Source organism: Amblyomma mixtum, chromosome 8 (assembly GCF_055824585.1).
Source record: "Amblyomma mixtum isolate Tamu chromosome 8, ASM5582458v1, whole genome shotgun sequence".
Taxonomy (NCBI): Eukaryota; Metazoa; Arthropoda; class Arachnida; order Ixodida; family Ixodidae; genus Amblyomma; species Amblyomma mixtum.
In genome coordinates, this window is record NC_143019.1 from 35,999,191 (window position 1) to 36,271,180 (window position 271,990).

At 47.4% G+C, this 271,990-nt stretch overlaps 8 protein-coding genes across 16 annotated transcripts; 4 read left to right on the top strand and 4 right to left on the bottom strand.

The window, feature by feature from the left end:
- The first annotated feature begins 8,108 nt into the window (after positions 1-8,108).
- Positions 8,109-21,108, top strand: LOC149332079 (uncharacterized). 2 transcript variants are annotated; one of them, XM_089557027.1, is made up of 4 exons: positions 8,109-8,682; positions 14,144-14,381; positions 17,353-17,540; positions 18,690-21,108. In XM_089557027.1, the coding sequence occupies exons 1-4, from the start codon at positions 8,248-8,250 to the stop codon at positions 20,778-20,780; spliced, it is 2,952 nt and encodes a 983-aa protein (XP_089413153.1). In that variant the 5' UTR covers positions 8,109-8,247; the 3' UTR covers positions 20,781-21,108. The 2 variants fall into 2 exon arrangements, with proteins under 2 accessions (XP_089413153.1, XP_089413154.1); XM_089557028.1 differs by having other exon boundaries at positions 17,356-17,540.
- On the top strand, positions 17,504-84,417 carry LOC149332080 (sulfotransferase 1B1-like). 3 transcript variants are annotated; one of them, XM_089557031.1, is made up of 3 exons: positions 17,504-17,540; positions 62,303-62,347; positions 83,091-84,417. In XM_089557031.1, the coding sequence occupies exon 3, from the start codon at positions 83,120-83,122 to the stop codon at positions 84,059-84,061; it is 942 nt and encodes a 313-aa protein (XP_089413157.1). In that variant the 5' UTR covers positions 17,504-17,540; positions 62,303-62,347; positions 83,091-83,119; the 3' UTR covers positions 84,062-84,417. The 3 variants fall into 3 exon arrangements, with proteins under 3 accessions (XP_089413157.1, XP_089413155.1, XP_089413156.1); XM_089557029.1 differs by lacking the exon at positions 17,504-17,540 and adding an exon at positions 52,127-55,027; XM_089557030.1 differs by lacking the exon at positions 17,504-17,540 and adding an exon at positions 52,127-52,292.
- LOC149332081 (uncharacterized) lies at positions 21,749-44,025 on the bottom strand. Its single transcript, XM_089557026.1, has 8 exons — positions 43,861-44,025; positions 42,509-42,700; positions 41,111-41,382; positions 35,977-36,080; positions 32,886-33,009; positions 31,001-31,159; positions 27,839-27,961; positions 21,749-26,179 (listed from the first exon to the last, which is right to left on the bottom strand). The coding sequence occupies exons 1-8, from the start codon at positions 43,934-43,936 to the stop codon at positions 21,791-21,793; spliced, it is 5,439 nt and encodes a 1,812-aa protein (XP_089413152.1). The 5' UTR covers positions 43,937-44,025; the 3' UTR covers positions 21,749-21,790.
- Positions 84,418-97,483: 13,066 nt separating the features above from the next.
- LOC149332082 (neprilysin-1-like) lies at positions 97,484-136,891 on the top strand. The gene is made up of 12 exons (XM_089555687.1): positions 97,484-97,575; positions 100,445-100,615; positions 103,048-103,349; positions 106,548-106,688; positions 113,753-113,932; positions 117,262-117,421; positions 123,767-123,865; positions 126,454-126,762; positions 129,352-129,549; positions 130,313-130,542; positions 131,692-131,835; positions 136,257-136,891. Exons 1-12 carry the CDS (start codon positions 97,566-97,568, stop codon positions 136,608-136,610), a joined length of 2,298 nt encoding a protein of 765 aa, XP_089411813.1. The 5' UTR covers positions 97,484-97,565; the 3' UTR covers positions 136,611-136,891.
- Positions 136,892-139,712: 2,821 nt separating this feature from the next.
- Positions 139,713-155,397, bottom strand: LOC149332083 (neprilysin-1-like). Its single transcript, XM_089555686.1, has 10 exons — positions 155,299-155,397; positions 153,958-154,098; positions 151,919-152,098; positions 149,814-149,973; positions 149,252-149,350; positions 146,312-146,614; positions 145,300-145,497; positions 143,953-144,182; positions 142,814-142,957; positions 139,713-140,095 (listed from the first exon to the last, which is right to left on the bottom strand). Exons 1-10 carry the CDS (start codon positions 155,395-155,397, stop codon positions 139,742-139,744), a joined length of 1,908 nt encoding a protein of 635 aa, XP_089411812.1. The 3' UTR covers positions 139,713-139,741.
- A 13,058-nt stretch (positions 155,398-168,455) lies between these two features.
- LOC149332084 (membrane metallo-endopeptidase-like 1) lies at positions 168,456-207,480 on the bottom strand. Of its 6 annotated transcripts, none has more exons than XR_016285131.1 (14): positions 207,057-207,480; positions 200,680-200,751; positions 200,459-200,494; positions 197,979-198,118; positions 197,022-197,186; positions 193,898-194,077; positions 191,804-191,963; positions 191,242-191,340; positions 185,812-186,114; positions 184,800-184,997; positions 183,450-183,679; positions 179,737-179,880; positions 172,818-173,016; positions 168,731-168,856 (listed from the first exon to the last, which is right to left on the bottom strand). XR_016285131.1 is itself a non-coding variant. In XM_089557034.1 (14 exons), exons 3-14 carry the CDS (start codon positions 200,723-200,725, stop codon positions 176,513-176,515), a joined length of 2,055 nt encoding a protein of 684 aa, XP_089413160.1. In that variant the 5' UTR covers positions 200,726-200,751; positions 206,058-206,278; positions 207,057-207,480; the 3' UTR covers positions 175,564-176,512. The 6 variants fall into 6 exon arrangements, 5 of the variants coding, with proteins under 5 accessions (XP_089413161.1, XP_089413163.1, XP_089413160.1 ...); XM_089557034.1 differs by lacking the exons at positions 168,731-168,856; positions 172,818-173,016 and adding exons at positions 175,564-176,866; positions 206,058-206,278; XM_089557035.1 differs by lacking the exon at positions 172,818-173,016 and having other exon boundaries at positions 168,456-168,856.
- Positions 207,481-215,520: 8,040 nt separating this feature from the next.
- Positions 215,521-231,142, top strand: LOC149332085 (neprilysin-1-like). The gene is made up of 4 exons (XM_089557468.1): positions 215,521-215,696; positions 216,465-216,694; positions 218,054-218,197; positions 230,789-231,142. The coding sequence occupies exons 1-4, from the start codon at positions 215,549-215,551 to the stop codon at positions 231,140-231,142; spliced, it is 876 nt and encodes a 291-aa protein (XP_089413594.1). The 5' UTR covers positions 215,521-215,548.
- Positions 231,143-234,963: 3,821 nt separating this feature from the next.
- On the bottom strand, positions 234,964-248,271 carry LOC149332086 (uncharacterized). Its single transcript, XM_089557469.1, has 8 exons — positions 248,173-248,271; positions 247,202-247,342; positions 245,146-245,325; positions 243,051-243,210; positions 242,488-242,586; positions 239,591-239,893; positions 238,580-238,777; positions 234,964-235,313 (listed from the first exon to the last, which is right to left on the bottom strand). Exons 1-8 carry the CDS (start codon positions 248,269-248,271, stop codon positions 234,964-234,966), a joined length of 1,530 nt encoding a protein of 509 aa, XP_089413595.1.
- Positions 248,272-271,990: the final 23,719 nt, after the last annotated feature.

The following is a 271,990-nucleotide window of genomic DNA, read 5'->3' on the forward strand; positions in this document are numbered from 1 at the left end:
TGCCTTCCACCCGGGCCAATTGGTGGGGAAGCTGCATCATGGCAATGTTGAAAAGAAGTGGCGACAAGACCGCCCCTTGGGGTGTACCCCGCTGAGCCACCGCGGCGGCTCACATGGAGGAAGGAAATCAAAGGAAAGTTTTCCTTCCTCCATGCCTCTTCACGCTCTCTCTCTCTCACTGTGTGCTCGCTCTTCTTTGCTGCTTGATGCGGCAGCACCGCGTTTTTATAGTAGCGAAATGCATGTATAAAGTTTTCATTTGCTTGTTTTGTAATGTATCATCTGTTTAAAGAGCGGCAGCAGTCCAAACGCGTGCCACGGACTCAGAACAGATGTTATTCAATGTATTTGCCATGCATTGCATTGATTAGTTCTAAAATTTGAAATAAATTATGCGAAACATATATATTATCAAGGTACATCAAACACATCCATGAGCAAAGCGGCGCACGAACAGTGATGCTCTGCGCAACTTGCAAAAGGTACTATCGCGCTCAATATGAGTTGCAACGCGCGGTCATCGACCGGGGCTCGTTCCGGGGTGTGCCTCCTCCAAACAGTCGCTCGGAATTCTGGGAGAAACTGCTGTTCCAGGAAACAACAGCACCCCCGTTCGGGAAAAAGTTTCTCCCAGAATTCCGAGCGACTGTTTGGAGGAGGCACACCAAGGAACGAGCCCCGGTCGATGACCGCGCGTTGCAACTCATATTGAGCGCGATAGTACATAGCTCTTAGCGATATGACGCACAAGTGCGTCGGACGGACGCCGCGAGCATGGACGGACACCGCGAGCATGAACGGACACCGCGAGCATGAGCCATTAAAGGCTTTCGCCTTAAAAGCTTGTTTGGCAAAAGCAGCTTTCCCGGTCTGGTCTGCCTGTTTTGCGGAGCGTCGCGAGCTGTCTGATGACGACTATTAAGGCGAATGCCTTTACTGGCTTATGTTCGCGGTGTCCGTCCGTGCGCCGGAATCGTGCCAACTGTGGCCTCTCCTCCGCGAAGCGGCGCAACCTCCTCCGTAATTTCCTTTCCTTGAATTGATTTCCTTCATTACGGCCCTCTTTCGGTTTCTTCTTTCACTCCCACTTCCTCCCTTCCTCTACAAATGGATGACGGATGTGCACCGAGGTATGCGAGACAGTTACTGCGCAATTTCCTTTCCTCAAATACAATTTTCATTTTCTTCACTACGGTCCTTTATCTTTCTTCTTTCGCTGCCGCTTCCTCCCTTCCTGTACGGTGCGGTTCGGGTGTCCACCGCGACGGTTGCTAGGCAATGGCTCATACAGCCGCATCAACAACACAACAGCGCGATTCAGGCGTCCACTGACCCAGGGAGCCGGTTTGCGCACTCCCTTTCCATAAAATGATCGGAGTGTAAAGTAGTAGTAGTAGTAGAAAACTTTTATTGAGATCTTTTAAGAGATTCGCGGATTCGAAGCCTCCGTCGTCTTTCGTGGCGCCGGCGACTTGAGGCTTCTCTTCAGCAAGGTTGGGCCCCTAGTTCAGGGCTCCACTGAGTCGCGCTGCATCAGTAGCGTGCCGCACTAAGGCCCTTTGGGCCGCGAGCTCGCTGCTGGTGAGCCGGCTCTCCCATTGCTCCGCACTCGGGAATTCGTGTTGGTGGAATGCTTTATTTCGTTCGCACTCCCATGTGATGTGGTAACGCCAACGCCAATGAACACAATGAACGCCGAACAGACGACGGCGACGCCGCGAAACGGGCGCCTAAGAGCTGCGCTCTAAAACACTGCAATCAAATGAGCGACCGCAGCCGCCAAGTAGTAGTAGTAGTATCAAACTTTGTTCCGCAAAATGGGACGGGGTTTAGGAGTTGGGGTCTTCAGCGGCAGGTGATGTTCCTAGGTACAGGATCCCATTGGTTCTTGCTGCCTCTTCGGCCCCCTCAACCAGCGCAAGCTGATCTTGCAGGTCGGAGCTGGACAGAAGCCCCTCCCACTGCTCGACTGACGGGTTTGAAATTTTGGGCTCTATGGGGCTCGCCCGACGGCCCCATGTGGAGTGGTAGAGGGTAGCTGTCTCTCCGCACCACTCGCATTGTGGAGTGTATTGCGTAGGCCAAATCTTACTGTATATGCAGCGACTTGGGTACGAGTTTGTTTGTAGCCGTCTCCATGTAGTCTCCTGATGTCTTGTGAGTGTCTTGTGGGGAAGCGGGTATTTACGGCGTCCTAACTTCCAAAGCATGGTGAGCTCTCCATAGCTGTTTGTAGTAGTGTTGGTTTCCTCCTGGTCGTTGCTCCTCAACTATCGCGTCGACTTTAAGGTTTCCCTCCACTCCTCCGTGCCCAGGTGCCCATACTACATTCTGCTTGTTTTTGAGTTTTGTCGCCTCCCTGAGGAGGGTGCCGGCCTGCTTGCTTATTCTTCCCCTCAGGAAGCGTCTGCATGCAGGCTGTGAGTCTGTTATTATTGTGTAGCTCTTGCTGCTTCTGTTTGCTTCCGTGATGGCTAAAGCTACTGCCACCTCCTCCGCCGCGTCTATATCCCCAGTCCTAATTGGCATGCTGGATATTTCTTTTCCCTGGTTGTTAACGACGGCTACGACAGCCGGGATCAAGAATTCGACCGACATACCAAAAAAGATTAGGGAAACGTTCGTGGTCAGCCCTATACCATACCAAAAAAATTTACTTGCAGTGAATACGAAACAGAAGCATGCACTGACTAGCGCATTTCTCTAGCCACAGTTATGCAGTGAATTTCACGAGCACAATTATATTTCTTTAAAAGCACCGCCCTCCTAGCACGAAACTAGAAGATAATCAGCATCATAGGCGCGTGCTAGGTGCATGAATGAAGAAAATTGAACGTCCTCAGCAAAAAATTTCAAGTGCTAAGAACTACAGTTTTTCACCGGTACTAAGGTATCTGCAGTAGCTACGGCTCGCAGTGCGCTTGTACGATTTTTCATCACGCTTTGCCCCTCCTTCATCATAATCTACACATAAGCTGCCAAATGCCACTCGCATAGAAAGGTGTCCATCCCCCACAACGCAAACTGCCGCTTCCACGCACTGCGAGCTCCTAACGAGCTCAGGAGGAATGCAAAACGCAAACGCGAAATATTTTGCGCAATGCAGAATCAGCAGGTGATTTTATCGCCCTAGATAAGCTGGAGTAGATTTTTTAGAAATGCCAACAGTTTATAGACTTACTTCAGAGCGGAATGAAGAAAAAAATTCCATCTGCCACATCTGGATCCAACCCGCGACGTGCGCATGCTCAGGACGAGAGTCGTCATATACATAAAATATCTCTCAATGCCCTCTGTGTCTTTTAAAACTCATCGCTTATTTCTAAACACAAGCCCCTCAACTCTCCAATTTAGAGCCACTTCTACAGGCCCCCAGCTAAGGAACAAATAATTATGCAGCAGAGTTCTGCTCTCGCCTTACGAAATATCACAGTGCCGTGACACTGGTAATCTTGCACACGCGTTCATTAAAAAACTGCCTCTCCCGTAACCGAGAGTAGAGTAAGCATGAAATGTTTACGGGCATAATGCGAAGCGCACGCGGACACGACGAGACGCAGGCCTGACAAGAATGTATATGCAGCGCGTTCGAAACTGTCCGAAGTGCGTAGAGGCGAAAGCGTTTTCAGCACCACTTTGCGTATGTGACACTGGTGATGTTACCACTGGATTACGTCACACATAATTCATGACGAAGTAATGACAAATTACTGATTAGTGTGTAATGACTGATTAATGACTAAATACTAATAAACTGCTAATTAATGACGCTTAAGCTTCGCCTTTAGGAGTGGAACGCGACAGCGTGTTGTAGCGCTGCCAGGCAGTCCGCGGAACGCCACCACCCGTTCGGCGTGATGCCTCGTCCTTTGAACGCGACGCTTTTTGAGGAAAGGAAATTACGCAGTAATTCTCTGCCATCTTGGTGGACACCCGAGCCGCACCTTACAGGAAGGTAGGAACGCCACCACCCGTTCGGCGCGATGCCTTGCCCTTTGAACGCAACGTTTTTTGAGGACAGGAAATGGAGCAGTAATTCTCTGTCATCGCGGTGGACACCCGAACCGCACCGTACAGGAAGGGAGGAACGTCACCACCCGTTCGGCGCGATGCGTTGCCCTTTGAACGAAATGCTTTTTGAGGAAAGGAAATGGCGCAGTAATTCTCTGTCATCTCGGTGGACACCCGAACCGCACCATACAGGAAGGGAGGAACGCCACCACCCGTTCGGCGCGAAGCTACCACACTGCCGACAACGGGAGCTAAAAGCATTTCATGCTTAAATATTGTGGCATGTATGTGCTTTTTGCACGCGTTATTAGAAATCGGAAATTATAATTCCGTGCATTATCAAACGCACAGCTCGACTGATATATTGATAAACATTGAGAAGGCACTGGCAGCAGTTATTTTTTGTGACTCGTTTGGAGACCAACCGGCGCTTGCATGCCGGTCGCGTAGGAGGGCTTAGAGAGTCTCGTTAAATTTAGAGAGTCTCGTTAAATCTCGTTAAAAGTGAAGTGGAGTATGTCATTGGGGCGACGTAAGTCGCCGTGTTGCATCTCTGCCTTTATTTGAGGGACTGCGGTCCCTTGTACGCATCTTCGGCTCCAATAAAATTCTCTTTCATCTGTTCTCGCTTCGGCGAGCGCGGCTTCGGCCGCTTCTTTTTGAGCAGCGTCCGCTCCGGCGGACGCAGTTGTTGCTGCGACGCGCGTCTTTTCTTTCCTTTTTCTCTTTCCTCTGATCTTTTAACTCTCCTCTATCTGCACGTGGCAGCGGTGGTGGCTTGGCTCGAGCCAGTAGCAGGCCCGTGCAATTTCCTCTTCATCCTTCTCTCAGTCACAACAACAACAAATCTCGTTAAGTCTTGTACGGTGCCCGGATGTTCTCGTTTCAGAGCCCGGATGACTGGAATTCAGTGCCCGGATGATGGCTCTCGGTGTGACGTCACCACACTGCCGACAACGGGTGCTAAAAGCATTTCATGCTTAAACTGCCTCTCCCGTAACCGAGAGTAGAGTAAGCATGAAATGTTTACGGGCCTTATGTCATCTCGGTGGACACCCGAACCGCACCGTAAAGCAAGGGAGGAACGCCACCACCCGTTCGGCGCGATGCCTTGCCCTTTGAACGCAGCGCTTCTCCCCCGGGCCCCTGTGCACCTGCGCAGCTTTGCTTCGATGCGCGAAGCCCCTAAGAGATCACGTACGACAACGAAGTGTACGTGGCATTTATGTGCTTTTTGCAGGCGTTATTAGAAATCGGAAATTATAATTCCGTGCATTATCAAACGCACAGCGCGACTGATATCTTGATAAACATTGAGAAGGCACTGGCAGCAGTTATTTTTTGTGACTCGTTTGGAGGCCAACCGTTGCTTGCATGCCGGTCGCGTAGGAGGGCTTAGAGAGTCTCGTTAAATCTCGTTAAGTCTCGTATGGTGCCCGGATGTTCTCGTTTCAGAGCCCGGATGACTGGATTTCAGTGCCCGGATGACTCGATTTCAGTGCCCGGATGACTCGATTTCAGTGCCCGGATGACTCGATTTCAGTGCCCGGATGAGTGGATTTCAGTGCCCGGATGATGGCTCTCGGTCTCGGCGTGACGTCACCACACTGCCGACAACGGGGGCTAAAAGCATTTCATGCTTAAAATGGCCTGGCTTAGCTTATGATTAAGCCTAGGATGCGAAGCATACCGCCGGCGGAGGCTGCGCGTCCGCAAGCGAGCGCACGAGTTGAGCCCCAGCTTTCACAGCTGTTGTGACGTCAGCGCCCATAGCGGAAGGAGCGGGAGTTAGGCCGCCGGTGGAGGCTGCGCGTCCGCATGCGAGCGCACGAGTTGAGCCCCAGCTTTCACAGCTGTTGTGACGTCATATCGCGTGGTGCGCCGATGTAGGTCAAGTGGTAGCTACGCGGCCGCGCGCGGCGCAGCAAGGAAGAGCTCGGTTGTGCGGCTAGTATGCTTTGCATAAAAACATGAGCCCCCTGCACAACACAGGGAGGAGAGAGGCTAGGGCAAGAGCTCTAGGCAGAAGCCTGGCAAAGAAGTCAAACGTCCTCTACGTATATGCTTCCACGTTCTACAAACTCAGCCGCATGACACTGCCACCACCCCAGAGTACCTTGTCGCCCTCATCCAGCGCCACATGGCGACAATTATAGACAGGCTGTTTTATCCCCCCCCCCCCCCACCGTCTCTCATGCTTTAACCTCATCTTTCCTCCTGATTGTACCACCTGTGGCATGCCCAGATCCACACTTTTCTAATACATTTGGGAATGTCCTTCGCCAAAGGCCGTACCCAGTACCTTGTCGCCCTCATCCAGCGCCACATGGCGACAATTATAGACAGGCTGTTTTATCCCCCCCCTCCCCACCGTCTCTCATGCTTTAACCCCATCTTTCCTCCTGATTGTAGCACCTGTGGCGTGCCCAGATCCACACTTTTCCACTGCCTTTGGGAATGTCCTTCCCCAAAGGCCGTACCCCCTATCCCCAATCCCACTCATTCTTCCTGGGAGGCTGCTTTACGGACCGCTCAGCCCGCCGGCCAGAAATGGCTGGTGGATCGGGCTTTACGTGAAGCACAAGCCTGTGGACTCCTGGACCAGTAGGGGGCCACCCTGGGAGATTTTTTTTTTGTGTAATAAAGTTGTTTTCATCCGTCCGTCCGTCCGTCCGTCCGTCCGTCCGTCCGTCCGTCCGTCCGTCCGTCCATCCATCCATCCATCCATCCATCCATCCATCCATCCATCCATCCATCCATCCATCCATCCATCCATCCATCCATCCACGTAATGCCGCCAACGACAATAAAAACCGCCCATGCGGGAAGCCCGCCACGCGCCAAGGGAAGCGGCAGTGGGTTGATCACAAGGCTTTCGCCAAACACACTTTAGAATATCCAAAGTGCCTTCGGTAATTTTATTTTATGCGAAGCATACTAAAATAGCCCAACCCAGCTCCTCGAGCGCGGCGGTGTCGTTACCATTGACCTTTCGTGACCTCCATGTCATACCATGTGATGCGTGACGTCACAGCAGATGAAAAACGGGGGCCCAACTCGCGCCGTCGCGCGAGGCGTCGTGACCAAGGATGACCACATGGTGCGTGACGTCACAGCAGATGAGAAACGGGGGCCCAGCTCGCGCCGTCGCGCAAGGCGTCGCGACCAAGGAGGACCACGTGATGCGTGACGTAATGACATAGGAGAAACGGGGCCCCAGCTCGCGCCGTCGCGCGAGGCGTCGCGACCAATGTGTTTCCTGCTTCAGCCGCTAGGTGCGCTGTAGTGAACACGTGATGCTGGAGCGGCGGTATACAAGGGGGTGCGCCTGCCTCTGCTAGGCGTACGCGGGACAGAGATGCCTCCTGGAGACAGGGCTGCTCGTTGGAATGAGAAGCAAAAGTTGCGGCGTGCTACAGAGACTGATGAAGAGCGTGAAGAAGCGGCGTGCTCGATATGCAACTCGGCGACAATATGCTTCGCATCTGACTAGGCTTAACCTAAGCTAAGCCTCAGCCATTTTTCGACTTCGGCACCGGGGAATGCATCCCAAACGCCATTCACAGAAGCGACTTCAAAGACTTGAGCGAAGCAAGTGTCGATGCCTTTCGCGCATTACTGTTAGCTGTAATACTCGGGTTACTCGTGGTCGCGTCGGTATGAAACAAAAAGGCCGTTCAAGTGGGACCGGGGGTGGTAGCATTGTTATGCACACTGTGGACCATCTAATTGGTGTATAATGTTCGGAGTGGGTCAAACGATTAAGCACATTGCAGAGCATAAGATCACTAATCGAATCAAAGCGTAGCATATCACAGGGATTCGCATCGATGACATTTGGTTCCCCAAACCGCTACTTCTTGAAACTTCAAAAACGCATTGCGGCCAAACTAATTGGTGTAGGACAGGATGGCCAAGTGGAGCCGAAAAATCCATTTCAAATTAAAAAAAAAATACATGTCCTTCCTCATCTATGCGCTTTAATAGTGTGGAAGTAGTTATGGTATGTATACTTCGCTGCCTCACGCCCCCATTTCCCCCCCGCACAAATACTGCCTTGGAATTCACCACCGTACCTTGGCCAATCCCCCCCGCGTGCGTGTGCGTCTGTTTACTGAGAAGAAGAATCGCGTGCTCTCCGGCATCGCCCCGTGACCGCGTGCTTCAGAACGAAGAAGCCCCCAAAGAGCTAGCACCGCCATTTCGTCCCTCCTGACCACAAAAGGGCCTACCACGATGTCCTCTGACCAGGCGCCGTCCCAAATGCCGTTCCCGGAAAAGCGTTCGCCTCCTGCTACGCGTCCGGAGGGACTCGAAGCTTTACCCGTGGAAACACCTCCCCAGGAGGCCGTGCCGCTCATCTCAGGTCGAGGATCTCCCTCCACGACAGTTCTGCCCAGAGCAGAAGACGCCCCTTCTGCGGCGTCTGGAACTACATCCGTCCGTCGGCGCCCTAGGAAGAGCAGACGCTCGGCATCCACGTCTTCCAGCGTCTCTAACCAATCTACCAAGACGCTGCAGGAGACACCGACGCCGCTCCAGGCAGCGCCAACACCGAGCCGTGCACCGGAAGCTCAACCCAGTGCTGTGACCGGAAGTGCTCAACCGCCGAGGCGGCTAATAAGGGCTGCGGACGACGCCATGCAGCCACTCGGCCACCGTTCGCAGCTGGTGAGAAGGGCAAAATTGAAGAGGCGGCAGCGCCAGTTTGGTTTATGATTTGACGCGATCTGTGCGCACGACGTCGTGATCTTGAACCGGGAAAAGTATGCGCACGACGCGACCTCAGCGCCGCGGCGGCGCAGCGGCGGCGCGCGCTCGATGAAGACTGTTCTGGTTCGGCTGTAGGAGCCTACATGTCAGGCGACAGCCAGGCAACATGTAGGTTCCCTACGGCTGTCGAGCCCGTGCCGCCCCGATGCCGAAGTCTCCCTCTAAACGCTACTGAAATCGGCGGCCGGACGGCGCGGCGTTGTCTGCCGCTACCGCTGCTCATGCTGGTGATACTAATGAATCGCGGGTGCGGTAGGCGTGGTTATGCTCCCCCGCTTCCTTGTGGTACGTTGCCCTGTCCAAGTGTTCTCGCATAGATCTGACGACGGTACCGTAATGAATTGCTCTTACTATGTGACCCGGAGCAAGCAGCATCCGCAAACCGAGTCCAGCGCCAGACGGTCTCCTACGCGCGACGTTGCTTTGCTTCCCACATTTTTTCGCTCGCCATCCGCGATCGATTTGGATCAGAGATTTGCTCCTTCCTGCTTTGTAAAAGATGTCACTTCAGACAATTTCAGCGCAAAATGTCACACGTACGTCGGCGTGCATGGTTATCTATCTGCATGGCTATCTGCGGTAGATCTACTAGTCACCCAATTTTCCTTTGCAAACATATTCGGCCGCAGTAGCAGCGGACTTAAAAAAACCGGATACATGCAAATTGAGTTTGGGCCCACCGGGCACGGGAGTTTTGGTTACGACTTATTATGCCACACACTGCACTTTTACTCAATGGAAAGAAATAATTTGTTCCCTCTGATAAATTGCCGGAAAACTAGTTCTACTTTACCACTGTTTCCTCGCATGCCTGGCTGTGCTTTTTCATTGTGAACTACTAGAACTTAATGTGACGTATGTCGTAGACTTTGTTGTTATATGTGATCAGGAGCACCAACCGAAAATCGAGTCCCGCGCGCGGGTCAGCCCGACGATGATTAGGGTCGGGGTTTGACTGTTGTCAGTTCTGATTCGGAGCGATACGGCACGAGCACGGCGTTGTGCTCTTGAGCGCAACTATTCAGCTGCCACGAATCTCGCTGTCAGCAATTCGGATACCCCCGTAAAAGGACTTCAAATAAAGCGGAATAGAATAGACTGCAACGCCAGCGTGAGCATGCAGCAGCACCACACGACGCCGCGCCGAGCAGTACGTCCGGCTGCCGATTTCAGTAGTCTGAATGCGCCGAAAAGGCACTCTCCACGTCCATATCTGTGAGTCGCGATACATCGCATTTAGTCTTAGTTTTGTCTGCTAGCGCGGCGGCCGAGCCGACATTCCGACATCGAGCGCGCGCCGCCGCGGCTGAGGGCGCTAAGGTCGCGTCGTGCGCATACTTTTCCCGGTTCAAGTTCACGACGTCGTGCGCACAGACCGCGTCTTATGATTTATAGGCGTTTAACGTCCCAAAGCGACTCAGGCTATGAGGGGCGCCGTAGTGAAGGGCTCCGGAAATATCCACCACCTGGGGTTCTTTAGCAAGCACTCACATCGCATAATACACGGGCCTCTAGAATTCCGCCTCCATCGAAATTCGACCGCCGCTGCCGGGATCGAACACACTTGTCATGAATTTTAGCGTCAGCTGTGGAGGGGGTCGTGCATACTTTGGGAGTGGCGATGGTCACGCACAAGATGCGTAATGAATAGGGAAGCGATGATAATGATGACTATGGTATTCTATGGCTCAAGAGTGACTGAACGAAAGAGCCCTATGGCGCAAAGGTTTTTTCGACTGCTCAAGGAGGGGTCCAAGACCCATTTCCCAAGCATTTCGCTCCAGATAAACCGAGTACCAGGCCTAAGGAAGCTTGTAGCCATTGTATCACCTGTGGGTGCCCGGCGGTGGGGATCGAACCCCGAATTTACCGCATGCAAGGCGGATGCTGAACCACTTGGCCACCACTGCGGTCTGAATAGCGAAGATATTGATTGGCTCGCTGTAGTCACGTGGGAGTGGGTTGCCTTTATGTAGCTTGGTTGGTTGATGGGGTTTAACGTCCCAAAGCGACTAAGGCTATGAGAGACGCCGTAGTGGAGGGCTCCGGAAATTTCGACCACCTGGGGTTCTTTAACGTGCACTGACATCGCACAGTACACGGGCCTCGAATTTCTCCTCCAAAGAAATTCAGCCGCCGCGGCCGGGATCGAACCCGCGTCTTTCGGGACAGCAGCCGAGCACCATAGCCACTGAGCCACCGCGGCGGCCCTTTATGTAGCATTCCGAGATTCTTTGGATTAGGTTTGATTGTGGCCTGGCGGGAGCTTTTTATGCAGGCTAGCTGCTCTGCCGGCAAAACGTGACGTCATGTGACCAGAGTCAGCAAATGGGGCCAAACGGCCTGCAAATTTCACTACAGGCTATTTTGACAGCTGCCAGCACAGCAGTCTCGTCCTGTGAACAACACGGGTCATTAACGATCAGTGGTTCACTGATCCGTTATGTAAGCTATTGATCGCAGTTGTCGATGACATGAGCGATGTCGTTTCGTACGAACGACGCGACCTGCACTCGAGCCTTTGCCATCGGATGCTGTAAAAGTATTCATTTGCGGTGTCCCAGTGCTGAGCCTCTGATTGGGGGGACGTCTTGCACAGAAAGGTTCTTGGTCAGTCTTGACGAACCGTTGTTTTGCAATGATAGCTACAGGCAGGGCTCTCTCCGGAATAAGCGAATTTGGCGCTGTATGTCGCGACCTAATACTCCTACCACCTCCATCTGGGCAGAGAGATCCCTGTCCAGATGGGCTTATACAGTGAAAGTCGTGGCATAAGAGTTTTGGGGAACGTGATATGTCTGGTCTTGTTGTCCAGGTTGGTCAAAGAATTGGCACGAAGGAAAGGGGGCGGTAAATTTACTCCTCTCATTCCTTCGCCTCCTGAAAAAGCGAAAAGTGCGAAATTTTGTAACCCGCCGCGGTGGCTCAGTGGTAAAGCGCTCGTCTACCGAGCCGGAGTACACGGGTTCGAACCCGACCGCGGCGGCCGCGTTTCGATATATCTAGTGAAGCAGCGCAACGGCACAAGGCCAAGAAGAGGAGGACAAACACAGCGCTCCTCAGGACAAACACCTCCTCTTCTTCCCTTGGCCTTGTGCCGTTGCGCTGCTTCACTAGATATATCAGACCAACTCGCCCACCAGTTCATGTTGTACGCGTTTCGATGGAGGCGAAACGCAAGAGGCGCCCGTGTGCTGTGCGATGTCAGTGCACGTTAAAGAACCCCACGTGGTCGAAATTATTCCGGAGACCTCTACTACGGCACCTCTTCCTCTCTTTCATCTTTCGCTCCTACCTTCCTACCTTCCCTTACGGCGCGGTTCAGGTGTCCGCCGATATATGTGAGACAGATACAGCGCCTTTTCCTTTCCTCAAAAAACAATTTACCAATTTATTTAAACTTTGTAATGCACCGGTACTGAATTGTTACCGTCGCAACAAAAAAACAAGGTTTATGTACATTGTGGAGCAGAGTGTCCTTCTGGGGACTCTGCAGCAAGTCGTCATTATAGTCTTAAGGATCCTTGTTCTTTTTAGATAGCGTATGCAAAAGAGGTTTGTTACCTATATACTCTCAGTAGCGATTATTAGCCCAGTGAAGCTATCCTGAATTTGCTGCGTCATCTCTGGAAAATCCCAGAAAAATCAACCTAGGTGGCCCACCTGGTTTACGTGACATTGTACCTTCATCACAACCTGCTCACCGGGTTGTGAGCAAACTGAACATCTTTGCAGGGAACAGTTAAATTAAGGACTGGTGGTGAGAGGTCATTCGGGAAGAGCGACCTGGATCGCACAAGCCCCACCGGTGGTAGCACCTGCCACCGCAAGGCAGTGACGCATCGTTTAGCAGCTGCGTCACTGCGCCAGATGTAGGATGAGGACTGCCAGGAATCTATGGGTGTAAAGCTGAGAATCACCAATCGAGCATTTAAAACGCATTCGCGTCATAGCCCTAAGGCGGCCGGAGCTTAAGTGGTCCCTCCAATTTTCGTTAAATGTCATTATTCTTATCCTCGTCAAGCAGAATATATATTATTTGCGCCATGTTCACGGCTTCCTTTCTTAAGTTCAGCGCAAAAAGGAATATTTTGATCAGAATTCCATTTTATAAGCGTTTTACCCCATAGAGAGCCGGGCACCCGGTCGAGAAAATGGTTGTAGCCATTGGAGAACCGGGCGGTGCCCGGCTGCAGTTTACATAGAACAAAGCGCCTCACGTAGGCAGATGCGACGATTGGGTGTTTTGTAGCGAAAGCTACATTGGCCATGAACTTGCGATTTCGCTGTGGCGGTGCTCCGAGGAGGCACAGAGACCGACCTTGAGCCGTTGCCTAGCAACCGCCGCAGCTGGCGGACGCCGTGCAGTCGCCGCGCCATCTGGCATGACGTCACACCGCTTGCCTCGTCGTTGCGCTCGCTTTCGCTACGTATATCCTGTCATAGCAGAGCTAAGCCACTGCCAATTTTTTGCGCTGAACTAGAATGTGTGCTACCTGTCTGGTAAAAATGTGCAGAAATGTTCCCTTTCTTCGGTCAAGAAAATGTCTCGTGTATTGCAACGTATCATTGTGTCCGATCGTTCGCGTAAGGCCGCAGGAAAGGGTTGTTATCATTTTTGTTCGTGACGCGAGAAGCGACCGGACTAATCTCGATTGATCACAGCCATGAAGAGCTGCATCTACGTGTTTCCAGATTACTCTAGATGAACTCGACCTGTTATCTCGAAATTTCCTTGCCGGCTTTAAATTGTACGATGCCGCGAGCAGCGGGCATTCATAGTTGGGCGACTGACGAGCACGTTTGTTGCTTACGCCGCCGCCGAGTGATTCAGTTCTTTTGTGGGCGCAAGTCAGCCCAAATAAAGAGCTTCGTTTGCAAGCCTTGTTGCTGTATTCCTGACCGCTGGACTGCCGTCACTACAACGTGACAGTATGATTTCTCTCTTGGTATGTCAGCTCAGTTTGCAAAAAAAAAAAATGGCTGTGGCTTAGCTTGGTTAAGCCCGGTAATTGCGAAAGCAATATCCGTAGCTACGCCATGGTTCAGCTGGTAGTGTAGCTGGTGGTGGTGCTTGTGGTCAGACTTGTGGTGATGCATCGGTTATACAATCCAATCCAATCCCCAATCCAATACAATGAAATCCAATCCAATCCCATTCAATCCAATGCAATCCAATCCAAAGTTGGGCGCCTGGTTTTTGTGGCAGATGGTATGACGTCATAGCAGAGGTCAAGCTAAAGGTCAATGGTAGCTACCCCGGCCTCGCCACGCGAGGAGTTGAAAGTGAAAGTAGTATTGCTTTTGCAATAGAAATAACTTTGCACGAGTCACCGCCTTCTCTCTGCACGTGCCCTAGCCTTCCCAAGAGCAAGCTTCGGGAACAGCTTCTTCTGTGCCTGCTGCGACCGAAACCCGGACGCCAGCCCCGGAATTGGTTACCGGCGACCGTACTAGTGCACCCGGAACTTTACCGGCAGCACCAGGGGCGGAGTCGTCGACTTCGACCAGGCGATCCAGAGAATCCTCTGTGCGAACGGCAGCACGAGAAGGCACGCCCCTCCATAGCAAGATACGCCAGAAAGAGCGAATGCCAGGTTCGTTCCTTAGCGTTTCATACCCAACAATTCTGGAAAGAAACATTTTTGAACAGGAAAGAGTTTATTTATTTATTTATTTACAAGTACTGCGGTCTCAAGGAGACCAAGCAGGTGGGCATGTGTACAACATTTTCATTTCATTAACATCAAGTGATAAGTTATTCTCTTGTGTTTGACATGGGGGGGAGCAGCAAAAAGTGAACAAAAATGAACAAGTTCGCATTTCAATTTTGCACAATAACGACCTTCGCATAATCAGAACAAAATGCACTTGCATGCGCTACTGCGCAGAAAAAACACATAAAAAGCACAACTGAATGAAAAGACGGGAAAATGACACAGAAAGAATATTACGTTACAAAATACATAAGTAGCGCCTGGTCAAAATTGTCAGTGGAAAAAATTTCAGCCGGCAGATCGTTCCACTGACTAACTGTACGAGGAAAAAAGGAATTTTTAAATAAATTAGTGCGTGCGTGGAAAGGCAGCAAATTGTGAGCGTGACGGTGTCTTGATGCGCGTGGCAGGTATGGTTGAATGTACGGCCGTCCGTTGAATTTCAGTGACTTATGATACATCGTGAAAAGAAATTTAAGTCGTGCTATAGATCTTCGTGACTCTAAGGTAGGTATGTTGTTGACAGCCATGAGTTGTGACGGGGAATCTGTGGACCTGAACTTGTTGAAGATGAACCTGACTGCTCGTCTCTGAACCATTTCAAGTTTACGTTTCACTATAACTATATAACTATAACTATATACGTTTCACTATTTCACTATAACAATCGATATATCCGCAGATCCTCCGTCGGCAGGCTTGCTTTTTTTGCTACCGTCAAAAACGTTCCCCATTGCTTTTCTATGGTAGCCTTGATTGCTCGATGCTAGCGATGGAAACACCATAAAAGAAAGATTTTGCTGCATCTTGGAAGAATAGGCCATTATCTCCAATATTTTTATACCAGTATCTTAGATTTTTCCAGTATTCATTTTTTTTGTGCGCGAATGTTGGACGTGCTTGACACTGTGTTGGGGACATCAGTCAGATCAAACCATGGATTGCAAAATCAGCGAATACAGAAGTATGGCCATCGGATGCTTTTTTTGGGCCATGAAGGGAGAGCATGTAGTGTTAACTTTAGTTCATCGTGAGGACACATCAATTTTAAATACCCTACTCCTAAAAATGCTTCCTAACTTCAACCCTTCCTTGGTTTAGTAGTACAATAATCTGAGTTTATTCTTAATCTAGCTTGGTTTCTGGAAGCTACGCGTTTCCTCCTTCGGAAAGGTATCTAACCCTTCATGTGGGTTAAAAAAACGAATGCTACAGCTCCTTCATTGTAGTCAAGGTCCTACACTCATTCATTTCAATCTGACGCATGCTTGATATGCGAATGTTCTATTAAAACTGACGTTTAGGTTGTAAGACTAAGAGCCGTTCCCCAGCAGAAAGGTCCAGAAGACCTTGGTACAATGGCTGTCACATTGCCAACATATCAGAGTTCAATTTAATCAGTATTCAGTATGGTGGCCTGGCGCACTTTGGGTGTTTGGGCCATGGCAAGTCTGTCTGTGGGATCGATCGTCCACTTTATGAACCAATAAAGAAGCAATAGTGCCCTTGTTGTCTACCGATAGAACCGGACGTCGTCATTTTATTTACTTTCGGCGGGAAGCTCCATCGTGGTGACTGTATCCAGGCACATGCCTTACTGCAGCGGGGGTCGAAACTAAAATGACGGACAGGGACGCTAGCTTCCAGGTCCTAAATGCGCTGCACATAAAGGGAAGGGAGAGGGAGAGTCTTACTGCGTTGACGGTGGTTGAAAGTTTCCCTGGATAGATGAATTGGGTGGCGCTGAAAAACTGGACACCCTTAAGTTCTAGAACAATGCGAGCATCAAGTCGAACGCTATTGAGTCGTGTAGAGGTATAGTGGGTGGTTCGCGGCCCTTAGGACAGTCCCCCCCCCCCCCCCCCCCCTCCCCGTCTGTATAGTTAACATGTTGTAGCAATTCTGGATTCAGTAAACCTCGATTTTAGTTGGCTTGACTGCTGTTTTCGTTAAGACAGCAGTTCATCTCTTCGGCACATGAGGGACTGCCTGGAGTAGCCTGAACGGTTCAGGTTTTGTGAACAGTTATATGGGAGCCGAGGAATGCTTAGGAAATAGCAAGATCGCATAACGAGGACCTTTATTGAAAGAAAGGGTTTCTGTTTATAAAAGAGTTTGGTTTGGTTTATGGGGTTTAACGTCCCAAAGCGACTGAGGCTATGAGAGACGCCGTAGTGGAGGGCTCCGGAAATTTCGACCACCTGGGGTTCTTTAACGTGCACTGACATCGCACAATACACGGGCCTCGAATTCCTCCTCCAAAGAAATTCAACCGCCGCGGCCGGGATCGAACCCGCGTCTTTCGGGCCAGCAGCCGAGCACCATAGCCACTGAGCCACCGCGGCGGCCTGTGTTTATAAAAGAGAGTTTCGTAGTACACACAATATGAAACACTGTTTATAAAAGAGAGTTTCGTAGTACACACAATATGTCTTGAACATAAGACAACAGCATGGACAATATATAATATCTACTCGTAGCTTAAGACCGTCTATAAGTACAGCTACAAAACAAATCTGTATTAGTGTGCCTTTGCGTCTTGGCCAAATTGCACCCCTCTTTATTAATCGATCAGTTAGCGCTCCAGTGATGTGTGAAGTGTAATTCGGGGAATTTTCCCTCTTTCAGGAATTTGAGGGGTAAAATTTGGCGAAAAGAAAAATTATTACGGGGTTCCAGAGAAATGCAAGACCGAAACCGTTTCTCTTCTTCTAGACCGTTTTCAAGCGGCTGCGGAGAAAAAAGGGTCGGGAGTAAGAAATTTTTAGTTTAATTTAGGGAATTATCGGTTACCGCATGAAACATCACATTAGGGCTCTTATTTTTTTCTTTTATTATATTTGACATGCAGCAGGAGTGGTCAACAATCGTCCGACTTCGGCGGTTGGCGTGGCGTCTATGGAGGCTGTGAAAAAGGACACCTCGCGCGAATCGGCCCTTTCGGGGGCTCGGCTGTCCGCGGCCGATGGCTCCGGCGCAACTAGGGCTTCTCAGGACACACGGCGCGGATCTGATCGCTGGGCGCAATTCCGGCACGCGGTGAGTGCTTTTATTATTATTATTTGGACATACTGCAGGCCAGTGCTTTGGCCCAAGCAGGAGGGGCTTACGTATGTAAGCATACATACACACGCACAAAGAACACATATAACGCGAGGAAGAACACAGGGGAAGCAGCCCACTTCTGAGAAAAAAAAAGAATTCATGCGCTTTCAAGAAGCTTGCAGGCAAAGCAACCTTTCCAGTGTACGTAACTAGTCGAAATAGCCAAAGTTTGTTCGACCACATCGCCGAGGATAAACGCGTTTTGAAAAACTAAAAACTGACACAGATGTTACTTACGGTGGGCTGCATGTCCCTTGATAATTCGGAAGCCTAAAAGTAATAGTTCAGAAGTTAACTATTGGATATTAGTTAACCAGCCTGCCAGTTAGCACGTCTTAACTGTATTCTGATGTACTACACCACTGAAAATGCTATGCCAATAAAACCTCTCCTCTAACTCAAAAAGCCGATTTTTAAAAATTGTGTAAAGCCTTAGGAGAAACACCCCGTACACCCAGAGTAGTTGTTGCTGTTTTTAACGACGCATTGGAAGGAGGAGACAAAACGCGACCGGGATGAGTGTAGAAGTATTGACAGTGACTAAACTGGGGTCTGGCTTCGCTGAAAGTTGAGGTTTCATAACTAAAGCACGCATGTTGCACCCTCACAGCATTCACACCTAGAGTATTGGCGAAGAAAACTGAAGATCCTGAGCAGGAGTAGAGATGGTCTCCTGTTGAGACGCACAGGGCACGATCCATAAGCATTTTATGGCAGTGGGTTGACTGGCAGCATTTACCTGAATGCCTGACGTATTCAGCAACGTAACTCGGTTGACGACAAGCCCACCTTAGTCATACAGAACACAATGCCGAAGGAGTTGCTTCGTTACCTCCATTTTTCTTCGACACTGCCCTAGCTGTAAATACTATGAGGGCTCAACTTTCGAGTATTAGTGAATGCGCTACTCCTTCGTTGATTGCTTTTCCAGGACGCGAAACGTGTTTTAGGCAACAATGTTCCCTTTTCTGATGCGACGTCAAAAACCACGATTATTTTTGGTCGCCTTGAAAGGAAATACTGCGACAAGTTTCACACAACGCTGTACGCCTTCACCTCATATCCTGGATGTATCTGTTGCAGCCTGCCGCCGACGTGAAGATAAGTGTACCACAACCATCGATGAGAGAACAGAACTGGGTCAAGCCATTCATCGCGGTTTCCGTCCTGGCAACAGTTGCCATTGTGATCGCAGTCGTGCTGACAGTCTTTCTGATGCCGCGCAATAACGGGACTCACAGGGACAGCACACAAGTCTGCTCGACGGAGGATTGTGTGGGCCACGCGCACATAATAGGAATCAACCGCAGCCAGGGAACAGCTCCGTGCGACGATTTTGACCGCTTCGTTTGCTCCGGCTGGACCAGCAAGGACCGCAACTTGGCATTCTCTGTGCGTGCAGAGGCCATAGTCGATTGGATCAAGGGCATAATGCTCTCCAGCTTGAGGCCCAGCACAACCGCCACCGTACTAGACAGACCCCTGAGAATGATGCGCGACTGTGTGGAAAGGGACAGCGGCAACGATGACAGCGTCCACGTGCAGGAATTGCTGAACTTCGTCAAAGGTCGTGTCTTCTCCTGGCCTACTAGGGACTGGGACGAAGATGAAGTGGTCCCTTATTGGAGACCTCTTCGGGCACTTATCGAGCTTGCCGTGTTGTGGGGCCTACCCCTCTGGTTCCGTGTCGATTTGTTGCCGAAGATGGAACCGCGACGGGTTCATGTCATCATCAGCCCTTCCCCAGTGGCAACGATTTTTCGTCGGATTCAAAATGAGCTTATGGTAAGCGAGGAAGTTTATTCTTATTACGTACGTAGGTTCATTGAAAATATATTTAACGGACGGCCCCCTGCTCGTGCCTACGAGACTTTCTTACTAGGAAGTGCAAAGATGCAAAGCCACGTCTTCGGCAACATTAGTGACGCCGCCGACTCCTCGTACTCTCTGCCCAAGATTGTGACGATACCGTGGTTTACTTCGGTCACGAACTTAAGTCCCGAGGACTGGAAGGTAGCGCTGCAACAAGTCAACAGTACGGAACTGACGAAAAACAGCCTGATCTTGATAACAAACGATATGGTTCTGCAGGCGATGAACACCATCTTCAGAACGTACACTGCAAGGGAGATCTGGTTCCACACATCTTGGTGGTTCGTGCAAATTATGGGTCTGGCAACCAGCGACGAGCTGTTCAACGAGGCGGCCCTCCATCCACTGGGGAGGTCTTACCAGTCTGTACTCTGCGCCTTTCATGTGGATGCGTCGTACGGCGCTCTACTAACGGCCATTCACAAGATGCGCCTTCCAGTTGCAGAGCGGCTTGCCATCAGTCACGCGATGAGCAGCATCAAGGGGGTCACTCTGGCCAAGGTGCGTTCATCTTCGAGGTTCAACCCAGCAACAAGATCAATGCTCGAAGATATGATCAATAAAACGAGGACAATCTTCTGGCCAGATGAACCCCTAGGAAGCATTGAAAACCTAGAGAAGTTCTACGGCATACCCTACAACAACTCGGGAAGCTTCTTTCGCGAATGGTTGCGTAGCCGAGAGCATCTGCAGCGCGCCATGAATACAAGAGAGTACGCTGAGGCTATAAGCGTGCATAGGCTGTCTGTAAAGCGCTTCGGCTCGTACAACGCTGCGCTGGGCGTGATATCGATGTCCGTAGCTCTTTTGGCGCCTCCGTTCTACTCCGCCCATGGCACGAGCGCGATGCTTTACGCCGGTCTGGGCTACATGTACGCCGAGGAGTTGCTCTACGCTCTCAACTCAATGCTGTGCCTCCTGAGAGACGGGAAAATTGTGCCTGGCTTGGACGCTGACACCCGTCGAGAACTATGGGACGCGCCGTGTCCTATTTGGTGCCCCTATGTCAAGGATAGCTATTTGCTGTTCCCCGAACTTCATGCAATTGACATCGCTTATGCGGCGTATGTTCGAGAGCGCGATGAAGACTCCGATCTGCCGATCAAGGGCTTCGAGAGCTACAGCGCTGATCAGCTGTTCTTCATCACCGCGTGCCACGCGGGTTGTCTTGGAGACAGCAAAGGCATCCTCTCGAATCATGCCTGTGCTACAGCGCTCAAGAAGTTTGCTCCCTTCGTAAGCGCGTTTTCCTGTTCACAAAGCTCAGACACAGACGCTTTTGAAATGTGCCACTACTTCTAATAAGGTGGCTCTGCGTTGAGGATCCAACTTTTCTTCAAGTGTACTTTTTTGCGTCGCGCTAAGACCGTTCGCGCTACCGTTTGGCGCATGTGGTAAACAGGGAATATAAAACCGTAATCAAAACTGGCGTTTATATGAAAACGCAGAACTTTGAAGAAACTTTGCATATACTCTATTCTTCGCCATACCTGTGCTCAGTGCGCATTATTTAAAGAACTGCTTTTCTAACTCGTATGTTCGTGCTTATAGCTTTCTCAGGTGGGTGCAGTGGCTCTCACTTTTGCATATTTGCGCAGCATGGTTCTTCCGTGGATAACTTTGTGTTAGTCGTTGTGAAATTGTCTACATTAAGCCGTAGAGCGAAATTCTTTTGTTTGTGGCGTGAAAAATGCGGCGGGAATTGTGCTTAACGTTTTTTGTCAGTAACGCTGAATGTGTCCAAAGAGCAATACGTAAGTGTGAGAATTTACTGGTCTCTTCTTTTTCCTGCATTTGCATTAACACCACCGACTTATGACGTCGGTCATAAAATTTGTTGATTGGCTGGGGCGAATTGTTTTGCCTCCAGGCAGTATAATTCCTATTGGCTGAAGGGAAGTGACGTCTCCACTCCGGATGTGACGTCACGCAGTAGAGGCATCAACAGCTTCTAATAATGCGATCGCACTGCCAACGCATAATGTAATTCGATGCCCCTATGAATTTTTACCGCATGATCAGGACGGCAAAGAAAACCGTTTGCATTTCTTTTTGCGTTCTTTCTGATCGTGATTTTACTGTCTGCTGGATATTTTGTACACTTGCTCGACACATTCTTCAGCTTCTCAGAATGTTGACCCCCCATGTGCATCACCATAGAAAATGCAACAAGAAACAATGACCTGCACGCTATCTGCATTGCTTGGTTTCATTCAGTGCCAAAATAAACCACTGAATAAAATCGCCAAGAAAGTTAACCTCCGTAGACATCGCCGTAAGCTGCTAGTTTTATTGTAGTCCTAAGAAAATTATCAATTACCAAGATTAAAATTCAGGTGTACATCGACGCCCACTTTGTCATTCTGGTTCAGCCGTATTTCGCCGGACGCCAGCTTATTCAGGAGTTCGAGCACATGCCGGCTCAAAGATGGCGCGTTGGTTACCGCACTATCTGGACTGACACGGTGCTCCGGGTCGCAGTGGCCGGAAGTAGAGTTGAACCGAAGGCCACTCGCGCACTTCCGTAGCAGCGCCATCCCTTGGTAACACCGGTAGTAAAACTCGCTGTCAGATTCGTGGGGCAGCGTACGCTGAGACGTGTTTTCACACCGCTTTTCGGGTGCCCTGCGGTCGATTGAAGGCACTTTGTCGAGTGCCGTAGACACTGTAGAAAATTCTCCCTCGATTGCAGGCGTTGTCGTGATGTCCAGTTCTTCAGGAGTAGTAATGTGCGTCAAAGCGCCTGTCGAAGCCCAACTGAATGCCTGTGTAGTGCTTTCTTCGGTCTGTCTCTTGTCTGCAGAGCTCACAGCTTCGCGCGGCGAGTATTCAGTAGTCGACACTTCTTGCTGCGTAGTTTCGTCGCTGCTGCGAAACGCTGAAGCCCCTGTCACTGTTACCACCTGCATGTTGTCTTCTGTTGATGAATGTTGCGGTGTGCTTGGTTGTGATGGAGTAAATCCTTCGCCACGACGTGCTGTAACCGGTACAGCGTCCTTTGACTCGTAAACGGTAGTTGAAAATGAATTTCTGGCAGTGCTTGTGAAAGTTTCAACGTCAGCTGACACCTGTGTAGTGCTAGTTGAGTCCGCCTCTGTAGAGACGTATGTTTTGCTTTTAGTAACCAGATCTGGTACATGGCTGACAAGTGTGGTCGCGTCTTCGACCCATACGGTGCTCGGGGCAGATGAGGATAACGGGTCTGGAGTTGCAGAAATACTTTCAGTAGTCACGTTGGGTGAATCGATACTATCTGTTACAGTCGTGTTTTCAACGAAATCGTACTCAGTGCTATTTAGCGCTGCTACTGTCGTAGAAAAGCCTGACAATTCGTCCGTAGTTGCGTTAGCTAAATCTACCGCGTCTGCGGCAGTCGTGGTTTCGAAGTGGTCAGACTGAGTGCTGTATGACGCAGACGGTGCAGCATCAGTAGGTGTCACATCCTCCGTGGTCTCGTTGGCTAAAGCGATACCGTCTGTTACAGTCGTGTTTTCACCGAAATCGTACTCAGTGCTGTTTAGTGCTGCTACTTTCGTAGAAAAGCCTGGCAATTCGTCCGTCGTTGCGTTAGCTAAATCTACCGCGCCTGCGGCAGTCGTGGTTTCGAAGTGGTCAGACTGAGTGCTGTATGACGCAGACGGTGCAGCATCAGTAGGTGTCACATCCTCCGTGGTCTCGTTGGCTAAAGTGATACCGTCTGTTACAGTCGTGTTTTCACCGAAATCGTACTCAGTGCTGTTTAGCGCTGCTACTGTCGTAGAAAAGCCTGAAAATTCGTCCGTCGTTGCGTTAGCTAAATCTACCGCGTCTGCGGCAGTCGTGGTTTCGAAGTGGTCAGACTGAGTGCTGTATGCCGCAGACGGTGCAGCATCAGTAGGTGTTACATCCTCCGCGGTCGCGTTGGCTGAAGCGATACCGTCTGTTGCAGTCGTGTTTTCAACGAAATCGTACTGAGTGCTGTTTAGCGCTGCTACTGTCGTAGAAAAGCCTGGCAATTCGTCCGTCGTTGCGTTAGCAAAATCTACCGCGTCTGCGGCAGTCGTGGTTTCGAAGTGGTCAGACTGAGTGCTGTATGCCGCAGACGGTGCAGCATCAGTAGGTGTTACATCCTCCGCGGTCGCGTTGGCTGAAGAGATACCGTCTGTTGCAGTCGTGTTTTCGTCGAAATCGTACTCAGTGCTGTTTAGCGCTGCTACTGTCGTAGAAAAGCCTGGCAATTCGTCCGTCGTTGCGTTAGCAAAATCTACCGCGTCTGCGGCAGTCGTGGTTTCGAAGTGGTCAGACTGAGTGCTGTATGCCGCAGACGGTGCAGAATCAGTAGGTGTTACATCCTCCGCGGTCGCGTTGGCTGAAGCGATACCGTCTGTTGCAGTCGTGTTTTCGTCGAAATCGTACTGAGTGCTGTTTAGCGCTGCTACTGTCGTAGAAAAGCCTGGCAATTCGTCCGTCGTTGCGTTAGCGAAATCTACCGCGTCTGCGGCAGTCGTGGTTTCGAAGTGGTCAGACTGAGTTCTGTATGCCGCAGACGGTGGAGCATCAGTAGGTGTTACATCCTCCGCGGTCGCGTTGGCTGAAGCGATACCGTTTGTTGCAGTCGTGTTCTCACTGAAATCGTACTCAGTGCTGTTTAGCGCTGCTACTGTCGTAGAAAACTCTGGCAATTCGTCCGTAGTTGCGTTAGCTAAATCTACCGCGTCTGCGGCAGTCGTGGTTTCGAAGGGGTCAGACTGAGTGCTGTATGCCGCAGACGGTGCAGCATCAGTAGGTGTTACATCCTCCGCGGTCGCGTTGGCTAAAGCGATACCGTTTGTTGCAGTCGTGTTCTCACCGAAATCGTACTGAGTGCTGTTTAGCGCTGCTACTGTCGTAGAAAAGCCTGGCAATTCGTCTGTAGTTGCGTTAGCTAAATCTACCGCGTCTGCGGCAGTAGTGGTTTCGAAGTGGTCAAACTGAGTGCTGTATGCCGCAGACGGTGCAGCATCAGTAGGTGTTACATCCTCCGCGGTCGCGTTGGCTGAAGAGATACCGTCTGTTGCAGTCGTGTTTTCGTCGAAATCGTACTCAGTGCTGTTTAGCGCTGCTGCTGTCGTAGAAAAGCCTGGCAATTCGTCTGTAGTTGCGTTAGCTAAATCTACCGCGTCTGCGGCAGTCGTGGTTTCGAAGTGGTCAGACTGAGTGCTATATGCCGCAGACGGTGCAGCATCAGTAGGTGTTACATCCTCCGCGGTCGCGTTGGCTGAAACGATACCGTCTGTTGCAGTCGTGTTTTCAACGAAATCGTACTCAGTGCTGTTTAGCGCTGCTACTGTCGTAGAAAAGCCGGGCAATTCGTCCGTAGTTGCGTTAGCTAAATCTACCGCGTCTGCGGCAGTCGTGGTTTCGAAGTGATCAGACTGAGTGCTGTATGCCGCAGACGGTGCAGAATCAGTAGGTGTTACATCCTCCGCGGTCGCGTTGGCTGAAGCGATACCGTCTGTTGCAGTCGTGTTTTCATCGAAATCATACTCAGTGCTGTTTAGCGCTGATGCTGTCGTGGCAGAGAATGGGAATTCGTCCGTTGTTGCGTTAGCTAAATATACCGCGTCTTCGGCAGTCGTGGCTTTGAAGTGGTCAGACTCAGTGCTGTATGACGCAGACGGTGCAGCATCAGGAGGTGTCACAGCTTCCGTGGTCGCGTTGGCTGAAGCGATGCCGTCTGTTACAGTTGTGTTTTCAACGAAATCGTACTCAGTGCTGTTTAGCGCTGATACTGTCATGGCAGAGCCCGACAATTCGTCCATCGTTGCGTTAGCTAGATCTACCGCGTCTGCGGCAGTCGTGGTTTCGAAGTGCTCAGAGTGAGTGCTGTATGATGCAGACGGTGCAGCATCAGTAGGTGTCACAGCCTCCGTGGTCGCGTTGGCTAAAGCGATACCGTCTGTTACAGTCGTGATTCCAGTGAAGTCGTACTCAGTGCTGCTTAGCTCTGATGCTGTCGTGACTGTATCTGTCATTAACTTCGCCGTCACGGTGGCTGTGGCTAATTCTACAGCGCTAGTAGCAGTTTGTTGGCTTTGAGTGAGCGTAGTTGCTGCTTCGGTCGAAAAAGAACTTCCAGTATCATCACTGGAGGAAGTGGCGTTACCAAGGTTACCGCTGATGCTTGATGTAGTCATCTCTCGTGCAATTGATTCGGTTCTCATGTCTTCAAAATCTGTGACATGAGAGGCTGGCGTAGATGAATCACCTGATGAAGGCAAAGATGCCCCTCGCTCGCCTTGCTTGCTGAGAGTCGCAGTTGACACAGAATCCTCGCTCGTAACCGCTGAGGCAGAGGCCGGCGACGTGGTTTCCCCTCTTGATGTTCCTGCTTCCTCGAATGTGGTGGTTACTGAGATCGGAGTACTTGCTGGTGAATTCAAACCAACTGCAGGAGTTGAGCCGGCGAGAAATTCTTGGGGTGTCGTTATTTCTGTGGGCGATGTTGTAGAGTGGTGCGTGCTGTCAGTGTGTACGTCAAATGTGTCGTAATCAGTTTCTTTGTGGGAGCTTTCTTCAGTGGGTTCTACTTGAGGTGCTTTCGGATAATCAACAGTAGCCTTCATGCCTTCAATTACTCCCTTGAGAAGGTCGTTCTTCCTCTTGAATGTCGCGTCCATATTGTCCATGTCCACACTACAAGCTGCGACTCCTGCCACTCCCAAGGACCTTGCAAGCAGTACCTGCGACAGAATAGAAAACCATTGGAATTTTTCGGTTGCTTCCAAAAGCCTCCAGCATTAGTAGATAGCCTGATGCAGAAGCGATCCGAAAAAGTATGGTAAACTCCAAAACGACTGGACTAAAAATACATTCAGTGATAAGATTATAGATAGCTCGAATGGCTTGCACAGTACATCGAGACTTGGCGGACCGTCACAACTCCAATTCGCCATTTGAGATAAAAGGCAATGACATTAGAAGTTAAAGCGTTGGAGACGAAGCGCAGGCAATGCTATTTCTTCGTGAATTATAAAAGGCACTTTAATGTTTTCATCTGAAAACCGGCATTACTGACGGCGCGTTATCGTAAAACACAAAACTGTTTAGTGATAGTAAAATAAATAGCTAGTCCACAAGAGAACAACGTATAAACCTGACGCGCGAGAAAGTTATTGAGCCCCTGCCCTCCTCCAGGGAAAACATTGTCGTTAGGCTTACGTCAATGCCTCGCTCTCGGATGATAGTTCAACAGCGCAAGCACACACAGACCAAGAAGGAGACAAGACGCACACACTAGCGCTGGTGTGTGTGTCTTGTCTGCTTCTTGGTCTGTGTGTGCTTGCGCTGTAGAACCATCATTATGAATGCACACCAACTAGCCCAATCTGCAGTTCGCTCTCGGACCCATGGCGTACGTAACCAGTCATTCCTGTGACTAAACTGGCATTTGACCGATTACACCAAATATGGACTGCAATAGTAACAAGGTTAAAGTCGCTCATATGATAGATGCTTCTCTGGCAGCCAAATGAATGGGCCTAAGATATCCGTGTCCATTTAGCGATAATGTTAATTTATGAGGTGTGTCATAAGCGCCGATGGTGCGAGTTTGATTGTTCTGGGTGGAAGGACACCTTTTATGGCGGTAGCACTATGGAAGGGTGTTCATCGGAATTAACGCTAGGTAGCCCGCCTTGTGGTACATCGTAGTCGGAAGCTTCCACGTTCATTAGGTGTTTCAGTATCTTTCCTGCTTAAAGTGGTGTGGCTATTGGTGCTGCATAGCTGCAGTGAGGAGGCAGGAGAGAAAAAGTGGGAGTTTTGCCTTTTGTGTTCATCTTGAGTGTTTTATCCCACGACAAACCCCTTGCGTTTCTGACATCAACCTAGACATCGGGAAGGTATTTACGCAAGCGTGTGGAGGTAGGGGTGTTGTCATCATCATCATCATGGAGATAATCACACCCAACGAAAAGAAAAGGTATTTCTGTTCGTCATACACCACAGCTAAAACTTTCTTGCCTCGTCCCGCTGTCCGAGTACTGGCTGCGTCTGACTAGATTACTTTGTCTTCGGAACGCACCCTAACCAAAACAGACCAGCCGGTGTCTGCTTTGCGACTCTCCGTTTCAGCTAGAGTAACGCATCTTGTATCGTTCTACTCTTCATTTCATTCTGCTGCCTTCCTAGTTATGACTAATTACTGATAATTTTTAATGTTTTGTGCTGTGTATTGAGTTGCAAAGAGAAATAGTGCTGTTACTTTTTACTAACACCAGATAAAATGTAGACTACCGGAACCTTCGAAGCAAGTTTTGTGAAAGCACTTTTATGCCCCACTGGGAACTATGCAAGTCATATATATATCACAGGCATATCAAATACGTCAATGCACTTGCCTTTCGGCGGACGCTACTGGCATCGTCATAATAGACTCGGTAGCTTTGGTCAAGAAGAAGGTAGTGTGAGCGCCTGATTCGGTCCCAGTTGCTTGCAGCTCCATTTTGAAGCACCGAAGAGACCTGTGGTAATACATAGAGAAAGAAAGAGATGATGCAATATGAATAAGTAGGCGTCAGTTGTCATGAAAAGGTCACCTGTAAAGTTAGGAGCAGCTGCACATTTTTTACGCGGTTTTGATTGTGAAGGCACTGTTTTGCTTTTATGTTCAATACCAGCATTGGCTGAGTAGGACGGCTAATCGGGTTGGACCATTCGTCTCCGCACACAATTTCTGTAGAGGAGAAACGTGGAAATATCCTCCGAGTAATATTACAGCGCTCTAAAAGCTATGTTGCTAAATTATTCGGAAGCCTACAGCTACGATGCGCCTTTGTAGCCAGAGGTAAGCTTTTGTGCGTCAAAAGAGTGACTGTTTTGATTTGCACGGCTACCGCCAGTTATAACAAACCTCTTGTCTTACTTCATGCTGAGTCTGGCCTCGTACTACTAATATTTTTATTTATTTTATTTATTTAACCATACTGCAGGCCAATGCTTTGGCCCTAGCAGGAGGGGCATTTTACAAACAGTGCAAAGTAAAAAGACTACACAAACAAAAGAAAAAAGTCCAGAAATTCAACACTAGTAAGTCTGGCAACAAATGAATACTGGTCCACAATAAAAGTTGGAACAAAACTATACAAGAAAAAGGACATCAGTTCAAAATACAAAAAGTACAACGTAAAGAGGCATTACTATATAAAGAGTGAGAAAATGACATGGTACATAAGTCATGGTAGGTAAAAAAAGAAAAAAATCAAGAATACAGTGCAATCAAGGCGCCTCTACTTGGGGAAAAAAAAGACATTCCAGTTCTGATAGAAAGTTATTCGATTAAAAAATGCTCGGTGGTAGTTTCTTCCATTCATTCACTGTTTTGGGGAAAAAACTGTTCTGGTAAGAATTGGGTTTTGCAAAAATCGGAGCCAGTGTGTATTGTGTAGTGTGCCTTGTTCACCTGGTGGTAGCTTTCTGAATGCAGTCTGGCAGTTTAAACGGGACTTTACTTGACAAAAATTTATGAAGGAGCAGAAGTCGATTTATTTTCCGGCGTATTGCTAATGTTGGAATTTTATATTCTTGCATGAGTAGTGAAGGAGAATCTAGTCTTCTATATTTTCCAAATATAAACCTCACTGCTTTTCTTTGAATGCGTTCCAATTTTTCTATGTCCTTCATGGTGTAGGGATTCCACAGCACCGACGCGTATTCCAGTCTCGATCTTATACATGTGTTATAGGCTAAAAGTTTTGTTCTGACGGGAGCATTGTTAAGCTTTCGTTTCAAAAAGCATAATTTTTGAAAAGCGGAAGCACAAATATTTGATATGAATGAACCATGATAGATTATTTGTGAGGGTTATTCCTAGATACTTATATTTATCAACTACAGAGATCACAGTCTTGCCTATTTCGTATGTGAATATGCTGGGGTGTTTCTTTCTTGCAGCGCGGAGCAGAACAGTTTTTTCCCCGTTTAATTCCATGCCCCACTCTTGACACCAAAGATCAATAGCATCCAAGGCAGCCTGTAGAGAAGTGTGGTCTTCCGTGCTCGAGATCTTTTTAAAAACAACACAATCGTCTGCGAATAACCTGATTGAAACGTCGATGCTCTCTGTACCTCTCATTGCTATACAATAACGGACATAGTGAACACAAGACATACGCGGTGACGCATAGGAGACAACATAACGATGAAATTGGAGACTGTGTATCTCCTGCGAGGCTGATGGGAATACGACTTGAGTACCCAAGTGCTACGCAAGGAATGTAGTTTTGTACAAAACCTTTTCCAATAATTTTACGCCCTAATCCAATTGTCGATCCGGAGCGACACAGAAGAGCATGTTTTCAGCGACAGATATCTTGCTCTTTTGCAGATTAGGAGAGCTGTTCCGGGTCCCCTGTTGGAGTATTCCACTACGCTGATTGGAATGCTTTCTATGTGAAAGCAGCATGCTATAATTTATGCTTTTCGCGGGTTGAGCGCTGTGTTCATTTCTTGTTTTTGCATTACTAAGCCTGTAATTGTGTCCTTATGTCTTAATTTTTTTTTGCAAGCAGATGCTGACGTTATTACGCTCATTTACAATATCTGCTCCAAGAATAGGTGCTCTCATCACAAACCGTGGCCCTGCGGCACTAAAACATAGCCGTCGTCACATGGGCAACAGTGCAGTACGTTGCTAGACAATATGACGCATGCTTCAGGAATAATCTGGAGGAAAAGGGGGCAAACACGCGGAAGGTAACCCGGACAGGTGCACCTCTACGTGGTTCTCCTTGTTCACCATTTGTTTTATGAAGTAAGAACATAAAGAGACCCGTTAATGGGTGTACCTCACACACACAAAAAAAAAATCATTCGCAAGCCAAAAAGAAAACACGAGTTTTCGGAACCTGCTCGGTTACTTTATCAGGTGTGACTGCGGGCGAGTTAAGAATTTTTTGAATGACGTTATTTTCTCGCTTAAATTAAACTAAAGTGGGCGCATCTTCATATGCAATTGTACTTCAAATGTCAGGTTTGATGCCATAACAGAATGCTTTCTTATTTGTCTCAAGGTACGCACATGTCGGTAGTTTATAACGAAAAGCCTTTATAGTGCCAAAACCCAGCCGGTGTCTGAAATAAATTATCTTTTTATAGGGAAGGGCATGCCTGTGTATAACACTCCGTATTCTGAACACTTGTGCGGTCTAGATGCTGTACCATCGGTGGTAAAAGTAACAGATCCCCACTCGAAGTTCCGACCCCTGCCACTCTGCTTGGGGGCGCTACCTGACAAAACACTTCAGGCGTAAAAACCTGCGCAGTGGGCCCGTTTCGACACCAGAAGTGCTCTGTCAGGTAGCGCCCCTAAGCATAGTGGCACGGGTCGGAATTTCGAGTGGGGGTCTGTTACTTTTACCACCGATGGCACATTTAACATGCCAGTATGATGGCAGTATATGGTGCCAGTATGAACATGCTAGTATGCCAGTATGATCGCAGGTGTGGGCGTCAATTTTATGCGAGAAAATATCACAGTACTCATCTTTTGACAGAGAGCTTACCTTGTAGTAGGGCACAATTCGGTCATCGGTTCCATCGGATGCGTGCAGATTTTGCTGTGAAGCGTCGGGGCTTATCACCTTCCATCCGAAGAAAGGCACTTCGAGGATAATTTTTTCAGACCCCACGCCGATTTGAGCGAGTTGTTGCAGTCCGCGACTCTAGAAAAAAAAAAAACAAATGAGGAGACGTTGGATCTCACTAAAATTGCTAAGCAGCAACAATGAAACTAATGCTGAGTTTGCATTTAAAGTGAAATTTAATATATTATTCGCTTGGAGAAAGACGTTTGAAAAAAGGAAACTAAGAGAGTGGTATTAGCCAAAACCTGGCGAGTAAAACGATTGCATGCGATAATGTGTTTCTTGTCAGGTCGTTATAACCGCCACTTTTGGACAAGGCTAAGTGAGCACTGAGGCGTCATAGGATGTGACACAGCCTTTCTGAAATGTGAGGGAAGACCGATACGCTGTATTTAAAGGTTCGCCCTATTCAAATCTATCTCTGCACTGCTGAGAAAACTGGTGAAACCAGGGCTTGTTAAGAAAACACCATACTAAGGTATGTATCGCAAATTTTCAGAAATGAGCGATGCCAGCCTGCCAGTAACCCTAATGGCAAAAGAAACACCTTTTTCAGATATTTCTGTGAAGAGTTAAGGCAATTTCCTTGTTTACTTTTCCATTCATTTTTCTTTTTTGTGGAGAACAGAGTGCCTGCTCCCTTTGTGTTTTACTGGAACCCAGGAGTTGATTGTTCCTTATTTCACTACTTTCTATACTTCACACTGGCAAGATGAATACCATGAAGAACAGCTGGTTTTTACTTTCCCGCTTTAATTACAACGCTCTTTTCTTACGCCTCCCTTTACCGCTCTCTGGGGAATATATCAAGTTTGTATCCACGTTGGATACTTATACACTTCAACACCTCTACCTGGCCTTCCACATTTTATCTGCAGTATCTCTGCAAATTGTACAATGAAATGTTGAGAGTGACTGCCTCAACAGATGCACAGTACTCCCCTGCCAAATCGCTCTCTTTCAAGAGCCGATAGCAAGAGTTCTTAATTAACTTGGAGAGGAATAATTATTATTTCTCTTTAATCTTTCAGGGCAGCGTCATTTAGTGCAGTGAGGTCACATGCTCACACGGAAAATTTTGGCACGCCGCTCCTGCCATTATTATATGTGCCTAATTAATAATGTTCCAGAACCATCACACGTGCGCACGTAACAAGATTTCTGCATTGAGGAGAGTGACATTTAGTAAGCAGTCTTCGAAATGCATATCTTATCTTCGTGGCTTGTATCTCTTGTCCACACTTTGGTTCTATTGAGAGGGCTTCCCAGATATGTGAAACTGAGTCGGATGTATACGAGTCTCCTTGAAAGCTATATAAAAACTTGAGAAGAGAAAATCCTTGCCTTGGTGCACATCGATCCTGTGAAACTACTGACAACAAAAGACCTTAACCACAGCAAGGCATACTCTTTCTCTGCTATTGTCTTTAAAAACTTCCTGTTGTATTGCTCTCCGAACATAACGCTGCAATCATCACCGTTCTCAACGAGCAGCTATAAAGCACGAGTAGAAATCATGAAGCAGCTTAATGAAACACTAAAAGTAAAAGGAAACTAAGCAATATGAATAGATTATTTCTAGAAAACACTGATGACGTTTTTCCTGAGAGAAAAAGTGGTTGCCTTGATAAGGAAGTCTGAAATAGTAGTCTTAAAATCCTTCCTCGTCTAATTTACGCAATGCAACTTGAATTAGCAATCTACTTTAGTGTCCCTTCAAGTCACGTGGCTAATGGCTCGAGTTAACAAAGATACGTGTGTTGTATTTACACACACACAAAAAAAACAAGGTTATCGCGCTTACGATAGCTGCGTCGGACAAAGGCCCAGACTGCCCTCCGGAAGCTGTCCGTGAGATAGCAGGCGTAGTCGCGTTGATCTTGACGTCAGAAGCAGTCCAAGCGCTGGCGTGGAAGAGATCTACATACCTGGCGAGTTGATAAGAAAATCTTATCATTGCAAAGAACAAAAGACAATGCTATAACGAATGCAAAAGTGAACCGATCCCGCATAGACAGCATGCAGATACTCAATGACTCAACCCCGGCCAATCCTTGGGTAAAACTAAAGTCTGTTTTGCGTGGGCTTCCCATTTGATTTGCCAAATTTTTCGTCTCCATAAAGCTCACGTTGATTTTCAGTTTGCCCTGAAGTAACCGACAAGACACGTAGGTGAGGGGAATGCTGGTATATTAGCTGTATCGCCACGCCCGGTGAAGGAGGCACAGAGGTTTTTTAGACGACCCATTTCTACTGGCCGAGGTTTTTCCTGCATAAGGCCTACGTTCGCTTTGAATATGCCTTTTTGTGCGCAAGTGCCTGATTTTCTTAACCGCTGGTCCTTAAGGGTAACGGAGGGGATTCCAAGAGAAGACAAGCGCAGCAGGGGGCGGCAGAAAGTTAGGTGGGCGGACGAGAGTAAGAAGTTTGCGGGAATACAATGGCATCAACTGGCGAAGGACAGGGTTAATCGGCCTTTTTCATTTTCCTGTGCTGCCACCCCGTGTACAACGCCGGAAGCTCATTGGTAGGGTACTGCGCACCCATGTGCGCACCTAACCCAGGCGGACTGAGTGCCGCTGCGGAGCACGTTTTGTTGGAATCTGTCGACGACGGCGTGTCCTGGGCAGCACCTGGTATCTGGAGAATTTCTACGGCTGACTGATGGCGGGGTGCGAAGTCCGAGGCAAGCTGCTGTGCCCACCGAAGAACAAATTCTTCAGTATCTCCGATCATCCGGAATGCGATACGATCGCCAGCTAAGCAAGGGCCGTCGCTTCAACGATGAAGCCTACATTCGGAACGTAATGTTCAATGAAATATCCCCGATCATTTCCCATTAATTGGTGGTAACGCTGTTTAGCTTTATCAAAACGTGCCGCAGCTTAGTTGCATGGAGGCCGATCTGCATACAATCGCGATATTGAATGCGCAAACTGGTATGTGCTTGCTGGTGTGCGATTCCAGTTTGCAGTGTTTAAATGTAGGAACAGATGAAATGGCCACATTTTTGCCTCGAGTGTCCTCTATTTTTTCTTCAGTTCCACCATCCGCCCGTCCGTAGGGATCCGTACGGATGTGCGTGCTGCAAAACTTCTGGAGATAACTTAAATATACCCGGTTCACTTTTTGCCCTACCGGGTTACAAACCTAAAGCCATTTTTAGTGACGAAATGGAAGCGGGTGAGGCTACCGCCGCAGTGCACCTTTGCTTGTTTCTTGAAAAACAGTTGCCTGCGATGAGCGCACGCCATGGTATTATACATGGATTTGAACGTCTGACACACGGGCTGTGTGGAACGCTTCAGTGGAGGGCTCGGTATTAATATATGCGACTTGGACTTATTTCACGTGCACTGACATATACAACACACTAGTGCTTTTGTATTTCGCCTCCACTGAAATGCGGCTGTCGTGGTGTGCATCGAAACCGCGATCTTCAGATCAGTCCGGGTGCCGCGGTGCCGCGGTGCCGAGGCCTTCCTGCCCACGAATAAAAGATTTCGTGATAGACTGCACACGCATTTAACCGCGGTACCTCGTCCGTACCTGTCACAAAGTGATTCCCGCTCAGTTTTGACGTTCTTGACGGTGCCCAAGGGCGGCCACGATCGTCGAGCCGGCGAACTGCTTTTATCTACGCTTCGCGTCGAAGGCAGTCCCGGGAAGCGTTCGGAGAGCGGAAAAATTCGACTTTGCTTCCCTTTACATATTGGGCATTGCAACCGCATGCAACACATGTCGTAGGCATCGCCAAATGCGTCGTGCTGAGCGCCCGAAGGCTGCAGCAAAGCACCCCGCCGCGTAAGAAGTCGGTTTGTTTACACTTCCAGTATGTTTCGCGACACCGCCGCCAGGGGATGGGCGCATGCGCAGTCGCGTCGTGAAAAAGGCGGATTGGAGAGACATGGGAGAGGCCTTTGCCCTGCAGTGGGCGTAGTCAGGCTGATGATGATGATGACCCGAGCCGAAGAGCCGACGATGAAGAGCCGACGTAGGCAGCATTGAGGGATGCCGGCTTTCCAGTCCGGCTATACCCTGTGTAGAAGCAACATATGTTTTGTGCGGGTTCCTAACGGGGCCTTGCTGAGATTTTTCCTGCATAGAGCCCACAGTTGCGTTCGATCTGTCCTGAAGTACCATAAAAGGGATCGACGTGGGCAGCAAGCAGGGATGGCATCCGTCGAGCCACGCCTGTAGTTAGGACAACAGTTATTTGATGTGCGCACCCTACGCCTACGTTGTAGCCTTTCTTTGTGCCCGTCAAGGAGCCGATGTAAGTAGCATGCAGGCGTAAGCCCTCTCCAGCCCCGACATGCTTGGTGTAGGACCAACAGCCGTTGTGCATGGGCGACCCCATTTGGGCTTGCCGAAATTTCTGCTTATTAGAGCTACCTCTGCGTTTTGGTGGCATCTTCAATTCCTCAAGTGCCCGATGCAATGTGGGTGTTGGAATGGGAGCTCGGTCATCCTCTGTAATACTGATCTGCGAAGCATGCAGAATCAACAAGGGCAAGCTGACGCGCTCAGCGCAGGAGGTCGATGTTTGTACTAGTTCCAACTGCCCATGTGAAATCTAAAGCTGCTCAAAGCAGCGCTCAACCTGGGATCATGGAGTTAGTAGGCTATGCGGGTGTGTTTTCGGGTGAGGCCAGTCTGTGCGAAGTACGGGTATCCCTTTCCACCTCCACACACTCTTAGCTGTAAGCTTCAATAGGTTGTGCAGTGTTGGGCTGCAATTGCCACTGTTATGTCCTAGACTATCATTCAGGCTGTCGTTGCCATTCTATCATTCAGGCTTTTAGGTATATAGGAGTGATATTGAAGGTTTTGGCTCTGAACATTTTTGGCCCTCTGGGTGATATTCCAACGCGTTCAAGGCTCATTTTACTCACGGAAGTAGCGTACGAAGTCCAGCAGAACGCTTCTCTTCCAGCTTCGGCAAAGCGACGACACAGCTCAACATGAAATTCGGCCACTTGAAGGTTCTTCGTATATGCTGCGAACGATAGTTATCCGAGTTTCTCACATCATTGCTGGTGGCACTTTATTATGTATATATACTAAAGCTAGTACACGGACATTCATCCCAAAATGCGCATGAAACAAAAATAAACACTATGATTGAAAAACGCGTCAATACTGCTGCAGCTCTCACGACACGTCTTTCTCGGTTGGAGACACTCTACATACACTCTTCTTCCTAATGAAAGTGTAGGATAATGGTAACGGCACAGCCCTACCTGTACTGTTCAATTTCTAAAGGAACGACCTTTAGTCTGAAGGCACTGTCATTTGCAAACAGTACCGCGTAGAACGATTGCCAGCACTACAGTTTGGCATCGACTTTGAAGTCATCGGCAAGCACTGTGGGGCATGTTCTATTCATGCAAACGATTGGTTTATACTCTGTGTTGCACAATAAATACTGAAAGTATGAAATTTATACAAAAGTGATTAGAAAAATATTTCTTATTTTTAATTGTTTACAAATCTACATCACTCGTGAAACTGCACTCATTAGCGCATTCTGTAAATTTGCAGGGGCACTCTTATTATTATTTATTTATTTATTAATACTGTAAGCTTTGAAAGGTTCATACAGGAGTGGGAACAAAAAACACATTTCTAGCAATACTGCACATTCAAACTATACATCTAAAGGTAAACAAAAAAACAGTACAGACTAACAGAAAAGGGTGCACGTTATTCACATCTAATTAACAAAACGGACTATGTAGGAGCGGCATTCGCAGGAAAAGGTACACTACTTTTTGGCCAAAATAAATGTTTTTTACAAAAGACGCATCCTGTTCCTGAAAGAAGCTTTATATTTTAGCGACAAATGCATCAGCAGATACCGAGGTCACAAAGTCGCGTGGCAGTTTATTACATAATGATATGACTGTTGGAAACAATGGGAAATGAATGGCCTGATACTCTTGTCGGGGTTTGTTCTGGCTGAACGCTGGTATGGCGGTCTTAGGTACTCGTATTTGTTGATATGAATGCAGTCATGATAAAGGAGGAAAACAGACTTTAAAGGTGCACTGAAGAGGAATCTGAACTCGTCTTTTTGCCGCGGGAACTCGACCTACACGTTCCGAGCTTTCTTAGAAACATCGATGTATTGCCCTGTGCGGCCGATTTCCCTAATTAAATAGAATTAACGTCCGGCTCCCACCTTTTTTTTTTTAATTCTCCCGCGTACGGTGGGCGGAGTCGACCAACGCGTGGAGCTCCTTTCACCCAGTCCCGTGGCGGCTTGCCGCTCTGCCATCGGCGGAGTAATACGTAGTAGTCCGTAGTAGCAAATAGTCCGCGCGTATTTTTATTTCTGCGGGCTTATTTTGCGGCTATATTATCTGCGAATGAAACTATTTATTCATGGAAACCTAAAAAACAAAACAAAGCGAAAGCCAAGCCTCCACGGAGCTGGCTAAAAGGCACTTCACGCGTTGGTCGACTCCGCCCACCGTACGCGGAGAATTCAAAAAATAAAGGCGGGAGCCGGACGTTAATTCGATTTAATTAGGGAAATCGGCCACAGAGGGCAATAAGCCGCAGTTTCTAAGAATGCTAGGAACGTGTAGATCGAGTTCCCGCGGCAAAAAGACAAGTTCAAAATCCTCTTCAGTGCACCTTTAAGGCAGCAACGCGTCGCCGGATCGCCAAAGTTTTAATCTTAGCTCTGTCGCGTAGTGAGGTTACGCTGAAGCGCAAATTTCTCTGGTCATTGTTTTGCACGAAAAGGAATTGCCTAGAGTGAGCTTGAAATCACTCCTTATGCGATGGAAGCAAAGCCAGCAGAGCGAGAGAGAGCGGTAACTACTTAATTAAAGGAAGCACTAATGACGGGTCTTAGATCTCAAGGCTACCTAGAGGGAAGTGTTTTAATTATGCTCGAAAGGCAACTTTAATCTAGAAACTTGGCTTTAGAAAAAAAAAACACTTTTAGAGTTTGCTAATTAGATTTTCAGGGGGCTTCACTGAGATGACATAATTTTGAAACCTAAATGAGAAACCACAGAATTGCTTGCGTCTTTAAATTTATTCACTCCTTCTTTATGTTTCTTTCTCGTTGCTGCTCAGATTTATGCGATAAAATTGGCATCTGGTCCTTGTTTCAATGACTGCGGCGATCTCACTACATAGAACGAATTTCAAAATGGTAAATTTAATTTGATTTTAGTTGCACTGCCTTTTTAGAAGAATTTCAGGCTGTAAAAAAGGATGAAAGTTTCTTTGAGCACCACCCCGTCGTCAAAGCGACCGTTAGAAAGCTCCGCACGCCCACAGAATTAGGCGGCGAGTCATAATACAATCAGTAATCGATAAGAAGAACCATAAATACGCCTCATATGCCTCATTGAAGTTAACTTGTGGAGTAATGCAAACGTAGTATGATATTTTAGAAAAGAGAAGAACAAGAAACCACACAAAGATCGGCATAAACATGACTTAATGATGTTACGATGTTAAGCAGAGATAGAGGCTTACAGTATGATAAGACATAAAATGATAATTTAAGGCGGGTGCAGGCTAAGAAAATACTGTTAGATTTTTAATAACGAAAATAAAGGCTAGTCTCGATTATACAAATAATGTAAGTTGTGCGACAATGATTTATTTTCTAGAACTTACGAAATCAGACCAACGAAGAAGGAAATATTGCAGCTTGTGCAGAAAGTGCGTAACAGGTTCTAACGCATCAGATATCGACAATACCTCGAGCATATCCGATGAGATAGAAACGAGCGTACATTGCAATACTGATATAAATGCTCAATTTTAATTGCTTCTTTTGTAAACAACACAAGTGCGCGTTTCACAAAGGTCGTCCGAAGCATGTATAGAATTCCAAGAGTCAAGTGCAAGCTCCTCCCCTGATAAGCTGCCTGCCAGTATAATCAGAAGGCTGATCAAAGTCCAGAGATAACACAGGCCCGAACAGAAGTCGAGCACACGATCGACAGATATGTCGATGCTTGAAGCTGCTAAACAGAGGTGGAGTGTTGGCGCTCCTGTCGTAAAAGTACGTCAGTGCAATCTACACTGATGAAACAATGGCCAAAGTGCTTCATTTTTTTATGGCTTAAGCTTAGTGACCTCTTTTTGTTTTTTTAAACTAGGTTCTCGAGAGTGAATGAAACCTTATCGGAGCAAAAGGTTGAACTGCAAAGGGCTAAAGTTAACGTTATCCATCACCGCAAGGTGAACACGAAAGCTTTGTTAATGATGCAGCCCAAATTACCCAGGATGCACTGCTGTACACTAACAATCCATAATTGCACATTGATATCAGGTATACATATACAACGAGCTCTTGCTAAAGGACACTGTTATAGTGCAGTATGTGAGGTTTAACGTCCCGAAGTGACACCTGCGCTATCAGCGACGCCGTAGTAGTGATATCGGGATTAATTTAGGCTGTGTTTTTTCCCCTGACATCGCACAGAACACAGATTTTTTTTTTCCAATTGTGTGAGCTGAAATCCGTTCTTTGCTATATTCTCGGAAGTACTTTATAAATGTTGAAGACATTAAATTCAATCATGCTTACATTATGATGCAATAGAAACACGGTTCTAAGTTATGGGCATTTCTAGCCATTTGGATACTCTTGGAACAGACATGAAACACGCAGCTCAAAGCAGAATGCGCTCGAAATTTTTATGCAACGTGCACAGCACGAGGTGCTCTACAGAACTAGAGTACAGAGCAGCATACTCTAGCTCAAAGCTAGAGTATGCTGCAGCAGTGTGGGATCCCTTTCAACAAAACCTAATTCACTCTTAGAAATGGTCCAGAATGATTCTGCTCGTTTTATTGTATGTAATTATAACCGAACTGCCAGCATCTCTGCAATGAAATTAAATCTCAGCCTGCCATTTTTAGCATCTCGCCGTAAAGCCCTTAGACTCTCACTTTTTCACAAGATATTTTATCATCCTTCACTTCGCCACGAACTGATCTCCCCTCCCCAATACATTTCATCAAGGCTAGATCACAATAACAAAGTCGGAATTCCATTTTGCAAAACCAATGCCATGTCTCAGTCATTTCTTCAGCGCACAGCTGCTGAGTGGAATCACCTTCCTGCATCTACCGCTACCGTTACTGACAACCAACGCTTCAAAACAGCATTCGAAAACTTTGTATAAGTAGGAGCATCATCTTTTTCTTAATTCTATATTCTTGTTGTTTTTTGTACGAGCGTTTTGTTTGTTTGTTTTTCACTCTATTGCTGCGCTGTATTTTGTGTATTATATACTATTAACCAGCACACCAAGAACCCAACAGCTAATAATGTATAACTAGGAGCAATAATTTTTGTATTACTAATTAGTTTGCTGCACTGTACATTTTTTTTCTGAAATTTTTGTAACCACTCCCCTCTATAATGCCTCTGGCCCTGAGGGTACACGAAATAAATAAATAAATAAATAAATAAATAAATTTGTTGGGCGCAGTTGGGTGTCTACTGCACTGTCAAGAGAACTGCGTTGAGGAATTTTCTGTGTTGTGTTAAACCACTCCCTCAATCAAGGGACGCGCCAAGGAATCAGGAAGGTGCATTGCGAGCGATGTCGATCGAAAAGAATTTTTATCGAGCGTGCGGTAAATGAATATTAAAATTCGCAGCGAAATTCAAGCTGACTTTTCTGTCTTTTTTTTTTTTTACTTGCGCAAGACGGAGTAATGCCTGAGCCGCACCACTGAGCCGCTCCACTTTCTGTTGTCAGTGGGGACTCTGCTACACCGCTATCTTGAGAGGTACTGACGTCATATTAGCGACTGTTAACATCGCACAAGGAGCATTAAAAGCTCGCTCTATGAACTAAAGAAGGGCGTTAATCACGCCCTGGTAGGTCTGAGAAACTTAGAGCAATATTTCGGTCGTGCGAACTCGCGGCATTCTGGCTGCTATTTCCGGCCCCTTTAAAGCACCACGCTGACGGCTCTGTCACCTTGCAGAATGTGAACTCTTAACATAGGAGGCGTTGATAACTCGGAGAAAAGGCTTACGGAGAGAAACAAGGCGAGTTGATCATAGCTGGGGCTTTTTGCGGATGCGACACCCGCTGATTCCATGGGGATCTCCCAGTTCAAGTGGACTCCGTCGAAACGGTTTTGGCTCAGCAGTTTGTACAGCATGGCGACCACGTGGAAGCGCCACTTCGGCTGGCTGATGGCCCGGTGCCATTCGGCGCTGTCGCTGCCATTGCGGTCACCGAGGGCGAGCAGCAGCTTCACCTGAGGATTCCTCCTCTTCATATCCAGGAAGCGGAAGTATCCATCTGCGGGATTAACGTGACGAAGTTAGTTAAAGTAAGTTACAGCTTACTAAAGTAGATATGAAGAATTTGGCACGGACAGGGCGTGTAATGCCTGTCGAAACACTCTTAGAAGGGGTCTTAACACGGGTATAGTTAAGAAGCTAAGGGAAGATGCTTCGCTGTATTGGGTTAATGCAAATATCCAGCTATTTTCAAGAAAACTCTTAACTCATTGCCTTACATATGAGTAATAGCTTTATAAGTAAATATACTAAGTCTAGTGAACTTCATATGAGGATCATTTCGCAAGTCCTCAGTGAACTAATACATTTTTCGAGGAATATACCGCTGTCCACTTTGTAGTTGGTACATTGCTCATCATTAGCCATACCAAACATCCCTAGACAAAAGCATTTTGGAGAGGAAACAGTTCATGAACACTATTTTTCATATATTGTAAGATTTTACTATAACAATCAATATATCCGCACATTTCCCCTCGGCATGTCATAGCTTTTTTTTGCTATTAATGTTGTTGTTATCGTCAAAAACCTTCCTCGTTGTTTTTCTATGGCAGCCTTAACTGCCCGATGCTTGCGATGCAAACACTATAAAAGAATGGTTTTGCTACTTATCTGAAGAATGAACCATTGCCTTCGGTACTTCCATACTAGTACCTACTACTACAGTCTCTGTCAAAAGTAACCAGGCTGCACGTTTTTCTTCATAGTCGTATATTACAGTTATTATGTCAGCCCTCAAGCTCTAAATCTCTGTATGGTAAGGAGAACCCCTGTTCTCACCTTAAAAGAACTTTTTGATCTTTAGGGAAGCCGTGAGGGCTCTGTTATACAAATGAGAAGCAATCCATGGAGCCTGATTACTTTTGACAAAGACTGTACCTAACACTTTTCCAATATTCAAAATTCTTGCCCAAGATGGTTGGACATGATGATGTAAACACTGAGAGAAAGCTACCAAAGGGATGAAAAAATAAATTTCTCTGCAACCTGTATATTCTCTTGCACACTTCCAATATTACGGACAAAGCAAATCTGTATCACCAATCCTATCGTATTGACAAAGCTTTTTTAGCGTGGTCCCTTAGGGGCTTGCTGAATAAATGCTATTTGAAAGGACCACGGACCTCTTTCGCTGTCAAATTCCTTGTCCAGATAGAGGCTGTTCGCGCCTGTGTCCAGCTTCGCGTAGGAGTAGATGACGTGGGTGCAGAGGTGAACGGGGATGTCGTCGATGTCGTAGGTGTAAGGCGCGGGCCTCTTGTGGGACCAGGACTGCCAGTAACATACGACATTCTTGCCCTCGGCGCCACCTGAAACTGTGAAAAGGAATTACAGTCATTGTAGCAGCTTTTCCGGTCTTTGCTTGTTCTCACTACTCGTAAAGACTTTCCAATGCGCAAAGCGTTGCTGAGAGGTATACACCTTGCTGCCATGGTAGGTTCGGTGCCGATGAGTCATCGCTACTGGGATGGGTAGGAGCACCCGCCAATTCTTTAGCAGGAACCCATATCAGCACCGCTACTTACACATCTTTACATGAAGCCTGCTTCTGTTTCACTTTGTGGTGTGTGCTCCTTATTACGAATAGGGTCACGTGAGGATATTCGCTATAACAACTATGTCCACCAGTACAAATAAGAGTAGCACACGGCGAAATAATGAATCTGTTTTTTTGCAAAATTTATTTGAAAGAAATACTGTCAATGCATTTCGGGAGCCAATAATATTCCTAATATTTTACCTTTTATCCAAAATACCACTAAACATTGCTTTACGCCACACAGAAGGAATAAGCGCAATGTAGAAACCCAAATATTAATATCGTCTCTTCGGGCATATTTTGCGCAATGTCTTAATGCAGCCAGGTTTGTGTTGACAACAGTGGTACCCAAGCGGGTTGAGATTAATTACGTCATTTTACGCAGATTTTGTAAGAATACTAACTAATCTTAGCATGGTGCCCAAGACACTGAACTTAAGAATCATACGCATGCTATTTATATATTGCTTCTAGAAGTGTGAAAATTGTAAAAAAGATTGAATATACAAGGCTTTGTGTTCCTGCATCTAAATCTTCACTCATAGGTTCGCAGAAACACATTGTTAAACGGTTCTTTTCGCACCAAGAACAAAATAATCAATTCCCCAATTGACTGGCTGGCGAGATCATTTTATTAATGCTTTCATTTATTAATCTAAACAACATATTAGTTAAAAGTACATTACACTAGGAGGTAGCTACAATACAGCAAACAAAACAGACGACGGATCTGCAGCGCATACATATTTACAGTCAAAAGGGATTAAAATAATTAGCACACTGAGCTGCAATAACCGCTATGCATGTGCATGCTTTTCTGCTCATGTCTTGTTAGCTAACGTTATAACACAAACGTTTAGTGTACTTGAATGCGTATTTTAATGCATTCGGGTAGAAGCACGAGACGAAGCCTTATACCAACATTCCGACACTCACGTGTTGTCTGGGAGCAAGAGACGGTGAAAAGTCCCAGGAGGACCAGCAGGTTTCCCAAGTGCGAAAGAAGACCCATTACTGGGGAAGTTTTCGGTAAACCCTGCCCCGCTCGCGTACTTAAGCTCTGTTGTCGAGAGGCGCCACAAAGGTAAAGGTTCGGACGACGTACCCTTTTATGCTGCGCTTATCTAATGAACAAAGAGATTGCCCGCAGGTTACGTCTGACAATAGAAGAATCGACAATAATGGCCAGTTTTGGCCGCAGCTCCCGCGATGCACTTTGGAATGTGCCGTGAAAAGGAATTCGAGGAAGAACTGTTGCGTTGGCGCGCCTAGCTTGGCTATTGCGCGTAGTGAACGCTTGTAGGCATGTAGCGGTTTCATCGTGATTTCGTGTGCGTAAGAGATTCCACGTTATTGCCACAGTCACTTTAGTTTCTTTTTTCTTATAAGGTTGTAGCACAATTCTCAGAAGCGTTTAGTGAGTAAGGGGCTCTGCAGTATTTTGAGGTAGCGTGCAGAAGTTATAGAAGTACATTAAAAATATTTGGCAGTGGCTTAGCTCAGCTATGCCAGGATATACGTAGCGTGAGGTGCGGTATATCCCTGGTTACGCCACCACCGTATCATCATCATCTCTCGGTCGGAAATGAGCGGCGTCGGCGTGCGGCGCCGTCAGCTGTGACGTCACTCGGCGGCTCCTCTCGGTCGGAGGCGAGCGGCGGTGCGCGCGGTGCACCAGCTGCGCGGAAGTGACGTCACTCGACTCCTCGCGCATGCGCACAAGTGGCACCGAAGGCCCGCAGCGAAACGGCGAGACTGCGGGTAATGTAGCTCTCGCTACAAAAAACGAAACCCAAAATTTTTGGAAGCTGGCGGCGGCGCCGAGAAAGGAAGTAGGCACTCTCCATCCCCAGAGGGATCGAACCATTTCGAACCCTAGGTCCGGGAGCGCAGTTTCTCCGTGGACGCGGGGGGGGGGGGGGGGGGGAGAGAAAGAGGAGGACCAGGGCCAAAAGGTGAGGCGCTCTAGCGGCAGTCCGAGCCTTCGAGCGTGCTCCAGAACAACCTTTTCCTACTTTTTTTTTTTGCAAAGGGTCGCCGCCACACGACCTGCCTTCACCCTACCGCTCTCCTCCTCACGCTCCCTTCGCTATCGCCGTCTTTAGCCTCCCTGTATACTCTGTGTTCGCTTTCTTTCTTCCTCCAATGCTCTCGCTCGCTCAGTTACGCCGAAGCCATGGTGCAAGATAAACTTCCACCGTGGCCGAAGCCGGCGTCGTAGCATGTCGCTCAAAGCGGGAACCAGTGCCTAAGAGTTCATCAAGGAGAAGCTTTGGGCCAGTTTGTCTGACATATTGAAGAGGAGGAATAGCCGCGAACTTGGACGAGACTTAAGAACGAGAAGACAGGACGAGCGGTACTCCTGTCTTCTTCTCGTTCTTAAGTTTCGTCCAAGTTCGCAGTTATTCCTTCTCTTCAACAGTGCCTAAGAGCTGCGCTCTGAAATGTTTCAGAGCTCTCAGGTTTGCGTGGAAAGCGGGAGCGCTTCCTCATAACGGGATATGAATGCTTTGTTCGATGTGTATTGCAGCAACAGGGCAATATAACTTTTTTGCGCATCGGCACCACTTAATTCTTTTTGTTTTTGAGACCGTACAGGGCGCAGCACATAGTACATAAATAAATTATGAAGCGTACTGCTTGACCCGCCGCGGTGGCTCAGTGGTTAAGGCGCTCGTCTACTGAACCAGAGTACCTGGTTTCGAACCCGAATGCGGCGGCCGCGTTTCGATGGAGGCGGAATGCAAAAGGCACCCCAGTGTGCTGTGCGATGTCAGTGCACATTAAAGATCCCCAGGGGGTCCAAATTATTCAGGAGACTTTAACCACGACACCTCTTTCTTCTTTAACTCCTACCTTCCTCCCTTCCCGTAGGGCGCGTTTGAGGTGTCCGCCGAGATATGCGAGACAGATACACATTCACGATCGCATCAACTATTTGATACTGTTGCTGAGCCTCCCCACCTCTACGTATAGAACAGATTATTTACCCTCCTTTTCTCTCCTCCCTTCCTCTTCTTTCCCCTGTTTTAAACGCTCCCGGAATGGCTGCTAGCATATGAGTGCGCTGACGTCTCTAATATCTTTGCAATTCTGTGGCGAACCCAGAGTATCAATCTTAATTAAAACAGGCAGGTACTTAACCCGATGTGCACACGCAGTTAAGGTTTGTGCTAAGTATTTGTGTCACTTGTGCAATGTAGCTCACGTCGACACGGTGATACGGTGTGCTTCCGTATCAAATGTCTCCATTGTTTCCTCATGTGTCCGGGAAACCCGCGATCAACGTGCGCAAGGCCGGTGACGTCGAGTCGCCGATTGCGTTTGTTTGGGACGCAACCTTACTAGACAAATAAAATTGGTAAATTGGTTTTTGAGGAAAGAAAATGGCGCAGTATCTGTCTCACATATCTCGGCGGACACCTCAACCGCGCCGTAAGGGAAGGGAGGAAGGTAGGAGTGAAAGAAGAAAGAGAGAAAGAGGTGCCGTAGTGGAGGTCTCCGGAATAATTTAGACCACCTAGGGATCTTTAACGTGCACTGACATCGCACAGCACTCGGGCGCCTCTCGCGTTTCGCCTCCATCGAAACGCGGCCGCCGCGGTCGGGTTCGAACCCGGGCGCCTTAATCACTGAGCCACTGCGGCGGGTATTACAAGATTAGCCTCTGTCAGGGTTTTCGTACTAGGAGGGTAACGGGAGCAGCACCTATTGCGTTGGTAGTGCCACAAATAAGCGTCGGGCTCTATATTGCATCGAGTTCAAAAGTTCTTCAGCCCTGTAATTTAAAATCTTTGCATTGCACAAGGCATATCAGCACTCATAATTTATCGACAGCCGATTAGGACCCCTTGCTGTTGCAGTCACTATATTATCTTGGCGGCTGGCGTGCAGTAAATGGGGAGGTATCGTACTGAAATGTTTTTGGCGTAAGTATTCCAAGCATAGCGGTTAATGTCAGTACTGCGGCGCACAGGAAAGTACGAAATAAGCGTCATGCGATTCGGAAATCAGTCCGAGAATAAAACACATAATATATAAAATTTAAAGCAATGGGAGAGAAAAAGCTATGGCGTTTAATGAAACAGTGTAGGTTGAAATATCACATGTCAAGGTGTCATTGTAGAGTCAGCTCTAAAATAGACGTAGCAAGAAGATAAAAGGTCGTCTAGTTCAATCGAATTTTGTAGTCGTGAACAATAACTGCGCTGAGCGATACTGAAGACTTTGCTATTCCCGGTATTCAGCCTGACGACCTTTAGATAAATGTGCGGAATAAAGCGATTACCTATCCGTTTGTGATGCAGACTGAAAAAGATAAAGTCATCAGGGCAGAAAAATCACCTGTTTAGGATTGTAGGGCTGCAGTCGGTATCAGTGAAAACGGAAGTTAAAAGTGAATCATGATGAATAGTGAGTAGATAAAATAAATTTTATAAAATTAATTCATTTTGAATGCAATTTAATTTTTAGCTGAAGAGGTTTAATTTCTTTCTGTTACATAGATGGCTTGCAACAGGCGCTTTGTGTGAAGTAGCGGCTTCGACCCAGTGCAGCTTATTCTTGTTTTCTTTATGGGCCAGTAAAGACGTGGACAACAAAGAAAACATTTAGAACTCTTATTATGGTGATTTAATTTTTGTAACGCTTGGGGCGCTGGGTTCAACATAGCCATGTCCAGCGTGTTTGTGCTGCACGAGTTCGGGCAAAAAAACATTTTCCTAAGCATTTCACCCCAGAAAATGCGAGTACCAGGCAAAGGGGGCGGGGAGAACTTGTTACTGGAAAGCCGACGGATACCGGGTGAAAACTCGGTTCTTCTCCTTGCTGAATCTCAACGAATTATGTACTTTTTTAATGCGAACGCATTACTTGGCCATGTCGACGATTTCGTGTCCGCAAAAGATGTCGGCAGAGATTTCTCCGTTCGTGTGAGTGTTAAGCGATGATGATGATGAAAACTTTATTTGTAACAAGGGAGTTTTGGACACGTCGGTCCTTGGGCCCCCGCACGGCCCCACTGCACTCAAACGTTCATGTCCCGGAGGCTCATGACGCTGGCAGCCCGGCCGGTGGCGATGGCTTGCTTGGCCGGGTCCTCGGAACGCAGTAGGGTCTCCCAAGCCTCCCAAGTGGTAAGGTGCTCCAGGCCCCGCGGGGGAGGATCCGCCGGGCAGAGGAAAAGAATATGGTCGAGAGTGGCTTTGGGGTGGTGGCAGAGGGTACAGGAGGGGTTTGTGTGGACTGGGTGATATCGCGAGCGTATATAAGGGGAGGGCAAAGTGCGTGTTTGGAGTCGCTTCCAAAGTGTCTGATGGTAATTGTCGAGGGAAGGATGAGGTGGGGGGTAGAGCCGACGCTCGGCTTTGCAGGCCTGCGTCATTTCACTGAATGAGTGCATGCGCTCCCGCGAGAACCCCAGGTCGGAGGACGCCGGTGCCCGGTTGAGAGAGGCTCGGGCTAAACCGTTGGCGGCCTCGTTTCCGGGATTCCCGGAGTGGGCAGGCACCCATATCAGCTCCACATGGCGGGGCGGGTGCGCGGCGAGGGAGTCCAGTATGCGAAATGCAGGGACGTGAACTCTCCCGCGAGCAAAATTTAGTATGGCAGTGTGATGTGCGCGCTATGGCATACGCTTTGTGGCCTTGCCTCCGGCGGCAGCGTTCCGACCCGGCTGGCAAGCACCGTCGCTGCCCCTGACGCGCCTGCAGACTTCCCCCCAGCGCACAGGTCAGCGCACCCCACGTAGGGAGCCTGAATGCGCCTCACGAGAATGGGACAGGCGTGACGTCTTTGCCGGGGGAGTGCGGCGCATTCTCCCGAACGGTGCATTCCTGTGGAATGACAGAAGAAACACCGAGTGGCGGCACGGCGGAAGGATGACGGCGCCAGCCCACCGCGCGCATGCACCTGAGAGGCCCGCGGCAAGCCAAAGAATTCGCGACTGAAAGGCGCCATGATCCCCCCTTGCCTGCACGTGTTTCGGCGGTATGTGCGCGGTGACATGCTGAGGGCGGAGCCTATGAAGAAGCTGAAGAATTTGGACTCGAGCAGCGACCGGGGGTTCCCTGGCTAGGGAAGACGAACGGAACAAAAACCGCAAGCAAGAGGAGCGAAGAGGACAGGAGCAGAGTGAGAGCCAAGAGAGTTCCGTCCGGGTGGCCGAGATCGACCCTGAGCTGCTGAGCCTTTCCATGGTCCCGTGGTGGAGCTGATGCCGCCCCTCCACTCCACAAGAAGCCCCGTCTCGTCACCGGGTGAGCAGATCGCCGACCCCCTTCAGGCAGCCACAGCTGACGATTAAATATTTTCCTTATCAGTCAGTTGTGATGTTGACTCGTTCACTCCCACCCTCTGCACGAATCCCAGACGGCAACCCACCGGGTTGCGCATTGTGACCCCTCATTAGGGCCGTCACAGCAGTTTAGGAATCTGACAGTATATATCGGGCTTCCGTGCGGGTGATGGCCAGGGCAATGGCGGCCTGTTAAGCGAAAGAGAATGATTGTGTGCGATTGAGGATGATGTGAGGAAGATGCACGTCAAAATTTGGTTGCTTTGGAGCAAATGCTTAATTAATTAGAGCCAAAAATGTCGCTTAAACGTCCAAATAGTATCGGACGACGATATAGTGCGAGGGCGTGAGAAGAGTACTAGACGTCAGAATTGCGGGAAAAAACGCAAGGACGTGAAAGAGGATGATAAAATGTCGTTGTAAACCAAGTTTGATTGATCTGGAGTAATGAGTTTATTAATTAGAGGTCAAAAGGTCATTCAGACGTCAAAATAGCCCCGGGTGTGCATATAGTGGGAGGACGTGAAAATAGCGGTAGACGTCAAAATTCGAAGAAGTAAAAAGAGAGGGAAAGAGTGAAAAGACCGAAAAAGGGGCAAAAAAAAAAGAGGCAAACAGTCTAAAGTGAAGCAAAGACAGGCGACGAGTGTGAAAGGGGCAACAACTCTTTTGCATTCTAACATTGCGGGTCGCCGTAGTGATCTCTATAACGTTTTTTGACGCGGTAATCCGAAACCGAGCGGCCCTCCAGCTTCCAGCTGACGCCACCGGATGCAAAAAAACACGTCACGTAGTCCTTTTAAGTGGCAGCCGGATGGGAGTTAATAAGAGGTGTTCAACGCGCGTATCCGCGCCGATACCCGGCCAAAGAGACGATAATGCACGAACGTGCCGACCCCAACCGCTGCGATGCTAATTACGTCTCTGCTTGCAGGGCGAGGTGGCAATAGACTTTGGGCCGCCCCACGCTGCTGAAACAAACGTCATCAGGATAACAAGGCGTGCGCGCTGGTCTGGTGACGACACGGCTTTGGACGGTGATATGCGAACCGCGGCAGAATAAAGGCTGCATCCCGACAAAGGAGCGATTTGTCGTTTCGTGCAGGTTTGTTTCCCTGCGCAATGATTTTAACGCGACAACGTTAAGGGCAGCGTGTCGCAGATAAGCCGGTGTCGGCGTCGGTGGCGTTGGCCGTGAGCGAAAAATCCCAGAAGCATTAATAAATAAAACCGAGTAGGAACTTGGTCGAGTTGGGGAATCTAACCAGGGCCTCCGGAGTGCGAGACGAGCACGTTAACCACTCCGCCTCGCCAGCTCGATGGTTTGGAATGAACAAAGGCGCGTCTAGTGAATATGGTGTCTTTGAAGGGTGCTTTAGAGATGATGGGGGTGAAAACTTTATTTAAAACTGGGGAGTTTTAAACTGGGGGGGGGGGGGGGGTGTGGCTTGCTTGGCCTTGTCTTCAGACCGCAGTAGGGTCTCCCATGCCTCCAAAGTGGTAAGGTGCTCCAGGCCCCGCGGGGGAGGATCCGCCGGGCAGAGGAAAAGAATATGGTCGAGAGTGGCTTTGGGGTGGTGTCAGAGGGTACAGGAGGGGTTTGTGTGGACTTGCTGATAGCGCGAACGTATATAAGGGCAGGGTAAGGTGCGTGTTTGGAGTCGCCTCCAAAGTGTCTGATGATAATTGTCGAGGGAGGGTTGGGGTGGGGGGTAGAGTCGACACTCGGCTTTGCAGGCCTGCGTCATTTGACTGAATGAGTGCATGCGCTCCCGCGAAAACCCCAGGTCGGAGGCCGCCGGTGCCCGGTTGAGAGAACCTCGGGCTAAAGCGCTGGCGGCTTCGTTTCTGGGATTCCCGGAGTGGGAAGGCACCCATATCAGCTCCACGTGGCGGGAAGGTATGCGGCCAGGGAGCTCAGTATGCGAAATGCAGGGACGTGAACTCTCCCGCGAGCAAAATTTAGTATGTCAGTTTTAGAATCGGTATAAATCGGGCCGCCGTGCGTGTGATGGCCAGGGCAATGGAGGCCTCTTCGGCCTCCTCCGAAGTGGCAACGGGAGATATGTGAAGAGTGGCAGTCGGTTGGAGGGAAGGGTTTGTGATGGCTACAGCCGCGTCCTCGCCTGTGCATGCGGCTGTTGTTGTTGCGACTGAGAAGAATGAAAAAAAGTCGGTGTGGCTTAGCTTGGTTAAACCCGGTAATTGCGAAAGCAATATCCGTACTTACGCCATGGTACAGCTGGTAGTGTAGCTGGTGGTGGCGCTTGTGGTTAGACTTGTGGTGATGCATCGGTTATATAATCCAATACAAACCAATCCAATCCAATCCCTTGCAATCCAATCCATTCCAATAAAATCCACTCTAATCCAATCCAATCAAATCAAACCCAATCCAATGCAATTCAATTCAATCCAATTCAATTCAACTGACTCCAATCCAATCCACTCCAATCCACTCCTATACAATCCAATGGAATCTAATCTAATCTAATCCAGTCCAGTCCAGTCCAATCCAATCTAATCTAATCTAATCCAATCTAATGCAATCAAGGTGAAATGAAGGTCAATGGTGGTCACCGCCGCGGCACGATGGTGGTCACCGGCCGCGGCACGGCAACGGCGTGAAAGTTCAAGTAGTATTGCTTTCGCAATAAAAAGGAAATTGCACGGGCCTGCCAACTGACTCCAGCCGAGCCACCACCGCTGCCACGTTTAGATAGAGGAGAGTTAAAAGATCACAGGAAAGAGAAAAAGGAAAGAAAAGACGCGTGTCGCAGCAACAACCGCGTCCGCCGGAGCGGACGCTAGCTGAGAAAAAAAAAAAAAATTGGCTGAGGCTTAGCTTGGTTAAGCCCGGTAATTGCGAAAGCAATTTCCCCTGGCTGCACCTAGGTTGGGGGTTGGCCGCTAGGGGGCCCGAGTGAGCGGACGCGTTTATTATCGGCTCCGCCAATTTCTGGTTCCTGTGCCCAGCTAAGTCCTTTCTAGGACCCACCAAGGCCCTCAACGGATCCTGGAAGGTTCACGGACCCCAATCGCTACCATCTTTTGGATGTGCCCAATGACCTCGGTGAGCTACCTGTTGAAAATGTCTCTGGCAGCCACGCCGCTGCGCTAAGCCTCGTCTCATCGAGGCGAGCCTCGCCGGCGCGCCGCGTTCCTCACTCCCCAACAGCCATGGAGGAGCCCGTGGATGGAGAGACCTTGAACCCATTGGACTGCCACCCTGGTGAGTGGAAAACTGTGCTCCATGCATACCGTAATCGGACCACGGATTCGAATTCGCCCCCAAAACACCCGGTATCGGCCACCGTTCAACCTAAACCAAGCGCCAGCAACGCCGGCGCGCCACCGGACGCTGCATCTGGGAACACCCGAAGCGCGTTCAAGGAGACGCCACAGCTCCTACGCATGACGCGCGCCGTCTTCCATAGAAGCAAGCAACTCGCCGCACTGCCGGCGGGTACCATCAGAGTAGTCTTTCGCCCGCGAGGCGGCCTCTCCCTGGAGAAGATCCCGGCTCCCAGTATCCTGCAGGCACTTCACTCGACGCTCAGCTGCTCAGTGATTGGCGAGTTGCACATAAGAATCCACCCAACTAACAACACCTTCACAGTGGCGACGGTGGCGGAGGCAACAGCTCTGGTATTGGTGAAAATTCAGCAAATTACCTTAGATGGACTACAATACCCGGTAGCCGCGTACATCGCGGCCCCTCCAGCGGCAGTCAAAGGCGTCATTTCCCGGGCCTACTGGAACGAGACAACAGAACAAATCCTAACTGACTTATACCTGTGCTACACGGGTACTTTCGAATGACATCTGAGTCGAATGGCATTCGAGACTTGGAATGGCATTCGAACTCGACGGACTCCCGCGGTGCTACACGGCACTTTCCAAACGCATTCGAAATTCTCGGCTCGTTTTCAGTGTACAACGACGACGACGGTCACACTAGTCCGAACAACGGCACTATCACGGTGAACAGCATCATGTGATTATAGTGAACTATCCAGTTCACTTTAATATTGTAGTGGGACAAGTTTTTTGGCTAAACCACACCGACGAATCCGATCGGCGGACGGTCAGCCTTCATATGCCCTCGGGAGTTCGGCGGCTGAGCGAAAACACGCTGATGAGGGGACAGTGCGAATACATGCGCGCTTATACATTATCCGTATTGGAAATAAGCGAAACGAACGGCTATATTTCACATGTGCACACTTGGACACTCGATAGCGATAACCACTTGCCAAATTAATTTCAGTCGACGACGACTCCGTTCCCTTCAGCGACGACTAGGCCTAGCGAATCCGCAGGGTTGGATCGGTGATTGCGGTGGTTGTGAAGAATGAATTCACAAGTTTTAGCGAATGCAAATGGTCAACGAGTGTAGTTTTGACAACAGGGACATGAAATCAACTATTGCTTACATCGCAGGACGCACATACGATGAACGGGAAGCGGCGGTGTGACACGAGCTGCCGAGCAGTGCTTTACGGCCAGCAGCAGTCGTCGCCGTCGCTAGCTTGTAACTAACAAGTTAGGCCATTTCAGTTAACGCGAACGGTCACCAAACATACTTCTGGATAAAGTAGCTTAAAATAAAGTACTGGGCATGTTGGAGGAAGCCGGGAAAATTAGCGAGAAGCGCCGATCATCCGATGTCAACAACCCGGCTGTCAAGTGTTTCTCAGGCGAGCGATCGTGTCGGCGCTTCCCACAGATTGTCGCACTGCGTAAACAAGCACGCGTACAACCGGTACAGAAGAGAAGAGATTATTTAATAGAACTAAAGCGCATATTTCGTTTTGTGTCTTGCAAACGAGCACAAGCTGTTCATACGAAGCGATGTAAACCAATGTAAACAGCAGTATGACTGCAGTCGTCCTCATCGGCGCACTCCTGGGGAAATTTCATGCTCACGCGGTAAATGTTCATTGGTGTACTATTATCTGCAAGCACTCACCTAGACGGAACACGAACTATTTGCTAAACAAACAGCAGAAAAAAGCGAGTAGCGGGTATCGAAATGAACAGCCACAGTCTCCACGGAGCCGAAAGCAGTCGCGCGGCGGTGGGCGGGGCGAAGAGACGGCGGCGGCGACGGCTATTGGTTGGTTCGCGCTGTGTTCGCGTTTCGAAGGCATTCCAAAATCTGGAATGTCTCCGCGGAGCTCCTTCGACTGGAAAGTCATTCCAACCGAATGCCGTTCAAAAACGTCGTGTAGCAGCGCACGTTTGGCATTCGAGTCGAATGACGTTCGGTTGGAAGGCATTCGAAACGCCCGTGTAGCAGGGGTATTACAGTACAGAAACCCGGACGCTAACATTATAGCGGCCCGACGCATGGGTAAAACAACGTCCATCTTAATAACTTTTGCCTCAGGTCCCGTGCCTCACACAATTAAATATATGTGTGTGGTACACCGCTGCACCAAATACAAGGGAAGCCCCGATGCCTGCACAAACTGCAGGAAGCCTGGACACAGGTACGACGTGTGCCCTCTCCTGAAGGCTGGACTTTGCCCGCGGTGTGGCGAGAAGCACACCCCTCAAGAGACCCCATGCACGCCAGGCTGCATTCTTTGTGGTGGTTCCCACCTTACCGGTACCGGCTCGTGCAAAGCCAGGACCCCTCCACCTCGTAGACAGACCGCGCCGAAAACCAAGCAACCAGTGCCCACGCCAAAGGACTTTCCACCGCTAGTGCCTCATCAAGATCACCAGCGAGCCTGGACCAAGCCCACCAGTACACCCCAAACCTCACAGCGGGAGGAAGAGATAGCTCTCCTGCGGGAAGAGGTAAGGCATCTTAGGGCAGCCATTAATTCCATCCCTCCTACCGTTTCTCCACCCACTCCTTCACCAACACCCCGAACCTCTTCACCTACTCCCCAACCCTCCACACCCCCTCCACAAAAGAAACGCAGACCAGAAGACATTCCAGACATGGATTCTAAATCACAAAACTTTGCCCAACAGCTCGAAGCCAGTATTCTGGCTCAGACACAAAATTACATTGAAGCCGCCATCACTAAGCTTACAGAAACTATTATCAGTCAGGTAACCTCTGCTATTCTACAACAAATTCCACAAATAATTGCTGGAATGTCTTCACATATCCCAGCTAGCAACCCCATAGCTGCTCCCATCCTCCGCCCCCCCCCCCACCCTCCAGCATGGCCCAGTTGACGGGCAATAATCTCCAATTAAGCATCCTACAATGGAACTGCAGGGGGTTTCGTCGCAAACGAGACCCCCTGCAGCAGCTCTTCTCTGCTTCCTCCACACCCCCTGATATAGTAGCACTTCAGAATGCTGGCGCAAATTTATCGCTGCCAGGATACGCTCTGGTACCCTCCGACACCACTCCAAACCCCAGGGTTACCACGTATCTCCAACATTTCGTACCATACACTTGTCATGTACTAACCTCGTCGGTAGCTCACACATTCCTAGAATTAATCCCCTCCACTCACAGATCTCAGCCCCTCTTCATCCTCAACTGTTACCTCCTTCCGAGGCAACCGGTCTTAGATTTAATCTCCCTAATTAAAGCCGCCTCCAACGCTGCAAAAAAGGACCCCCTCATTATATTAGGGGATTTCAACTGCGCACATGTAGACTGGGGGTACACACGCACTAACAAGAGAGGAGCGGAATTGCGCAACACCCTTCAGATGCACGGCCTGTCCATATATAATGATCTGAGCACACCTACAAGAATCGGTAATAGTGTCACTGCCGACACAAGCCCAGATCTTACTTTTGGTCGCAACCTTCCCACACCGGTGTGGACAAACTCAAATGAGGCCCTGGGCAGTGATCATTATATCATAACTATACAGCTTGATTTCGCCAAAAAAGCTAAAAACTACCGTGTCAGGATTACCAGCTGGGATAATCTTCGGAAGCACAGAGAGGCCAAAACATTAGAATCCCCATTTAACCTCCACACATGGATGACAGAGCTGAAACAGGATGTCCAGGCATTCACGCAAACATTAGACGCCACCCCCGAGACTCCCGTTGCAGACAGTCGCTTAGCGCACCTACTCCAAGCTCAAAACAGTATCCTCACACGCTGGAAAACCCAGAAGCAAAATCGGAAACTTAAGCTAAAATTAGCGCAACTACAGAAACAAATAGAAGAACACAGTGCCGCACTCAGTAAATCTAACTGGCACCAATTATGTGACGGATTACGAGGTAATCTCTCATCCACCAGGGCCTGGCATCTTTTGCGACATATGATAGACCCCACTCAAGCTAAAAAGCAAACTCGGCTCACACTGAAAAAGACTTACCCATAAAAATCGTCAAAATCATCAAGCACTGTTACGCCAACTCCAATCAACTTATACCACTGTGGGCCAAGCTGTATCATATCCCGACTATGTAGGCCCCGATCAACCCTCCCTCGACGCCCCCATTATGGAGGTTGAAGTCAGAGCAGCCCTTATCAAGCTCCGAAACTCAACCCCTGGGGAGGACCAAATCACAAATGTCATGCTCAGAAGTCTAGATGACCGTTCAATTTCCCTTCTCACCGACTACTTCAATGAGTGCTGGGAAATGGGGGCGCTACCTGCTGAATGGAAGCACGGGAAAATAATTTTCATTCCTAAACCAAACAAGCCCATTAACGCCCAAAACCTCCGTCCCATTTCGCTGACTTCGTGCTTGGGCAAGCTGTTTGAGCATGTCATCCTCACCCGTCTCACGCAACACAAGGAATCCCATGGACTATATCCACATACTATGGTAGGATTTCGATCCCACCTCACGGCACAGGACGCCCTACTGCAGATTTCACACGCTATCCTCAATGACATGTTACATCACACCAGAGCAATCCTGGCAGTCGACCTCACCAAAGCATTCGACAAAGTTACGCACAGCGCCATCCTGCAGGGCATCCAAGAGCTGCAGTTGGGGCCTAAGACCTACAACTATATCCGGGCCTTCTTAAACGGTCGCACAGCCTCACTGCATATAGATGATATACAGACCCCCCCCCCCCCCCCCCCCCCCCCTTCACGCTTGGTAACATTGGTACCCCGCAAGGGGCGGTGTTATCTCCCTTCCTCTTCAACCTCACCCTCATCCCCCTGGCCAAGGCTCTCAGCTGCATCCCGCACTTAAGACACACACTTTACGCGGATGATATAACGGTTTGGACCACATACGGCTCGGATGGCGACATAGAATCGACCCTTCAGGAAGCCGCTACAACTATCGCTACTCACGCGGCAAACATTGGGCTTGAATGCTCCCCCACAAAGTCAGCACTCCTCATAATCCGCCCGCGGCGCGTCCCTACCTCCCCCATCACTATCTACCTGCATGACACTCCCATACCGCAAACACCTACCCTCCGCATTCTTGGCCTGCATTTACAGGACACGGGGAAAAACAACCTTACACTGAAAGCACTAAAACAGTCCACCTACTCCGTCATCCATCTTCTTAGAAGGGTTTCACATTCACGAGCCGGTCTAGATGAATCAGATAATCTCAAGGTGCTGCATGCGTTTGTGCTTAGCCGCATTCTTTACGCCACTCCTTATCTAAACCTCTCCTGTTCGGATAAAGACAAAATCAATGCTCTTATCCGCATGGCTACCAAAGCAGCGCTAAACCTACCAAAGAGCACTAGCACGGACAGACTCTTAAAATTAGGAATGCACAACACTATACAAGAACTTATAGATGCACATCGCTACACACAGTACCTTCGTCTGGCTGGCACGGAAACTGGACGATATATACTGGATTCTCTGGGAATTCGCATACCGGCACACACGACAGACTTCATCTCTCTCCCTCGCGCCATACACTCCGCGCTTATCCTGAAACCCCTTCCTAAGAATGTCCACCCTGAATACCATCAATCCCGCCGAGTCGCGCGAGCCAAAGCTCTCTATAAAGCATATGGCACTTTAGAGGATGTGCGCTGGGTGGACGCCGCGTGTGGTACAGACCGTTCAGTAGCTGTGGCTTATCATCCAGCAGCCCCCCCATTTACCCATTTCATAGACCCACCTTGTACCCCGGAAGAAGCAGAGGAAGCAGCTATAGCAATAGCCATTGCCCAAACCAATGCGGCTTATATACTAAGCGATTCAAAAACAGCCATTCTTAACTTCGCCCGCGGACGCGTCCATCCCCCTGCGTGGCAGATATTGAGAATGTGCACCCTAAATCGCGATAGGCGTATTGAGCTCGCGACCCCAGCCGGGATTTCTCGAGGGAGCGGGCACACACGTTCTCAGAACTAACTCAACAAGCACGCCTTGCCCGTCGACTCTATCCCCCTCCCCACCCCCGCCTATCCCACTCCCAACAAATCCTCTGGAGGCGACTCCAGACCCGAACTCTTCCTACCCCTCAGCTTCTATCCCACTTCCGCCATGTTTCCCCAGAGTGCACTCACTGCGGAGAACCGCACGCCACCCTGGACCACATCCTCTTCGGCTGCCCTGCCGATCCTCCCCCGCAGGGACAGCCCGCCATCGGTACATGGGAGGAATGGGAGGCCCTCCTTGCGTCGCAGGACCCGGACGCGCAACTTCGCTGTGTGAACCGGGGTGCCAGTGCCATGGCCCTACGTGGCCTGGACACATGCGCGTAATGTGATATACGTCCCAATCCAAGGTGCACAACCAAAATTGCCCTCTCCCTGCTTAGTGGCCCGATACCTGAACACGATGAAATCAGAGTATTGGGACTCTACATACAGAAGAACCGCAAGATTGACACCACGCTGAAGAAACTCCGCAAGGTGGGGGATCAGGTGGGCCGTATGGTCCGCCGGGTATCAAACAAACGAGGGGGGTTGCGATGCAAAGACGCCCTGCGGCTGGCCAATGCATTCGTAACCAGTCGAATCCTGTATTCGGCACCGTACCTCCACCTGCGCAAATGCGATGAGAACGCTTTCGAAGTGATTCTCCGAAAAATCTATAAGAGAGCTCTCGACCTCCCAATTGCAACATCCAGCCAACGTCTCCTCGGCCTGGGGATGACGAACACCTTTGGGGAGCTGCACGAGGCTCATCTCAGCAATCAATACTTGCGGTTAAGCAAAACACGTGCGGGTAGCCGCCTACTGACCCGCCTCCACATCAATTACACAACCCAAGAGGAGAAGCGGGTATCCATGCCCGAGGCCTGGCGCTTCGCACTAAAGGTTCGCCCCCTCCCCAATAACATGACAAAAGATGCCCATGATGGCCGCCGCCTCGCGCGAGCGGAGGCCATTTCCAAGCAGTATGGTGCTCGACCAGGGGTATTTTACACGGACGCGGCAGGTCCACACCATGGGGGTTGGTACACGGCTGCCGTTGTCCACCAAAACAACCCAGTTCAGGGCCTCACCTTCCGTGCCCCCAACATTACATTCGCGGAGGAAGTTGCTATCGCACTTGCAGCTGCGGATCCAGCGTCCCGAGTCATTATCACCGACTCAAGAGAAGCTTGCCGCAATTTTGAACAGGGCCAAATTCCAGATCGTGCTTTCCAAATTTTACACAGATGTGAGTACGGGGATTTCCCAACCCGGCGCACCATCATCTGGGCCCCAGCACATGCGGGGATAGAGGGAAATAAGGTAGCGGACACTACCGCCCGCGCGCTTAACCACCGGGCATCGCCTCTCTCGCCGCCTGATCCGGCTACTGATTTTAATCCGGCTATTACTTTTCGGGAGATCTCTCTCCTGTATCAAAACGCTCACGGCCGATACCCACCCCCCTGTAAAGGCCTCAATAAGTCAGAGGAGCGTTGGCTACTTCGCCTCTACACCAACACGGTACTGTGCCCGGCAGTGCTCAAACATTTCAATTCGGCCTTTTCGGGCGAGTGTCCACACTGTGGGGAAGTGTTTGCGGACACGTATCACATGGTGTGGGCATGCCCGGCGAATCCTGCTTTCCCACCCCACCCCCACCCCACCCGAGAGGACTGGGAGGCTGCCCTGCTCGGCTGCTCAACTCTCCAGGACCAACGAGCCCTGGTGACAAGAGCCCGGGCCGCCGCGGAGGCCACAGGGGTCCCGGACTAGGGATCCCTCCTAGTGATTGTGAGCGCCGGGCCCTTCAGGCACGGTCCAAGCAATACCTCTGTATATAGTAGAAATAAATGTTTTACACCACCACCACCTAATGTGAGGGCTGTGCGGTGGCCCTGAGACCTTGTACGGTCCAAACTCACTTGCTCAATAAAGTTTTCCATCCATCCACCTAGGTTGGCTGGTGGTGTGTCTTGGTGGTGCTCTTAGTAAGGGTTATCAAAGTTAGCCATTCGTTACACCCGAATATTCTTCAGAGTTTGTACGTAGTCGCCGAGCTGCACATTGAGCACGTCGTCTCGAAAGTCGTTCTTCACGTTCTTCTGTCTCCGTAGCTCGTTGTTTCTTCCTGGTTTCACACTGGCGAGCCGCCTTCTCCTTAAGCTTCGCAGTAGACGGCATCGTACACGGTATGGCAGATCCGCCGTTGGTAGCTACCGCCACTCCACACTGACGGCGCGAGCTGAGGCCCTGGTTTTTAACAGCTGGTGTGACGTCACTCCGGCTGTAGCGCCCTCTAGTGGGAGGAGCGCGGGTCTCACCACTGTTGGTAGCTACCGCCGCTCCACACTGACGGCGCGAGCTGGGGCCCTGGTTTTTCGCAGCTGGTGTGACGTCACAACAGAGGTCAAGCTAAAGGTCAATGGTAACTACCGCCGCGCCACGCTGAAGGCACAAACCGCTAGCAGTATTGCTTTCGCAATAAAACAGATAAGCGGCCGTAGCCGCGCTTCGTCACCCTGTGCATGCGGCATACACCCAAACGGCATACGGTTCCGTGCCATAGTGTTTGTGGAGCGCCCGAGAGCGAGCTCTGCGTCGGGGTTCGTGGTAGGTGGGGTGCATGTTTTAAGGCGGAAGCCTTTAATGCCTCATCGTTGTAAGCAGGAGTTGTCGACTGAAATGTCACGCTTTTCAATTGGTCGAAACGGTCTTGACGTCACAGTGCGCCAATTTCAAACGGGGCCAATTGTACTTTGGTACTGACCATGCAAACTAATTGAAGGGATCGTGTAGTGATCCAATTAAGTTTAAACTGAGTTGCTTACTTAACCAATTAGTCTAACATTTCTAGTCAGACCAGATAAATAAATAAAAGCGAGTAGGAAATTGCCCGACCTTGGGAATCGAACCCAGAGTCTCCGGAGTGCGAGTCGAGCACGCTACCACTTCGCCATGCCAGCTCTATGGTTTGGAATGAACAAAGGTGCGTCTAGTAAATACGGTGTCTTCGTTCACTCCCATCTTCCTCCCTTCCCGTTACGGCGAGGTTTAGTTGTCCACGGAGGTATGAGATACAGATACATTTCCTTTCCTCAAAAACCAATTTACCGACCAGAAAGACGTATTTGTCCGCGTTTCAGATTGGTCCAAATTGTCGTGACGTCACCGCGCGCGAATTTTGACGGGTGTCCACCGAAATATGTGAGGTGAGGCAGTTACTGCGCAACTTCCTTTCCTCAAATACAATTTTCGACTAGTGTCTACTGAGATATTTGAGAGAGTTACTGCGTAATTTCCTTTCCTCAAATACAATTTTCATTTTCTTCATTACGGCCCCTCTTTCTTCTTTCACTCACACTTCCTTTCCTGTACGGTGCGGCTCAGGTGTCCACCGAGATGACAGAGAATTACAGCCCCATTTCCTTTCCTCAAAAAGCGTTGCGTTCAAAGGGCAACGCATCGCGCCGTACGTGTGGTGGCGTTCCTTGGACTCCGTGGCAGCGCTACAACACGCTGTCGCGTTCCACTGCTAAAGGCGAAGCTTAAGCGTTATTAATTGGCAGTTAATTAATGCACCAACAAAATGTGCAGTGAACAATCGCGTAGCAGAATGCAGCACTCAGGCTTTCGCCTTTCACCACTTTAGCCGCTAAAGTTCCTCGTAATTTTTTGGGGGAGAGGTTTGATAAGTAGTTCGCTTTAGACATGTACTGTGGTGTCCATTGATTTCGGGTGGATGGATGGATGGAAACAACTTTATTACACCAAAAAAAATCTTCCAGGTTGGTCCCCTACTGGTCCAGGAGTCCACGGGCTTGTAGACCGAGGTATGACACACAGACGTTTTTCCTTTCCTTAAAACCAATTTTAATTTCATTTTCTTTAAGGCCCTTGCGGCGCGGTTCGGGTGTTCACCGAGATATGAGAGAGGCAGGCGTCGTTTCCTTAAAATCAATTTTCATTTCATTTTTCTTTCCTTACGGCGCGGTTCAGGTGTCCACTGAGATATGAGAGAGAGGCGTCGTTTCCTTTCCTTCCGGCAAGGCGTCGCGCTGAACGGGTTATGGCGTTCCATAAATTCCTTGGCAACGCTGCGACACGCGTGTTGCAGCGTTTCCGCCCTATACTGTTTTCCGGGAGCCCTCTTTCACCTTCATGTGCCTGAGAGCAAATAGAAAAAAAAAAGACGACTGTGTAGTAACGGGCGCTGTCACTAAATTAGCTGCCCTTCGTGCGAACTGCAAACTGCTATTTGGCAATTTTGTCAGTTATCTTTACGATTCCAGCCTCAACTGGATAGCCTGCCGGCGAAAAAGTGAGCGCGCCGGCGCCTCAGGGGAATGGCACCGTCTGATGTTTAAGAGCAGACAGCTTGGGGAAGGACGTTGACTGCTGGAATCGCAGAACCTTTGCCCCTTTGTTTTAAGGCGGAAGCCTTTAATGCCTCATCGTTGTAAGCAGGAGTTGTCGACAGAAAATGTCACGCTTTTCAATTGGTCGAAATGCTCGTGACGTCACAGTGCGCGAATTTCAAATGGGGCCAATTGTACTTTGGCTAGTAACCATGCAACCAATCAAAGGGATCGTACAGTGATGCTCCAACTAAGTTGGACTGAGTTTAGTTAATTGCTTAATTAATCAATTAGCCTAATTAAGATAGAGGAGAATGAAGAGGTCAGAAGAAAGAGGAAAATAAAAGAAAGACGCGCGCCGCAGCGACAACAGCGTCCGCGGAAGAAGACGCTGCTGAAAAAAACAGATAAGTACGAAACCGCGACCGCTCCACCACCACGCACTTCCCCAACAGTTCGACGTTTCATATACGTTGTGTCGAACATCCTAGACAGTTCCAACAATTGACAGGTGAATGACAGAACACGATGGATAGAAATACAATAACATAAATATGAAATAGCCTAATTAACCTTTCTAGTTAGACCGCATAAATCAATAAAACCGAGAACGCAATTGGTCGAGTTGGGGAATCGAACCAGGGTCTCCGGAGTGCGATACGAGCACGCTAGCCACTCCGTAATGCCAGCTGAATGGTTTGGAATGAACAAAGGCGCGTCTAGCTAATACGGCGTCTTCGTTCACTCCCATCTTCCCCCTTTCCCTTACGGCGAGGTGCAGGTGTCCACTCAGATATGCGAGATAGATACATTTCCTTTCCTCAAAAAATAAATTTACCGTCCAGCAAGGCGTACAGCCGAATTGGCGATGGCGTTCTGTGGACTCCCTGGCAGCGTTGCAAGACGCTGTCGCGTTCCACTCTTACAGGCGAAGCTTAGCATGTTAACCAGACATCAGTAACACACGCAGACAGCCAATGGACGCGTCATTCGCTGGCAGCACTTGAATCATCATTCACAACCACATTCGTGACAGAATGCTGTACTAAGGCTTTCGCCTTGCACCACTTTAGTCGCCAAAGTGACTCCTAATTTATTCAAACGTGCGGGTAAGTCAGTGTGAGTGTGTTTGTAAGGCGAAATTTTGCTTACCTTTTCCAGAATTTTAAAAGCCAGTGACGGAATTGCACTCTAGCTATGTGTACTTAACGCCGTCCCGCTTAAAAACAGACGAAAACACGGTTGAGAGCAAAAAAAAAAAAAATGGCTGAGGCTTAACTTGGTTCAGCCTGGAGAATGCGAAGCATCATCGTGTCGCGTAATTTGGAGGCGCACAACCACAGCGACGGCGCGAGGTGGGCCCCCGTCGTTTCTCCACTGTCGTGACGTCACCGTGTCACGTGGTGTGACGTCATGTATCACGTGATTTGGAGGCGCACAACCACAGCGACGGCGCCAGGCGGGCCCCCGTTTCTCTACTGTCGTGACGTCATCGTGTCACGTGGTGTGACGTCATGTATCATGTGATTTGGAGGCGCATAACCACGGTGAAGGGCTGAAGTGGTAGCTAAAGTAGTATGCTTCGCATAAAAAGAGCAGTTTTTCTCTGTGAAGTGGTGATGCGGGATCATCGGTCTGGCGCAAGGTTCAAAAAGCTTCGGAAACCACCACATTCGGCTGCTTTCTACAAACGAGATCGATACGCACCCCATAACTCCTCGCGCACATTTATCCAGATTTTTACAACCCAAATTGTAAACACTGTGGCCAACGAGCCACCTATGATCACATCCTGTGGGACTGCAAAATAGAGCCACCTCCGGGTGATCTAGTTACTGCTCCTTCTCTCGAGCGGTGGGAGACCGTGCTGGCTAGCTCTAACCCCAGAACGCAAGTTTTGGCGGTGGAGTGGGCTGACAAAGTCGTCGAGGGCTGCGTACTCTCGACCACTTAACGCGTCCTCTTGCCAAGCTCTTTCCGGCGAATTAAATGTTTTACAATCAATCAATCGGCTGCTTATTCGGCACACAATCATTTGTGAAGGCTTACACATGCTCCCTCAATAGCTGGTTAATGCTGGCGGCCTGTTTGCCCGACATCATAGGAATTCTAGCAACATTGAGGGATCGCGTACATCATGCCCACGGCGCACTTCAGTGTAGAGCTTCACGTGCATCTTGTCGCAGCCATGCCTCTCGAGGGCAAAGGAAACCATGCACAGCTTTTGGTTTCCTAGTATCCCCCTCCACTCCGAGTTGATATTAGAATGGTACTATATCCAAGCTCAGTAATGGAGTGGTTGTATAGTTATAAGCACTTCCGCCAGTGACCACGCTGGCTTAGTTTGGTCGGCCCGTGCGCATGCGCAAATGCTGAACTGCTAAGGTCAGACGCTTGAGGAAAATACCTCCAAGCATCAGTTTCTGGCGTTCTCACTCCTCTTTAACACTGACGAGCACAGCAGAGAGATGCTTCCGGCAGATGAGATCAAAAACGGACTGCCAGTCTGGCAGCTGTGAGATGAATACATTGACCAGTTGGGAATAAGAAAAGTGATGCTGGCGGCCGTCACTGGTGAAGCATGATTCATTCTATGCAACGGTGCGTCGAAGAGTAGGCTGCCGTCGAACGAGAAGCATTCGCTTCTTGAAAAGATTGAAGCAAAACGTGGTAGACGACGGGCAGCCCACTGCTTTCAGGGGCTCTCGCTTATCACACGACGCTCACCCCGCCGCTGGATACGCTCTTAAGTGCAACGATGATAACTTCGAAGCTGAGGTCGTTGACGGCTGTGTTTGGATCCGGGCTAAGTTCGTAATAGAGTGCAAGAGTGGTACTTCGTGAAAGGGCTTGGGAAGAGGGCGCTCATTCGGACATTGGACCATCCCTGACATGTCAAGGTATGACCAGCGTTAAAGTGAAGGTGATCGTTCTCCGTTCGTTGTACAAGAAAACCAGGAGTAAAAGAGTAGCGGAGCCAGCAACCCAAGTATGTTCATGTGTGCTGTTCCGCCTCGAAGTGTTTTTAAGCATGAAATGCTTTTAGCCCCCGTTGTCGGCAGTGTGGTGACGTCACGCCGAGACCGAGAGCCATCATCCGGGCACTGAAATCCAGATTCCATTACGGTGTGGTTCGGGTGTCCACCGAGATGGCAGAGAATTACTGCGCCATTTGAGACGCGCCTCAGCAGTCGGGAAGAGCGGACGTGTCTCACGTCGGCTCCGCCGAATTTTATGATCCTTTCCCGAAGCATTTGCCGAAGCGCTGCGACACCATCTGGCTACACTTCCAGAACAACGAGGAGACCACCCACCCTTGTTCAGGTGGGACCGTTTTCTCAAATCCTTCGAGAATTTGAAGACCAAGCGGATCGCGCGAGTTGCTAAGCCTAACAGTTAGGCCACGACTCAGCTGCCCGCCGCGGCTCCGCGGGCAAATTCTGCCGCAAACCATGACGACCCTGATGGGATACGACCCGGAGGGGATGCAGATTGTCACCATGCCGCAGGCGAAAACCCCAGTTTTCGACAAGGTTACGGAGGCGATTATCCAACGCAAGATAGAAGAGTGGGAACGCGCATCAGCCCGTGACAACCACTCGGCACGGCAAAAAGGTCGAACGCCAGATGGACGCGTCACCGCGGCAGGGGATACACCGCTGCAGCAGACGCCCCGCACGCAAGTCAAGCGTTGGAAGCCTCCTCCGCAGCCGCGTCTGGACAAGCAAGATGCAGTGATCATAATCAAACCTAAAGGAACGCTGGATCTCAGCAAATTCAGGGGAAGCAACGCGGTCGGAAACGCCTTGCACATTGCTGCTGGCGTCGACAAGGGCTCAGCCGAGCTCAGCGTTTGGCCCATATGGGAACAGAACATCATCGTCGTCGGGGTGCGAGACGCCCAAATAATCAGAAAGATCCTGGCAATTCACGAAATTCAGCTTGGGGACAAGGCACAGGCAGTGTACTCCTACCTCCGCCCCTCCGACGACACTTGCAAAGGAGTAATACAAGTGGACCCGAGGGTTTCCAACGAAGACATCACGAACGCGCTTCGCTCCCCGGACGCACCAGTGGTGAGCGTGAGAAAATTAGGTTCCTCCAACGTGGCGGCCATCACGTTTGAAGGAAGAAAGGTTCCGTTTCACGTCTTCTACTACGGTGAAGCGGTTCCAGTACGCCTATACAAGAAAACAACGCCAGCCTGCGCACTGTGCGGGAAACTTGGACACCGGGCGGATGTTTGCCCTTGCCCTTCGAAGTCAAGATGTCCGCAGTGCGGTCAGCAAGATGTTCCAGAATCCCACGACTGCCAACCCAAGTGCACGGTCTGCGAAGGTCCACATCCCGTGGGGTCGAATCAGTGCAAGTACAAGTACCGAACATCACAAAAAACCAAGCCCAAGACAGGAGAATTCAACCACCGGTCAAGATCCAGGCTTCGGAACCGGTCCGGCAGCAGAGGTCCATCGAGCAGCGGGGACCGACTGACCCACCAGGACCAGTCCAGCAACAACTCAGCACCACCCGGCTCACGCTCTTCAAGCAATGGACCTGGGACTACCGATAATGTGTCGCACAACAACGGCAGTCGTCCAGCCGAGAAGACAACAGGACCCCATAACAAGGAGCAGCGCAACGGCAGCAAGGTGAGCTGGGCAGATGTAGCTGCCTCCTCCCCCGAAGCGTTGGCTTACAAACGACTTAAAGCAGAGATTGAACAACTAAAATCAGAAAATAGCACATTGAAACAGCAGTTAGTCATCGCAGTCAATCCAAACAACACATTACCTCCATCGACGCAACAGGCATGTCCGATGGAAGAAGATAGGGCAGAGCTACACCCTCCGTCTCCACACCAGTTAGATGCTAGCACCCCCGAAAGGCAAGCAACTACACCAGACGCACCCCACCAGGCACCAACTCCGCAGTCACCACCATCGCAGGCACTAAAGCAGCAATATACAGAGCACCCCCAAACCCAGGAACGCATCACTCGCTTGGAAAAAACAATTCAAGACCTCATTGAAAATAAATTACAAATTATGATCGAGACGACAATCAAAAGTATGTTCGAATCAGTTATTAAACCCATGATGGAAAACCTCGAACCAGTTTTAATAAGGATGCAATCGCAGGAGATCAGAATTGACCGCAAACTTCAGGAATTATCAGATGGTTCTCACAACAGAGGCACAAAGCTGCAGGGTAAAATGGGAACTCGTCGTCTGCCAAGCACTCAGCCAGATCTACAACCTGAGGGCGCACCACATGATGAGGCACAAGTTTCTAGTGTTCAGCATGGCTCCACAACGTAGACATAAACTTACTATCCTACAGTGGAACTGCAGGGGACTAAAACGGAAGAGGGAAACATTACAGCAATACATAGACTGTCATCCCGATACGCCGCAAATAATAGCCCTGCAAGAAGTGAATATGGAGGCTAAGATCAGAGGATACTCAACACATCAAACAAATCCCTCGACATGCATCTTGGTCCACAAATCATGCACGGCAATAACTGTAGACCTTAATCTAGACAGCGACATTGAATATACCTTCATAAAAATACTGCCACAGCACAGAAACAGCAAGGGCACCTATATACTCAATATATATAGTCGCCCCAAACAGCACCGCGTAGCCTTCGACGTGATCTTTCTTAAAGCCCTAAGAGAAGCCCAAAAAGCTCCCCTAGCTATAGTTGGCGACTTTAATGCTTCTAGCCCCCTATGGGGATACCCCAGGGAAGACACGAAAGGCAGAAAACTAGCATCCGCCATCGCTGACATGGCCCTGACCCTACTCACGGACCCGCAGCACCCGACGCGAGTCGGCACCAGCGTAACGCGGGATACTTCTCCCGACCTCACGCTCGTCCGCAATGCCCGCAACTATGAGTGGCTCAATACAGGAGAGACCCTAGGCAGCGATCACTACGTGCTGCAGACCATCTTCGAAAGCAACAAGCACAGCAAACCACGAGGGCAAGCCAGAATTACAGACTGGGAGACATTCAGAAAGGACACCAAACTAACCACATCCGAACAAATAACCAGCTACGAAGATTGGGCGGCTTCCATTCTCGACCTTAAAGAAAAGCTCACAAAGTCTCTTGCCACCACGGAGGACCACCCAGCTGTTGACAACCACCTCCTACACCTTTGGGAAGCAAGACGTAGTCTTATAAAACGGTGGAAAAAACAAAGACACAATCGGAAACTAAGACTTCGAATAGCCAAGCTTACTATTCAAGCAGACCAATACGCATGGGACCTCGCTCGCACTAATTGGCTAACGAAGTGCGAATCCCTCAAAGGCCGCCTAGACACCAAGGCTACATGGAACCTTCTGCGATGCCTAATTGACCCTCCGAAAGCGAAGAGTGAACAACACAGAAATTTGCATCGAGCCCTACACAGCTTTCAAGGCACGGATCATGAACTCGTGGATGAACTCACGCGTCGCTATATCTGCACCGCGCGAGACCCACAACCCTACAATAAGGAGTACCGTGGGGAACCGAACGAAGACCTAGACAGAGATTTCACTTCAGAGGAAATCATTGCAGCACTAGCAGATATGCGCCGAGGCACAGCCCCGGGACAAGACAAAATTACTGTCGGACTTCTGGCCAACCTCGGCACGGAGGCTCTGCAGCAACTCACGGATTACATAAACGAATGTTGGCGTACCGGCACCATTCCACAAGCATGGAAAACAGCCAATGTACACTTTATTCCCAAACCCGGCAAGAAAATCAGCATTGAAAACCTGCGCCCCATATCCCTCACGTCGTGTGCAGGCAAACTCATGGAAAAGGCAGTCCACACCCGTCTCTCCAATTATCTTGAGGACAATGAGCTACTGCCACACACGATGTTTGGATTTCGGGCACACTTGTCCACCCATGATGTGCTTCTGCAAATCAAACGTGAAGTCATTGATCCCGCACGCACAAACAGTAACCGAGCGCTTCTAACACTTGACCTCAAGGGAGCGTTTGACAATGTCAAACACTCCACAATCCTCAACAACCTCCACAGCATGAACTGCGGACAGCGAGCCTACTCGTACATCTGCGATTTCCTTACGGACAGAACCGTCAACATCAGCACCGGCTCAAAACACACAACGCAAGTGAAGATGGGCACGAGAGGCACTCCGCAAGGGGCAGTACTATCCCCACTTCTCTTCAACATTGCACTCCTAAATCTCCCACCTCTTCTCAATCAGGTACAGGGCATACGCCACGCCCTGTACGCTGATGATATAACCATCTGGACAACCACGGGAAGTATGGGAATGATTGAAGAAAAACTACAAACCGCGGCGACAACAGTTCAAAATTATGCCCGGGCGTGTGGACTAACGTGCTCACCCGAAAAATCCGAACTGCTAGTCTTCCGTCAACGCAAGAATCAAGACACCATCAATATCCGCGTAGACAACTCACCCATCAAGGAAGTTCAGACCATGAAGATACTGGGTCTGTACATAAATAACAACGGCAACAACCTTCTTGCCCTCCAGAAACTACGGCTCGTGAGCGAGCAAGTCGCCAGGATGATCGCCAGGATAACGACGCGCAAATCGGGGATGCGAGAAGACGATACTCTGCGACTGGTGCAGGCTTTCGTTGTAAGCCGCGTCGTCTACGTAGCGCCCTACCTCCGCCTTAAGAAGCGTGACATCAAAAACCTCGACATCATAATCAGAACTGCCTACAAGAAGGCCCTGGGACTCCCTCTTGCGACATCGACGGACCGGCTCTTGCGACTGGGTGTGCACAACACGATCGATGAGCTGATAGAGGCACACCTTACGGCGCAGGTGGTACGGCTCTCCACAACTCGAACTGGCCGACAAGTCCTGAGTGATTTAAACATCAATTGCCCCCGACAGCTAGACACCAAAACCGACATCCCAGCCTCATGGAGAGGACAACTCAAGGCAGCTCCACTACCAAGGAATATGCACCCTGATTTTCACCAGTCAAGACGACAAGCACGAGCCGAAGCCATGAAAAGACACTACGGCGGGCGCGAGGGCGTGTTCTATGTCGATGCTGCGGGTCCCGAGCAGGGAATGACGGCCGTCGCGGTAGTGCACCAAAATACAACAGTCGACGGACTAGTACTGGCTAGCCAGGACATACTGGCTGCGGAAGAAGTGGCGATTGCTCTAGCTGCAACACACACTAGCTCAATATACATTCTCACAGATTCACAGACAGCGTATCGCAATTACCTCAGGGGCAGGGTCGCACCGCTAGCAGCTAAAATCCTGCAAGATAGCTACATCCGTGGCTACCAACCCACACACAAACACTTAATATGGGTACCAGGTCACCAGGGCATCCCAGGGAACGAGAGCGCACATGCCTCAGCCCGAGCATTTCTCCCCCGGGCACCCAGTGCGGATGCCATGGAACCTCCTACCCCACTACTAACTTACAATGACATACTTCAGCACTTAAGATTATCCCGTCGGGTCTACCCTCCGCCGGCTAAGACACTAGATAAAGGGGAGGAACAACACCTCCGAAAGCTACAGACCAACACTTACAACAACCCACGAAGACTGCATGCCATAGACCCGGAGTCATTTGACTCACAATGCAAATTCTGCGGGGAGAAGGCGGACCTGTACCATATGGTATGGGCCTGCCAACGAAATCAGGCGATCACTGTTAATAACCAGCCAACGCAGGAGGGGTGGGAGGCAGCTCTGTCCAGCTCGGACGGAAAGAGTCAAAAGCAACTCATCGAAAGAGCCCGGACAGCAGCCTACGCCAATGGGGTTCCGGACTGAGAGCTCCAACCACGGCTACAACCTCCTAAACCATTTCATTAAAATATTTTCACCACCACCACTGAAATCCACTCATCCGGGCACTGAAATCCACTCATCCGGGCACTGAAATCGAGTCATCCGGGCACTGAAATCGAGTCATCCGGGCACTGAAATCGAGTCATCCGGGCACTGAAATCGAGTCATCCGGGCACTGAATTCCAGTCATCCGGGCTCTGAAACGAGAACATCCGGGCACCGTACGAGACTTAACGAGATTTAACGAGACTCTCTAAGCCCTCCTACGCGACCGGCATGCAAGCAACGGTTGGTCTCCAAACGAGTCACAAAAAATAACTGCTGCCAGTGCCTTCTCAATGTTTATCAAGATATCAGTCGCGCTGTGCGTTTGATAATGCACGGAATTATAATTTCCGATTTCTAATAACGCCTGCAAAAAGCACATAAATGCCACGTACACTTCGTTGTCGTACGTGATCTCTTAGGGGCTTCGCGCATCGAAGCAAAGCTGCGCAGGTGCACAGGGGCCCGGGGGAGAAGCGCTGCGTTCAAAGGGCAAGGCATCGCGCCGAACGGGTGGTGGCGTTCCTCCCTTCCTGTACGCTGCGGTTCGGGTGTCCACCGAGATGACATTAGGCCCGTAAACATTTCATGCTTACTCTACTCTCGGCTACGGGAGAGGCAGAGATTTTTTATGTAGCTTATTGTGTTCCATCCAATCTACTGGGAAGGTAGGGATGAGTAATACGCCTTTATGATAGCGGTCCGAGGAAAATTGCGTATCAGTGTACTCTGTTGTTTTATTCTCACTTCTGTCGAAGTTCCGTGAACAATGCAATGATTACGGACCATTAAAAAAGCCAACAATCCCTGTTTAAATTGCTATGAATTCCTAGCCGTACTGTCCTAAATTAAATTTTATGATTTTGGCCTCCAAATTTCTGTCCCCCACCTAAGTAGAGGGAAATCATAACAATTATATTCTTTCCACTTGAGGGCTGCCTGTTACTTGATATGCCTGACCTCAGAATATGTGCCAAATGCAGGCAATACAAGTGGGCTCAGCCTAGTGATCACCTTCCTATTCATTATCACTGCTAGTCGGACAAAGCGCGTGGTGCTGCGTAGGCCCTTCCTTGCAGTTCGACCAAAAGAAAAATGGGTCACACCGCAGGGTCACAGAGGGCTGCGGCAAATGGAAGATATCTAATCTCAGTGCGAATATCCACAGCTCCAGGCAGAGGACTAAAGCGTGACGCTCAGATAATGCAACCTTGTCTCAGGATGTCCATTATTTCCGTAAAAACCAGCTGTGAGGCCAGAAAGTCGGCAGTGTGAAGAAAAACTGCGCTTTAGGAACCGCTAGCGAGATCGACGGTAGGAAACCTTCAAGCTCATCTAGCGTCTAGAGGGAAGGTAGGTGTTCTTCCTATCTCCACCACACCACCGTCAATGCACTGCGAGCTCAATAATTTGCGCCCCTGGTACTATGTGCGAGAACAGTAAGCGTTCAATCAATGTCATGCCATTTTAAGGTGAAAGCCTTTAATGCCTCATCGTTGTCGACAGAAGGTTTTCAGCAGGAGCTTGTCAGCAGAGGTGTCACGCTTTTAAAAGGTGTCCATCGAGATGTGTGAGAGAGTTACTGGGTAATTTCCTTTCTACAAGTACAATTTTCATTTTCTTCATTACGGCCCCTCTTTCTCTTTCTTCTTTCACTCCCACTTCCTCCCTTCCTGTACGCTGTGGTTCAGGTGTCCATTGAGATGACAAACCGCGCCATTTCCTTTCCTCGAAAAGCGTTGCGTTCAAAGGTCAAGGCATCGCGCCGAACGTTTCGCGGTCTCCCTGGCAGCGCTACAACACGCTGTCGCGTTCCACTCCTAAAGGCGAAGCTTAAGTGTCATTGATTAGCTGTTAATCAATATTTTTTTCATTAATCAGCAGTGAGCTATTAATCAGTAATTTCTCATTACTTTTAATTAGTCATTATTAATGTGTGATGTCATCCAGTGGTGACGTCGCCAGTGTCACAGAGGCAGTCAAAGTGGTGCGGAAAACGCTTTCGCCTCTACGCACTTTAGACAGTCTAAGTGCCCCCTGAATTTTCCGCCAATCATTTCATATTTTGTTCAGCGGTTTGTAAGCAGTCTGTGCAGGGCCGGAGCCTGGACAATATTGTAGCGTGCAACGCCAAAAAGAACACCCGCGCAGAGACGAAAAACCTGCGGCGGTCACCCAGTGGTTCGAGCGCGCGCGAGAGAGCCAACTAACTTCTTCCTCTTCTAGCGCATGCACTACTTCTGTCTCTTCTTCGAATACATGTATCACTGCCCCCCTCTTCTGCAGCATCGACACGATGCGGCTAGGAGAGAAAAGTCAGCGAAAGGGTAGAACACAGCTGCAGTGGACCGCAGTTCAGTCAGGTAGCCGGTCGTGGTAAGGCTTCATGCGAACAACGTGTACGACTTCAGTTCGGTGCGACCGGCGCGATGAACAAGCTGTCGGGGCGGGAGCAACTGCATAAGTCACATCACTGATGCGGCGCACTACTTCGTAAGGGCCGAAGTATCGGCGCAGCAGCTTTTCAGAGAGCCCGCGGCGACGAACAGGTATCCAAATCCACACAAGGTCGCCGGGAGCATAACTGACGAAACGGCGTCCACAGTTGTACTTAGTGGCGGCAGCCTCCTGTTGACGGTGGATGCGCAGGCGGGCCAGTTGACGCGCTTCCTCAGCACGCTGAACGAAGGTATCTACGTCGATGTCAGCGTCAGAGTCGCAGTAAGGGTCGACGGGCAACATAGCATCCAACGGAGTGGTCACCTGGCGACCGAAGACAAGCTGAAAGGGGGTCAGTCGGGTTGTTTCTTGCAGGGCGGTGTTGTACGCAAACGTTACGTACGGCAGAATGGCGTCCCAAGTTCGATGCTCGACGTCAACGTACATTGATAGCATGTCGGCTAGTGTGCGGTTGAGTCGCTCTACCAACCCGTTTGTCTGCGGGTGATACGCCGTAGCACGTCGGTGGCTCGTGTGCGTCAGAGTCATCACGGACTGGGTTAAGCGGGCCGTGAAAGCAGTTCCCCGGTCAGTAACAACAACGGCGGGTGCTCCATGACGCAAGACAATGTTGTGGACGAAGAACTGCGCCACTTCAGCAGCAGTGCCTTTGGCAAGAGACGTGGTCTCAGCGTACCGTGTGAGGTAGTCAGTCGCAACGACTATCCAACGCTTTCCAGACGAAGACTTCGGAAATGGGCCAAGGAGGTCCATGCCCACTTGATGGAAAGGGGTCTTCGGTGGATCGACGGGGTGAAGAAATCCGGCCGGTTTCAATGGAGGAGTCTTCCGACGTTGGCATTCACGGCATGTTTTGACGTAGGCCCGCACCGATGGGAGTAACCTGGGCCAATAATACTTTTGTCTAATCCGCGCGAGTGTACGGCTGACTCCAAGGTGGCCGGCGGATGGTGCATCATGACAGGCACTCAAGATCTCAGACCGCAACTGTGATGGTACGACAAGTAGGAACACTTCTTCGCTGTTGGCAAAGTTGCGCTTGTAGAGAACACCAGACCGTAAAGTGAAGGTGTGAAGCCCTCGAAGAAAAACACGCGGAATGGGAGCTTCACTGCCTTCGAGGTAATCGATGAGCGGCGCCAACTCCGTGTCCGCCCTCTGAAGCTGCGCCATTTGGGTGGTACTAACAGAGCCCAGGAAAGGAAAATCATCGGTGGTTTCTTCGGTATTGATTGGGATAGGCGCGCGCGACAGACAATCCGCATCCTGATGCTTGCGGCCAGACTTGTAAACTACTGTCAAGTCGTATTCTTGCAAGCGTAAGCTCCATCTAGCCAAGCGCCCTGAGGGGTCTTTGAGGCTCGCCAGCCAGCATAAGGAGTGGTGGTCGCTTACCACACGGAAGGGTCGTCCGTAGAGGTACGGTCGGAACTTGCAGATGGCCCATATCACTGCAAGACATTCTTTCTCCGTCGTAGAATAATTGGTCTCGGAGCGCGTAAGTGTCCGACTAGCATAACTGATGACCCGTTCTGCACCGTCTTGCCACTGGATCAGTACTGCACCAAGGCCAACATTGCTGGCGTCAGTGTGGATGTCCGTGGCAGCATGCTCGTCGAAATGGCCGAGTATCGGAGTGCTTTGCAGACGGCTGCGAAGCTCGACAAATGCAGCCTCTTCGTCGGTCCCCCACAGGAAGGGCGTGTCGTCACGGGTCAGTGCGTTCAGCGGTTCCGCGATTTTCGAGAAATCTTGAATAAAGCGCCTATAATAGGAGCACAGGCCTAAAAACCGGCGAACGGCCTTCTTGTCAGTTGGGCGTGGAAAACCTGAGACGGCAGCAGTCTTGTCAGGGTCCGGGCGAACACCTTGTGCGCTGACAACGTGACCAAGAAAGCGAAGTTCCTCAAAGCCAAAATGGCATTTCTCGGCTTTGATGGTGAGTTGCGCGGATTTGAGCGCTTGTAGCACAATGCGCAACCGCTCCAAGTGTTGGTCAAAGGTGGGCGAAAATATAACGACATCGTCCAGGTACACCAGGCAGTACTGCCATTTCAAGCCGGAGAGGACAGTGTCCATCATGCGTTGGAAAGTAGCCGGTGCTGAGCACAGACCAAATGGGAGCACTTTAAACTCATAGAGGCCGTCAGGCGTCACGAAAGCCGTCTTCTCCCGGTCTCTCTCGTCCACTTCGATTTGCCAGTACCCGCTTTTAAGATCCAATGACGAGAAGTATCTGGCGTTCCGCAATCGGTCGAGCGCGTCATCTATCCTGGGCAGCGGGTAAACGTCCTTTTTGGTCACGCTGTTAAGTTTCCTGTAGTCCACGCAGAAACGCAGAGTATTGTCCTTCTTTTTGACAAGAACCACAGGCGATGCCCACGGACTGGTGGACGGCTGAATGGCATCGTCTGCAAGCATCTCGGCAACCTGATTCTGAATGGCTTCTCTCTCCACCGGGGAAACACGATATGGGCGCTGGCAGACGGGTCGCGTAGTCTCGTCAGTGATGATACGATGCTTGGCGAGTGGAGTTCGGCCGACCTTCGAGCACGTAGCGAAACAGTCCGCAAATTCTGCCAAGAGGGCCGACAGAAGATCCCTCTGAACCGACGGCAAGGCAGGATTTATTCTGACTGACTGAAGAACGTGATGTGGGCCAGCATACTCCGGAGAGGGTCCTCCCACGGTGCACAAACCTGGAACCTCAGCAACGTCGTGGAGGAAGGCAATAGCCATGCCTTTGGCCAGGTGCTGATATTCGTTGGCAAAGTTAGTCAGGAGGACGTGGGTGCGGCCGTCACGTAGTTGGACGAGACCTCTTGCAACGGCAAGTCCCCGCTTAAGCAGCAGTGGACTATGGCTGTCCGCTAGGCCCTCGTAGTCATGAAAGAGGTCGTTCCGCACGAGCACCAGAACACTGCACCGCGGCGGCACCGTGACGTCGTTCTCGACAATGCGCAGAGCGTTGCTGCAGGGATCGCGGGAGTCAAAGCGCGCCACGGCCTGTTTGGTCGAGAACGTGACACGTGCCTCCTGAAAGTCAATCACAGCGCCGTTCGACTGCAGGAAGTCGATCCCCAGAATCAAGTCTCTGGAACACTCGGGGAGTACGACAAATTCACCAACGTACGTAAAACCACTAATCCCAACTCTAGCCGTGCACTTGCCCACAGGGGAAATTAGGTGGCCACCAGCGGTGCGAATGGGGGTCCCCGTCCACGGTGTCAGAACCTTCTTAAGTTCTCCAGCGAAGGCACGGCTCATAACAGAGTAATCAGCACCGGTATCGAGCAGCGCGGTAATGTCAGTGCCATCAATTGTCACACGCAAATCGGATGCAGCGTATCTGATACTGTCGCTGCCTATATCTGTCCGGGTATCGTCGGCTCGAGGGTTCCGCGATGGAGGATCTTGACACGTCCCGACGTCAGCGGCCTTGCTTCCAGAGGTCGCTGGTGTTAGTTTTCCCGACGCGGACTCGGCGAGCGACGGCCAGCAGAGCTACTCTGGCGGCCAGGGCTGGAAGAGCGATAACGGAGAGGCGAAGGGGAACGGGACTCGCGCCTTCCAGAGTAGGCAGGGTTCTGGCGTGCCCAGAGATGCTGTGCAATCTCATGCGGTCGTTCGCCGTTCTGAGGGCAGGGTGCGTCGGGATGGAAACCGCGAAGGCCCACTTGGCGGTACGGACAGGCGCGGTAGAGGTGACCAGGCTCCCCACAGTGGTAGCAGAGAGGCCTGCGGTCCGGTGTACGCCACAAATCCGACTTGCGAGGGCGTGGCCCAGCTGTAGCAGATGCGGTTGCAGAATACGTGGCGATGTTACTCACGGAGGTCGACGGGGTCACACCGTAGCCAGGCACGCTTGCGTGACATGTGCCGATGTTGCTCACGCCAGGCGTTGGGGCAATGGGACCGTAGCCTGTCGTGCGACGTACAACAGATGCGTACTTGGGTCGGTCATCGAACCGGGATGGCGCTTCGGGGACAGGAGGTGCCTGCGCAGCCTGTCGCACCTCGTCCCTGACAACTTCGGACAGCGCTGCCAGCGGCGCAGGTGCAACCTGAGGCAGATGGATCCGTTGCAGTTCCTCCCGGACAACGGAGCGAATTAGTTCACGCAAGGTGTCTGCACTGCCGCCGAGACACGACGAAAAGCCTTCGGGCACCATGCAGTTGATGTCCCGGTTGTACTGGCGGGCCCGTTGTTGCAGCGTCGTCTCCATCGTGGTCGCCTCGGTTAGAAATTCCGCCACCGTGCGGGGTGGGCTGCGCACGAGGCCCGCGAACAGCTCCTGCTTAACCCCACGCATGAGATGGCGCAGCTTCTTCTTGGCGTATCCTTAGAGCGCTCCTCGATCCGACTAAGACAAAAGCTGAAAACAATAAATCCATATACCGGTTCATTCACCAGTTCGAGGGCACTGACTCGGAACTCCTCGACAGATTGCGCGCCAAATGCTTTGGCAGCACGAACCCGCCGACCTATACAGGGGAGTACCGGGGAGACGATAACGCTAATCTGGACAGACCCATCACACGAGAAGAGGTCTACGCGGCCATGCGAAACACCACCAGAAATACGGCCGCGGGAGCGGATAAAATAAACAACGCACTCATCCGCAACCTCAGCGATGCGCTGGTCGCTGAACTGACAGACTTCCTCAACAAACATTGGGAAGCTGAAACTGTCCCCGAGGAGTGGAAACATGCTGAAGTGGTGATGATACCCAAGCCAGGCAAGAAACTGCAGATAGAAAACCTCAGGCCAATCTCGCTTACGTCATGCCTGGGAAAACTATACGAGCGAGTGGTAACGCAGAGACTTCAAAACTACATGGAAGACAACGAACTGATCCCTCACAGCATGTTCGGCTTTAGAGCAAAATTATCAGCTCAAGACGTACTCCTCCAATTATATGAAGGTGTACTTCGGAACGTTCCTCGGGACGGAGAAAACGTGATAATGGCCCTAGACATCAAAGGGGCTTTTGACAATGTAAGCCACGAAGCAATCCTTACGGGCCTGGACAACCTGAACTGCGGGCGCAGGATTCACAGCTTCGTCAAAGCATTTCTATCCAACAGAACTGCAACCATCGGTATAGGAGAACTTCGGTCCGAGAAGTTTCGAACGCCTAACAAGGGAACACCTCAAGGGTCGGTCATTTCACCCACGCTATTCAACGTGGCCATGATCGGACTGGCGAAGCAACTAAAAGAAATTGACGACATCCACCATGCCATTTATGCCGACGACATCACAATATGGACTAACACTGGCTCACTCGGCGAGAAAGAGGATAGGCTACAAGAAGCGGCCACCTGCGTTGAAAACTATGTCAAAGCAAGAGGGCTAGCATGCTCGACCGAAAAATCTGAGCTCTTACGGGTTTGGAGAGGAAAACGGAACCGAACAGTCCCTACCAGTAAAGAACTTCGACTACATGTTTACCTCGAAGGAGAACCAATACCAGAGAAGACACTCATACGGGTACTAGGGATGTGGATACAGTCAAATCAACGCTGTACTCACACCCTTGCGCTATTAAAGGCATCTACACTTCAAGTGGCCCGCATGATTACGCGCATCTCACACAGACGTCATGGCATGCGCGAAGAAGACACACTCAAGCTGGTCAGGAGCCTAGTGGTCAGCCGGGCGACATACAGTCTCCCGTACTACAATCATATCAAAAGTGAAATACAACAGGCGGACGCGATTTTACGCAAAGCGTATAAAACCGCGCTTCGGCTACCCCATAACACCTCAACTGAAAAGCTCTTAGCCTTGGGACTGCACAACACGTTCGAGGAATTACGGGAAGCGCAGCATGTTGCCCAAATGCGCAGACTACAGCAGACCTCCACAGGCAGAGTTCTTTTAAAGAAACTGGGCTACACCGAACAAATTCGAGAAATATTGAGAACTAAAACGATCCCCGATGAGTACCGCAGCACGCTCAGGGTGGCACCAATACCAAGAAACATGGACCCGAACCTCCACAAAGACCGAAGAGAGGCAAGGGCCGACCGCTTACAGAAAGCACACGCATCCCAGGATACAACAGTGTATGTCGACGCTGCCACATATGCCATGACTAGGGGACAAGGCACCAACAACGCAGTGGCAACTGTAGTCAACTCGGAATTACACGAGATTACCAGCGCCTCCCTGCAAGACTGCACGATAGCTGAGGCTGAAGAAGCGGCCGTCGCTCTAGCGGCAGCGGAGGGCTATCGGACTGGGCGGTCACTGACAATTCTTACTGATTCACAAGCAGCCTGCCGCAACTATCTTTGCGGCAGAGTAGGTCACAGAGCGCTCCGCATACTCCGCTCTGTAGACTGCAAGACGCAACAAACACATGCAAAACCACACAAGCCGATCAAACATAAGATCATCTGGGTACCGGGGCACACGGGGGTGGCAGGAAACCAAGAGGCAGACAGGATAGCTCGAGGATATACTAACTACCGAGCATCCAACGTCAACGACCTTGAGGAATCCCTGCCAGTACCTCAGGAATACTCGGCCATACTCAACAACTACAAAGGCAGCAGGATGCGGTACCCACCACCGCACAAATCTTTAAACAAAGAAGAGGCTGTCACATGGAGACAACTGCAAACGGGGTCATATCCAAATCTAAACACACTAAGTAAAATTCACCCCACACTTTACGCACACAATTGTCCGTGGTGCCATGAAAAACCTACACTGTATCACATCACATGGGCATGTCAGAAAGTCGACATCGTCCCAGTCATACAAAACCCCAGTGTGGAGCAATGGGAGGGTCTGCTCTCCAGCGACTGCCGCGATGACCAGATCGGTTTGATACGGCGAGCTCAGCTGACGGCAGCATCCAGCGGAGCCCTGGAATAGGGGCAACCGACCGTTGCGGATGGACTCATCTGATCACATAAAAAAAGCACTTGTGCTAGAGCCAAATAAAGTTATCCTATCCTATCCTATCCTATCTCCTCTGTCATGTTGGGGTCGGCGCGCTTGAAAAGACGGGCCATGTCTTCGGTGTACATGCGCACGCTTTCGTTCGTGCGCTGATTTCGGGAGTGCAGCGCAGCTTCAGCCTTCTCCCGGCGGTCAGCGTTGGGGAACGTAGCCAGGAGACTCCGGCAAAACGTCTCCCAGGTGGGAAGTGTAGCCTCGTGGTTTTCAAACCACGTCCGAGCAGACTCTTCCAGGGCAAAGTAGACGTTATTCAGCTTGCGCTCGTCGCACCAGCCGTTGTAGCGTGCGACCCGCTCGAACGTCTCCAGCCAGTCCTCAGCGTCTTCGAACACGTCACCGTGAAAAGATGGCGGTGTTCGCGGTGGGTGGCAAAGGATCGGCGCCAGGGGCCTGGTGTCAGCGGCCATGGCAGTTGGACTCGACGGTAGAGGCTGGATCGGCGGCTGGGTCCTGGTGTCAGTGGCCATGTCAGTTGGACTCGGCGGTCGAGGCTGCGTCGTCCTTGTTGGCGGGAGAAGGGGCCCAAATTCAGGCGACTCTCCGCGGAGACGGCGGCTGGGTCGCTGGTGAACCGGTGTGAGGTCCGTAGTGACGCTGTACGGAGTTTGCAGGTCGGGAAGCGTACCCAGCACTGCTCCACCAAACTGTAGCGTGCAACGCCAAAAAGAACACCCGCGCAGAGACGAAAAACCTGCGGCGGTCACCCAGTGGTTCGAGCGCGCGCGAGAGAGCCAACTAACTTCTTCCTCTTCTAGCGCATGCACTACTTCTGTCTCTTCTTCGAATACATGTATCAATATAGTGGTAGGTATGTACTAGAAAATGCACTCTTGGAGAATTTAGCACGAGGTCTTTCCCAGTGATTTATTTCAAGGTCGTCGCACTTTTGCCCCAGTCCTGAAAAACAAAAAAAAATATTAGAAGGAAGTCTCGTTCACACATCATTTTACCCATAGCTGCTAAGGTTAACCGAAAACGCAGCACATATACACTTCGAACAGAAAGGAGTAAGAACGAAGTAAGCTGTACTCTGGAGAACCTACATATATGAAAGGGTGTGCGATACAGAACAGCCCATTCATTTTTTACTCCCATATAGAGGTATTTGTGTTGAGAGCGTACTGAGCGGGACAAATACGTCCTTGCTCAATGACAACTAACAACAGCAAACTCTGCCGGGCTCAGCCCTTAAACGTAAACTCTCACTCAGGGTAGGACTAAACCCGTCAGGAAGCCATAGGCGGACAGGCGAAAGAGATAGCGAGAAAACTTAAGCTGCAGCGATAGGAGTTTAGGGGTCACTTTTTGGATGGGCGTCGCAGTTTTATATCGCAGATAAATTCCTCCTGTGTGTGTTCACCTACTGCTTGAAAACAACCCATTTAAGGTGAGCAATGGTGGTTAGTTAGTTTTTCATCTTTAAGGTGTTGGCGCACTGTACTTAAACACAAGGGCTTACAACAAAGAACAGGAGGACGAGACAGGCAACACTCGCGAACTTCCAATACCGCGGCCTATTGCGGCATTAAACAGGGATAATACTACCGAGGCTGATTCAATCTTGCTTTTTATGCTACGGATCCCACAGCGGCGCAGCTGGTAAATACATGTTGTTTCTGCTGTGCGCGGGCACGATGCACCTGCGACGTTCTACCTGCAGCTGCGGCAGCTACGGTAGGTACGGGCGGGCTGAACCTGTGTTGCCTATCGTGCGAAAGTCGCTACTGACATCAGCGCCACCGCATCTTCCTGACGTCGCGGTGTGAAGGAGGTGTATATGTTCAGAAACCTTTTGCTTTCTCAGAGCTGATTTCCTTCGGGGTACCCTATTTTTTCTGCAGGCCATATCAACAACCGCCGGATTCAGGTGTGTGAAATTAATTCTGTCTTATTTCGTTTCAGGCTTTGTTCGGCTGCTCAAACTGCAAAAAATGGTTGGAGTCAAGACTGTTAAAGGTGTTAAGGTGCCGTACTTTTTTCCTGACGACGCTGTCCTGTCTGCGGTAGCCTACAAACCACGTCCGGGAGATGTTTTTGTCGCTACCTACCCTAAGTGCGGCACAACGTGGGTCCAGTATATCGCGTACGGCATCTTTCACGACGGCCAACCTCCAAGAGACCTGGCGGAGTTTTTTGAAGAATCTCCCTACATTGAACTTTTCGGTGCCCATGTCGTCGACGAAATGCCTGGACAGGGTACCATCAAGACTCATCTGCCGTTCGACAAGCAGAATGTTTCGGCCCGTGCAAAGTACATCTACGTCGCTAGGAACCCGTATGACGTGTGCGTCTCAGCTTACTACCACTTCAAGAATCAAGTACCCGCCCAGCCAGACAGCGTAGACTTCGGCCATTTTCTCAGACACTTCATAGACGGCACCGGCGCTTATGGAAGCTACTTAGAAGACAGCTTGATTCCCTGGTACACACGTAGAAACGATCCTAACGTGCTCTTCCTGACTTACGAGGAGCTGCATGCTGACGCAAAGCTCCAAGTGAAGAGGATAGCTGACATGCTTGGAAAAGCATATGGCGCGCGGTTGTCCAAAGACCCCGCACTGTTGCAAAGACTGGTAGATATGTCCTCTAGAGAAAGCATGCGTCCATTTTTCAGGGATTACATAAGAGAAAATTTCGAGTTTGCCCTGCAAACCAGGATCCGCAGAAACCTTCCCGTCAGCGAAGAACTGCTGAGGAGGTTGAAATTTTTGAGAGAAAACTGTCAGAGACTCAACTTTGTCCGTTCCGGTTGTGTTGGAGGCTACAAGGACTTTCTCTCCGAAGAGCACAAACAGGAGCTGAGAGAGTGGATTTCCACCAAAACGGCAGGCAGCAATGTCATGCAACTCTGGCCCGGACGCAGCTTGGCCTAAAAGGCTCTGTCCGGAGCAAAGTTGCATGTTTCCACAAAACAGGAGAGCTGCAGATGCAAGAAAAGTTGAAAGAGCAGTATTCAAGGCATGACTTATGTAGATTCAGTCAGCGTTGCTATCCCGTTGTCGCAATTTCTTCACGGCTATTGATATTTCAGACTGCTTCGAACGCATCGAAACTCAGACGAGCCTGTACACATTATTTTGCAGTGTTCCATTAAGTTCAACTCAACTGTCGTTGCAATGGAGTCTCGCGTTTCTTCGTCTTGCACTCTGGCAGCAGTTGTGTCAAGCGCGAGATATTAAAAAATGTGTTGGGCGCAGAATAAAGGAAATTAAGCTTGCTTTTGAAATGATATGGACTCAAAACATATGTACAGTTAGTATTGTACCGTTGAACACTGTTTAAAGATATGAAGCTATTCTAGAGTCGTCGTACGGCTCTGGAATTCCCATTATCTTTGTCTTTCCTGAAAAAAGACATGACAAGGAACAAAATGTGTGTTCTTTTTAATATTTAATAAACTGTACCTTCACGGGAAACAACAAATGCTATTTTTGGAGATATTTGCCATAATAAAACTTTGGAAGGACACTCGAGGCACAAAGGAATAGTAGACTATGTTAATTGTTTTGGAAGCGCGTGAAGGCCGTCACATATTCGTTTAGCCACAGGCGACAAAGAAATAAGTTAGTTAAAATTTCTTAGTTAAAAGCGGCCGTTAACAATCTGACACTCTCTGTTTATTGTGCGCACACTTGAGTGCTGTCTCGCGGTTCCTTGTTTTACCTTTACGCGCTTTTGTCGAACTGATTTTTGTGGAGAGCAAAAAATTGCGAGATGTGGAAGACGAGAAGTGGATGCACCAGTTGCGGATATTTTTGTCCTTGAGGTTCATCTTTTCTTGAACTACCAAAATCTAGCGCAGAGTAATCTCTTTTTAACTGAAGCAAACTACGCAGCTTCCTTTCTTGCGACTGCTTCACAGAATTTTGGGTAATTTAACGCAATGAAAAGAAGAAAATAACCGTTCTGCAAATGTTCGTCCCTTGTTTACTTCTTTTTAGCGACTGGTCTCTCCGCTTTAAGTCGGAGCAAATGGGCTCTGCAGCGCAATAAGGTTTGTATTGCAGAAACCTCCTTATGGAACCGCCCCTCCAACAAGAGCGGCGACTCGCCGACGACCACGACACGAATATTCTTCGGCGTTGCTCTCCCTATCGTCAAAGCGGCTTCTTACCCAGAAATTCTGGACAAACGCATTTCCAGCAGGAAGTTTTTTATGATGCAATTTTTTCTTATATCATAAGACTCTACTATAACAATCAATACCTGCATATCCTCAAATCTCAAGTTTGCACTTTTTTCATATGAACGTTCTTGCTATCGTCAAAGTTTCCTATGGCAGTTTTAACTACTCGATGCGATTGATGGACAAAAATTAAAAGGAAGGTTTTGCGAGGCTTCGGAACAATTGCCCATTACCCTCAATGCTTCCATAACAGTACCTTACAATACTTCACTGTTGCCCCACAATTAAAACTGTTGTCCAAAGACTCTGGACTTGTCAAGCCAGGACTTTTGCGGATTCGGTTTTGCTTCAATGATTACTGCATAACTTGCAAGAATGGCGCCCGACGCGAGGTCAAATGAGACAGAACCGCGTGCTTGAACTATTACGTGGAAAGGTGATATGTATGATAGTACTCGATAAATTCAATATTTTTCATGAATTCAAGTTTTTTGAAAGCCTGCTTGTTCTGCAATGCTAACCCAGGGCGACGAGAAGTTTACAAATGCTGATTAGTGGGTACTGATAACTCCAAAGTACTATTCCAGCCGTGCCGGGATTCATCGAATGAATGCTGGCTTTATTTATCTAAGGAAGAACAAAAAGATTTGGACTACGACACGCATCGTAAAAGGCAAGAACAACAACAAAACTTTGCACTGAGAGGCTGTGCGCTTTAGAAATAAACATCAAGAGCACATAGGGTAAAGTTGTTTACATTGCTTGCCCGCACTTCATTACTCCAATTATGTGAACAGCTGGTTCCTTTTTCTGTATTGAAGCTGGCTGTGGTACCGCTCATGATCAGAAGTTGCCCTACCTCTTCTGTGTCCATCAAACGGCCTTGCACCCATATCGTTCATACCCAACAATTCTAGACACAGCATTTATGAACGACAAAAGCTTATGGACGCAATTTTTTTATATAATGCGAGATTTCACTATAACAGTCAATATGTCCGCAGATCTGCCAACGATATGCTGGCATTTGTTTACCCTTAGCGTTCTTGCTATCGTCAAAAGTGTTCCCCATTGGCTTTCTATGACAGTCTTAACTGCTTCATTCGAGCGATGGAAAAAGTTTAAAAGAAAGATTTTGGCTACGCATCCGAAGAATGTACCATTGCCTTCATTATTTCCATAACAGTACCTTACAAGTTTCCGTTAATGAAATTTTTTTCCGAGAATCAATGAATGAGCAATTACCTGCAAGTTGTATGCACAGTATAACCAAGCATTACTTGTTGGCACTTTTTCTACAAGCAGTATTTGTGTTTGCAACAGAAATAAAATATAGATGGTACTTTGGAATCAATAATAAGGCTTCGAAGAGAAAATCTGAAGAATAGCGGGAAATCTAGCTTTCGTTATTCTAAACTGCTGCTTGGATGCAAGGTACAGCTTTTAAAGAGGTAAATATGATACATCTTGACGCCTGCGGTGAAGATTGGCATTGTTTGTCACGATATTTGGGCTTTTTGGTCGTATTGGTGAACAACTGGGATCGTCTCCGCATCATGAAAATTCTATACTAGAAAAATGCACAGGCAATCCGGAGAAGTCCTGTGGACGACAGGGCAGAAAATATTCTTTCCGAAGGAAGTTTAAATTTTTTTTTTCTGAAAGGAAAGCCACGAATGCTATGCAGATACACGTGCGGTCACTTTTTGCATTGCGCTGTAATTGAAATGAGGCCACCGAAGCTGGGATATTATCGCACACAAAATTCTCTGCACTCAGCATAAGGCAAGCAGTATTACAGAGAGAAGTCTGAGCAGAGTATGAGCTTTCCTTATATGTTTGATGTTGTGAGAAATGAAATTATCGATTAGATCGGTATAAACATTTTTCAAGCGCTCTTGAAACTTAAAGTGTAGTACGGATGTGCTTCAGACGCATTGTGCACTATACTGCTTCTCGTGTGTTCAAAAATGATAGCGCGAAAAAATCGCACGCCTGAATTCGCTTTGATTTTAATAGTTTGGAAAACTTTGAAAAGCGTTCTGCCATTCCGTAAGCCCATAAAAAACTTCGTGAACTCTTGGGTTCAATAATTGTTGTCTCTGGAGATTGTACGCATGCCCTTTCCCCTTATATCCTGATATGCTTTTACATATAGCGGTCAGTGTCACTTATTCTCTTCTTCGCTCAGAAAACTGTAGTGATAGTGGTACTTGTTTATGTATCAGTTAGCTGTGCTGTTGTTTTTATTGTTTTTTTTCTTAAATGTAGCAGGAGCTATATTTATCATCAACCTAACTGTATGCACTACAGGACAATGCCTTCCAATAACCATCTCCTCTGCCAACTGTGGCCATACTATCCTCGCAAGCTTCCTAATCTCATGCACCCACCTGACTCTTCCCACCCCTACTAGTCTATTCAATGTGTATGTTGCGGGGCTTTTGGAAGAAAAATCATTCCTTTCTAATTCTGCTTCAGTTTTCCTTTGCACTACTGTGTGAATAATAGGAGATCTTCATAGGTTGTCAAAAGTTTTATATTTTCATGTGTCGGCACAAAATGAAAGTATATTAGAATATGTTTCCATTTTCGCTTATTTCATTTCATTTCATTTATTGATCCCTTAAAGGCCCGAAGGCATTACATAAGGGGGGGCATATTGGTTTCCAACGGCGATGATGGGAACATGCATAACAATAAAAAGAACAAACATACAAACAAACATAAAAGGGGTTGCAGTCGTATCAGGGTTTCCCAGCAGGTGATACATCATTTAATAAAGATATGTCAAGCAATACTCGCTACAAAGAGCAGAGAAGTGATCAAGATTTATGTGAGGTGAATTTTTATTTTCTCGCGGAATGTTTTGTGATCAGTGCATGCAGCGATGTCGTTAGGCAGTGAATTCCATAGTGCTATTGCGTTGGGGAAAAATGAGTTGTTGTAAGCTGACGTGTGGCCACTGATGCGTGCTATCGGGTTACCGTGACTAAGCCGGGAGGACGTTCGTAGTGGGGCGGTTAATAGAGCGTGCCGTGATCTGCCCAGAATCTGAACGCCTGCACAGAATGTGGAATTTTTTATTGTGCCAAGTCTCGCACACAGTTACAGCCTCGGCTATTTTTTTCTACCTCTGATGGATGAAAAAATCCTGTCCTCTTTTAAATACATACAGAAAGGCACCCGTTTTGTCTGCCTCTGTTCAAGTCAGTCCAGACCTACGTGAACATCAAGGACACAAACCCCAGCTGTGCCGTCCACCGAGGCAGCTTTGTTGTTCTCTTCGGTTATCTTTTTGCATCCAGCTTGAAACCTATAACAGCTAAAGTCGGCCTTCAAAAACTGCCCTCCAGGCCCAAAAACACAATCAGAAGAGTCCTGCCTGCGGTCTCGCGGGATGTTTGGGCTTGAAAAACAACATGCGTACGTTTACTGACTCAACGCACTGACCTCTTAGGTTTGAGCTCCTCAGTACCGCTCGACGAGGAACAGAAGTTAGTAGATGTCGAAAAGGTTAAGAGCTTAAACTTAGTGCCTGACCCAACATTACAGAGTTTCTGTGCACTGGTATCGATTGGACTCACTGAACAAAGTGCTGCAGTGTTCACACAGCCTGAGGCCTGAAAAAAAGTGAGTATTTTTGTCGAAGTTAAAAGTTGTAATGCCTTTACTCGGTCCACATATCCTGAGACAAGAAGAAAAGAAAAGCATGCTGCACGCGACGTTTACTCCCTAATTTGTATCAGTTATGCTTGGTTCGTAGAGGGTGAGAAGACAAAGGTTTCAACCTTCGAGCAACAGGTCAACAATGTTTGCGGAGCTATATTTATTCGCACTAAGTTAAAAAAAAGTGCTTTTTGCAGAACACATTAGAGAGTTTTAGTAAAGCGTCGCCCTATCGCTTTGGGTCATAGGGGAATAGCGGGACGCTACTGCGCATGCGCAGAACGCTATCGGCCCTTGGGTGTTTGGGTGAGCGGGCGCCGCTAACGCTAAATCGGCGAAATAGCGTGCGCCCGAAAGTCGCTTTACGTTCGGTCAACATGGCGGCGCCCATCGAAGCGGGCCCTCTCGCTTCATCACCGATTCGTCGTTGCCGCTACTCTGTGGCTCACGCTCACGGCAAACTAAAGACGCACGAGGCTTTCGCTTTGGCTGAAGTTGCCTGAACCACAAAATTTTAAAGATAAAACACTCCAAATTTTCAGATTGCTTCCGTGTTTACAGAGCTGCTAGGCTTAGCGAAGAAGCGTCGACTGACGTCAGAAAGCGCGGGAGGTTTGGACTACTGATCTACACTAATAGGTTTGCAATTTTGGTCTCAAAAAGGCGTCACGAAGAATTGGCATCCCGGTAACACACTTTTCTTATTTACGCCGTATATTTTATTCGTGCGGACGTAAATAAAACTGAAAATAATTTAATTTGTGAGAGTTACCATTGCGCGTTCCGCCCGAGATTGTTCTGCACGTGGCAAACAACAAAAAAAAATCTGAAAAGCATTTCTTGCACAGCTAGCACCAAAGCGAGCGCAGAACTTATGCACAAAAATAAAGCAAGCCGCGCTCACGGCGGGGCAATCGGCTATTAGCGGCGGCAACTTCCTGTGTGGATAGTTTTGGCTCGGATTGAACATGTCCGCATTATCAAAAATAATTGCATCATTTTTCACATTTCCTAAGTAGTAATTGGTAATTGCAACAGTTTGCGTGTCGTTTCATTTACACAATGAAAAATGCAGCATATATATTAACTTATTTGTTCTAACAGCTTCTCTTTCCCGCCGTTATGGCGCTGCCTTCAAGCAACGCAAAGCGACCATCCGCAACCCTATTCTATAGACAGAAAACGTGAACCCGTTCCCCTGACGCTAAGCGCATGCGGATAGGGTCACCCTATTCGCCCCGACGCTATTCTAAAACTCTATTATGTTTTAAAAACTGGAGCGAAGTAGGACGTAGAACAAACGTCTAAGAGAAGCGCGCAGCTTGCATTAGTACCAAGGGAGATGGCGTCAACATCTTCCACTTTTCTGAAACGAAATTTCCTGTGACAATTTTCACTATGCCATGACGACTTCCGGTGGATGAGAGATCACACCGTTCCCGTGGCTGTACCGACGTCCGCGCTAATTCGACGCAATTTTCACATTTTCGCCTATAAATAATTAACTAATTAATCGACAGTCATAAAACTTGGCTTCCAGGTTAGTTTTCCCTCCTCTATCTGCAGCAATTATTGGTTTGCTTCTATCCTTTTTAGTTCCCGTGGTAAACGCGTGTGACACGCTTTGTTAGCGGACGACAGTATGAGCCATTAAAGGCGTGAGCGCTTTCGTTTGTCTTTGTTTTTTTCCCCTACCGATTCGAATCTCGGGATCCGACCGTTGATGCCTCGAGCTTTGCGTAGACGAAGTAGCTCGCGACAGCACGCGTTCAACTGGTCCAGGCTTCTCGCTTGCCGCAGGCTTCTCGGTCACTCCACTCTGGTCTCGTCTCTGGCCCTTCTGGTCGTCTCAAGGGTTTCTCCTTCTGCGAATTATCCTCGTGGTCATTTCGTCTAAGGTGAGTGGAGCGCATGGACACGGCTCTTGCGATTGAGGTTCCGCACCCACCTCAAAGAGGCAGGTTATGGCTACACGATGCTTCGCTTTCCAAGACTGCTCTGCTCTGGTATCCGAGAAACGGCTTACGTCCTTGGAGTGCTTAGGCGTCGTTATGCGCATACCGACATTTCACAGGAATCGTGGCCCTAAGGAGTCGGGAGCTGACGAGCCGAGCTGACGAGCGCCTTGCGTAAACCGCTGATGCATGACGGCCAGAGGTGGCAAAGGACAGGGTTAATTGGAGAGACATGGGCGAGGTCTTTGCCTTGCAGTGAGCGTGGTCAGGATACTTATGACGATGACGCACGCGCAGCCTTCCTATGCCGAACGCTTGTGAATTGGTACGGGATAGTAGTGCCCGGAATGGTGGACGAGGCTTTCTTTTATTGAAAGGTCGAGAGCTCGAACCTTGTGAGGCTGGTCTCATTTTCATGTCTGCTAATTGCAACGTCGCTTGCAGTCTTAGATTTGGGGGAGCATGTAACCCACTTCATGCGGCAACATTGTACAGAGACAGGATGGGCTTCTTGACAACGCAGAGTAAACGTGGGAGGGGGAAACCCCAGGGTGTCAGGCAGCGTTTCGACAAGGGGACCAATATTGGTCTGGGCGCCAAACGTTGGCTAGCACCCTGAAGCTTCCTCCTCCCTTGTTCACTTCGTGTTTCCGCTCAGCGGCAGTCAGTCCAAAGCGTTAAATAATTCTGGGCTATTAGCCCACAGTTTATATTTCATAAAACACGACTCTGAGGCAAACGCTCAGAACAGTGCTCGCAGAAAACATGCTTTGAGCAAAAACCAGCCGATGAAATTCTATCCATAACGCCGCTAACATGCTTCTCGCAAGAGCAGGCGGTGAAGCCAGTGCTCTTTGTGTGTCTCGTATCATTTAAAAACGCGCTGGTCTGTGGTAGTGTCGCACCATTTCGATGTTAGCTGAGAGCGCTCCGCGAAATCCCGAGCAGTACTCCGAGGAGTGAAGATGCCTAGAGCGTCGTGCGTTACGTACTCGTAGTTTAAATGAGGCGACATTACATGCCCCGACTTGAGGTGCGTTGTTTATGCTGTCACGATGCACATAGGAGTTTTTAACAGGCTTACGTAACCGGTGTTAGATTTTGGCTACCCGAGTAGGGTAAGCTAAATTTGTAGCAGCTTTCAAAGGCATTTAGAACATGATGCACAAAAACTGCTTTCACTACTAGAAATCGCTTGTAAACAGCATTTCGCGGAAAAATTGACGTCTACTAATTCTTACGTCATGTTTGATCTTTTCAGTCCGGTTGCTGACTGTTTACAGGGAAGGTAAGTTCAAGCTTATTATGAATTCCGCTGTTCCCTCTCCGTTCCTGTTCCACTATGCTGAATAATGATGGGAGAAACTGAGGTACTGAGGTATTTGCCTTTCGAGCGCCTGAGACTTTAGCTGTGCCTCTGGCCGTCTCCGTAAAGTCTCGACAAGGCTGACCGAAGGCACTTTCAGACGTTACATCACAGGTCACGTGAACAACGACGGAACTTTGAAGGAATGATGCATAGGCGGCCGTAGAGTCCAGTCTGTCCAGAAGAGGACCTCGGCAGTACTTAATGCTCCGAAGTGCAGAGGTGGCGTGGTTTAGCCGTGGTGGTATTTCATTGTCTATCTATACCTGCTCCTACTGCGATGGCTACTGCAGCTAAGCGTGCTATGAAGATTTCGCCTTCAACTCAGTAAACCCTGTCTCGTGAAGGTGTGGTAAATATCCTTGAGCGTGTTTATGGACTCAATGCATCAAGCCTCCGGCTTAACAATTACTTCTTCGACTAGATGATTTAAAAGAAACTAAATTGTCTTTGATTGCATTTGTTTCCTGTTCTAGGACACGTTCCCCAGTTAAGAGTACACCATGCCAATCATCATTCGATCAGCGTCGAATCTTCAGGCAGCGGCTGGTAAGCGTTGGACTAAATACGGACGTGCAGTCAAAAGTGACCGGCTTTTAGGGTTCCTATGAAGACATGTAGTGGGGCACTTACGAACACCATCCCGGCCGCAGCGGTCGCCTTTCGATGGAGGAGAAATGCTAGAGATCCGCGTGCTGTGCGATGTAGTGCACGTAAAGAAACCCAGCTGGTCCAAATTATCCGGAGCATTCCACTAAGTGTCCCTCATAGCCTGATTCGCTTTGAGAAGCTAAATCCCCCAAACCAAACCAAGCTATAAACTAAATTACTAACACACCGTTTTGTCTGCGGAGTTTGAGTCCGCAAGGGAGCTGTAAAAGGATTTCATACAATTGTCCCGCGTGCCCAGTTGCCACAGGGTGCTGCATTTTGCTTCGCACCAAGCTCGATAGGTGGCGCGTCGCCCAAATCCTGTATGCCAGAAGCAGAAGCGTGTTCAAAGCAAGACCTACTGAACTACAGACCTCCACGCATGGCGGGGTCCTATGGCGCAGCGTGCGCAAACTTTCGTTAGCTTTTTGGCCGTTGAGGGCGCTCAATTGACCTGTTCGTCTGCTATGATCATCGTCGTTTGCCATTTTGTGCACGCTACTTAATGCATTTTTCATTTCATTTCATTTCATTTATTGATCCCTTAAAGGCCCGAAGGCATTACATAAGGGGGGGCATATTGGTTTCCAACGGCGATGATGGGAACATGCATAACAATAAAAAGAACAAACATACAAACAAACATAAAAGGGGTTGCAGTCATATCAGGGTTTCCCAGCAGGTGATACATCATTTAATAAGATATGTCAAGCAATACTCGCTACAAAGAGCGGAGAAGTGATCAAGATTTATGTGAGGTGAATTTTTATTTTCTCGCGGAATGTTTTGTGATCAGTGCATGCAGCGATGTCGTTAGGCAGTGAATTCCATAGTGCTATTGCGTTGGGGAAAAATGAGTTGTTGTAAGCTGACGTGTGGCCACTGATGCGTGCTATCGGGTTACCGTGACTAAGCCGGGAGGACGTTCGTAGTGGGGCGGTTAATAGAGCGTGCCGTGATCTTGTGTTATGATAAAATGTATGAAGTAAGCATAGGCGGGAAATGACGCGGCGTGATTCCAGTGTTGAGAGACGGAGGGACTGCTTGAGGGCGGTGACACTGGCTTCTCTTGAGTAACATGAAGTGATGAACCGAGCCGATGAACCGATGATTTGTTTTGTCTTTCTCAGCTATATTAACATCAGCAAGAAAAATCACCACAATAACGACTTTTTTCGCTCTAGAAAAATATAAAAAACGTCTTCCTTTTTGTCCGCTTTCTTTTCGTCGGCAACACCGTGCCTAGCACAGATAAATGGATGATAATAATTACGTGGACAAACGACAAAACTGCCTTGAAATAAAATGATGGGCGAGGCCATATTCTGAACAGGTATATACTAGCGCCACGCCGCCTGTAATGTTTTTATCCTAGCGGCAAAAGGCATGTACTAGAACATGCGCGCTGGAGCAGGGCCACTTGTGCAGGTCTGCAGTTCAGTAGGTCTTGGTTCAAAGGTGTGCCAGTGAGAAGAGGGTAGCGTTTCCGCTGAAACGCACAGGCAACCACTGGCAGCGTGTTGTCGGAGTGGCATTAGTGACGTATGTCAGATGCATTAAGGCGCGCTGGAGTCAGCGACCCCATTGGTTCTACTTCCCGACCGAAAAGAATTAAATAAACAAAATATCCTCGTCGGTAGGCATGACGCACGTGTTCCGCTTAAAGTATGGAATGTTGCGCTGTGTCGCAAAGCATATTAAGGCTAAAGCCTTTAATGATTCATACTGTCGTCCGTTAGCAGAGGGTGTCACACCTTAGGCAGCGTTTAACTCCTGTTAAATCTGGAACTAAAAAGATAGAAGAAAGCGAATAATTGCTTCAGATAGAGGAGAAAAAAATAAACCTAGGAGCCAGTTTGATGACTGTAGATTAGTTAGTTCATTAATTATAGGCAAAAATGTATAAATTGCGTCGAAATAGCGCGGACGTCGATATAACCGCGGGAACGGTGTGACGTCACATCCACCGGAAGTCGTCACGTAATACTAAAAATTGTCACAGAATGGTAGAAAAAACGTCGGATTTCTGTCAAATTAGATGGAAAATGTGTAATTAAGCGTAATTAACACTTAAGATCTCCGAAAGATGTATACTTTGGGTATCGATATAGCCACGGGAACGGTGTGACGTCACATTCACCGGAAGTCATCACGTCACAGTGTCCTCGGCTTTCGCCTCTCAATGCTTTAGTTGCCAAAGTGTCCCCGCAATTTTTTGACCTCAGCCTTAACATTGGATGTTGCCCCTTCTCTCTTGCTCAGATCCTGCGTACAGAGATTACATATACGACCCCTGTAAGTACTGTAATGGTTTTTTTTCTCGCGGAACCTGATTAAACTGCGCTTAAGTGAACAATGCCGGCCGGTCTGCAAGACTACGTGCCATTGTTTGCAGCTTTTTGCTGTAAATCCAAATATCAAGTACTTAAGCAGTCCTTGCATTACAGCTTTCGTATAACAAACTAAGCGCAATTAAAACGGAACTCAATTTGATTTAGTGTTTTTCTGAAGCAACAAGCGCATACTTATTCGACTCGGCTTATCTGAAATGTTTCTGAAATGAAAAATGCGAATTATAATTTCGCTTTTCGAAACATAACTCTACGTTTCTTGTATTTCAGACGTGAAAGAGGAGTAAGTCTTGCCGTTCATTCGGAATCGCATTGCGTGGGAGTAGGTAGAGCGTTTTGTTCAGAAAATGTGGGCTTGACTTGGGCGTATATACGAACACTGTCTGTCACCTTACCGCTTGTCGTTCACCATATTGCTCTTTTTACGCGAAGCAACATCCCCTTTAGCTGTGGCGACCACAGATAAAAGCAAAAACACTTCTCTGTTCTCTGTCACTTGGAGACTGACGAAAGGTAGCGCAGCAATTACAGCGAACAGCACTTGGCTCGCCAGAAAATGGGGCACTTCTGTGTCTCTATCCCAAAAACGTAGGCGTCTTCTTTCGGCAGCAGCAGCCTATTGCATGCCGTTTGCTTACAGACACGCAAAATCTGAGATTAAATAAATCAGGCTGCTTTGATCAGTGTGTATAATAAGGTTGCAAAATCGAAATATACGCTATGCTCAATGAAAATAGTTTGCAGTACGCAGCCGCACACCAGAGCACCGGTTGCGATCAACGTCCTTCAAAAAAGGGCGAAGAGAGATGTGTTTGATCCACGTTACAAGCTGAAGGAGCGAGCTGAGGTCTTTGATTTGTTGGGCTCCTCGGAGTCTTTGTCCGGGCAAGGACTGTCGCCGAGGACACCCAATTTTGAAAAATTATACCATGGGCTTCGCCCATTATGGTTTGAGTTGCTTATGAGCCATAAAACCCAATACAACACAATACAATACAATACAATACAATACAATACAACAGAACACAATAAAATATAATATAATACAATACAACACAATAAAACACAATACAATACAATATAATTTGTGGGCTACTAAGCGGCTTGGGCAGGCTCGGGTTTCGTAACGAATCAGCGCGTTCTTAGGCAGATTCCAAAAGGCCTACACCGCGCGCCTGCAAGTGTTGCAGCCAAAGCACGCAGCGGTAAATACCTCGGAAGCAAGAGTACGGGATTCCTGCGGATTCGTAGATCTGTCTTGGATATCAAAATCTGCGAGGCGTCGGATTGAGCAAACACAGCAACTGCATTTTAAAGCTTTGAAACATTTTGCATTGCGAAGGACACTCTGTAGTATGCATATATTCTTTTAAAGTGAAGAGGAAGCGATTGCACCTTATTAAAATGGTCTGTAGACTGTCTATAGACTTCCTATTGACTTCCTATAGATATTGCTTTTTGTCTATCCATAGTCTATAGACTGTCTATAGACAAAAGTCCACTAAAAGCTTATGGCCATAAATCTATAGACTGTCTATCGAATTTGTATTGCCTATAGACTGTTTTCTAGGATTTGTCTATAGACAATCTATAGACTTTATAGACAGAACTCTATAGAGACTCTACAGACTGCCTAAACTTTTTGGTAAGGGCAGACACTTAGTGGACGAACCTGTAAAACAACTTTGCATTTATATATTGGTCATGAATGGGAGCGACTTGCCTATTGCGCCAGTTTAGTGCGGAAGTACAGTAAGCTACTTATAAGAATATTGAACACCAGAACCAAGGAGAGAAATATTTGTTTTTATGTGCACCTGGTGTTGAGATTCGGCTGCAGGCTAGCGGCAACCAGATCTCAGCTGTGTTATAGAGTGACAAGAAGGCTGCAGCCGTGGAAGTCTGCGTACTCAGGATACTCATTCTAGGCTGTAGGGAAGCATATTCGGGAGTTTGCTTTAAAGGGGGGTTTCCACAAAGTGTATCTTGAGAAAGGAAATTGTTGGCAGTGAACTAGTCTGACCTATAAGGAGGAGGCAGCTAGACTGTAGCACTAGCATTGTATCGGTCTTTCACAGTCTTGCAGGTGCTCCCTTGTCTGTCCTTTCATGCTCCTCTATGGTAAAGAAGTCTTTTGAAAGCTTTATTTTACACGACTTGCGCAGGGACACCAACCTCAAAGGTATTGTCACAGGCGTCGTCTACACGTTGCTCTTCTTGGGAGTCATTGGAGTGGCCTTCTTCGTATTCTTCGCCACGATGGCCACTGGTGAGAGCTACTGGACACACGGTACACTTAATGCATGGGAAATAGCAGGGCTTTGTTCTCTGGCGAGAGTTACTGTGACACATATACCAGGTGTCCCAGCTAAATGTAACCAAGCTTTTAAAAAACACGGGGTGTCCTAGCCGTCTGAAACCAAATGAGGGTTGTTTAGAGTCGCGTGGCCTAGTCTGCAGCATTTTTGTCGTTCTTCAAGGTTGACTAATTAGTCAAGCTTCATTAACTTCTTAATTATTGACTTCACGAACAAAGTGTCAATGGAAAAGTTGTAGATCGCTTTGAGAAACAGCTTACTGAGACATTTGCAGCACAGTAATATTTACGTAAAGTAGTTTTTTTGCCGGCCTTTAACCATAACCCACACAATAAGAAAAAGCTTCCACATGACAACTGTGCGACTTAACGACCCAAGACGCGCCTTAAAGAACAAAATTCGTTTTTTCTGAAGTCCTCTCCTCGATGAGACTTTGGGTGCACATTGGGGCAGAGAAGTGAGCGAGCAGCTGGTCACGTGACAACTTTCTTTTAAGGCCAATAAATGAAGCTACGTAAATCGTAACTTGACGGAAACAGCACTACTAGCGGTTTTTCGAGGTGATCTAAAACTTTCGCATTGACACTTTCTTGCTGAAGTCAATAACTAAAAAGTTAGCTAATTAAATTGAACTAATTAATTAACTTTGAAGAGAGAAAAAATACTCAAGACTAGGCCACGCGACTATGAACAACCCTGAGCTGGTTTCACTGCACTAGGACACTTCGCCTTTTTTAAAAGTTTGGTTACATTTAGCTGGGACACCCGGTATATATGAGCCTCATTATAATGAAGTCGAATGGGCAGCGCGATTTCTCTCTTATAGGCTTTAGCCATCATGACCGGAACTCTAGTGCACCCATAAGCTTACCTGCCACGGTGTGCATGAGGACCGCGTAGCTTACATATTGACCTCCGTCAGTGTGTGCTTAGGGACAGTCAACCGGGGTAACCAATGCCCCGACGCGATATGGGCGCACTAAGCGAATGCGTTAGCCTCGCCCATGTGAGCACGTTTTTCATCGGCCTGCATGGTCTACAGTTCCTTTGAGACGGGTCTTGAAAGAATAATTTTGTACAGGAGAGAGGGAGACCTATTATCAATATTTAACTCGTTTCCTAGGCGCTGAAGCTGATTAAGGGTGAAATGAACGGCGGCGCAACAAGGACACTAACAAGAAAGGGGACACCACATGCAAACACACGAAAAGGTGGCATATTTAAACATACAGCTCAAGCATGAAACTCATCGCATTATCGCTCCGAACCCAACACGTGGAAAAAAACAGCAGCATTAGGATAACAGACAAGGAAACTTTAACCCCTGCAGAAGAAAAACTCTGCAGGGGTTAAAGGTTTCTTGTCTGTTATCCTGATGCTGCTGTTTTCTTTTCTTCCACGTGTTGAGTTCGGAGAGATAATGCGATGAGTGTCATGCTTGAGCTGTATGTTTAAATATACCACCTTTTCGTGTAATAAACCGTTGGTAGTGTGCGCATGTGGTGTCCCTTTCTTGTTAGTGTCGTTGTTGCGCCACCGTTCATATCATGCACCAACTCGCCCCTCAGGCCATTCTTCTGATTAAGGGTATGTCGAGTCGCTTAATCTAGCTTTTTTTTCAGCTACACGTGCATTACTACTTTGATGGCTTGTACAGCGACTCTTTGCAATGCAGCTGAACTACGGATTTGCTTCCGGTGCTGCACACAATTGTTTACCGCATTGTAGGATGTATTCCTCCCCGGATGAAAACTGTAATGTGGGAGGAGTAGTATCACCTTCTGGCGTGCTCTGGGTCCCCTGCTTTGACGTTTGCGTCAGGTGCTTCATGTCCGTAGAACACGCGGTTATGGACACTATTTTGCATGCCCAGCTAAGACCAGTGTTCTCTGTCGTCTAGATAGCTTTCTTGCACTTGAGCGGGACTCACTGCATGCCTTCATAGAAGTTTGTCCTTAATATGGCGCTGTCAGGGAGAAAAATGCGTTATGTACCTATTCTGAACCCTTCTTCTTGTAGCAGGAAACGTAGAAGAAAACGATGAAATTGCAGTGCGAGTTAGCCACAGAAATGCTTCGAACGCCTAGAAACGCCAGTAACCAAACCACGAAAGCGAGATTGTATTCTTTTCATTTACGATTGCACTCAGGCTAAAAAGCATTGAGTTCACTTAATCTCAGGTTATGAAAAGCAGTTCAACAATATCTTTGAAAAGTAAAGCATAGAACAGTTGTGTCGTGCCCGTATTTACGTACGGGTCAGAGACTTGCAGGGTGACGAAACTGCTTAAGAATGTACTGACGACAATGCGTTAGGTTATGGAAAAGGAAGCGATGACAACCTAGCTGAAATTAACATGAAATGACATTGCCTGAATGCTAAATGCGTCAATGCGAACGCATGCAGCCACATCTGTCACTACCGCCACGTAGCTTAAAGGCTGATTGAGGTATCCACTGTTTCAAGAGGGCAATTTTGCGCCTTCTTTCAGGTGCAGGTGTCCATCGACTTGTGTGAAACAGATACTGCGCCATTTCCTTTTCACAAAAACCAATTTGCCAATTTTACCCTGTCCTTTCCAAGCTCCCGCTCCGTTGGTTTCTCAGCTTATCAGCTTAAAGCGCGGCTAAGGTGTCCACTGCTGGTTACAACGGACGACGACGGCGACGCCGCGAAACGCAAAAACGGGCGCCAAAGAGCTGCGCTCTAAAATTACAAAGGCGAATTGAACAAGGGAAACAAGTATATGCACAAATAAGCACAAAATAACAAATCTAGCGCCGCATAGATGATCTTAACTTATGGCCGTATGATACGCAGATGACGGCAGTGGCTACGACGTTCCCGAATTCGAGTACGTGGGAAGCAAGGGACATCACGGCGGTGGCAGCGGGCCTTCCGAGCAGCACGGATGGAGGCTGATCACTCGGCGACCCGCCATTGTCGACCCGAGATCCGACGTTCCAGCTCATGGCGGCGCGGTGACATTCAGTGCGTGACTGCAGAGAAGGCGCAGTGGAGAGTCGAGCAGGCGACCTTATGCAGCTCCGGCTGGTTAGGCAGGAGGAGGGCTCAGTGCACGAATACAATGCCAACGGCCAGCCAATACCTTTGAACTCTGGGTGTTGCCCCTAAGCAGACACTGTGCCGCTGTAGATCCGGTTACAAGATATATATATATGCGGATTTCTCTATCACCTAATCTTGTAACCGAATCTACAGACGCACAGTGTCTGCTTAGGGCAACACCCAGAGTTCAAAGGTATTGGCTGGCCGTTGGCATTGTATTGGTGCACTGAGCCCTCCTCCTGCCTAACCAGCCGGAGCTGCATAAGGTCGCCTGCATATATATATATATATATATATATATATATATAGCTATATGTAACCAAGCTTTTAAAAACCACGGGGTGTCCTAGCCGTCTGAAACCAAATGAGGGTTGTTTAGAGTCGCGTGACCTAGTCTGCAGTATTTTTTCGTTCTTCAAGGTTGACTAATTAGTTAAGCTTAATCAACTGACTTTTTAATTATTGACTTGAGCAACAAAGTGTCAATGGAAAAGTTGTAGATCGCTTTGAGAAACAGCTTACTGAGGCATTTGCAGCAAAGTAATATTTACGTAAAGTAGTTTTTTTTACCGGCCTTTAACCATAACCCGCACAATAAGAAAAGCTTCCACATGACAACTGTGCCACTTCAACGTCCCAAGACGGGCCTTAAAGAATAAAATCCATTTTTTCCGAAGTGAGCGAGCAGCTGGTCACGTGACAACTTTCTTTTAAGGCCAATAAATGAAGCTACGTAAATCGTAACTTGACGGAAACAGCACTACTAGCGGTTTTTGGAGGTGATCTAAAACTTTTGCATTGACACTTTCTTCCTGAAGTCTATAATTAAAAAATCTAATTAAATTTAACTGATTAACTTTGAAGAGCGAAAACAATACTCAAGACTAGGCCACGCTACTATGAACAACCCTGATTTGGTTTCACTGGACTAGGACACTTCGGCTTTTTTAAAAGTTTGGTTACATTTAGGTGGGACACCCGGTATATATATATATATATATATATATATATATATATATATATATAGTGCTAAAAGATAAACGTACCTGGTTGCTAGAGGTAAAATGCGAAATTGAGAAACGCTTCATTTAGGTAAACATTCATTGCGAGTCGACGTTTCGAACAGAGCCTGTCCCTTTTCAAGACTTGAAAAGGACAGGCTTTGTCCGAAACCTCAACTCGTAATAAATTTTCAGCTAAATGAAGCGTTTCTCTATTTCACTTACATACACGCACACACACGCACACTCGCACACACATGCATTAGACTTTATCAAAATCTCAGCATTCGTGCAGACGTTGCGGAACCGAAATGTAGAAGTGGGAGACAATGAAGTAAGACATGATGTTGGGCTAGTCGGTTCATGATTAGAGCGAAACAAAACTGCGCGAAGACGACGGGACAAAAGAAAGGCACGAATACACACACACAAAGCGCAGACCGACGCGTCGCACCGTGGCAAGAAGCTCCGAACAGCCCGACGGAGGTTCGAAGAGGTTCGACGGAGGTTCTGCGCTTTGTGTGTGTATTCGTGCCTTTCTTTTGTCCCGTCGTCTTCGCGCAGTTTTGTTTCGCTCTAACATTGAAGTACCCCAATATTCCTATGAAGGAAAAGTATTAAAGTATAAAAAAGCTTACGGCCTTCTTAATGACATTCTAAACAAAATGCGAAAGCAGAGGAGTAAAAAAAAATCACAATATTACGAAAAAAATCTGTTCCCTCTCATGTTGGCCACGACTGTACATAACATTCGAGGTTCATATGCGTCCCTCCTTGCGTCCAGCGCTGTTCAGTTGTTTTGCATCTACTATGCGCACCACAGGTGACATGTGTTAGAGGAAGCAGTAGTTCTCTCGTGTGTGTAAAATGTGCGTGACAACCAGAAACTACTAAAAAAATGTCCGTTACATACTAGTGGTTCACGCGAAGGTGGATTGTGGAAACGGTGGCATGGGCTACACGCGTGTGTTGAGTGCTCTGGCCCGCTAACCTACGGCTCCTCGTTCCTTTTTTTATGCGAAGCATACTAGCCGCACAACCGAGCTCTTCCTTGCTGCGCCGCGCGCGGCCGCGTAGCTACCACTTGACCTACATCGGCGCACCACGTGATATGACGTCACAACAGCTGTGAAAGCTGGGGCTTAACTCGTGCGCTCGCTTGCGGACGCGCAGCCTCCACCGGCGGCCTAACTCCCGCTCCTTCCGCTAGGGGCGCTGACGTCACAACAGCTGTGAAAGCTGGGGCTCAACTCATGCGCTCGCTTGCGGACGCGCAGCCTCCGCCGGCGGCCTTATGCTTCGCATCCTAGGCTTAACCATAAGCTAAGCCAGGCCATTTTTTTTTGTCCTTAGCGCCCAAGACCAAGAGGACGCCCGAACCCGGCGACCAACCATCTGATTACGATACCGAAGAAACGACCGAAACTACAGAAGAAACTGCCAATACCCCCGAGTGGACCACCCGCCGAACTACGTGGGCGCCACCCCCAACCCAATATCCGCCGCCGCGCACCGTTCCACCACCCGGGAAGAGCGGCACTGAACTGGCGGCACAGTTCCTAAATTCTTCGCTCGACTGGCAGCATCAGCCGTGCAAGGATTTCTACAGCTTCGTGTGTAGCAAATACTCGGGAGGCAAGTCGGTCACCGAGAAGGTGAGTTAATTATCAGAGAACTTTCTTGTGAGTTCTCTCGCATCTACTTGTTTCTTTAATTTATTAACTTTCTTTTAAGAAGGAAAGTAGAACTTAAGTACAAATAATGATTGCATTAAAAATACCAGTCTTTCGGACCAATCATCAAAGAGAGATGTTACAGGTCTTGCGAACGCTTGCTTAGAAAGAAGAACTTAAGTAGTTCAAATAATGATTGCATTAAAAATACCAGTCTTTCGGACCAATCATCAAAGAGAGATGTTACAGGTCTTGCGAACGCTTGCTTAGAAAGTAGAACTTAAGTAGTTCAAATAATGATTGCATTAAAAATACCAGTCTTTCGGACCAATCAACAAAGAGGGATGTTAAAGGTCTTGCGAACGCTTGCTTAGAAAGTAGAACTTAGGTAGTTCAAATAATGATTGCATTAAAAATACGTCTTTCGGACCAGTCATCAATGAGAGATGTTCCAGGTCTTGCGAACGCTTGCTTAGTCTCGCATGGCAGGACATGAGCGGGAGGACGAACTCTGGATAAAGACTGAATGAACAGGTAGATACGACTCACATTTAAATACAACCTGTGGGTAAACCAAGAAGTACATAAAAGAAAAAAGTGGTTGATTACTAAGGGTTTGGATATCATGAGAGATGCGAACATAGGCTAGGGGTTGAGAATTCTTGAACAATTTGGTAGGTGCTCAAAAACTTTAACCTCGCATGACCTTTCCCTTACGGAAAGTTCGGATTTTTGCTAAAGAAGTGCTTTGGTTTGGGATAGTTAGTTCGTAGCTAATGTTGATTGTGAATACTGCGCGAAAGGGACAAGGAAGGCGCAAGATAACAACGGGCCAGGCGGTGGCTCAGAGTTTAGTTTCATGCAAATGCGCCTTATATAGCCCCACGATGGCTGCAGAAGGTCGAAGAGAGCTTGAATGTCTAAGGGAATGTCTAAGCATCCTGCTTAAGGCCTTCCGCCTTAAGCAGGATGCTATCACTTGTGACATGCAGGTAGACACGACAATATGACTTGCCTGTACAATGGCAGGGTCTGTGCGGAAACTTCGATAGAGGAAAGGGCCCAATTCAGTATTTTCTACCTTGCCAAATTTTTCTATCATGAAACGTGGCTGACGAAATCTGTGCAGAAGAAAAAAATTCAGGGGGCACTTTGGCTCTCTAAAATGCTTCAAGGCGAAAGCCTTTCCTGGCGCACTGTTTGGCGTTGACTGCGAGACTGTTTGCGCTGTACTAGTGCTTTATTCGACTGCACATTACAACTACACACTTTGACTACCGACTATGACAGCTTCTTTAGCACGACTCTCTCTGCTTCAATGAGTTAGGTTGTATCCATGGCTCTGTTCGCAGTAATGAGATATGTAATGTGGTCACCCACGGACGCCTTACGACACCTGTCGGAGCCAACCACAACTATTTTATTAGTTGTCGTCTGCTCCAAAATGGCGCTTCAGGCATCCGTGGGTGACCTCATTACTTCGAATCCGCGTACTCTGACGTCATAACCATTTCGACTAACCGAAAAGCGTGACACCTCAGCTGACAACCTTCTGTCGACAAACTTCTGTCGACAACGATGAGACATTAAAGGCTTTCGCCTTAAAATTAGTGCTCCAAAACATAAAGGATGATAGGTATTTCTCTAATCGTAGGCAGGAGTGTCAGCAACACTGATACTTTCGAGGTGCGATTCTTTTATAAGAAGGACATAGACAGATACATTGAGTAAACTGAAAATTTGAGTTGTAGCATTCGAAGATATTTTAAGTAACACCGCGTAAGGTATTAAATTGGAGTAAGCAAAAACATGCGTGATTCGCCTATCCACCTCCTGCCCACATTTCCCGAATATAAACAACTAATGCCATCTGGTGGGCGTGAGTAGCGAACACCGCTTTACTCAATAAGGATGTTTTAAGCTTGTAATGAAAACTCGACAGTCCCGAGAGATTCCGCGCGAACACGGCGATTATCATGGCATTCTCTCGCTGATCGCTCCGAGATCATCCTTATAAAATATGTGGCGCACTCGCATCAATTATGTTTCCGACAGCCATATAACGTTAGTGAAATTTACCCAGAAATATAAACTTCCGCACTAGTTCTTAGCGGTAAGTACCATGCGGCACACGTTGGCAGCTGTGCAAACTAGAAGCGTTTATGTAGATCTGCCCAGGATTAGAAGTGGTGCAATTAAGGCTTTTAACAAGCATAGAGGGTACGGAGTATTACGAAGACGCGAGCACAGGAAGACTATGTGGGCGTTGCAAAAAAAAAAAAAACTGCGAGGGCACTTTGTCAACTAAAGTGTTGAGAAGCGAAAGCCGTGGACACTATGCCGTGAAGACTACCGGTGGATGTGACGTCACACCGTTCCCGTGGCTATATCGATGCCGAAATTATACATTCTTCGGGGATCTTAAGTGTTAATTACGCTTAATTACACATTCTTCTATTTAATTTGACACAAATCCGGCGTTTTCCCGACCATTCTGTGATAATTCTCATTATGCCGTGACGACTTCCGGTGGATGTGATGTCACACCGTTTCCGTGGCTAACGACGTCTGCGTTATTTCGACGCAATTTTGATATTTTTGACGATAATTAATTAACTAATTACTCTACCGTCATCAAACCTGGCTTCTAGAATCATTTGTTTCTCCTCTATCTCAAGCAACTATTCGTTTTCTCCTCTCTTTTCTAGTTCCCGAGTTAACACGCTGCCAAAGGTGTGACACCCTCTGCTAACGGACGACAGTATGAGCCATTAAAGGCTCATACTGTCCTTACTCGTACTGTCCTTAAAATCCTACCGTGCAAGTTTATTCCCTGGTTTTGTGGCTATCACCATAGCGGTCAGGAATGCAACCACATGGCGAACACTGCCCGCCTCTGTATGCCGGAAACAGACCTTTACTTGAAAGCCATTCGGGAGGTATTGCTTGCTTGTGATCGTCCATACTGACAAACATCTCCTTCGTTGCAAATCAGAGCGGGTGACAAGGCCTTCCTGACTTTCAGATGTGAATGCACGCCATTAATGCCTCAGGAGGAGGCAAAGCATCACTGCGACGTCAAAGCTGAGGCGCATAAATTATTACCTGATTTCCGTCTATTTACACTAGCTCGCCTAGCGCCGGCCATTTTTAATGATCCTTCTTTTCTCCCCTTAACAGATCGAGGACCACACGAAGGAAATGGTCAGGAAAATGCTTTACGAAATGGATATACCCCCCAGCGGCCAGTCACCCACTGAAAAGGCTGCCGCAATGTTCCTGGCGTGCAACCGTCTGGCGTCAAGCTTGAGAAGCAAAGAGGTGCGTTCCTGTAATTTAGGTGCAGCAGCAATCGATCATCCTTTAAATAGCTTGCTTTAGCAAAGCGAAAGCCGCTGACAGCGCTGTGCTTTGGCCGTCAGCTGCCAACAGCACATGCGCAGGGTTACTTACAGCGCTATGCCAATACGCTCTACTGACATCTCCCCAAGTTTCCGTCGATGGGACGATAATTTGTTCGGATAAAAAAATTCAGGGGGCACTTTGGCTCTCTAAAGTGCTGCAAGGCGGAAGCCTTTCCTGGTGCACTGTTTGGCATTGACTGCGCGACTGTTTGTGCTGTAATAGTGCTTTATTTGACTACAAACTTTGACTACTCGCTACAACTACACACTTTGACTGCAGACTTTAACTGCTTCTTTAGCACGACTCTCTCTCTGCTTCGATGAGTTCGGTTGTATCCATGGCTCCGTTCGCAGTAAGGAGATATGTAATGTGGTCACCCTACCCACGGACGCCTTACGCCCACTGTCGGAGACGACAACTATTTTATTAGTTGTCGTCTGCTCCCAAAGGGGGCGTCAGGCATCCGTGAGTGACCTCATTGCTGCGAATCCGCGCAGTCTGACGTCGTAACCATTTCGACCTACCGAAAAGCGCAACACCTGTGCTGACAACCTTCTCTTGACAAGTTTCTGTCGGCAACGATGAGGCATTAAAGGCTTTCGCCTTAAAATATTCCCTGTTGTTGTCGCTGCCTCAAAGGGCCGCTTTCTTTTTACGATGCACCTGGCGCTCTCGACGAAGGAACTTTTTGCACTAATATTTCTAATGTTAGGACAAAAAATCATTTTTAAGAGTATGCGGTTCTCGAACAAAAACCATGAAGCAGAAATCCTAAATGTCTTACTCAAAACGTAACTTCGTTATCTCGAAACATCTTCTGATGCCGTCCAGACAAACATTCATAACGCAAAGCCGCTAATAGCCTCTTCAGTACCGCATGCTTGGCAACACACTATATTTTGTGCTGGCAAGCGAAGGAATATGCATTCGGGGTATCGTGGCATATTTTTAATTTGCTGAGCTCCAGCCGTATAGTTCGCAGCCTATCAGCGTTTGTTGCCTTGATTCATGTGGATTCAATAAACTTGCATGTATATGAAATCACACCATCACCAAAAGCCAGCTCGAGTCTTCGAAGCGATAGTTTCATCCGTGCCTCATACACCTGTGTATGGGTGCTAGAGCGATGTCCAGGAATGCAATTAAATGTCATGGAAAGGCCTTGGGAAGAGCGCTCAAGCAACTCTAAAATGTTTGTGAAGCGCCCAAGCTCAGGTTGATTTAACAGCGTTTTCTTCTACTCGACACCTAATTCTGTAGAGGCGTGTGGAAATCGTTCACCAAAATGCCTTGCTCGAAACAGCGCATGGGCTGACCTCTGCATAGCATGAATGGCCTCTGGCGGCTACATTCATGCATTCTAATAATTTCGTGAATTCACCAGTGAGTAGTCGTGACATATCGTAGTCTGATGCAAATGCAGAGCTATCGAAGTTATATAAGCGCAAGGTAGCGGGTATAAGTAAGTTTAACATGGAGAAAATCGAGCACGCTCTAAAGAACGGAGGTAGCCAAAAGCAGTGAAGATAAAACTAGTCATAGCGAGAGACAAAGAGGGAAATGTCATTAGCAATATAGACCTGATAGTTAAAGTAGAGTTGTAGACAAATCTATACAGTAGCGAATGTAATCAGAACGGTACTGAGAGAGGTAGTAGAGCACAGCAATGGGACATCCCGCCAGTAACGAAGGAGGAAGTAAAGAAAGCCTTAGGAGTAATGCAAAAGGATAAAGCAGTTGGTGAGGATAAGATAACAGCAGATTTGTTGAATGACGGAGGAAAGATTGTGCTAGAAAAACTATCCACCCCGTATAGGCAATGCCTTGTGACCTCGAGCGTACCAGGAGCTTGGAAGAACGCTAACATTATTTTAATTCATAAGAAAGGAGACGTCAAGGACTTGAAGAATTACAGACCGATCGGCTTACTGTCCGTTGTCTACAGGGTATTTCCTAAGGTAATCGCTAATACAATCAACCAAATGATCAGGCAGGCTTTCGTAAAAGATACTTAACAATAGACGATATTCACGCTATCAATCAGGTGATAGAGAAATGCGCAGAATATAACCAACCCCTATATAAAGCCTTCAGTGATTACGAGAAACCATTTGACTCAGTGGAAACCTCAGCTGTCATGAAGGCATTGCGGAATCAGGGTGTACAGTAGGGTTATGTGAAAATAATGGAAGATATTTATAACGATTGCGCTGCTACCATAGTCCTCCATAAAGTCAGCAATAAAATTCCAATAAGGAAAGATGCCAGGCAGGAAGACATGATCTCGCCAATGCTACTCACCGCCTGTTTACAGGAGGTATTCCGGGGCCTGAAATGGGAACAGTTTGGGATAAGAGTTGATGGATAATACCTAAGTAACTTGCGATTCGCTGATGACATTGCCTTGCTAAGTCACTCAGGACAAGAACTGCAATGCATGATCAATGAGTTAGACAGGCAGAGCAGAGCGGTTAGGCTAAAAAGTAACACACAGAAAAACAAAGTAGTGTTCAACAGTCAAGCAAGGGAACAGCCGTTCGCAATTGGTAACGAGGTGCTGGAAGTAGTTAAAGAATATTTCTTATGGCAGGTAGTGATCGCTGATCCGGATGGTGAGAGGGAAAGAACTAGAAGTGTAAGAATGCTTTCCTTTTTCATTATGCCTGATGGCAAACAGCTCGAATAAAAAAAAAGTATAAGAATGGGGTGGAGCGCACGGGGCAGGTTCTCTCAGATCATGAATGGCAGTTTGCCATTATCCCTCAAGAGAAAAGTATACAACAGCTGTATCTTACTTGTACTCACCTATGGAGCAGACACGTAGAGGCTAACGAAGATCAGTGGTTACGGCGCTCGGCTGCTGACCCGAAAGACGCAGGTTCGATCCCGGCCGCGGCGGTTGAATTTTGATGAAGGCGAAATTCTAGAGGGCGTTCTACTGTGCGATGTCAGTCCACGTTAAAGAACCCTCAGGCTATGAGAGACGCCGTAGTGAAGGGCTCCGGAAATTTCGACCACCTGGGGTTCTTTAACGTGCACTGACATCACACAGTACGCGGCCCTCTAGAATTTCGCCTTCATCGAAATTCTAGAGGGTCATGTACTGTGCGATGTCAGTGCACGTTAAAGAACCCCAGGTGGTCGAAATTTCCCGAGCCCTTCACTACGGCGTCTTTCATAGCCTGAGTTGCTTTGGGACGTTAAACCCCATAAACCAAACAAACCGACCAACCAGCTAACGAAGAGGGTTCAGCTTAACTTAAGGACAACGCAGCAAGCTATGGAAAGAAAAATTATAGGTGTAAATTAAGAGATCGGAAGCGGTCGGAGTGGGGGAGGGAACAAACGCGGGTTAATAACATCTTAGTCGAAATCAAGAGAAAGAAGTGAGCTTGGGCAGGGCATGTAATGCGAAGGCAAGATAACCGCTGGTCCTTAAGGGTAACGGAAAGGATTCCAAGAGAAGGCCAGCGTAGCAGGGGGTGGCATAAATTTAATTTGGCATAATAAATTTAGTAGGGCGGATGAGATTGAGAAGTTTGCGGGGATACGGTGGCCGCAGCTGCCAAGACAGGGTTAATTGGAGGGATATGGTAGAGGCCTTTGTCCTGCAGTGGGCGTAGTCAGACTGATGATGATGATGCTTGTGCTCAGGTTTCTTCTTTGTGATCCGCCTGTTGGGTTTGAATCGTACTGTATGGCGTTCGGAACGTGAATATATATCTGGAGAAGATTTAACCGTTTTTAGCTTGAGTGCGAGTACCATCATTTGAGCTCAGCCGATGGCGCTAACCTTTGGCAGTAATGTCCTACAAGATGACGCAAGCTTCATGGGGCTAGGCTACAGCCCATGCATAGTAAATCGCGGTATATAATGTAGCAATTTAATAATTTTAATTAACAATTAAACAATTGAACAATTAAGGAAGCATTTTTAAGTGTGAAATTGTTTAAGCTCCCATTCTCTGCAAATTTAGGCGAACATCGTTCGAAACATAAGCCGAACACGAGGACAAGGCTGACGCCAGATACGAGTGCGAACTTATATGCGAAGACATGCGAAGATTTCTTCTGCGAATGGTGACAAAAAAGTCTTCAGCCTCTCCGCAGTCTCTCTTCACCGCGTGCGTAGCTGGTAGCCTCTCGCTCTGCTCTAAGAAATGGTTTTGGGGGTAAGTTAAGCGCAGCTGACAGCAACTGTGACCTGTAGTAAGTCCAGATGGCACCTCCAATTCCTAAGAGGCTGTCGCGGTTCACGTGGCTCTCAGTATATAAAAATGGGTTGAGGAAAGTAAAGATGCTGTAACTATCGCTTATCACTAGGTTACCTCAACAGCACCCTGAGGGAAGAAAGGAAGGATGGAGTAAAAGAAAACTGAGAAAAAGAGGCCCTATAGTGAAGGGCTAAGTTGAGTTCCAGTTCACGCGGCTTGCAGTATAAAACTGGGTTGAGGAAAGTAAAGATGCTGTAACTATCACTTACAACTAGGTTGCATCAATAGAACCCTGAGGGAAAGAAAAAAGGAAGGATGGAGTAAAAGAAAACTGATAAAAAGAGGCTCTATAGTGAAGGGCTAAGTTAAGGTTTCACACGGCTTGCAGTATAAAACTGGGTTGAGGAAAGTAAAGATGCTGTAACTATCGCTTATCACTAGGTTACCTCAATAGCACCCTGAGGGAAGAAAGGAAGAATGGAGTAAAAGAAAACTGAGAAAAAGAGGCCCTATAGTGAAGGGATAAGTTGAGTTCCAGTTCACGCGGCTTGCAGTATAAAACTGGGTTGAGGAAAGTAAAGATGCTGTAACTATCACTTACAACTAGGTTGCATCAATATAACCCTGAGGGAAAGAAAAAAGGAAGGATGGAGTAAAAGAAAACTGATAAAAAGAGGCTCTATAGTGAAGGGCTAAGTTAAGGTTTCACACGGCTTGCAGTATAAAACTGGGTTGAGGAAAGTAAAGATGCTGTAACTATCGCTTATCACTAGGTTACCTCAATAGCACCCTGAGGGAAGAAAGGAAGAATGGAGTAAAAGAAAACTGAGAAAAAGAGGCCCTATAGTGAAGGGATAAGTTGAGTTCCAGTTCACGCGGCTTGCAGTATAAAACTGGGTTGAGGAAAGTAAAGATGCTGTAACTATCACTTACAACTAGGTTGCATCAATAGAACCCTGAGGGAAAGAAAAAAGGAAGGATGGAGTAAAAGAAAACTGATAAAAAGAGGCTCTATAGTGAAGGGCTAAGTTAAGGTTTCACACGGCTTGCAGTATAAAACTGGGTTGAGGAAAGTAAAGATGCTGTAACTATCGCTTATCACTAGGTTACCTCAATAGCACCCTGAGGGAAGAAAGGAAGAATGGAGTAAAAGAAAACTGAGAAAAAGAGGCCCTATAGTGAAGGGATAAGTTGAGTTCCAGTTCACGCGGCTTGCAGTATAAAACTGGGTTGAGGAAAGTAAAGATGCTGTAACTATCACTTACAACTAGGTTGCATCAATAGAACCCTGAGGGAAAGAAAAAAGGAAGGATGGAGTAAAAGAAAACTGATAAAAAGAGGCTCTATAGTGAAGGGCTAAGTTAAGGTTTCACACGGCTTGCAGTATAAAACTGGGTTGAGGAAAGTAAAGATGCTGTAACTATCGCTTATCACTAGGTTACCTCAATAGCACCCTAAGGGAAGAAAGGAAGGATGAAGTAAAAGAAAACTGAGAAAATGATGCTCTATAGTGAAGGGGCAACTTAAGTTTCGATCACCTGGGGTTCTATAACGTGCACTGACATCCCACGTACAGAGGTGTATTGCATTTCACCTCTATCAAAAAAGAGACAGCAGCGTCCGTGATTGTATACGGGTCCTCTGGTTCGGTAGCCAAGTGATGTAACTACTGAGGCACCGCGGCAGAAAATGACGAAGGTTGCCGAGCGTACTACCGCAAGGACTGAAATTTTAAGAAAAAATGGCTGAGGCTTAACTTCGTTAAGCCTGGAGAATGCGAAGCATCATCGTGTCGCGTAATTTGGAGGCGCACAACCACAGCGACGGCGCGAGGTGGGATCCCCGTTTCTCCACTGTCGTGACGTCATAATGTCACGTGGTGTGACGTCGTTGTCGTGACGTCATCGTGTCACGTGGTGTGACGTCGTGTCACGTGATTTGGAGGCGCACAACCACAGCGACGGCGCGAGGTGGGCCCCCGTTTCTCCACTGTCGTGACGTCATCGTGTCACGTGGTGTGACGTCATGTATCACGTGATTTGGAGGCGTATAATCACGGTGAAGGGCTGAAGTGGTAACTAAAGTAGTATGCTTCGCATAAAAAATTCAGGGGGGCACTTTGTTGACCTAAAGTGCGGTGAGGCGAACGCCTTTAGCTCAGTGTTGCTGCTTATGTCACTGATGTGTGGTTAAGATGTTAAGTACTCAACTGTTTGTGAATCTTAAATGCTGGAGACACTGGAGGGCGTTTGGGAGGCATCCGTCTGATTCGACGCCTTTCTGCAAACACTCTCCAGCGTCTTAGACAAGAAGAACTGCATATGCGTTGGCAGGAACTAGAGTTGCCATTTGCATGCCCGGCTGCTGAACGGAAGGATGGTAGTTCGAATCCCATCGAGCGCAAGATTTTTTCTGGTCTCACTAGAACAAGCGTGGCACCCCTCCTGACAACTTTCTACTCACAACCTTCTGTCGACAACGATGACCCGTTAAAGGCTTTCGCCTTAAAATGGCTGATCATGGAGACTTACGTATGGCTACCATCATGTACGAACCGTCCTGGAATACGCTAACCTATTTTTGCAATGCTTTTCACGCTTACATCTCCTCTCGGCGATGACGTACTTTGATTTTTTTTTTGTAGGATGCGATCCCATCCGCGTTCCCATTTGCGGTGCTGTCGATGCAGCTTCATGTCAATAAATACCAAAATCAGGTTTCAGAAACCGCCGATTGAGTGCGTGTTTAATGTTATCTTGCGTGCAGGTTGCTGCACTAAAGCGATTCCTGTCCAACGTGGGCCTCGACGTGTCTGACATGCCGTACGACGTAGAGTTTGACATCGTGGACAGGGTTGCCAGCATGTCCTTGGAATTTGGCGTACCTGTCTTCGCGAAGTTCGGTTTGTTATTCAGCCCGCCGGACATCCCTGATTACATTTTGGAGGTGAGTAACATTCCGCTTTGTGAGAACAGTGCTTGGAGTATTTCCCATTTGTTGCGAATCACACAAGACCACCACTGTAAGCATGCTACTGAGAGCGGAGAAACAGCCTCAAACTCCTTCAGCTGTGCATCGAGAAAAAAATTAAATGTCAGCACAAATAAGAAATTACCGAAGACATATTGGAAATTCTAAAGTGTACTTGGCGAACGCCTTGTGGTCAACCCACTGCATATATCATGTTGTACAGTCGTGAGCAAAAGTGGAGAGATCGGCGCTTCGGCGGCGGGAGCAGTTGCGGGGCCGCCCCACGGCGCTGCTATCTCGCCGCGCTCGCTCGCTGCGAGAGTGCCTCGAGTGACGACAAACTTCCCCCTCGCTCTCGCGCGGGTGTTTATCGCGACTGATAAATTCCTAGTGCGGATTTCGGCTACTTTCCCTTCGGGAATTAAACACTTTTCTTTTCACACTCCTCGTCGACGCGACCGTTCACCAGCAGAGTAGCCAAAATCCGCACTAGGAATTTATCAGTCGTGATAAACACCCGCGCGAGAGCGAGGGGGAAGTTTGTCGTCACTCGAGGCACTCTCGCAGCGAGCGAGCGCGGCGAGAGAGAGAGAGAAACAACTTTATTGCCATAGATTGGCGGGATTTAGGGCAGGTAGGCTTGGTGTGGCCCCCAGATGGGGGCGACTTGCTGGGCTCATGAAATGAGTGCCAGTTGGATGCTCTTGTCTGGCCTTTTGAGGAGTTGGTTCCATCCGTCTTCGGAGGGAGCTGGCAGTAAGGTTCGAGGGGGCGGATTTCCCGCGCAACCCCAGAGGATGTGAGCCTGGGTGGCGATTTCTCCCTGGTAACAATTTTGGCAGACGGGGTCGTATTCCCCGTCTGTGATGAGTGAAAGTCTAGAATGGCTAAGGATAGAGTGTGTCTGCAACCTGCGGAGCAAGGTGGCTTGCGCTCGATTCAAGTCGGGGTGTGGAGGCGGGAACTGGCGTCTCATCTCTCTGTAGAGGTTGGTAATTTCGGCAAAGGTCTGGGGAGCCTCGGCAAGAGCGTCTGGGTCCGTGAGGCCGGCCGCCCGGTTGGTTAGTCCTCGGGCTAGTCGGTCGACCCCTTCGTTTCCAGAGTTTCCCGCGTGGGCGGGTACCCAGACCAGGTTGATCTTATGGTCGGGAGTGCAGCCGCGAAGGATGCGTGCAGCGGGGTGGCAGATAAAACCTGCCGAGTAATTTTGTATTGCTCTTTTGGAGTCGCTGAGGACTGTGCGCGTACGTGGGTCAGCGATGGCCAGCGCGATGGCGGTTTCTTCTGCCGCTGTCGGAGAGTGAGCTACTACTGTGGCGGCGGTGACGAGAGTAGACTGTGGCGTGGTTGCACAAGCCACGTATGTGTTTGCACTTTGCCGTGCAGCATCTACGTAGATTGCGTGTTCGTCGGCAAGGTATGTGGCATCTAGTGCTTGGGCTTTCAGCTGACGGCGCGTATCATGGCGGCCAGGTAGCATGTTTTTGGGGATTGGTTTTATAACTAGGCGGCTATAGACCCCTATCGGAATGGGCGTCGCGGGGTGGACGTCGCCTATGGGGTTGATGTTGAGACGGTCAAGTATGAGCCGCCCGTGTTTAGTGCGGGAGAGGCGGTGGATTTGGGCGGTCTTGTGTGCCTCTTGTAGTTCTGTGAGCGTGTTGTAGATGCCGAGTTGGAGGAGGTGCTGTGTGCTGGTGTACTGAGGTAGCCCCAGTGCCGCTTTGTACGCTGAACGTATAATGCTGTTAACAGCTTCCTCGTCCTTCCGGCGGAGGTGATAGTAGGGGTAGGAGTAGACTATCCTGCTAATGAGGAAAGCTTGCGTGAGCCGACAGCGGTCATCCTCCTTCATACCTCTGCGGCGGGTGCTGATGCGGCGGATAAGGCCGTTGATCTGATTGGTGCGTGTTGTTCTGTATTAACATACCCAGAACGCGGATGGTGCGGACCGGAGGTATGGGATGTGTGTTGACTTGAAGCACAATAGGTTCTTGCGGGTCGGGGACGGGCAGGCGAGCTCGTCTGTCCCTGATGACTAGTAATTCGGACTTCGTGGAGGAGCATGTGAGCCCGTTCGCCTGTACAAAGGAGTGTACTTTATCGATTGCTGTTTGGAGGGAGTTTTGGATTTCCCCGTCAGAGCCAGAGTTGGTCCACAGGGTAATGTCATCGGCATATATTGAGTGTTTAATGTGAGGTATCTCTTCCAGGAGCGGAGACAGGCCTCTCATTGTAGTGTTGAAAAGGAACGGAGATAGGACTGCTCCTTGTGGTGTTCCTCGGGTGCCTAGTGTGATTTTCTCGCTGTGGAGGTCTGCAATGTGAAGTTCTGCTGTACGGTTATGAAGAAAGTCGGCGATGTAGTTGTAAGTGCGAGTGCCTACATTCATTTGTGACAGGTTTGCCAGGATGGAAGCATGTGACACGTTGTCGAAAGCCTTGCTGACATCTAGGCGAGATAGCAGCGCCGTGGGGCGGCCCCGCAACTGCTCCCGCCGCCGAAGCGCCGATCTCTCCACTTTTGCTCACGACTGTACATGGCGCCTCAGTGGAATGGCCACAGTGTTCGCTGATATCCCTTTGAATTACCCAAAGCTGCTTGTAGTAAACGAGGGACACTCTGGAAAGCACAATGGTTAGGCTCCTGATTAAACGCTATAAATTAACGAATTTGGATTGGCCTATACTAGCAGTGATGTTTCCAGCAAGATGTTTCCAGTCACGCTTGGGCTATGCAAAAAAAAAAAAAAAATCGGAACAGCAATTATTGCAGCGTGAAATAATTTGGACCTTGGTTCTGACCGCTAAACGAACAAAAAAAAGCAGGTCGGTTTCCAAACCGGGCCTTCCGCAATATACCAGATGTGTGCCATCAAGTCTGTTTATACAAACGCTTCTTTAGTTTATTGGGGTTTAACGTCCCAAGGCAACTCAGACTATGAGGGACGCCGTAGTGAAGGGCTCCGGAAATTTCGACCACCTGGTGTTCTTTAACGTGCACTGACATCGCACAGTACACGGGCCTCTAGAATTTCGCCTTCATCGAAATTCGGCCGCCACGGCCGGGATCGAACCCGCGTCTTTTGGGTCAGCAGCCGAACGCGGTAACCACTGAGCCAGTGAGGCGGGGCGAATTGAGTGCGTAGAATCTGGCACAGCTTCATGTCCTCCGGTCACGTAAAACGCGGATAGTGTTATCGATGTTTTCAAGTGTTTAAAAGACAAAGAGGAAATACTAACTCAGGCTATAATTAGAGGATTCAGCCGTTCGACTCAAGCCGCCGAATCGGCTACTTTCGCAGATGGAGATCAACCCGCAGGACGAAACCTGGCTGCGGAAGGCTCACACTGAGGGCAACGCTAAGCGCTTGGAGGAGGTGTACCACGATTACCTCACCGATTACGACTGGGAGCTTAGCACTACGCGACTCGTCGAACGCATCGTCGCCAGCGAGCAAATCAGTGCGTATTCGTGTCATGCTCAGTTAGGGGAAAGATAATGCAGCAGGTTCATTGAATGGATGCAGAAACGGGTAGGGTTTCAAGTAGTTAAACTGAGTAGACGTGCAAAAGCACGTGTTTAGCTTGGTTGGCTCGTGGTTTTGCTTTGATGGGTCGTCGACACGACTGACGACGATATGCGACTCTGCTTAAAAGCTCTGGTCGAGGTTAAGCTCACCTCATCTGTTAGCCCCGCAAATGGAAGTTGATGAAGATGACGATGTGGAATGTACAGTGTGATAGTGTGTCGCAGTTTAGCGCGAGGCGAGATCGGCTGCGGGGATAGCAAAGTGCTCTCGTGCAGTGCGTTTGAAATACAACGTCCTGGGGTTCCCTCCGAGCTGTCTCCTCCTTATTACGAAGTTTGCTATCCGCTTGCGGATATTATTATTATTATTATTATTATTATTATTATTATTATTATTATTATTATTATTATTATTATTATTATTATTATTATTATTATTATTATTATTATTATTGCGGGTATTATTGTTATAAAAATGGCTGTGGCTTAGCTTGGTTAAGCCCGGTAATATCGAAAGCAATATCCGTAGCTACGCCATGGTTCAGCGGGTAGTGTAGCTGGTGGTGGTGCTTGTAGTTAGACTTGTGGTGATGCATCGGTTATACAATGCAATGCAATCCAATCCAATCCAAATCAATCCAATGCAATCCAATCCAATCCAATATGCTAATATGGTAGCTACCGGCCTCGCTACGCGACGGGCTGAAAGTGCAACTAGTATTGCTTTCGCAATAATATCCGTAGCTACGCCATGGTTCAGATGGTAGTGTAGCTGGTGGTGGTGCTTGTGGTTAACTTGTGGTGATGCATCGGTTATACAATGCAATCCAATCCAATCCAATCTAATATGCTAATATGGTAGCTACCGGCCTCGCTACGTGACGGGCTGAAAGTGCAACTAGTATTGCTTTCGCAATAAAACAACAAATGCACACCAGACTATTTGGAGATTGATGCACAACCCAGACCCAGAAGTCCAAAGAAACGTCGTCAGTCAAGCTTTGGTCGGAGCCGAGTCCCAAGGGGTTACGGCTGACGCTTGCGGGGGAGCCGCAAGCGTCAGCCGTAACCCCTTGGGACTCGGCCCAACCTAGTTGTTACATCATGTACCAACCTAGTTGGTACATGATGCACAACTAGGTTAGGCCTAGGTTGGGCCTAGGTTGGGCCTAGTTGGTACATCATGTACCAATTAGGCCCAATCCAAGTGTAAGGTATCGGTAGCGTTCGCGGGGGTCATTGGAACGCGGCTGGGGGCACTCAAAGCGGAGCGTCTCCTTTCTTGGAACGCGGCCGCTCGCGAACGCGCCGGGGAGTACGGGTGTCCACCCGCCCCGCGGAACCGATTCGCGCACGTTCTGGCACGAATATCTATTTGTGTTTGTTTTTATTTTGTGGTGGAGAGAGTGCTCTACCTTACGGAAGCTGGAGGGGTGGCCATGCCCTGGATGAACCAATCATGTTAAGACCGCAACATGATTGGAAGCCACGGAATGTGGGCCGGGCCCTTTAGGTCTTTAAAACCGGACCCCGGAGTGGGAAGCGGGGTTCTGCGCTAAGGTCAGATGCAACGCATCTTCGGCAACGCCGAGTAGGGGCCTCCCCTAGTATTAGCCAGATCCACCTTTTTGTTGTTTGTCTTTTGCCGTTTAATTTGTCTCGATGTCTAAACTTCTGTACGCTGTAAATATCTGTACATAAACCTCAGTTATTGCCCTTTTTTTATCCCTGCGTGTCAACTGATCACAAGAGCGTCTCTGACGTGGCACCCCTGGTGCGAAGGGCTTCAGTTCGAGTTACCAACCGTCTCTGGCGGTGCACCTGTGGTGCAAAGAAGAAGAGGAAGAAGAACCTGAAATTTTACTGGCGCAGTCGACGAGGATCCTGCGGCCATCGGAAGACGGCGCAGGAAGAAGTCTTGAAGGCAGGGAGAAAGGCGAGGACAAGGCGACAGGTCAGCGTTCGTGAACGGACCTACGGAGACACGGCGGCAAGGACGCAAGGACCACGGCAGTAGTCCAGCGACGCGGGACTGCGTCCGGTCAAGGAAGCAGCGCGTCGGGAACTTGACGGTCACCGGCGGCGGACCAGCGGCGTGCGACAGCTCATCGCAGCGTCCGGTGCAAGTGGCGGTGGACTGCGACGCCAAGGAGCTGGCAACGCGGATCGGCGCATCGAAACTGTGAGTTTCCTTCGTCGCATTGTTAGCGTCCCTGTGCATGTGTTCGAGCCGGTAGGACAGTTGAGGAGTACAGACGGCGGTATGGAGGGCTATCCATGCCGGCCCTCACTCGATGTGAGGTACCAAGTGGAATTAGCAAAGGCGCGCTTAGCTTATTATCAGGCAGAGCTTGCAAAAGTGAATAGAGGAAGGGCGCCGCTATGCGAGGAAAAACCTCCGGATTTGCAGGCGTTGGAAGCAAGGCGCCAGCAGCTAGAGCTCGAGCTGGCTAAGCTCAAAGAATCTAGAAGAGCCAGTGAATCAGCCAGGGAGAACTGCTCCGATTCCCGAGTGGTGAGGCCGCCTGTGCTGGAAGACAAAGAATTATGCTTGTCATGCACAGATCAGGGAAACAGCAGTCAGGACGCTGAAAGCAATCAGCCGGTTTGCGGGAACGCATCTTTGTTAGGAAATGCCGCAGAGAGCGAAAACGAGATTTCTGAAGGGATCACAGCTTTTCCGCCACTGCGGGCGGCTAACAAAGAAAAAGAGCAGCCCAATTCTGATGGTCTAGGTCCAATCGAGACCAAATTGTCCGAGACCAAGCAGGAGAGTGATATAATTCCTGCAGGCTCTATGAATGAGATTGTGATCTCTGACACGGAGCTAGGGAGCGGAGAAAATCTGGCGTTGCTGCGAACACAGACTGTGTCGGCCATAGGGCATGAAGTGCCCCGTAGCGTTCCTAGTGACAACAGCTCTACATCCGAGGCAGAGAGCGGAGGTGTGCCCGCTGGGCCGACCGGGCAGAGCGCCGCGCAGTTGTCGAACGCACCCGGTGTGTGCCCGGCCAGGTCAGTCGAGGACCCGGAAATGAGTGGCGACTTGCCGCAAGGCAAGCTCGGGTCAAGTGACTGTCAGGGAGCTCATGGAGCCTCGGAGTTAGACGATGCCACGAAGCCGGCAAATGCCTATCAAGCAGGGAACGGCAACATCAGTGTTTGCTCGTGGAGGAACGGGGCAAATGGTTCCAAGCGAGGCGAAGTAGCAGGAGGCAAGGGCGTGGCTTTCAAATTGAAAGTCGCTGCGTGGAGAAGTACGTTCCATGCTGCAGTATGCCAGATCAAGAGTAGCAAAACCGGCGTCAGTGGTACGGTTAGACAGGGCAGGGGCTATGCTCCTTATGCAGCGCGCGGCTCGTACCGGCGCGCCAGAGAGAGCGGGCCCTCAGGTGCGTCGTGGGGTCAAAGATTTGGACTTATCGAGGATCAGGACGTTGTTTTCGATCCTGGAGGGCAGCAATTTTTGAATTCTTGCCCTGCTGTGGCACCAGCCTAATGAGCCGAGTGGCAGTTAAGCGTTAATTGTGTTGAGACGCGTAGTGGCTCGAACGCACACAAGGACGCTCGGTGCGACTAAGGAGGCTCACGTGGCCACTTACGGACGTCGTGCGAGTGCTACTGAACGCTCAAGTTGCGAGTGTCTGTGTGTGTGCGTGTGCTCGTTCGCGAGCAGGACGAGGGTGTCTACTTGGTGGTGGTGAACTGGGTGCAACGCACCAACTTGGACGCTGTGTTACGGCGCACGGCAGGCATGCCACTGTGTGTATTTAAGTGTGCATTTTGCGGAATGTTGTGTTGGAGCCCGTGTGCATTTTTTTTGTTTTTGGTTTTGTTCGTGGTGTAGCTGCGGCATGTCACCCACAGGGTGGTTTTGTGATCCGTACCGATCCCTTTGTTATAATTCTAAAAGTGGCATTTGAGCCCTTTGTAGAATCTTGGGAAGGGCGTGTAAGGTATCGGTAGCGTTCGCGGGGGTCATTGGAACGCGGCTGGGGGCACTCAAAGCGGAGCGTCTCCTTTCTTGGAACGCGGCCGCTCGCGAACGCGCCGGGGAGTACGGGTGTCCACCCGCCCCGCGGAACCGATTCGCGCACGTTCTGGCACGAATATCTATTTGTGTTTGTTTTTATTTTGTGGTGGAGAGAGTGCTCTACCTTACGGAAGCTGGAGGGGTGGCCATGCCCTGGATGAACCAATCATGTTAAGACCGCAACATGATTGGAAGCCACGGAATGTGGGCCGGGCCCTTTAGGTCTTTAAAACCGGACCCCGGAGTGGGAAGCGGGGTTCTGCGCTAAGGTCAGATGCAACGCATCTTCGGCAACGCCGAGTAGGGGCCTCCCCTAGTATTAGCCAGATCCACCTTTTTGTTGTTTGTCTTTTGCCGTTTAATTTGTCTCGAGTGTCTAAACTTCTGTACGCTGTAAATATCTGTACATAAACCTCAGTTATTGCCCTTTTTTATCCCTGCGTGTCAACTGATCACAAGAGCGTCTCTGACGTGGCACCCCTGGTGCGAAGGGCTTCAGTTCGAGTTACCAACCGTCTCTGGCGGTGCACCTGTGGTGCAAAGAAGAAGAGGAAGAAGAACCTGATCTTTACTCCAAGTTTTATGAAAGAGGTCAAAGTCATGCGACCTTGCGATTCACACTGAAATAAAGTTTTTCCATCCATATAACTCGTTCAGTGGTCAGCGAAGCTGATTTGTTTGCGCCGCCGTGTGCTGTAAACCCAACGCGGCAATATTTATTTTATTTAGGCGAAAGCCTTTAATGCCTCATGCTGTCGTTAGCAATCCGTGTCGGCAGCCGTGTCTGCGTCTGTGTCGTCAGCCGTGTCGGCAGCCGTGTCGACAGATGCGTCCGCTTTTTGACGGGTGTCCACCGAGATATGTCAGACAGTTACTGCATAATTTCCTTTCCTGAAATACAATTTTCAGTTTCTTCATTACGGCCTCTCTTTCTTCTTTCACTGGCAATTCCGCCCTTCCTGTGCGGTGCAGTTAAGGTGTCCACCGAGATGACTGAGAATTACAGCTCCATTTCCTTTCCTCAAAAAGCGTTGCGTTCGAAGGGCAAGGCATCGCGCCGAACGAATGGTGGCGTTCCGTGGACTCCCTGGCAGCGTTACAACACGCTGTCGCGTTCCACTCCTAAAGGCGAAGCTTAAGCGCCATTAATTAGCAGTCAATTAGTACTAAGGGATTAATCAGTAATTAGTCATTATGTAGGCATTTGTTATTACTTCGTCATCAATTATGTGTGACGCCATCCAGTGGCGACATCACCAGTGTCACATAGGCAAAGTGGTGCGGAAAACGCTTTCGCCTCTACGCACTTTAGACTGTCAAAGTGCACCCTGATTTTTTTTTCTGCACAGCCTGTTGCTATACTAGATCTGCCCAAGGTCAACCTAAAGGTCACCCTCCCATTGGCTACAGCTAGCGCGACGCTCCTCCGAACTAACCCGAGTTTACGCGAGTTACCCAATGCTTCACACAATATTTTGTTGCGAAAGCAACGCTACGGGAGTCGCCGAGCCATTTCGCGGAGCTGAGCAAAGGCCATACCGCGCATGCACGAGGAGCAGTGACGTCACACGTCGCACAGCTGGCGCGCCGCCGCCGTCGCAGCTCGGGTGACTCAGAGGTGCCGCCGCCGCGCTCGCCAGTTGCGCATGCGCAGTAGCGACGCATAGCTAGCGTGCCGGGGCTGCCGCCGCTGCCGCGCGCTCTCCATCGCCTCTCTCTCTCTCCTCGTTGCTTTCGCAATCCTCCAGGTTTAACCAGAGCTAAACCACTGCCAATTTTTTTCGTTGGGACCGCGTTAAGTAATGTGTTTGAACTAAAACATTAGTGGAGACAGCTCCGCCTTAAGGATATGGCGTGATGGCGTTAAGGGGTTAAGGCCCATAAAATCGGAATTGATCATTCTCTACGTAACATTTTTAGATAGCTGGTAGTCTTCATACCACTCATGGCGCAGCGGTGCAGCGGTTAAGTGATGCGCCACTAACCTGTGAGGGTAGGTGCTGCCACCTGTGGAGGATTGTGTTACCTAGGTTGCTCTTCCCACGGCCGGTCTTGACGTGCGCGCTCTCAGCGAGAGAGCGCGCGCGTCAAGACCGGCCGTGCTCTTCCCCAGCAACCTCTCCTGAGCAACCATCAGCTTCCTCCGGCCAACGTGGGCACTTGCCTCACAATCCGATTGGCAGGACCCTAGTGCTGGTGGAAATGCAAAGTAATTTTGCGCTCTTCGCCTTGCCTTTTGGTGCAGTGCTTGAGTTCCTAAAGGAACTGCGGATAAAGAGGTTCCCGGCCACGATGACAACGGTGGAGAAACTTGGAACCTTGACAGAAGGCACGATTGCAAAAGGTGCGCTCCACTTTCTTTACTAAGCGTTTCCGATGATTTCAGAGTACAAGGAGAGAGAGAGTTGAAAGAATATTACATTGGTTCAAGTCAAAATGCTCCGCAGCGATAGCGCTTGCTGCCGCCCACGCCAATTCGAGAATCATCATTACGGACTCCCGAAAAGCATGTGATCATTACTTGGCAGGGGAGATCTCCCCCTTAGCTGCTTGCATTCTAAGACGGACTGCCACTGATCCAACACCCAAAAGAATCATTTGGGCTCCTGGCCACCAGGGCTTACGAGGTAATGAGGCCGCTGACGCGGCTGCCCGAGCGCTTACTCACCGGGCTCCTCATCCCAGCTCTTCTGGCTCGGAGACTAACCAGCCGCTGCTGCGATTCAAGGAAATTATAACGCATTATAGCGACATCCACCGCCTTTTCCCGGCCCCTGCAAAGGGGCTGAGTAAGACGGAGGAGCGAACTTTAAGGCGCCTGCAGACAGGTACTCTACTCTGTCCTGCAATCTTAAAGCATTACGATCCTAACACGGATGGGCGATGCCCACACTGTGGGGAGACCTGTGATATCTTCCACATGGTGTGGGCATGTACTCAAAATCCCCACCTCCCCCCTTCCCCTACCCCTTCCAGAGAGGCATGGGAGACTGCCCTTCTCAACTGCTCCTCGCTTGAGTCCCAAAGGGCTCTGGTGAAACGGGCTAGAGACGGGGCATTGTCATGCGGTGTCCCGGACTAGGGACGCCGACCATGTAGCGTGGCCACTCTGTGGCTCCCAAACTCTATTTCAGAAATTAAAAGTTTTCACCACCACCACCGCTCGGCTTCGTTCGAGGACCTCGTGCACAGCGGTCCGGAAGGGACAGGATGCAAGCGGCATTCCATTCCCTTGCTTCTCTGAGATGCATTGAAACGCGTGGCAGCAAAGCATAAAAAAATGCTCTAAAGAAAAATTAAAACCGCCATTTTTCATGGTTCTAAAAATGGGCGGTCCCTGAGGCACGCAATGGATTGACACTGTGCGCATGCTTGCACGCCCGTGCACGTATGCGTGTGTGTACCGATGACAGAGGGTTGCCTGTAGACATGTCTCGATTGTGAGTTTCTGGACGCGTATATATGTGTCAATGCTAGTGTTAGAGATTTGTACTGGGTTGTTTCTGGTCGCCTGCTCCGATTTTTTTCTCTCCGAACTCAGGAGCATTGTAGCACTTCTCTTCCACTGCATTAAACCGTCAACCGTCAGAAAAACATTTTTTTTTTTGCAGCATGTGTCGCAATAATCGCCAATACACCTCCCGATTCATAGTGCATTCCTGTGAACTACTTTATAGTACATACTTAATAATCAGAATGACGCACGATTAAAAACATAAGGCATTACTGATGTTTCGACTATTCGATTACTCACCAGTCGAAACGTCTGTAAATTCACCCTTGGATGTTTTAAGGCATAGCGACACAGTGCCTATATATGCAATAAGAAGAAAACCATCAGTCACCGAAATTAACAAGCACAGAGAATGTTTACCTTTTTTACCATTTGTGGACTTAACTGATGGGATATTATTAGTGTATTATCGCTAAAACATGATTGAAACAGAAGAAAAGACAACCACATGCAGCCGGTTGGATCCGAACCCACGTCCTATGCACTATAAACGAGAAGCTAATGCTTATGCTCACATTTTGGTATAAACTTATATTAATGATACGCTAGATAGATGGCGCTTCAGCATGATGTTCAAACGCGACGTTGCCCTATATATACGGGTATATTTGTGCCTATATTTATTTGAATTTTATGTCCTGATCGAGGACTCTGTTGTGCACCAGCCTACCATACTATTGTGTTTTCATGCCTATAAGTCATGTAACAGGGTGCTGAGGCCTCGTCAGGGGACACTGAGCCTTTAGCCTCGGCGCCCTCTTAGGCAAATGTCTAAGCAACAAATAAAGAAAAAAAATAAAGCCAACACGGGCGCTGGGCCTTCCGTATTGTCTTTTTTTGCTTGCCCTTTGGGTATCGTCGCAATAAAACATAGTTCTGAACGAATATCAACCACCCAATCCGTTTCATACATCAGGTGCAACGCTGCCAAAGCTAGCGCTCCTGTTTGCGCAATCTGCATCCGTGAAACAAAATAGTACGTTACTTGTGGTGAGTGTAAAATAACAAATGCTTTGCCGGCAGGCTTCATGAATAATAATTTTATCATCAGCGTGACAAAAAACGCTGCTATTGCGAGCGAATCGATCGAGATCTTGATTTTGTATTTTGCGTTGGTCGTATTTTTCCATTTCACGTTTTCGCTCTCTCCGCAACCCTGGCCGTGTTAACACTTTCCGTCCGCTCCCTTTTACTTTTGAGAAAATGGCGTCCTGCGACCCTATACGCTACAAATGTGTTTCAAAAGATTACCTGGAAGAAACCTGGCTGATCAAACTACTAAAGTCCTTCCTCGAATGAAATAACGCAAGCATGTTTGGTACACAGTTCTCGCTGCTATTGAGTTCCGACTCGAAGCTCACTTGACAAGCAGCTATTGCGCAACAAAACAACGCCCTATAATCGGGCGTCTTCTCCAGCGCACTGGGTCTGGATGATCCTGCACTACACGAGCAAGACATACAGGGCCGAGGACGCGGTGATGCTGTGGGACAACGCGCCGGCCGTCGTTGGGCTGCTGATGGACAGCTCCCGCATGGCACGCCACGACGCACGCATCCTGTTGGGCTGGACCCTGCTTCGGCAGCTTCTCCCGTTCGCCCACGGAACGAGGCTGGCGGAGGCCGCGAGGAAATGGGGACGCGGCGAACGCTCCAAGGCCGACTTCTGCTACGAACTCGTCTCCAACGTGATGGCGATGGCCATCACGCACGAGTACATTAAGACCTGTGAGTATTTTCGGTAGCGTTGAACATGCCGTTCGGTGGAAAGCTTGACGTTGGCGTGACGGGAAAATCCTGGTTGGTTGAGAGGGCAGTGACACAGAAAAGCAGCTTCGCTCAGCACAGAAATGGTGGTCAAGTGGAATCGAATCACTGTCCTTTTGGTCAGGAGTCGGGCACGCCACATCTGCACCGCTGAAGAACGTTCATTCAGTGGAATAACTATAGGCCTTGTACTAGCATGTTATACCGCACAGTAGGCGAATTACATTACACGAACACTTAGTTAACTAGGACACTTATTAGCGTCGCCTATTAATATGGACGATGATGCCTTGTGAAGGAGAATGTGATGGCAATAAACGTTCATGAAGAACGTTCATTCAATGGAATAACTATAGGCCTTGTACTAGCATGTTACAGTGCACAGTAGGTGAATTACATTACAGGAACACTTAGTTAATTAGGACACTTAATACCGTCACCTTTTTAATATGCCAACAAACGTTCATGAAGAACGTTCATTCAGTGGAATAACTATAGGCCTTGTACTAGCATATTACAGCACACAGTAGGCGAATTACATTACAGGAACACTTAGTTAATTAGAACACTTATTAGCGTCACCTATTAATATGGACGATGATGTCTTGTGAAGGAGAATGTGATGCCAACAAACGTTCATGAAGAACGTTCATTGAGTGGAATAACATAGGCCTTGTACTAACCTGTTACAGCGCACAGTAGGCGAATTACATTACAGGAACACTTACTTAATTGGGACACTTATTAGCGTCACCTATTAATATGGACGATGATGTCTTGTGAAGGAGAATGTGATGCCAACAAACGTTCATGAAGAACGTTCATCGAGTGGAATAACATAGGCCTTGTACTAGCCTGTTACAGCGCACAGTAGGCGAATTGCATTACAAGAACACTTAGTTAATTGGGACACTTATTAGCGTCACCTATTAATATGGACGATGATGTCTTGTGAAGGAGAATGTGATGCCAACAAACGTGTTGAGTTTGAAAGGAAAGGACACGAGATCCACAAGCGACCGTAGAAACTCCTAACTCTGTCGCGTCATGCTCTTAAGGTGAGCTGAAGGGCCCCCCAAGTGTTTTCAAAGGAGTATCAATACTGCAGCAGCGAAACAGAAGTTTATTGGTGAAAAAATCGGATTGCAAAATTTTTCGGCACTCAGTTCAAACTCGTGACAAATATCGCCAAGGGCTCCGTGATCTTAGTCTTAAAATCAGTAGTGGTAAAGCCTGCCCTCAGGGATCGGCGGCGAAAAAATCCTTGAAGCCTGACAAAACGACACCTATATGTCATTTTTTAGCTTGCCTAGAAGTGCTCTGTTTGCAGCGAAAGTAACATCTTATTTATTAAAACGCTCTTATCTTTCTATACAGGAGTTATTCCTTTGGTTAATTTAGCTAAACATATTTCAAACTTGCCAATAACCCTGGCAGCAATGATATTTATTACAGGGTGTGAGAAGGACACAATTGGAGGGTGCCTTGGAGAAGTGCCTTAGCTGTGCTATGTAGCTGCAGCTCGGTTCCTTTTTGCAGTAAACTGGACAGCGCCTTAGCATCACTCGACTGTACAGGCGATCGTTGATCGGGCCCTTGCGAAACTGCAGGAAAATTTTCTGCCGGACAAACATGACATAGAGAAAAATGGTTCATCCCTGCAACACGAACACGTTATAGTACACAGCTTTTATGCTGTACTTTGCCTTGTTTGTTAAATAGATTGACAAAATGTTTTGACCGGGCTCATCAGTCTAACAAAACTACTAAGCGTTTTTATCGTGAGGACTCCAAGATTCTCTTTTAGGAGCATGTGATACAAAGCATGTTACGTGCAAAGGAGTTTCCTTTTTTTTGATCCAATTGTTTAATGCGTAGTGATGTGGTGACTTTTTGTAAAAGGCTGCTGTGATCTGGGATTTCGCTGCCATATTTGTACTAGACGCTAAGGACCTCGTCAAGCTGTTCAATACAGCTATTAGACATGGTTTCCTTCTTTGAAAAAAAAAAACAAGCAAACTGAACTGCAGACAGGAGCAGCACCTGTGGGCTTACGATAATTTTGTTTCCCGGCTGTTTGCATGCAATCTGGTCGATTGTAACCACTGAATGATGTCAATAGGTCCACCGGAAAATACTAGTAAAAAAGCGGAAGTAACGGCGACGGTATTCCATTGCGAGTATATTGGGCCGGCTAAATAATCTGAGAATAGGGCTTGTTCTTCAAGAAACCTCTATTTTCGTTTTGCCTTTACTATAACCTATCCTCACCTAACCTTGGAGCTTGCCGAAATCAGGCAGTCCTCCAGGGGTGTTTCTTGCTTGCAAAATTTTGTAGTGCACTATTTCGGGGTAGCTTTAGCAATGTGCGAAACATAAGATTAAACTGCTCCTCGCAGCCTGCTTTATTATAAATATCAATCTGCCCTGACCATGCTTAGAGCCAGTTTTCTGCGCATGCCTGAAACAGTCCCGCGAATTTTTTTTCATGATGCCGGATGTGTTACGCTTGCAAGACCGTCTTTTTCAAATGGACGTGACGTTCTTTAGACATACACGTGGGTGTGGTGACCGCCGCCCGACATGTGGTGACGGACTTGATGGACACCTTGGTGGACAAGATCGATAAGGCTGCGTGGATCCAGGAACCCGTACGGACAATGGCTTTGGAGAAGGCGAAGAGCATGCGGTTGCAGTTGTCCTACCCGGATGAGTTCAGCAACGCAACCCTGGTGGAAAGGTTCTACGGTGAGCTCTGAAGGATCGAATAAAAAAGATATTTGGGCGAGTTAGTGCGTAGGAAACTAGTGCGCAGTACTGTAGGGACGGGGCCATGTAAGAACACACACACAAGCCAAGCACTTCATTGTAACCGTTTTTACTTCATTTGGTCCCTGCTGTGTTTAGTACTTGTTTCGAAGGGTCACCCGCTCTCTTTCCTGCTAATCTACTAGCATTTTTTCACTTCTGAATTACTTCATTGTGATCAATTGATCTCCATAGTCGCCCGCGGTTAGTTGAGTGGCTGGGTCAATGTATTTATCCAGGCATCGGCTATGGACTGCCACTGCTCTGAGGATTAGCTTTAAAGGCGCTCTTCCTACTGCTTTTTGTTGTTTCCGCACCGGGAAACATGTATTTGTTCTTAGAATTGTGTATTTGGCAGGATCAGACCAACATGGGATCAGCGTTTTTTACGACTGTGATGAAAACGGGATTTGATGATAAGGCAACATGGAGCCACTTCATTGGTATAGAAATAGGTTAAGCTGTTATCGTTTCCTATCACTATTTCACTTAGGTTATCTTTAGTAGGAGCAAAACCGGTAATACTTCGCGCCTTACTGAAGTATTGCACTTGCGACCTCCCCCCTCCTATTCCTCGTCAACCCAACTTGAAAATCCTTGCACCATCCCTGCTGCTTGCTTTTAACATGAAATGAAACTGAATATTTTATCTTAAGGCACATAACGTACAATACTCGTCATCTCTTTTCTCGCATGGGCGCAGCTCATTTCCCACAAGTCGGCCCGGAATTCTTCACCCCGTACATGGCGGCCCGGCGCCTGGTGACAATTCGCACCTTCAGAGGACACGTCAACGCGAGGTACCGGCCGTCGTACGTCAATGCCTACTACAATTTCGACGAGAACACCGTCAAAATCTACGCGGGAATTTTGCAGCTGCCCATCTTTATCTTTGAGGCACCGCCCGCACTCAACTACGGAAGTCTGGGACAGGTAATCTTGATGATGATGATGATGATAGCTCTTTATGGCGCAAGGGCATGTGCGGACAAAGCGCGCCATGGCACAAGATACTTTCTTCTACTCAAGGTGGTGTCAATGACCGATTTCCCCAGTCATATCACCCTAAATAATCCGAGCACCAGACCAGGCGAAAGCTTGTGCCCACTGTATCACCGGTGGGTACCCGGCGGCACTGGGGATCAACCCCGCACCTCCCGCTTGCAAGGCGGATGCTCTGGCCACTAAGCCACCGCTGCGGTGGACGGGTAATCTTGGCTATGGTGTGCGCGGTTTGAGTCGTGGGATGACCTGCAGTCGCCTCCTCGGAAGCGCATGCAGTACTTCTAGGGAAAAAGGGAGGGGGGGGGGGGGGGGGGGGAGCTTCGTGAGTTCTACCTAAACGAAAAGTGTGCGACGAAGTTATCTAACGAAGTTTTCAAATTTTCTGCGGCCCGTTTTAATAATAGTCACTGACTGTATCGAAATTCAGCAATGTGGGATAGGCTGCATTTTTACAGCGCAGCTATAATTAGCCCGTTTTCGAGTTGCGCGTCGGAAGTGATGCCGTTGTAACCTTGAGAGAGTGAGGGGAAGCAATGCCCCCTCCCCCCGCCACCTACGGCCCCCCCTCCCCCCTGCAGCCTACGCCGGATCCGCTTGGCTTGCTCTTTCCGGCTTCATTTGTCCCAGCATCTAACAACCCAAAGACCCGTAGGACGTTATGTAGACAAGGGACATGTTTAAACAAATACTGTTAGTGTTAGCTAGTTTGGTTGGTTGGTTGGTTGGTTGGTTTGTGGTAGTTTAGCGCCCCAAAGCGATTCAGGCTATCAGGAACGCCGTAGTGGAGGGTTCCAGTAACATGCAATGACATCGCACAGTGCACGGTCAACTAGGGTATGTACGTATTTGTCTGAGTCTGCCGGAAAGGTAACTGTCCACTCCCGAGCGCACCGCATTACCGAGAATCGTAATCATCCTGTTAGGTTTTAAAGAGACACTGGCGAAAAGTCCTTCATATTTTACCCTTTAACGTGCAGTCAGGCTTACTGAGATCTATGGGAGCATTTTGTAATAGTTACGAGTACATACTCCACTATTTCGGGAACGTTAACTCCGCCCTGTGATATTTGATTGCAGATCACCGGGCACGAAATAATGCACGGTTTTGACGTTCGGGGCATCGGGTACGACGACAGGCTGCGTCCGGTTAACTTCCAAGACACTTCAACGATGAAGCGTTACCGAGAGAAGCTGCTCTGCCTTCGTGCCGCTTTCGAACGGGTAAGAAATCGCCGCGTGCGCTTGAGAGTGCTTGATCGCAAGTTTGCGCGTAGGCAAAGATCTCAAGCAAGTTTTGGAAACAAAAAAAATCACACACCTGAAAGTTCACTGCAGTGTAGGAGAAACAGAAGTTTTCTTCTACGCGCACTCAACTTTGGCAAATTGTACTAAGACCAGACAAGTCTGGACAAAAGCATTTCTGAGCGGAAAACGGCTGGTGAACGGAATTTTAAGGCGAGAGCCTTTAATGCCTCATCATTGCCGACAGAAGGTCCCCAGAAGAAGGTTGTCAGCAGAGGCGTTACGCTTTTCCTAATCAGAACAGAAGAAAAGTCTTTGTGCACGATAGGATTCGAACCACCATCCTTCCGTTCAGCAGCCGAGCCTGCAAATCATCATTACGGACTCCCGAAAAGCATGTGATCATTACTTGGCAGGGGAGATCTCCCCCTTAGCTGCTTGCATTCTAAGACGGACTGCCACTGATCCAACACCCAAAAGAATCATTTGGGCTCCTGGCCACCAGGGCTTACGAGGTAATGAGGCCGCTGACGCGGCTGCCCGAGCGCTTACTCACCGGGCTCCTCATCCCAGCTCTTCTGGCTCGGAGACTAACCAGCCGCTGCTGCGATTCAAGGAAATTATAACGCATTATAGCGACATCCACCGCCTTTTCCCGGCCCCTGCAAAGGGGCTGAGTAAGACGGAGGAGCGAACTTTAAGGCGCCTGCAGACAGGTACTCTACTCTGTCCTGCAATCTTAAAGCATTACGATCCTAACACGGATGGGCGATGCCCACACTGTGGGGAGACCTGTGATATCTTCCACATGGTGTGGGCATGTACTCAAAATCCCCACCTCCCCCCTTCCCCTACCCCTTCCAGAGAGGCATGGGAGACTGCCCTTCTCAACTGCTCCTCGCTTGAGTCCCAAAGGGCTCTGGTGAAACGGGCTAGAGACGGGGCATTGTCATGCGGTGTCCCGGACTAGGGACGCCGACCATGTAGCGTGGCCACTCTGTGGCTCCCAAACTCTATTTCAGAAATTAAAAGTTTTCACCACCACCAACCTGCAGGCTGCCTGACAATGCCTGCCATACGCATGTGCAGTTCTCCTTGTCTAGGTCGCTGGAGAGTGTTTGCAGAAAGGCGTCGAATCAGACGGATGCCTCCAAAACGCCCTCCAATGTCTCCAGCATTTAAGATTCCCAAACAATTGTGCACTTAATTAACATCTTAACCACACATCACTCACACAAGCAGCAACACCGCGCTAAAGGCGTTCGCCTCACCGCACTTTAGGTCAACAAATCGCTACCCTGAATTTTTTTAATATAAAGCAGGATTTCCCTGTAACAGTCAATATCTCCGCAGATCACCCGACGGCAGCCTTGAATTTTTGTTTCTATTTACGTTTTTGCTTGCCTCAAAAGCGTTCCCCATCGGTTTTGTATGGCAGTCTGAACTGTTCCATGCGATCGATGGATACGCTTCAAGCGATCGATTTTTCCACGTATCAAAAGAATGAACCATCACCTTCCATGTTTAAATAACGTTATCTTTGAAATTTACAACCCTCAAAAATTTTGTGCGAAAATGCTGGGGCATGAAACCTATTGTGGCTGACTTTTTCAGGTGCAGTCGGTAGATAACATTCCTTATCCAGTGCGGTTATCTCGAACAAGAAGCCACCAGTCTGGTGACGATGGGACCGCTGGTTTCCTCCAGAAATGAGGGCGAATTTCTCTCATTTACATAAATGATGACGCTTTATAGCAGTGTTCTGCAGCCATACGCCTCCGGCCATGTAGACGGCGAGATAATTTACTGTCAAGTTTCTCACAAGCTTGGGGAGGTAATGAACAAGCTGTGCGATCTTCGTGCAGTAAGCACGTACTGTACTCAACTTGAATGCGAACAAGAAAGCGGATATGCCAACAAAGGTGCACGAACATTTAAGCTTTACGAGAGTGAATACAAGCAAAGCGCATTACAGCTTCTCACGGAAACTTTTCGCGCCTTCCAAATGAAGTTAACTTGCGCTATAATAATAATAATAATAATAATAATAATAATAATAATAATAATAATAATAATAATAATAATAATAATAATAATAATAATAATAATAATAATAATAATAATAGTAATAATTTATTTTGTCACCTTCAATAGCACTACAGGCGAGACAGGCCGGTCTAAGCCTTTAGATGGCTTGTAGGACCGTGCCTAAAAAAATGCATAGTGACTGAAAAGCGTGAAAATGCGTACATAGACAAAGAAAAAACCAAAACAATAAATATGAAAAAGAGCATACTAAAAATTAGTGAGTCCATACAAAACAAAACTGAAAGCAGCATAAAGGCGCAAAATCAGACAAAACGAAACAGATTGCACTAAACCAGAAACTCTACCATTCATTCTGCAATAATTCTCGAAGTTTGCCTCTGGAACTAGCCGTGAAGGTTTCATCCGGCAATTTGTTAAAAGTAGCCGGCACATAAGCGCAACGCCTGGCCGCACCATACCTCGTGTTTGAACGAGGAATTATGTACCGGTTATGTTTCCTGAGATGTCTCGTCGGGGTATATTTCCGTTTAAATTCACTGGACCAGTAATGCTTAAGCACAACTGTATCAACGAACAAGGATTTGAAGTTAGGGAGCCCTATTTCACGGAAGATATTTTCAGCTGACAAAGTAGGAGTGTTATAAGCTACGTTTTTCAGAGTATTTTTTAAAATGCAGTCTATCCTGCAAATCTAGCGGTCCGAGCAAAAGCCAAAGATAGTAATACCATATCTTAATACACTGTACGCCAAAGCATTAAGAATTGTTTTAACAATAATTAACATTGTTTTAACAACATTAACAACAACAACAACAACAATAATAATAATAATAATAATAATAATAATAATAATAATAATAATAATAATAATAATAATAATAATAATAATAATAATAATAATAAATTTATTTCCATCACCATACAGTGTTCGAGGGGATGGCAATAAAAGCGGTTATCGCTTGACAAGGTTCCCACCCCCCTGTACAGCAAGTAGGCAGTGGCATGCGACTGCACTTCTGAGAAAATAAAAGAGAGAGAGAGAGAAAAAAAAGACAGTATTGTATGTAAAAAAAAAGACAGTATAGTATTGAGCTTCCCCCGGCTCAGATCTTTTTGTTTTGCTGTTCGTATTTCGATTGTCTTGTTCGCACCTCAGAAGATCTCATGTTTACTAGAGAGATAATGGGCACTTATTTGTCTGATGAGAGCAGAAGCCGATTTAGACAAAGTAACTAATTTGAGATGCTGCTCATAGCGTCTCTTATGCTACATATTTGATGAAAAAGTGTCTGCGTGCGAGCACACGGTGTACTGCCTATCTTTCAACGAAATTCCGGGCGCAGAACTGACGCGTTTGTATAAAACGTGGTGAAAAACGAATTTCAAGAATAAAACCCGTGGTGTCTGACGAGGTTGTACGTAGCTAGCATATCATTACATCTGTGGTTAGCGCTGTCCCCCTTGTGGTTCAATATCTTCAGCTGCACGAAAGACTGGTGTCCAGTATGGTCTGCGCTATCTTATCGTTGTGTTCAAGGTTTGAGCAATTTTCTGCCGCATGCGACCGTGGGGCAGGTTTAGCGCACTAATGACGGCGTATTCTATCCGCAGCATCTCTCAACTCACGTAGCGCGAAAGGCGGCTCAGAGCCCCTTCGATGCTATCAAGTGCAAGTTTGTTTGTTTGTTTATTGTGCTTAAGACAGTACAGAAGTAGTGCCAAAGGGCAGAAGCAAAAGGCGATAGCAATAAACGCCTGACTGGGCCAATGTCCCTACAAAACTTGCAGCACATACAGCACACACATAGGAATGACTGCAAATAAAGCAAACTTGCACATGAACAGAGGCAATCTGTCGATTACAGAGGAAATTAAAAAGAGCGGGGTTGAAGCCAGCACTAAGTAGTCAAATTATACAATTGTGTAAACTAAGTACAAAATAAATTGACAGAATAAGTTGAATAATAAAATACAGAACCAATCAGTGGGCAGAAACTCATGCAGTAGAAAATAATAAAATCACAGGACAACACTGGATTATGATATGCTATTCGCAAGCAGCACCACCGACCAAATACTGTAGGTATGCTTACAACTTATACAGAAAAAATTTTCCCCTTTTTTCCTGAAGGAAATGAGGGAACAACAACAATTAATGATTTCGATTAAAGGCGGGAAAAGATTCAAACAGTTAGGAATTTGCCAGTTGAGGAGTTGCATACCATAATTCGTTCTAATGAAAGGTTTAATAAAGAAGTGGTGTCTGAACGTGTAATAAGGTAAATTCTTAGTGCAAGTAGAAAAGAAAAATAGAAAAGTGTTTTTTTAACATTGTCTAATACCGCTTGCAGACGGAATCGTCGGCACGTGCACGGACACTCAACGACAGCGTGGACTCCGAAGGGTTTGCCGACTTCACGGGTCTGCTGCTGGCGCAAGCCGCGTTCAGAAGCCTCACTTCCAATGAGCGCGAGGCCAATCTGCCAGGCATCCCGCTTACTGGCAAGCAGCTTCTCTTCGTGGCGCACTGCAGCAAATGGTGTGCCAAGCCATCTGAAGATAACCGCAGACAGCCTTCGAGCCGCTACTGGGCAGCCCGTTCGCGCTGCATCGTGCCGCTGCAGAACATGCAGGAGTTCGCCGAAACATTCCACTGCAATCCTGGTGATTTCATGAACCCTGCGGACAAGTGCTCGTTCTGGTAGAGTAGTGTCACGCAAATAAACAGGTTTGTAAGCGCTACAACTGCCTTCACCAAACGCAGTTGTCGGTTTCCTCCCATGCTAAAACATGGCTGTGGCTCAGCTCGGCTGAGCTGGGTTATACGGAGCGAAAGGCAACCGAAACAGTGGCCGCCCTTTTCCGCTCGAGATAGTCTGCCACACTGCCTCCTCAACTGTGGTTGTGGCGCACGCGAGCTCTCCTTTTCAATCCTCCGACATGTTATCAGGCATGCGACACAGCTGGCGAAGCGAGCGGAGGTGAGCGCAACGACGAGGCAAGCGGTGTGACCTCATACCGAACGGCGGCAGCGGCTTCGCGGCGAGGCGCGCGGTGTGACGTCATGCTAGATGGCGCAGTGAGCGCGCGGCGTCCGCCAGCTGCGGCGGTTGCTAGGCGACGGCTCAAGGTCGGTCTCTGTGCCTCCTCGGAGCACCGCCACAGCGAAATCGCAAGCTCGTGGGCAATGTAGCTTTCGCTACAAATAATGAAGGAGAAAAACCGCATAATTCCGGTACTCGGTGATGCTAATTTTCAGTGCACTTCTTTTGAGGTGTTTCCATTTCGCGATGGATGGAGGCAAAAATGCAGTCATCGTGATCGGACTCCTCACGATTTGCCTTGCGGACGAATGGATCACGACTCAATGCACTTGGAGCTGCTCTCTATCTAGAAACAATTAATCGCCTCAGATGGGCCATATGTTGTTCAAAAGGTGGATAAAGATTGGTTTGGTTTGGTTTATGAGGTTTAACGTCCCAAAGCGACTAAGGCTATGAGAGACGCCGTAGTGGAGGGCTCCGGAAATTTCGACCACCTGGGGTTCTTTAACGTGCACTGACATCGCACAGTACACGGGCCTCGAATTTCTCCTCCAAAGAAATTCAGCCGCCGCGGCCGGGATCGAACCCGCGTCTTTGGGGCCAGCAGTCGAGCACCATAGCCACTGAGCCACCGCGGCGGCTTGGATAAAGATTACATCAAAATTGGTTTCAGGGATCTGATATATTGATATTGTGCATCGTAAGACGCCATGACATCGATTTCTAGTAGCAGCTTGGCCAGGGCCTGTATTTGTAGTCCGGTTGACGCCCTTCTCACATCTCGGCGGACACCTGAACCGCGCCGTAAGGGAAGGGATAAAGGAGGGAGTTAGAGACGAAAGACGACGGAGGCTTCGAATCCGCGAATCTCTTAAAAGATCTAAATAAAAGTTTTCTACTACTACTACTACTAGAGAAGAAAATAAGAAAGAAGGGCGGTAGTGGAGAGCTCCGGAATAATTTGACCACCGGTGGATCTTTAGTGTACATCGTACAGCACACACAGCCTTTTGTGTTTAGCCTCCATCGAAACACGGCCGCCGCGGTCAAGTTCGAACCCGGGTACTCCGGCTCAGCAGACGAGCGCCTTAACCACGAAGCCACAGGGGCGAGTAGGTGTTTTGGTACTTTTCGAGTTTTCAGAGCGCGATTTAGGCAACATAAAACAGTCAAGCATTACGAGCAGAGAGCTTCGCTCTTGAAGCCTAAGTCCATTATGAAGAAAGCAAAGATGCGTAACTGAGAAAGAACGAGAGGATGAAAAAAAGGAAAGGAAGAAGTGTTTTGATTCGATCACCAGCTCGGCAGATGGAAAGCTGTTTGCAGGTCATGACGAAGCCACGGACTCGAAAGCACGTAGATATGTGCCAACAGGGTGCCGTACGCTGTAGGCAAAATTAAAATAGGTGTTGTTCCCTTCATTAAATTGCACGTACGGTGCGCTTAATAAGCGGCAGCTGCAGTATTTGGTACCGAATCTGGAGTTATACTTGGTGCGAAGAATAGATTCTTACTACACTACAAATATGAAAGATGTGAAAAGGAAGTAAGCAGTCCTTAGCGCACTCGCTTTGCTGGGCAGACTACGCAGCCCGACACCTGGGGTAGATTTCCATCGCTAAATATACGGAATACATCAAAATTCGTTTCGGGGATCTGATATATTGATATTGTGCATCGTAAGACGCCATGACATCGATTTCTAGTAGCAGCTAGGCCAGGGCCTGTATTTGTAGTCCGGTTGACGCCCTTCTCACATCTTGGCGGACACCTGAACCGCGCCGTAAGGGAAGGGATAAAGGAGGGAGTTAGAGAAGAAAAGAAGAAAGAAGGGCCGTAGTGGAGAGCTCCGGAATAATTTGACCACCTGTGAACAAATTTCTTCTTCTTCTTCAAAAAAAAAACGAAGTTCTAGCTGTTACGGTGATTTTATCCGAGGTTTCTACCCCCTCTATAAGCTAACTTCATGACCTCTGGTGAAACGTTAAAAAAAAGAAGTGGTAGGGTTTTAACGTAGTTAAACCGAGTAGACGTGCTTAAGCTTGTGTTTAGTGTTGTTGGCTTAAGGTTTTGCTTTGCTGGGTGGCAGGTGCGTATGGCAACGATATTAGTCCGATAACAGCTTTTAATTGAAGAACACCACGATGTTCAATGCCCAGCTCGAAAGTGTGTAGCAGTTTCAAACAAGGCGTGATCGGATGCTGGGAGAGCGTAGAGCTCTCGTGCAGTGACCAGCGAAGCTGAACTGTTTGCGCCGCCGCGGGTTCGAATCCCAGACGCTGCAATATTTACTTGATTTATGGTTTGGCTAAGGTTATCGTCAAGGTAAAGATTCACCCAAACTTGGTGAGCCTACTTGACCTCGTGAAGTAGGGCAAAAACCCTCCTCGCGTTGCTACATGCATCAAATTAGTAAGCTTGGCAGTGTGGATATATACCTTCGTTGACAAGATTAAGCACTCCGTATATTTGGTGATAAAGATCTACTCCGGAACAGGGGCAGCATAAGCTATCACTAAAGAAAGGGACTGCGCTAGAGGACAGCTTCCTTTTGTAGCGAAAGCTACATTGGCCTCGAACTTGCGATTTCGCAGTGGCGGTGCTCAGAGGAGGCACCTTGGGCCGTTGCCTAGCAACCGCTGCAGCTGGCAGACGCCGCGCGCTCGCCGCGCCCCCTGGCATGACGTCACACCGCGTGCCTCGTCGCGGAGCCGCCGCCGCCGTTTGGCATGACGTCACACCGCTTGCTTAGCGATACAACAAAATAACCTTTTTATTCCTGCACACAGACTCTACCAGAAGTGACAAGTATCGTCGACTTTCATAAGGTCACCTGGTTTGCATTGATATGCGGCTGCAAACTCCGGCATGTTCTGCAAGGGAACAATGCAACGGGAACGGATCGGCCAGTACCGTGAGAAAGGTTTTCGCTTAAGGCCCTCTGAAGATTGGGCGCACCACTTTGCGCAGTGCGCCACGTAGAATAGCTGTTCGGCAGTGAGACCAATGCCCGGAAGCATCTCTTCTCGCTCGTTGGCACGCAGCTTCTGGAAGGCGGCGTGCGCCAGCAACAGGCCGACGTAGTCGGCGAATCCTTCAGAATCCGTCTCGGCGTCTATGGTCCTCGCGCGTGACCTTGGTTCTGCCTGCAAACGGAGAATATATTGGTTAAATATTGGGACCTGGTAGTCTTAGAGGGAGTCTGGAGCAGTACTTATCACTCGTGGGTGAAGAGACGCAATGAGAAAAGTACGCCAACGCAATCGGCACGTGCCTACACTGCAGCAAGTTTACATAGGTAGGATAAAGATACATCCTAAATCCTAAAGAGGGCTGCGCCTGAGTCTGTTACCACTCAGTGATGAGTTCTGTCAGCGTAGAAATACACAAGGTGTGAGAAGACTACATTCGCCAAAACGCTCACGAGCGATGGATTGATACGGAAGTCAACATGCAGGGCAGTCAAAACTAAGGTTTGCAGATTTGTAAGACTAGGCGCTGAATGGTACGGGAAGGCACCCTCCGCACAGAACTTATACGACAATGGAGACCCAAAGCGAGGTGAAAATTTTCACATTGAGACACCTAACTAAAATTGTCAACTTTTACTGACTGCAGTAAGTGGGCATGCTTATATTAGACACTAAAAGGCAGGCACCTTCACAGTTCCATTTCGTAGTATTCTCTAAGTGCACGTGTGTTTCGGTATATTCGCGTCCAAATTATCAATTCGATCGCCGTAATTTCGCAAGCGTGGTGGTGACGATCCCCGCAAAGGTCCTGCCGACATGACCTGGTGTTTCGTGTTCAAACGGCGCACAACGACCGGTGAAGCTTGTATGTGTTTCCTTTTAACTTTGAACGAAATGAAAGAAACCCGCGAGGCAACAGGTGCGTCACACTAGGGAGGAATTTCGCCTAGACTACCACCGCCTTGCACGCTAAATACGCCAAATCACTGTTCACAATGAGAGCCAGTATATAAGAATACGCGTGCTCTAGAAGAACTCTACCAAATTGAGTAGTCTAGAACTGCCATTGCTCCTATGTTTCCGGTATAAACACTTGCGCTAGCCACAGTGGCTGAAAGCTTCGTTAATATATTTTAGTTAATTTAGATGCCCTACGGTGACGATTGTCATCTCTTAGTGTTTTCCTGGATGCGTAACTTATGTGCAGAAGTACATTTCATGTGCCACTCAGTGGCTGATTCCATTAAGTCTGTGAAGCCTAATTTTGATCGCCTTGTATACAGGCAGGAAGCGTAGCCTGAAAAGTCGAGGTGTTCTGCTGCTCCACATGTGGGCTGAGCAGAAATAACATTTTCCGTTCCTTTCATTTTAGTAAAGACGGCTCTAAATTATTTTGCTTTAAAATCATTTGTACGAATTCACGCGCATGAAGAGACGTGAAAGTTTTGTGTCCAATGCGCTGAACCTAAGGGTAAAATCACTGGAATGGCTTATCAACCCGCTTTTCGCTGTTGTCAGTATTAACCGGCTGCTCTACGTCTTTGCTGATTATACATAATGTGAGCAGTGGGACACCGTAGGTATGGAGAAATTGACAGCTTGAGTCCGATGTCAGTAACAAACGCGTAATTTTCTTCGCTTACTACTTTGTTGCTACGAACGGGTTATGCGTGTTCGAGAGCCTGCGAGATGTTGGCGAATGCGGCCGCCGAGAGAGCGAGGCTGCAATCTTCATGGTTCATCCTGTGCTCTGTGCTTGCAATACGAGCAGACAGATCGTAAACTTGGTCATCTGTGCCCACATTAAAAGGAACAGTAACGTGTATGCGTAGAAAACTTCTTGATAGTGTCTTCGGCTCTCTAGGTAAGATGAGATTCGCCCTCATGTGTAACTGCACCTGGGAACAAGACCATCTACCACACCACGTGCGCCTCAAAAACCAAGGACACTGTATATTGCCGGCGGCGTGCGGTTGAGTCGATCAACAACTCGAAGCGAGTATGCGTTCAGTTCACTGTGTCGAGGTAAAAATTGGACGATGCTTAAGGTGCTTTAAGTGTGCAATGCGAGAGCACTGACACGTCACACATGTCGCTTTCTGTTGCTCGATGCGTATAGGCTGCGTTTAATTTTTAGACTAATTAATTAAGTGTTTCTTTGAAGTAATGCTGAGTGATTTGCCGTAGGAGGCGGCCGCGCAAGGCCTCCAATTATCGCAGCGAACGAAGGTTCTCGGTGATGTCAAGGTATTGCGCCAGGCTCGAGACGCATAGCACAGCGGTTCTGTTGCCCGTTCGAGAATTTTGTAGCGAGAACTACATTGGCCACGAACATGCGATTTAGCTGTGGCGGTGCTCCGAGGAGGCACAGAGACCGACCTTGAGCCGTTGCCTTGCAATCGCCGTAGCTGGCGGACGCCCCTCGCCGCGCCGTCTGGCATGACGTCACACCGCGTGCCTCACCGCGTGCCTCGCCGCCGGGCCGCCGCAGCCGTTTGGTATGACGTCACACCGCTTGCCTCGTCGTTGCGCTCGACTTCGCTACTTATACCCTGGCATAGCCGAGCTAAGCCACTGACATTTCTTTTTTATTTTCAGAGATATTGCTGCACTAACGTCACTACTACGTCACGACCCTCTCGACCAATGGGCTTTTTGTGACACCGACGGACAACGCCACCGACTTTTCTGGAGAACGGGACCTCCAATGCTATCGCATAAAAATTGCCGAAAGTGATGTCGATCTCGATGAAGGAGGAAGTCAACTGTAGTGTTCTATGTAGATGCTGACACTCTGATTCCAGGCCTTGCGCAGTAGCTTGAGAGCTTTTCTTATTCAGAAGGAACCAAACTGCGAAAACTCAATGTAAAAAGGATACGGCGATTACGTACCCGCTGGTACGAAGCGCGAAGGCAAAGCACCTTCTCTTCGTACTGCCTCATCGTCGACGTCCGCTTGAAATCGACCGGGCGTTTCCTCTCATCGAGTGCGATACCTTTGACGTCGTAACCATGCATGATTTCGTGCCCCGCGACCTGGAAGAAAAGTTGACGCGGAGGAGTTCACGTTGCGGAAGTAAATACACGCGAAACACGCGAAGTTCCAGGAGTTACGATTGAATGAAGTTTCAATTTCTTCTATTTGCTGTCCTCAAAACCTCCAGTGCCACGTTTTGAAGCCTCCTTCCATTGCGAACACCACCATGTTACTCTGCTTTTCAATGGCATTGATTGATTGATCGAAAACATTATTTAAACAATGGCAGTTACTGGAACCCTGGGTGGTCCGCCTACTCCGGCAGCCCACCGGCCAGCGCCGCAGCGTTGGCCCTGCAAACCAGTCCTCGTTCTAGCGGGGGCCCTCGCTGTGCAGAATGGCCTCCCACTGCTCCATATTGGGATTGGGAGGTCTGCCTATGGCAGGATTGTATTGGCATGCCCACACCATGTGCAAAGCTGTCGCTGTTTCTTCACAGTGTGCGCACTGTGGTCTGTAGAGTGAGGGGTATCATTGGTGGTGTTTAATTGGAGTTACGAGAGTGTCTGTAGTCGGCGACGGATTTGTTCTTCTGCATTGTCTAGTTTTGTGAGGTGTGTGAGGGGTATGTATGTCTGGCCTGTCTGTAGGCCACATTCCTATGCTGCTAAGAGCAAGCCTTCCGTACACTTAGTGATCGAAATCTGTTCCAGGACTAGGGCAGAGTACCCTACACTCTAAACAGGAAGAAGTAAAAATGATCTAAGGTGTCCTCTAGCGCACTCCCTTTAGTAAAAGGGGGTGCCCTAGAGGACAGCTTAATCTCTTTTTACTCCCATCTAGGCATATCCGTGTTTACAGTGTACCCCAAACGTAGATGCTCTAGAAGACAGCTTTGCTGCATTTTAATAACAATATAAACTAATTTGTGTTTACAGTGGAGCAGCGCGGTAGCCTTTTACACGCCACTTATAGCTTAAATTCGTAATCTTCTGTTAAGATTCATGTGGATAGTTACGTTAATGGGACGGCCGCATACAATAGTGAAACATACCTGTCCCAGACCAGCGTAGTTGATTGCAGCGGGTGCGCCGTGGATGAAGATGGGTGGCTGCAAAATGCCGGGGTAGATTTTGATCATGTTCTCGTCGAAATCGTAGAAGGCGTTGAGGGTGGCTGGCCTGAAGTCGGCGTTGACGTGCCCTCTGAAGGTGCGAATCGTCAAGAGGCGGAGCGAGGCCATATACGAAGTGAAGAATTTCTGGCCTACGTCTGGAAATCGTGCTGGGTCCGCACATAGGAAGAAAACAAAGGGTTGTGGTTTAGAAGACTTGGAACAGGAACATTACGTTGACTATGCATTTTTTATTCGTGAATCAGTGGTGCAACGCTGCTTCTCTTATCGTCAGAATAAAAAAAATGGCAATTAAGGTGGCCAATCAAAATGGCATAAGAGTTGTCAGGACAACAACTCTAAGATTGAAAAGTAGAGAAAGGCTAATTGTTATTTCGCTACTTATATCAAGGCGGGATGGGATGGCAGCATAAGTTAGAACAATGAAATTGGCGATCTAAAAAGTCACAAAACGGACAAAGTCCAACTTGTAAAGACCACTCAGAACGTACTTACAGGCCATGCAATCTCTTGGATCGGAGTGCATGGAGCCACGAGCTCAATATTCAGGCTGAATGGAAATCGCCTGTGGACGCCTGAGCAAACCAAAACGAAAGCTCGAGGAAATACCGGAATATTGGTGAACGGCCAATTCACAAAGCGAGGAAAAAGGTACAACGCAAGTTCTGACAATTAAATTGATGCCTTGTTGAGAGAAGGAAGGCTGGCTGTCTCAACTTGCTATGCAAAAAGGGAATTTCGAAGGCCTATCGGTAAAAGCAGTTTAATGAGCGTAAAAAGTGAGAGCAACTAGTGGCCTGGCACGAACATACAACAATGTTAGTACTGAGAATGTACTAACAGACGCATTAATATCAGGATTCTGGCCGTATCCGTAATGTGGTTGTCTCAGTATATTAGTACCGAGCACGAAGCAATTCTGTGGATTGATAATTTTGTTAATTCATGTTTCATGCTAGTTGGCTTTTCATTGTAAACGAGAGCTCTTTTTAGGCGTTGTGCTTTGAAAGGCCGCCCGGGCTCACAGAAATCACCGAGGCGCAGGACACCTCTACGGAAAACAATCCTAGCAAGGGGAGACAACAGTCGATGCTTGATTGTTCGACTGGTCAAGCTAGGACCTGATTAGAATCATTCAACAGTTTACCAAACTAGCAGAATGGTGCAATCTTTCAGGTAACCCGTCATTCGGCCACCAAGCCAGGCGTATGCGAATACACGCAGCCAGGGTGTGGAGCAGCCAACCGGCCGACCTGTAATGCTCACCGTAGAAATCTTCCACCACGGTTTCGTTGGCGTACTCAACCGGGTAGGCAATCAAGAGCGCCATATCCCGGGCCTTGCTCAAAAGCACGGACCGTACAGGTTCCTGGATCCAGGACGTGTTACTGATCTTTTCCGCCAGAGTGTCCACGAGGTTCATCATCAGGCTTCGAGCGGACTCCACCGCATTCGGAGGAACGACTGAAGAACAGTGCATCCATAGGGGAGAAATAAAGACGCCACCTTGCCGTCTTGTTACGAGGTAAAGCACTACGCGATACGAAGTAGACTTACAAAACTTTAACTTGTGTTTACACACAAAAGGAGACAGGGTCAGTGGTACAGGGTTATATTGTATGAACCAAGCAACAATTGTCAGCGAGTTTAGCGCACTGAAAACTTTACTTTTAGAGAGGGCCCAGTTACTAATACAGCAGCATATTTGCAACGATACCGAAAGAGAAAAACAGCGCAAAAAGCAAAGGAAAAGAATGAGACGCTGTAAGCTGTAATGATGCATAACTTTATGATATTGAGATATTACTTATCTTTTGTCACCATTTTTATCTCACTCTGTGGTCTGGACGCTGCTCGCGTGCAAGACATGTACGATGGCTCAGCGGTTACGGCGCTCGGCTGCTCACCCGCTAGACGCGGATTCGATCCCGGCCGCAGCGGTCGAATTTCGATGGAGGCGAAATTCTAGAGGCCCGTGTACTGTGCGATGTCAGTGCGCCTTAAAGAATCTCAGGTGGTGGAAATTTCCGAAGCCCTCCACTACGGCGTCTCTCATAGCCTGAGTCCCTTTGGGACGTTAAACTGGTTGGTTGGTTTATGGGGTTTAACGTCCCAAAGCGACTAAGGCTATGAGAGACGCCGTAGTGGAGGGCTCCGGAAATTTCGACCACCTGGGGTTCTTTAACGTGCACTGACATCGCACAGTACACGGGCCTCTGGAATTTCTCCGCGAACCAAACCAAACGTTACGATGCCATCACAATAGAGGAATACGCACATGTGCTGAAGTATCGGTGCGAAACGGCCATCCCCATTACTCTTGAGACCCTTTCATAGCAGAACAGGTTGGTGTAGTCCTCGGCCCATTCTCTGGAAGGTATCAGGAACCCCTTGCTGTGGGCAAAAAGCAGGAGCCGGCGAACAAGGGTCCAGCCCAACAGGATGCGGGCGTCATGGCGTGCCAGGCGACCTCTGTTCATCAGCAGCCCGACGGTGGTTGGCGCACTGTCCCACACCAGCACGGCGTCCGTAGCCTTGAAAACTTTGCTCGTAAAATGCGTGACCATCCATACCCAGTGCGCTAGAAGAGAAGAGCGATTAGAGGGCTTTGTTTCATTACAGAAGTGTCGCCGCCTTGAGTGGTCATCAGGTTACACAGGGCAGCCGCCAATGTTTCTGATCCAGCGAGACTGGGATCATGTTCGGACCCAAGCGAAGGATTCTTGGGCGAAAATCTTGAATGTTGTAATATCGCAAGGTACTGCTATGAAAATACTGAAGCCAATAGTTCACTCTTCCGATGCCTTGCAAAATATTTCTTTTAAGGTTTGTTCATCGCTCGCATCATGTATTTAAGACAGCGGTAGAAAACCAACTTAGAAAATTATTGCCGGTAGCAGAAAAAAATTCAAGCCGACCGTGGGAGATAGGCCGATATATTGACTGCTAGAGTGATGTTTTACGACACAACGAAAAATTTGCGCTCATCAAGTATTTCCCGCGGAGATATTAATTTTTGCAGAATTTCTGTATATGTCAGGCACCCACCGAAGACCTTGTGATTGACGTGCAAAATTTTGTTGTGGTAAATTTTATTGCGCTAGCAATAGAGCCCGCGATCGCCGATTTCGCTGAACTTCGTCCGGGAAATCTTGACCTTGAAGAATGGAGTCGAAATGTACAGCTTCCGTCGCAGTGTTGGAGAGGAGGACCGGAGCAAAGTCGCCATGTGGAGGAGAAGAGCCTGTAGCCAATGTTACTCTCTCGCCAGGCATGGTTAACCAATCACAGCATGCGCTTCGCAACAGCTGGAGCCAATGAGGAGGCGCGTCACGCCACGGTAGCCAATCAGAGCGCACGCTTCCCACGACTGCAGCCAGGGTGAGCAAGGCGCTCGTGCGCCATCCAACATGCTCTGCTGACAGTGCAAGGGCATATCAGATCGAAAGCTGTACTCCTTCCGTTTTTCAAAGTCATGTTCAAGGTCAACACTGTCCGCGCTGAAAACACGCTGAGTTTGCATTTGCGACGATTTCGAGGCATCGCGTACGGACTAATACACGCGCTAAACACCTTGCCCAAGAAAACTCTGGGCTGGTATTCAGTCAGTCATGAAGTTTAATAACGGAAGTCGTTACGAAAACCGTCTAATTTTGCGATACAATGCGCGCACAATTTTTTTTTTATCAAACCGGTCATATATTCTCTTCATCGTGAAAACCGCCCCCTTTGGCTAGAGCGCTGCTCTTTTGGACAGTTTGTTATTCGTGTTCTTGCATCACACTCTGTTCTATCACATCTACCATCTCATAATATAACGCGCAAGCAATGTTATAGACAACTTTGTTCAATTTTTTCTGATGTAATTCAAAAGATGCATCAATAAGAAAAGCTAATTAGTAGGCAGGTTACTTGAAACTCCAGAATATGTTGTTAATTACATTTTCCTTTTTGTCAACTCAAGTATATAACGGCGTTGACTAGAGATCTTTTTTTTTTTTAAGGAGCGCTTCATTGAGAATTATTTCTGTGCCATTCAGGTTGCACACGGTAGTCTGAGGCTTTTGGTATGCATTCAGTAACGTGATCATCCACCAGATAGGACATATAAAGCACAATTAATGCGCTTTGTGTGTTTCAGGAGCACGTCTTAAAAGGAAGAGGTGGATAGTAAATATAGAGATGTAGATTGGCACGTCCAAAAATATTCATACAGTAGCACAATGCGACTGCGCTGGTCTACATTGTGTTGTTGCTTTGGTAGGCAGGGAGGAAATGTTGCCATTCGCAAGAATCCCAATGTTTTTTATGCGAAGCATATTACTAGAGGTACACTACAGCCCTTCGCCGTGATTACGCGCCGTGCACACCATGTGGTACAGTGACGTCACACCACGTGACATACCACGTGACACATGACGTCACGACAGAGGAAGATGGAGGTACACTACAGCCCTTCGCCGTGGTTATGCGCCGTGCACACCACGTGGTACAGTGACGTCACACCACGTGACACATGACGTCACGACAGAGGAAGATGAGGGTCCACCTCGCGCCGTCGCTGTGGTTGCACGCCGTGCAGACCACGTGGTACAGTGACGACACACCACGTGACATACCACGTGACACATGACGTCCCGACAGATCGCCGTCACGCGCTGGGAGAGGGAGAACGATGCCATCGCACAGACACCGGAATGTCCTCGAGCGGCATTCCCGCGCATTTCGAACGCGCGTTCACACTCGGTGTAGGTGAAACGCTCGCTCCACCAGGCAGGCGGACGCGGCTTCCGTGGCAATCCAGGCGCCCACCCAACGCGCGTCTCGGGGTTAGTCGGTGTTCCGCTGTAGCCATGCCGTTGCCTTTCCCCACGACGAAGGCTTCTAGTGGTTGTATTAAAATGACCAAGTATTCAACCAAGGAAAGCCATGTATTACGAAGCCTAGCCATCAATATGCTTCGCATCTGACCAGGGTTAACCAAGTTCAGCCTCAGCCATTTTTTTTTAAACCTACAAATCTACAACTCTAAAAAACATTTTGCGTCAACAAATAGAGGCAATTTTAGATATATAACGGTGCCATCAAGTCAGAATTGTTCGACATCATTTCAAGGCCTCGTGTACGAAGGTCTCTAAACCTGAATGTAACTGGAGGTCGTTAAGTTTTCACATTGTTCAGTAGTAGCAAGTCCGGCTTATTAACGAGTCAAACTCACCGTTTGAAACGGAGCGCTCTGTGAAGCTGCCAAGCCTCTCCACAGTCGTCCGTATAATCCCACTCTTGTGTTTCCGAAGATTCTTTATGAGCTCATGCACTGCATTGAAGGAAAAAGAGAAAGACCTAGCCTCGGTTGTTCTGAGAACTTTAGGGGACAGTTTGACATACTGTGCAGGGTTCATCACCTAAAAAATTCAGATGATTTCAAGTTTTATCTTCGAAACCAAGGATCGCTTACAATAGTGATAGTTGAACCTGTACGTCTGTTGAGATACGCTGATAAGAGCGTACGAGTTTGAACTCTACAGTTCGCAGTGAAACACGAACTACCTCTGCAGTTCGAATGTTTTAAACTAGGTTTTCCCAAAAAAGGGCGCAGTGCTCATGCTTGTTTCCTTTGCAGGTTGACCTACTGCCCTTCTTATAAATGTTAAGCGGTTAGCAGCCCGTTCCGACATTCTATTAAGAGAGCCCAATGGCTTTTTCATCATCCTGCATATGAACCAAACTGACGAAATGAAAATTGTAGTTTTGTAACTGCGTCGTAGGAGAGGACATACTGGCGCGCTCGGAGCCGATGATGTTTTCGGGGATTCGCGTCTCGAGAAGGCTGGGGTAGTAAACGCGAAGGTAGTCAATGTATTGTGCCTTCAGCTCAGCAGAGCTGAACCCTTGGTGATTGGCTTTCAGCCAATCTTCGTCTTCTTCGTTGATCTCGACCTGCGGAAGCCAAGCAAGACAGGCGTAATTTGTACTTTCTCTATGCAGTATCCATTAGGGTAATAACCACTGTTTAGAATAAAACTATTTAGATCTTGCGGTGGCCACTGAATTGTGCACTGCAGTCCGGCAGCCACGATGACGCCCAGAACGAGGGCTAAAGATAAGTATTGCTTGTAACCTAACGTACCTAATGCCAGGAATGCTTCTAATTCCCTTACCTCCCACAACATGGCACGTGGCTTTGAGCATTCAAAAACAGCGCGATGACGTCATCCATGAGGCAAGAAAAACATTCGAACGACCGAGCGGCTGCAGAAGAAAACGTGATTGGCCCGTAGCCTTCTGCTGCGGTTAAGTGGCTTGTCGAGTACAAAATGGCTCGAGGCAGCAATAAAGCATTATTGTTTTCTCTGGTCCTTTTATGCTTCTCGGAGCACTTTCAAAAGTGCCTTTTTGTGACTTTCAACACCTCGTGAATTTTAAAAAAACATTACCACTTAAGCGTAGGCGTGAGGCGAGCACAAAAAGTAAAGTTACAGCTTATAAATGAAATGAAATTTAAGCGCACACGAAAAAACGCCCACAAGAGGAGGATACACGCAGGACAGGCGCTAACTTCATCTGATTTAATCGCAGGTAAGAGAGCGAAAATATATATATAAAACGAGACATGCGCAGTAAAGAAACCGATCGTCACATCACAATGCGTGCTCAAGGTATCTGTATTCTGCCTGCAAAAAGATTAACTGATGTGTCACTCACACAGTCATGCCCCCTCTTCCTGATGTGAAATGCTTCTAATAATTCACGTGCCGTCTTATCACCGCTCCTGCCAAGTATCTTTATCTCCTTCAGCCGCGGCTCGCACGCTCTGCAGTTCGCACAATGGTCTGCCAAATGTGTACTTCCACCCCTTAATGCCCGCAAATGTTCCCCCGCCCGGTCATTGACACATCGCCCAGTCTGGCCTATGTAAGCCCTACCGCAGGTCAAAGGTATCTCGTAAACTACACCGGAACAGCACTCGACATACTTCTTTGAGTGCTTCTTCCTGCAGCCACTCTTCTTTTCCGCGCACGAAATGCGTGAGCAAAGTTGGGCAAGTTTCTTCGGTAAAGTTACAGCCTTCTCAAATAATCTTAATATTTAAAGGACAGTTATTGTTTAGCCTTCCGTCGAAAAGTCACCCCCATAGTCTAGAAGGCGGTGCCCGTTGAAGCACGTAGGCAATTACAGAGGAACCTGTGAGTTTCAACGGCATCCGTTTAAAGACACCCAAACCTAGCATCCATTTAAATGACTTAGAAACCACAAATTACGTGGTCGACGTAGTCATGTGGCTAAGGGAATAGTCTGTAGTGAATGCCTGAAAAAACAAAACAGTGACCAGTGGGCTCTAGCTTCATACTTTTTTTTTAAAGTTAAATTAGTATTATGAAGTTGATGAATCAGGATCCGTTGGTGTACTCGCTGTAGCGCGCGTATGCATCAGCACAAACGAGGCGGTAACGCCTTTTATAGTTATTTGTCACTGGCATCGTGAAAACGCAAGCAGCCTTTATGACATCGAGTTCATCAGTAATATTTATTTCGAATGTACCCAACACTGGCTCCCACGGAATCATTGTTCTTCACTGGAATAGCGTGTACAGTCTTTGTCAAAAAGAAACAGTCCGAGGCGTTTGTTTCCAAGCCGTGTAGCGTTGCTCTTAAGCACATTTGACAGTCCTAAGCTTTGGAGGATTGAGGACGTAAGTTCACTCCGCAGTCGTGAGGTTAGAGTCCCCGAGTATGCAAGAGGAGCCGCTCTGCAGGCCTCATAAGCAGACTCCTTGGGCTGTACACTTTTGACAAAGACTGTACCTCAAGAGTAGTTTTATGTAAATTATTAAGACAATGTAAATCATTCTTTACTCTCGTGACGGAGTAGAAGTTTACGTACCTTTAAAATATAACCAGGGATATCCGGGGGGCTCTTGTACAGGCTGAACTTTGCGAAGGCTGGTACGCCGAATTCAAACGAGAGGCTACCGATCCGCGCCAGGATATCGAAGTTCGGATCGTAACGCATGTTCGAAAGGTCGAGGCCCAACCGGTCTAAGAAACGCCTCAACGAGGGCACCTGCGTGTATAAAAGCACAAAATTTGCTCTCACTCGATCGCTTGCGATCAGGATATGCTCATAGAGGGAATGACATCAGCGAGATACTAGCGGCCGAAGTGTATAAACAGAGAACATGCAGCAGCATCATTTCTCGCATGCTTAAAAAGCAGTTATTTGTGCTTGAAAATAGCGAAGGGTTCCGCGCGAAGCAGCAATTTCTTTGTTAACGTTAGACCCTCTGATGTCCCTTAACAATCCACATCCAGCAGAAGGGTATTGTACTTTTGTCCAGAAATAAATAATTCTCTCTAGGGTCAGAATCCACACACATTTCAAGAATGCTGTTGTAAGCACTGTATTTCCGGCACCACTACAACGATGGCTGTCAACACAACTTTATTTTGCTTATTTATTTGTTGTTCATTGTTTCGGCAACACGATAGTGCCTCAAGGCAGGTGAACAGGAGGGGATTACTGGTTTGGCTTGGTTTATGGGGTTTAACGTCCCAAAGTGACTAAGGCTATGAGAGATATTACTGTCATGAAAATGCCTTTTCCCGCTAGGCGGAGCAGCAGCAGCGTTGATTCTAGAAAACTTTTAGTAGCTACAGGCCAGATGTGCTCAGCTGATTCACCCAAACGAATCAAGTGTGGGAAAGTAAAGAACGTTTATGGCCAAGAGCAAGGCTTATTTATAGGCAAGAAGGGAGAGGGAAAAGTGGTGGCCAATTCAAAGGGTCAAAAGCTCGCTGTATGCAACGCCGCATAATGACAATCCACATATACAACAACTGCTCGGATCATAAGGGAAGTGCCATGTTTGATCTCCGGCGCCGTAGGGCACCCACCGATGAAAGAACGAGTGCAAGCTTTTCCTTGGCCAGGTGGTCGGCATTTTCATGTGAATCGCTTCGGAAACAGAGCTTTGACCTTCACGTTCAGTAGACGAAAACACTTTGTGTCATGGTGCTAGTCGGTCAGAGATGGACTTGCGCAATAAGAATTCGACGTCATCATCAACTGCTACAAGTTATAATAGTGAAAAAACATATATATGACGCATACAGATACGTTGGGGTAACGTATAGGGCACGGAAGGAAGTATATATAACTATTGTTTATCAATTGGAAAATGAAGGAACAAAAATGCATATATTAACATTTGCGCATATCGAATACCGTAATGTGTAGTGAAGATTGTATGTACATTGTAAACGAGCGCGACGCTAATGAATTTCGACAGACATTAATTATTCGCTGTACTGAATAAAAGATACTGCCCATTTGTCTCAAATTTCACCGAGTTACACTTATTCTTTTTTCTTGTCGTTGTTAACGCCTAATTAAGCCTTTCGATATTCATTATTGACCAACGTTGTATTGTGATGTATCGTTTTATTGTATTGAATTATGTTTTGTTGTATTAACGTATTATCCTTAATTGTATTTGCTTTGTCCCCGCCTCCCCCTTATGCAATGCCTCAACCGAGCACTTCAAGGGTAAAATAAATGATGATGATGATGATGAATCCTTTAATCAGTCGTTTCGTGGCATTATTGTAGACGGTCACCGTTTTATTCGGCTCCGCCTAAATGAATGCATGTACGGAAGCTGCTGTTTGACAACCACCTGTGCCCCGTCAAAGGGAAGGATTATTTGAAAAATTAAAAATGAAGTGACAAGGAAATAAATACAAGAAAAATTGCCTCTTGGGACAGTTATAGCACATAACAGACACACGAGAATTCGGTTGGACAGCACGAATTGCTTCTTGAGGACGAAATTTACTGTCCTCGAGATTAGACTGGATTAGAGAGTCTCATCGATCGCCAGCGATCGCGTCTGACCGCGCAGTCCATAACTAGAGATTCTGCACCTCGGAGTACGGAGTGCTGGATTCCAGATTTGTGCAGGCCCGGAATAAGGCCGCAGCCTTCTCGGTGGGCTTCTGCTGTCCAGGAGGGACGTCGATGCTCCAGAGCATGTCCCGGACAGCTTTTTGCGTGTAGCGGTTGATCTGGGGAAAGAATCGTAAGAACAACGTGGCATATAAGTTTGTCTTGTGTGACGCCAGCTCACGTTTGGCTAGGATTGCTCTTTTATGCAGTTTAACGCCCCAAAGCAGCTCGGGCTATGAGGAACGCCGTAGTGGATGGCTCCGCATAATTTAGACCTCCTCGGGTTCTCTAATGTACACTGACATCGCACAGTACACGGGCCTCTAGCATTTCGCCTCCGTCGAAATGCGACCGCCGCTGCCGGGGTCGTATTCGCGCTTTTAGGGCTAGCAGCCGAGCACCATAATCAAGTGAGCCACCGCGGCACATTTAGTTAGGTGAATCTTTTGCGGCTAGTAGAGCTCTGTTTGCATTTGAAAAGCAGCTGTTTCCAACAAAACCAATTGTCTACGCTTTGTTTAAAAATATGGAAGTATTGAAGAGGAAACGGCACTGACATATTTTCTAGGCACTAAATTGAAAATCGCGACGTCGACACCAAACACCAGTTAATGATCACCGTTTTCATGGGAATGGAGTTCTAGCCTAGCCTCTGAGTTCTGTGTCTAAAAAGCTGCGCGTAGACACCACACTTTAGATGCAAGAATAGGTGTTACGGGGTAAATAGCGTTATTCGTTATAGTGCGCGAACCTTCCGATAATCAAGTGAGCCATAATCAAGTGAGCCACCGCGGCACATTTAGTTAGGTGAATCTATTGCGGCTAGTACAGCTCTGTTTGCATTTGAAAAGCAGCTGTTTCCAACAAAACCAACTGTCTGCGCCTTGTTTAAAAATATGCAAGTATTGAAGAGGAAACGGCATTGACATATTTTCTAGGCACTAAATTGAAACTCGCGACGTCGACGCCAAAAACCACTTAATGATCATCGTTTTCATGGGAATGGATTTCTAGCCTAGCCTCTGAGTTCTGTGTCTAAAAAGCTGCGCGTAGACACCACACTTTAGATGCAAGAATAGGTGCTACGGGGTGAATAGCGTTAGTCGTTATAGTGCGGGAACCTTCCGATAGAAAACAACACCAGTTTTTCCTTTTTAAAGCCACCTGACTACAGGCATTCTTTTTATGCTAGGATAGATAGAGTATGAAAGTACAAAAAGGCTTGCTTGTTCTTGAATGCACTTGGAAGTACTTTGAGTTGGGATCGGTGAAATTAGGTTGCAATGATATTCCAAAAGGCAGACGGAGAATTAACTCACCTTGTCCAGTACGGTTCTGCCTCCTTCGAATCTACTGCAGACGAAGTTGTAGAAATCGTTGCATGGATCAAAACTCCAGTTGAGGGTCGCGTTAATCATTTGGGCGGCCAGATGACGACCGTCAGGTTTGAGGGTGGTCGTGGTCCTACGATGAGTGGTATCTGGTCCAGCCGGTGGTTCCCAGGTAGTTGTCCTGCAGATATGCATGGTTGCTGGTCTCGTGGTCGTGTACTAAAAAGAAAATTGAGTTACCATTCCGGCTGGTCACCGGTCCTCTCCATCGTCGTGGACTCTAAGGAGAAAAAAAAACGGCAAATGGTAAGTCAAGGTGCCAGATTAAGCCACGCCTGCTTATGTTAAATATCCTTACAGAAACACTCCTTCTGCTGGGTCAAGTGAATGACGGCCAGGCGAACTTAAGCACAGTAGCAATGAAAACTGAGGTCTTGGGCCGGTCCAGAAGGGCACGCCTTGGGGGAGATGATGCAGGACCGCTTAGAAAATGGCGCACTTAACAAAGTGTACTTCGTGTAGGTCACTGATGGAGAAGCGGTTATCCGTGTTCTCACTTCCTTTCTTCCCGAGAGAGGGCAGGTTTTCATTGCTATCTTCCTTCCACAGGGATTCCTCCAATTTTACATTTTCATTCTAATGGATTAACGGCGGTTATAAGCGGCACTCTCTGCTCTCTTAAGATCAACGGTTATACCTGAAACCTAAAAAGCATTACGGAGTCGTATTTCAATTGACACGGCGCGTTCATTTCAAGGAGAAAGAGGTTCGCTGTAGAGCGATTGCAAAGAAGTTTGTGCCGTTTCAAGCGAGTCCTAACTTTGTGCTATGTTATGTGCTGTTGATATAGCCTGCAAAATTATATGCGAGACGTTAAGCAATACGAATAATTGCGTAATAACAGCTAAACTCCACGGGAGGCATCACTGAACTTATATGCTTGAGTTGCACTAGAGAGATTGAGTCATTACACCGCGTGATACACCTGTCTACATCCCGGACATAAGTAATAAATTGTGCAAAAATTGAACGGTTCTATTTCGATATTCGTTTCAGGCACGCATTACGTTCTACAATCGAGAAAATTCTGAAAATCACTGTTTTACTTGTAACCCTTATTTCACAAAAATAACATTTGTTAAAAAACTTTAGATATTCACGCGCGCCGCACACTACTACGATGACGAAATAGGAGCGTTAGTTTAAAATAAACACATATTTATGCCCATTTACTTATTTTCTTTACCACCTGGAACACTTTTCACAACGTAAAATCAGCTGCAGCGTACTTTACTAAAACCGTGCTCCACGCGAGAGAAGAAAGTTGTGACAGCACAACTTTCACAAGGCCATTTCACAAGGACTTCACAAGGCCATCGTGCAACTTGACGTCTGTGTAGATCAGTTGGTTTGGAAAAGCGATTCTTATTTCCACGAAGGAAATAGCTCTGCTCTACCATTATGTCCAACGGGGATTGAAAGTGTAGTCGGCCTCACTCACTTCGCGAAAACAACGCTACACGTTTCAAAAAACTTTTCAAAAATAGCGTCCACAAAGCGTCCACAAACGTGGACGCCGCACCGCAAGGTCATATAGAGGGCGCTGCAGCGAGGCGAACGAGTAGATGACTTTAAACACAAGCTTTTTGAGGTTGAGGTAAAAAGATGGCTTTTGATTGCTGAGTAATCCAACTGACGTAGGAAATCAAGAAACAGAAAAAATGTCAACTAGTAGGCTTCCTATTAAATCAAAACACATAGCTTGTTGCCTTTTACAGTTAGGCACCTTGTTGCAAATAAACGTTTATAGCTAGCTGTTAGTAAAATCCGTATAAGATTTCCAGATTTGTAAATAACTAAGCCCTACAAGATTTTGGAATTTCTAAAAACTATTACGGTCAATGCTGCTCAAGAAATTGATTTTGACGCCCCTGTGCATTATTTGAAAGCGTGGATACGGAGTGCACACAGGTAGAACTGCTGGTACACCACCGAGCAACGTACATTTCGCGTTAGTTGCTGTACGTCTGTTATTGGGTGCAGTTCACGGATGCATTGTTTTCGACTGATAAATATTATTTAACGCAGCGCAAATGTGGTTGTTTTAAGTAACTCAGGCACTTCGCTACCTAAATTTTCTCATTCCTTTTCTGATATTCGCCACATCTGGTATTACAGTCCACTAAACACATCTTTATACAGTATAGAGAAAAATCGGGTTTGGTTTGGTTTGGTTAATGGGGTTTAACGTCCCAAAGCGACTAAGGCTATGAGAGACGCCGTAGTGGAGGGCTCCGGAAATTTCGACCACCTGGGGTTCTTTAAATCATCAGCGACCCTCCTTGAAACTCGTCGCACTATGGACAGCCCAAGGACCTTCCATACTCGTTGATATTTTGCATCTTCTCGACGCGGGTTTGAAACATAACAGCATACATTTCGCGAGACATGCAAACTGAGCTGAAGTTAGAGGGCGGCTGTAGGCGTTCTTTCCTTTATGCCCTATCTGGCACTTGTGATATTTCTCCCAGTGGAATCACAAGCATAAATAGCGCCGCATTTTGTAGAAGTGACGGAGCAAAGCAACGTATTCTCTCACCCTCTGGCTCCTCCGGGCTATGCGTTGGAACGGTGGGTCGTCGGCTGTGAGCCGCTCGCCTATCGAGGACCAGCCATCCGTCGGACCCACGAGCAGCTCCGTATCTCCCATCGTCAGTGCCTCCATCAAGCTCGATGTCGTCAGCGTCGTCGCTCCCGCTGGCATCTGCACCCACATCCATCGCTAGCCTGCTGAAGGGTCAAGTGCTTTCTCTCTCCCCCCCATTTCACCCCTTTTATTCCATTTCTCAAAGCTTGGCTACAGTGTCTATTACGGGCGATAGTGTTTAAACACCTTCATTTTTTCTAGCGAAAGCTACATTGGCCACGAACTTCTGCTATTGAACTGCTATTGAGCTACAATTTAGCTGCAGTGGAGAAACTGCTGTCAGCGGAAAATATCGGGCACACCGCGCACTACTGCTTCACCCTCTGCTCTTGCGCCACCTTTCGGCGCTTTTCCAAATCAGGAGTGCAGTGGCTCTACACGACAAAATTGGTACGTGTCAAGATTAAAACAGCCTCTGTCTTTGTCAGCAAAGGTTGCAGCAAAATGACGAAGGAATGATTTCTAACCGATGCTCGAGAGCCTGACACCACCTCTGCTATAGAATGTATACCCTCGTGACTCTCTCCAGCACGAAGAGAAAAACAAAGTTTGGTTTAGGTTTATTGGGGTTTAACGTCCCAAAGCAACTGAGGCAGTGAGAGACGCCGTAGTGAAGGGCTCCGGAAATTTCGACCACCTGGGGTTCTTTAACGTGCACTGACATCGCACAGCACACGGGCCTCTAGAATTTCGCCTTCAAGAAATTCAGCCGCCGCAGCCGGGATCGAACCCGCGTATTTCGGGTCAGCAGCCGAGCGCCGTAACCACTGAGCCACCGCGGCAGGGCGAAAAACAAAGTAAAACAGCGCGAACAACAGCTCAGTAGCGACCATCCGCATGTGTGCGCTGTTTTTCTTGCTTATCTAAAGGTAGAGGTTATGGTTAAACAACCTCCACCTCATATCCCACAGAGTTCTTCATAATATGGAGGAGGGGTCTGGCAGGTAACGCATTCTTCACCGCTTTCTCTACCGTCCGTAGTATATCTCTTACCTCCACCCATCGCTCCCGAGTACGTGAACGCGGCCAGAGCGGTGATTCCCAGGAATAGAAGAGTGAAGACCACGCCGGTGAAAACAGCCTTGAGGTCGATTTCCCTGCACGCGTTGTATGGGGTTGCGTAAGAAGATGGACTGAACGAAAGAAAACAATTACGCTGGTATGGCCAGAAAGCTGCGTCGACCGACTGGGCAGAAATCGGCACTGAAAGCACTGCTCTTTTCGATTGTGTTCGTGCCCAAGGACCGCAGGCGTGCACTTGCTGATCTGAGTCATTAGGATCAGAGCATAGTGCAGCTCAGTCGCTGCACTTCAGACTGTATTATACTCCCGACAATAGTTCCTGGATCTCCTAATCAGCGGTTGGGCATCTATAGCTATGCGCACGTTATCAGAAGTTTTATTTACGGCTGTTATGGGCTCTGAAATTAGATACAACAGAAGCATCATTTGGCGAACGCAGCAGTCCTCGGCAAGCAGAAAGCTACGCTACTCGTGTGACCTGTCGCTAAAGTTTCACACAATATAACAGATTAAAAAGTAGAATAATTTTTGTCCCTACAATTTGGTCTCCTCGTTAACGTTTTGCTGAAGTAACAAGAGAACCTTTAAAGCAGACTACTTCCTTTATAACCCTAGGAGCAGCCTCAGTGCTGAATTCCAAAGTAGGCGACTATGGCGGCATCATTGTAGCTAATAGTATCTCGGTACCAGAACTCCGGAAAACAAAGAAAACCAGGCTGTCCGCCAGCCAGAACAATTTTTAAGTACTTTGGGGGTTGTGGCATTGCTAAAATGCCACCAGCTCAGGTTGTATAGAACACAAGTTGGTTGGTTTATGGGGGTTTAACGTCCCAAAGCGACTCAGGCTATGAAAGACGCCATAGTGAAGAGCTCCGGAAACTTCGACCACCTGGAGTTCTTTAACGTGCACTGGCATCGCATAGTACAAGGGCCTCTAGAAATAGTGTGCAAGTGTTTCAGGACAATGTGCTGCATGCTGCTGAGGAAACGACATGTAAAATCCGCATAGCGCATTCACTGCACTATGTTCTTTTAAGAATTGCGCCGCGAACTATTGGATATGCGCATCAAGGTTACGGCTTCCTGGCTAATCATATGCAGACAACCAGCTTTTCTGCTTGTACACAGGCGGTTCCGGCAAAGTAGTGGAGAGCTTTGACCAACGACCACGCGCTCAAAAAAGAATCAAGGACTAAAGCACAGGCTGTCTCCATAGCTTCCCTTCGTGTTTTTTAATTGCGCTGTTTGCTAATGAAGGATACAAATTTTCGCAACTTTTTTATTGATACCTTCAGCGAAAAATTCAGCCATATTGCGAATGACCAATTAAAAGTTGCTATTCTTAGAAAATAACTTTAGTACCTTTCCCTTTCTTGAAATTAAAATGGAGGTTTTAAACTTGTCGCATCACTATTCGCTTTGTCGTTTTGATGTTAGCCCTCTAAGAAGCGACCAGATAAATGCAACTCGCTTGCCAAAAGCCGCGGTGAATAAATCGCTACCGGTCACAGCGATGGTGCTACGAAGAAAGCGGGCGCTTCGGGTTCTTAGAATAATGAGGCTGCAGCGTACATTTAACCTCTTAGGGCTACAAGGAGGTTTCCTTGGTACACCATAAAACGGCGGAGACTTGTGGTGCTCCGGCTACAACATAACAACCATGCCGGTACGGAAAGTCTGCGCTCGTTGCGAAAAGATTGCGCTCCCTTGTGGGCTCTCTATTGCGCGTGATGCAGTGCAAAGAGTTAAGGCAGGACTTACTCTGTTTTCTCGGCTGGAAAGGAAGAGACCTTGCCTTAGAAAGAACATTACGACATCCAACATTCGCGGAAAAAAAAAGTTGGAAATTAATAAATTGTAAAATACAGTTAAGGAAATATTGGAGGTAATGGTCCATTCTCCTGATATGTAGCAAAATCTTTCTTTTTGAAGCGTTTCCATCGGTCGCATCGAGCAGTGAAAACTGCCATAGAAAACCAAATGGGGATCGCTTTTGACGATTGCGGGAACATTAATAGAAAAAAAAAACATGTTAGGCAGCCGTCGTTTGATCTGCGGATGTATTGATTGTTAAAGTGAAATCTTACGTTATATGCAAAATTGCGTTCGTAAACGGTTTCCCATTCGAACACGCTTTTGCTCAGAATTGTTGGGTGTGAGTACAGGAAAGCGCTGCAGAGCTCTGACACGTGTAACGAAGTAGCGGGCCACTGATGCAATGTGCCACAAAAATGTGCATTCAAACCCAGCCCAAAGGATGCAATGCTTTCGCGGTACATTTCAAACGCATTTTACAAACACAGGTGTAACTTTTAGATAGTTGTCAGCATTCACTGACACCGCTACGCAAGTCGTCAAGTACTCGTATTGTTAGGGCTATAGCGCTGACACAAACGCATTTACTCGGCTGTTTCCAATAGGATGCCGAACCAGTACTTACCGGAGCGATAGTTACCAGCCATAACATATTCATAATCTGAAAACAAGAGACAGAACAAAAGTGAATGCTATGATAGCACCTTATAGGCTGAGGTAGCATTTGCTTTGCTATGGAGCACTTAAAAATTCAGGGGGCACTTTGACTGTCTAAAGTGGGTAGAGGCGGAAGCGTTTTCCGCACCACCTTCGCTGTTTCTGTGGCATCGGTGGCGTCACATATAATTGACTACTAATTACATAGTGATGACAAATCACTAATTAACGATTAATTACTGATTAATCCCTGAATACTAATACTGCTAATTAATGACGCTTAAGCTTCGCCTTTAGGAGTGGAACGCGACAGCGGGTTGTAGCGCTGCCAGGAAGTCCACGGAACGCCACCACGCGTTCGGCACGATGCCTTGCCCTTTGAACGCAACGTTTTTTCAGGAAAGGAAATGGCGCAGTAATTCTCTGTCATCTCGGTGTACACCTGAACCGCACCGTAGAGGAAGGGAGGAAGTGGGAGTGAAAGAGGATAGATAAAGAGGAGCCGTAATGAAGAAAATGAAAATTGTATTTGAGGAAAGGAAACTACGCAGTAACTGTCTCACAAAATTCAGGGGGGGGGGGGGGGGGGGGGCACTTTTTTGACCTAAAGTGTGGTCACTGATGCCTCTAAGAGCACCGTTTATAAACGATGCCTAAGAGTGGAACACGACAGCGTCTTGCAACGCTGCCAAGGAGTCCGTAGAACGCCATCGCCCATTCGGTTCTACGCCTCGCTCGTCAGTAAATTGGTTTTTGAGGAAAGGAAATGTATCTGTTTCTCATTTGTCGGTGGACACCTAAACCTCGCGGGAAGAGAATGGAGGAGGATGAGAGTGAGCGAAGACACCGTATTCACTAGACGCGCCTTTGTTCATTCCAAACCATCGAGCTGGCATGGCGGAGTGGATAGCATGCTCGTCTCGATTCCTGAGCTCGACCAATTTCTTAATCGGTTTTATTTATTTATATGGCCTGACTAGTAAAGCTAATTAGGCTAAATGGGTAATTAAGCAATTAACAAAGCTCAGTCCCACTTAATTGGAGCATCACTATACGATCCCTCCAAGTAGTTGCATGGTTACTAGCCAAAGTACAATTGGCCCCGTTTGAAATTCGCGCACTGTGACGTCACGACCGTTTCCACCAATTGAAAAGCGTGACATTTTCTGTCGACAACTGCTGCTTACAACGATGAGACATTAAAGGCTTCCGCCTTAATAGAAGAGCACGCAAAACATTCGGATTGCTTCGCTATGCAGCACTTAATGGAAGAGACTCCGAACGTGCACGCAAAACACCCGGATCGTGTTTGGCGCCGGGTGCACAATTTTAGTCGATTGTAATGGCATAGACCTAGTGTAGTCGCTTTGCACTTACCTGCCGGTGATTGTATGTACGGCGAGGCTTCAACAATGACTGACATGGTGGAGATAAAATGGGACGCAGGATCTAGAACCAAAAGGAAGCTCCGAATGATTGTCAAGATGAGTTCTGTCTTCCTACAGCTCAGCTTTCTGCCCAGAGGACAAGCTATCATTGCGTCGCAGCACTTGACACACTGACGCAGATATTACAATTACGGAGTAATATCAGGCCCAAGGAGTCGCCACAGTCATGTTGACATTAAGAGTGGCACCCGTTGAGGTTGCAAATGTGGAATATTGTGGGAACAACTTCATAAGTTCCGCAGCGCCGAATGAAGTCCCCACCTCCTAATCAAAGACAATGAAAGATTGCCAACTTTCCTCCTTCGTCAATGTGAATAGATTCTCCATTGATAAGACATTCCTTAATATTACTAACATTTTTCGCGTGATTTAGCCGTGGTACGTGTGAGTCGAGACACAGCCCTTCATCAAAACTTAGGAAAGGGGCGGCAAAACTACTCTCTTATATGTTGGGTGAGTAAAATGGACAAGACATCTCACGTTGCTCTCAAAGACAATGAATGAGCCAGAAATAAAACGCTGCCATTTGGCGTAGGCGGCAGATTAACCTGCTGCAGTTTGTCAACAATTTCCGAATACTCCTTGCTTCCCAGACCCTAGCTGTAGGGTACATACATAGAACTGGGTTCTGTAGTATTTCTTATAATACCTACGTGCCTCTCCTTCTTAGGCACCTGTGGCCGCACACTCTTTTTTTCTAATATCAAGCGATTAGCCGAGTCCGCTTGGCAGGCCGACTGCGGGCTGAGTGGCCGCTTCAACTCCAAGCTGACTTACCACTGCCTTCCAAAACTGTAGAAATTGTTCGTTAATTAATAAACCAGGTGAAGTGTTGAAAATTATAGTTGCTGAAGTCGTGCTAATATAGAACACCTGACAGGCTTGGCGCTAGTCGTTAACTATCGAGGTCAAGTGCGAGGTCGTTTGCTCTATTATATCAAGCATTGCAGTTCGGCGACTGAAAGTAGGGCACTCGGTTAGTAAAATAGCCAGTCGAGCTTTGTATTTAGCCATGCCGGCAACAAAACAAACAAAGAAAACTTTGGTAAGCACGGAAGCAACTTTCTTTTTGTGTGGTATACGATTCCGCTCATCACAGTTCTGGCAGCCGTTTATCCGCGCAGACAGCCTCCGTAGGTCGCGCCACACGGAACTGATTGATGTAAATGCTAGTAATTCAGTCATATTTCCACCCTATATGAGCGCTCCGTGTGCAAAAACACTGAAATTCTGCTTACCTCGGCTGAAGCGAACACGGGTAGGCTGTGCGGAGCGGTTAAAACTGAAGCGATCAGCGCCTTCGAGTCGGAGAACATAGGCTAATTGGCCTAGTCGGTGCACTGAATGCAAACGTGAGACCAGTGTGAGACGACTGCCAGCTAGGAAAGAAATGGCTGGGGCAGGTGGAACGCCTGCAGTAATCAGCGACTTCATCTTCACAGTCCGCGAGCCAACAGCGCATGCATCAAGGGACAGAGATTAAAGGGAAGAAGAAAATACTACAAGAACCAGAGCCATTGCCGAACTGGCATGGATCGCTTTCTGGGGGTCTACGGGTTGGAAAATATCAAACCGTCTTGCATTCAGATTAAGAAAACTACAATCGTGTCGGACCTACTGTCTACTAAAAAAAATTTTTCCGCCAAGATGACACACAATAAATAAGGCACCATGGTGGTGGTTTCTTCTTTCTTGTGTGTGTTGTCTTTGCGCAAAAATCTTTTAGTGTGTATGATCACCAACTAGCCGAACAGTTAACTCTTCTAAGGAGCTAATATCTGTCTCTCCGATCAACCCCGGAGTGTTTGATTTATACCGAATCCTGCATTGAATTCACAATTTCCGTGCTGCTGGAATCTTTGTAGAGATGAAGACACTACTCCCGAAGTTTCTAGAAGACTGTCTTTGATACCAGGGTCTTCCTACTAGAGTCAGAGCGTCATCGCAAATGATTGCTGGTTCCGAACAGGAACCAGCAATCAGAGATCGCAATCAGCAATTAGAGGAACCAGAGATCGCACGTCTGCTGAGACGACGCTTCACAGTGACGTCGTGCAATCCGATTGCGAACGGACAGGGTGTCCCAGCAGCACGTAAGACAAGATTTCGGCGTTCTGCTCACCTGGGCAGCAGCCGAGACGAAGAGGTTGCGCAGAAAGAAGAACCACAATGGTAAAGAACTTCCTTGCTAGTCTGGGCTGCGGTCAACTCGAGGGCGATCCCTATTTGTCTCCGATGCACGAGAAGGCTGGACTGGCTGAAACGGCTCCGCGCGCGTTCTTCTTCTTTGCTACCGACCGCCCGTTGGGCCAAGTTGTCTCGAGACAGCGCGTTTAAAAGAAAAAGGAATGCAGGAAATTCGCGTGAAGAGAAAATCCACATAGAATGTTAACTACATTCGAATCCGTCCGAAAGCACGGATTTGTGCTGCGTAGAAGATGACAGTGAGCGAGCAGTGCAGCGTGACGGAGAAGATGGAAGTTGGTGAGGACGACGCTCTGCAACGCACAGCGCGGCAGCGTGCAGCGGTTTAATAGAAGGCATGCTCGGCTGCGGTATATTTAAGAAAAACGGCTATGGTTTAGCTCTGGTTAAACCTGGAGGATTGCGAAAGCAGCATCTGCGCGTAGCCATGTATTGTTGCGTGAGCTACACTGCCCACAGTCTCGCCGTTTCGCGTGCCCTTGCACGACCATACTGCGCATGCGCGAGGAGCAAGTGACGCCGTGCCACCTGGCATGACGTCACACCGCGCGCCTCGCCGCGGTGCCGCCGCCGCCGTTTGGTATGACGTCACACTGCTTGCCTCGTCGTTGCGCTCGCCTTAGCTTTCGCTACGGTTACCCTGGAATAGCCGAGCTAAGCAACTGCCAATTTCTTTAACTCCCACATACGCTTACTCGTGTTTAGTGTGCAAGACCCACCAAGTGGCGAGCTGCAGGAATGGAAGCAGCACCGATATCCAAGTATCCTGCGCGACGGAGGAAATGAAAGTGGTGTGAAACGCAAAAAGCCCAAACGTGCAGTAGGGCCTGAAATCACATCATAGAAGCAGGTACCAGAAGAATCGCTGGCACAAACTGCGTAAAAACGGTACGTGCATGTAAACTACTTTTGACGCACAAATTAAAACCCGGATGTTAACTAGGGACATATAATATCTAAAGTTTGAGCGCATGTACAACAAAGAAGTCATATACACGGTGTTTCACCTAAGACTTTGAACAATTTTTAAAAACAGGATTTCTCAGGTAAAAAGCGCCCTTTTTCGGCATAGTATTGCCAGTGGTGTAATACATCCGAATACCACCAAGACGACCTAACAAGCAGGTTGGTTAACTAATATTGAATAGTTAACTTTTGAACTATTAATGTTAGGCTCATTAATCACTGTCAAGCGTATAGCCCACCGTAAGTAATATCCATATCAGTTTCTAGAATTACAAAATGCTGTCACGCCAGGCGCTGTGGCAAAACAAATTTGGGCTACTTCGCTGAGTTACGAGCACTGGAGAAGTTGCTTTGCCTGCAAGTTTCTAGAACGTGTATGTATTTTTGCGCGTTTTACTTGTAATTTGTTCGGCCACAGCGTAGAGGGCAATTGCAGTTGCGGAATTCTCAAAACTGATATGGTTAATACTTAAGGTGAGCTGTACGCCTGTCAATAATTAAGGAGCTCAGCAGTAACTGTTAAGAAGTTAACTATTTAATATTAATTAACCAGCCTGCTGCTAACACATCTATGCCGTACTCCGATATATTACAGAGCTGGCAATGCCATGCCGAAAAAAAAAACGCCCTTTTAACACAGAATGTCTAGTTACAGAAAGTGTGTAGTCTTATGGTAAACACCCTGTATATCTGCTGCTCAAATCCTTCCGTGGTGAATGTTTAGTGTCACAGGTGTATCTATCCCACTACAAGTACGGTACTGTTCAGAATCTGAACTGGTACTCATGGATTTCCTGGCAGGGCTGCTCTTAATTGCGTCCACAAGACCCCGTAGCATGAAAGCAGACCTGCCCCTAAATCCTTCCCTCCTGTCTTCTGTTCTCCTACCGGCCTCGCTACGAACACACCTACGCAAATATCGTGCATCTGTGTGTACATTTTAATTCACCTTACGCTTTTTCCCCTTCTAGTAAACTAACTCTAAAATTCTCCATAACTCTGTTCAATGTTATAAACAGTCGTGGCAAACGCTTCGGTTGTTAGCACTGTTGCATTCGAGAATGGGCGCTCAGTTGTTAAACATTCGCGCTTAAAAACGGCGCAAACGAACGTGGACTAAGACGCAGACCTGGACAGGATGGGCAGTAACTTTCACTATTAATAAAATTGCAAGGGAATCCTTGGGGATCGTTAAAATGCGTAAGCATTTTGTTTTGTTGCTTAATTTAGTTTTGCGGTTAATGCCGATATCTGCAGAACCGGTCAATATGTATTTTACAACCACAGATCTCTGGGAGGGCTCATTCCATTCCATGCACAGTGGTGCTGTGGTTAAGCAATGCGCCACAGCCCCAGGCAGGTGGCTGTTTCAAACACAGCCTCAGGTGAGGCTTGTGAGGCCCAGGTTGCTCTCCTAGAGCAATGCCTCGTGATCGATCATCCATTTAACTGCCGTCTCCTGACAGCCTAGTGGGCAGGCTACTGCCCGCCACTGTGGGCAGTTTGGAATGACGTCAGAAGACTTGCACCATGGCGCGCTGTATGCGTTACGTGTCAGGGACGCCATCTTTGCTTGCACAGACCCTTCTAAATGCAAAGGAGTTCAAAAACATACCAACCCGTACTGTATGTATGTACTGTCAGCGTCAAATGAAATGCGAACAAAACACCTGAAACGCGAGCACAAAAAATCAAGCATATTACAGGCTGGAGGTGAAATACAGGCGTGGGCTATTAACATTTCAGAAGAGCGGTCTTTTCGGCTTCGATAGGAAAATCAACTGCTCATGTATTTTGCCTCCCTAGTATAATATCTGCGAGTTGTGCTGTTCGCGTTTCAATTGGCTTGTTCGCGTTTCAATTGACGCTGATAGTACGTACCAAGTGCACCAATTGGTATCTGTTACAACGTATTGCTGTGTTTTACACTGTGCTTTGTTTGCAACGAGTCTGCTCTACTCACATGCGGTTCACAAGCTGCTGCCCTTCTGCACACCGTGTTGGCTTTTTGTCCGATATCACTAATGGTTAACGTCCGCTGGAAGTGACATTATAATGTCTTGGAAGTATAGTCGCCTTTCAAGTACATCTTGCACTTTTCGTAGCACAAACACGAGTCTACTCTCTCCGAAGAAAGCACGTCTGTTAACTCCAAAGGTGGAGTTCAACGGAGTTGTCAGCGGGAGTATAGCAGCGTAATTACCCTGACTGCACTCTCCTTCACGGTGGAAGAGTTATCATTGAGACATCGCAGCAAGGGTTGACGAAAACAACCAGCGCTTTTCCGTTTGCTGACGTGTGTGAAGAAGCACCACTGCTCTTGATGAAGGTAACGATACGGCAAAATAACCTTTTTATTTCTGCGGACAGATTACCAGAAGTGACACGTATCGTCGAGTTTCATTAGGTCACCTGGTTTGCATTGATATGCGGCTGCAAACTCCGGCATGTTCTGCAAGGGAACGATGCAACGAGAACGGCTCGGCCAGTAACGTTCCCAAGGGTCTCTGTAAAGGCCTTCTGAAGAGTGGGCGCACCACTTGGCGCAGTGCGCTACGTAGAATAGGTGTTCGGCAGTGAGATCAATTCCTGGAAGCATCTCTTCTCGCTCTTTGGCACGCAGCTTCGGGAAGGCGGCGTGCGCCAACAACAGGCCGACGTAGTCGGCGAACCCTTCAGAATCCGTCGTGTCGTCTATGGTCCTCGCGCGTGACCTTGGTTCTGCCTGCAAACGGAGAATATATTCGTCAAATGATGGGACCTGTTAGTCTAAAAGGGAGTCTGAAGCAGTACTTAACACACGCGAGTGAAGAGACGCAATGAGAAGAGTACGCCAACGCAATCGACTTGGGCGTACACTGCTGCAAGCTTACATAACGAGGATAAAGACACATCCTAAATCTTAAAATTGGCTGCGCCTGAGCCTGTTCCTACTCAGTGATGACTTCTGTCAGCGTAAAAGTCCACAAGGTGTGAGGAGACTACATGCGTCACAACGCTAACCAGCGATGGATTGATACGGAAGTCAACATACGCCGCCGCGGTGGCTCAGTGGCTATGGTGCTCGGCTGCTGACCCAAAGGACGCGGGTTCGATCCCGGCCGCGGCGGCTGGAATTTCTTTGGAGGAGAAATTCTAGAGGCCCGTGCACTGTGCGATGTCAGTGCACGTTAAAGAACCCCAGGTGGTCGAAATTTCCGGAGCCCTCCACTACGGCGTCTCTCATAGCCTTAGTCGCTTTGGGACGTTAAACCCCATAAACCAAACCAAACCGAAGTCAACATACAGGGCTGTCAAAACTAAGGTTTGCAGATTTGTAAGACTAGACGATGAGAAGTGCGTGAAAACCACCTCTGCACAGAAGTTATGCGACAATGGAGACCCAAAGCGAGGTGACAGTTGTCACATTGAGGCACATAATTAAAATTGTTAACTTTTACTGACTGCAGTAATCGAGCATGCTTAGATTACAAACTAAATGGCAGGCATAGTCCTTCACACTTTCGTTTAGTAGAATTCTCTTGGTACATGTGTGTTTTGAGACATTCGCGACCAGACTATCAATTCGATCACCGCAATTTCACATTCATGGTGATGGCGATACACGCAAAGCTCCTGTCGATTTTACGTGGTGTTTCGCCTTCAAACGGCGCAGAGCGACCGGTGAAGATTGTATGTGTTTCCTTTTAACTTTTAACTAGGAATACCGCGAGGCAACAGCTGCGTCACAGTAGGGAGGAGTTTCCCCTCGACTACCACCGCCCTGCGTGCGAGATACGCGAAATCACTGTTAACAGTGAGGCAGTGAGGGCGGGTATATAAGAACACGCGTGCTCTAGAAGAACTCTACTAAATGGACTAGTCTAGAACTGCCATTGCTTCTATGCTTCTGGTATAAACATTTGCGCGAGCCGCAACGACTGAAAGCTTCGTTAATATATTTTAGTTAATTAAGGCGCCCGACGGTGATAGTTGTCGTCTCATTTTTTGTCCACCTAGCTGCGTAACTTATGTACAGAGGTACATTTCACGTGCCACTAACTCTCTGATATCATGAAATCAGTGTAGCCTAATTTTAACCGCTTTGTATGCAGCCGGCAAGCGTAGCAGGCAAACTCCGTGTTCTGCTACTCCACATGTGTGCTGAGAAGAAAGAGCATTTTTCTTTCTTTCCATTATAACAGACAAGGCTCTCGATTATATTTCTTTGGACTCATATGTACGAATTCACGCGTATGAAGCGACGTGAAAGTTGTGTGTCCAATGAAAAGTATCACATTTCTGTGCCGCACCTAAAGCTAAAATCACTGGAAAGGCTTATCATCCCGCTTTTCGCTGTTGTCAGTATTAAGCGGCTGCTCTACGTCTTTGCTGATTATGCATAATGTGAGCAGTGGGAAGCCATAGGTATGGAGAAATTGACAGCTTGAGTCCGATGTCAGTAACAAACGCGTAATTTTCTTCGCTTACTACTTTGTTGCTACCAACGGATTACGCCTGTTCGAGAGCCTGCGAGATGTTGGCGAATGCGGCCGCCGAGAGAGCGAGGCTGCAATCTTCATGGCTCATCCTGTGCTCTGTGCTTGCAATACACTCGTGGTGAGGCGAGCAGACAGATTGTAAACTTGGTCATCTGTGCCCACATTCAAAACGAACAGTAGCGTGTGTACGTATAAAACTTCTTAATAGCGTCTTCGGCTCTCTAGGTAAGATAAGACTCGCCCTCATGTGTAGCTCAAACCTGGGAACAAGACCAACTACCACACCACGTGCGCCTCAAAAACCAAAGGCACTGTATGCCACCGGCGGAGTGCGGTTGAGTCGATCAAGAACTCGAAGCGCGTATGCGTTCAGTTCACCGTTTCGAGGTAAAAATTGGACGGAGAATGTGATGCGAACAAACGTTCATGAAGAACGTTCATTCAGTGGAATAACTATAGGCCTTGTACTAGCCTGTTGCAGTGCACAGTAGGCGAATTGCATTACAAGAACACTTAGTTAATTGGGACACTTATTAGCGTCACCTATTAATACGGACGATGATATATTGTATAGAAGAATGTGATGGCAACAAACGTGTTTAGTTTGAAAGGAAAGGACACGAGATCCACAAGCGACCGTAGAAACTCCTAACTCTGTCGCGTCATGCTCTTAGGGTGAGCTGAAGGGCCCCCTAAGTGTTTTCAAAGGAGTATCAATACTGCAGCAGCGAAAGAGAAGTTTATTGGTGAAAAAATCGGATTGCAAAATTTTTCGACACTAAGTTCAAACTCGTGACAAATATCGCCAAGAGCTCCGTGATCACAGTCTTAAAATCAGTAGTGGTAAAGCCTGCCCTCAGGGATCGGCGGCAAAAATTCCTTGAAGCCTGACAAAACGACACCTATATATCATTTTTTAGCTTACCTAGAAGTGCTCTCTTTGCAGCGAAAGTAACATCTTATTTATTAAAACGCTGTTATCTTTCTATACAGGCGTTATTCCTTTGGTCAAGTTAGCTAGACATATTTCAAACTTACCAATAACCCTGGCAGCATTGATATTTATTACAGGGTGTGAGAAGGACACAATTGGAGGGTGCCTTGGAAAAGTGCCTTGGCTGTACTATGTAGCTTCAGCTCTGTTCCTTTTTGCAGTAAACTGGACAAAGCCTTAGCATCACTCGACTGTACAGGCAATCGTTGATCGGGCCCTTGCGAAACTGCAGGAAAATTTTCTGCCAGACAAACATGAGATAGAGAAAAATGGTTCGTCCCTACACCACGAAAACGTTATAGTACACAGCCTTTATGCTATACTTTGCCTTGTTCGTTAAATAGATTGACGAAATGTTTTGAGCGGACTCATAAGTCTAACAAAACTACTAAGCGTTTTTATCGTGAGGACTCCAAGATTCTCTTTTAGGAGCATGTGATACGAAGCATGTTACGTGCAAAGGAGTTCCCTTTTTTTTTCATCCAATTGTTTAGTGCGTAGTGCTGTCGTGACATTTTGTAAAAGGCTGCTGTGACCTGGGATTTCGCTGCATTAACATATTTTTACCAGGCGCCAAGGACCTCGTCAAGCTGTTCAATACAGTTATTAGCCATGGTTTCCTTCTTTGAAAAAAAAAAAACAAAAAAAACAAGCAAACTGAACTGCAGACAGGAGCAGCACCTGTGAGCTTAGGATGGTTTTGTTTCCCGGCTGTTTGCATGCAATCTGGTCGATTGTAACCACTGAAGGATGTCAATAAGACAACCGGCAAATACTAGTAAAGAAAGTGGAAGTAACGGCAACGGTCTTCCATTGAGAGTATATTGGGCCGGCTAAATAATCTGAAAATAGGGCTTGTTCTACAAGAAACCTCTTTATTTTCGTTTTGCCTTTACTATAGCCTATCCTTACCTAACCTTGGAGCTTGCCGAAATCAGGCAGTCCTCCAGGGGTGTTTTTTTTTTTGCGTGCAAAATTTTGTAGTGCACTATTTCGGGGTAACTTTAGCAATGTGGGAAACATAAGATTAAATTGCTCCTCGCAGCCTGCTTTATTATAAATGTCAATCTGCCCTGACCATGCTTACACCCAGTTTTCTGCGGATACCTGAAACAGTTTCGCGAATTTTCTCTGTCTAGTTTCATGATGCCGGATGTCTTATGCTTGCAAAACCGTCTTTTTCAAATGGACGTGACGTTCTTTAGACATACACGTGGGTGTGGTGACCGCCGCCCGACATGTGGTGACGGACTTGATGGACACCTTGGTGGACAAGATCGATAAGGCTCCGTGGATCCAGGAACCCGTACGGACAATGGCTTTGGAGAAGGCGAAGAGCATGCGGTTGCAGTTGTCCTACCCGGATGAGTTCAGCAACGCAACCCTGGTGGAAAGGTTCTACGGTGAGCTCTGAAGGATCGAATAAAAAATATATTGGGGCGAGTTAGTGCGTAGGACACAAGTTAGTGCGCAGTACTGTAGGGACGGTGCCATGTAAGAACACACACAAGCCAAGCGCTTCGTTTGCATCTGTGTTTGCTTAATCTGGTCCCTGGTGTGTTTAGTACTTGTTTCGAAGGGTCACCCGCTCTCTTTTCCTGCTAATCTACTAGCATTTCTTCACTTCTGAATTACTTCATTGTGATCAATCGATCTTCATAGTTGCCCGCGGTTAGTTGAGTGGCTGGGTCGATATCCAGGTATCGGCTATGGACTGCCACTGCTCTGAGGACTAGCTTTAAAGATGCTCTTCTTACTGCTTTTTGTTTTTTCCGCAACAGGAAACATGTATTTGTTCTTAGAATTGTGAATTTGGCAGGATCAGACCAACATGGGATCAGCGTTTTTTACGACTGTGATGAAAACGGCATCGATGATAAGGCAGCATGGAGCCACTTCACTGGTATAGAAGTAGGTTAAGCTGTTATCGTTTCCTATCACTATTTCACTTAGGTTATCTTTAGTACGAGCAAAACCGGTAATACCTCGCGCCTTACTGAAGTATTGCACTTGCGACCTCCCCCCCCCCCCCCCCCCCCCATTCCTCGCCAACCCATCTTGAAAATCCTTGCACCATCCCTGCTGCCTGCTTTTAACATGAAATGAAACTGAATATTTTATCTTAATACACATAAAGTACAATACTCGTCATCTCTTTTCTCGCATGGGCGCAGCTCATTTCCCACAAGTCGGCCCGGAATTCTTCACCCCGTACATGGCGGCCCGGCGCCTGGTGACAATTCGTACCTTCAGAGGACACGTCAACGCGAGGTACCGGCCGTCGTACGTCAATGCCTACTACAATTTCGACGAGAGCACCGTCAAAATCTACGCGGGAATTTTGCAGCTGCCCATCTTTATCTTTGAGGCACCGCCCGCACTCAACTACGGAAGTCTCGGACAGGTAATCTTGATGATGATGACGATAGCTCTTTATGGCGCAAGGGTATGTGCGGACAAAGAGCGCCATGGCACAAGGGACTTTAGTTTCGTTTGGTTTATGGGGTTTAACGTCCCAAAGCGACTGAGGCTATGAGAGACGCCGTAGTGAAGGGCTCCGGAAATTTCGACCACCTGGGGATCTTTAACGTGCACTCACATCGCACAGTACACGGGCCTCTAGAATTTCTCCTCCAAAGAAATTCAACCGCCGCGGCCGGGATCGAACCCGCGTCTTTCGGGTCAGCAGCCGAGCACCATAGCCACTGAGCCACCGCGGCGGCTTGGATAAAGATTACATCAAAATTGGTTTCAGGGATCCGATATATTGATATTGTGCATCGTAAGACGCCATGACATCGATTTCTAGTAGCAGCTTGGCCAGGGCCTGTATTTGTAGTCCGGTTGACGCCCTTCTCACATCTCGGTGGACACCTGAACCGCGCGGTAAGGGAAGGGATAAAGGAGGGAGTTAGAGAAGAAAAGAAGAAAGAAAGGCCGTACTGGAGAGCTCCGGAATAATTTGACCACCTGTGGATCTTTAGTGTACATCGTACAGCACACACAGCGTTTTGCGTTTCGCCTCCATCGGAACGCGGCCGCCGCGGTCAGGTTCGAACCCGGGTACTCCGGCTCAGCAGACGAGCGCCCTAACCACGAAGCCACAGCGGCGAGTAGGTGTTTTGGTACTTTTCGAGTTTTCAGAGCGCGATTTAGGCAACATAAAACAGTCAAGCGTTACGAGCAGAGAGCTTCGCTCTTGAAGCCTAAGTCCATTATGAAGAAAGCAAAGATGCGTAACTGAGAATGAACGAGAGGATGAAAAAAAGGAAAGGATGAAGTGTTTTGATTCGATGACCAGTTCGGCAGATGGAAAGCTGTTTGCAGGTCATGACGAAGCCACGGACTCGAAAGCAGGTAGATATGTGCCAACAGGGTGCCGTACGCCGTAGGCAAAATTAAAATAGGTGTTGTTCCCTTCATTAAACTGCACGTACGGTGCGCTTAATAAGCGGCAGCTGCAGTATGTGGACTCCTGGACCAGTAGGGGACCACCCTGGAAGATTTTTTTTTGTGAGTGTAATAAAGTTGTTTCCATCCATCCATCCATTTGGTACCGAATCTGGTGTTATACTTGGTGTGAAGAATAGATTTTTACTACACTAAAAATATGAAAGATCTGAAAAGGAAGTAAGCAGTCCTTAGCGCACTCGCTTTGCTGGGCAGACTATGCAGCCCAACCCCTGGGGTAGATTTCCATCGCTAAAAATACGGAATACATCAAAATTGGTTTCAGGGATGTGATATATTGATATTGTGCATCGTAAGACGCCATGACATCGATTTCTAGTAGCAGCTTGGCCAGGGCCTGTATTTGTAGTCCGGTTGACGCCCTTCTCACATCTCGGCGGACACCTGAACCGCGCCGTAAGGGAAGGGATAAAGGAGGGAGTCAGAGAAGAAAAGAAGAAAGAAGGGCCGTAGTGGAGAGCTCCGGAATAATTTGACCACTTGGGAACAAATTTCTTCTTCTTCAAAAAAACGAAGCTCTAGCTGTTACGGTGATTTTATCTGATTTTTCTACCTCCTCTATAAGCTAACTTCATGACCTCTGGTGAAACGTTAAAAAAAAAGTGGTAGGGTTTTAACGTAGTTAAAACCCTACTAAACCCTACTCGTAGTTAAACCGAGTAGACGTGCGAAAGCTTGTGTTTAGCGTTGTTGGCTTAAGGTTTTGCTTTGCTGGGTGGCAGGTGCGTATGGCAACGATATTAGTCCGATAACAGCTTTTAATTGAAGAACACCACGATGTTCAATGCCCAGCTCGAAAGTGTGTAGCAGTTTCAAACAAGGCGTGATCGGATGCTGGGAGAGCGTAGAGCTCTCGTGCAGTGACCAGCGAAGCTGAACTGTTTGCGCCGCCGCGGGTTCGAATCCCAGACGCTGCAATATTTACTTGATTTATGGTTTGGCTAAGGTTATCTTCAAGGTAAAGATTCACCCAAACTTGGTGAGCCTACTTGACCTCGTGAAGTAGGGCGAAAAGCCTCCTCGCGTTGCTACATGCATCAAATTAGTAAGCTTTGCAGTGTGAATATATACCTTCGTTGACAAGATTAAGCACTCCGTATATTTGGGGATAAAGATCTACTCCGGAACATGGGCAGCATAAGCTATCACTAAAGAAAGGGACTGCGCTAGATGACAGCTTCCTTTTGTAGCAAAATCTACATTGGCCTCGAACTTGCGATTTCGCAGTGGCGGTGCTCAGAGGAGGCACAGAGACCGACCTTGGGCCTTTGCTTAGCAACCGCTGCAGCTGGCAGACGCCGCGCGCTCGCCGCGCCCCCTGGCATGACGTCACACTGCGCGCCTCGTCGCGGAGCAGCCGCCGCCGTTTGGTATGACGTCACACCGCTTGCTTAGCTATACAACTAAATAACCTTTTTATTCCTGCACACAGACTCTACCAGAAGTGACACGTATCGTCGACTTTCATAAGGTCACCTGGTTTGCATTGATATGCGGCTGCAAACTCCGGCATGTTCTGCAAGGGAACAATGCAACGAGAACGGTTCGGCCAGTACAGTGAGGAAGGGTTTCGGTTAGGGCCCTCTGAAGATTGGGCGCAATACTTGGCGCAGTGCGCCACGTAGAATAGCTGTTCGGCAGTGAGACCAATGCCCGGAAGCATCTCTTCTCGCTCGTTGGCACGCAGCTTCTGGAAGGCGGCGTGCGCCAGCAACAGGCCGACGTAGTCGGCGAATCCTTCAGAATCCGTCGCGTCGTCTATGGTCCTCGCGCGTGACCTCGGTTCTGCCTGCAAACGGAGAATATATTGGTTAAATATTGGGACCTGGTAGTCTTAGAGGGAGTCTGGAGCAGTACTTAACACTCGTGACTGAAGAGACGCAATGAGAAGAGTACGCCAACGCAATCGGCACGTGCCTACACTGCAGCAAGTTTACATAGGGAGGATAAAGATACATCCTAAATCCTAAAGAGGGCTGCGCCTGAGCCTGTTCCTACTCAGTGATGAGTTCTGTCAGCGTAAAATTACACAAGGTGTGAGAAGACTACATGCGCCACAACGCTAACGAGCGATGGATTGATACGGAAGTCAACATGCAGAGCAGTCAAAACTAATGTTTGCAGATTTGTAGGACTAGGCGCTGAATGGAAGACCACCTCTGCACAGAACTTATACGACAATGGAGACCCAAAGCGAGGTGAAAATTTTCACATTGAGGCATCTAACTAACTAAAATTGTCAACTTTTACTGACTGCAGTAAGTGGGCATGCTTATATTAGACACTAAAAGGCAGGCACCTTCACAGTTCTATTTCGTAGTATTCTCTTAGTGCACGTGTGTTTCGGGATACTCGCGTCCAAATTAGCAATTCGGTTTGGTTTAGTTTGGTTTATGGGGTTTAACGTCCCAAAGCGACTAAGGCTATGAGAGACGCCGTAGTGGAGGGCTCCGGAAATCTCGACCACCTGGGGTCAATCGCCGTAATTTCGCAAGCATGGTGGTGGCGATCCCCACAAAGGTCCTGCCGACATGACCTGGTGTTTCGTGTTCAAACGGCGCACAGTGACCGGTTAAGCTTGTATGTGTTTCCTTTTAACTTTTAACGAAATGAAAGAAACCCACGAGGCAACAGGTGCGTCACACTAGCAAGGAGTTTCGCCTAGACTACCACCGCCTTGCACGCGAAATACGCCAAATCACTGTTAACAAAGAGGGCTAGTATATAAGAATACGCGTGCTCTAGAAGAACTCTACCAAATTGAGTAGTCTAGAACTGCCATTGCTTCTATGTTTCTGGTATAAACACTTGCGCTAGCCACAGTGGCTGAAAGCTTCGTTAATATATTTTAGTTAATTTAGGCGCCCTACGGTGACGGTTGTCATCTCACTTAGTGTTTGCCTGGCTGCGTAACTTATGTGCAGAAGTGCATTTCAGGTGCCACTCAGTGGCTGATTCCATGAAGTCTGTTAAGCCTAATATTGATCGCATTGTATGCAGACAGGAACCATAGCCTGAAAAGTCGAGGTGTTCTGCTACTCCACATGTGTGCTGAGCAGAAATAACATTTTCCTTTCCTTTCATTTTAGTAAAGACGGCTCTCAATTATTTTTCTTTGAAATAATTTGTACGAATTCACGCGTATGAAGCGACGTGAAAGTTGTGTGTCCAATGAAAAAGTATCACATTTCCGTGCCGCACCTAAAGCTAAAATCACTGGAAAGGCTTATCAGCCCGCTTTTCGCTGTTGTCAGTATTAACCGGCTGCTCTACGTCTTCGCCGATTATGCATAATGTGAGCAGTGGGAAGCCATAGGTATGGAGAAATTGACAGCTTGAGTCCGATGTCAGTAACAAACGCGTAATTTTCTTCGCTTACTACTTTGTTGCTACGAACGGATTACGCCTGTTCGAGAGCCTGCGAGATGTTGGCGAATGCGGCCGCCGAGAGAGCGAGGCTGCAATCTTCATGGCTCATCCTGTGCTCTGTGCTTGCAATACACTCGTGGTGAGGCGAGCAGACAGATTGTAAACTTGGTCATCTGTGCCCACATTCAAAACGAACAGTAGCGTGTGTACGTATAAAACTTCTTAATAGCGTCTTCGGCTCTCTAGGTAAGATAAGACTCGCCCTCATGTGTAGCTCAAACCTGGGAACAAGACCAACTACCACACCACGTGCGCCTCAAAAACCAAAGGCACTGTATGCCACCGGAAGAGTGCGGTTGAGTCGATCAAGAACTCGAAGCGCGTATGCGTTCAGTTCACCGTGTCGAGGTAAAAATTGGACGATGTTTAAGGTGCTTTAAGAGTGCAATGCGAGAGCACTGACACGTCACATATTCGCTTCCAGTTGCTCTTTGCGTATAGGCTGCGTTTAATAATTTACACTAATTAAGTGTTTGTTTAAAGTAATGCCATAGTCCTTCAATGGTAATGCTGAATGATTAGCCGTAGGAGGCGGCCGCGCAAGGCCTCCAATTATCGCAGCGAACGAAGGTTCTCTGTGATGTCAAGGTAGTGCGCCAGGCTCGCGACGCATAGCACAGCGGTTCTGTTGCCCGTTCTAGAATTTTGTAGCGAGAACTACATTAGCCACGAACATGCGATTTCGCTGTGGCGGTGCTCCGAGGAGGCGCAGAGACCGACCTTGAGGCGTTGCTTTGCAATCGCCGTAGCTGGCGGACGCCGCTCGCCGCGCCATCTGGCATGACGTCACACCGCGTGCCTCACCGCGTGCCTCGCCGCCGGGCCGCCGCCGCCGTTTGGTATGACGTCACACCGCTTGCCTCGTCGTTGCGCTCGACTTCACTACTTATACCCTGGCATAGCCGAGCTAAGCCACTGACATTTTTTTATTTTCAGAGATATTGCTGCACTGACGTCACTACTACGTCACGACCCTCTCGACCAATGGGCTTTTTGTGACACCGACGGACAACGCCACCGACTTTTCTGGAGAACGGGACCTCCAATGCTATCGCATAAAAATTGCCGAAAGTGATGTCGATCTCGATGAAGGAGGAAGTCAGCTGTAGTGTTCTATGTGGATGCTGACACTCTTATTCCAGGCCTTACGCAGCAGCTTGAGAGCTTTTCTTGTTCAGAAGGAACCAAACTGCGAAAACTCAATGTAAAAAGGATACGGCGATTACGTACCCGCTGGTACGAAGCGCGAAGGCAAAGCACCTTCTCTTCGTACTGCCTCATCGTCGACGTCCGCTTGAAATCGACCGGGCGTGTCCTCTCATCGACTGCGATACCTTTGACGTCGTAACCATGCATGATTTCGTGCCCCGCGACCTGGAAGAAAAGTTGACGCGGAGGAGTTCACGTTGCGGAAGTAAATAAAAAAAATGGGAACAGCGGTATCTTGTTCCTTAAAGATGTCCTCATTCATTTCGGGTAATAAAAGCACAAAAACTTCTAAAGGTATACAACTTGGGAAGACTTAGGGCTCAGAAAAAAAAGCACCTTTTCAGATCAATAGACTTCCAGGAAAACTAGATATTATCATTACTGGAAAGGAGTAACATAAACAGTAGGGATGTGTATATACAGAATATAAACCGGATATATAAAGTAATAGTATTTTGACATGTGCTTAGGTATAGTCCCTAGGCTATGAGCAGAGATGAAATGAACTTTTATCGAATAGTCTTCGGAGAGATAAATAAATAATAACACGTGAAGCTTAAGTAATCTCTCACATTATATTTTCTTTTTCAACAGTCGACGAACTCTAAAAGGGCATACTTATCAACTTGTCTACAAATTCACTACAGTGTGGAAAGTGTAGAGATGTGAACGTGTAGGCAGCCTACATCTTCAGTGTCTAATAAATGTCTCTAAGGATAGGTATTGTATTAACATAGTATTAGTAGTATAATGTTTCATGACGTTTGCTTTTTGATTAAAACTATTGATTTGTTGTTTTAAAACAACATCTTTAAGAAACTAACAAGTTTAATGGCCCCCGAGGTTTGCAAGTAAGAAAAAAATTAGGAGACGAACCATGTTAGAAAAGCTCGTAGCGCTAAAGATACGGAGATGTAGAAAGTGTTCAAACACGATAGGACCAACGCTCGTCAGTGACGCAAGCCTTAATCAGCTGCGCTCAGGAGCGTAGCCGGTTGTTTACAGCTCGTGTGCGGCGGACGAGGGGATGGCGAACTACTACTCCTTGTGAACCGTCAGTACGTTTATGTAGCTGCACCCATCAAGGAGAACCCGCCCCATATAGGCGCCCAGCGACCCCCACAGACAAGAGGACAGCAGTCGGCTACGACGTGGTCCTGCTAAACAAGGTTTGCTATAGCGGCTCACTGTCCGCTTCAATATCCGAATTCGTCGTTGCTTCTCAATGTCACCCATTCTACGCATTGCCAACGCCTTGTATGTGCTCATAATGCCGCGCTTCGAACCGATGCTAACTACTGTGCCGCCCCCACAGTTTTGCACTCGTTGATAAGTAGAATTTCGTGAACTTTTTCGGAATGCGTAGTTTTCACAAAAGTTCACAACGCAACGACCCGCTTTAGCATGCGACAAGACGTATTAGTGCCGCTGATATGTAGCGCAACATGTAGAGCCGCATGCAAATAAATGAGGACAATGCGACCGCTTACCCTTTGGTACATTGTATGCTTGGTAGCGCCTAATTGCATTGGTAGGCGAAAAAAAAGGACGGTCAGCGCTAAATAACCGTATCGTGGGCTCGAAGCACCACGCGTTCTGTGCAATGATCACTCTGTACATAACGCCGATATCGAAAATTATTACTTTCTACAAGACAATGACTAGACTAAAGACGCTTGGGAAAACGCGCCGGATATATACAGCGCTGTACCTCTCAAATAAAGCGATTGCAGTGATAGGCAGTAATAAGCATATTTTCTCACCAAACCGCGCTAGCGTGGCATCAACGTCTGTGAGACAATGACGACATCGTGATTGCTGCAAACTTTTTTGATAACATGAAAATTGAAAATGAGAATAGAAAGCGAGTTACTTAAGCGAACTATAATGAAAATGCTTTCCCGGTCATGGTGCCGGCCTAGCTAGAAACGAGAAAAATTGGTTTGGTTTGTTTTATGGGGTTTAACGTCCCGAAGCAACTAAGGCTATGAGAGACGCCGTAGTGGAGGGCTCCGGAAATTTAGACCACATGGGGTTCTTTAACGTGCACTGACATCGCACAGTACACGGGCCTCCAGCTGGACAAAGTCCAACTTGTAAAGACCACTCAGAACGTACTTACACGCCATGCAATCTCTTGGATCGGAGTGCATGGAGCCACGAGCTCAATATTAACGAGAAAAATTGTCTCCAGAGCATTTCGTGAGGATTTGAACAACGAACTTGGAAGATATTGTTGCTGGACATGCACTGAATTTGATGTCCTCTTGCACCGGCAGCGCAGTTTGCTTATATCATGACACAACGGCCGAGAAAAACGAATTCGGGATAAAAAAAATCAATATCCTCTATCTGTACGAAGTAAATAATGCCGCCCTACTAATATTCTTTCGTACTACCACACCCCATTTCTTTCCCTCTCCCTGCCCTTTTATTCCCGCCAGCCGCAGCTTAGGTGCTTCAGGTTTCCATGACAGATGCCGCGGCTAGCACTTTCCATTTTTATTTTTTATTTTTTTTTTGATTACCAATTAATAGCCACTAACAACAATAAAAAACAGCCTATAAATCTACGGCAAAAGGCCGGCGCAGCTGGCGCCCATCCTGAGAGGACTTAATAAACCCTCCACCACACTCTGAACACGAAGTGAGCAATACAGGAGTAAAATAGAGAAGCTTCTCCTGTAGTGTACTCCCTTTAAGAGGCAGGGCATGCTGCCAGTGCCTTGGGGTTGATTTTCAAGCGTAAATATACGGAATACTGAAGGTGGTCAACGGAAACAAATGCCCTCTGCAAAACACGCGAAGTTCAACGATTTAATGAAGTTTCAGTTTCTTCTATTTGCTGTCCTCAAAACCTCCAGTGCCACGTTTAGAAGCCTCCTTCCATTGCGAACACCATCATGTTACTCTGCTTTTCAATGGCATTGATTTATTGATCGAAAACTTCATTTAAACAATGGCAGTTACTGGAACCCTGGGTGGTCAGCCTACTCCGGCAGCCCACCGGCCAGCGCCGCAGCGTTGGCCCTGCAAACCAGTCCTCGTTGCTAGCGGGGGCCCTCGCTGTGCAGAATGGCCTCCCACTGCTCCATATTGGGATTGGGAGGTCTGCCTATGGCAGGATTGAATTGGCATGCCCACACCATGTGCAAAGCTGTCGCTGTTTCTTCACAGTGTGCGCACTGTGGTTTGTAGAGTGAGGGGTACCATTGGTGGTGTTTAATTGGAGTTACGAGAGTGTCTGTAGTCGGCGACGGGTTTGTTCTTCTGCATTGTCTAGTTTTGTGAGGTGTGTGAGGGGTATGTATGTCTGGCCTGTCTGTAGGCCACATTCGTATGATGCTAAGAGCAAGCCTTCCGTACACTTAGTGATCGAAATCTGTTCCAGGACTAGGGCAGAGTACCCTACACTCTAAACAGGAAGAAGTAAAAATGATCTAAGGTGTCCTCTAGCGTACTCCCTTTCCTAAAAGGGGGTGCCCTAGAGGACAGCTTAATCTCTTTTTACTCCCATCTAGGCATATCCGTGTTTACAGTGTACCCCTAAACGTAGATGCTCTAGAAGACAGCTTTGCTGCATTTTAATAACAATATAAACTAATTTGTGTTTACAGTGGAGCAACGCGGTAGTCCTTTTACACGCCACTTAGAGCTTAAATTCGTAATCTTCTGTTAAGATTCATGTAGATAGTTACGTTAATGGGACGGCCGCATACAATAGTGAAACATACCTGTCCCAGACCAGCGTAGTTGATTGCAGCGGGTGCGCCGTGGATGAAGATGGGTGGCTGCAAAATGCCGGGGTAGATTTTGATCATGTTCTCGTCGAAATCGTAGAAGGCGTTGAGGGTGGCTGGCCTGAAGTCGGCGTTGACGTGCCCTCTGAAGGTGCGAATCGTCAAGAGGCGAAGCGAGGCCATATACGAAGTGAAGAATTTCTGGCCTACGTCTGGAAATCGTGCTGGGTCCGCACAGAGGAAGAAAACAAAGGGTTGTGGTTTAGAAGACTTGGAACAGGAACATTACCTTGACTATGCATTTTTTATTCGTGAATCAGTGCTGCAACGCTGCTTCTCTTATCGTCAGAATAAAAAAAAAAAAGGCAATTAAGGTGGCTAATCAAAATGGCATAAGAGTTGTCAGGACAACAACTCTAAGATTGAAAAGTAGAGAAAGGCTAATTGTTATTTCGCAACTTATATCAAGGCGGGAGGGGATGGCAGCATAAGTTAGAACAAAGAAATTGGCCATCGAAAAAGTCACAAAACGGACAAAGTCCAACTTGTAAAGACCACTCAGAACGTACTTACAGGCCATGCAATCTCTTGGATCGGAGTGCATGGAGCCACGAGCTCAATATTCAGGCTGAATGGAAATCGCCTGTGGACGCCTGAGCAAACCAAAACGAAAGCTCGAGGAAATACCCGAATATTGGTGAACGGCCAATTCACAAAGCGAGGAAAAAGGTACAACGCAAGTTCTGACAATTAAAATGATGCCTTGTTGAGAGAAGGAAGGCTGGCTGTCTCAACTTGATATGCAAAAACGGAATTTCGAAGGCCTATCGGCAAAAGCAGTTTAATGAGCGTAAAAAGTGAGAGCAACTATAGTGGCCTGGCACGAACGTACACAATGTTAGTACTGAGAATGTACTAACAGACGCATTAATATCAGGATTCTGGCCGTATCCGTAATGTGGTTGTCTCAGTATATTAGTACCGAGCACGAAGCAATTCTGCGGATTGATAATATTTTAATTCATGTTTCATGCTAGTTGGCTTTTCATTGTAAACGAGAGCTCTTTTTAGGCGTTGTGCTTTGAAAGGCCGCCCGGGCTCGAACAAATCACCGAGGTGCAGGACACATCTACGGAAAACAATCCTACCAAGGGGAGACAACAGTCGATGCTTGATTGTTCGATTGGTCAAGCTAGGACCTGATTAGATTTATTCAACTGTTTACCAAACTAGCAGAATGGTGCAATCTTTCAGGTAACCCGTCATTCGGCCACCAAGCCAGGCGTATGTGAATACACGCAGCCAGGGTGTGGAGCAGCCAACCGGCCGACCTGTAATGCTCACCGTAGAAGTCTTCCACCACGGTTTCGTTGGCGTACTCAACCGGGTAGGCAATCAAGAGCGCCATATCCCGGGCCTTGCTCAAAAGCACGGACCGTACAGGTTCCTGGATCCAGGACGTGTTACTGATCTTTTCCGCCAGAGTGTCCACGAGGTTCATCATCAGGCTTCGAGTGGACTCCACCGCATTCGGAGGAACGACTGAAGAACAGTGCATCCATAGGGGAGAAATAAAGACGCCACCTTGCCGTCTTGTTACGAGGTAAAGCACTACGCGATACGAAGTAGACTTACAAAACTTTAACTTGTGTTTACACACAAAAGGAGACAGGGTCAGTGGTACAGGGTTATATTGTATGAACCAAGCAACAATTGTCAGCGAGTTTAGCGCACTGAAAACTTTACTTTTAGAGAGGGCCCAGTTACTAATACAGCAGCATATTTGCAACGATACCGAAAGAGAAAAACAGCGCAAAAAGCAAAGGAAAAGAATGAGACGCTATAAGCTGTAATGATGCATAACTTTATCATATTGAGATATTACTTATCTTTTGTCACCATTTTTATCTCACTCTGTGGTCTGGACGCTGCTCGCGTGCAAGACATGTACGATGGCTCAGCGGTTACGGCGCTCGGCTGCTCACCCGCTAGCCGCGGATTCGATCCCGGCCGCAGCGGTCGAATTTCGATGGAGGCGAAATTCTAGAGGCCCGTGTACTGTGCGATGTCAGTGCGCCTTAAAGAATCTCAGGTGGTTGAAATTTCCGAAGCCCTCCACTACGGCGTCTCTCATAGCCTGAGCCCCTTTGGGAAGTTAAACTGGTTGGTTGGTTTATGGGGTTTAACGTCCCAAAGCGACTAAGGCTATGAGAGACGCCGTAGTGGAGGGCTCCGGAAATTTCGACCACCTGGGGTTCTTTAACGTGCACTGACATCGCACAGTACACGGGCCTCTAGAATTTCTCCGCGAACCAAACCAAACGTTACGATGCCATCACAATAGAGGAATACGCACATGTGTTGAAGTATCGGTGCGAAACGGCCATCGCCATTACTCTTGAGACCCTTTCATAGCAGAACAGGTTGGTGTAGTCCTCGGCCCATTCTCTGGAAGGTATCACGAACCCCTTGCTGTAGGCAAAACGCAGGAGCCGGCGAACAAGGGTCCAGCCCAACAGGATGCGGGCGTCATGGCGTGCCAGGCGACCTCTGTTCATCAGCAGCCCGACGGTGGTTGGCGCACTGTCCCACACCAGCACGGCGTCCGTAGCCTTGAAAACTTTGCTCGTAAAATGCGTGACCATCCATACCCAGTGCGCTAGAAGAGAAGAGCGATTAGAGGGCTTTGTTTCATTACAGAAGTGTCGCCGCCTTGAGTGGTCATCAGGTTACACAGGGCAGCCGCCAATGTTTCTGATCCAGCGAGACTGGGATCATGTTCGGACCCAAGTGAAGGATTCATGGGCGAAAATCTTGAATGTTGTAATATCGCAAGGTACTGCTATGAAAATACTGAAGCTAATAGTTCACTCTTCCGATGCTTTGCAAAATATTTCTTTTAAGGTTTGTTCATCGCTCGCATCGTGTATTTAAGACAGCGGTAGAAAACCAACTTAGAAAATTATTTCAGGTAGCAGAAAAAAATTCAAGCCGACCGTGGGAGATAGGCCGATATATTGACTGCTACAGTGATGTTTTACGACACAACGAAAAATTTGCGCTCATCAAGTATTTCCCGCGGAGATATTAATTTTTGCAAAATTTCTGTATATGTCAGGCACCCACCGAAGACCTTGTGATTGACGTGCAAAATTTTGTTGTGGTAAATTTTATTGCGCTAGCAATAGAGCCCGCGATCGCCGATTTCGCTCAACTTCGTCCGGGAAATCTTGACCTTGAAGAATGGAGTCGAAATGTACAGCTTTCGTCGCAGTGTTGGAGAGGAGGACCGGAGCAAAATCGCCATGTGGAGGAGAAGAGCCTGTAGCCAATGTTACTCTCTCGCCAGGCATGGTTAACCAATCACAGCATGCGCTTCGCAACAGCTGGAGCCAATGAGGAGGCGCGTCACGCCATGGTAGCCAATCAGAGCGCACGCTTCCCACGACTGCAGCCAGGGTAAGGAGGGCGCTCGTGCGCCTTCCAACATAAAGCCCCTTGATAATTTGAAAGTAGCGTCTTTCTGTGAACTATGCCGCCGCGCCGCGCACCCTCGCCGATCCTCCTCTCTCACCTCTCCCATCGGCGTTTTTCTCAACGGTGATTGGCTCCGCTGGCGGTCTCCGGGAAAAGCGCGCGGAAAGTTCGCTCTTTTTGTGTTTTCATTTTTGGTCGACGCCATTTTTTGGCCAGCCGCCGCTGCTACGGCCGAGCTCCCTGGCATTGCGCGCTTGCACTTCGCGTTATTCGCGCTCTTTTAGTGCAGCGCTATGCCGAGTTGCTGCGCATTTTTGTGCAGAAACCGGCGTGAAAAAGTCTGTTTTTTCCGCGATTCCGAGCGGCAAGAAAGACAGCATTAGAAGAAAAAAGCGGCTGCACAACATAGGCCGCAAGAACTTTATCCCGACGAAGACTGCCCACCTCTGCGAGCAATTGTGCATTTCTTCCAAGCGACTGTGTATACTGAAATTGCATGCATGCGCATCATAAAGTCAACAACCCCACTTAATTTACTGATCATTTTGCGTCGTTATGCGTGTTGTCACTTCATGGTTCCGCTCAACGTGCTATAATAGCGGCGGATGATGCATACAATGTGTGTGCATGTGTTAGCAAGTGTGGAAGCAAAAGTGTTAGTATGCGTGCAGCGGTATCCGCGGTGCGGTAAATTTTTCGAACCTCTGGTAATGGTGTAAATCGCAGTAATGCGGCGCATGTCCCGAGCGAGATTTAACCTAGATTTTTTTTTATGAATGCAACTTGTCTAACGATCTACGCTTATTTGTTGTTTTGCTGAACTGTTACGCTTCTACCAGGTGAGATTATCAATGCCACATTCTAGGAAAAGACCTCATATTGCATTCACATAAATAATTCATTTTTTAATAACTTCAGTGCTTTCCATTGTTGCCTGAATGCACTCAAGTATTGTAAATATCCAATGCATGCCATTTTTGTATATTCATTGCTACAGTTTGTGATCATTTGCTTTAGTTGAGCATGGTCGGGTAGCCTTTTGTTGAATACATCATCCCCTCAAAAACTATAGGCCTACATCTGAGCTGTTTCATTTCCCTAAGTATGTTCTTGTTTTCTGTGTTTTCTTTTGAGGACTGCATCCAACGGGTGACAGATGTCCACAGCTGGTTATTCGTGGTTTTTATGTATATTTTTGACGTAAAACTACACGACTCATCTGTAATAAACATTGCATCTGAAAAACTGTGCGTCATATTGTGACTGTATTTATACTCAAGACTTATATTAGTCAGGCACTTGCGTTAGGATAGCCTTGACTGTGGCTGACCAAATTGCTAAGACCCTATAACTGGTTTTGTCTCGGTCGTTGCTATTTCCTAATGTAACATCTCTTTAAGCGGATTTAAAAAGGAATAGAATGTGGGCAGAAAATGCCCAAGTGTGCCAAACTTTGGGGGTGGTCTACCTAAATTTGGAAGCCAACACTGAGTTCTCCATCTATAGTCAAATTAAGTTGGACCCCAATGTTGGTCAAATATGCACGACGTCAAATTTATGGGTTCCAGAGAGACAAATTTTGGGGATAGCCCACCTAATTTTGGAGCTCACTATTGGATTGGTCATATTAAAATTAGGCTTGACACCAATTTTGATGAAATTCGGACATGGTCAAATTTCGGTGGTTGAGAGGGCCAAATTTTGGGGTGCAGACACTTTCCTTGGATGACGGAAAATCGGTGCGCGGATCTTTGGCTCTCGGCTTCGGCTCGACATCACCTTAAGGTCGCCGACAGCGGGAGCTGAAGTCGTTTCATGCTTAATAGAAAAAAGTTCATATTCGTTTTTAAGCCACCGCGAAAATTCTCAACTACAAAAACGATTAAGCCGTTGCATGTGCACTGCGCGGTGCCAAACTCAGACTGAACCTTAATGAAAAATTTTAGGACGGCCATCGAAGCAAATGCCCCAGATTGTTCCCAGCAACCGCCCCACTTCTGAAACTCCACTCGTGAACAACTTCATTAACTGTACTTCCGCGATAATTAGTTCGAAGTGAATCTACATTTAACTAAACGTTGGTATGCTGAAAATATTCAGGAATATTCAAATGTATTGTAAATATTATGCTTCATATACTATGCCGTGTTGAGACAGACAGTACTGAAAAGTCAAAAAGAATGTGAGATGTATGCAGCAAGTGGTTTTGTTCGTGCCGCAAGCGCTCGTAATTGGCACTTTCATTGCGCGTACGAGACGCTAATTTATGTGGCTCGTGGTAGTCACGCGTGTCGCATGTCTTTCTCGTGTTTTTATTCAATAACAGAGCGTGGAAAAATGCGCGAACTTAAGAGCGCGCGCATGTGCCAGCCAACTGCCCGGACGGCGAGCGAGCGATGGCCCAAAAAGCGTGCCGTGTGCAGCGCACGCAGCCGGCGGGAGAGGATATTCGAGGAGGAAAACGCCGGAGTGGAGGAGAGTGTCGCTACTTTCAAATTATCGAGGGGCTTTATTCCAACATGCTCTGCTGACAGTGCAAAAGCATATCAGATCGAAAGCTGTACTCCTTCCGTTCTTCAAAGTCATGTTCAAGGTCAACACTCTCCGCGCTGAAAACACGCTGAGAGTTTGCATTTGCGACGATTTCGAGGCATCGCGTACGGACTGATACACGCGCTAAACACCTTGCCCAAGAAAACTCTGGGCTGGTATTCAGTCAGTCATGGAGTCTAATAACGGAAGTCGTTACGAAAACAGTCTAATTTTTCGATACAATGCGCGCACAATTATTTTTTATCATACCGGTCATATATTCTCTTCATCGTGAAAACCACCGCCTTTGGCTAGAGCGCTGCTCTTTTGGACAGTTTGTTATTCGTTTTCTTGCATCACACTCTGTTCTATTACATCTACCATCTCATAATATAACATGCAAGCAATGTTATAGACAGCTTTGTTTAATTTTTTCTGATGCAATTCAAAAGATGCATCAATAAGAAAAGCTAATTAGTAGGCAGGTTACTTGAAACTCCAGAATATGTTGTTAATTACATTTTACTTTTTTGTCAACTCAAGTATATAACGGCGTTGAATAGAGATCTTTTTTTATGCAGCGCTTCATTGAGAATTATTTCTGTGCCATTCAGGTTGCACACGGTAGTCTGAGGCTTTTGGTATGCATTCAGTAACGTGATCATCCACCAGATAGGACATATAAAGCACAATTAATGCGCTTTGTGTGTTTCAGCAGCACGTCTTAAAAGGAAGAGGTGGATAGTAAATATAGAGATGTAGATTGGCACGTCCAAAAATATTCATACAGTAGCACAATGCGACTGCGCTGGTCTACATTGTGTTGTTGCTTTGGTAGGCAGGGAGGAAATGTTGCCATTCGCAAGAATCCCAATGTTTTTTATGCGAAGCATATTACTAGAGGTACACTACAGCCCTTCGCCGTGGTTACGCGCCGTGCACACCATGTGGTACAGTGACGTCACACCACGTGACATACCACGTGACACATGACGTCACGACAGAGGAAGATGGACGTACACTACAGCCCTTCGCCGTGGTTATGCGCCGTGCACACCACGTGGTACAGTGACGTCACACCACGTGACACATGACGTCACGACAGAGGAAGATGAGGGTCCACCTCGCGCCGTCGCTGTGGTTGCACGCCGTGCAGACCACGTGGTACAGTGACGACACACCACGTGACACATGACGTCCCGACAGATCGCCGTCACGCGCTGGGAGAGGGAGAACGATGCCATCGCACAGACACCGGAATGTCCTCGAGCGGCATTCCCGCGCATTTCGAACGCGCGTTCACACTCGGTGTAGGTGAAACGCTCGCTCCACCGGGCAGGCGGACGCGGCTTCCGTGGCAATCCAGGCGCCCACCCAACGCGCGTCTCGGGGTTAGTCGGCGTTCCGCTGTAGCCATGCCGTTGCCTTCCCCCACGACGAAGGCTTCTAGTGGTTGTATTAAAATGACCAAGTATTCAACCAAGGAAAGCCATGTATTACGAAGCCTAGCCATCAATATGCTTCGCATCTGACCAGGGTTAACCAAGTTAAGCCTCAGCCATTTTTTTAAACCTACAAATCTACAACTCTAAAAAACATTTTGCGTCAACAAAAAGAGGCAATTTTAGATATATAACGATGCCATCAAGTCAGAATTGTTCGACATCATTTCAAGGCCTCGTGTACGAAGGTTTCTAAACTTGAATGTAAATGGAGGTCGTTAAGTTTTCACATTGTTCAGTAGTAGCAAGTCCGGCTTATTACGAGTCAAACTCACCGTTTGAAACGGAGCGCTCTGTGAAGCTGCCAAGCCTCTCCACAGTCGTCCGTATAATCCCACTCTTGTGTTTCCGAAGATTCCTTATGAGCTCATGCACTGCATTGAAGGGAAAAGAGAAAGACCTAGCCTCGGTTGTTCTGAGAACTTTAGGTGACAGTTTGACATACTGTGCAGGGTTCATCACCTAAAAAATTCAGATGATTTCGAGTTTTATCTTCGAAACCAAGGATCGCTTACAATAGTGATAGTTGAACCTGTACGTCTGTTGAGATACGCTGATAAGAACGTACGAGTTTGAACTCTACAGTTCGCAGTGAAACACGAACTACCTCTGCAGTTCGAATGTTTTAAACTGGGTTTTCCCAAAAAAGGGCGCAGTGCTCATGCTTGTTTCCTTTGCAGGTTGACCTACTGCCCTTCTTATAAATGTTAAGCGGTTAGCAGCCCGTTCCGACATTCTATTAAGAGAGCCCAATGGCTTTTTCATCACCCTGCATATGAACCAAACTGACAAAATGAAAATTGTAGTTCTGTAACTGCGTCGTAGGAGAGGACATACTGGCGCGCTCGGAGCCGATGATGTTTTCGGGGATTCGCGTCACGACAAGGCTGGGGTAGTAAACGCGAAGGTAGTCAATGTATTGTGCCTTCAGCTCAGCAGAGCTGAACCCTTGGTGATTGGCTTTCAGCCAATCTTCGTCTTCTTCGTTGATCTCGACCTGCGGAAGCCAAGCAAGACAGGCGCAATTTGTACTTTCTCTATGCAGTATCCATTAGGGTAATAATGACTGTTTAGAATAAAACTATTTAGATCTTGCGGTGGCCACTGAATTGTGCACTGCAGTCTGGCAGCCACGATGACGCCCAGAATGAGGGCTAAAGATAAGTATTGCTTGTAACCTAACGTACCTAATACCAGGAATGCTAATTCCCTTACCTCCCACAACATGGCACATGGCTTTGAGCATTCAAAAATAGCGCGATGACGTCATCCATGAGGCAAGAAAAACATTCGAACGACCGAGTGGCTGCAGAAGAAAACATGAATGGCCCGTAGCCTTGCTGCGGTTAAGTGGCTTGTCGAGTACAAAATGGCTCGAGGCAGCAATAAAGCATCATTGTTTCCTCTGGTCCTTTTATGCTTCTCGGAGCACTTTCAAAGGTGCCTTTTTGTGACTTTCAACACCTCGTGAATTTTAAAACACATTACCACTTAAGCGTAGGCGTGAGGCGAGCACAGAAAGTAAAGTTACAGCTTATAAATGAAATGAAATTTAAGCGCACACGAAAAAACGCACACAAGAGGAGGATACACACAGGACAGGCGCTAACTTCATCTGATTCATTCGCAGGTAAGAGAGCGAAAATATATACATAAAACGAGACATGCGCAGTAAAGAAACAGATCGTCATATCACAATGCGTGCTCAAGGTATCTGTATTCTGCCTGCAAAAGATTAACTGATGTGTCACTCACACAGTCATGCCCCCTCTTCCTGATGTGAAATGCTTCTAATAATTCACGTGCCGTCTTATCACCGCTCCTGCCAAGTATCTTTACCTCCTTCAGCCGCTGCTCGCACGCTCTGCAGTTCGCACAATGGTCTGATAAATGTGTACCTACACCCCTTAATGCCCGCAAATGTTCCCCCGCCCGGTCATTGACACACCGCCCAGTCTGGCCTATGTAAGCCCTACCGCAGGTCAAAGGTATCTCGTAAACGACACCGGAACAGCACTCGACATACTTCTTTGAGTGCTTCTTCCTGCAGCCACTCTTCTTTTCCGCGCACGAAATGCGTGAGCAAAGTTGGGCAAGTTTCTTCGGTAAAGTTACAGCCTTCTCAAATAATCTTAATATTTAAAGGACAGTTATTGTTTAGCCTTCCGGCGAAAAGTCACCCCCATAATCTAGAAGGCGGTCCCCGTTCAAGCACGTAGGCAATTACAGAGGAACCTGTGAGTTTCAACGGTCTGCGTTTAAAGACGCCCAATCTTAGTGTCCATTTAAATGACTTAGGAACCACAACTTAGGTGGTCGACGTAGTCATGCGGCTAACGGAATAGTCTGCAGTGAATGCCTGAAAAAACAAAACACTGAAAGGTGGGCTCTAACTTCATACTTTTTTTTTAAAAGTTAAAGTAGTATTATGAAGTTTGGTGAATCAGGATCCGTTGGTGTACTCGCTGTAACGCGTGTATACACAAACGAGGCGGTAACGCCTTTTATAGTTATTTGTCACTGGCATCGTGAAAACGCAAGGAGCCTTTATGACATCGTGTTCATCAGTAATATTTATTTACAATGTACCCAACACTGGCTCCCACGGAATCATTGTTCTTCACTGGAATAGCGTGTGCAGTCTTTGTGAAAAAGAAACAGTCCGAGGCGTTTGTTTCCAAGCCGTGTAGCGGGGCTCTTAAGCACATTTGACAGTCCTAAGTTTTGGAGGAATGAGGACGTAAGTTCACTCCGCAGTCGTGAGGTTAGAGTCCCCGAGTGTGCAAGAGGAGCCGCTCTGCAGGCCTCAGAAGCAGACTCCTTGGGCTGTACACTTTTGACAAAGACTGTACCTCAAGAGTAGTTTTATGTAAATTATTAAGACAATGTAAATCATTCTTTGCTCTCGTGACGGAGTAGAAGTTTACGTACCTTTAAAATATAACCAGGGATATCCGGGGGGCTCTCGTACAGGCTGAACTTTGCGAAGGCTGGTACGCCGAATTCAAACGAGAGGCTACCGATCCGCGCCAGGATATCGAAGTTCGGATCGTAACGCATGTTCGAAAGGTCGAGGCCCAACCGGTCTAAGAAACGCCTCAACGAGGGCACCTGCGCGTATAAAAGCACGAAATTTGCTCTCACTGGCTCGATTGCGATCAGGATATGCTCATATAGGGAATGGCATTAGCGAGATACTAGCGGCCGAAGTGTATAAACAGAGAATATGCAGCAGCATCATTTCTCGCATGCTTAAAAAGCAGTTATTTGTGCTTGAAAATAGCGAAGGGTTCTGCGCGAAGCAGCAATTTCTTTGTTAACGTTAGACCCTCTGATGTCCCTTAACAATCCACATCCAGCAGAAGGGGATTGTACTTTTGTCCTGAAATAAATAATTTTCTCTAGGGTCAGAATCCACACACATTTCAAGGATGCTGTTGTAAGCACTGTATTTCCGGCCCCACTACAACGATGGCTGTCAGCACAACTTTATTTTGCTTATTTATTTGTTGTTCATTGTTTCGGCAACACGGTAGTGCCTCAAGGCAGGTGAACAGGAGGGGATTACTGGTTTGGCTTGGTTTATGGGGTTTAACGTCCCAAAGCGACTAAGGCTACGAGAGACATTACTGTCATGAAAATGCCTTTTCCCGCCAGGCGGAGCAGCAGCAGCGTTGATTCTAGAATACTTTTAGTAGCTACAGGCCAGATGTGCTCAGCTGATTCACCCAAACGAATCAAGTGTGGGAAAGTAAAGAACGTTTATGGCCAAGAGCAAGGCTTATTTATAGGCAAGAAGGGAGAGGGAAAAGTGGTGGCCAATTCAAAGGGTCAAAAGCTCGCTGTAAGCAACGCCGCATAATGACAATCCACATATACAACAACTGCTCGGATCATAAGGGAAGTGCCATGTTTGATCTCCGGCGCCGTAGGGCACCCACCGATGAAAGAACGAGTACAAGCTTTTCCTTGGCCAGGTGGTCGGCATTTTCATGTGAATCGCTTGGGAAACAGAGCTTTGACCTTCACGTTCAGTAGACGAAAACACTTTGTGTCATGGTGCTAGTCGGTCAGAGATGGACTTGTGCAATAAGAATTCGACGTCATCATCAACTGCTACAAGTTATAATAGCGAAAAAACATATATATGACGCATACAGATACGTTGGGGTAACGTATAGGGCACGGAACGAAATATACATAAAGAGTGTTTATCAAGTGCAAAATGAAGGAACAAAAATGCATATATTAACATTTGCGCATATCGAATACCGTGATGTGTAGTGAAAATTGTATTTACATTGTTAACGAGCGCGACGCTACTAAATTTCGACAGACATTAATTATTCGCTGTACTGAATAAGAGATACTGCCCATTTGTCTCAAATTTCACCCAGTTACAGTTATTCTTTTTCTTGTTGTTGTTACCGCCTAATTCAGCCTTTCGCTATTCATTATTGACCAACGTTGTATTGTGATGTATCATTTTTAATTTTATTGCATTGCATTATGTTTTGTTGTATTGACGTATTATCCTTAATTGTATTTGCTTTGTCCCCGCCTCCCCCTTATGCAATGCCTCAACCGAGCACTTTAAGGGTAAAATAAATTATGATGATGATGATGATGAATCCTTTAATCAGTCGTTTCGTGGCATTATTGTAGACGGTCACCGTTTTATCCGGCTCCGCCTAAATGAATGCATGTACGGAAGCTGCTGTTTGACAACCACCTGTGCCCCGCCAAATGGAAGGATTATTTGAAAAAATAAAAATGAAGTGACAAGGAAATCGCGCTGCACACTACTACGATGACGAAATAGAGGCGTTAGTTTAAAATAAACACACATTTATGCCCAGTTACTTATTTCCACCACCGTGTGGAACTTTTTCTACAACGAAAAATCAGCTGCAGCGTCCTTTACCAAAACACTGCCCCGAGTGAGAGAAGAAAGTTGCGACAGTAACGGACAGAACTTCACAGGGCCACTGTGGAACTTGACGACGTCTGTGTCGATCTGTTGGTTTGGAAAAGCGATTCTTACTGCCAAGAAGGAAATAGCTTTACGACTATGTCCAACAGGGCTTTAAAATGTAGTGTGCCTCCCTGACTTGGCAAAAGCAACGCTACGCGTTTCAAAAAACTTTTCAAAAAAAGCATCCACAAACCGTCCACAAACGTGGACGCCGCGCCGCAAGGTCATATAGAGGGCGTTGCAGCGAGGCGACTTTCAACACAAACTTTTTGAGGTGAAAAGAAGATTTTGATCGCTGAGTGATGCAACTGACGTAGGAAATCAAGAAACAGAAAACAATGTTAACTAGTAGGCTTCCTATTAAATCAAAACACATAGCTTTTTGCCTTTTACAGTTAGGCACCTTGTTGCAAATAAACGTTTATAGCTAGCTGTTAGTAAAAGCTGTATAAGATTTCAGGATTTGTAAATAACTAAGCCCTACAAGATTTTGAAATTTCTAAAAACTATTACGGTCAATGCTGTTCAAGAAATTGATTTTGACGCCCCTGTGCATTATTTAAAAGCGTGGATACGGAGTGCACACAGGTAGAACCGCTGGTACACCACCGAGCACCGTACATTTCACGTTAGTTGCTGTACGTCTGTTATTGGGTGCAGTTCACGGACGCATTGTTTCGATTGAGAATTATTGTTTCACGCAGCGCAAAATTCAAAAAGTGGTTGTTTTAAGTAACTCAGGCACTTCGCTACTTACAATTTTTCACTCCTTTTTTGATAAGTCGCCACGTCTGTTATCACAGTGCACTAAACACTTCTTTACACACTACAGAGTGAAATCATAAGCTACCCTCCTTGAAACTCGCCGCACTAAGGAGAGCTCAAGTTTGCATCTTCTCGACGCGGTTTTGAAACATACCAGCATACATTTCGTGAGGCATGCAAACTGAGCTGCAGCAATATGCCGACCATAGGCGTTCTTTCCTTAATACCCTATCGATATTTGTGCGAGTGGAATCGCAAACATAAATAGCGCCGCATATTGCAGAGGCAACGGAACAAAGCAACGTATTCTCTCACCCTCTGGATCCTCCGGGCTATGCGCTGGAACGGTGGTTCGTCGCCTATGAGCCGCTCGCCTATCGAGGACCAGCCATCCGTCGGACCCACGAGCACCTCCGTATCTCCCATCGTCAGGGCCTCCATCAAGCTCGATGTCGTCAGCGTCGTCGCTCCGGCTGGCGTCTGCACCCACATCCATCGCTAGCCTGCTGAAGGGTCAAGTGCTTCCTCTCTCCCCCATTTTCACCCCTTGATTCCTTTCCTCGCAGCTTGGGTACAGTGTCTGTTACAGGCGATAGAGTTTAAGCACCTTCGCCTTTTACTAGCGAAAGTTATATTGGCCACGAACTTGCGATTTCGCTGTGGCGGTGCTCCGAGCAGGCGGACGCCTCACGCTCGCCGCGCCATCTGGCTTGACGTCACACCGCGCGCCTCGCCGCGGAGCCGCCGCCGCTGTTTGGTATGACTCACACCGCTTGCCTCGTCGTAGCGCTCGCTTTCGCTACGTATATCCTGACAGAGCCGAGCTAAGCCACTGCCAATTTTTTCGTAACCTCGTTCCAAGTTTCTTATGAGACATGAGGCATCACCTTGCTTTAAATGTACATAACTGTTCAGCAAAACAATGTAAGAAAAAGGGGGGTTAGTTTAAGTGGCAGCGAAAAACACCTTTCATGTGTGTAATTCTCTCTCTGCTGTAGAATTCTCTCTTTGCTCTCTGCTATAGAACCACCTCTGCTATAGAATGTATACCCTCGTGACTCTCTCCAGCACGAAGAGAAAAGCAACGCGAACAACCGCTCAGTAACGACCTTCCGAATGTGTGCGCTGTTTGTTTTCCTTATCTAAAGGTAGAGGTTATGGTTAAACATCCTCCACCTCATATCAATCAGAGTTCTTCATACGATGGAGGAGGCGGCTTGCTCGTGACGCTTTCTTCATCGCTTTCTCTACCGTCCGTAGTATATCTCTTACCTCCACCCATCGCTCCCGAGTACGTGAACGCGGCCAGAGCGGTGATTCCCAGGAATAGAAGAGTGAAGACCACGCCGGTGAAAACAGCCTTGAGGTCGATTTCCCAGCACGGGTTGTGTGGGGTTGCGTAAGAAGATGGACTGAACGAAGGAAAACAATTACGCTGGTATGGCCAGAAAGCTGCGCCGACCGACTGGCCAGAAATCGCCACTGAAAGCACTGCTCTTTTCGAATGTGGTCGTACCCAAGGCCCGCAGGCGTGCACTTGCTGACCTGAGTCTTAAGATCTGAGCATAGTGCAGCTCAGTCGTTGCACTTCAGACTGTATAATACTCCTGACAATAGTTCCTGGATCTTCTAATCAGCGGTTGGGCATCTATAGCTATGCGCACGTTATCAGAAGTTTTATTTACGCCTGTTATGTGCTCTGAAATCAGATACAACGGAAGCATCATTTGGAAAACGAAGCAGTCCTGTGCTAGCAGAAAGCTGCGCTACTCCTGTGCCCTGTCACTAAAGTTTCACACAATTGAACAGGTTAAAAAGTAAAATAATTTTTGTCGCTACAATTTGGTCTTCTCGTTAATGTTTTGCTGAAGTAACAAGAGAACTTTTAAAGCAGACTACTTCCTTTATAACACTAGGTGCAGCCTCAGTGCTGAATTCCCAAGTGGGCGACTATGGCGGCATCATTGTAGCTAATGGTATCTCGGTACCAGAACTCCGGAAAACAAAGAAAACCAGGGTGTCCGCCAGCCACAATAATTTTTAAGTACTTTTGTGGTTTGTGGCATTGCTAAAATTCCACCAGCTCTGGTTGTATAAAGCACAAGTTGGTTGGTTTATGGGGGTTTAACATCCCAAAGCGACTCAGGCTATGAGAGACGCCGTAGTGAAGGGCTCCGGAAACTTCGACCACCTGGAGTTCTTTAACGTGCACTGGCATCTCACAGTACACGGGCCTCTAGAAATGGTGTGCAAGTGTGTCAAGACAATGTTCTGCATGCTGCTGAGGAAACGACATGTAAAAGCCGCATAGCGCATTCACTGCACTATGTTGTTTTAAAATTGCGCCACGAACTTTTGGATATGCGCATCAAGGTTACGGCTTCCTGGCTAGTCAAACGTAGATATTCAGCTTTTCTGCTTCTACACAGGCGGTTCTATTTAAGTAGTGCGGAGCTTTGACCAACGACCACGTGCTCAAACAAAGATTCAAGGGCTAAATTACAGTCTGTCGCCTTAGCTTGCTATCGTGTTTTTTGAAGTGCGCTGTTTGCTGATGAAGGATAGAAATTTTCGCAACTTTTTTATTGATACCTTCAGCGTAAAATTTTCGACACAAAATTTAGGTATATTGAGAATGACCAATTTAAGTTGTTATTCTTGAAAAATAACTTCAGTACCTTTTTCTTTCTTGAAATTAAAATGGAGATTTTAAACTTGACGCATCACTATTTGGTTTGTCGGTTTGATATCAGCACTCTAAAAAGAGTCCAGATAAATACAACTCCCTTATCGAAAGCCGCGGTGAATAAATCGCTACCGGTCACAGCGATGGTGCTACGAAGAAAGCGGGCGTTTGGAGTTCTTAGAATCACGACGTTGAAGCGTACGTTTAACCTCTTAGGGCTGCAAGGCGTTTTCCTTGGTATGCCATAAAACGTCGGAGGCTTGTAGTGCTCCGGCTACAACATCTCAACCGCGACGATACGGAGTGTCTGCGCTTGTTGCGAAGTGATTGAGCTCCCTAGTGGGCTCTGTATTGCGCGTGATGCAGTGCCAATGATGAGGCAGGACTTACTCTGTTTTCTCGGCTGAAATGTGAGAGAGACCTTGGCTTAGATACGAATAGTTCGACACACGACGAATCGCCATGTGTAACATTCGCGGAAAAAAATTTGAAAATTGAGAAATTGTGAAATACTGTTATGGAAATATTGAAGGTAATGGTCCATTCTCCTGATATGTAACAAAACCTTTCTTTTTGAACAGTTTCCATCGATCGCATCGAGCAGTGAAGATTGGCATAGAAAACCAATGGGGAACGCTTTTGACGTTTGCGGAAAAATAAAAAAAAATGCTAGGCAGCCGTCGTGTGATCCGCGGATATATTGATTGTAAAAGTGAAACCTTACGTTATATGAAAAATTGCGTTCATAAACGGCTTCCCGCTCGAACATGCTTTTGCTCAGAATTGTGGGGTATGCATATAAGAAAGCGCTGCAGAGCTCTGTCCCGTATAACGAAGTACCGGGCCATGGATACAATGTGCAAGAACAATGTGCGTTCAAACCCAGCCCAAAGAAAGTAATGCTTTCGCGGTACATTTCAAGCGCATTTTACAAACACATGTGCGATTGTTAGATAATTTTCAGCATTCACTGACACCGCTACGCAAGACGTCAAGTATTCGTGTTAGCGCTGACACAAGCGCATTTACTAGGCTGTTTCCAACAGGATGGCGCACCAGTACTTACCGGAGCGATAGTTACCAGCCATAACATATTCATAATCTGAAAACAAGAGACAGAACAAAAGTGAATGCTATGATAGCCCCTTATAGGCTGAGGTAGCATTTGCTTTGCTATGGAGCACTTAATAGAAGAGCACGCAAAACACTCGGATCGTGTTTGGCGCCGGGTGCACAATTTTAGTCGATTGTAAAGGCATAGACTGAGTGTAGTCGCTTTGCACTTACCTGCCGGCGATTGTATATACGGCGAGGCTTCAACAATGACTGACATGGTGGAGATAAAATGGGACGCAGGATCTGGAACCAAAAGGAAACTCCGAATGATTGTCAAGCTTAGTTCTGTCTTTTTACAGCTCGGCTTTCTGCCCAGAAGACAAGGTATCATTGCGCCACAGCACTTGACACACTGACACAGATATTACAATTACGGAGCAATATCAGGCCCAAGGAGTCGCCACAGTCATGTTGACATTAAGAGTGGCACCCGTTGAGGTTGCAAATGTCGAATATTGTGGGAACAACTTCATAAGTTCCGCAGCGCCGAATGAAGTCCCCACCTCGTAATCAAAGACAATGAAGGATTGCCAACTTTCTTCCTTCGTCATGTGAATAGATTCTCCACTGATAAGACATTCCTCAATTTTACTAACATTTTTCGCGTGATTTAGCCGTGGTACGTGTGAGTCGAGACACAGCCCTTCATCAAAACTTAGGAAAGGGGCGGCAAAACTACTCTCTTATATGTTGGGTGAGTAAAATGGACAAGACATCTCACGTGGCTCTCAAAGACAATGAATGAGCCAGAAATAAAACGCTGCCATTTGGCGTAGGCGGCAGCTTAACCTGCTGCACTTTGTCAACAATTTCAGAATACTCCTTGCTTCCCAGACCCTAGCTGTAGGGTACATACATAGAACTGGGTTCTGTAGTCTTTCTTATAATACCTATGTGCCTCTCCTTCTTAGGCACCTGTGGCCACACATTCTTTTTTTCTAATATCAAGCGATTAGCCGAGTCCGCATGGCAGGCCGACTACGAGCTGAGTGGCCGCTTCAACTACAAGCTGACTCACCACTGCCTTCCAAAACTGCAGAAATTGTTGGTTAATTAATAAACCAGGTGACGTGTTGAAAATTATAGTTGCTGAAGTCGTGCTAATACAGAAAACCTGACAGGCTTGACGCTAGTCGTTAACTATCGAGGTCAAGTGCGAGGTCGTTTGCTCTATTATATCAAGCATTGAAGTTCGGCGACTGAAAGTAGGGCACTCGGTTAGTAAAATAGCCAGTCGAGCTTTGTATTTAGCCATGCCGGCAACAAAACAAACAAAAAAACTTTGGTAAGCACGGAAGCAACCTTCTTTTTGTGTGGTATACGATTCCACTCATCACAGTTCTGGCAGCCGTTTATCCGCGCAGATAGCCTCCGTAGGTCGCGCCACACGGAACTGATTGATGTAAATGCCAGTAATTCAGTCATCTTTCCACCCTATATAAGCGCTCCGTGTGCAAAAACACTGAAATTCTGCTTACCTCGGCTGAAGCGAACACGGGTAGGCTGTGCGGAGCGGTTAAAACTGAAGCGATCAGCGCCTTCGAGTCGGAGAACATAGGCTAATTGGCCTAGTCGGTGCACTGAATGCAAACGTGAGACCAGTGTAAGACGACTGCCAGCTAGGAAAGAAACGGCTGGGGCAGGTGGAACGTCTGCAGTAATCAGCGACTTCTTCTTCATAATCCGCGAGCCAACAGCGCATGCATCACGGGACAGAGATTACAGGGAAGAAGAAAAATACTACAAGAACCAGAGCCATTGCCGAACTGGCGTGGATCGCTTTCTGGGGATCTACGGGTTGGAAAATATCGAACCGTCTTGCATTCAGATTAAGAAAACTACAATCGTGTCGGAGCTACTGTCTACTAAAAAAATTTTTTTCCGCCAAGATTACACACAATAAAGAAGGCACCACGGTGGTGGTTTCTTCTTTCTTGTGTGTGTTGTCTTTGCGCAAAAATCTTTCAGTGTGTATGATCACCAACTAGCCGAACAGTTAACTCTTCTAAGGAGCTAATATCTGTCTCTCCGATCATCCCCGGAGTGTTTCTGATTTATACCGAATCCTGCATTGAATTCACAATTTCCGTGCTGCTGGAATCTTTGTAGAGATGAAGACACTACTCCCGAAGTTTCTAGAAGACTGTCTTTGATCCCAGGGTCTTCCTACTAGAGTCAGAGCGTCACCGCAAATGATTGCTGGTTCCTGTTCGGAACCAGGAATCAGAGATCGCAATCAGCAATTAGAGGAACCAGAGATCGCACGTCTGCTGAGACGATGCTTAACAGTGACGTCGTGTTATTCGATTGCGAACGAACAGGGTGTCCCAGTAGCACGTAAGACAAGATTTCGGCGTTCTGCTCACCTGGGCAACAGCCGAGATGAAGAGGTTGCGGAGAAAGAAGTGTAGAGATTGCCGAGATGGCAGGGTTGCAGAGCTGGGCCGGCTACTAGGCCTAGCCTGGACCCATGCTAGCGGACGGAGCCGCAGCAGTGAACGCTCTCAAGACCGGAAGCCAAAGACCCTTTATTGACGCCAGCGTCTCTATTTATAGAGCTGAACCAGCGCCCTCTACATCTCCCCTTCCCGACACATTGACCCCCATCACGCACACGACACAGCTCACTGTCACACACAGTCTGCGAGGTTCAGTCACACAGGTTCACAGGTTCAGTCTGCTCGGTGTCCTCACACGTCGGCCGGATCTTGTAGTGCGCCCAGGTGGTGACGAAGAGGGGAGAGCGTCCAGGACTTCTTCTGGCGAAGACTGAAGCATCTCACGATGAGGTGAGGGACCGTGCAACCCTCGAGGTGGTGTAGAAACAGGGCTGCTGTCAAGTGCATTTGTCGGAGACGACAGCATGCTTGAACCCTGAGGTTCAGTGCTTGCGCCCGAGGACTCCTCTGATGCTGCTTGAGTTTGAGTAGGCAAGGTCGAGTGCCCGTTCTCATTCCATACAAGCTCTGTCGACTGCGGAACAGAAATGTCATTGACAAAAGGCATCAAATGAATCCTGTTGCGGACTAGAACCTTAGTCGGAGTCTCCACCACATAGCAGCGCGGTCGGGCTGCTGGACTAAGTACCACCGCAGGAGTTTTTACATCTCGGACCCAAACACGATCCCCAGCTTCGAGATCTCTCTGACGACTGGCTGCATGCCTTTTGTCGTAATGCTTCTTCTGAAGCTGGCGAGCCTGCCGATCCCTGGAGTGGAAAGTCGTAGATGACGGCCATTTGAGTCTCAACTGGCGTTTAGCCATTGGCAACCTTGTTCTCAATCTTCTACCTAACAATAGCTGCGCTGGGCTGTAAAGTGCCACCCGGAGTATTACGATAGGCCAACAATCCCAGAAATGGATCTGAAGACTTGGTGAAGATGTCTTTGATGGTGCGAACCATTCGCTCAACTTCACCGTTCGATTGCGGGTAATTAGGGTTTGACGTTCTATGTTCGAAACCATACTGACCCGCAAAGGAGGAAAAGAGCTTTGAAGAGAACTGAGGTCCATTGTCACTTCTTACTAGCTTGGGTATGCCGAATCGAGCAAAGATGCTTTTGATGGCATTTATAACATCAACAGAAGTTGTATTTTTCAGGTGAATGACATCTGGATATCTCGAGTAATAGTCGACTACCAACAGATAATCATGACCTCTGTGCTTGAACAAATCTATGCCAACCTCCTCCCATGGCATCAAAGGAGTTTTTGTAACCATAAGTGGCTCCTGACGAGGGATTCGTGTTGAAGCACATTGTCGGCACATGAGTACCTTGTCACGGATCTGTTGAGACATGCCAAACCACCAAACAGCTTCTTGTGCCCGTTGGCGAGTTCTATTGATACCCTGGTGACCTTCGTGGAGAAGTTCTAATGTCACCTTTTGGAGAGAAGCAGGGATGACAAGTCTATGGTCCTTAAAGAGAATATTATCTATGAGGGACAAATCACCTCTATACTCCCAATACTTTTTCATATATTGTGGAAGCCTTTCCTTACGCGGCCAACCCTGAGTACAGTATTGAGTTAAAAGGGTACATTCCCCATCCTGCTGTTGATGGCTGCGAACATCATCAGGACTGATTAGACGAGTCTCAGTGATTGCTGAAATATGCAGCTTTAAGAATTTTTCGACCATATCCACTTGTTGGGGAGGTGAAGCTACTGGAGTGCGGGACAGCATGTCTGCAGTAGCAAGCTGCTTGCCAGGCACATAAACAACTCGGAACTGATATCGCATCAGTTTGATACGGAACCTCTGAATCCTAGGTGGCATCATGTCAAGATCTGATTTCCCTAGAAGAGTTACTAGAGGTTGATGATCCGTTTCCACAATAAAGGAGATACCACGAATGAACTGGTCAAACCGGTAAATTGCCCATGTCACTGCTAGAGCCTCTTTTTCGGTCTGGCTGTAGCGTTTTTCTGCCTCTGACAGAGCACGAGACGCAAATGCTACAGGACGTATCTCACCAGTGGGCTGTTCTTGCAAAAGAACTGTGCCAATGCCAAAAGAGCTGGCATCACATGACAGAGTGGTGTTGTAGCTTGGATGATACTTAGCTACACAGAGTGAAGACGTGAGCATTGACTTGACCTTGTTGAAAGCTAACTCTTGCATAGGACCCCAGTATGAGTCGCTATGCCTATTTAGAAGTTCTCTAATCGGTGCTGTAGCCTGTGACAGGTTTGGAAGGAAGCTACCAATGTGATTCACCATACCAAGAAACCGGCGAACACTATGAACATCTGTCGGAGTTGGTAAAGAACGGATAGCTTCAAGCTTGTCAGAACTGGGAGAAATGCCATTTTCACTTACAACTACGCCTAGGAATTCTATTTGCCGTTGGCCAAAACAACATTTGTTTTTGTTAAGCTTTACACCTGCTTTGCTTAGACGATCCAGAACTTCAGATAACTTCTGGTCGTGTTCCTCTTTATCTTTCCCAAAAAACCAGAATGTCATCAATCATATTAACAACATTAGATTTGCCTTCCAAGATTCTAGCCATTTCCCTTTGAAAGAATTCCGGAGCAGATGTTATTCCAAACGGTAGACGACAGTAGCAGTAACGACCAAAAGGCGTGATGAATGTAGTGAATTCCTGACAATCTTCCGAAAGACGGATTTGATGAAATCCGGCAGTAGCGTCCAGCTTTGAGAAAACTTTGGCATCACCTAGTTGTCCTAACACCCATTCAACCGTAGGTAAAACGTGCCTTTCCCTGAGAACTTCCTTGTTAAGTTTGGTCAGATCCACACAGAGGCGGTATCCACCTGAAACTTTTGGAACTACCACCAAGCCTGCACACCATGCCGTTGGCTTGTCAATACGCCTAATAACTCCCTGTCTTTCAAGTGAGTCAAGTTCATCTTTAACCACGTTATGGAGGGGCAGGGGAATCCTACGTGGGACGCTCAGAGCAAAAGGTACAGCGTTCGGTTTTAGTCGGATAGTGTACTCCGCACCAAAAGTCCCTAAGCCTTCAAAAATATCCTGCGTCGGCAACTGACCAGGAGAATGAGAAGGAGGAGCCTGACTTACTTGCGAACGTGCCAGCGCATCAACGAAATGAACGACTCCAAGAGCTGTGATGGCTGGATAACCCAGAAGTGGCGTCGACTGCGATGGCAGGACGTAGACTCTCTGCTGCGAAGTGCGACCTTTCCATTCGAGGGTAGCTAAAAATTGACCAGCAACCCTCAACTGCCGGTTGTCTGGCCCGGTGAGGCGACCTTCCGGCGCGTCCAGCCGCGACGGAATGCCTGGAAAAGTGGCGGGAGCCACAGTCACTTCTCCACCAGAGTCCACTTTAAATTCAAGAGGAAGTCCGTTGACCTTCACACACACGAACTTAGCGTTCTCCATCTTCTCCTTCTTGATAGGATGCACAGAAATGGAGTGCGAGTGTCTTGCGGATGACACGCTTATGGAGACGCAGACGCTCTCAAAATGACCCTTCTTTTTGCAGAATCTGCATGCAGCGTTCCGCGCAGGGCAATTATCACGTGTATGAGCTTCGCGTCCGCAGAAGTTGCAGGGTTTTTCCGAAGCGTTTCGACGAGCGTCTCTCGTTATGGATTTGCGACGCGCGGTGGCGTCCACATGCACAGGCAAAGTACCGTTGTGCGCTCGTTCCTTGCTTTCTTTCTGCGCGTCCTCATACAAGCGTGCATGTAAAAGCGCCTTCTCGAGAGTCAAATCCGGCGTTCGGCAAAGCTGTTCCGATAGCTTAGTGTCGAACAGGCCAACAACGAAGCGGTCACGAACCAGTCTGTTTTCGACGCTGGAAGAGCCGTAATTGCATTTCTTTACCATCGAACGCAGGGTGGAATAGAACGCGTCCACGCTCTCGGATGGTTGTTGTACACGCTTATGGAAGCGAAAGCTTTCATGAACTTCGTTCACAGGATGTATGAAGTGAGCCGTGAAACGTTGTTTAACTTCTGCATACGACGCGCTTTCCAGCTCGGTGAGCCCAAGAGAAGAGAGGATGCGGCGCGCTTGAACACCCATGCAATAAAGAAGTGTGCGAATCCTTACTTCGTCCGTTGCTGAAGACGCACCCGTGGCGACAGCAAAATCTTCAAATTGCTCCACCCACGATGACCAGGAGGCCGGGCCATCGAAGTCGAACGCTGGTGGCGCCGCTAGGCCAGACAAACCCGCGAATCGAGGTTGCGTCTCAGTCGAAGACGACGCGTCAATGGCGCTGCAGATGGTCTTGGTCTTGAGATGGTCTTGAGATGGCCTAAAGATTAAAAAAAAAGAAAAATCAGAATCCAAACACTTCTGACACCGTGTAGAGATTGCCGAGATGGCAGGGTTGCAGAGTTGGGCCGGCTACTAGGCCTAGCCTGGACCCATGCTAGCGGACGGAGCCGCAGCAGTGAACGCTCTCAAGACCGGAAGCCAAAGACCCTTTATTGACGCCAGCGTCTCTATTTATAGAGCTGAACCAGCGCCCTCTACAAGAAGGACCACAATGGTAAAGAACTTCCTTGCTAGTTTGGGCTGTATTCAACTCGAGGGCGATCCCTAGTTGTCTCCGATGCACGAGAAGGCTGGACTGGCTGAAACGGCTCCGCGCGCGTTCTTCTTCTTTGCTACCGACCGCCCGTTGGCCAAATTGTCTCGAGACAGCGCGTTTAAAAGAAAAAGGAATGCAGGAAATTCGCGTGAAGAAAAAATCCACATAGAATGTTAACTACATTCGAATCAGTGCGAAAGCACGGATTTGTGCTGCGTAGAAGATGACAGTGAGCGAGCAGTGCAGCGTGACGGAGAAGATGGAAGTTGGTGAGGACGACGCTCTGCAACGCACAGCGCGGCAGCGTGCAGCGGTTTAATAGAAGGCATGCTGGGCTGCGGTATATTTAAGAAAAATGGCTATGGTTTAGCTCTGGTTAAACCTGGAGGATTGCGAAAGCAACATCTGCGCGTAGCCATGTATTGTTGCGTGAGCTACACTGCCCACAGTCTCGCCGTTTCGCGTGCCCTTGCACGACCATACTGCGCATGCGCGAGGAGCAAGTGACGCCGTGCCACCTGGCATGACGTCACACCGCGCGCCTCGCCGCGGTGCCGCCGCCGCCGTTTGGTATGACGTCACACTGCTTGCCTCGTCGTTGCGCTCGCCTTAGCTTTCGCTACGGTTACCCTGGAATAGCCGAGCTAAGCAACTGCCAATTTCTTTAACTCCCACATACGCTTACTCGTGTTTAGTGTGCAAGACCCACCAAGTGGCGAGCTGCAGGAATGGAAGCAGCACCGATATCCAAGTATCCTGCGCGACAGAGGAAATGAAAGTGGTGTGCAACGCAAAAAGCCCAAACGTGCAGGAGGGCCTGAAATCACATCATAGAAGCAGTAGCAGAAGAATCGCTGGCACAAACTGCGTAAAAACGGTACGTGCATGTAAAGTACTTTTGACGCACAAATTAAAACCCGGATGTTAACTAGGGACATATAATACCCAAAGTTTGAGCGCATGTAAAACAAAGAAGTCATATACACGGTGTTTCACCTAAGACTTTGAACAATTTTTAAAAACAGGATTTCTCAGGTAAAAAAGCGCCTTTTTTCGGCATAGTATTGCCAGTGGTGTAGTACATCCGAATACCACCAAGACGACCTAACAAGCAGGTTGGTTAACTAATATTGAATAGTTAACTTTTGAACTATTAATGTTAGGCTCATTAATCACTGTCAAGCGTATAGCCCAGCGTAAGTAATATCCATATCAGTTTCTAGAATTACAAAATGCTGTCACGCCAGGCGCTGCGGCAAAACAAATTTGGGCTACTTCGCTGAGTTACGAGCACTGGAGAAGTTGCTTTGCCTGCAAGTTTCTAGAACGTGCATGTATTTTTGCGCGTTTTACTTGTAATTAGTTCGGCCACAGCGTAGAGGGCAATTGCAGTTGCGGAATTCTCAAAACTGATATGGTTAATACTTAAGGTGAGTTGTACGCCTGTCAATAATTAAGGAGCTCAGCAGTAACTGTTAAGAAGTTAACTATTTAATATTAATTAACCAGCCTGCTGCTAACACATCTATGCCGTACTCCGATATATTACAGAGCTGGCAATGCTGTACCGAAAAAAAAACGCCCTTCTAACACAGAAAGTCTAGTTACAGAAAGTGTGTAGTCTTATGGTAAACACCCTGTATATCTGCTGCTAAATCCTTCCGTGGTGAATGTTTAGTGTCACAGGTGTATCTATCCCACTACAAGTACGGTACTGTTCAGAATCTGAACTGGTACTCATGGATTTCCTGGCAGGGCTGCTCTTAATTGCGTCCACAAGAGCCCGTAGCATGAAAGCAGACCTGCCCCTAAATCCTTCCCTCCTGTCTTCTGTTCTCCTACCGGCCTCGCTACGAACACACCTACGCAAATATCGTGCATCTGTGTGTACATTTTAATTATCCTTACGCTTTTTCCCCTTCTAGTAAACTAACTCTATAATTCTCCATAACTCTGTTCAATGTTATAAACAGTCGTGGCAAACGCTTCGGTTGTTAGCACTGTTGCATTCGAGAATGGGCGCTCAGTTGTTAAACATTCGCGCTTAAAAACTGCGCAAATGAACGTGGACTAAGACGCAGACCTGGACAGGATGGGCAGTAACTTTCACTATTAATAAAATTGCAAGGGAATCCTTGGGGATCGTTAAAATGCGTAAGCATTTTGTTTTGTTGCTTAATTTAGTTTTGCGGTTAATGCCGATATCTGCAGAACAGGTCATTTTGTATTTTACAACCACAGATCTCTGGGAGGGCTCATTCCATTCCATGCACAGTGGTGCTTTGGTTTAGCGATGCGCCACTGCCCCAGGCAGTTGGCTGTTTCAAACACAGCCTCAGGTGAGGCTTGTGAGGCCCAGGTTGCTCTCCTAGAGCAACGCCTCGTGATCGATCATCAATTTAACTGCCATCTCCTGACAGCCTAGTGGGCAGGCTACTGCCCGCCACTGTGGGCAGTTTGGAATGACGTCAGAAGACTTGCACCATGGCGCGCTGTATGCGTTACGTGTCAGGGACGCCATCTTTGCTTGCACAGACCCTTCTAAATGCAAAGGAGTTCAAAAACATACCAACCCGTACTGTATGTATGTACTGTCAGCGTCAAATGAAATGCGAACAAAACACCTGCAACGCGAGCACAAAAAATCAAGCATATTACAGGCTGGAGGTGAAATACAGGCGTGGGCTATTAACATTTCAGAAGAGCGGTCTTTTCGGCTTCGATAGGAAAATCAACTGCTCATGTATTTTGCCTCCCTAGTATAATATCTGCGAGTTGTGCTGTTCGCGTTTCAATTGGCTTGTTCGCGTTTCAATTGACGCTGATAGTACGTACCAAGTGCACCAATTGGTATCTGTTTCAACGTATTGCTGTGTTTTACACTGTGCTTTGTTTGCAACGAGTCTGCTCTACTCACATGCGGTTCACAAGCTGCTTCCCTTCTGCACACCGTGTTGGCTTTTTGTCCGATATCACTAATGGTTAACGTCCGCTGGAAGTGACGATTATAATGTCTTGGAAGTATAGTCGCCTTTCAAGTACATCTTGCACTTTTCGTAGCACAAACACGAGTCTACTCTCTCCGAAGAAAGCACGTCTGTTAACTCCAAAGGTGGAGTTCAACGGAGTTGTCAGCGGGAGTATAGCAGCGTAATTACCCTGACTGCACTCTCCTTCATGGTGGAAGAGTTATAATTGAGACATCGCAGCAAGGGTTGACGAAAACAACCAGCGTTTTTCCGTTTGCTGACGTGTGTGAAGAAGCACCACTGCTCTTGATGAAGGTAACGATACGGCAAAATAACCTTTTTATTTCTGCGGACAGATTACCAGAAGTGACACGTATCGTCGAGTTTCATAAGGTCACCTGGTTTGCATTGATATGCGGTTGCAAACTCCGGCATGTGCTGCAAGGGAACGATGCAACGAGAACGGCTCGGCCAGTACCGTTCCCAAGGGTCTCTGTAAAGGCCTTCTGAAGAGTGGGCGCACCACTTGGCGCAGTGCGCCACGTAGAATAGGTGTTCGGCAGTGAGATCAATGCCTGGAAGCATCTCTTCTCGCTCTTTGGCACGCAGCTTCTGGAAGGCGGCGTGCGCCAACAACAGGCCGACGTAGTCGGCGAACCCTTCAGAATCCGTCGTGTCGTCTATGGTCCTCGCGCGTGACCTTGGTTCTGCCTGCAAACGGAGAATATATCCGTCAAATGATGGGACCTGGTAGTCTAAAAGGGAGTCTGAAGCAGTACTTAACACACGCGAGGGAAGAGACGCAATGAGAAGAGTACGCCAACGCAATCGACTTGGGCGTACACTGCTGGAAGCGTACATAACGAGGATAAAGACACATCCTAAATCTTAAAATTGGCTGCGCCTGAGCCTGTTCCTACTCAGTGATGACTTCTGTCAGCGTAAAAGTCCACAAGGTGTGAGGAGACTACATGCGTCACAACGCTAACCAGCGATGGATTGATACGGAAGTCAACATACAGGGCTGTTAAAACTAAGGTTTGCAGATTTGTAAGACTAGACGATGAGAAGTGCGTGAAAACCACCTCTGCACAGAAGTTATGCGACAATGGAGATCCAAAGCGAGGTGACAGTTGTCACATTGAGGCACATAATTAAAATTGTTAACTTTTACTGACTGCAGTAATCGAGCATGCTTAGATTACAAACTAAATGGCAGGCATAGTCCTTCACAATTTCGTTTAGTAGAATTCTCTTGGTACATGTGTGTTTTGAGACATTCGCGACCAGACTATCAATTCGATCTTTGCAATTTCACATTCATGGTGATGGCGATACACGCAAAGCTCCTGCCGATTTTACGTGGTGTTTCGCCTTCAAACGGCGCAGAGCGACCGGTGAAGATTGTATGTGTTTCCTTTTAACTTTTAACTAGGAATACCGCGAGGCAACAGCTGCGTCACAGCAGGGAGGAGTTCCGCCTCGACTACCACCGCCCTGCGTGCGATATACGCGAAATCACTGTTAACAGTGAGGCAGTGAGGGCGGGTATATAAGAACACGCGTGCTCTAGAAGAACTCTACTAAATGGACTAGTCTAGAACTGCCATTGCTTCTATGCTTCTGGTATAAACATTTGCGCGAGCCGCAACGACTGAAAGCTTCGTTAATATATTTTAGTTAATTAAGGCGCCCGACGGTGATAGTTGTCGTCTCATTTTTTGTCCACCTAGCTGCGTAACTTATGTACAGAGGTACAGGTGCGGCCAGAATAATACGGAGCACGCGAAAGGCGGCCAAGCTAGCAGAAACTGCATCTAAGCGCCATCTATCAGCACAACAAAGACACCCCTGGCTATCCACGCGCAGCGAGAGTGCCTGCCGCCGAACCCCCTCTTTGCTGCAACCCTGCCGTTATCACTGTTCGAAAGATGCTGAGCTGGTTCGTGCAAAACCGCCAGGTGCTGCCTTCATCCAGGCGTGCTCACTGCAGCCTCGGTGTCGCGCATTGACTGCAAAGCGGTGGCCGCGCGGTCTGAAGGGCCGAGATAACACGCAATGCCATAACGGCCGTCTTGCGCACGTTTACAGCGCGCGCCGCTCCTCGATGCGAGAAACGGGGCCACGAAGCGCATGGCGCTGTCAGCAGAGTATCAGTCGCTCATAGAGCAATGGATTGCATGCTATGTGCTGTGATGTTGATAGGCCTGCGGAGAAAGTGGGTGCGTGCTACCGGCGCCATCTCGCCGCGTCCACATTAAGATAGTTCCTGTCGCCTCTGCTAGGCAGCGCGCATAAGCACGTTTCCGCTGCTCCGCGACCCTTCCTGTGCTCCGTATTATTCTGGCCGCGCCTGTACATTTCACGTGCCACTAACTCTCTGATATCATGAAATCAGTGTAGCCTAATTTTAACCGCTTTGTATGCAGCCGGCAAGCGTAGCAGGCAAACTCCGTGTTCTGCTACTCCACATGTGTGCTGAGAAGAAAGAGCATTTTTCTTTCTTTCCATTATAACAGACATGGCTCTCGATTATATTTCTTTGGACTCATATGTACGAATTCACGCGTATGAAGCGACGTGAAAGTTGTGTGTCCAATGAAAAGTATCACATTTCTGTGCCGCACCTAAAGCTAAAATCACTGGAAAGGCTTATCAGCCCGCTTTTCGCTGTTGTCAGTATTAACCGGCTGCTCTACGTCTTTGCCTATTATGCATAATGTGAGCAGTGGGAAGCCATATGTATGGTGAAATTGACAGCTTGAGTCCGATGTCAGTAACAAACGCGTAATTTTCTTCGCTTACTACTTTGTGGCTACGAACGGATTACGCCTGTTCGAGAGCCTGCGAGATGTTGGCGAATGCGGCCGCCGAGAGAGCGAGGCTGCAATCTTCATGGCTCATCCTGTGCTCTGTGCTTGCAATACACTCGTGGTGAGGCGAGCAGACAGATTGTAAACTTGGTCATCTGTGCCCACATTCAAAACGAACAGTAGCGTGTGTACGTATAAAACTTCTCAATAGCGTCTTCGGCTCTCTAGGTAAGATAAGATTCGCCCTCATGTGTAGCTCAAACCTGGGAACAAGACCAACTACCACACCACGTGCGCCTCAAAAACCAAAGGCACTGTATGCCACCGGAGGAGTGCGGTTGAGTCGATCAAGAACTCGAAGCGCGTATGCGTTCAGTTCACCGTGTCAAGGTAAAAATTGGACGGAGAATGTGATGCCAACAAACGTTCATGAAGAACGTTCATTCAGTGGAATAACTATAGGCCTTGTACTAGCCTGTTAGAGTGCACAGTAGGCGAATTGCATTACAAGAACACTTAGTTAATTGGGACACTTATTAGCGTTACCTATTAATACGGACGATGATATATTGTATAGAAGAATGTGATGGCAACAAACGTGTTGAGTTTGAAAGGAAAGGACACGAGATCCACAAGCGACCGTAGAAACTCCTAACTCCGTCGCGTCATGCTCTTAAGGTGAGCTGAAGGGCCCCCCAAGTGTTTTCAAAGGAGTATCAATACTGCAGCAGCGAAAGAGAAGTTTATTGGTGAAAAAATCGCATTGCAAAATTTTTCGACACTCAGTTCAAACTCGTGACAAATATCGCCAAGAGCTCCGTGATCACAGTCTTAAAATCAGTAGTGGTAAAGCCTGCCCTCAGGGATCGGCAGCCAAAAATTCCTTGAAGCCTGACAAAACGACACCTATATATCATTTTTTAGCTTACCTAGAAGTGCTCTCTTTGCAGCGAAAGTAACATCGTATTTATTAAAAGGCTGTTATCTTTTTAGACAGGCGTTATTCCTTTGGTGAAGTTAGCTAGACATATTTCAAACTTACCAATAACCCTGGCAGCGTTGATATTTATTACAGGGTGCGAGAAGGACACAATTGGAGGGTGCCTTGGAGAAGTGCCTTAGCTGTGCTATGTAGCTGCAGCTCTGTTCCTTTTTGCAGTAAACTGGACAGAACCTTAGCATCACTCGACTGTACAGGCGATCGTTGATCGGGCCCTTGCGAAACTGCAGGAAAATTTTCTGCCAGACAAACATGAGATAGAGAAAAATGGTTCGTCCCTACACCACGGAAACGTTATAGTACACAGCCTTTATGCTATACTTTGCCTTGTTCGTTAAATAGATTGACAAAATGTTTTGAGCGGACTCATCAGTCTAACAAAACTACTAAGCGTTTTTATCGTGAGGACTCCAAGATTCTCTTTTTGGAGCATGTGATACAAAGCATGTTACGTGCAAAGGAGTTTCCTTTTTTTTCATCCAATTGTTTAATGCGTAGTGATGTGGTGACTTTTTGTAAAAGGCTGCTGTGATCTGGGATTTCGCTGCCATATTTGTACTAGACGCTAAGGACCTCGTCAAGCTGTTCAATACAGCTATTAGACATGGTTTCCTTCTTTGAAAAAAAAAACAAGCAAACTGAACTGCAGACAGGAGCAGCACCTGTGGGCTTACGATAATTTTGTTTCCCGGCTGTTTGCATGCAATCTGGTCGATTGTAACCACTGAAGGATGTCAATAAGACAACCGGAAAATACTAGTAAAGAAAGTGGAAGTAACGGCAACGGTCTTCCATTGAGAGTATATTGGGCCGGCTAAATAATCTGAGAATAGGGCTTGTTCTTCAAGAAACCTCTTTATTTTCGTTTTGCCTTTACTATAGCCTATCCTCACCTAACCTTGGAGCTTGCCGAAATCAGGCAGTCCTCCAGGGGTGTTTTTTTGCGTGCAAAATTTTGTAGTGCACTATTTCGGGGTAGCTTTAGCAATGTGGGAAACATAAGATTAAACTGCTCCTCGCAGCCTGCTTTATTATAAATATCAATCTGCCCTGACCATGCTTAGAGCCAGTTTTCTGCGCATGCCTGAAACAGTCCCGCGAATTTTTTTTCATGATGCCGGATGTGTTACGCTTGCAAGACCGTCTTTTTCAAATGGACGTGACGTTCTTTAGACATACACGTGGGTGTGGTGACCGCCGCCCGACATGTGGTGACGGACTTGATGGACACCTTGGTGGACAAGATCGATAAGGCTCCGTGGATCCAGGAACCCGTGCGGACAATGGCTTTGGAGAAGGCGAAGAGCATGCGGTTGCAGTTGTCCTACCCGGATGAGTTCAGCAACGCAACCCTGGTGGAAAGGTTCTACGGTGAGCTCTGAAGAATCGAATAAAAAAGATATTTGGGCAAGTTAGTGCGTAGGAAAGAAGTTAGTGCGCAGTACTGTAGGGACGGTGCCATGTAAGAACACACACACAAGCCAAGCGCTTCGTTTGTATCTGTTTTTACTTCATTTGGTCCCTGCTGTGTTTAGTACTTGTTTCGAAGGGTCACCCGCTCTCTTTCCTGCTAATCTACTAGCATTTTTTCACTTCTGAATTACTTCATTGTGATCAATCGATCTTCATAGTTGACCGCGGTTAGTTGAGTGGCTGGGTCAATGTATTTATCCAGGCATCGGCTATGGACTGCCACTGCTCTGAGGATTAGCTTTAAAGGCGCTCTTCCTACTGCTGTTTGTTGTTTCCGCACCGGGAAACATGTATTTGTTCTTAGAATTGTGTATTTGGCAGGATCAGACCAACATGGGATCAGCGTTTTTTACGACTGCGATGAAAACGGGATTTGATGATAAGGCAACATGGAGCCACTTCATTGGTATAGAAGTAGGTTAAGCTGTTATCGTTTCCTATCACTATTTCACTTAGGTTATCTTTAGTAGGAGCAAAACCGGTAATACCTCGCGCCTTACTGAAGTATTGCACTTGCGACCTCCCCCCTCCTATTCCTCGTCAACCCAACTTGAAAATCCTTGCACCATCCCTGCTGCTTGCTTTTAACATGAAATGAACCTGAATATTTTATCTTAAGACACATAACGTACAATACTCGTCATCTCTTTTCTCGCATGGGCGCAGCTCATTTCCCACAAGTCGGCCCGGAATTCTTCACCCCGTACATGGCGGCCCGGCGCCTGGTGACAATTCGCACCTTCAGAGGACACGTCAACGCGAGGTACCGGCCGTCGTACGTCAATGCCTACTACAATTTCGACGAGAACACCGTCAAAATCTACGCGGGAATTTTGCAGCTGCCCATCTTTATCTTTGAGGCACCGCCCGCACTCAACTACGGAAGTCTCGGACAGGTAATCTTGATGATGATGATGATGATAGCTCTTTATGGCGCAAGGGCATGTGCGGACAAAGAGCGCCATGGCACAAGATACTTTCTTCTACTCAAGGTGGTGTCAATGACCGATTTCCCCAGTCATATCACCCTAAATAATCCGAGCACCAGACCGGGCGAAAGCTTGTGCCCACTGTATCACCGGTGGGTACCCGGCGGCACTGGGGATCGAACCCCGCACCTCCCGCTTGCAAGGCGGATGCTCTGGCCAGTAAGCCACCGCTGCGGTGTACCGGTAATCTTGGCTATGGTGTGCGCGGTTTGAGTCGTGGGATGACCTGCAGTCGCCTCCTCGGAAGCGCATGCAGTACTTCTAGGGAAAAAGGGAGGGGGGGGGGAGCTTCGTGAGTTCTACCTAAACGAAAAGTGTGCGACGAAGTTATCTAACGAAGTTTTCAAATTTTCTGCGGCCCGTTTTAATAATAGTCACTGACTGTATCGATATTCAGCAATGTGGGATAGGCGGCATTTTTACAGCACAGCTATAATTAGCCCGTTTTCGAGTTGCGCGTCGGAAGTGATACCGTTGTAACCTTGAGAGAGTGAGGAGGAGCAATGCCCCCTCCCCCCGCCACCTACGGCCCCCCCCCCCCCCTCCCCCCTGCAGCCTACGCCGGACGCGCTTGGCTTGCTCTTTCCGGCTTCATTTGTCCCAGCAGCTAACAACAGAAAGACCCGTAGGACGTTATGTAGACAAGGGACATGTTTAAACAAATACTGTTAGTGTTAGCTAGTTTGGTTGGTTGGTTGGTTGGTTTGTGGTGGTTTAGCGCCCCAAAGCGATTCAGGCTATCAGGAACGCCGTAGTGGAGGGCTCCAGTAACATGCAATGACATCGCACAGTGCACGGTCAACTAGGGTAGGTACAGTCTTTGTCAAAAGTAACCAGGCTGCATGGTTTTGCTTCTCAGTCGTATATTTAAACTGTTATGCCAGCTCTCAAGCTCTGAATCTTTGTATGGTAAGGATAATCCCTGTCCTCACCTTCCAAGAACTTTTTGATCTTTAGGGAAGCCGTGAGGGCTCTACAATACACATGAGAAGCAAACCATGCAGCCTGGTTACTTTTGACAAAGACTGTACGTATTTGTCTGAGTCTTCCGGAAAGGTAACTGTCCACTCCCGAGCGCACCGCATTACCGAGAATCGTAATCATCCTGTTAGTTTTTAAAGAGACACTGGCGAAACGTCCTTCAGATTTTACCCTTTAACGTGCAGTCAGGCGTACTGAGATCTATGGGAGCATTTTGTAATAGTTACGAGTACATACTCCACTATTTCGGGAACGTTAACTCCGCCCTGTGATATTTGATTGCAGATCACCGGGCACGAAATAATGCACGGTTTTGACGTTCGGGGCATCGGGTACGACGACAGGCTGCGTCCGGTTAACTTCCAAGACACTTCAACGATGAAGCGTTACCGAGAGAAGCTGCTCTGCCTTCGTGCCGCTTTCGAACGGGTGAGAAATCGCCGCGTGCGCTTGAGAGTGCTTGATCGCAAGTTTGCGCGTAGGCAAAGATCTCAAGCAAGTTTTGGAAACAAAAAAAAATTCACACACCTGAAAGTTCACTGCAGTGTAGGAGAAACAGAAGTTTTTTCTTCTACGCGCACTCCACTTTGGCAGATTGTACTAAGACCAGACAGGTCTGGACAAAAGCATTTCTGAGCGGAAAACGGCTGGTGAACGGAATTTTAAGGCGAAAGCCTTTACTGCCTCATCATTGTCGACAGAAGGTTGCCAGCAGAAGGTTTTCAGCAGAGGCGTCACGCTTTTTCTAATCAGAACAAAAGAAAAGTCTTTGTGCACGATGGGATTCGAACCCTCATCCTTCCGTTCCGCAGCCGAGCCTGCAGCCTGCAGGCTGTCTGCCAATGCATATGTAGTTCTTGTATAGGACGCTAGAGAGTGCAGAAAGGCGTCGAATCAGACGGACGCCTCCAAAACGCCCTCCAGTGTCTCCAGCATTTAAGATTCCCAAACAATTGTGCACTTAATTAACATCCTAACCACACATCAGTGACACAAGCAGCAACACCGCGCTAAAGGCGTTCGCCTCACCGCACTTTAGGTCAACAAAGCGCTACCCTGAATTTTTTTAATATAATGCAGGATTTCACTATAACAGTCAATATCTCCGCAGATCACCCGACGGCAGCCTTGAATTTTTGTTTCTATTAACGTTCTTGCTATCCTCAAAAGCGTTCCCCATCGGCTTTGTATGGCAGTCTGAACTGTTCCATGCGATCGATGAATACGCTTCAAACGATCGATTCTTCCACGTATCAAAAGAATGGACCATCACCTTCCATGTTTAAGTAACGTTATCTTAGAAATTTACAATTCTCAAAAATTTTGTGCGAAAATGGTGGGACATAAAACCTATTGTGGCTGACTTGTTCAGGTGCAGTCAGTAGATAACATTCCTTATCCAGTGCGGTTATCTCGAACAAGGAGCCACCAGTCTGGTGACGATACGACCACTGGTTTCCTCCAGAAATGAGGGCGAATTTCTCTCATTTACATAAATGATGACGCTTTATAGCAGTGTTCTGCAGCCATACGCCTCCGGCCATGTAGACGGCGAGCTAATTTAATGTCAAGATTCTCACAAGCTTGGGGAGGTAATGAACAAGCTGTGCGATCTTCGTGCAGTAAGCACGTACTGTACTCAACTTCAATGCGAACAAGAAAGCGGAAATGCCAACAATGGTGCACGAACATTTAAGCTTTACGAGAGTGAATACAAGCAAAGTGCATCGCAGCTTCTCATGGAAACTTTTCGCGCCTTCCAAATGAAGTTAACTTGCGCTATAATAATAATAATAATAATAATAATAATAATAATAATAATAATAATAATAATAATAATAATAATAATAATAATAATAATAATAATAATAATATCTTTTATTGCACATAGTAAATACATAATAAAGAAACGGGCCTGTCAAAGCCTCTAGTGGCTTGAGGGACTAGGCCCGGCAAAGTCGGCAGGCGGACGTGCAATACAAACATGAAATATGAGCATAATATTAACACAACATATCAAAACAATAGCACGAAATGAGTAGTGATCAAGGTGTAACTGTTCAGGTAAGTGACATCAACAAGAGATAAAATAAACTGCAAGAGCCTATGTTAACACAATAGTAATTTAACACTTCGCGCCTGATCATGAAAATTTAGACAAATAAGAACCGTGTTACAATGACTGAACCATGATTTTTAACGCTTTTTTTGATGTTGCGGAAAGCACCTCCTCTGGCAAATCATTAAAAATTTGGGGAACATAAACACAGTGCCCGGCTTCTCCATACCTTGTTGAGGAGCGCGGTACCTTAAAACGAATGGTACTACGTAGGCTTCGGGAAGATACATGATGCACTTTGAAAGTGCTGTCCCAGAAATGACGTACTACTACAGTCTGTAGAAAGAGAGTTCGAAAGCATGGAAGACCAAGGGCTGTGAAAATGTTATCGGATACAGAAAAGGGGGCGTTATATGCTATATTTGTCAGTATGTTTCTTAATAAAGTGTCAACTCTGTTTTGCCATCTGGCTGAGCAAAAAGCAAAAATAGTAATTCCATATCGGAGAATGCTGTACACCAGAGCATGCGCAATATTTTTTTTTTTATGTGAAAAGGAACAATTGATTTTATATGGAAAAACAACCAGGCTGCGCTCCTTAGCCTATCGCAAACGTGTGATAGCTGGCTGTGCCAAGACATATCACTGTCGAAGAAGACTCCCAAGTATTTTACCGAATTCACATAGGTGAGCGGCACGCACCGACAGGGAAAGCAGTTGTGAATATGTAGAAAAACCGGCGCATCTATAGCTGGTAGTTTTAATGGGGATCTGAAGCAAACGAGTTTTGTTTTTACCGGGTTAACTTCCAAACAGTTATTAGTGAACCAAGTTATTATTTTGTGTATGTTATTCTGGAGATTAGTAATGGCCGTGTTGTAAGAAAAGTGTTTGGAAAGCAGAACAGTGTCGTCGGCGTATTGAAATATTAGACCTTTGGAAATTACTTCGGATAAGTCATTAACAAACAGATTGAACAGAAGGGGTGATAATATGGAACCCTGCGGAACACCGGCCTTCAATGGAAGTTTACTACTTACATTTGTCATCCCGTCTAACACAACAACTTGTGATCGACCGGAAAGATAATTCTTGAGCACATCGTAAAACGGACCTCTGAAACCCATGGAGTGCAGCTTTTCTAATAAAATGCCGTGATGAACTGTTTCAAAAGCTTTTGAAATGTCTAAAAATAAAGCAACACTGAACAAATTTTGATCGAAAGCTGAGAAAAGTTGATCTGAGAACTCTTCCAGAAGAGCTACAGTACCACGACCGGGAACAAAACCAAACTGACGGGTTGACAAAATAGAAAATTTTTCAGCAAAGGATGACATGGATCTCAAAAGAAATTTTTCGATTATGTGGGAAAGTATAGGCAAGATCGAGATGAGTCGATAGTTTTTCATGTCGTCTTTCTGTCCTCCTTTAAATAACGGCTTAACTACAGCAGTTTTAAGTTCATCTGGAAAAATGCAGTGTGTAGAAAACCGTTCAGCATGTAAATCAGGACATCAGACAATGCCTCGAAATTCCTTTGGAGCAAATCTGCTGACAAGCCGTCAATACCAGGAGGTTTATTTCGCTTGAAGCTAAAGATTATATCATGTAAGTCTTGTTTCGTAATGCTGGCTAGAAAAGCGGACGCAGAGTTTGATTCTTTCAACGTGCATTGGTATGTCCGACTGGAAGATGCTTTCTCTGAGGACAGTGCAAAAAAACTATTAAAGCTATCAGCGACTTCGATGCAATCTCCCGGAAAGAAAAAAAAGCGGGGAGGTACTTGCGGAATTCTTGCCACGAAGATGGTTTATCAGTGACCACGTTTTAGCAGCATTCCTTGACGACTGGCGAAATTTCTGAAAAAAGTACTGGCGCTTCGTGGACCTTAGTAGAGCGACCACCCTGTTTCTTGCGGCTTTATATTCCAGTCGTAAGGCTTGATTTCTTGGTACACGTTTGCATCGTCTCCAAAGTACGTCTCTGTATGAAATGGCACGCATTACGTCAGCGGTCAACCAGTTATAATCTCTTCGGCGCTTTTTTATTACGACACGTTTAGAATTGCCCTCAAATTTTCTTATTTGGTCGCAGAAGATACTATAAACCTTCTCTGGCGAATTAGCCTCAGTTATGGCTAACCAATTAAAACTGCTGATCAAGCTATATAAGACTTTATGGTCATCTATAGTGATATAGATGAGGTTTTTTGGAACAGCGCTTCGTGAAGCATTTGATAAAGGAAAAGAAGGAGACGAACGACAAGCAACCAGATAGTGATCCGCGAAGCGCTGTAAAATAACACAGGAGGCAAAGGAATAGTTAGGAGCCCGGAAGACAATGTGGTCAATACATGAACTAGTTCGACGACCGTTAACCATTTCCTCACGAGTGGGAACTGTTGTCGTATTTATTAAACCACATGAGGAAAGGAGAGACAAGTAATCGGAAACGGTGCCCATTGCAGGGCACAATGTGTTTATGTTTAAGTCGCCCACCAAACATATCTCTTCCACGGAATTCCAGAGGTTCAATATTTCCTCGAGCTCTAACAAAAATCGGGTGATACTAGAGCACGGCGGCCGATATAAAGCTAACAAATTTACACACCGGGCACCACAAGTTATCTTCAGCGCTAAACATTCCGCATGCGCGAAGTTCACGTCCAGTGATGAAACATCAAATTTATCACTTATGAAGATGGCGATTCCACCGCCTCGACGATGAGGCCTTGTCACAAAACGACTCTGATAGCCTGGCACTGAAAATGTGCGCAAGCAAGCATCTGAAGTATTGATTTCTGTCAGCACGAATACATCGATGAAACCTAGTCCTGACGTAGCGACAAGCTTGAATTCTTCCCAGTATTTCCGAAGGCTCCTGATATTGGTATTTACAACAGTGAAATCATTGTCAACGCTCACACCAAAAGTGTCCTTGAACGACTGAAAGTGTGGAAGCTGGTAGCACGTGTTAGCCATGATAGCTACACAATGTTATCCAAGTCTGCTTGTCTGATTATTCGAAGAAGGGACGATCCTTCATTCTTTCTCACAAACATTTTGCCACGCTTCACCCAAGCAAACTTGTACTCCATTTGCTTTGCTCTTGTCCTAGCACGCCAGAATAAGTCAGGGTTTATTCTTGTCAGGTTTTCGTTCAAATATATATTTTCAAGCGAACCATCTTCGGAAAGTTGCAGAGTCTTTCCACGGGCATCGAACAAATTGTTTCTGGCAGCAACAGAAGTGAAGCGTACCAGGACCCTCGGAATGGAGTCACGTTTTCCCGGAAGACGGTGAATCGCCTCAACCTCCGACAGGGAAAATTTCTGAAGGTTTAGTTTTTCAGCGATATCGCTTAGCATTTCCTTCAGATTTTCGTTTTCTTTTTCCGGCAGACCATGGATTTCTAAGTTCATGTTGCGGCTGTATTGCTCGCTCTCATTAAGGTCAACCTGTAGCCGCTCTAGCTGTTCGGCTTGTGCCTGAACTGTTGCTCGGAGGGCGGTTATCTCAGCGTCTCTAGACGTGGCTTGTTCCTTGGCGGTCTTCGTTTCGTCAAGAATGGAATCATATTGTTTTGCTACGAAAGTGACCGCGTCCTCCAGTTCACGAACTCACTGGGTTAAGCTGACAACTTCGGCTTTCAAGAGGAGCAATGAGTCAACCTTTTTGTTAAGCTCCGGTAGACATTCTAGACTCTTCTTTATCTCGAGCAGTTCCAAAAACAGAGCTGAATCCATGCCTGCACCTTCATCAGCATCGGAAGCATCCACCAGAGAGGCGGAACCACCAGCGCGTTTTTTTGCTGCTCTGCATGTTTTACACACCCACATGTCCCTTTTGGCTGGGCCCATTGTATTGAAGGTACTGGGTGCAATTCCGGAGCATGACTGACCTAAGTGGTACGATAGCGTACAATTCGCCCAGGTCATGAACTTGCCATCATCGGGCACTGCTTTGTGGCAAGCAATGCATTCAATAGTATCATTAGACATTGTAACATGTAGAGAGCGTACACAGAGTGCCGTCGGCAGCAACTTCAAATTAAGAATGCAGGCAAAGGAAACGACACGCTACCTGTAGGAATACAATGTGTCAGCTTTGGGCAACGTAATCGCCGCCGACTGCAGAGAATCCCGCGTTGTCCGTTGCTTTAAGTAGTTTTCAGATGACTTCAGGTTTTCAGACCAAGTTGCTGGTTGCCGCCAGAAGCGGCAGGACGACTAGCTGCGACGCAACGTTTTCTGCGACGAGGGTGATAGTGGCATCCGGGTTATCACGGGAACCGCATCCAGGGCACCGCCTGTAGGAGTACAATGTGTCAGCTTTGGGCAACGTAATCGCCGCCGACTGCAGAGGATCCCGCGTTGTCCGTTGCTTTAAGTAGTTTTCAGATGACTTCAGGTTTTCAGACCAAGTTGCTATTTGCCGCCAGAAGCGGCAGGACGACTAGCTGCGACGCAACGTTTTCTGCGACGAGGGTGATAGTGGCATCCGGGTTATCACGGGAACCGCATCCAGGGCACCGCCTGTAGGAATACAATGTGTCAGCTTTGGGCAACGTAATCGCCGCCGACTGCAGAGGATCCCGCGTTGTCCGTTGCTTTAAGTAGTTTTCAGATGACTTCAGGTTTTCAGACCAAGTTGCTGTTTGCCGCCAGAAGCGGCAGGACGACTAGCTGCGACGCAACGTTTTCTGCGACGAGGGTGATAGTGGCATCCGGGTTATCATGGGAACCGCATCCAGGGCACCGCCTGTAGGAATACAATGTGTCAGCTTTGGGCAACGTAATCGCCGCCGACTGCAGAGGATCCCGCGTTGTCCGTTGCTTTAAGTAGTTTTCAGATGACTTCAGGTTTTCAGACCAAGTTGCTATTTGCCGCCAGAAGCGGCAGGACGACTAGCTGCGACGCAACGTTTTCTGCGACGAGGGTGATAGTGGCGTCCGGGTTATCACGGGAACCGCATCCAGGGCACCGCCTGTAGGAATACAATTTGTCAGCTTTGGGCAACGTAATCGCCGCCGACTGCCGACTTAATAATAATAATAATAATAATAATAATAATAATAATAATAATAATAATAATAATAATAATAATAATAATAATAATAATAATAATAATAATAATAATAATTAATTTTGTCACCTTCAATAGCACTACAGGCGAGACAGGCCGGTCTAAGCCTTTAGATGGCTTGTAGGACCGTGCCTAAAAAAATGCATAGTGACTGAAAAGCGTGAAAATGCGTACATAGACAAAGAAAAAACGAAAACAATAAATATGAAAAAGAGCATACTAAAAATTAGTGAGTCCATACAAAACAAAACTGAAAGCAGCATAAAGGCGCAAAATCAGACAAAACAAAACAGATTGCACTAAACCAGAAACTCTACCATTCATTCTGCAATAATTCTCGAAGTTTGCCTCTAGAACTAGCCGTGAAGGTTTCATCCGGCAATTTGTTAAAAGTAGCCGGCACATAAGCGCAACGCCTGGCCGCACCATACCTCGTGTTTGAACGAGGAATTATGTACCGGTTATGTTTCCTGAAATGTCTCGTCGGGGTATATTCCCGTTTAAATTCACTGGACCAGTAATGCTTAAGCACAACTGTATCAACGAACAAAGATATGAAGTTTGGGAGCCCTATTTCACGGAAGATATTTTCAGCTGACATAGTAGGAGTGTTATAAGCTACGTTTTTCAGAATATTTTTTAAAATGCAGTCTATCCTGCAAATCCAGCGGTCCGAGCAAAAGCCAAAGATAGTAATACCATATCTTAATACACTGTACGCCAAAGCATTAAGAATTGTTTTAACAATAATTAACATTGTTTTAACAACATTAACAACAACAATAATAATAATAATAACAATAATAATAATAATAATAATAATAATAATAATAATAATAATAATAATAATAATAATAATAATAATAATAATAATAATAATAATAATAATAATAATAATAACATCTTTTATTGCACATAGTAAATACAGAATAAAGAAACGGGCCTGTCAAAGCCTCTAGTGGCTTGAGGGACTAGGCCTGGCAAAGTCGGCAGGCGGACGTGCAACAAACATGAAATATGAGCATAATATTAACACAACATATCAAAACAATAACACGAAATGAGTAGTGACCAAGGTGTAACAGTTCAGGTAAGTGACATCAACAAGACATAAAAATAAACTGCAAGAGCCAAGGTTAACACAATAGTAATTTAACACTTCGTGCCTGATCATGAAAATTAAGACAAATAATAACCGTGTTACAGTGACTGAACCATGATTTTTAATGCTTTTTTTGATGTTGCGGAAAGCACCTCCTCTGGCAAATCATTAAAAATTTGGGGAACATAAACACAGCGCCTGGCTTCTCCATACCTTGTTGAGGAGCGCGGTACCTTAAAACGAATGGTACTACGCAGGCTTCGGGAAGCTACATGATGCACTTTGAAATTGCTGTCCCAGAAATGCCGTACCACAACAGTCTGTAGAAAGAGCGTTCGAAAGGATGGAAGACCAAGGGCTGTGAAAATGTTATCGGATACAGAAAAGGGGGCGTTATATGCTATATTTGTCAGTATGTTTCGTAAAAAAGTGTCAACTCTGTTTTGCCATCTGGCTGAGCAAAAAGTAAAAATAGTAATTCCATATCGGAGAATGCTGTACACCAGAGCATGCGCAATATTTTTTTTTGATGCGAAAAGGAACAATTGATTTTATATGGAAAAACAACCAGGCTGCGCTCCTTAGCCTATCGCAGACGTGTGATAGCTGGCTGTGCCAAGACATATCACTGTCGAAGAAGACTGCCAAGTATTTTACCGAATTCACATAGGTGAGCGGCACGCACCGACAGGGAAAGCAGTTGTGAATATGTAGAAAAACCGGCGCATCTATAGCTGGTAGTTTTAATGGGGATCTGAAGCAAACGAGTTTTGTTTTTACCGGGTTAACTTCCAAACAGTTATTAGTGAACCAAGTTATTGTTTTGTGTGTGTTATTCTGGAGATTAGTAATGGCCGTGTTGTAAGAAAAGTGTTTGGAAAGCAGAACAGTGTCGTCGGCGTATTGAAATATTAGACCTTTGGAAATTACTTCGGATAAGTCATTAACAAACAGATTGAACAGAAGGGGTGATAATATGGAGCCCTGCGGAACTCCGGCCTGCAATGGAAGTTTGCTACTTACATTTGTCATCCCGTCTAACACAACAACCTGTGATCGACCGGAAAGATAATGCTTGAGCACATCGTAAAACGGACCTCTGAAACCCATGGAGTGCAGTTTTTCTAATAAAATGCCGTGATGAACTGTTTCAAAAGCTTTTGAAATGTCTAAAAATAAAGCAACACTGAACAAATTTTGATCGAAAGCTGAGAAAAGTTCATCTGAGAATTCTTCCAGAAGAGCTACAGTACCACGACCGGGAATGAAACCAAACTGACGGGTTGACAAAATAGAAAATTTTTCAACAAAGGATGACATGGATCTCAAAAGAAATTTTTCGATTATGTGGGAAAGTATAGGCAAGATCGAGATGGGTCGATAGTTTTTCATGTCGTCTTTCTGTCCTCCTTTAAACAACGGCTTAACTACAGCAGTTTTAAGTTCATCTGGAAAACACGCAGTGTGTAGAAAACCGTTCAGCATGTAGATCAGGAGATCAGACAATGCCTCGAAATTCCTTTGGAGCAAATCTGCTGACAAGCCGTCAATACCAGGAGGTTTATTTCGCTTGAAGCTAAAGATTATATCATGTAGGTCTTGTTTCGTAATGCTGGCTAGAAAAGCGGACGCAGAGTTTGATTCTTTCAACGTGCATTGGTATGCCCGACTGGAAGATGCTTTCTCTGAGGACAGCGCAAAAAAAACGATTAAAGCTATCAGCGATTTCGATGCAATCACCCGGAAAGAAAGAAAGCGGGGAGGTATTTGCGGAATTTTTGCCACGAAGATGGTTTATCAGTGACCACGTTTTAGCAGCATTCCTTGAAGACTGGCGAAATTTTTGAAAAAAGTACTGGCGCTTCGTGGACCTTAGTAGAGCGACCACCCTGTTTCTTGCGGCCTTATATTCCAGTCGTAAGGCTTGATTTTTTGGTACACGTTTGCATCGTCTCCAAAGTATGTCTCTGTATGAAATGGCACGCATTACGTCAGCGGTCAACCAGTTATAATCTCTTCGGCGCTTTTTTATTACGACACGTTTAGAATTGCCCTCAAATTTTCTTATTTGGTCGCAGAAGATACTATAGACCTTCTCTGGCGAATTAGCCTCAGTTATGGCTAACCAATTAAAACTGCTGATCAAGCTATCTAAGACTTTGTGGTCATCTATAGTGATATAAATGAGGTTTTTTGGAACAGCGCTTCGTGAAGCATTTGATAAAGGAAAAGAAGGAGACGAACGACAAGCAACCAGACAGTGATCCGCGAAGTGCTGTGAAATAACACAGGAGGCAAAGGAATAGTTAGGAGCACGGAAGACAATGTGGTCAATACATGAACTAGTTAGACGACCGTTAACCATTTCCTCACGAGTGGGAACTGTTATCGTATTTCTTAAACCACATGAGGACAGGAGAGACAAGTAATCGGAAACGGTGCCCATTGCAGGGCACACTGTGTTTATGTTTAAGTCGCCCACCAAACATATGTCTTCCACGGAATTCCAGAGGTTCAATATTTCCTCGAGCTCTAACAAAAATCGGGTGATACTAGAGCACGGCGGCCGATATAAAGCTAACAAATTTACACACCGGGCACCGCAAGTTATCTTCAGCGCTAAACATTCCGCATGCGCGAAGGTCACGTCCAGTGATGAAACATCAAATTTATCACTTACGAAGATAGCGATTCCACCGCCTCGGCGATGAGGCCTTGTCACAAAACGACTCTGATAGCCTGGCACTGAAAATGTGCGCAAGCAAGCATCTGAAGTATTGGTTTCTGTCAGCACGAATACATCGATGAAATCTATTCCTGACGTAGCGACAAGCTTGAATTCTTCCCAGTATTTCCGAAGGCTCCTGATATTGGTATTTACAACAGTGAAATCATTGTCAACGCTCACACCAAAAGTGTCCTTGAACGACTGAAAGCGTGGAAGCTGGTGGCACGTGTCAGCCATGATAGCTACACAATGTTATTCAAGTCTGCTTGTCTGATAATTCGAAGAAGGGACGATCCTTCATTCTTTCTCACAAAAATTTTGCCACGCTTCACCCAAGCAAACTTGTACTCCATTTGCTTTGCTCTCGTCCTAGCACGCCAGAATAAGTCACGGTTTATTCTGGTCAGGTTTTCGTTCAAATATATCTTTTCAAGCGAACCAGCTTCGGAAAGTTGTAGAAGCTTTCCACGGGCATCGAACAGATTGTTTCTGGCAGCAATAGAAGTGAAGCGCACAAGGACCCTCGGAATAGAGTCACGTTTTCCCGGAAGACGATGAATCGCCCCAACCTCCGACAGGGAAATTTCTAATAATAATAATAATAATAAATTTATTTCCATCACCATACAGTGTTCGAGGGGATGGCAATAAAAGCGGTTATCGCTTGACAAGGTTCCCAACCCCCTGTACAGCAAGTAGGCAGTGCCTTGCGACGGCACTTCTGAGAAAATAAAAGAGAGAGAGAGAGAGAAAAAAAGACAGTATTGTATGTAAAAAAAAAGACAGTATAGTATTGAGCTTCCCCCGGCTCAGATCTTTTTGTTTTGCTGTTCGTATTTCGATTGTCTTGTTCGCACCTCAGAAGAGCTCATGTTTACTAGAGAGATAATGGGCACTTATTTGTCTGATGAGAGCAGAAGCCGATTTAGACAAAGTAACTAATTTGAGATGCTGCTCATAGCGTCTCTTACGCTACAGATTTGATGAAAAAGTGTCTGCGTGCGAGCACGCGGTGTACTGCCTATCTTTCAACGAAATTCCGGCCGCAGAACTGACGCGTTTGTATAAAACGTGGTGAAAAACGAATTTCAAGAATAAAACCCGTGGTGTCTGACGAGGTTGTACGTAGCTAGCATACCATTACATCTGTGGTTAGCGCTGTCCCGCTTATGGTTCAATATTTTCAGCTGCACGAAAGACTGGTGTCCAGTATGGTCTGCGCTATCTTATTGTTGGTTGTGTTCAAGGTTTGAGCAATTTTCTGCCGCATGCGACCGTGGGGCAGGTTTGGCGCACTAATGACGGCGTATTCTATCCGCAGCATCTCTCAACTCACGTAGCGCGAAAGGCGGCTCAGAGCCCCTTCGATGCTATCAAGTGCAAGTTTGTTTGTTTGTTTATTGTGCTTAAGACAAGTAGTGCCAAGGGGCAGAAGCAAAAGCCGATAGCAATAAACGCCTGACTGGGCCAATGTCCCTACAAAACTTGCAGCACACACATAGGAATGACTGCAAATAAAGCAAACTTGCACATGAACAGAGGCAATCTGTCGATTACAGAGGAAATTAAAAAGAGCGGGGTTGAAGCCAGCACTAAGTAGTCGAATTATACAATTGTGTAAACTAAGTACAAAATAAATTGACAGAATAAGTTGAATAATAAAATACAGAACCAATCAGTGGGCAGAAACTCATGCAGTAGAAAATAATAAAATCACAGGACAACATTGGATTATGATATGCTATTCGCAAGCAGCATCACCGACCAAATACTGTAGGTATGCTTACAACTTATACAGAAAATAAATTTTCCCCTTTTTCCTGAAGGAAATGAGGGAACAACAACAATTAATGATTTCGATTAAAGGCGGGAAAAGATTCAAACAGTTAGGAATTTGCCAGTTGAGGAGTTGCATACCATAATTCGTTCTAATGAAAGGTTTAATAAAGGAGTGGTGTCTGAACGTGTAATAAGGTAAATTCTTAGTGTAAGTAGAAAAGAAAAATAGAAAAGTGTTTTCTTAACATTGTCTAATACCGCTTGCAGACGGAATCGTCGGCACGTGCACGGACACTCAACGACAGCGTGGACTCCGAAGGGTTTGCCGACTTCACGGGTCTGCTGCTGGCGCAAGCCGCGTTCAAAAGCCTCACTTCCAATGAGCGCGAGGCCAATCTGCCAGGCATCCCGCTTACTGGCAAGCAGCTTCTCTTCGTGGCGCACTGCAGCAAATGGTGTGCCCAGCCATCTGAAGATAACCGCAGACAGCCTTCGAGCCGCTACTGGGCAGCCCGTTCGCGCTGCATCGTGCCGCTGCAGAACATGGAGGAGTTCGCCGAAACATTCCACTGCAATCCTGGCGATTTCATGAACCCTGCGGACAAGTGCTCGTTCTGGTAGAGTAGTGTCGCGCAAATAAACAGGTTTGTAAGCGCTACAACTGCCTTCACCAAACGCAGTTGCCGGTTTCCTCCCATGCTAAAACATGGCTGTGGCTCAGCTCGGCTGAGCTGGGTTATACGGAGCGAAAGGCAACCGAAAGAGTGGCCGCCCTTTTCCCCTCGAGATAGTCTGCCACACTGCCTCCTCAACTGTGGTTGTGGCGCACGCGAGCTCTCCTTTTCAATCCTCCGACATGTTATCAGGCATGCGACACAGCTGGCGAAGCGAGCGGAGGTGACCGCAACGACGAGGCAAGCGGTGTGACCTCATACCGAACGGCGGCAGCGGCTTCGCGGCGATTGATTGATTGATAACAACTTTTATTTCCACCGATGTAGGAGGCCCCCTACTCCCCGTTCCTGGCACGCAGGCCTAGGTGACGGGGGACGGGACCTCCGCGACTAAAGACTGGCGAAGATACATTGTCTCTTCGCGGCTTCAGCCGCCAGGCGGACAGCTCGTTTCTGGTCGGCGGGGACCTCGCTTCGCAGAAGGGCCTCCCAGGCTTCTCTACTGTTAATATTGTCCTCAGCACCCGGGGATCCAGGGCATTGCCAAATTATATGATCGAGGGTCCCCCTCGCTCCGCAGGTCTTACATTTGTCATCTTTTCTATCGTCTAACGTGGTTTGAAATAACCAGACGGGGTTAACGAAATTTCCGGCCTGTAATCGTCTCCAGGCGATGGCCTCTGTATTGGTGAAGTTTGGATCTGGTGGTGGCATTAGACGCCTGCCTAACCTGTAGTGCACGGCGATTTCCGCGTACGTTTGCAAACGTTCGTCCATCCCCTGGGGGTCGGGTGGCTCTACAGTTACCCGCAAGTAGAGATCTCGGGCTAACATGTGGGCCGCCTCGTTACCGGGGACGGATGTGTGTGCTGGGACCCAAATTAATGTGATCTTGCTGTCAATTTTGGCTGCGGACAGAATTTGAGCCGTTTCTGGCGAGACCCTGCCCTTTCCGATGTTGCAGATTGCTGTTTTGCTGTTACTAAGAATCAAACTAGCCTTGGTTCCGGCGCAAGCAAGCGCTATTGCGACCTCCTCGGCCGTGTATATCTTTCTACGAGGCGCGCGGTGTGACGTCATGCTAGATGGCGCAGTGAGCGCGCGGCGTCCGCCAGCTGCGGCGGTTGCTAGGCAACGGCTCGAGGTCGGTCTCTGTGCCTCCTCGGAGCACCGCCACAGCGAAATCGCAAGTTCGCGGCCAATGTAGCTTTCGCTACAAATAATGAAGGAGAAAAACCGCATAATTCCGGTACTCGGTGATGCTAATTTTCAGTGCACTTCTTTTGAGGTGTTTCCATTTCGCGATGGATGGAGGCAAAAGTGCAGTCATCGTGATCGGACTCCTCACGATTTGCCTTGCGGACGAATGGATCACGACTCAATGCACTTGGAGCTGCTATCTATCTAGAAACAATTAATCGCCTCAGATGGGCCATATGTTGTTCAAAAGGTGGATAAAGATTGGTTTGGTTTGGTTTGGTTTATGGGGTTTAACGTCCCAAAGCGACTAAGGCTATGAGAGACGCCGTAGTAGAGGGCTCCGGAAATTTCGACCACCTGGGGTTCTTTAACGTGCACTGACATCGCACAGTACACGGGTCTCGAATTTCTCCTCCAAAGAAATTCAGCCGCCGCGGCCGGGATCGAACCCGCGTCTTTCGGGCCAGCAGCTGAGCACCATAGCCACTGAGCCACCGCGGCGGCTTGGATAAAGATTACATCAAAATTGGTTTCAGGGATTTCATATATTGATATTGTGCATCGTAAGACGCCATGACATCGATTTCTAGTAGCAGCTTGGCCAGGGCCTGTATTTGTAGTCCGGTTGACGCCCTTCTCACATCTCGGCGGACACCTGAACCGCGCCGTAAGGGAAGGGATAAAGGAGGGAGTTAGAGAAGAAAAGAAGAAAGAAGGGCCGTAGTGGAGAGCTCCGGAATAATTTGACCACCTGTGGATCTTTAGTGTACATCGTACAGCACACACAGCCTTTTGCGTTTAGCCTCCATCGAAACACGGCCGCCGCGGTAAAGTTCGAACCCGGGTACTCCGGCTCAGCAGACGAGCGCCTTAACCACGAAGCCACAGCGGCGAGTAGGTGTTTTGGTACTTTTCGAGTTTTCAGAGCGCGATTTAGGCAACATAAAACAGTCAAGCATTACGAGCAGAGAGCTTCGCTCTTGAAGCCTAAGTCCATTATGAAGAAAGCAAAGATGCGTAACTGAGAAAGAACGAGAGGATGAAAGAAAGGAAAGGAAGAAGTGTTTTGATTCGATGACCAGCTCGGCAGATGGAAAGCTGTTTGCAGGTCATGACGAAGCCACGGACTCGAAAGCACGTAGATATGTGCCAACAGGGTGCCGTACGCTATAGGCAAAATTAAAATAGGTGTTGTTCCCTTCATTAAATCGCACGTACGGTGCGCTTAATAAGCGGCAGCTGCAGTATTTGGTTCCGAATCTGGAGTTATACTTGGTGCGAAGAATAGATTCTTACTACACTACAAATATGAAAGATGTGAAAAGGAAGTACGCAGTCCTTAGCGCACTCGCTTTGCTGGGCAGACTACGCAGCCCGACACCTGGGGTAGATTTCCATCGCTAAATATACGGAATACATCAAAATTCGTTTCGGGGATCTGATATATTGATATTGTGCATCGTAAGACTCCATGTCATCGATTTCTAGTAACAGCTAGGCCAGGGCCAGTATTTGTAGTCCGGTTGACGCCCTTCTCACATCTCGGCGGACACCTGAACCGCGCCGTAAGGGAAGGGATAAAGAAGGGAGGTAGAGAAGAAAAGAAGAAAGAACGGCCGTAGTGGAGAGCTGCGGAATAATTTGACCACCTGGGAACAAATTTCTTCTTCTTCAAAAAAAAAAAAACGAAATTCTAGCCGTTACGGTGATTTTAGGAGGTTTCTACCTCCTCTATAAGCTAACTTCATGACCTCTGGTGAAACGTTAAAAAAAATAAGTGGTAGGGTTTTAACGTAGTTAAACCGAGTAGACGTGCGAAAGCTTGTGTTTAGCGTTGTTGGCTTAAGGTTTTGCTTTGCTGGGTGGCAGGTGCGTATGGCAACGATGTTAGTCCGACAACAACTTTTAATTGAAGAACACCACGATGTTTAATGCCCAGCTCAAAAGTATGTAGCAGTTTCACACAAGGCGTGATCGGATGCTGGGAGAGCGTTGGGCTCTCGTGCAGTGGCCAGCGAAGCTGACCTGTTCGCGCCGCCGCGGGTTCGAATCCCAGACGCTGCAATATTTACTTTATTTATGGTTTGGCTAAGGTTATCGTGAAGGTAAACATTCACCCAAACTTGGTGAGCCTACTTGACCTCGTGAAGTAGGGCGAAAAGCCTCCTCGCGTTGCTAAATGCATCAAATTAGCTTTGCAGTGTGAATATATACCTTCGTTGACAAGATTAAGCACTCCGTATATTTGGTGATAAAGATCTACTCCGGAACATGGGCAGCATAAGCTATCACTAAAGAAAGGGACTGCGCTAGAGGACAGCTTCCTTTTGTAGCGAAAGCTACATTGGCCTCGAACTTGCGATTTCGCAGTGGCGGTGCTCAGAGGAGGCACCTTGGGCCGTTGCCTAGCAACCGCTGCAGCTGGCAGACGCCGCGCGCTCGCCGCGGCCCCTGGCATGACGTCACACCGCGTGCCTTGTCGCGGAGCCGCCGGCGTTGTTTGGCATGACGTCACACCGCTTGCTTAGCGATACAACAAAATAACCTTTTTATTCCTGCACACAGACTCTACCAGAAGTGACAACTATCGTCGACTTTCATAAGGTCACCTGGTTTGCATTGATATGCGGCTGCAAACTCCGGCATGTTCTGCAAGGGAACAATGCAACGGGAACGGTTCGGCCAGTACCGTGAGAAAGGCTTTCGCTTAAGGCCCTCTGAAGATTGGGTGCACCACTTGGCGCAGTGCGCCACGTAGAATAGCTGTTTGGCGGTGAGACCAATGCCCGGAAGCATCTCTTCTCGCTCGTTGGCACGCAGCTTCTGGAAGGCGGCGTGCGCCAGCAACAGGCCGACGTAGTCGGCGAATCCTTCAGAATCCGTATCGGCGTCTATGGTCCTCGCGCGTGACCTTGGTTCTGCCTGCAAACGGAGAATATATTGGTTAAATATTGGGACCTGGTAGTCTTAGAGGGAGTCTGGAGCAGTACTTATCACTCGTGGGTGAAGAGACGCAATGAGAAAAGTACGCCAACGCAATCGGCACGTGCCTACACTGCAGCAAGTTTACATAGGGAGGATAAAGATACATCCTAAATCCTAAAGAGGGCTGCGCCTGAGTCTGTTACCACTCAGTGATGAGTTCTGTCAGCGTAGAAATACACAAGGTGTGAGAAGACTACATTCGCCAAAACGCTAACGAGCGATGGATTGATACGGAAGTCAACATGCAGGGCAGTCAAAACTAAGGTTTGCAGATTTGTAAGACTAGGCGCTGAATGGTACGGGAAGGCACCCTCCGCACAGAACTTATACGACAATGGAGACCCAAAGCGAGGTGAAAATTTTCACATTGAGACACCTAACTAAAATTGTCAACATTTACTGACTGCAGTAAGTGGGCATGCTTATATTAGACACTAAAAGGCAGGCACCTTCACAGTTCCATTTCGTAGTATTCTCTAAGTGCACGTGTGTTTCGGTATATTCGCGTCCAAATTATCAATTCGATCGCAGTAATTTCGCAAGCGTGGTGGTGACGATCCCCGCAAAGGTCCTGCCGACATGACCTGGTGTTTGGTGTTCAAACGGCGCACAACGACCGGTGAAGCTTGTATGTGTTTACTTTTAACTTTGAACGAAATGAAAGAAACCCGCGAGGCAACAGGTGCGTCACACTAGGGAGGAATTTCGCCTAGACTACCACCGCCTTGCACGCTAAATACGCCAAATCACTGTTCACAATGAGAGCCAGTATATAAGAATACGCGTGCTCTAGAAGAACTCTACCAAATTGAGTAGTCTAGAACTGCCATTGCTCCTATGTTCCCGGTATAAACACTTGCGCTAGCCACAGTGGCTGAAAGCTTCGTTAATATATTTTAGTTAATTTAGGAGCCCTACGGTGACGATTGTCATCTCTTAGTGTTTGCCTGGATGCGTAACTTATGTGCAGAAGTACATTTCATGTGCCACTCAGTGGCTGATTCCATTAAGTCTGTGAAGCCTAATTTTGATCGCCTTGTATACAGGCAGGAAGCGTAGCCTGAAAAGTCGAGGTGTTCTGCTACCCCACATGTGGGCTGAGCAGAAATAACATTTTCCGTTCCTTTCATTTTAGTAAAGACGGCTCTAAATTATTTTGCTTTAAAATCATTTGTACAAATTCACGCGCATGAAGCGACGTGAAAGTTTTGTGTCCAATGCGCTGAACCTAAGGGTAAAATCATTGGAAAGGCTTATCAACCCGCTTTTCGCTGTTGTCAGTATTAACCGGCTGCTCTACGTCTTTGCTGATTATAGATAATGTGAGCAGTGGGACACCGTAGGTATGGAGAAATTGACATCTTGAATCCGATGTCAGTAACAAACGCGTAATTTTCTTCGCTTACTACTTTGTTGCTACGAACGGGTTATGCGTGTTCGAGAGCCTGCCAGATGTTGGCGAATGTGGCCGCCGAGAGAGCGAGGCTGCAATCTTCATGGTTCATCCTGTGCTCTGTGCTTGCAGTACGAGCAGACAGATCGTAAACTTCGTCATCTGTGCCCACATTGAAAGGAACAGTAGCGTGTATGCGTAGAAAACTTCTTGATAGTGTCTTCGGCTCTCTAGGTAAGATGAGATTCGCCCTCATGTGTAACTGCACCTGGGAACAAGACCATCTAACACACCACGTGCGCCTCAAAAACCAAGGACACTGTATATTGCCGGCGGCGTGCGGTTGAGTCGATCAACAACTCGAAGCGAGTATGCGTTCAGTTCACTGTGTCGAGGTAAAAATTGGACGATGCTTAAGGTGCTTTAAGTGTGCAATGCGAGAGCACTGACACGTCACACATGTCGCTTTCTGTTGCTCGATGCGTATAGGCTGCGTTTAATTTTTTAGACTAATTAATTAAGTGTTTCTTTAAAGTAATGCTGAGTGATTTGCCGTAGGAGGTGGCCGCGCAAGGCCTCCAATTATCGCAGCGAACGAAGGTTCTCGGTGATGTCAAGGTAGTGCGCCAGGCTCGCGACGCATAGCACAGCGGTTCTGTTGCCCGTTCGAGAATTTTGTAGCGAGAGCTACATTGGCCACGAACATGCGATTTCGCTGGGGCGGTGCCCCGAGGAGGCGCAGAGACCGACCTTGAGCCGTTGCCTTGCAATCGCCGCAGCTGGCGGACGCCGCTCGCCGCGCCGTCTGGCATGACGTCACACCGCGTGCCTCACCGCGTGCCTCGCCGCCGGGCCGCCGCAGCCGTTTGGTATGACGTCACACCGCTTGCCTCGTCATTGCGCTCGATTTCGCTACTTATACCCTGGCATAGCCGAGCTAAGCCACTGACATTTTTTTTTTATTTTCAGATATTGCTGCACTGACGTCGCTACTACGTCACGACCCTCTCGACCAATGGGCTTTTTGTGACACCGACGGACAACGCCACCGACTTTTCTGGAGAACGGGACCTCCAATGCTATCGCATAAAAATTGCCGAAAGTGATGTCTTGATTGCCGAAAGTGATGACGAAAGCTCGAGGAAATACCCGAATATTGGTGAACGGCCAATTCACAAAGCGAGGAAAAAGGTACAACGCAAGTTCTGACAATTAAATTGATGCCTTGTTGAGAGAAGGAAGGCTGGCTGTCTCAACTTGCTATGCAAAAACGGAATTTCGAAGGCCTATCGGCAAACGCAGTTTAATGAGCGTAAAAAGTGAGAGCAACTAGTGGCCTGGCACGAACATACCCAATGTTAGTACTGAGAATGTACTAACAGACGCATTAATATCAGGATTCTGGCCGTATCCGTAATGTGGTTGTCTCAGTATAATAGTACCGAGCACGAAGCAATTCTGCGGATTGATAATTTCGCTTATTCATGTTTCATGCTAGTTAGCTTTTCATTGTAAACGAGAGCTCTCTTTAGGCGTTGTGCTTTGAAAGGCCTGCCCGGGCTCGCACAAATCACCGAGGTGCAGGACACCTCTACGGAAAACAATCCTACCAAGGGGAGACAACAGTCGATGCTTGATTGTTCGATTGGTCAAGCTAGGACCTGATTAGATTCATTCAACAGTTTACCAAACTAGCAGAATGGTGCAATCTTTCAGGTAACCCGTCATTCGGCCACCAAACCAGGCGTAAGCGAATACACGCAGCCAGGGTGTAGAGCAGCCAACCGGCCGACCTGTCATGCTCACCGTAGAAGTCTTCCACCACGGTTTCGTTGGCGTACTCCGCCGGGTAGGCAATCAAGAGCGCCATATCCCGGGCTTTGCTCAAAAGCACGGACCGTACAGGTTCCTGGATCCAGGACGTGTTACTGATCTTTTCCGCCAGAGTGTCCACGAGGTTCATCATCAGGCTTCGAGCGGACTCCACCGCATTCGGAGGAACGACTGAAGAACAGTGCATCCATAGGGGAGAAATAAAGACGCCACCTTGCCGTCTTGTTACGAGGTAAAGCACTACGCGATACGAAGTAGACTTACAAAACTTTAACTTGTGTTTACACACAAAAGGAGACAGGGTCAGTGGTACAGGGTTATATTGTATGAACCAAGCAACAATTGTCAGCGAGTTTAGCGCACTGAAAACTTTACTTTTAGAGAGGGCCCAGTTACTAATACAGCAGCATATTTGCAACGATACCGAAAGAGAAAAACCGCGCAAAAAGCAAAGGAAAAGAATGAGACGCTATAAGCTGTAATGATGCATAACTTTATCATACTGAGATATTACTTATCTTTTGTCACCATTTTATCTAACTCTGTGGTCTGGACGCTGCTCGCGTGCAAGACATGTACGATGGAACAGCGGTTACGGCGCTCGGCTGCTCACCCGCAAGCCGCGGATTCGATCCCGGCCGCAGCGGTCGAATTTCGATGGAGGCGAAATTCTAGAGGCCCGTGTACTGTGCGATGTCAGTGCGCCTTAAAGAATCTCAGGTGGTTGAAATTTCCGAAGCCCTCCACTACGGCGTCTCTCATAGCCTGAGCCGCTTTGGGACGTTAAACTGGTTGGTTGGTTTATGGGGTTCAACGTCCCAAAGCGACTAAGGCTATGAGAGACGCCGTAGTGGAGGGCTCCGGAAATTTCGACCACCTGGGGTTCTTTAACGTGCACTGACATCGCACAGTACACGGGCCTCTAGAATTTCTCCGCGAACCAAACCAAACGTTACGATGCCATCACAATAGAGGAGTACGCACATGTGTTGAAGTATCGGTGCGAAACGGCCATCCCCATTACTCTTGAGACCGTTTCATAGCAGAACAGGTTGGCGTAGTCCTCGGCCCATTCTCTGGAAGGTATCAGGAACCCCTTGCTGTGGGCAAAAAGCAGGAGCCGGCGAACAAGGGTCCAGCCCAACAGGATGCGGGCGTCATGGCGTGCCAGGCGACCTCTGTTCATCAGCAGCCCGACGGTGGTTGGCGCACTGTCCCACACCAGCACGGCGTCCGTAGCCTTGAAAACTTTGCTCGTAAAATGCGTGACCATCCATACCCAGTGCGCTAGAAGAAAAGAGCGATTAGAGGGCTTTGTTTCATTACAGAACTGTCGCCGCCTTGAGTGGTCATCAGGTTACACAGGGCAGCCGCCAATGTTTCTTATCCAGCGAGACTGGGATCATGTTCGGACCCAAGTGAAGGATTCTTGGGCGAAAATATTGAATGTTGTAATATCGCGAGGTACTGCTATGAAAATACTGAAGCTAATAGTTCACTCTTCCGATGCTTTGCAAAATATTTCTTTTAAGGTTTGTTCATCGCTCGCATCGTGTATTTAAGACAGCGGTAGAAAACCAACTTAGAAAATTATTGCCGGTAGCAGGAAAAAATTCAAGCCGACCGTGGGTGATAGGCCGATATATTGACTGCTACAGTGATGTTTTACGACACAACGGAAAATTTGCGCTCATCAAGTATTTCCCGCGGAGATATTAATTTTTGCAGAATTTCTGTATATGTCAGGCACCCACCGAAGACCTTGTGATTGACGTGCAAAATTTTGTTGTGGTATATTTTATTGCGCTAGCAATAGTGCCCGCGATCGCCGATTTCGCTCAACTTTGTCCGGGAAATCTTGACCTTGAAGAATGGAGTCGAAATGTACAGCTTCCGTCGCAGTGTTGGAGAGGAGGACCGGAGCAAAATCGCCATGTGGAGGAGAAGAGCCTGTAGCCAATGTTACTCTCTCGCCAGGCATGGTTAACCAATCACAGCATGCGCTTCGCAACAGCTGGAGCCAATGAGGAGGCGCGTCACGCCACGGTAGCCAATCAGAGCGCACGCTTCCCACGACTGCAGCCAGGGTGAGCAAGGCGCTCGTGCGCCTTTCAACATGCTCTGCTGACAGTGCAAGAGCATATCAGATCGAAAGCTGTACTCCTTCCGTTCTTCAAAGTCATGTTCAAGGTCAACACTGTCCGCGCTGAAAACACGCTGAGAGTTTGCATTTGCGACGATTTCGAGGCATCGCGTACGGACTGATACACGCGCTAAACACCTTGCCCAAGAAAACTCTGGGCTGGTATTCAGTCAGTCATGAAGTTTAATAACGAAAGTCGTTACGAAAACAGTCTAATTTTGCGATACAATGCGCGCACAATTTTTTTTTATCATACCGGTCATATATTCTCTTCATCGTGAATACCGCCGCCTTTGGCTAGAGCGCTGCTCTTTTGGACAGTCTGTTATTCGTTTTCTTGCATCACACTCTGTTGTATTACATCTACCATCTCATAATATAACGTGCAAGCAATGTTATAGACAACTTTGTTTAATTTTTTCTGATGCAATTCAAAAGATGCATCAATAAGAAAAGATAATTAGTAGGCAGGTTACTTGAAACTCCAGAATATGTTGTTAATTACATTTTACTTTTTTGTCAACTCAAGTATATAACGGCGTTTAGTAGAGATCTTTTTTTTTAAGCAGCGCTTCATTGAGAATTATTTCTGTGCCATTCAGGTTGCACACGGTAGTCTGAGGCTTTTGGTATGCATTCAGTAACGTGATCGTCCACCAGATAGGACATATAAAGCACAATTAATGCGCTATGTGTGTTTCAGGAGCACGTCTTAAAAGGAAGAGGTGGATAGTAAATATAGAGATGTAGATTGGCACGTCCAAAAATATTCATACAGTAGCACAATGCGACTGCGCTGGTCTACATTGTGTTGTTGCTTTGGTAGGCAGGGAGGAAATGTTGCCATTCGCAAGAATCCCAATGTTTTTTATGCGAAGCATATTACTAGAGCTACACTACAGCCCTTCGCAGTGGTTACGCGCCGTGCACACCATGTGGTACAGTGACGTCACACCACGTGACACATGACGTCACGACAGAGGGAGATGGAGGTACACTACAGCCCTTCGCCGTGGTTATGCGCCGTGCACACCACGTGGTACAGTGACGTCACACCACGTGACACATGACGTCACGACAGAGGAAGATGAGGGTCCACCTCGCGCCGTCGCTGTGGTTGCACGCCGTGCAGACCACGTGGTACAGTGACGACACACCACGTGACATACCACGTGACACAAGACGTCCCGACAGATCGCCGTCACGCGCTGGGAGACGGAGAACGATGCCATCGCACAGACACCGGAATGTCCTCGAGCGGCATTCCCGCGCATTTCAAACGCTCGCTCCACCGGGCAGGCGGACGCGGCTTCCGTGGCAATCCAGGCGCCCACCCAACGCGCGTCTCGGGGTTAGTCGGCGTTCCGCTGTAGCCATGCCGTTGCCTTCCCCCACGACGAAGGCTTCTAGTGGTTGTATTAAAATGACCAAGTATTCAACCAAGGAAAGCCATGTATTACCAAGCCTAGCCATCAATATGCTTCGCATCTGACCAGGGTTAACCAAGTTAAGCCTCAGCCATTTTTTTTAAAACTACAAATCTACAACTCTAAAAAACATTTTGCGTCAACAAATAGAGGCAATTTTAGATATATAACGGTGCCATCAAGTCAGAATTGTTCGACATCAGTTCAAGGCCTCGTGTACGCAGGTCTCTAAACTTGAATGTAAATGGAGGTCGTTAAGTTTTTACATTGTTCAGTAGCAGCAAGTCCGGCTTATTACGAGTCAAACTCACCGTTTGAAACGGAGCGCTCTGTGAAGCTGCCAAGCCTTTCCACAGTCGTCCGTATAATCCCACTCTTGTGTTTCCGAAGATTCCTTATGAGTTCATGCACTGCATTGAAGGAAAAAGAGAAAGAACTAGCCTCGGTTGTTCTGAGAACTTTAGGTGACAGTTTGACATACTGTGCAGGGTTCATCACCTAAAAAATTCAGATGATTTCAAGTTTTATCTTCTAAACCAAGTATCGCTTACAATAGTGTTAGTTGAACCTGTACGTCTGTTGAGATACGCTGATAAGAGCGTACGAGTTTGAACTCTACAGTTCGCTGTGAAACACGAACTACCTCTGCAGTCCGAATGTTTTAAACTAGGTTTGCCCAAAAAAAGGGCGCAGTGCTCATGCTTGTTTCCTTTGCAGGTTGACCTACTGCCCTTCTTATAAATGTTAAGCGGTTAGGAGCCCGTTCCGACATTCTATTAAGAGAGCCCAATGGCTTTTTCATCATCCTGCATATGAACCAAATTGACGAAATGAAAATTGTAGTTCTGTAACTGCGTCGTAGGAGAGGACATACTGGCGCGCTCGGAGCCGATGGTGTTTTCGGGGATTCGCGTCACGACAAGGCTGGGGTAGTAAACGCGAAGGTAGTCAATGTATTGTGCCTTCAGCTCAGCAGAGCTGAACCCTTGGTGATTGGCTTTCAGCCAATCTTCGTCTTCTTCGTTGATCTCGACCTGCGGAAGCCAAGCAAGACAGGCGTAATTTGTACTTTCTCTATGCAGTATCCATTAGGGTAATAGCGACTGTTTAGAATAAAACTATTTAGATCTTGCGGTGGCCACTGAATTGTGCACTGCAGTCTGGCAGCCACGATGACGCCCAGAATGAGGGCTAAAGATAAGTATTGCTTGTAACCTAACGTACCTAATACCAGGAATGCTTCTAATTCCCTCACCTCCCACAACATGGCACATGGCTTTGAGCATTCAAAAACAGGGCGATGACGTCATCCATGAGGCGAGAAAAACATTCGAACGACCGAGCGGCTGCAGAAGAAAACGTGATTGGCCCGTAGCCTTCTGCTGCGGTTAAGTGGCTTGTCGAGTACAAAATGGCTCGAGGCAGCAATAAAGCAATATTGTTTTCTCTGGTCCTTTTATGCTTCTCGGAGCACTTTCAAAAGTGCCTTTTTGTGACTTTCAACACCTTGTGAATTTTAAAAAACATTACCACTTAAGCGTAGGCGTGAGGCGAGCACAGAAAGTAAAGTTACAGCTTATAAATGAAATGAAATTTAAGCGCACACGAAAAAACGCACACAAGAGGAGGATACACACAGGACAGGCGCTAACTTCATCTGATTTATTCGCAGGTAAGAGAGCGAAAATATATACATAAAACGAGACATGCGCAGTAAAGAAACCGATCGTCACATCACAATGCGTGCTCAAGGTATCTGTATTCTGCCTGCAAAAAGATTAACTGATGTGTCACTCACACAGTCATGCCCCCTCTTCCTGATGTGAAATGCTTCTAATAATTCACGTGCCGTCTTATCACCGCTCCTGCCAAGTATCTTTATCTCCTTCAGCCGCGGCTCGCACGCTGCAGTTCGCACAATGGTCTGCCAAATGTGTACCTCCACCCCTTAATGCCCGCAAATGTTCCCCGGCCCGGTCATTGACACACCGCCCAGTCTGGCCTATGTAAGCCCTACTGCAGGTCAAAGGTATCTCGTAAACGACACCGGAACAGCACTCGACATACTTCTTTGAGTGCTTCTTCCTGCAGCCACTCTTCTTTTCCGCGCACGAAATGCGTGAGCAAAGTTGGGCAAGTTTCTTCGGTAAAGTTACAGCCTTCTCAAATAATCTTAATATTTAAAGGACAGTTATTGTTTAGCCTTCCGGCGAAAAGTCACCCCCATAATCTAGGAGGCGGTCCCCGTTCAAGCACGTAGGCAATTACAGAGGAACCTGTGAATTTCAACGGTCTGCGTTTAAAGACGCCCAATCTTAGTGTCCATTTAAATGACTTAGAAACAACTTAGGTGGTCGACGTAGTCATGTGGCTAAGGGAATAGTCTGCAGTGAATGCCTGAAAAAACAAAACACTGAAAGGTGGGCTCTAACTTCATACTTTTTTTTTTAAAGTTAAAGTAGTATTATGAAGTTTGGTGAATCAGGATCCGTTGGTGTACTCGCCGTAACGCGTGTATACACAAACGAGGCGGTAACGCCTTTTATAGTTATTTGTCACTGGCATCGTGAAAACGCAAGGAGCCTTTATGACATCGTGTTCAACAGTAATATTTATTTACAATGTACCCAACACTGGCTCCCACGGAATCATTGTTCTTCACTGGAATAGCGTGTACAGTCTTTGTCAAAAAGAAACAGTCCGAGGCGCTTGTTTCCAAGCCGTGTAGCGGGGCTCTTAAGCACATTTGACAGTCCTAAGTTTTGGAGGAATGAGGACATAAGTTCACTCCGCAGTCGTGAGGTTAGAGTCCCCGAGTATGCAAGAGGAGCCGCTCTGCAGGCCTCAGAAGCAAACTCCTTGGGCTGTACACTTTTGACAAAGACTGTACCTCAAGAGTAGTTTTATGTAAATTATTAAGACAATGTAAATCATTTATTGCTCTCGTGACGGAGTACAAGTTTACGTACCTTTAAAATATAACCAGGGATATCCGGGGGGCTCTTGTACAGGCTGAACTTTGCGAAGGCTGGTACGCCGAATTCAAACGAGAGGCTACCGATCCGCGCCAGGATATCGAAGTTCGGATCGTAACGCATGTTCGAAAGGTCGAGGCCCAACCGGTCTAAGAAACGCCTCAACGAGGGCACCTGCGCGTATAAAAGCACGAAATTTGCTCTCACTTGCTCGCTTGCGATCAGGATATGCTCATATAGGGAATGGCATTAGCGAGATACTAGCGGCCGAAGTGTATAAACAGAGAATATGCAGCAGCATCATTTCTCGCATACATAAAAAGCAGTTATTTGTGCTTGAAAATAGCGAAGGGTTCTGCGCGAAGCAGCAATTTCTTTGTTAACGTCAGACCCTCTGATGTCCCTTAACAATCCACATCCAGCAGAAGGGTATTGTACTTTTGTCCAGAAATAAATAATTTTGTCTAGGGTCAGAATCCACACACATTTCAAGAATGCTGTTGTAAGCACTGTATTTCCGGCACCACTACAACGATGGCTGTCAACACAACTTTATTTTGCTTATTTATTTGTTGTTCATTGTTTCGGCAACACGGTAGTGCCTCAAGGCAGGTGAACAGGAGGGGATTACTGGTTTGGCTTGGTTTATGGGGTTTAGCGTCCCAAAGCGACTAAGGCTATGAGAGACATTACTGTCATGAAAATGCCTTTTCCCGCTAGACGGAGCAGCAACAGCGTTGATTCTAGAATAGTTTTAGTAGCTACAGGCCAGATGTGCTCAGCTGATTCACCCACACGAATCAAGTGTGGGAAAGTAAAGAACGTTTATGGCCAAGAGCAAGGCTTATTTATAGGCAAGAAGGGAGAGGGAAAAGTGGTGGCCAATTCAAAGGGTCAAAAGCTCGCTGTAAGCAACGCCGCGAAATGACAATCCACATAAACAACAACTGCTCGGATCATAAGGGAAGTGCGATGTTTGATCTCCGGCGCCGTAGGGCACCCACCGATGAAAGAACGAGTACAAGCTTTTACTTGGCCAGGTGGTCGGCATTTTCATGTGAATCGCTTGGGAAACAGAGCTTTGACCTTCACGTTCAGTAGACGAAAACACTTTGTGTCATGGTGCTAGTCGGTCAGAGATGGACTTGTGCAATAAGAATTCGACGTCATCATCAACTGCTACAAGATATAATAGAGAAAAAACATATATATGACGCATACAGATACGTTGGGGTAACGTATAGGGCACGGAAGGAAATATACATAACGATTGTTCATCAATTGCAAAATGGAGGAACAAAAATGCATATACTAACATTTACGCATATCGAATACTGTCATGTGTAGTGAAAATTGTATTTACATTGTTAACGAGCGCGACGCTACTAAATTTCGACAGACATTAATTATTCGCTGTACTGAATAAGAGATACTGCCCATTTGTCTCAAATTTCACCCAGTTACAGTTATTCTTTTTCTTGTTGTTGTTACCGCCTAATTCAGCCTTTCGCTATTCATTATTGACCAACGTTGTATTGTGATGTATCGTTTTTAATTTTATTGCATTGCATTATGTTTTGTTGTATTAACGTATTATCCTCAGTTGTATTTGCTTTGTCCCCGCCTCCCCCTTATGCAATGCCTCAACCGAGCACTTTAAGGGTAAAATAAATGATGATGATGATGATGATGATGATAAATCTTTTAATCAGTCCTTTCGTGGCATTATTGTAGATGGTCACCGTTTTATCCCGATCCGCCTAAATGAATGCATGTACGGAAGCAGCTGTTTGACAACCACCTGTGCCCCGCCAAATGGAAGGATTATTTGAAAAATTAAAAATGAAGTGACAAGGAAATAAATACAAGAAAAATTTCCTCTTGGGACAGTTAATAGGCACATAACAGACACACGAGAATTCGGTTGGACAGCACGAATTGCTTCTTGAGGACGAAATTTACTGTCCTCGAGATTAGACTGGGTTAGAGGGTCTCATCGATCGCCAACGATCGCGTCTGACCGCGCAGTCCATAACTACAGATTCTGCACCTCGGAGTACGGAGTGCTGGATTCCAGATTTGTGCAGGCCCGGAATAAGGCCGCAGCTTTCTCGGTGGGCTTCTGCTGTCCAGGAGGGACTTCGATGCTCCAGAGCATGTCCCGGACAGCTTTTTGCGTGTAGCGGTCGATCTGGGGAAAGAATCGTAAAAACAACGTGGCATATAAGTTTGTCTTGTGTGACGCCAGGTCACGTTTGGCTATGATTGCTCTTTTATGCAGTTTAACGCCTCAAAGCAGCTCGGGCTATGAGGAACGCCGTAGTGGATGGCTCCGCATAATTTAGACCTCCTCGGGTTCTCTAATGTGCACTGACATCGCACAGTACACGGGCCTCTAGCATTTCGCCTCCGTCGAAATGCGACCGCCGCTGCCGGGGTCGTATTCGCGCTTTTCGGGTTAGCAGCCGAGCACCATAATCAAGTGAGCCACCGCGGCACATTTAGTTAGGTGAATCTATTGCGGCTAGTACAGCTCTGTTTGCATTTGAAAAACAGCTGTTTCCAACAAAACCAATTGTCTGCGCTTTGTTTAAAAATATGGAAGTATTAAAAGGAAACAGCACTGACATTTTTTCTAGGCACTAAATTGAAACTCGCGACGTCGACGCCAAAAACCACTTAATGATCATCGTTTTCATGGGAATGGAGTTTTAGCCTAGCCTCTGAGTTCTGTGTCTAAAAAGCTGCGCGTAGACACCACACTTTAGTTGCAAGAATAGGTGTTACGGGGTAAATAGCGTTAGTCGTTATAGTGCGGGAACCTTCCGATACAAAACAACACCAATTTTTCCTTTTTAAAGCCACCTGACTACAGGCATTCTTTTTATGCTAGGATAAATAGAGTATGAAAGTACAAAAAGGCTTGCTTGTTCTTGAATGTCCTTGGAAGTACTTTGGGTTGGGATGGGAGAAATTAGGTTGCAATGATATTCCAAAAGGCAGACGGAGAATTTAATTAACCTTGTCAATTAAGGTTCTGCCTCCTTCGAATCTACTGCAGGCGAAGTTGTAGAAATCGTTGCATGGATCGAAATTCCAGTCGAGGGTCGCGTTAATCATTTGGGTGGCCAGATGACGGCCGTCAGGTTTGAGGGTGGTCGTAGTCCTACGATGAGTGGTATCTGGTCCAGCCGGTGGTTCCCAGGTAGTTGTCCTGCAGATATGCATGGTTGCTGGTCTCGTGGTCGTGTACTAAAAAGAAAATTGAGTTACCATTCCGGCTGGTCACCGGTCCTCTCCATCGTCGTGGACTCTAAGGAGAAAAAAAAACGGCAAATGGTAAGTCATGGTGCCAGATTAAACCACGCCTGCTCATGTTAAATATCCTTACAGAAACACTACTTCTGCTGGGTCAAGTGAATGACGGCCAGGCGAACTTAAGCACAGTAGCAATGAAAACTGAGGTCTTGGGCCGGTCCAGAAGGGGACGCCTTGGGGGAGATGATGCAGGACCGCTTAGAAAATGGCGCACTTAACAAAGTGTACTTCGTGTAGGTCACTGATGGAGAAGCGGTTATCCGTGTTCTCACTTCCTTTCTTCCCGAGAGAGGGCAGGTTTTCATTGTTCCCTTCCTTCCACACTGATTCCTCCATTTTGCTATTTTCATTCTAATCGATTAACGGCGGTTATAAGCGGCACTCTCTGCTCTTTTAAGATCAACTGTTATACCTGAAACCTGAAAAGCATTACGCAGTCATATTTGGATTGAGACGGCGTGTTCATTTCAAGGTTTGGTTTGGTTTGGTTTATGGGGTTTAACGTCCCAAAGCGACTAAGGCTATGAGAGACGCCGTAGTGGAGGGCTCCGGAAATTTCGACCACCTGGGGTTCTTTAACGTGCACTGACATCGCACAGTACACGGGCCTCTAGAATTTCTCCTCCGAAGAAATTCAACCGCCGCGGCTGGAATCGAACCCGCGTCTTTCGGGTCAGCAGCCGAGCACCATAACCACTGCGCCACCGCGGCGGCCTGTTCATTTTAAGGAGAAAGAGGTTCGCTGTAGAGCAATTTCAAAGAAAGTTGTGCAGTTTCAAGCGAGTCCGAAATTTGTGATTTGTTAGCTGCGGTTAATCTAGCCTGCAAAGATAAATGCGAGAATTAAAGCAAGAAGAATAAATGCGTAATAACAGCTGTACTCCGCAGGAGGCATCACTGAACCGAGATGCCCGAGAGACAGTAGAAGGATTCAGTCAATACACCGCGTGATGCACCTGTCTACATCCGGGACATAAGTAATAAATTGTGCAAAAATTGAGCATTACGGTAGAACGTAGTGCGTGCCTTTCAGGCACGCATTACGTTCTACAATCGAGAAAATTCTGAAAATCACTGTTTTACTTGTTACCCTTATTTCACAAAAATAACATTTGTTAAAAAACTTTAGATATTCACGCGCGCTCACACTACTACGATGACGAAATAGAGGCGTTAGTTTAAAATAAACACACATTTATGCCCAGTTACTTATTTCCACCACCGTGTGGAACTTTTTCTACAACGAAAAATCAGCTGCAGCGTCCTTTACCAAAACACTGCCCCGAGTGAGAGAAGAAAGTTGCGACAGTAACGGACAGAACTTCACAGGGCCACTGTGGAACTTGACGACGTCTGTGTCGATCTGTTGGTTTGGAAAAGCGATTCTTACTTCCAAGAAGGAAATAGCTTTACGACTATGTCCAACAGGGCTTTAAAATGTAGTGTGCCTCCCTGAGTTGGCAAAAGCAACGCTACACGTTTCAAAAAACTTTTCAAAAATAGCATCCACAAAGCGTCCACAAACGTGGACGCCGCGCCGCAAGGTCATATAGAGGGCGTTGCAGCGAGGCGACTTTCAACACAAACTTTTTGAGGTGAAAAGAAGATTTTGATCGCTGAGTGATGCAACTGACGTAGGAAATCAAGAAACAGAAAAAAATGTTAACTAGTAGGCTTCCTATTAAATCAAAACACATAGCTTTTTCCCTTTAACAGTTAGGCACCTTGTTGCAAATAAACGTTTATAGCTAGCTGTTAGTAAAAGCTGTATAAGATTTCAGGATTTGTAAATAACTAAGCCCTACAAGATTTTGAAATTTCTAAAAACTATTACGGTCAGTGCTGTTCAAGAAATTGATTTTGACGCCCCTGTGCATTATTTTAAAGCGTGGATACGGAGTGCACACAGGTAGAACCGCTGGTACACCACCGAGCACCGTATATTTCACGTTAGTTGCTGTATGTCTGTTATTGGGTGCAGTTCACGGACGCATTGCTTCGATTGAGAATTATTGTTTCACGCAGCGCAAAATTTAAAAAGTGGTTGTTTTAAGTAACTCAGGCACTTGGCTACTTACAATTTTTCACTCCTTTTTTGATAAGTCGCCACGTCTGTTATCACAGTGCACTAAACACTTCTTTACACACTACAGAGTGAAATCATAAGCTACCCTCCTTGAAACTCGCCGCACTAAGGAGAGCTCAAGTTTGCATCTTCTCGACGCGGTTTTGAAACATACCAGCATACATTTCGTGACGCATGCAAACTGAGCTGCAGCAATATGCCGACCATAGGCGTTCTTTCCTTAATACCCTATCGATATTTCTGCGAGCGGAATCGCAAACATAAATAGCGCCGCATATTGCAGAGGCAACGGAACAAAGCAACGTATTCTCTCACCCTCTGGATCCTCCGGGCTATGCGCTGGAACGGTGGTTCGTCGGCTATGAGCCGCTCGCCTATCGAGGACCAGCCATCCGTCGGACCCACGAGCACCTCCGTATCTCCCATCGTCAGTGCCTCCATCAAGCTCGATGTCGTCAGCGTCGTCGCTCCGGCTGGCATCTGCACCCACATCCATCGCTAGCCTGCTGAAGGGTCAAGTGCTTTCTCTCTCCCCCCCATTTTCACCCCTTGATTCCTTTCCTCGCAGCTTGGGTACAGTGTCTATTACGGGCGATAGAGTTTAAGCACCTTCGCCTTTTACTAGCGAACGTTATATTGGCCACGAACTTGCGATTTCGCTGTGGCGGTGCTCCGAGCAGGCGGACGCCTCACGCTCGCCGCGCCATCTGGCTTGACGTCACACCGCGCGCCTCGCCGCGGAGCCGCCGCCGCTGTTTGGTATGACTCACACCGCTTGCCTCGTCGTAGCGCTCGCTTTCGCTACGTATATCCTGGCATAGCCGAGCTAAGCCACTGCCAATTTTTTCGTAACCTCGTTCCGAGTTTCTTATGAGACATGAGGCATCACCTTGTTTTAAATGTAGTCATAACTGTTCAGCAAAACAATGTAAGAAAAAGGGGGGTTAGTTTAAGTGGCAGCGAAAAACACCTTTCATGTGTGTAATTCTCTCTCTGCTGTAGAATTCTCTCTTTGCTCTCTGCTATAGAACCACCTCTGCTATAGAATGTATACCCTCGTGACTCTCTCCAGCACGAAGAGAAAAGCAACGCGAACAACCGCTCAGTAACGACCTTCTGAATATGTGCGCTGTTTTTTTTCCTTATCTAAAGGTAGAGGTTATGGTTAAACATCCTCCACCTCATATCAATCAGAGTTCTTCATACGATGGAGGAGGCGGTTTGCTCGTGACGCTTTCTTCATCGCTTTCTCTACCGTCCGTAGTATATCTCTTACCTCCACCCATCGCTACCGAGTACGTGAACGCGGCCAGAGCGGTGATTCCCAGGAATAGAAGAGTGAAGACCACGCCGGTGAAAACAGCCTTGAGGTCGATTTCCCTGCACGGGTTGGGTGGGGTTGCGTAAGAAGATGGACTGAACGAAGGAAAACAATTACGCTGGTATGGCCAGAAAGCTGCGCCGACCGACTGGCCAGAAATCGGCACTGAAAGCACTGCTCTTTTCGAATGTGGTCGTGCCCAAGGCACGCAGGCGTGCACTTTCTGACCTGAGTCATTAGGATCAGAGCATAGTGCAGCTCAGTCGTTGCACTTCAGACTGTATAATACTCCTGACAATAGTTCCTGGATCTCCTAATCAGCGGTTGGGCATCTATAGCTATGCGCACGTTATCAGAAGTTTTATTTACGGCTGTTATGTGCTCTGAAATCAGATACAACGGAAGCATCATTTGGAAAACGAAGCAGTCCTGTGCTAGCAGAAAGCTGCGCTACTCCTGTGACCTGTCACTAAAGTTTCACACAATTGAACAGGTTAAAAAGTAAAATAATTTTTGTCCCTACAATTTGGTCTTCTCGTTAATGTTTTGCTGAAGTAACAAGAGAACTTTTAAAGCAGACTACTTCCTTTATAACCCTAGGTGCAGCCTCAGTGCTGAATTCCCAAGTGGGCGACTATGGCGGCATCATTGTAGCTAACGGTATCTCGGTACCAGAACTCCGGAAAACAAAGAAAACCAGGGTGTCCGCCAGCCACAATAAATTTTAAGTACTTTTGTGGTTTGTGGCATTGCTAAAATTCCACCAGCTCTGGTTGTATAGAGCACAAGTTGGTTGGTTTATGGGGGTTTAACGGCCCAAAGCGACTCAGGCTATGAGGGACGCCGTAGTGAAGGGCTCCGGAAACTTCGACCACCTGGAGTTCTTTAACGTGCACTGGCATCTCACAGTACACGGGCCTCTAGAAATGGTGTGCAAGTGTGTCAAGACAATGTTCTGCATGCTGCTGAGGAAACGACATGTAAAAGCCGCATAGCGCATTCACTGCGCTATGTTGTTTTAAAATTGCGCCACGAACTATTGGATATGCGCATCAAGGTTACGGCTTCCTGGCTAGTCAAACGTAGATATTCAGCTTTTCTGCTTCTACACAGGCGGTTCTACCTAATTAGTGCGGAGCTTTGACCAACGAGCACGCGCTCAAAAAAAGATTCAAGGGCTAAATTACAGTCTGTCGCCTTAGCTTGCTATCGTGTTTTTTGAAGTGCGCTGTTTGCTGATGAAGGATAGAAACTTTCGCAACTTTTTTATTGATACCTTCAGCGTAAAATTTTCGACACAAAATTTAGGTATATTGTGAATGACCAATTTAAGTTGTTATTCTTGAAAAATAACTTCAGTACCTTTTTCTTTCTTGAAATTAAAATGGAGATTTTAAACTTGACCCACCACTATTTGGTTTGTCGGTTTGATATCAGCACTCTAAAAAGAGTCCAGATAAATACAACTCCCTTATCGAAAGCCGCGGTGAATAAATCGCTACCGGTCACAGCGATCGTGCTACGAAGAAAGCGGGCGTTTGGAGTTCTTAGAATCACGACGTTGAAGCGTACGTTTAACCTCTTAGGGCTGCAAGGCGTTTTCCTTGGTATGCCATAAAACGTCGGAGGCTTGTAGTGCTCCGGCTACAACATCTCAACCGCGACGATACGGAGTGTCTGCGCTTGTTGCGAAGGGATTGAGCTCCCTAGTGGGCTCTGTATTGCGCGTGATGCAGTGCCAATGATGAGGCAGGACTTACTCTGTTTTCTCGGCTGAAATGTGAGAGAGACCTTGGCTTAGACACGAATAGTTCGACACACGGCGAATCGCCATGTGTAACATTCGCGGAAAAAAATTTGAAAATTGAGAAATTGTGAAATACTGTTATGTAAATATTGAAGGTAATGGTCCATTCTCCTGATATGTAACAAAACCTTTCTTTTTGAACAGTTTCCATCGATCGCACCGAGCAGTGAAGATTGGCATAGAAAACCAATGGGGAACGCTTTTGACGTTTGCGGAAAAATAAAAAAAAATGCTAGGCAGCCGTCGTGTGACCTGCGGATATATTGATTGTTAAAGTGAAACCTTACGTTATATGAAAAATTGCGTTCATAAGCGGTTTCCCGCTCGAACATGCTTTTGCTCAGAATTGTGGGGTATGCATATAAGAAAGCGCTGCAGAGCTCTGTCCCGTATAACGAAGTACCGGGCCATGGATGCAATGTGCAAGAACAATGTGCGTTCAAACCCAGCCCAAAGAAAGTAATGCTTTCGCGGTACATTTCAAGCGCATTTTACAAAGACATGTGCGATTGTTAGATAATTTTCAGCATTCACTGACACCGCTACGCAAGACGTCAAGTATTCGTGTTAGCGCTGACACAAGCGCATTTACTAGGCTGTTTCCAATAGGATGGCGCACCAGTACTTACCGGAGCGATAGTTACCAGCCATAACATATTCATAATCTGAAAACAAGAGACAGAACAAAAGTGAATGCTATGATAGCCCCTTATAGGCAGAGATAGCATTTGCTTTGCTATGGACCACTTAATAGAAGAGCACGCAAAACACTTGGATCGTGTTTGGCGCCGGGTGCACAATTTTAGTCGATTGTAAAGGCATAGACTGAGTGTAGTCTCTTTGCACTTACCTGCTGGCGATTGTATATACGGCGAGGCTTCAACAATGACTGACATGGTGCAGATAAAATGGGACGCAGGATCTGGAACCAAAAGGAAACTCCGAATGATTGTCAAGCTTAGTTCTGTCTTTTTACAGCTCGGCTTTCTGCCCAGAAGACAAGGTATCATTGCGCCACAGCACTTGACACACTGACACAGATATTACAATTACGGAGCAATATCAGGCCCAAGGAGTCGCCACAGTCATGTTGACATTAAGAGTGGCACCCGTTGAGGTTGCAAATGTGGAATATTGTGGGAACAACTTCATAAGTTCCGCAGCGCCGAATGAAGTCCCCACCTCCTAATCAAAGACAATGAAGGATTGCCAACTTTCCTCCTTCGTCAATGTGAATAGATTCTCCACTGATAAGACATTGCTCAATTTTACTAACATTTTTCGCGTGATTTAGCCGTGGTACGTGTGAGTCGAGACACAGCCCTTCATCAAAACTTAGGAAAGGGGCGGCAAAACGACTCTCTTATATGTTGGGTGAGTAAAATGGACAAGACATCTCACGTTGCTCTCAAAGACAATGAATGAGCCAGAAATAAAACGCTGCCATTTGGCGTAGGCGGCAGCTTAACCTGCTGCAGTTTGTCAACAAGTTCAGAATACTCCTTGCTTCCCAGACCCTAGCTGTAGGGTACATACATAGAACTGGGTTCTGTAGTCTTTCTTATAATACCTATGTGCCTCTCCTTCTTAGGCACCAGTGACCACACACACTTTTTTTCTAATATCAAGCGATTAGCCGAGTCCGCTTGGCAGGCCGACTACGGGCTGAGTGGCCGCTTCAACTCCAAGCTGACTTACCACTGCCTTCCAAAACTGCAGATATTGTTGGTTAATTAATAATCCAGGTGACGTGTTGAAAATTATAGGTGCTGAAGTCGTGCTAATATAGAACACCTAACAGACTTGACGCTAGTCGTTAACTATCGAGGTCAAGTGCGAGGTCGTTTGCTCTATTATATCAAGCATTGCAGTTCGGCGACTGAAAATAGGGCACTCGGTTTGTAAAACAGCCAGTCGAGCTTTGTATTTAGCCATGCCGGCAACAAAACAAACAAAAAAACTTTGGTAAGCACGGAAGCAACTTTCTTTTTGTGTGGTATACGATTCCGCTCATCACAGTTCTGGCAGCCGTTTATCCGCGCAGACAGCCTCCGTAGGTCGCGCCACACGGAACTGATTGATGTAAATGCCAGTAATTCAGTCATCTTTCCACCCTATATGAGCGCTCCGTGTGCAAAAACGCTGAAATTCTGCTTACCTCGGCTGAAGCGAACACGGGGAGGCTGCGCGGAGCGGTTAAAACTGAAGCGATCAGCGCCTTCGAGTCGGAGAACATAGGGTAATTGGCCTAGTCGGTGCACTGAATGCAAACGTGAGACCAGTGTAAGACGACTGCCAGCTAGGAAAAAAACGGCTGGGGCAGGTGGAACGTCTGCAGTAATCAGCGACTTCTTCATAGTCCGCGAGCCAACAGCGCATGCATCACGGGACAGAGATTACAGGGAAGAAGAAAAATACTACAAGAACCAGAGCCATTGCCGAACTGGCGTGGATCGCTTTCTGGGGATCTACGGGTTGGAAAATATCGAACCGTCTTGCATTCTGATTAAGAAAACTACAATCGTGTCGGAGCTACTGTCTACTAAAAAAATTTTTTTCCGCCAAGATTACACACAATAAAGAAGGCACCACGGTGGTGGTTTCTTCTTTCTTGTGTGTGTTGTCTTTGCGCAAAAATCTTTCAGTGTGTATGATCACCAACTAGCCGAACAGTTAACTCTTCTAAGGAGCTAATATCTGTCTCTCCGATCATCCCCGGAGTGTTTCTGATTTATACCGAATCCTGCATTGAATTCACAATTTCCGTGCTGCTGGAATCTTTGTAGAGATGAAGACACTACTCCCGAAGTTTCTAGAAGACTGTCTTTGATCCCAGGGTCTTCCTACTAGAGTCAGAGCGTCACCGCAAATGATTGCTGGTTCCTGTTCGGAACCAGGAATCAGAGATCGCAAACAGCAATTAGAGGAACCAGAGATCGCACGTCTGCTGAGACGATGCTTAACAGTGACGTCGTGTTATTCGATTGCGAACGAACAGGGTGTCCCAGTAGCACGTAAGACAAGATTTCGGCGTTCTGCTCACCTGGGCAACAGCCGAGATGAAGAGGTTGCGGAGAAAGAAGGACCACAATGGTAAAGAACTTCCTTGCTAGTCTGGGCTGCGTTCAACTCGAGGGCGATCCCTAGTTGTCTCCGATGCACGAGAAGGCTGGACTGGCTGAAACGGCTCTTCTTCTTCTTCTTCACCATAAGAAAATGGCACATACCCACGCGGGGGGATTGGCCAAGGTGCGGTGGTGAATGCCAAGGAGGTATGAGTGCGGGAAAAAAGCTAAGTAAAATAGTAGAATGTTTGAAATCAGAAAATATGTATGAATTGTTAGAAATGTTAATAATAAGCAAATTAGATACATCAGGAAACAAACTAACATACGCTTTTGGACATTCAGTGGAATTTTATATGGATTTAAAACGGCTCCGCGCGCATTCTTCTTCTTTGCTACCGACCGCCCGTTGGCCAAGTTGTCTCGAGACAGCGCGTTTAAAAGAAAAAGGAATGCAGGAAATTCGCGTGAAGAAAAAATCCACATAGAATGTTAACTACATTCGAATCAGTGCGAAAGCACGGATTTGTGCTGCGTAGAAGATGACAGTGAGCGAGCAGTGCAGCGTGACGGAGAAGATGGAAGTTGGTGAGGACGACGCTCTGCAACGCACAGCGCGGCAGCGTGCAGCGGTTTAATAGAAGGCATGCTGGGCTGCGGTATATTTAAGAAAAATGGCTATGGTTTAGCTCTGGTTAAACCTGGAGGATTGCGAAAGCAACATCTTCGCGTAGCCATGTATTGTTGCGTGAGCTACACTGCCCACAGTCTCTCCGTTTCGCGTGCCCTTGCACGACCATACTGCGCATGCGCGAGGAGCAAGTGACGCCGTGCCACCTGGCATGACGTCACACCGCGCGCCTCGCCGCGGTGCCGCCGCCGCCGTTTGGTATGACGTCACACTGCTTGCCTCGTCGTTGCGCTCGCCTTAGCTTTCGCTACGGTTACCCTGGAATAGCCGAGCTAAGCAACTGCCAATTTCTTTAACTCCCACATACGCTTACCCGTGTTTAGTGTGCAAGACCCACCAAGTGGCGAGCTGCAGGAATGGAAGCAGCACCGATATCCAAGTATCCTGCGCGACGGAGGAAATGAAAGTGGTGTGCAACGCAAAAAGCCCAAACGTGCAGGAGGGCCTGAAATCACATCATAGAAGCAGTAGCAGAAGAATCGCTGGCACAAACTGCGTAAAAACGGTACGTGCATGTAAAGTACTTTTCACGCACGAATTTTAATCCGCAAGTTAACTAGGGACATATAATATCTAAATTTTGAGCGCATGTAAAACAAAGAAGTAACATACATGATGTTTCACCTAAGACTTTGCACAATTTTTAAAAACAGGGTTTCTCAGGTAAAAAAGTACATCCGAATACCGCCAAGACGATCTAACAAGCAGGTTGGGTAACTAATATTGATTAGTTGGCTTTTTAAATATTAATGTTCGGCTCATTAATCACTATCAAGCGTGTAACCCACCGTAAGTAATATTCATATCAGTATCTAGAATTACAGAATGCTGTTACGCCAAGCGCAGCGGCCCAACAAATATGGCTATTTCGCCGAGTTACGAGCACTGGAGAAGTTGCTTTGCCTGCAAATTTCTACAACGTTTATGTATTTTTGCGCGTTTTACTTGTAATTTGTTCGGCCACAGTGTAGAGGGCAATTGCAGTTTCGCAATTCTCAAAACTGATGTGGTTATTACGCAAGGTGAGCTGTACGCCTGTCAATAATTAAGGAGCTCAACAGTAATTGTTAAGAAGTTAACTGTTTAATATTACTTCACCAGCCTGCTGCTATTCAGATATATTACAGAGCTGGCAAAGCTATGCCGAAAAAAAGCGCTCTTATAACACAGAAAGTCTAGTTACAGAAAGTGTGTAGTCTTATGGTAAACACCCTGTATATCTAATCCTTCCGTGGTGAATGTTTAGTGTGACAGGTGTACCAATCCCACTGCAAGTACGGTACTGTTCAGAATCTGAACTGGTACTCATGGATTTCCTGGCAGTGCTGCTCTTAATTGCGTCCACAAGAGCCCATAGCATGAAAGCAGACCTGCCCCTAAATCCTTCCCTCCTGTCTTCTGTTCTCCTACCGGCCTCGCTACGAACACACCTACGCAAATATAGTGCTTCTGTGTGTACATTTTAATTCACCTTACGCTTTTTCCCCTTCTAGTAAACTAACTCTAAAATTCTCCATAACTCTGTTCAATGTTACAAACAGTCGTGGCATACGCTTCGGTTGTTAGCACTGTTGCATTCGAGAATGGGCGCTCAGTTGTTAAACATTCGCGCTTAAAAACTGCGCAAATGAACGTGGACTAAGACGCAGACCTGGACAGGATGGGCAGTAACTTTCACTATTAATAAAATTGCAAGGGAATCCTTGGGGATCGTTAAAATGCGTAAGCATTTTGTTTTGTTGCTGAATTTTAGTTTTGCGGTGAATGCCGATATCTGCAGAACCGGTCATTTTGTATTTTACAACCACAGATCTCTGGGAGGGCTCATTCCATTCCATGCACAGTGGTGCTGTGGTTAAGCGATGCGCCACTGCCCCAGGCAGGTGGCTGTTTCAAACACAGCCTCAGGTGAGGCTTGTGAGGCCCAGGTTGCTCTCCTAGAGCAACGCCTCGTGATCGATTATCCATTTAACTGCCATCTTCTGACAGCCTAGTGGGCAGGCTACTGCCCGCCACTGTGGGCAGTGTGGAATGACGTCAGAAGACTTGCACCATGGCGCGCTGTATGCGTTACGTGTCAGGGACGCCATCTTTGCTTGCACAGACCCTTCTAAATGCAAAGGAGTTCAAAAACATACCAACCCGTACTGTATGTATGTACTGTCAGCGTCAAATGAAATGCGAACAAAACACCTGAAACGCGAGCACAAAAAATCAAGCATATTACAGGCTGGAGGTGAAATACAGGCGTGGGCTATTAACATTTCAGAAGAGCGGTCTTTTCAGCTTCGATAGAAAAATCAACTGCTCATGCATTTTGCCTCCCTAGTATAATATCTGCGAGTTGTGCTGTTCGCGTTTCAATTGGCTTGTTCGCGTTTCAATTGACGCTGATAGTACGTACAAAGTGCACCAATTGGTATCTATTTCAACGTATTGCTGTGTTTTACACTGTGCTTTGTTTGCAACGAGTCTGCTCTACTCACATGCGGTTCACAAGCTGCTTCCCTTCTGCACACCGTGTTGGCTTTTTGTCCGATATCACTAATGGTTAACGTCCGCTGGAAGTGACGATTATAATGTCTTGGAAGTATAGTCGTCTTTCAAGTACATCTTGCACTTTTCGTAGCACAAACACGAGTCTACTCTCTCCGAAGAAAGCACGTCTGTTAACTCCAAAGGTGGAGTTCAACGGAGTTGTCAGCGGGAGTATAGCAGCGTAATTACCCTGACTGCCCTCTCCTTCACGGTGGAAGAGTTATCATTGAGACATCGCAGCAAGGGTTGACGAAAACAACCAGCGTTTTTCCGTTTGCTGACGTGTGTGAAGAAGCACCACTGCTCTTGATGAAGGTAACGATACGGGAAAATAACAACCTTTTTATTTCTGCGGACAGATTACCAGAAGTGACACGTATCGTCGAGTTTCATAAGGTCACCTGGTTTGCATTGATATGCGGCTGCAAACTCCGGCATGTTCTGCAAGGGAACGATGCAACGAGAACGGCTCGGCCAGTACCGTTCCCAAGGGTCTCTGTAAAGGCCTTCTGAAGAGTGGGCGCACCACTTGGCGCAGTGCGCCACGTAGAATAGGTGTTAGGCAGTGAGATCAATGCCTGGAAGCAGCTCTTCTCGCTCTTTGGCACGCAGCTTCTGGAAGGCGGCGTGCGCCAACAACAGGCCGAAGTAGTTGGCGAACCCTTCAGAATCCATCGTGTCGTCTATGGTCCTCGCGCGTGACCTTGGTTCTGCCTGCAAACGGAGAATATATCCGTCAAATGATGGGACCTGGTAGTCTAAAAGGGAGTCTGAAGCAGTACTTAACACACGCGAGTGAAGAGACGCAAGGAGAAGAGTACGCCAACGCAATCGACTTGGGCGTACACTGCTGCAAGCTTACATAACGAGGATAAAGACACATCCTAAATCTTAAAATTGGCTGCGCCTGAGCCTGTTCCTACTCAGTGATGACTTCTGTCAGCGTAAAAGTCCACAAGGTGTGAGGAGACTACATGCGTCACAACGCTAACCAGCGATGGATTGATACGGAAGTCAACATACAGGGCTGTCAAAACTAAGGTTTGCAGATTTGTAAGACTAGACGATGAGAAGTGCGTGAAAACCACCTCTGCACAGAAGTTATGCGACAATGGAGACCCAAAGCGAGGTGACAGTTGTCACATTGAGGCACATAATTAAAATTGTTAACTTTTACTGACTGCAGTAATCGAGCATGCTTAGATTACAAACTAAATGGCAGGCATAGTCCTTCACAACTTCGTTTAGTAGAATTCTCTTGGTACATGTGTGTTTTGAGACATTCGCGACCAGACTATCAATTCGATCCCCGCAAATTCACATTCATGGTGATCGCGATACACGCGAAGCTCCTGCCGATTTTACGTGGTGTTTCGCCTTCAAACGGCGCAGAGCGACCGGTGAAGATTGTATGTGTTTCCTTTTAACTTTTAACTAGGAATACCGCGAGGCAACAGCTGCGTCACAGTAGGGAGGATTTTCGCCTCGACTACCACCGCCCTGCGTGCGAGATACGCGAAATCACTGTTAACAGTGAGGCAGTGAGGGCGGGTATATAAGAACACGCGTGCTCTAGAAGAACTCTACTAAATGTACTAGTCTAGAACTGCCATTGCTTCTATGCTTCTGGTATAAACATTTGCGCGAGCCGCAACGACTGAAAGCTTCGTTAATATATTTTAGTTAATTAAGGCGCCCGACGGTGATAGTTGTCGTCTCATTTTTTGTCCACCTAGCTGCGTAACTTATGTACAGAGGTACAGGTGCGGCCAGAATAATACGGAGCACGCGAAAGGCGGCCAAGCTAGCAGAAACTGCATCTAAGCGCCATCTATCAGCACAACAAAGACACCCCTGGCTATCCGCGCGCAGCGAGAGTGCCTGCCGCCGAACCCCCTCTTTGCTGCAACCCTGCCGTTATCACTGTTCGAAAGATGCTGAGCTGGTTCGTGCAAAACCGCCAGGTGCTGCCTTCATCCAGGCGTGCTCACTGCAGCCTCGGTGTCGCGCATTGACTGCAAAGCGGTGGCCGCGCGGACTGAAGGGCCGAGATAACACGCAATGCCATAACGGCCGTCTTGCGCACGTTTACAGCGCGCGCCGCTCCTCGATGCGAGAAACGGGGCCACGAAGCGCATGGCGCTGTCAGCAGAGTATCAGTCGCTCATAGAGCAATGGATTGCATGCTATGTGCTGTGATGTTGATAGGCCTGCGGAGAAAGTGGGTGCGTGCTACCGGCGCCATCTCGCCGCGTCCAAATTAAGATAGTTCCTGTCGCCATTGCTAGGCAGCGCGCATAAGCACGTTTCCGCTGCTCCGCGACCCTTCCTGTGCTCCGTATTATTCTGGCCGCGCCTGTACATTTCACGTGCCACTAACTCTCTGATATCATGAAATCAGTGTAGCCTAATTTTAACCGCTTTGTATGCAGCCGGCAAGCGTAGCAGGCAAACTCCGTGTTCTGCTACTCCACATGTGTGCTGAGCAGAAATAACATTTTCCTTTCCTTTCATTATAGTAAAGACGGCTCTCAATTATTTTTCTTTGAAATAATTTGTTCGAATTCACGCGTATGAAGCGACGTGAAAGTTGTGTGTCCAATGAAAAGTATCACATTTCCGTGCCGCACCTAAAGCTAAAATCACTGGAAAGGCTTATCAGCCCGCTTTTCGCTGTTGTCAGTATTAACCGGCTGCTCTACGTCTTTGCCTATTATGCATAATTTGTGCAGTGGGAAGCCATAGGTATGGAGAAATTGACAGCTTGAGTCCGATGTCAGTAACAAACGCGTAATTTTCTTCGCTTACTACTTTGTTGCTACGAACGGATTACGCCTGTTCGAGAGCCTGCGAGATGTTGGCGAATGCGGCCGCCGAGAGAGTGAGGCTGCAATCTTCATGGCTCATCCTGTGCTCTGTGCTTGCAATACACTCGTGGTGAGGCGAGCAGACAGATTGTAAACTTGGTCATCTGTGCCCAAATTCAAAACGAACAGTAGCGTGTGTACGTATAAAACTTCTTAATAGCGTCTTCGGCTCTCTAGGTAAGATAAGACTCGCCCTCATGTGTAGCTCAAACCTGGGAACAAGACCAACTACCACACCACGTGCGCCTCAAAAACCAAAGGCACTGATGCCACCGGAAGAGTGCGGTTGAGTCGATCAAGAACTCGAAGCGCGTATGCGTTCAGTTCACCGTGTCGAGGTAAAAATTGGACGGAGAATGTGATGCCAACAAACGTTCATGAAGAACGTTCATTCAGTGGAATAACTATAGGCCTTGTACTAGCCTATTGCAGTGCACAGTAGGCGAATTGCATTACAAGAACACAGAGTTAATTGGGACACTTATTAGCGTTACCTATTAATACGGACGATGATATATTGTATAGAAGAATGTGATGGCAACAAACGTGTTGAGTTTGAAAGGAAAGGACACGAGATCCACAAGCGACCGTAGAAACTCCTAACTCTGTCGCGTCATGCTCTTAAGGTGAGCTGAAGTGTCCCCCAAGTGTTTTCAAAGGAGTATCAATACTGCAGCAGCGAAACAGAAGTTTATTGGTGAAAAAATCGGATTGCAAAATTTTTCAGCACTCAGTTCAAACTCGTGACAAATATCGCCAAGAGCTCCGTGATCACAGTCTTAAAATCAGTAGCGGTAAAGCCTGCCCTCAGGGATCGGCGGCGAAAAAATTCCTTGAAGCCTGACAAAACGACACCTATATATCATTTTTTAGCTTACCTAGAAGTGCTCTCTTTGCAGCGAAAGTAACATCGTATTTATTAAAAGGCTGTTATCTTTCTATACAGGCGTTATTCCTTTGGTCAAGTTAGCTAGACATATTTCAAACTTACCAATAACCCTGGCAGCGTTGATATTTATTACAGGGTGTGAGAAGGACACAATTGGAGGGTGCCTTGGAGAAGTGCCTTAGCTGTGCTATGTAGCTGCAACTCTGTTCCTTTTTGCAGTAAACTGGACAGAGCCTTAGCATCACTCGACTGTACAGGCGATCGTTGATCGGGCCCTTGCGAAACTGCAGGAAAATTTTCTGCCAGACAAACATGAGATAGAGAAAAATGGTTCGTCCCTACACCACGGAAACGTTATAGTACACAGCCTTTATTTATTTGTTTATTTATTTAGCAATACTGTAAGCCTTTGACAGGCCTATACAGGCAGTGGGTTACAAAGGTATTCACCATGTACAACACTTTGTAAAATATATTACCACTAGAACTTGTTATCTGAAACAGAACATCATTCCAACCAAAATGAAACGGTAGAAAAGAGCAGGAAAAAAAAATAAAAGAAAAAAAATAAAAAAGCTTCCGCTTTATGGCACTGAGTGAAACAAAGATTCTACCTTATTGACAAAGCTAGACACAGAATCGTCGTCAACAACATCCCCTGGCAATTAATTCCAAATCTCTACGGACGACGCAAAAAACGAAAACTTAAAAGTATTGCACCGTGTGACGTATGGCCTATACTTTGCCTTGTTCGTTCGTTAAATAGATTGACAAAATGTTTTGAGCGGACTCATCAGTCTAACAAAACTACTAAGCGTTTTTATCGCGAGGACTCCAAGATTCTCTTTTAGGGGCATGTGATACGAAGCATGTTACGTGCAAAGAAGTTCCCTTTTTTTTTTTTCATCCAATTGTTTAGTGCGTAGTGATGTGGTGACTTTTTGTAAAAGGCTGCTGTGACCTGGGATTTCGCTGCCATATTTGTACTAGACGCTAAGGACCTCGTCAAGCTGTTTAATACAGCTATTAGACATGGTTTCCTTCTTTGAAAAAAAAAATAACAAGCAAACTGAACTGCAGACAGGAGGAGCACCTGTGGGCTTACGATAATTTTGTTTCCCGGCTGTTTGCATGCAATCTGGTCGATTGTAACCACTGAAGGATGTCAATAAGACAACCGGAAAATACTAGTAAAGAAAGTGGAAGTAACGGCAACGGTCTTCCATTGAGAGTATATTGGGCCGGCTAAATAATCTGAGAATAGGGCTTGTTCTTCAAGAAACCTCTTTATTTTCGTTTTGCCTTTACTATAGCCTATCCTCACCTAACCTTGGAGCTTGCCGAAATCAGGCAGTCCTCCAGGGGTGTTTTTTTGCGTGCAAAATTTTGTAGTGCACTATTTCGGGGTAACTTTAGCAATGTGGGAAACATAAGATTAAATTGCTCCTCGCAGCCTGCTCTATTATAAATGCCAATCTGCACTGACCATGCTTACAGCCAGTTTTCTGCGGATACCTGAAGCAGTTTCGCGAATTTTCTCTGCCTAGTTTCATGATGGCGGATGTGTTACGCTTGGAAGACGTCTTTTTCAAATGGACGTGACGTTGTTTAGTCATACACGTGGGTGTGGTGACCGCCGCCCGACACGTGTTGACGGACCTGATGGACACCTTGGAGGACAAGATCGATAAGGCTCCGTGGATCCAGGAACCCGTACGGACAATGGCTTTGGAGAAGGCGAAGAGCATGCGGTTGCAGTTGTCCTACCCGGATGAGTTCAGCAACGCAACCCTGGTGGAAAGGTTCTACGGTGAGCTCTGAAGGATCGAATAAAAAAGACATTTGGGCGAGTTAGTGCGTAGGAAAGAAGTTAGTGCGCAGTACTGTAGGGACGGTGCCATGTAAGAACACACACAAGCCAAGCGCTTCGTTTGTATCTGTTTTTGCTTAATCTGGTCCCTGCTGTGTTTAGTACTTGTTTCGAAGGGTCACCCGCTCTCTTTTCCTGCTAATCTACTAGCATTTTTTCACTTCTGAATTACTTCATTGTGATCAATTGATCTTCATAGTCGCCCGCGGTTAGTTCAGTGGCTGGGTCAATGTATTTATCCAGGCATCGGCTATGGACTGCCACTGCTCTGAGGATTAGCTTTAAAGGCGCTCTTCCAACTGCTTTTTGTTGTTTCCGCACCGGGAAACATGTATTTGTTCTTAGAATTGTGTATTTGGCAGGATCAGACCAACATGAGATCAGCGTTTTTTACGACTGTGATGAAAACGGGATTTGATGATGAGGCAACATGGAGCCACTTCACTAGAATAGAAGTAGGTTAAGCTGTTATCGTTTCCTATCACTATTTCACTTAGGTTATCTTTAGTAGGAGCAAAACCGGTAATACCTCGCGCCTTACTGAAGTATTGCACTTGCGACCTCCCCCCTCCTATTCCTCGTCAACCCAACTTGAAAATCCTTGCACCATCCGTGCTGCTTGCTTTTAACATGAAATGAAACTGAATATTTTATCTTAAGACACATAAGGTACAATACTGGTCATCTCTTTTCTCGCATGGGCGCAGCTCATTTCCCACAAGTCGGCCCGGAACCCTTCACCCCGTACATGGCGGCCCGGCGCCTGGTGACAATTCGCACCTTCAGAGGACACGTCAACGCGAGGTACCGGCCGTCGTACGTCAATGCCTACTACAATTTCGACGAGAACACCGTCAAAATCTACGCGGGAATTTTGCAGCTGCCCATCTTTATCTTTGAGGCACCGCCCGCACTCAACTACGGAAGTCTCGGACAGGTAATCTTGATGATGATGATGATAGCTCTTTATGGCGCAAGGGCATGTGCGGACAAAGAGCGCCATGGCACAAGATACTTTCTTCTACTCAAGGTGGTGTCAATGACCGATTTCCCCAGTCATATCACCCTAAATAATCCGAGCACCAGACCAGGCGAAAGCTTGTGCCCACTGTATCACCGGTGGGTACCCGGCGGCACTGGGGATCGAACCCCGCACCTCCCGCTTGCAAGGCGGATGCTCTGGCCACTAAGCCACCGCTGCGGTGTACCGGTAATCTTGGCTATGGTGTGCGCGGTTTGAGTCGTGGGAAGACCTGCAGTCGCCTCCTCGGAAGCTCATGCAGTACTCCTAGGGAAAAAGGGAGGGGGAAGGGGAGCTTCGTGAGTTCTACCTAAACGAAAAGTGTGCGACGAAGTTATCTAACGAAGTTTTCAAATTTTCTGCGGCCCATTTTAATAATAGTCACTGAATGTATCGATATTCAGCAATGTGGGATAGGCGGCATTTTTACAGCACAGCTATAATTAGCCCGTTTTCGAGTCGAGCGTCGGAAGTGATGCCGTTGTAACCTTGAGAGAGTGAGGGGGAGCAATGCCCCCTCCCCCCTGCCACCTACGCCCCCCCCCCCCCCCTTGCAGCCTACGCCGGACCCGCTTAGCATGCCCTTTCCGGCTTCCTTTGTCCCAGCAGCTAACAACACAAAGACCCGTAGGACGTTATGTAGACAAGGGACATGTTTAAACAAATAGTGTTAGTGTTAGGTTGGTTGGTTTGGGGGGGTTTAGCGTCCCAAAGCGATTCAGGCTATCAGGGACGCCGTAGTGGAGGGCTCCAGTAACGTGCACTGACATTGCACAGTGCACGGTCAACTAGGGTATGTACGTATTTGAGTCTGCCGGAAAGGTAACTGTCCACACCAGAGCGCATCGCATTACCGAGAATCGTAATCATCCTGTTAGTTTTTAAAGAGACACCGGCTAAAAGTCCTTCAGATTTTAACCTTTGACGGGCAGGCAGGCGTACTGAGATCTATGGGAGCATTTTGTAATAGTTACGAGTACATACTCCACTATTTCGGGAACGTTAACTCCGCCCTGTGATATTTGATTGCAGATCACCGGGCACGAAATAATGCACGGTTTTGACGTTCGGGGCATCGCGTACGACGACAGGCTGCGTCCGGTTAACTTCCAAGACACTTCAACGATGAAGCGTTACCGAGAGAAGCTGCTCTGCCTTCGTGCCGCTTTCGAACGGGTAAGAAATCGCCGCGTGCGCTTGAGAGTGCTTGATCGCAAGTTTGCGCGTGGGCAAATATCTCAAGCAAGTTTTGGAAACAAAAAAAATCACACACCTGAAAGTTCACTGCAGTGTAGGAGAAACAGAAGTTTTCTTCTACGCGCACTCAACTTTGGCAAATTGTACTAAGACCAGACAAGTCTGGACAAAAGCATTTCTGAGCGGAAAACGGCTGGTGAACGGAATTTTAAGGCGAGAGCCTTTAATGCCTCATCATTGCCGACAGAAGGTCCCCAGAAGAAGGTTGTCAGCAGAGGCGTTACGCTTTTCCTAATCAGAACAGAAGAAAAGTCTTTGTGCACGATGGGATCCGAACCACCATCCTTCCGTTCCGCAGCCGAGCCTGCAACCTGCAGGCTGCCTGACAATGCCTGCCATACGCATGTGCAGTTCTCCTTGTTTAGGTCGCTGGAGAGTGTTTGCAGAAAGGCGTCGAATCAGACGGATGCCTCCAAAACGCCCTCCAATGTCTCCAGCATTTAAGATTCCCGAACAATTGTGTACTTCATTAACATCGTAATCACACATCAGTGACACAAGCAGCAACACCGCGCTAAAGGCGTTCGCCTCACCGCACTTTAGGTCAACAAATCGCTACCCTGAATTTTTTTTAATATAATGCAGGATTTCACTGTAACAGTAAATATCTCCGCAGATCACCCGACGGCAGCCTTGAATTTTTGTTTCTATTTACGCTTTTGCTATCCTCAAAAGCGTTCCCCATCGGTTTTGTATGGCAGTCTGAACTGTTCAATGCGATCGATGGATATGCTTCAAACGATTGATTTTTCTAGGTATCAAAAGAATGGACCATCACCTTCCATGTTTAAATAACGTTATCTTTGAAATTAATGATCCTCAAAAATTTTGTGCGAAAATGATGGGGCATGAAACCTATTGTGGCTGACTTGTTCAGGTGCAGTCGGTAGATAACATTCCTTATCCAGTGCGGTTATCTCGAACAAGGAGCCACCAGTCTGGTGACGATGGGAGCACTGGTTTTCTCCAGAAATGAGGGCGAATTTCTCTCATTTACATAAATGATGACGCTTTATAGCAGTGTTCTGCAACCATACGCCTTCGGGCATGTAGACGGCGAGCTAATTTACTGTCAAGTTTCTCACAAGCTTGGGGAGGTAATGAACAAGCTGTGCGATCTTCGTGCAGTAAGCACGTACTGTACTCAACTTGAATGCGAACAAGAAAGCGGATATGCCAACAAAGGTGCACGAACATTTAAGCTTTACGAGAGTGAATACAAGCAAAGCGCATTGCAGCTTCTCACGGAAACTTTTCGCGCCTTCCAAATGAAGTTAACTTGCGCTATAATAATAATAATAATAATAATAATAATAATAATAATAATAATAATAATAATAATAATAATAATAATAATAATAATAATAATAATAATAATAATAATAATAATAATAATTTATTTTGTCACCTTCAATAGCACTACAGGCGAGACAGGCCGGTCTAAGCCTTTAGATGGCTTGTAGGACCATGCCTAAAAAAAATGCATAGTGACGTACATAGACAAAGAAAAAACCAAAACAATAAATACGAAAAAAAGCATACTAAAAATTAGTGAGTCCATACAAAACAAAACTGAAAGCAGCATAAAGGCGCAAAATCAGACAAAACGAAACAGATTGCACTAAACCAGAAACTCTACCATTCATTCTGCAATAATTCTCGAAGTTTGCCTCTGGAACTAGCCGTGAAGGTTTCATCCGGCAATTTGTTAAAAGTAGCCGGCACATAAGCGCAACGCCTGGCCGCACCATACCTCGTGTTTGAACGAGGAATTATGTACCGGTTATGTTTCCTAAGATGTCTCGCCGGGGTATTTTCCCGTTTAAATTCACTGGACCAGTAATGCTTAAGCACAACTGTATCAACGAACAAAGATTTGAAGTTTGGGAGCCCTATTTCACGGAAGATATTTTCAGCTGACAAAGTAGGACTGTTATAAGCTACGTTTTTCAGAATATCTTTTTAAAATGCAGTGTATCCTGCAAATCCAGCGGTCCGAGCAAAAGCCAAAGATAGTAACACCATATCTTAATACACTGTACGCCAAAGCATTAAGAATTGTTTTAACAATAATTAACATTGTTTTAACAACATTAACAACAACAACAACAACAACAACAACAACAATAATAATAATAATAATAATAATAATAATAATAATAATAATAATAATAATAATAATAATAATAATAATAATAATAAATTTATTTCCATCACCATACAGTGTTCGAGGGGATGGCAATAAAAGCGGTTATCGCTTGACAAGGTTCCCACCCCCCTGTACAGCAAGTAGGCAGTGGCATGCGACGGCACTTCTGAGAAAATAGAGAGAGAGAGAGAGAAAAAAAACAGTATTTTATGTAAAAAAAAAAAGACAGTATAGTATTGAGCTTCCCCCGGCTCAGATCTTTTTGTTTTGCTGTTCGTATTTCGATTGTCTTGTTCGCACCTCAGAAGATCTCATGTTTACTAGAGAGATAATGGGCACTTATTTGTCTGATGAGAGCAGAAGCCGATTTAGACAAAGTAACTAATTTGAGATGCTGCTCATAGCGTCTCTTATGCTACATATTTGATGAAAAAGTGTCTGCGTGCGAGCACACGGTGTACTGCCTATCTTTCAACGAAATTCCGGCCGCAGAACTGACGCGTTTGTATAAAACGTGGTGAAAAACGAATTTCAAGAATAAAACCCGTGGTGTCTGACGAGGTTGTACGTAGCTAGCATATCATTACATCTGTGGTTAGCGCTGTCCCGCTTGTGGTTCAATATTTTTAGCTGCACGAAAGACTGGTGTCCAGTATGGTCTGCGCTATCTTATTGTTGTGTTCAAGGTTTGAGCAATTTTCTGCCGCATGCGACCGTGGGGCAGGTTTGGCGCACTAATGACGGCGTATTCTATCCGCAGCATCTCTCAACTCACGTAGCGCGAAAGGCGGCTCAGAGCCCCTTCGATGCTATCAAGTGCAAGTTTGTTTGTTTGTTTATTGTGCTTAAGACAGTACCGAAGTAGTGCCAAGGGGCAGAAGCAAAAGGCGATAGCAATAAACGCCTGACTGGGCCAATGTCCCTACAAAACTTGCAGCACATACAGCACACACATAGGAATGACTGCAAATAAAGCAAACTTGCACATGAACAGAGGCAATCTGTCGATTACAGAGGAAATTAAAAAGAGCGGGGTTGAAGCCAGCACTAAGTAGTCAAATTATACAATTGTGTAAACTAAGCACAAAATAAATTGACAGAATAAGTTGAATAATAAAATACAGAATCAATCAGTGGGCAGAAACTCATACAGTAGAAAATAATAAAATCACAGGACAACACTGGATTATGATATGCTATTCGCAAGCAGCATCACCGACCAAATACTGTAGGTATGCTTACAACTTATACAGAAAATAAATTTTCCCCTTTTTTCCTGAAGGAAATGAGGGAACAACAACAATTAATGATTTCGATTAAAGGCGGGAAAAGATTCAAACAGTTAGGAATTTGCCAGTTGAGGAGTTGCATACCATAATTCGTTCTAATGAAAGGTTTAATAAAGGAGTGGTGTCTGAACGTGTAATAAGGTAAATTCTTAGTGTAAGTAGAAAAGAAAAATAGAAAAGTGTTTTTTTAACATTGTCTAATACCGCTTGCAGACGGAATCGTCGGCACGTGCACGGACACTCAACGACAGCGTGGACTCCGAAGGGTTTGCCGACTTCACGGGTCTGCTGCTGGCGCAAGCCGCGTTCAGAAGCCTCACTGACAATGAGCGCGAGGCCAATCTGCCAGGCATCCCGCTTACTGGCAAGCAGCTTCTCTTCGTGGCGCACTGCAGCAAATGGTGTGCCAAGCCATCTGAAGATAACCGCAGACAGCCTTCGAGCCGCTACTGGGCAGCCCGTTCGCGCTGCATCGTGCCGCTGCAGAACATGCAGGAGTTCGCTGAAACATTCCACTGCAATCCTGGTGATTTCATGAACCCTGCGGACAAGTGCTCGTTCTGGTAGAGTAGTGTCACGCAAATAAACAGGTTTGTAAGCGCTACAACTGCCTTCACCAAACGCAGTTGTCGGTTTCCTCCCATGCTAAAACATGGATGTGGCTCAGCTCG

Coding starts and splice junctions, on each gene's coding strand:
- LOC149332079 (XM_089557027.1), top strand. CDS start 8,248: ATGTCCTCTGACCAGGCGCCGTCCCAAATGCCGTTCCCGGAAAAGCGT. Junction 14,382..17,352: donor CCAGAAAGAGCGAATGCCAG/GTTCGTTCCTTA, acceptor TTTGACATGCAG/CAGGAGTGGTCAACAATCGT. Junction 17,541..18,689: donor GGGCGCAATTCCGGCACGCG/GTGAGTGCTTTT, acceptor TATCTGTTGCAG/CCTGCCGCCGACGTGAAGAT.
- LOC149332081 (XM_089557026.1), bottom strand. CDS start 43,936: ATGGGTCTTCTTTCGCACTTGGGAAACCTGCTGGTCCTCCTGGGACTT. Junction 36,081..41,110: donor AACTCGCCTTGTTTCTCTCC/GTAAGCCTTTTC, acceptor TATCGTTCGCAG/CATATACGAAGAACCTTCAA. Junction 26,180..27,838: donor CCAGTAGCGTCCGCCGAAAG/GCAAGTGCATTG, acceptor ATTCTGTCGCAG/GTACTGCTTGCAAGGTCCTT.
- LOC149332080 (XM_089557031.1), top strand. CDS start 83,120: ATGGTTGGAGTCAAGACTGTTAAAGGTGTTAAGGTGCCGTACTTTTTT.
- LOC149332082 (XM_089555687.1), top strand. Junction 106,689..113,752: donor CAAGCTTGAGAAGCAAAGAG/GTGCGTTCCTGT, acceptor TCTTGCGTGCAG/GTTGCTGCACTAAAGCGATT. Junction 113,933..117,261: donor TCCCTGATTACATTTTGGAG/GTGAGTAACATT, acceptor CTACTTTCGCAG/ATGGAGATCAACCCGCAGGA.
- LOC149332083 (XM_089555686.1), bottom strand. CDS start 155,397: ATGATTAACGCGACCCTCAACTGGAGTTTTGATCCATGCAACGATTTC. Junction 144,183..145,299: donor CGTGGTGGAAGATTTCTACG/GTGAGCATTACA, acceptor GTGCGGACCCAG/CACGATTTCCAGACGTAGGC. Junction 140,096..142,813: donor TTCGCGCTTCGTACCAGCGG/GTACGTAATCGC, acceptor CTCCGTTTGCAG/GCAGAACCAAGGTCACGCGC.
- LOC149332084 (XM_089557035.1), bottom strand. CDS start 200,725: ATGTCAGTCATTGTTGAAGCCTCGCCGTATATACAATCGCCGGCAG. Junction 194,078..197,021: donor TAGCCCGGAGGATCCAGAGG/GTGAGAGAATAC, acceptor TTATACGCGCAG/GTGCCCTCGTTGAGGCGTTT. Junction 186,115..191,241: donor AGAGCGCTCCGTTTCAAACG/GTGAGTTTGACT, acceptor CTTCTCTTCTAG/CGCACTGGGTATGGATGGTC.
- LOC149332085 (XM_089557468.1), top strand. CDS start 215,549: ATGGACACCTTGGTGGACAAGATCGATAAGGCTCCGTGGATCCAGGAA. Junction 215,697..216,464: donor CCTGGTGGAAAGGTTCTACG/GTGAGCTCTGAA, acceptor GCATGGGCGCAG/CTCATTTCCCACAAGTCGGC. Junction 216,695..218,053: donor ACTACGGAAGTCTCGGACAG/GTAATCTTGATG, acceptor ATTTGATTGCAG/ATCACCGGGCACGAAATAAT.
- LOC149332086 (XM_089557469.1), bottom strand. CDS start 248,271: ATGATTAACGCGACCCTCGACTGGAATTTCGATCCATGCAACGATTTC. Junction 247,343..248,172: donor GCAGAACCTTAATTGACAAG/GTTAATTAAATT, acceptor TTCTTTCCCCAG/ATCGACCGCTACACGCAAAA. Junction 238,778..239,590: donor GCACCGATACTTCAACACAT/GTGCGTACTCCT, acceptor ACTGTTCTTCAG/TCGTTCCTCCGAATGCGGTG.